The sequence below is a fragment of the Lampetra planeri genome, chromosome 20, assembly GCF_965212315.1.
Source record: "Lampetra planeri chromosome 20, kcLamPlan1.2.h2, whole genome shotgun sequence".
Classification (NCBI taxonomy): domain Eukaryota; kingdom Metazoa; phylum Chordata; class Hyperoartia; order Petromyzontiformes; family Petromyzontidae; genus Lampetra; species Lampetra planeri.
In genome coordinates this window covers 7,188,012-7,476,369 of record NC_136126.1, presented here as the reverse complement: position 1 = coordinate 7,476,369, position 288,358 = coordinate 7,188,012, and the positions used below count along the sequence as shown (strand labels likewise).

At 44.5% G+C, this 288,358-nt stretch overlaps 7 protein-coding genes and 1 long non-coding RNA gene across 18 annotated transcripts; 6 read left to right on the top strand and 2 right to left on the bottom strand.

Moving 5' to 3' along the window:
- Positions 1-6,262: 6,262 nt before the first annotated feature.
- On the top strand, positions 6,263-22,649 carry ALDH9A1 (aldehyde dehydrogenase 9 family member A1). 6 transcript variants are annotated; one of them, XM_078603460.1, is made up of 13 exons: positions 10,548-10,631; positions 11,281-11,396; positions 13,639-13,821; positions 13,912-14,060; positions 14,983-15,112; positions 15,941-16,075; positions 16,750-16,946; positions 18,428-18,568; positions 19,553-19,741; positions 19,856-19,943; positions 20,454-20,595; positions 21,414-21,526; positions 22,376-22,649. In XM_078603460.1, the coding sequence occupies exons 3-13, from the start codon at positions 13,641-13,643 to the stop codon at positions 22,468-22,470; spliced, it is 1,560 nt and encodes a 519-aa protein (XP_078459586.1). In that variant the 5' UTR covers positions 10,548-10,631; positions 11,281-11,396; positions 13,639-13,640; the 3' UTR covers positions 22,471-22,649. The 6 variants fall into 6 exon arrangements, with proteins under 6 accessions (XP_078459581.1, XP_078459586.1, XP_078459583.1 ...); XM_078603457.1 differs by having other exon boundaries at positions 13,608-13,821; XM_078603455.1 differs by lacking the exons at positions 10,548-10,631; positions 11,281-11,396 and adding an exon at positions 6,263-6,364 and having other exon boundaries at positions 13,608-13,821.
- Positions 22,650-27,287: 4,638 nt separating this feature from the next.
- LOC144724374 (set1/Ash2 histone methyltransferase complex subunit ASH2-like) lies at positions 27,288-40,111 on the top strand. Of its 2 annotated transcripts, none has more exons than XM_078603452.1 (16): positions 27,288-27,372; positions 31,752-31,821; positions 31,955-32,085; positions 32,695-32,783; positions 33,147-33,241; positions 33,589-33,684; positions 34,491-34,586; positions 34,744-34,819; positions 35,576-35,666; positions 36,457-36,674; positions 37,260-37,427; positions 38,050-38,243; positions 38,658-38,750; positions 38,843-38,941; positions 39,041-39,100; positions 39,201-40,111. In XM_078603452.1, exons 1-16 carry the CDS (start codon positions 27,320-27,322, stop codon positions 39,306-39,308), a joined length of 1,737 nt encoding a protein of 578 aa, XP_078459578.1. In that variant the 5' UTR covers positions 27,288-27,319; the 3' UTR covers positions 39,309-40,111. The 2 variants fall into 2 exon arrangements, with proteins under 2 accessions (XP_078459578.1, XP_078459577.1); XM_078603451.1 differs by having other exon boundaries at positions 34,744-34,846.
- A 1,810-nt stretch (positions 40,112-41,921) lies between these two features.
- Positions 41,922-52,271, bottom strand: LOC144724375 (mitochondrial nicotinamide adenine dinucleotide transporter SLC25A51-like). Of its 2 annotated transcripts, none has more exons than XM_078603454.1 (4): positions 52,239-52,271; positions 45,931-46,188; positions 44,589-44,915; positions 41,922-43,145 (listed from the first exon to the last, which is right to left on the bottom strand). In XM_078603454.1, the coding sequence occupies exons 2-4, from the start codon at positions 46,183-46,185 to the stop codon at positions 42,840-42,842; spliced, it is 888 nt and encodes a 295-aa protein (XP_078459580.1). In that variant the 5' UTR covers positions 46,186-46,188; positions 52,239-52,271; the 3' UTR covers positions 41,922-42,839. The 2 variants fall into 2 exon arrangements, with proteins under 2 accessions (XP_078459580.1, XP_078459579.1); XM_078603453.1 differs by lacking the exon at positions 52,239-52,271 and adding an exon at positions 48,678-50,293.
- Positions 52,272-56,647: 4,376 nt separating this feature from the next.
- Positions 56,648-66,144, top strand: LOC144724372 (glutathione peroxidase 6-like). Its single transcript, XM_078603450.1, has 5 exons — positions 56,648-56,978; positions 59,939-60,032; positions 60,517-60,647; positions 64,464-64,594; positions 65,405-66,144. Exons 2-5 carry the CDS (start codon positions 59,960-59,962, stop codon positions 65,499-65,501), a joined length of 432 nt encoding a protein of 143 aa, XP_078459576.1. The 5' UTR covers positions 56,648-56,978; positions 59,939-59,959; the 3' UTR covers positions 65,502-66,144.
- Positions 66,145-67,440: 1,296 nt separating this feature from the next.
- LOC144724373 (uncharacterized) lies at positions 67,441-82,834 on the bottom strand. Its single transcript, XR_013586471.1, has 2 exons — positions 82,441-82,834; positions 67,441-72,421 (listed from the first exon to the last, which is right to left on the bottom strand). It is a non-coding gene; the product is annotated as an uncharacterized LOC144724373 (long non-coding RNA).
- Positions 82,835-87,165: 4,331 nt separating this feature from the next.
- URM1 (ubiquitin related modifier 1) lies at positions 87,166-97,013 on the top strand. The gene is made up of 6 exons (XM_078603448.1): positions 87,166-87,553; positions 90,864-90,960; positions 92,958-93,028; positions 93,989-94,070; positions 94,660-94,708; positions 96,062-97,013. Exons 2-6 carry the CDS (start codon positions 90,926-90,928, stop codon positions 96,128-96,130), a joined length of 306 nt encoding a protein of 101 aa, XP_078459574.1. The 5' UTR covers positions 87,166-87,553; positions 90,864-90,925; the 3' UTR covers positions 96,131-97,013.
- A 3,303-nt stretch (positions 97,014-100,316) lies between these two features.
- LOC144724370 (protein Niban 2-like) lies at positions 100,317-147,580 on the top strand. The gene is made up of 14 exons (XM_078603447.1): positions 100,317-100,528; positions 115,317-115,447; positions 121,664-121,792; positions 125,514-125,622; positions 126,792-126,959; positions 128,372-128,484; positions 130,289-130,393; positions 131,700-131,862; positions 136,021-136,208; positions 136,849-137,010; positions 139,113-139,226; positions 140,847-140,954; positions 143,454-143,565; positions 146,290-147,580. Exons 1-14 carry the CDS (start codon positions 100,471-100,473, stop codon positions 147,198-147,200), a joined length of 2,571 nt encoding a protein of 856 aa, XP_078459573.1. The 5' UTR covers positions 100,317-100,470; the 3' UTR covers positions 147,201-147,580.
- Positions 147,581-161,023: 13,443 nt separating this feature from the next.
- Positions 161,024-288,109, top strand: FBXW2 (F-box and WD repeat domain containing 2). 4 transcript variants are annotated; one of them, XM_078603446.1, is made up of 8 exons: positions 161,024-161,097; positions 173,272-173,554; positions 175,539-175,767; positions 211,722-211,916; positions 243,933-244,066; positions 268,536-268,622; positions 284,711-284,880; positions 286,256-288,109. In XM_078603446.1, exons 2-8 carry the CDS (start codon positions 173,288-173,290, stop codon positions 286,542-286,544), a joined length of 1,371 nt encoding a protein of 456 aa, XP_078459572.1. In that variant the 5' UTR covers positions 161,024-161,097; positions 173,272-173,287; the 3' UTR covers positions 286,545-288,109. The 4 variants fall into 4 exon arrangements, with proteins under 4 accessions (XP_078459572.1, XP_078459571.1, XP_078459570.1 ...); XM_078603445.1 differs by having other exon boundaries at positions 243,933-244,075; positions 286,256-286,972; XM_078603444.1 differs by lacking the exon at positions 161,024-161,097 and having other exon boundaries at positions 173,139-173,554.
- Positions 288,110-288,358: the final 249 nt, after the last annotated feature.

Genomic DNA, 288,358 nt, shown 5'->3' with positions numbered 1-288,358 from the left:
GTGGCCCTCACAGTGCCTGTCCACCAGCCTCTGTGGGGAACCATTGGCTGAGCTATTCACGCTGTGCTCTGACACACCACGCTCAAACATAGCATCTAGACCTGAATGAGGCTGTTTTAGATTGTCCCTCGTCCCCGAAGGTCATGTTACTCAAGCCTGGTCCACCAAGGATGTTCTTGCACAGCCTTAGTCGCTCAAGCTTGCGTATCGTGCCAATCAGCATTGAGTTGCTATCTATCTGTCCTGGGTGCGTGCGATGGAGACCAAAGAAAACTCTTGATGGTTGAATCAGGTGAAAGTGTAATTATTTTAGCTTCTCTTTGTTTTCTTCCACAATTTTAACGCGTTCTTGTTCCCCAAGTAAAATAAAAATACATTTATTTCGCGGCTAAAATTATGAAATGCTAAATTATTTCTAATAGTCCAACAGCATGTGGTGAAGCCAAGGCCCTCTATTAGCAGTTGAAGAGCTCATCCACTGCACGTGGCCAATGTGGAATCAGGGAATTGGTCTGGTTCAATCTATCTTCACCATGCGATGCATGGTAAATAAAATAAACAATAAAAAACACACACACAAAAACTCCCTTGGGTGGCCAAACTAGTCACTTGCCTACCGAACGCTTGTTGCAATGCTGCAAAGTCAGCACTATGCGAGCTAGTGAGCTTTGTCCTTCTCTGGTATTGTTGTCATCACAAAACAATGCCAGCGGCCACAGTGTACAGTGTATAACCATGCATCTGTGCGTGTCCACATTCACTGGAAATCTTCTTATCATGGATTGAAGTACATTACAGTATTGTACACCGTCATTAAATCTCAAGAAACATAATATAGCTCTTAGTTTGACTCTGAATATGTTTCCACTGAAACATAAGAATTGTAAATGTATGCCTTCATAATTAGCAGAGGCTCAGTCTTGGATTTATGCAATACAGCCTAAGGGTCATTTGACGTGTAATGTGCAGGCATGCATGATTGCCACGTGTATCACTACACCACCCCATGTAGGTTACCTTGTATTACCCACCACCCTATTACTCATGTTATGTGATTACAATTGATCCGCAGAAAGTTGTAAAATATGGTCATGCATACTTATGATTATCTGCATTTTGCATGGATAAGTGAACCAGAAATGGACACATTTATCCTATTATCCACGTTTGTCTCTGGATAAGTCACCTGGAAGTGGTCCTTTGTAAAACAGTAATGTGCATTAATTATATAATCAATTTATTTTAGCAGATAAAAGTAGGCACACATAAGTCACTGCAAATTCGTCCTGTTTTCTGCATATATCCACGGATAAAGGTTCACCAGAAGTTATCTCAAGGAAATGGTAAACTTTTATTATTACAACAAATTTAAATTCAATTATAAGAGGGTTGACTGAGAAGTGTCAGCAAATGTATCCTTGTTCATTGTATTCTTTGGTTCTTTCGGTAAAGTCACGTAGGTAGAACAAATATATATATCACGACGTTTCGAGAGAGCAGCTACAAGAGTATATATGTGGCGATTGTTGTAACAGCTCTCTCGCTGGTTCAGCAGTTCCACTGCTGGATTATTTTTTCTGCCTGAGGACGACCGTTTGTGTTGCGATCTAAACGTCGTGATTTATGATTTTTTTTTAATTTATTTTTTCTACCTAAATGACTTTACCGAAAGAACAAAAGAGTATGGATTCCTGCAGTCACGAAAACTTAAAATCAAGACTTATTAATTGTATTTAATAAGATGCAACAATATGTACTTGTATGTTCGTCTATTTTCAGGGGATTTTTTTGCAATCTCAAAATGTGATATAGTAACAATACATTACCCAACGTTTTTAGAGTTCACATTTTGCTTCTAGATTTGAAGCTTTCGTGACTGCAAGGATTCATACTCTTAGGTTTTTTTCGGTAAAGTCACATAGGTAAAAAAGTATTAGGAAATCGTATTATTTATTTATTTACATTTTGCCCCAACTTTAAAAACTTAGGTAAGCAAAGTAAGATATGGAAAAATATTTACGCATTTGAATTACATGCCCCTCTACACCTACACCGATTTACCATTCACATGATTTATAGTACAGGCGAAGAAGTCAGGTTAAACAAAAAACAATATTCATACATTTCCGAGAAATACGTGCCAACTCTGTTCATTGGATTTTACAGATTCTGTATATTAATGCGAGACGCGAAGAGCCTGTTTTAATCTCAGAATGAGGAAATCCTATTTTTATAGTATACATCAATCGCAATGTCAAGAAGCAATGATAAATAGTTTGGTTGCCTCGGGGAAAGGTGGATATGACATCAGTAATATTTGCACTGGGCAGTGATGCAAAACACATTTTTCCCTCCCACTTCAAGGCCATTGTCAGGAACGCACAACTACTTTTTGGATCAAGGCCAAAACATCATCCAATTTTCGAGACGTAAAATGTAATGTATGCTTCTTTATTTACGTACCTTTGTTAATCAACTGTTGGGCAAAGGCATCTCAATTCTATGTCAGTCAGGAGGATAGTTTGACCATTCTTCACCAAATAATAATTTTCATCTCTTTGTGAATCTAATACTGGATGAAGGCCTCTCCAAGCGGTGTCGGTTGTGAGGTTTTTTTCCCCCACCATACTTCACCAAGCTGGTCACGGTGGGAATGTGAAGGGGGGATAAATGGGAATGTATGTACGTATGTACAGGGACTCCTCTACTTACGAACAAGTTAGGTTCCAGAAGTATGTTCGTCCGTCTATTTGTTTGTCAGTCCAACTTTACTCCTGTCGATTCCAAACATGTTGCACGGCGTGTACACTAAACACGGGGAATGGCTTCAAAAGTTGCATAATCTCCTGTAGATGTAGATGCCACTGGTTCTTCACGTTCTGCAGATGTAGATGCCACCACCGCCATCTATTGCACGGCGGTTGAACAGGCAATTGGACATACAGACAGGTTTGTTCGTATCTCTGAAAGTACGTAAGTCGAATTGCCTAAATAGAGGAGTCCCTGTATGTTGAACTTCTTTCGTACCGTACATAGCCAACCGCGCTAATCAGAGGTGTGGAAGAAGGACACCAAACTATACACACATTTTTAAGAATTGAGTTTTTAATCGAGATTATTTAAAGTGCATAGCTCCAGTGGCTTCCTAATATTGGAAGGAAAAGCGTTCCAGACGGCCGTAGAAGCACATCCGAAAGCGTGCGATGCAGTGACCGTCTTTGTTCGGTGGCCAGCCAAAAGCCACTGCGAGGATGACCGGAGTTCATGAGGCAGGACATGTTACCATCTCACTCGTCACATGCCGTGAGCTGGAATTAAACCTCCGGCCACCAGGTTCATTGCCGAGTGGACAAACAACTTCGCCTTCGTCCCCGCCCCCTCTCAACCAAGTTGATATTGCAGTGAATTTAATATTTATCGGAAAAAAAAACATTCTTGATGTGTACCTTGCTCGCGGTCATGCCTGGCAGTGCTTAAATAAACACTTGCATACCTGTTCTGACGTTATAGGCGGAGTGGAATGAAGAATGACGACGGAAATACTACTTATAAGTCAAATGACGTGAGGACAATTTGTTCAGTGGCACAGGGAGAGGTGCGCCTGAACAGACCCCACCACAACGGAACATTGAGTGGAGACGACCCACTGCAGTATTGGAAAAAATTAACCCGTAAAAACAAAGTTTTTCACTATAAATCCTTTATATGCGTGGCATCGGTTTTATTTTATTATTCATTTCTGTTTTTCTTGAGTAAGAGTTTCATTTTTATCACATTGGTATTTTAAATTAAATATGACATTTCCCCCCCCCCCTAAAAAGTGGCAAATTTTGGAAAAAAAATTACACGAAAATAAATTGTCACGCACAACGAGTCTGTGTGCAAAATTCCAGCTCGATTGGATCACGGGAAGTGGGTTAAAAAACGACCGAAAGATTTGCACGGTCGTAAGCGCGCAAGCAAGCAAGCAAGTGAACTTAATATAAAAGATTTAAAAAGCAACGACACTCCAGGTCCCACCATTCAATAGCACTTATGGGACTACTTCATAGGTTTTCACGGTTGTGCTGTAATGTATAGCTTTGCGATGTGTTTTCGTGTTGCGTGTGCTGGCGTGATGTCCGGCGTTTCGCTCCACGTGCCGGCGGTTTCTTCAGAAACACACTTTCAATTCCCGAAGAAGCTCCCCAGCCCATCGAGCGAAACGTCGGTGAATTTCTCCCTAATCAACGTTTTTGGGTTTAGATCGCGTTATTTATAAATGTGTCGTAACCCTCCACCACCCGACACGGCCAATCAGTAAAAATGTGTCACGTTGACAAAAGACAAATTAGTTCACTGCTTTAGCCCACCGGTGTGTTGAAGCGCGAAACCACAACATTTACAATTTGAGTACGACGTTTCGCTGGTAATTGCATCCAGCATCATCGGGCAATTCGCCAGAATGGTGAGGCTCTGCTGTGTCTGGCGAATTGCCCGATGATGCTGGATGCAATTACCAGCGAAACGTCGTACTCAAATTGTAAATGTTGTGGTTTCGCGCTTCAACACACCGGTGGGCTAAAGCAGTGAACTAATTTGTCTTTTGTCAACGTGACACATTTTTACTGATTGGCCGTGTCGGGTGGTGGAGGGTTACGACACATTTATAAATAACGCGATCTAAACCCCAAAACGTTGATTATGAATAATATTGGTCGCGAAAGCCTACGTGTTAAACTGAATTTCTCCCTATTATTTATGAGTGGGATGTCTATAAATGGATCGCTCTGTGTGTTTGGGAGAAAAAAAACTAGTTAATGAGTAGTGACTACGTAATGTAATCCTTTGGTTGGGATATATTTATTCAGTGGTCAAAATGAGCTGGTATATGATGGTATTCCATACCGGCACTTCTCAGAATACCAAACATCTACACCGGCACTTTGCAGAACGGTTCCCATGTCTGTACTACAGTGCAATGTTTCCGTAGTTTCAGTTTTCAGTTTCATTTATTTGGTATAGCCCTGTGAGCCATTCGGCTCTTGAATCGGGTGCAACCGCAACAAACAAAAAACATGAATAAGAAAACACCTTAAAGTGACTATGTGACTATGTGCAAACAGAAAATCTAAGAAAAGACAGCAAAATATTGCAGAAAAGGCACCGTACAACAACGCTGTGTGCAAAAATACGTAGAGGGGGAGCAGCAGTTGACATGGGCTGCTGCAGCAATAAGAGGTTTTATATCGGGGCTTCTACATTGCCATTTCGGCCACTGGATGTATTCGAAAAACATACATCGCAAAATTAGTGCAAGGAGCTTGGCTGGCAGATTGCTGCTTAAAATATGTTCTGAGTTGTGCGGCGCTAAAGGGTTTTGGCTGCTGTTGCATGGCCATGCTGACACTTCCTGCTATATCTGTTGCGGTAGTTGACCCAGCTAGCGTACCTTGTGTCCAAAAATAAGTTAAAGTTAAAAATAAATACACCCTTTTTCTGGAGTGTTAGAACAGCTGTTGTGTAGCAAGCTGGCAGAAAATGTTGGCAGAGAAAAGTAATTATATATATTTTTTAATGCCCTGTACACAGGAAACTCTCATTGAATCTCTAGACTCCAATTTAGGACGGTGCTGCATTTGGATATTTGTCAAATTCCATTAATGAGTGTTTGGTATGTGGGAGAAACTAGAGTAACCGGAGAAAACCCACACATACAAGAATTAAGCCTCAAAGCCCCGCAAATATATATTCTATAATCCATTGCTGTGCTGCCATCTCCGGCCCATCTTGCAGTCCATGCTTACAAACACCTCGTGTTCACAGGCAGTCACTCATGCAAGCACTGTACTAGCCAGGCTCAATCCTGATAGGTTTCTGAAATCTAACAACATTCTATGTATGTTGAACTTCTCTCACACCGTACGTACAGCCTACCGTGCTAATCAGAAGTACGAAAGATTGGCCACTTTCGTGGTTATTTGGTCAGGATTGTTATATTGGAGTGATTTCTAATTTTCATTTTTGATAGAATAGTTGAAATATTTTAGAACCCTTATGTGGTCAAAAATTATCAGAAATAAATATGATGATTTCAGGCCAACTCCCGTGCAAAAGCTGCCTGGGTAGTGTCTGCGCTGTCTGGTGATCATTTCCCGGACACATACATGGTTACACATCACCTCGCTTTGGGCACTGCCTTAAACATGCTTAGTCTGGAAAAAAATCCACCTGAACTTTGATATTTTATCAACACAAATGTATTACTCATTAACCATTTGTACACACTCGGTGCTGGGCTGCATAGAGCTGACACACAACAAGAGTTTATATTAAAGTAGCTTTTCAAGCTATGAACAGCTGCCTCCTGTTTCAGCACCTAAAGGTAAAGTTATCTATCCTCTTTGTACGTAAAAAATGTGTTGCTTTAAGGATTTTAAACTCTCAGGAAAGGACAGAGGGGATTTGTGTTTGACTTGTGGTGTAAGGAAACGGGAAAGTGATTGTTTCTGAGTTCAATGTTCAAATGAGAAAGTAGAAATGCATTCGGATGGAAGGCGGATATATGAAACGTGCTAGGTTTGTAGGTTATCATCATCATCATCATCCTTGATGTTTTAAAGCACAGTGGTTCACAAATAATGTGACGAGTGATATCTGAAAAAGCTCCTGGCTTCTTCTTCCCCCTTCACCAACCCACACTAACCAGCGTGGTGAAGTATGGTCAAACAATCCCCACGGACGACACGAGATGCGGAGGCCTTCATCCAGAAATAGATTGACAAATGGGGCTGTAAACAATTGCACTGGATAACTGTTGATGTGATGTGTGCTTCTTGACAACTCCTGCAAGAAGTTTGAACAATGGAGATGTTTCTTGTTTGTTTCAACTCTGTGCAATAATGGCCATTAGCATTACAGCAGAGAAGACAGTGGCCAATTGAGATAAATGGCAGCGCTCGTTAACTATAACTATGGCAAAAGCTTTCCCTGCTTGTGTGCTTTTTCAGTAAAGTCACGTAGGTAAAAAATAGATAAATAAACAACTAAATTAAATCACGACGTTTCGGAGGCAACACAAGCTACCATCTTCAGGTGGAACCGTTACAGCCAAATTCACTGTGAAAAAATGAGAAAACATGAAAAAACAACTACATAAAATCACGTTTCGGAGTGAATTTGTGAATTTGGCTGTAACGGTTCCACCTGAATATGGAAGCTTGTGTTGCCTCCGAAACGTCGTTATTTAATTTAGTTGTTTTTTTTCATTGTTTTTTTACCGACGTGACTTTACCAAAAAAACCAAAGAGTATGAATCCTTGCAGTCACGAAAACTTCAAATCTAGAATTGTGTGCTTTTGTTGGCCAATGCTAACACAACTCTGGAAATTGTATTGGTAGCTGTATGCACTTGTGTGAGGACTGAGGAGGTGTTTATTGTAGCAGTGGATCAAAGCCGTAGATGATCGATTATTATTTAAACACAATAAAGGGTCACTGACCACTTGGCGATCACCATTCACTGTGAGCTCATGTCGTAGCTATGTCCTTCTGCAGGTCACTGAAAACCAAAACAAAAATCGCATATTTAATACAAATTATTTGGTGATGCCGTTGACAGCGGTGCACCATGACAAGGAACATAAAATAACCCAACACTAGATTTGAAGCTTTCGTGACTGCAAGGATTCATATTCTTAGGTTTTTTCGGTAAAGTCACGTAGGTAAAACATCAAAATTAATGAAAATAAAATAAAATAAAACAAAAATCACGACGTTTCGGAGGCAACACAAGTCTCCGTCATCAGGTGGGACCGTCACAGCCGAATTAGCTGCATCAAGCATCAATCAGCTAATTCGGCTGTGACGGTCCCACCTGATGACGGAGACTTGTGTTGCCTCCGAAACGTCGTGATTTTTGTTTTATTTTATTTTATTTTCATTAATTTTGATGTTTTACCTACGTGACTTTACCGAAAAAACCTAAGAATATAACCCAACACGTTCATTTGTCGAAAACACTGCCTTAAAAAGAAAATAACACGTGTGCAATTGGTGATGTTTCAGGCAATGGCTCTAAATCAGCATACAAATCACATCTTTCACACAGTAGAGATATACTCTTCTTATTCACACTCAATATGGGGGTTTGGGTTATATTTGTAGTTCCTATTGTACGCTTCTTTCCACGAGATTAACTCCCCATATCCGTACAGATTTCAGCAGATAATTCTGGACAATAGGACCACTTTAACACCCCTTCAAGATGACTCCTTTTATCCACAAAAATCACGTGGATAACAGTACGACTATCGTGCTTCCAGGAGACAGCTTCTGACTCACTCATCTGCAGTGAAACGCGGACACAGTGCAGTACTGGCATGAATGTGCCACCACTTCTGGGTCAATCCCACAAAAAATAGGAAAAATACTGCATTCTTTGGGTTAAAGCATTTTTAGCCAACTCTGTTGTGGCCACAAACAATACGACTTGCGGGGGGGGGGGGGTAATAGTGTCCGCGGATAAAGAGAGTTTCAACCGTAGTAAGAAAGTTCATCTTGAGAGGTGGCAATAGCTTTGGGAGGACTTCATACCAGCAGTGGAATGAGCATGGTTTGCGGTGATGATTAAGAAAAAGTCATGTTACGCTGGGTCTGCGTTCTGAGCCACGAAAATAACGTCACCTAGTGTGCTGCAGCCGTAATAACATCATCAAGAATCAGAATAATTATTTATACTGGAGGAATCCGATGAGCTATAAAGCTCTTTTCCACATATGTCCAGTCAGAAAATTACAACAATTAAATATACCAAAAACATGTTCGGAGTGCAAATATATACAAATAAAATTACAATTGTGTTATATTACCAGGTGAAGAAAACAGCTATATTCTTGGATCTTTCGGTAAAGTCACGTAGATAGGTTCAAAGAAAATAACAAAAAACAACAATACTTTATATTTTTTCAATAATATTTTCTTAGACCCTATCTATGTGACTTTACCGAAAGACCCAAGAATATGAATTCCTATAGTCACGAAAGCTTTAAGTCAAGATACAACTGAACTAATAGCTTCTTTTTGAGAAGTGACCTGGTCACAAATACAACGTGGTTCAACCACGTGGAAATTGATAGCAGCAAAATAAACAAATACTCTTATATAAGCGCACAACAACTTTATCTATCTGTGATGAACGCTGCACTTTCCGTCGTTTTCATGCAGGGGGCGCTGCAAACCTACGCGCCCCCTGCATGGACGACGGAGACGCAGGGACAGACGTTCGATCCCTTTGGGATCGATCTGCAGACGGCGGTCTTCTCACACGGCCAGCAGCTCTGTGTCACCTTATCTCGATCCCGCAATCCCAAACAGGTGAAAGTCCGCATCAAACCAAACCACCAGCAAGGCCATCTACTTAACGACGAGAGAAAATTCACACGAAATGTCGTTTTCAATGAAGTCTTCCAGATGTAAAATGATATAAGCTTTTAATGAAGAAATACAATTACTGTATCTAAAACAATACAATTCAAAGATGTTTCATTTTGAAACTTCAAAACGGAGCATCGGGTGCTTGCATGAATGCGTTGTTCGTGTGCAATTCTTTTCGTGATTTTCCTGGCCGAAGGTCGCAAACAGTACTGATGTAGCATCATAAAACACATTCCTGCGGAGGGAGCTGGTAGGAACGTTGGGTTGCTCGGTCAATGGCCAGGGTCAACGGCGGCGTGGTGTATTCCGCAAATATGCCCGACTGTGAGGGCGGGCACAAGCCGACGTGAGTAGGTTAAACGTTGAGTTTTATAAGGGCATCACGGGGTGACCAGCCCTCCCCACCCAGCCCCTCCCCACCCAGCCCCTCCCCACCCTCCTCTCTCCACCCAGCCCCACCCCTCCCATTTTTGGATGCAAGACGGACGGACACAATAATCCCCTGTGGGCTGGTGTAACCAGGAGGTTCCTACCAGTATAATATATCGCTGTAGGGAAGCAACACCAGCTAAGGGGGGGGGGGGGCTACTGGATGTGTGTGGAGCCCCTCCACGTGTTCAGGGTGGGAGGGGCGCAGCGAAGGGAAGGGCGGGGGCCGGAAGAGAGAGCGGGGGCCACGCCGGAAGGGGTTGAGGGCGGGGGCCGGAAGAGGTTCGGGGTTGTCGGTGGCGGAGCGAGCGGGAGTGAGCTGGGAGCCGGGAATGTGTGTCCCGCGCGTGACGTCACTCCACGTGAGGCCCACCCCCCCCGCGTGACGTCACTCCACATGAGGCCCACCCCCCTCGCGTGACGACACTCCACATTAGGCCCACCCCCCGCGTGACGTCACTCCACGTGAGGTCCACTCCCCTCGCGTGACGTCACTCCACATGAGGCCCACCCCTTCATTAATATTCATGAGCGGGTTGATTTTCACACTCCCGTAGAAGGTCGAGCGGAAATAAAAAAAGTTTACGCAAATTCGCTTTAAATTTGACGTTTATTTATTGAAAGTTATTCAAATAAATTAATAAATCTACGCAGACGTTTCTTTACAGAAAGTGACGGTAAAAAAAAAATCTACGCGGCTCAGTGCAACATCCGTACGTGACGTCACTGCCAAAGAGGCCCCTCCCACCTCATGAATAATCATGAGCGGCTGAATCTCACGAGGAAACGTAAATGTCCATCTCTAATATTTCATTTTCCGTCCAATTACTTGCAAACAAGCTGGCAATATAAATAATAACAATCTCTGTTGCCCTGTTAGGGCAGATTTAATAACTTAAAGTTCGCTGAGGGTTGTGAATATTAAGTGACTCATGCAGCCCGCTATAGCTGCAGGGTTTGGTGGTATATGTTGTTCACGTCGTTCATTGTGAAAATTCGGTCACAGTTCCTATGATCGCTGTTTCATCGCTTTCATGGCTTTATTTTGGTGATTTCGAGAAGTTTTTTGTTTTGGCCACGTTTTTTTGTTGTAGTACAGAGTTAGACTGATGGCTTTAATCTAAGTTGTCTTGTGGTTGTTGTTTGACTTGCAATCCCACTGGGATTTTTGCACACGGCGTTGGTGTACGGTGTTTTTTGTGCAATATTTTGCTGTCTTTTCTTGGATTTTCTGTTTGCACAAAGTCACTTTAAGATGTTTTCTTGTTCATGTTTGTTGCGGTTGCACCCGATTCAAGAGCCAAATGGCTCACAGGGCTATACCAAATACATAAACTTGAACAAGGCCTCACAATTGAGGCCTTATAATTCACTGCGGCAGGGGGTTTGACAGCCAAATTATCGTGGTCTCTCTGTGTTGTTGTTGTCTTCACAAAGAAAGAGCCATCATAAGTAAGGCAACATCGGAATAGCTCCAATCGTTGCTGTTGCCCCAGCACAATTCACTGCTGAGATCTCAAGCCAACCGACCCCTGCTGCCAAAGCACGTCGTTGTGAGTACTGTCACTTTATCGACCATGTCGTGTGCCCGTGAAATAACTGCACACGTTAAATTTCGATTTAAAGCTTTCGTGACTGCAGGGATACATCTTCTTGGTTCTTTCGGTAAAGTCACGTAGAATTGAAATAATAAAATAACAAAAATAAAGCAATGAAATAATTATGAAACGTAATAAAATAATTAATTTATTACGTTTTCTTTTTATTATTTCAATTCTACGTGACTTTACCGAAAGAACCAAGAAGATGCACACACATTGTACCGTACTCTCCTCTCTCTCTAAAATATGGTCAAATAACAACACAGCGATCCGCACGGCTCGAAGATTAACACAAAAGAACGGGTCTGTCATTAAAGTGCGTCGTGTTACGTTGTTGCAACGACAAAGGTCGTAATCCCTTGGTGTTTCAGCGAGCAGCAGCGGTGTGGGCCGGCTACGGTGCACGAGGGGTTTCATGGGTGGCTAGCAACAACCACGCCCGGCCGCCTTTGTCTCCCCGGTGCTAATGTGTGCGCGCCGCACGGGGTACGCGTTTTAAGGCTGAGTCGACCAAGGGGGAGTCCCGCGACGGGTTCAGATTTTCGTCACTCGATGTTGGCCGTGAGCGGGAATCGTAACTTGAGAGAGAGCCGGGTTCGTTGTGTAGTGTGCTAACCACTGCGCCACCGCTCTCCCCACACACGCCACTACGCTTTAAATCAATAAATATAATCAGCTTACACTATGAGACCTCCTTTACCAGTGACAAAATATAGTGATAGGTTTTTACCCTTTCAACTGGTACAAAAACTGACACCTTTATACAAGAGATCATGTTTGCAATAACCACAACATAAGCAGTCAAAATGCAAACAAAAAGAAACAACTCTGATAATGATATGCAACTGTCCTTGAAGTTGATTGGTCCACACCCGAGACAGCTTTTCTTAGAGCCTAGTCTCCATTGGTGTTGGACCAGATGACGCCAAAAGGCGTACGACTCAAAATCAGCGCACTATCAGAGTATTGAGAGCTCGGGGTAAGCATTTATACTATGAGACCTCCTTTACCAGTGGCAAAATATAGTAATAGGTTTTTACCCTTTCAACTGGTACATGAGAGGCACGACAACACAAGCAGTCAAAATGCAGCTGGCGTCATCTGGTCCAACACCAATGGAGACTAGGCTCTAAGAAAAGCTGTCTCGGGTGTTGACCAATCAACTTTTCAAGGACAGTGCATATCAGAATTGTTTCTTTTTGTTTGAATTTTGACTGCTTGTGTTGTGGTTATTGCAAACATGATCCCTTGTATAAAGGTGTCAGTTTTTGTACCAGTTGAAAGGGTAAAAACCTATTACTATATTTTGCCACTGGTAAAGGAGGTCTCAGTGTAAATGCTTACCCCGAGCTCTCAATACTCTGATAGTGCGCTGTTTTTGAGTTGTACACCTTTTGGCGTCATCTGGTCCAACACCAATGGAGACTAGACTCTAAGAAAAGCTGTCTCGGGTGTGGACCAATCAACTTCAAGGACAGTGCATATTATCAGAGTTGTTTATTTTTGTTTGCATTTTGACTGCTTGTGTTGTGGCTATTGCAAACATGATCCCTTGTATAAAGGTGTCAGTTTTTGTACCATTTGAAAGGGTAAAAACCTATTACTATATTTTGCCACTGGTAAAGGAGGTCTCATAGTGTAAATGCTTACCCCGAGCTCTCAATACTCTGATAGTGCGCTGTTTTTGAGTTGTATGCCTTTTGGCGTCATTTGGTCCAACACCAAGTTGAAAGGGTAAAACCATATTACTATAATCAGCTTAATCCCTGAATATAGAACAAAAACATTCGTCAGTTACACAAAAATATATAATAAGTGACGTTTCAGGCACAGGTCCTTCTTCATAGCACGTAAATAAGTTTATGGAAATATTTATTTATTTATGAAGAAGGACCTGTGCCCGAAACTTTATTTATGTGCGGTGGAAAAATAAATGTTCACGTATGTGTCATGGAGAAGGGCCATTGCCTGAAACATCGCCGACTATATATTTTTCTTTTAAGGCCATCGTGCTTGTACACCACTGCCAAAGCAGCAGCAACAGCAGAATCACCAAATAATTTCCACAAACATGAAGCCGGCTCATATTGATCGAATTGTGAGTGGCACGCCTAACCGTTCCCCTGGCTTGTGCCCCTGCCGCTGGTGCTGCTGTGTGTGAAGGCGGTGAGTGTCGTGCCTCTCATGCGTGCAGGGATGGCATCTTCAGGGTCACTTACTGCCAGGCTACGCTCCCTGTACAGCCCTTGTGCAGCATCAGCAGCGGCGGCGGCAGCGGCTCACTCACCTGCACAGCTCAACTTCGTGCACGGCCGACAGACGATCCCTGATAAGTCGACCGGTGGGCCGGAGTTTGACGTCGTCAATCCTGCTACAGGTTCGTGGCCTCGCTCATTTCTCATTCAGTCACGTAAATGTTGTTGTTCAGTGCCCACCGCCGAAGGTGCTGTTCTCTTTGTGTTGACAGGTGGCCTACTTTGCCGGGGCCAGGCATCTGGCGCAGTAGACGTTCAGGCGGCCGTGAAGGATGCCCGAGAAGCATTTGAGGGGTCCTGGAGGGGCCTTTCAGGCTCGGAGCGCAGCCAATTTCTCCTGCGAGCATCTGCAATAATTAAGGTGAGACCCGTACCCTTTTTTATACCGGCACATCTGAGCATCTCGCAATGCAGGTGGTTTTCCGCTGGCTGCCTGAAGTACTGCACCGCAACCAAACCCTTAAATGCTGCCATCACAAGACATCAGAATCTAGCTCGGGGCCAAGCAGGGCTAGGGGCGGGGATAAAATGTCATCGGCACGGGTTCTGCAGTGGAAAAGCAACCTGGCGCCTCCTGAGCTGCTCTGGGCTGGCTCGGTACGGTCCTGGCACGGCTCAGTCGACTGCTCGATGAGGACCTTCACACACCGTGCAGGTCCACAGGGTTATTTGAGCACACTTCATCAATCAGTGCACGTTGGTGAAGCTGAGCATAGATGTGGGAGTGCGGAAGTACAGTACAACAATGGGTTTTGCCGCACTGCCCTCAGCTGCTCACTACTTTGCTCCTCAAGTCCTTTAAAATAACTTGCATGCACATCATGAATTCACTCTTTAATAGACATAAAGGATTTTCACTTGTCCATTTCTAACTCCTCTTTGTGTTGTACAACGAATGGGCACTTCAAATGCCAAGGCTTCATGTAGTTCTCATTGTGCAGGCCTGCCAGCAGAAGTTTGGCAATGGTGAATTATTCAAATTCCAGCCTCTAAACATGCTCCCACGCATAGTTTAATAATGTTTAACATAACACCGAGGCAATTAACAACGAATGGCAAGCACTGCTCTTGTTCGTTGGTCGCAGCCACAAGCTGCGTAACCAATCTTCTTAGATGTGGGAAACCTCTCACCCCATCCGAACAGCGGGTGGCTTTGTCTCTTCCTGGAAACGCCACTGGTACTTTTTTCAAAGGGGCGAGCTTTTCAAAGAGGCTTCTGAGCCAAGGTGGCATGTCGTGAAGCGGAGGGGCGATGTCGAAAGGTCGTTTTGTTTGCTGCGCAGGAAAGGAGGGAGGAGTTGGCCATGATGGAGGTGAAGGACACGGGCAAGCCGGTGTACGAGGCGCGAATGGATGTGGACTCGGGGTGGCAGTGCCTGGAGTACTTTGCGGGACTCGCTCCCACCATCGCCGGTACCGAAATCAGGCCGTGGGCACCGGGGCTTCTTGGGATGCCTTCGGCTGTTAGAAGTGGGCGTCCAGCCAGCAGAGCCTGTTGTGTGAACTTTTTTGCTGCATCGACAATGGCTCGTGAATGATTGTAAATGCCTCATAAAACGTTGACGATGAAGAAAAAAATATCCAGTCAATTTATACTGTAATGTTTTGAGAGTGAATTCTATACATTGCTGCTTTAGAAAATACAATTCCATCCTTTGATAATGCAAATATATTGGTAAGTCCATAAGGCGCTGTGGTGATAAATGAGTTTGCAGCATGTGTAAATGCACATTAATTTTATGAGAGGCAGTGAAAAAATGGGATTGCAGTATATTACGTAACTTACAATCACTTAAAATCTGATTTAGTTAAGAGACCACATGATAATCATTGTGGACAACAGAGGGCAGTAAAGTGAAATCAAGTGTTGCACTTTACCTCTATGCTGCAACATCTATGCTCGCTGCCTTCGACATGCACTGATCAGCGTGGTGAAGTATGGTAAAAAAAAATTCCCATGAATGACCCACACGGTGTGGGGAAACCCTTGTCCAGCATTGGTTTGACAAAATGGCTGTACGTGTACAAATTACATTTACATTATTCCCATTTGTGGTTGAGAAGTGTGAGTTTGTGCACTTTTTTAAAAACTGCCTCCTCAAAAGCATTTTTGGCAGCCCCTCATTTCGAGAATACATTCACAATCGTCTCAGACCAATACGACCCATTCATTGTCTTGATGCCTATGCACAGAAATAGGACTCGCTAACTCACCGCGCGCTGTCTTCCCCCCATCGTCAGGACAGCACATTCAACTCCCTGGCGGCTCCTTCATGTACTCGAGGCGCGAGCCGTTGGGAGTGTGTGTGGGCATCGGAGCGTGGAACTTCCCCTTTCAGATCGCCTGCTGGAAGTCTGCCCCAGCCCTGGCGTGCGGTACCGTGCCACCTGCCTGTCTCACACTTGTATTCAAGATTGAAGTGTTGAGAGCAATTGCAAAGGAGATACCAAAGCAGAAACTCCATCACCTGGCCATGGCCTGGTCTATGCCAGCAGAGGGGAACCGACAGTATCCGGCCCGCAACTTCATTATATCTGGCCTGCGGCAATATGAGGCCTGCCAATCCACTTAGAAACTACCAACAAACAATATGTATCCGTAACTGCGGAGATCTTAGTCGCACTAATCGGGTAGTAGAGGGGAATATTGCCAACCTAACAACACTGTTTTTAATTCTAGAAACACACTTAGTCACTTATGTTACTGTCAGGGCCACCTGCAATAGCATAAGTGATTGAGCGTGTGTGTTAATGTGTCGACTGCCAAAGGCATTTGAGATTCCTATTTGCCCCTCAGTGAAAAACAGTTTCTCCACCCCTGGTATTCATCATCAGTATGAATGCTTCTTTGGAATTGTCTTGAGATATTTAGCAATTAAATTTACAGTCGGACATAAACGCCACGCATGTGCTCAGCCAGTGACCACCTAAATGATGCAATGCAACACCACAAACAAAAAAGCATCGTCCTCAGCCCAAAGCTATAATCTTCGTTGCAATTTATGGCATCAACGTTTGCAATGAATGCTACCATGTGTTTCCTTGTGCAGGCAATGCGATGGTATTTAAGCCGTCGCCCCTCACTCCGCTGACCGCCGTGGCTTTGGCGGAGATTTACACCGAGGCCGGTTTACCACCGGGCCTCTTTAACATCGTCCAGGGCGATGGGGAAACCGGGCAGCTGCTTTGCTCCCATAACGATGTGGCCAAGGTGTCCTGCACTGGCAGCGTGGGCACAGGCGTCAAGGTGAGGGCTCCAGCACTCAGGCAGGAGAGGCGCGTGCTTCTGTGGACATTTACAAGTGAATGAGCCAGGTGCATGGAAGAGCCTTTTCTTATCAGCACTTAATTCCAGCTGGAACAGTCCGGAACGTGGCTCCGGGAATTGTTTTAGCAGGTCGCATCCATCCCGCGTTATGTGTGATAAACACGTGGAAATAGTGCTCAGGGCTACTGGATGTCCTTAAGGACAGTACTTTATATTATAGAGTTTAAAAAATGTTTATTATGGATAAGCATACCTTGTACAACAGTGGTGGTGCCTTATGCCACAAATCCCTACCTAAAGTCAGCCTAGCAGTGTTCTGAAAACTATTGATAGAGAAATGAGGCCTGCATACCATGAACTTGTACATTCGTGTACACTCAGGCTAAACTTGCTTTAGCATTTTATTTTTTGCCAATAATAATTTGTCTGCATGCGATAATTCACCCTCATTTAAACAAATTTTAGGGTCACATTTGTTCAACAAATGTTATTTTTTAAATCAAAATTGTATGACCTTCTAAATATTTTCTGGTTTTTGCCTCATCTGTACAGTTTTGTTATCCTCTTTAACCTATATGTAACATGAGAATTCGATTTGCATATATTCTGTTTGAAATGTAAATATCCATTGTCACATGCTTTATTTTACATGTACATCATGAGCATAATCATTTAAATGATGCATTTTTATATTCGTCTATATTAGCAAAGCCAGATTTTTTTGATTTACTGCCTCTGTGCAATCAGGCTTCTATCTAAATCTTTATCACAAGTGTCTTAAAGTCAACCGGCTAATCAACGGTCATGATTCAAGTGCGATTTTTCAGGTTAGTCTGCATGTTGAGCATTTCTTCTCTGGGGCCCAAGACAACCACCAGCAAGTAGCGCGTGGCAAAAGCTTGAGAGAAGAAATTCTCAACACAGCGCAACCACGACAACCACACTTGGATGACAAGCGACTGCGCAAACTCGTGTTAATTTCTACAACAAAAATATAATGGGACCTTCTTTGCCAGTACCAAAATATGAGAATAGGTTTCCCCTTCTTCTTGGTTCTTTCGGTAAAGTCACGTAGAATGGAAATAATAAAATAATAAAAATAAAACATAATAAAATTATTCTCACGACGTTTCGGCCACAAGCAGCCGTCCTCAGGTGGAGAACAGGTCTGTCGAGAAGACAGACCTGTTCTCCAATTATTTAATCATGTTATATTTTTATTATTTTATTATTTCCATTCTACGTGACTTTACCGAAAGAACCAAGAAGATGAATCCCTGCAGTCATGAAAGCTTTAAATCGAGGTTTCCCCTTTTTTCTGGCAACAAAACAAACAGATGTTAACCAAACTGAAACCTTCTACAAGGAATAATTTCTGCATTAACCACAATACTTGTGGTCAGAATGCAAACAAAAAACGTACTCTGCTAATATATGCAATATACATGCTTCTTCTGTAGGTGCTGCAACAGACAGCGCCAATGATAAAGCCCGTGACCCTGGAGCTCGGGGGAAAGTCCCCCCTCATCGTCTTCAGCGACTGCGACCTGGACAACGCGGTCAAGGCAGCCCTCATGGGGAACTTCCTCAGCCAGGGACAGGTGAGCCGTCTCAGCCCTGGCGGTCCCGCTGGGAAGGCGAATGCCTCCTCTCCTTACCCACCTCTCCTTATATAGTTCAGCCCCAGCGTCATACACCTCAACAAGCCCTTTTATTATCACTGGCAGCTGAAGACCTCTCAAAAACAAGCTTGGCCGTAACAAAAAATGTACCCTTTATTCGTCACTGCACATTTCACTGAGATGGCAAGGGGTACTCTGCTGGTTTGACTTACATACAATTGCACCTACAGCCATTGGACATTTTCCGATAACTACACTGCGTATGATTGTTATGGTGTATGATATTTTCAGTGATCAGTAGTTTCCAATATGCAAAATATATTGCATTCTTTAAATGTGCTAAAATAGTGTTGTGGTTATCAGTTCAGTGAACATAATGAGTTAATTAGTTTTGAGATGAGATTTCAAAGTTCCATGTGTCCCCATGTCATACTCCAGGAAAGCCTCGCTGACTCTTTAGACCCGATTTTTAAGAAGCTCCTTCAGTAGGATGTTTGGCAAATTTTTATACCTCCATCTTCTGGACATGACACAGCCTGGCCGGATTTGAGTCTCATTCTTTCATATGGCATTTGAAAATAGCAACAGGCTACAATTGTATATTTCATTTTCGAAGCCATTCCATGGCATCCAAGGTAGCTGAGGGGAGTCTGCTTGTTCCACCAGAATAATTGTGTTGTGTTGGGCAGTCATCGGCGATATGTCAGATGGTCGGTCTCATACATCCACGCTATCCACCACTGCTTTCCTCCTCAGCGCTGAATCATAGGCATTTGCACCTGTGGTGTAGCATGGTTCACATGAGCCCTGATGGAGAGATGAAATGGGCCTTCTCACCCAGTCCAATCTCCCCACTCTTTTGCAGCCTGGCACCTCGGCCTGTCCGGCACGTGGGCCCCGATGTATGTAGTTGCATCGCCTGCACATTCGATAGCTACGCCACTGGTGTGTGCCTCTGCGCAGGTGTGCTCCAATGCGACACGAGTGTTCGTCCAGCGATCCGTGTGCGAGCGGTTCCTGGAGCGATTGCTGGACAGGGTGAACGCCATCCGCATCGGAGACCCCCAGCAAGACGGCACCACCATGGGAGCCCTCATCAGCCAGAGCCACCTGGACAGGGTGCTGGGCTACGTGCAGAGGGCCGTGCAGGAGGTGGGGTGTGCTCACAGCATCAATAAAATCATGAACGCATAGCACGTCGTGTGTGGTAAACAAGGTGAAGTGTCTTTGTAAAACCAGGTCGTGTGTATGTGGTAATTTGTACAGGGAGCAAAGCTCGTTTGTGGTGGCAAAAGATATGTTCCTGAGGATCCCAGCCTTAAGGGAGGGTTCTTCATGACTCCCTGTGTTCTGGGTAAGTAATGTGGCCACACCTTTAAGCTTACAGTTACATAGATTGATTCCATGATGTGACGTGTTTTCACTCCGTGATAGAATAAAATCCCCAGTTCATTTGTACTGGTCATAGTTTACAGCCCTGAGGCAGTGGTGGAGATTCCAAATTCCTTTGGCTAAGGGGAGTCTTTCCATAGAACAACCACGTTTGACTTCCCCACAAACTGGTACTAATCTTTTTCAAACCAGAGGAGGGATGATAGGCCATGCCAACCCCCTACTAGAATTTGAACTCGCAGCCTTCAAATTTCAAGCTTGCTCACTCTACTGCGAAACCAAAGACATATCATTATTCAATAAATAATATGCTTCTTGGCTTTTATAAAAAAATAATTGCTTGATTGTTTACATACAAATGCACTACCAGGTCCTATATAAATGTATGAATTTTTGCATTTGGAACTGCACCTCGCCAACATATCCACGGTGGCCTTGAATAACAACCGACGGCTGCACTTTTGCCTGACAGCGGAGTGCAGGGACGACATGCAGGCCGTGCGGGAGGAAATATTTGGACCTGTCATGGCCGTCCTCGCCTTTGACACGGAGGAAGAGGTGTTGCAGAGGGCAAATGCGACAGACTTTGGATTGGCAGCCGGCGTTTTCACAAAGTGAGGAACAACACCAACAAATTCAGTTTATACGGCATCTAAATGCAATCACATCTCAAGGTGCTTTACAAAAATCGAAACCTGATTTTGGGGGTAGAAGAGTGAGGTTGGGGAGAATGGGAGCTCAGAGCAAGGGGGGGGCCATGCGGGAGAGAGGAGAGAGAACAGCACTGGGGCGGCACAGCCCGGGATGAAGCGACCAGGGCCCTGCACCAACAACAACTACGGACCCCAGGGACACCAAGGGCAGCACTGACAGGTCCCAAATTCAACTGAATCGTACTCCAGTAGGTAAAAGTCCGTGTTATTTAAGTAATTTCAATGTGCCACTGCTGATACAAGTAATATATAAAGTATGGCTCATGTACATATTCTTCCGTATTATTTTCCCAGATTAGTCTGATGCGTAGGAACTGACTCTTTTAAGGGAGCCAAAAGGTTTATTAATCCAATGCATGGTAAAATACAGGATGTCCGTCTCTGGCTGTCCGTTTGAGGACACATCTTCTATTTTTCACAAAAATTATAATACCCCTAAACCAATCGCTACAAAACATACCAAACAGCCTACAAAATAGCTTTGCCAAAATCTGTATAGTTGCTTTAACAAAATACAAATAATCCTTGAAAAAATTTGTAAAATTGCGAACCAATTACGTGGGTGAAAGGTTGCGCACTTAATGTGCACATCCATTTGCCTACTTCCATACGCACATTTCGTTTTATATATATATACACACCTGCATTACCTTAATAATTGAAGATGCCAAACATGTATTGGCTTGTCATATCTGGTTATTGTTCCATTGTATCCCCAGAGATCTGACTAGAGCCCATCGTGTAATAGCTGCTCTGCAAGCTGGGTCCTGCTACATCAACAACTATAACGTTGTCTTAATGGAGATGCCCTTTGGAGGCTACAAGATGTCTGGTACGTAATGCATCGTCATCATTGCTTAACATTTATTCCATGCCCTTCCAATGAGTCAATTTAGAGGTGCCCTTTGGCAGAGGACACCTGGTGGCAGCTGCAAGGTGAATACGGCACCGGCCTGCAAGTGAGCGTTAGTCTGCCAGTAGGGGCCGATTCTGAAATGTGGTTTCCCAAATAAGCAATTTGTGAGTAACTTATACACTTTTGAAGTTTTGGACCATGACACTGGAAAGCATTGCCTATTTTTCAAACAACGTAGTGGGATTTGTAACACCCCTAGAGAAGCAAATGGTGCCTATTTTACACGCTTTCTTCTAACTCTGTCTGTTGTTGTTGTATCCTCAAATCTTGTAACTAATTTTCAACCCACTTCCCAATGTGGTATCGACTGCAAATTTGGTATACTTATGTCATACTGATGGCAATACTATATTCTATCATAAAAAAATAAAAACAATTTTTTTAAACATTCTTTTTTATATGTTATGCTTCGGCTTGGGTCGAATTGTCCACGCTCAACTGACGTTGGCTGTAATTGGCCACGGTTCCTTTCATTATGGCAAGCTTCGGGGCCACTTCCTGGAGTCGTGGAGTTCTGCCATTACTAGTACATTTCATAAAAGCGTGTTGAAAAAAACGTTTTTTTAAATATTACTTTTTACAGTTCATACACTCGCAGGGCATCTGCTGGGGTTTGAAGCGTGAATCTCTGCAACAAACGTTGTATCACTGTTTTACCTGTCACTGTCACATCACTGTCACTCGAGCGAACTTCTCAACTCAGTTGACTTTCGCCATGTGTTCTTTTCTTATAAAATGTTCATTACAGTTTTGTGTGCTCTCCAGGGTTTGGAAGGGAGAATGGAATGGCCACTGTGGACTATTACACTCAGCTCAAGACTGTGTATGTTGAGATGGGAGATGTTACATGCACACTGTAACACTCACTTCTCGGATTCTTAAAAAAAAAGTCATGCAGCTTTACAATTAAAATTTTAATCAATCAATGTCATTGTCGACATTTGTCTGTGCTTTCTCATAAACGTACTGTTCTGCATATGATCCTGTTTTAAAGATTGCAAAATAAAATCAGTTGCAACACTGCTATTGGGAATGTTAATGACCCTCGAGTGAACTTTCGATTGTAATGCGTATGTTTATTCATAACTTAGAGGTGACTAAATTGTGATTACTACCATGCTACATACAGGGACAAACCCAAGTCTCTGTTTATGGATTTGGCTAAAATTCTTGCCACATTGCAGGATCATGAGAAGTGGTGATAGCATGGGGAGGCCTTCATGCAGCAGTGGATTGACCATGGCTCGTGATGATGACATGAACTTAGGAACATGTTTTTTTGATTTATATAGCATCTAATGTGACATCTCAAAAAACTGTAGAAATGGGATACAATCACGTAACTTGAAGACATTTATATTTGGGGAAGAACTGAAGTGGAAGCCTACCAGGTGGGGGGGGGGGGGGGAGAAAGGAGGCATGGTAGTCATAGAGAAGCATAACGACACCTTGAGCCTTGATTTGAACCGTGGATGTTACAGACATCAAAAGTAGCTGCAGATGAGCGACTTCTCTTTAAGTGGAACTAGACTGGGAGGTTTTGACACAATGCCTTGGGTTGTGGAGCAGAGTGGAGTGACGTCACGTAAAGAGTAGAGTTATGTTTGTATTTGATTTTTTCACGCTGCTCTGCGGCAACGCATCATGAGTTTGTGTGGAAAGCCAAGAGCTATAAAGCCATGTTTCAAACAACACTGTAAAAAAACTCACTGTGCAGTATATGCACACGCCATCAGCATTTCCTGAAGAGGTGCATTGTGCTCCCCTCGTCTTAGGTCAGCATCAAAATAAACTTGATTGACAGCAACAGTGGTGATGCAGAGATGGACAACTGTGGACCGGTTTCATTATAATTGGGGGCCATCAGCACAGTATAGTCACCATTGCTCACTGCTGCAAAGAATGGAAACCATTATACTGTATGTCGAGTTCCCACTTCCACACCATGGAAAGTCAACAGGTCCCATGGACAGATCCAGGTGTTTACGCTGGAATTCGTGGACATCCTAGAGGCAACGTTGTTCATTGTGTAAAGACTGTGCCAGCAAGTCTTGAGGGTCTTGGTTGGGAAATTCCCCAGCGTGTGGCTGGATGCAAAGAGAAGGCGCCAGCCAGTCTGGAGGGTCTTGGTTTGGGAAATTCCCCAGAGTGTCCAAAAGGGACAGCTGGGGAAATTCCCCCGGAGAATCCAAGAGGACAAAAGCAGGGCAATAAGGGATGTTCGGGGTCTGTGGAGAAGGACCCAGGCCATCGTCGCTGACTTCACGTCGTCGCTGTCTTCAAGTCACCGCGGTCTGCTCGGTCATACGATCTCCACGTCGGCATCATCTCAGGACGACGTGGTCCTAAGTTACGTTTCTTGCAATAAAATAAACCTGAAGTTCGAGTCCGGAGTTCTTACAATTGCAAGGCCCGTGGTCCACTGGCGGCTCCTGGTGGCCTTTAGTGCGGCTGCTGACGTGCGGCCACAGACAATACACACATGGGGAAAACACCCCATCATCGTGTTTTAGTCAAACCCCAATGGTTTCAAATGTGTGGCGGCCCTCACACTGATGTCTTATTGACGAAATTGCCCCCCCCCCCCCCCCATTCTGAAAATTAGTGAAGAACACTGGCCTAGAGGCAGCTGGGTTGAAAAAAAATACAACCCAAGTGTTCTTTAACAAATACAACTCAACACATACGTAAATAACACTGCGGCATTCAAAAGAAAAACAAATATACAACAGGCAACGTTTCGGGCAATGGCCCTTGTTCGTAGCACACGGGCCAGAGAGTCATCACGATCCATGGGCAGATAATTCGTAGGTGTCCACTGGACATTTCGTCATTTGTTTCCGCTTTCCTCTCTGTCTCGTGCCAATATGGCTCAAGAAGTGCCACATCTTTCTGGCACCAATATTTTATGTCGTCGTCAAGCCGTTCATTCTCTGTGAGATATTCCTCTCTTTCAGGTTTCCTTCCATTCTTGTGAACAACACTTTCACATTTTCCTGTTGTCCATCCCACGTGTGTTCAAATAGTGCCAGTTTTCTTCTCATCACTACCTGCATCATCGGGTCTTCATATTCGTGCAACGTTTTTTTCCTTCATATTTCTACGTTGGTCACTCTTTGGGTTCAGTCTTAGATGCAGCATCCGTTTGTAAGCAATATTTTTTTTGCAAATTATTTTTATTGATCCAACCACGTTGGGGGGGGGGGGATATACAACTTTCGCGACAGGTGAGTGGTGCGGAGCGGGATAGGCGGCTCGGACAGACAACTAACGGGGACGTATAGGACCGTAGGGGGACGTGATACTTCAGATTCCTTTTGTTTGGGAAAGGAAAAGAGGAAAGAGTTTAAGGGAGTCGGTCTCATTTCATGTTCAATTGAGTAAACTCAAGGTCTCTGGAGTGTCATTCACGACGATTCCCCAGATCTGGGTGAACTCTCCTTACCAATTCCTCAGTTTCAAGACTCTCGGGTGTTCTCAAGCTGCTCGGGCAAATAGGGGGGTTATGGCAGAGGGTGAACGAGGGGGCCCCCCATGATTCTTCCACGCAGCTTAGCGTACGTGGGTGGGGTGGGGGGTGAGTGGGGGTTGAGTGGGGGTTGAGTGGAGTGTAGGGTGGGGTTGAGTGGGGGGTGGGGTGGGGGTTGAGTGGGGGGTGAGTGGGGGGGGGGGGTGAGTGGGGGTTGAGTGGGGGTTGAGTAGGGGGTGAGTGGGGGGGTGAGTGGGGGTTGAGTGGGGGGTGGGTGGGGGGTGGGGGTTGAGTGGGGGGGGGTGAGTGGGGGGTTGAGTGGGGGTTGAGTGGGGGGTGAGTGGGGGGTGAGTGGGGGTTGAGTGGGGGGGTGAGTGGGGGTTGAGTGGGGGGTGGGTGCGGGTTGAGTGGGGGGGTGAGTGGGGGTGAGTGGGGGTTGAGTGGGGGTGAGTGGGGGTTGAGTGGGGGGGTGAGTAGGGGTTTGAGTGGGGGGGTGAGGGGGGGTTGAGTGGGGGGGGTGAGGGGGGGTTGAGTGGGGGGTTGAGTGGGGGGGTGAGGAGGGGGTGAGTTGGGGTTGAGTGGGGGGGTGAGTGGGGGGGTGAGTGGGGGGTGAGTGGGGGGGTGAGTGGGGGGGTGAGTGGGGGGTGAGTGGGGGTTGAGTGGGGGTTGAGTGGGGAGGTGAGTGGGGGTTAAGTGGAGGGTGTGGGGGTGGGTGGGGGTTGAGTGGGGGGGGGGGGGTGAGTGGGGGGTGAGTGGGGGTTGAGTGGGGGGGTGAGTGGGGGGTGAGTGGGGGGTTGAGTGGGGGGGGGGGTGAGTGGGGAGTGGGTGGGGGTTGAGTGTGGGGTTGAGTGGGGGGGTGAGTGGGGGGTGAGTGGGGGTTGAGTGGGGGGTTGAGTGGGGGGGTGAGTGGGGGGTTGAGTGGGGAGGTGAGTGGGGGGTGAGTGGGGGTTGAGTGGGGGTTGAGTGGGGGGGGTGAGTGGGGGTGAGTGGGGGGTGAGTGGGGGGTTAGTGGGGGTTGAGTCGGGGGTGAGTGGGGGGGTGAGTGGGGGTTGAGTGGGGGGGTGAGTTGGGGTTGAGTGGGGGGTGGGTGCGGGTTGAGTGGGGGTGAGTGGGGGTTGAGTGCGGGTGAGTGGGGGTTGAGTGGGGGGGTGAGTGGGGGTTTGAGTGGGGGGGTGAAGGGGGGTTGAGTGGGGGGGGTGAGGGGGGGTTGAGTGGAGGGGTGAGGAGGGGGTGAGTTGGGGTTGAGTGGGGGGGGTGAGTGGGGGGTGAGTGGGGGGGTGAGTGGGGGGTGAGTGGGGGGGGTGAGTGGGGGTTGAGTGGGGGTTGAGTGGGGGTTGAGTGGGGAGGTGAGTGGGGGTTGAGTGGAGGGTGTGGGGGGTGGGTGGGGGTTGAGTGGGGGGGGTGAGTGGGGGGTGAGTGGGGGTTGAGTGGGGGGGTGAGTGGGGGGGTGAGTGGGGGGTTGAGTGGGGGGTTGAGTGGGGGGGGGTGAGTGGGGAGTGGGTGGGGGTTGAGTGTGGGGTTGAGTGGGGGGGGGTGAGTGGGGGTGAGTGGGGGTTGAGTGGGGGGTTGAGTGGGGGGGTGAGTGGGGGGTTGAGTGGGGAGGTGAGTGGGGGGTGAGTGGGGGTTGAGTGGGGGTTGAGTGGGGGGGGTGAGTGGGGGTGAGTGGGGGGTGAGTGGGGGTTGAGTGGGGGTTGAGTCGGGGGTGAGTAGAGGGGTGAGTGGGGGATGAGTGGGGGTTGAGTGGGGGGGTGAGTGGGGGGTTGAGTGGGGGTTGAGTGGGGGTTGAGTGGGGGGGTGAGTGGGGGGTTGAGTAGGGGGTGAGTGGGGGTGAGTGGGGGTTGAGTGGGGGGTGGGTGGGGGTTGAGTGGGGGTTGAGTGGGGGGGTGAGTGGGGGTTGAGTGGGGGGTTGAGTGGGGGGGGGGGTGAGTAGGGGGTGAGTGGGGAGGTGAGTGGGGGGTGAGTGGGGGTGAGTGGGGGGTGAGTGGGAGGTGAGTGGGGGTTGAGTGAGGGGTTGAGTGGGGGGTTGAGTGGGGGGTTGAGTGGGGGGTGAGTGGGGGTTGAGTGGGAGGTGAGTGGGGGTTGAGTGGGGGGTTGAGTGGGGGTGAGTGGGGGGTGGGGGAGAAATCTCGCGAGACTTGACGAAGCGAAGGATGCGAGGTCTCGCGATATTTGGGGAGGGGTCTGAGGGGGGATGGGTCTGAGGGGGGAGGGGTCGGAGGGGGAGGGGACAGAGACGGAAGATGGCGTCGGGCGATCGACCCCGCTCGCTCGCTTCTCCCGGCACCGACAAGAGGTGAGATGGCTCAGCGATGTGTTATTTATTCACCTACACCTCCTCATCCTCCATCACGCAAGGACCTCTTTTGGTTTCCTGCCGCCCGCGTTGCGCTGTTGACAGCTTCCGCGGCGCCGGCCTTCCGACCTGTACTGTACGTACAGTGGCGGGTGAAAGTGTTGGCGATTTTAATTAAAAACAAATTATTTGCGGATTATAAAACAACAAAAGACGCGGCACCGAGCTTTGTCGGACCGAGTTGTACAACGTTCAAGATAGAGGTGTTTTTTTGGGGGGACGGGGTTAGAACGCGTAGATATATAAATGTCGTGAAACCCGCCACCACCCGACACAGCCAATTAGTAAGGGTTGTCACGTAAACAGAACGTGGCAATTCGTTACTAGTACAGCACACCGGTGTAGTGTAGTGTCTAGTGTAGTGTATAGTAGTGTAGTGTATTGTGTATAGTAGTGTATAGTGTATAGTAGTGTATAGTAGTGTGTAGTGTATAATGTGTATAGTAGTGTAGTGTATTGTGTATAGTAGTATATAGTATAGTGTATTGTGTATAGTAGTGTATAGTGTAGTGTATAGTAGTGTAGTGTATTGTGTATAGTAGTGTATAGTGTAGTGTATAGTGGAGTATACTAGTACAGCACACCGGTACGACGTTTCGCCAGTAATTACAACCATCATCATCAGGCGGACAGCCAGATGTGTAATGATGGTGGTTGTAGTTACTCGTGGAGCGTCGTACTCGGGATTTTGAAATGTGGATTTTATCTCCAACACAGCGGCGTGCTGTACTAAGTAACACACTGGCATACGTGACCAACCTTACTGATTGGGTGGTGGCGGGTTTAACGACACTTTATATTTACGCGATATAACCCAAACAACACCTGTGTTATGGATTATATTGGTCGCGAAAGCCTCCGTGTTAAACTGCACAACGCTGATCGTCCAATACCAAAAACCCGAGTGACGGTGGCGTCACCATTGCGCGCCTGTGCCAGGCTAGGTGCACTTTGAGGCTGCCACGTGAAGTGTCAAAGGCTCGCTGCTGGCAGGAGGTCTCGGGACAGACCCTGCAGGTGCCATGGGTTTGTACTGCTGTGCCAGGCTAGGTACAGGAGGAGGTCTCTGGACAGACCCTGCAGGTGCCATGGGTTGTACTGCTGTGCCAGGCTAGGTGCAGGAGGAGGTCACGAGACAGACTCAGCAGATGTCATGGGTTGTACTGCTGTGCCAGGCTAGGTGCAGGAGGAGGTCACGGGACAGACCCTGCAGGTGCCATGGGTTGTACTGCTGTGCCAGGCTAGGTGCAGGAGGAGGTCTCGGGACAGACCCTGCAGGTGCCATGGGTTGTACTGCTGTGCCAGGCTAGGTGCAGGAGGAGGTCACGAGACAGACCCAGCAGGTGCCATGGGTTGTACTGCTGTGCCAGGCTAGGTGCAGGAGGAGGTCACGGGACAGACCCTGCAGGTGCCATGGGTTGTACTGCTGTGCCAGGCTAGGTGCAGGAGGAGGTCACGAGACAGACCTTGCAGGTGCCATGGGTTGTACTGCTGTGCCAGGCTAGGTGCAGGAGGAGGTCTCGGGACAGACCCTGCAGGTGCCATGGGTTGTACTGCTGTGCCAGGCTAGGTGCAGGAGGAGGTCACGAGACAGACCAAGCAGGTGCCATGGGTTGTACTGCTGTGCCAGGCTAGGTGCAGGAGGAGGTCACGAGACAGACCCAGCAGATGCCATGGGTTGTACTGCTGTGCCAGGCTAGGTGCAGGAGGAGGTCACGAGATAGACCCAGCAGATGCCATGGGTTGTACTGCTGTGCCAGGCTAGGTGCAGGAGGAGGTCACGAGACAGACCCGGTAGGTGCCATGGGTTGTACTGCTGTGCCAGGCTAGGTGCAGGAGGAGGTCACGAGATAGACCCAGGAGGTGCCATGGGTTGGCTGACTGAGATGACCGGTAGATGCACTCTTGCTGTGTACCCCCTTTCGGTACCAACTTGCTGCATCTTATCCGTCCAACGCTCCGCTCGTTGTTGTGAGCGTTACTCCTCCGCTCTCCGTTGTTGCTGGAATGCGACTGCCTCCAACCTGCCCAGAAGCAGCGTCCTTCACGAGCCTCCTCCACAGAGGCCGATCATCTCACACGCCACACACGGGCGCACACACTGGATTATAAGATGCACTCCCCCCCCCATGATGTTACAATACAAGGGGGTGTGGGGAAACGTGCTCGTAAATTCCGAGAATTACAGGATATTGTATTGGTGTTTTATTGTTTAGCATCAATTAGTGCCTTGATTGCGCGAGTGTTTGAGTTGGTGCTTCTTGATATCGAGGGTTGACGCGTTTGCGGGGTTAACATTCTTACAGTGTGTGCAGTCTTGAATGTTAACGTGCATACAGTTTACATTGCATATACTCCATACTCCCCGCCTTCACAAACCTCCGTTGACCGGCGTGGTGAAGTATGGTCAAATAATCGCCACGACCCGCATGGCGTGGAGAGGCCCCTCATCCATTAGTCGATTAACAAAGCATCACTCGTGTGTGTGGGTGTATGATGGGTATATGAATTATGTGTGTATTATGTAATGTGGTGGTGGAGTTCGACTCCCGCTCCTGATGTAAGTAATTTCTTGAATATCTCCCAAAGTCGACTGAAATTGATTATTTGGTTCATTGTGAAAACTGCACTGGAGAGACAGGCCAGGTGTGGTGTTTGCCTCACTTTGCCGCCTTGTGGGTCTTTCTGGCCTTAATAGGTTCTCGCTAACAGTACTTGCCTAGTAGTCTATTCACACCTCAGTGGTTGCGGGGGGGGGGGAGTCTCTTCATATCATATACAATTATGAAGTATGTCAGCTGTGCGGGGTGTGTTGCATGCCTTTATTCCAGGACTGCGGAGGCGAGGGTTGATGTGTCGTACAAATCTTATCAAACGCCGCGTGGGTGTTGAGCTACCACCGCTTGGCTTGCCAGGAGGATGCGGTACAGAAAACTGTGGATTAATCTCCCAACCATTAGATCTGAATGGGATCGAGCGTTGCCTCCTCGCATGCGTGGGTTTTCTCTGGGTACTCCTTTTTGTTCGCGCTGGCTTACCGCCTGGATGACATCCCACTTGTCTGTGGGTCCACGCCTCCGACTAATTCTCTTTCTATGAGGGAGCGGATGCTGTGTACGTTTAAAGTTGAATATACACTTTATGTACATTAGGGGCCGTCCATAAATGATGTCACGCACCTAGGGGGGGGGTCAGACATTTGTGACGATGTGTGACGAGGGGGGGGGTTGAGAAATATACTTTTTGAGAAATATACTTTTTAATAAATGTTTTCTCCTACAACATCAGAGTGCAGCGCCACATTAAATACGCACTACAATGACAATAGTTTAAAGCGATTTGAAGCATGTGTTTTTTTTTTTGGGGGGGGGGGGGGGTCTGACTTTTTGTGACGTCATTTAAGGGGGGGGGTCTGACGTTTTGTGACGCCGTGTGACGAGGGGGGGGCATGTCAAAAATCGTCCAAATCGCGTGACGTCATTTATGGACGGCCCCTTATGTGAAGTGTACTGCTGTTACTACACGTGTACACTGATTAAAGGGTGTTGTTTTTACCTTATTTGCACACAATGTACAGCACTACCTTGATTTGAAGCTTTCGTGACTGCAGGAATCCATACTCTTTGGTTCTTCGGTAAAGTCACGTCGGTACCACCCCTTGGCTTGGTTCTCTGGCGTTGATACGCTGGCCTCTCACTATGCAGCAGCCAACGCCGCAGCTTGTGTTGCCCATGAGGTGGCGCTATGCCGGTCCTCTGACACAGACATGCTATCTTCACTAACAAAGCCACCGCAGCACCCTTTTGCCTCGACGTAACGGTATGTCTCTCCCATTAACGCAGCTGTTGTACGTGCGTGCGGTAACGGTGCTCGTTTGCATTAACATGCTAATCCTTCTTCGGCGCAGCTGTTGTGCGTGCGTACGGCGACGGGACTCCTTTTCATCTCTGACCACGCCCACTTACCCTTGGGTGACACCCACCTCAAACCTATATATAACCTCTTGTTGCAGCAGCCCTTTCTTGTTCAGCAGTTCTACGGCTGTATCTTTCTACCTGATGACGATTGCTTGTGTTGCGATCGAAACGTCGCGATTTATTATAAATTCTTTCTACCTGCGTGACTTTACCGAAAGAACCAAAGAGAATGTACGGTACCTGTGTAAAAAGTGCTATGTTTACTATCTGTTTTCATGTGTACGCACTTATGTATTGCCTTCTCTCTAGTTTACGAGCGTTGAGAAGCATCAGGACTTTGCTGGGGAAATAATGTGTGTATGTATTCACATTCTCTACCTTTCTTGTGTCCCTTGACTGCAGTGCAAAGTCAGACAATCAGCCAGAAGCAATGATTGAAGAGGAGACTGTGACATCCCAACCAGACACAGAGGTATTGCCATTACTTTTCCTTACTGCATTTTTGCCAAAATTCACAAAAAATAAGTGCATGCAATATGGGTGCGATGTGCATGCATATTTGGGTTGAGATATGCATGCAATTAGTTGTATCTGCGCACATGCAGGAGGTGAGTGTGGTGGAGGCAACACTTTCTGCAGTGGAGGTTGAAGAGGAGAGGCGGCAGGGCCATGTAGAACTGCAGTGCGGCATCTGTATGAAGTGGTTCACGGCCGAGAGCTTCAGCATTGACACCAGGTAAGCACGCAACCCGCCGTCAGTTGCATTGTGTCAAAATGATGTCAAATGTTTTACGGCAGGATGTCTTCTAGCAGCGTTTACTTAAGTAGGAAATCTCTGGATTGGTTTTGACTTTTTCCTGTGTCTTAAACAAATGCTACTGGAAAATAATACCGAATGCACGGTAGAACAAATTCTTGTTGCCAATTGTTTTACTGGTAGGAACCTCCTGGTTACACCAGCCCACAGGGGATTATTGTGTCCGTCCGTCGTGCAGGGAGGGGCTGGGTGGGGAGGGAGGGGCTGGGTGGGGAGGGGAGGGTGGGGAGGGGCTGGGTGGGGAGATTAGGGTGGGGCTGGGTGGGGAGGGGCTTGTGCCCGCCCTCACAGTCGGGCATATTTGTGGAATACACCACGCCGCCGTTGACCCTGGCCATTGACCGAGCAACCCAACGTTCCTACCAGCTCCCTCCGCAGGAATGTTTTTGTTTGAAAATGTCTTGAATAGATGTGTTGTACATCTTTGTACATTTCTTGACCAAGGTTCATCAATGCCATGGATGAGACATGCTTGTTATATTTTAGTCCTTTCCTTTTTAATCGGTGACCTTATTTCTCTTCCAACAGCACGTGTGTTCCATTTATCACCAACTATGTCTTTCATTGCAACATTTGCCATCATAGTGGCAACACCTACTTCTTACGAAAACCTGCAAGTAAGTTATTTAGCTGCGCATTGTGCAAGCGCTTCAGGGTGTTTTTGGAAATTATTTGGAGTCTTAAGTTAATATTAACGTGCTTCATGCTTTTAATTGGATTTCTGTTTTGGAAATTCGCTTGTTTTGGGTGGCTCGACATTGCTGTGACTTGGAATGTAGTAAATAACTATTTAATGTCATACATCTAAAGCACTGGCTTGTAGACTTAAATTAAATTCAGAAAATAAAACTTTAAGGCTCACTCTATATCTTTTTGCAGATGATGCTTTCCTTCTTTAATGATTGTAAAGTCTACTGCATGTTTATGCCGCACCTAAGTTTGGGTTTAAAGTGGTTATATTGTACCTTGTACTTGTACAGCTCTCAAAGAGATGTGTCTGACTGCACTGGCAAACCTCACATGGACATCACGCATGCAGGACGATCATCCCAAAACAATGTTCTCCAAAGACAAGGTATGTTCTTGACTCTTGCCTTCTGTGCCATCTATGCTGTAGGTGTTTTTCGCTGAGTTAACGTTCATTGAGCCATTGTTGAAATTATGAATGTATTCCATGTCGTGTGTTCCACAGCTATGTGCAACAATGCTTTATGTTTTGATTTAAAGCTTTCGTGACTGCAGGGATTTATATTCTTGGTTCTTTCGGTAAAGTCACGTAGAAGGGAAATAATAAAATAATACAAATATATTAAAAACTAATAGTTTTATATTTGTTTTATTTTATTATTTATCTTCTACGTGACTTTACCGAAAGAACCAAGAATAATGCTTTATGTGTTTCCGATTCCCACGACCCACCAGGACATCATCCCATTCATCGACAGACACTGGGAATGCATGACAACACGGCAACGACCAAACAAGCTCACATGGCAGAACAACATTGTCAAGACTATGGTAAGGCTGCTGCCACAGGCGGTGGGAAGATGGTGTGTGAAAGTTTTCACAGCTGGTGCTGACACCCATGAATCGGCTGCACCCGTGGTGCAAAACCTAAAAGAAGACTTGACCCAAGAAAATTAAACATTTCTTGTTATACGTATCTAGGCTGTGCATCCCAAGCTCTCTAACACGGGTTTAAAGCATCATCATCGAGAAAAATTGACCCTTAGGCACAATAGTGTTACTACGACAGAATCCCATGCATTTGAAAACAGTAACTATCGGTCCTTGCCACTCTAGCTATTGAGTCATATCGATACACTCGACTAATTTTAAAGCATTTTTTGTCATTAACAAATCTTTGCATTCGTGTAGGAGAGCTGAAAGTCAGTCAACCTAGATGTTTCGATACAAAAGAAGTTTATTTTTGTTGTTTTCATTCTATTTTATTTTATGTAATTTATTTTTTACATATGTGACTTTACCGAAAAAACCAAAGAGTATGAATCCTTGCAGTCACGAAAACTTCAAATCTAGAAAGAAAAAAAAAAGTGCCGTTGCATTTCATTGAAAGTAAAAGTTCTCAACTTCTTGAGCTGCGTTGTGCCATAGTTTTTATCTTTGCAAAGCCCATTAACTCCTGTGACGCCACTACCAACTCGCTGGTGAACCCAGCTGTGCCGAACAAAAGTTTTGGCAGACCTTGTCTCCATGGGAGATTTCAACACTCGGGAGTGGTTTTCGTAGGTAGAGGACCTCACCTCGTGTTGGCCTCTAAATATGATTACGTTGTTGTGTTTTTCACGTGTGCGTTTGTGTAGACGAAGGAGCGTGATGTATTCCTCGTGAAAGAAAACCCAGATCCAGGAAGCAAGGACTCTCAAGACGAATACCCAAAGTTTGGCCTCTTAGATCAGGTGCCTAATACACAACAACAACAACAACAACTGACACTGATGAATGTATTGTATGAAAACATAGTCTCATTGACAAATTGTTTCTGCAGCACACAGCAACATCAATTACCAATGTTCATTAATAAAAAAAAACATGTTTCTTTTTTCTTTTCTTTAGGACCTGACCAACATAGGCCCGTCGTATGAAGGTCAGAAGCAGCCTGGGACACCGGCCGCTGCAGCCAGTTCGAATGGTAAAGAATTTACAACTCCTAATAAAGGTATTTTGGGTTAGATCGCATGAGTATAAGTGTGTCGTTAGCTCGCCACCACCCGACACAGCCAATTAGTAATGTTTGTCATGTAAACAACACGTACAAATTAGTTACTACTTCAGCCCACCGACGTTTTGGAGAGTAAATCGACATTTATAATTTGAGTACGCCGTTTCGCTGGTAATTAAATCCAACATCATCGGGCAATGATGTAACTAATTGGCACGTTTTGTTTACGTAACTAACCTTACCGATTGGCTTTGTCGGGTAGTGGCGGGTTACCGACACATTTATACTTCCGCCATCTAACCCAGAAAGCATTTGTTATGAATAATATTGGTCACGAAAGCCTACGTGTCAAATTTCGATTTAAAGCTTTCGTGACTGCAGGGATTCATCTTCTTGGTTCTTTCGGTAAAGTCACGTAGAAGGGAAGTAATAAAATAATAAAAATAAATCATAATAAAATAAAATAATTCTCACGACGTTTCACCTGAAGACGGCTGCTTGCGTTGTAGCCGAAACGTCGTGAGAATTATTTTATTTTATTATGATTTATTTTTATTATTTTATTACTTCCCTCCTACGTGTCAAATTTACAACTCGTCCACGAATATGTACACCAGAGTTGTACGTGTAAAATGGCCATCCTTTTTTTCACCACCCACACGTACAACAGGTTAGCTACGAATATAAAGAAATAGGTGAACTTGACTTGAGGCTGTTGTGTACCAGGTGGCTTCGGGATCAGTGGCAGCGGTAAAGGACGCGGCGCAAAGCGGAGGCAAGAAGGCGTCACCCCACCGACGGCAAAGCGCACCCGGCAGTGAGTTGCAGCTGTCGCACGAAACCATTCATTTGACTCGATGAGATCATCATAAACCGGGAAAGGAGAGATGAGAAAATATTGTGTGTGTTGCGGATGATTGCACGATTCTATTGTGGTTCAGCTTAGTCCCTCGTTCCTTCGGGGTCAATAAAATTTTGTGGAATGTCAAAAGTTGTTGGTTGTACTCTAGGTTGATTCGCTCCATCATAGGAATGTAGAATATACACAAATGTTTCATGGTTGTTCACGAGGGGTGAGAGCCACCCAAGCTTACTTGATCATTAAACCACCTTGACTCACTATCAGAGATCACAATCACTAGTCTCACTTTCTGCTGTTGCCTCAGGTCAACGCGGATATGGGTGATACCATTTCATTTCATCTATGTATACTGCAATAACCCACCATCTGTTATATATGAAGGGCAGATGATGAACACTTAACTTGGGTGTCAGTTGACGGCACGTAATCAGGTTTTGCAAAATATACCAGTTTGTGAAAAACATAAACACACAATTGAAAACAACGTAATTACGTGACTTCTGGAATAGTAAGCCGCTTCCGTAACATGAGTCTTCTGGAACAGCGTGGAAGCAGTCGGCTTGGCTGCATGCTTTTTCTGGAAGCTGAACAAATGTCGTTTTCAGCATGGAAATCTTATAGAAGCGGAAGGGAGAATAGGCAGACGGGAGCAGAAGGAGCTGTGGGGGCCACCGCTGCCAGCTGGATCGCCGGCTGCCTGGCAGTTTGCAATATTTTTATCAATGCGGCGTATTGTCTTGCGTAGTGACCCGCTGTTCCAGTCACAACGCCTGCCCCCCCACGGCTACCCGCTGGAGCATCCCTTCAACAAGGACGGCTACCGCTACGTGCTGGCGGAGCCCGACCCCCACGCGCCTGACCCCGAGCGGGTCGAGCTGGACTCGTGGGCCGGGAAGCCGATCCCCGGGGACCTGTACCGCTCGTGCCTCTACGAGCGCGTGCTGCTCGCACTGCACGACCGCGGTGAGACGTGCACACCGGGCACGCACACATTATCACCACCCTCTCCCACGGCCAACCCACGGATTGTCATGAATTGGGGTCGCGATTTGACTCAAGAATCGACTGTCTTAAATTTCGATTTAAAGCTTTCGTGACTGCAGGGAATCATCTTCTTGGTTCTTTCGGTAAAGTCACGTAGAAGGGAAGTAATAAAATAATAAAAATAAAACATAATAAAATAATTCTCACGACGTTTTGGCCACAACGCAAGCAGCCGTCCTCAGGTGAGCAGCCGTCCTCACCTGAGGACCTCACCTGAGGACGGCTGTTTGCGTTGTGGCCGAAACGTGAGAATTATTTTATTATGTTTTATTTTTATTATTTTATTACTTCCCTTCTACGTGACTTTACCGAATGAACCAAGAAGAAGAATCGACTGTCTTGGTCTGTTGTCTTAACTTTCACTTGCGTTTCTTATTTTTGTGTGTCCCTTCTACAGTTTAGTTCTTCCCATTAGCCTATATGTAATATTATTATTACATGATATAAGTGCATCTGCGTTTACAAACCCCGTTGATATATGTTTCCGTGTTTTTGGATTGTTAGCGCCCCAGCTAAAAATCTCCGATGACCGGCTGACGGTGACGGGCGACAAGGGCTACTCGATGGTGCGCGCCTCGCACGGTGCGCGCCGCGGGGCCTGGTACTTCGAGGCCACGGTGGACGAGATGCCCACAGGAAGCGCTGCGCGCATTGGCTGGTCACAAAGCCTCGGTAAGATGCTTTGCACCAACCCTCACAGCACTCGTTCACTTACAGACGTCTGCTGAGGAGCGCTACCATGACAGCCACGTGGAACAATCCCCCAGGTATTGTAATAATAGTATAGTTACAGACCTTGGTTAATCCACTGCTGGATAGAGGCAATAAATAATGCTCGTTCCGCTTGATGCCCAGTGTTTCACTCTTTAAGTGTTGGCAGCAGCTTCAGGAACTGAAGTGAGCCGCTCACTTTCTCCCTCGCTTGACTGCTCGACACGATGTATCTTTGTAAATGAGCGTCGGTATGCTTGAGGGGATTTCTTTGCATGTGAACGTGCCGCTTTGTGTTTGCATGTCTAAGTGTAGGAGTGTGTGTGTGTGTGAACACCTATGCATTATATGCACCACTGTTGTTCATCAGCTGTGCTACCTTGTCATTCGTTCATAATGTCAAGGCTACACTTTGACACTTGATTTTGCTTCTGTGTGTCCACACTATACATGACCATCTGGATTCCATTTTGTCAGAAATAGAATTTGTATGACAAAAAAAGATGAATTTGCTGATACGTATTGTAACAACAGCTAAAGCGAGCCTCCCACCAACCAAGGCTAAACTACCCATTGCTGACAGGGAACCTGCAGGCTCCGCTCGGCTATGACAAGTTCAGCTACTCGTGGCGCAGCAAGAAGGGCACGCGTTTCCACCAGTCGCGCGGGCGACACTATGCCGACGGCTACGCGCAGGGCGACACGCTCGGTTTCTTCATCTCGCTACCCGAGCATACGCACACGGCCACCTGCCTGCCCGACACGTACAAGGACAAGGTACGCTCACGGGAATGGCGAACGCCGGGAGAGCACGGCGGCCACTCGGTTGTCTGATAACCAGGCGCATGTAACTTCAACCCGTCACTCAAAACCCAAGGAGAATTTAAACTGAAATGACTGGATCACAAACATTGCTTCATGAGACTCCGTTGGTGGATATATCCAGTGTTTACACTCCGCTTTGCGGACATGAGCATAATTCATATGCTCATGCCTATTTTTATAGTTACGCCAAAACACGAGCTCTCCCTGTGATCTAAGTGGCCCTGACAGCATATATACAGTGCTTTCCTATGGTATATACATGTGTTATATTAATGGTTTTAATGTAGAATAAAAAAACATGAAGTGGCACGTAAAAACAATTCTGTTCAAATTTTTATGAACTGATAATTATGGTCTTGCCAACAGGCACTAATCAAGTTCAAGAGCTACCTGTACTTTGAAGAAAAGGACTTTGTGGACAAGGCAGAGAAAAGCCTCAAGCCAGCGCATGACAGCAAGGTGGACCCATGTTTCTTATTCGTTTTTTTTTAATATGCTAGTCAGAAGCCATGCATCATCACTTTCTTGGCCTGGCTGTATGTGCGCTGCAGGTGGTGTTTTACAAGAATGGAGTCGGGCAGGGCACTGCATTCGAGGACGTCTATGAAGGAGTATACTTCCCAGCTGTCTCCCTTTACAAAAGCTGCTCGGTGCGTTTGCAAAAAAAACCATCGCGTCATCGATTCAAGGGTGTTTATGTTTGACCACCGTGTTTAACCACCACCACTCTACCATTTCATCTGTTGCAGGTGTCTGTCAACTTTGGACCAAACTTTAAGCATCCTCCTAAGGACGTGACCTATCAACCCGTGAGTTATTTTTTTTTTAAATCAAATTTTCCACACGTTAGTTCGACTCGTCTTCAGTATATGTCCGTAATAAACCTGGCGCACACTTTGTTTATTTCAGATGAGCGACATGGGGTGGTATGCCGTTGTGGAACACACGCTCTCTGACCTGCTCTACCATGTGGAGACGGACGTGGAGGGTAGGCAGAGTCCACCGTGGGATCTGTGAGCCACCGCTCGCTGAGAACATCCACCTACACCTGTACCTGCCTCTTTGACTTGCACTCTCTGGGCATGCCCGTTGGTTCCGCACATGCATATGCTGCGCATAGAGCGGTGGACATTAGTCTTTTGTGCGATTGTGTGTGTGTGTACACTTTTATTTCCATGTGGCTGTAACGTGTACAACCTAGTCGTTTTGATGAAAGACAATTTTTTGACTTGCGCAATGTGACATGACAGCACTTGTTGAGAATCCGTAAAAAGAGATGGTGGTCAAGTTTTGCATTGTTAATGATGAGAATTAGATGCGTTGTTGGTAATGACTGTTTAGCCTTTTCTAAGAGAGGGCATTTTTTTAGTTGCAGTAATTTCCTTCAAACAGGCTATAAACCAAGAAAAGATGTAAGAGTTTTTTTTGCAATCTAGCACTTAAAAACTGACACCAACTTGAATGCAAATTTGTATAATATGTTTAATATATTTTTTATAGAATAGAAAACTAAGAAATCTATCAGCAGCCATTTTACGGTCACAATATTAAATATTTTTGTGATGTGCTGCATTTTTAGCACCTTTTTGTAACGTGTGGAGTTTTAAATCTCCCATGTTTATATATACATCTTTGTTGTTAAAATGGAACACCCTTTTTGCAACTGAATATATATGAATTAAACAGCAACTATTTCAGAGCTTTTAAATTAATTCCACTTATCCAACAAATGCTTTTAACGTACAGTGTACCTGGCACTTGCATACAATTGTGTAGCCTCTATTTTGAAAAATGTTTCTCATTATAATTTTAAAAACTCACCATGGTCTTTGTGTTTACGTGGTGTCTTGACTCTGCATGTGTGTTCAGATTTTGTATTGTCTTCTACATTTGTTCAAAGCATTCAAACTGAAGAATGTACTACTCGCGTAAAGACTGATTTTATAAGCCTTAGCAGCACCCACAGCATTCATCACCTTCAGGTATTTCTTCTGGATGCCAACAGGCTGTACAGAGAATAAATTCCCTTCAAGGCTGCCCCACCTCCACATCTTACCTATAAAAGAGTGGTGCTGCCTTCCTTGCTTCATGTGCATAGAACCAGGATGAATGCACGCGAGATATTTTAGGTAAAATATCGCCATTCCCTACCATATGTCCCGTGCACAGGTTTTTAAAGGGTCTATCTCGTAGCCTTGGCTGCCATGGGAATGTGCAGTGGAATCTTGATGTTTTCATGCTGCTGAGATGGGGAGGAGTGCCAAGGCCTGCAATTTTTTTTTTATATAAATACTTCATAGAGGTACAGTCTGGCAACATCCACAGTATACATTTTAAAGGTATCCCCACCCAAGCAGTGCATTGGAGACAGTGGTGGGCTCACTGGGATACCGAGGATTGCAATGCCCTCTCGAAAACTGCGTTGGCAGATGGTGGGACTTTATAGTCCGTAGTGCCTCGTAAAGGTGACTGGCACGGCTCAGGTGGCTGCCCTACAAGTGGTTGTGTTACTGCACAAGGCATTCGGGAGGTGGGCCTTGTGCTTCAGCAAACCACCGAAGCCGCGATCAAGAGACCCCAGTGGCTTGCTGGTCTGTGTCGACAACGAACTTCTCGGCCCCTGAGATGTCTTAAAAGGAACTGCTGTGTAACCAGCCGTTCAACTTGGGGGGGGGGGGGGGTCACTGCTTCCACTATAGATCCAATAAACCAACCCATAAGGGCATCAGTATAGACTCCCATATAGGCAGTTTGCTTCGCTGCATCATGAATGTGCTTGAACTCGTGTGTTGGATGGCCTCATAGCATTTTCGAGACCATTGCCGTATCCACCACTGGAACAGCCAAAATCAAGGACTAGCTGAGAGGCCCAGAGCTGAGAGGCTGACCAACACTTGGGCGTCGATATACACGAGCAGTTGCGTGTTTAAATTCCAGACTGGAATACTTCGATTCGAAAGTGAGATGGTGAATCTAAGTCCATCATGTAACCATGCATTCCAGGAATGTATGCTGAACTTCTTTCGCATCGTACGTAGCCAACTGCTATTTTTGTGTCCTGCTATGAAATGGGCAAACAGAAACTAGGAGCAGATGTGCACCCGGTCATGGTTGTTGGGAAACATTCAGCTGTTTTGAAAGCCATTCTGGCAAGCACATTATTAAAGTGCAGGTGGGCATGGTTTCAATTTAAACACTGCCATTGCTCGGTTTATGTTTCTGCTGCAATTGCACAAAAGGCGATATGGCTTTCGGCAAGAATCAGGCTTTACAATCACTTACAGACATCAAAACAATTAGCTCGGAAAGCGCAAAGTTACCCAGCACATCAAACACTGCTGATCATCCGAGTATTGCATCTTTAACGTGTGCACAAAGTCACTCGTGAATCTCGGCTGGCTTGATGCCTTCACACACAATAAACTTGATCTCTATTCGTTGTTCTACTGCTGGGCTAATGGCCGTATTGTCTCTCACGGTGCATGCACTCGAGGTACCTCTGCCACCTGGTGACCATTCTTAAAAGATCCCCCCTCCCCCCCTACACGGCCGCCGCAACATTTTGTCATCGCCATCCATTGTCCACCTACAAAGTCCGGGAATGACTTAAACCACCGTTGTATTATAACAGTCAATTCACTTTTTATTAACCACGCAATCCTTGTAATTTGCATGCTAATCAAAAAGGTAACTTTTTAAAGTTAATTTCCTACTTAGCTCACTGTGGCTCAGTTAAATTTTGATTTAAAACTTGATTTTCTATCTACGTGACTTTACCGAAAGAACCAAGAATATGTGGCTCAGTTCCCTCCTCATTAGGGTTATTCAGACTGGTAATGATGGCATTTGTACATTTGTAGGCTTGCGTTTCATTGGCAAGATTGCTGAAAATGGGCTGTAATAGTCTGCAGCCTGTAAACTTGTAAAGTACATTTCACCATTTTGGGTACTCTGTGCAAGGCTATGATTTTGGTTTGGTGATCATGGAAATCGTGGATTTTGATGAAGTTCGTGAAATATTGGAAATCCCTGTTGAAACAAACTCGACTGGGCGCTTCATTTATTTCCTTCTAAAAACGTCATACGACATGCTCTTAAAATACAAAATTGGTATCGTCAGCGCATAATGTACAAGAGGCGCTCGAGTTTGTTTCCAATACAAACCAGGCACCCCTTTTTTATTCCACCTGAATTTAAAAAAAAACTTGGAAAAAACTTGAATTAGCTCCTTGTTTCAGTAAAAAAAAAATTTCAATAAAATATTTTACATGGAGCACCGTCTCACTTTATTCCATGACCATTACGTTATTGTCTTTTCCGAACCTTGGCAGTGAATAAAAAATGTAAACGCCAAAATCAGCCTTAGCACAGTGTAATAGAACATGTGAGCAATCAATTAATTTACTGAAGTTAACGTGTTCATTTATGTCATTGCTATTTTGTAAAATCCTGGCAGAGTAAGAAACCCAACAACATTTGCCTGAGATATCGTTTTATACAAACCTCTGAGTCATAAATCACATTGCAATAGGCTTGTGGTGTCGTGCTCTACATCATTTCCATGATGACCCGGTAGGACCCCTCAAACACTGCCCACGATATGATGGAGCCCAGGCAATGCGCGGTCACGCCACGGTACAGCCGACTGGTCCCCTGCCTCCACACCACGTCGCGAGCAGTCGCCAGGAATCCCAGATGAGGCTTCTCGATGCGGGCCTGCATTTGCACCTTGACGGTGTTGAGCGGGTAGAAGGCGAGGCCCGTGAGCAGGGACGAGAAGCCGCCCATGAACGCACCCTCCAGGAAAGTGCTGCGGCCTCGAACGGAGGCGGGCACGAGCAGCGTGACGCTGTCCTGTTTGTGTGGAAAACCGCACAAAGCCACAGTTTGTTAGCGTCGGCTCTGTTGGTGGTTTCGGTGGGTGGTCGCCATGCCCAATGAAAGGTAAAGGTGCGGACATGCAATTGCTTGCTCGCATCCAGTGCTTGTGGAAGGGCGTCCACTAGCAGCGACTCTAGTGGACACGTGGCCTACTCTTCCACAGTAGCCAGATGTTGTACAAGAGGTGGCAGCACCTACAGTTGACACGACCCAACTGGCGTACACAATTAAAGTGCCGGGTGGTCAGGCGAGGGGATTTAAGAAACCTGCCCCATTGACTTCTGTATTAGACATCCAGTGTGCTAGCAATTACAGCATGACAGGATCCTACAATAGATGACAATAACGCAAAATAAAAGCACAGGTAAAGTAAGTACATGTCACCAGAATATGTAGCTAAAAAGGTAAATCAAATGGGCTGCACCAGTGACAATGGCAGGAAATATCCTTGAAGGTTTGGTCAAATATAAGAAAGTGCGTTTAAGTTGTTGTACAAGTAGGGATGGGATAGATTGGAACTTCATAAGAATTGCTAGTCAAATACTAGATATTTGGTAGAGTTGATTAAATGCTAGCACATTATTATAATCACCATAAACTACAATAATGTATATTCTTGGTTCTTTCGGTAAAGTCACGTAGAAGGGAAATAATAAAATACTATTAATGATATTAATTAATTAATTTTATTCATAATATTTTATTATTTCCCTTCTACGTGACTTTAAATAATAGTCATATTATTTTATTAATATTATTTTATTATTTCCCTTCTACGTGACTTTACCGAAAGAACCAAGGATATGAATCCCTGCAGTCACGAAAGCTTTAAATCAAGATACAATAATGTAGTTAAAAAAAGAGGGTCTAAATGATGGATAACCTCGACTAGTTAGTGGGCCACCATGAGCGGCCCTCCTTCGCTGAGCTTGATTTCATGCTTGTGCACTAATAATGACCCCACGTATCACCCTTGACAATGATACCCAAGCCACCACGAGGGGTTCGTTCCACTGACCACTTGCAGCCCGCAGGTTGCCCACCACTATCTTCTTGGTTCTTTCGGTAAAGTCACGTAGAAGGGAAATAATAAAATAATAAAAATAAAACATAATAAAATAATTATCTTTCCGACAGACCTGTTCTTCACCTGAGGACGGCTGCTTGCGTTGTGGCCGAAACGTCGTGAGAAGTATTTTATTATGTTTTATTATTATTTAATTATTTCCCTTCTACGTGACTTTACCGAAAGCACCAAGAAGATGAATCCCTGCAGTCACGAAAGCCTTAAATCGAAATTTGCCCACCACTAGTTTAAACACAGCAGAGCTGCGTATCAAGTTGCCACACAATGTATGGACAACGCATTGGGGGTCACGAAGCTCCCACTGAGTGGGCACTCACACACACACCCACCTTGATATACAGGTAGAGGACGAAGCTGGGCCCGTTTCGGAGCAGTACGGGAGTGAGTCCGACGTACAGCTCGCGCAAGCCCAGCGTGCCGAGGTGCGATAGGGCGGAGAAGGAGTGCCGGAAGGCGTGCTGCCCTCGGGTCTGCGGATTGACCAGCAGAGTCTGCACCCTCTCGAGGGGTGTGAGCACGGCTTCCAGCGATCCGGAGAGCAGGGCGGCCAGGGAGCAGGCCAACCGGCTCCTGTCGGTCAGCATGGGCCCCATGTGGGCCAGCTTGCCCAGGACGAACTCGTAGTTGCCGTACATTATCGAGCGGCAGAGCACACGCTATTTGGTGGGGGACACACGGAAGACACGCGGGCCCAATTGGTGCATTGGAGCATTGCATGGTATTCTACGCCTTTTTGTAAATACAGAATGCAATGTTACTTAGTTTATGACGGTTAAGGTTGTGATGGCTATAATGAAAATTCATCTAAAAGTGTACATGCTATTGGATGTCCAACCTGGTGGAAATTGATATGCAGCTGTAGCTATCGGAAACAACAAGATGAGGTTATTGAGATGAGGGTACATTTGTCTTAAGGTCGACATTATTATTTTAAAAATAATGCTGATTTTGGTTTTCCGACATTTGGAAATATCAAAGGATGGACTGAAAGGTAAGTGATTATAATTAAGACTGAACACTTTTGATTATAATGTACAACCATAATGCATGGCTTCTGAAAACTATAGTGTTTGTTCACGATACTTTTGATTACATCAATTTATGACCAATCAATGACTTATGTGTAAGGAAGACAAGCCAAAAACATATATCTCATAGATACATACCGAGGCTGTTTCCCAGTTTATCTGGCATAGGTTTGTAAACAAGACTCAAGATGTATAAAAACGTATGGCATCGATACCACAGGGATTATTACTGCAGTGTGTTTTAAAACCCTTTAAATATTCTACTCTCATCAACGGTGGTTACATTTTATGCCGGACACCTCTGAGAACAGCCCGAGAAACACAGCTGCTGAGTTGTTTTTGTTTTAAGAGAGCAACTTCCTTCAACTGATCATGATATCTTCTCTCAAGTGATGATGCTGCTGCTGCTGGTGTTGGCAGTGGTACCACCACATCCACCTCTTTTCGATTTAAAGCTTTCGTGACTGCAGGGATTCATCTTCTTGGTTCTTTCGGTAAAGTCACGTAGAAGGGAAGTAATAAAATAATAAAATAAAACATAAACGTCGTGAGAATTATTTTATTACGTTAAATTTTATTATTTTATTATTTCCATTCTACGTGACTTTACCGAAAGAACCAAGAAGATCCACCTCTTTCTTACCTGCAAACTGGGAGCCAAGAGTCCACGCAGCAGCAATGACTTCAATCCTTCGCGTAGCAGCTGCGCGAACACTGGCCGTGCCGAGAGACTCAGGGCCATCTGTTGCCGAGTGCTCGCCTTGAAGATGGGGAAGGTCAGGGCCGTGCTGACGAGAACGCTGGCCGAGCCGGCCAGAGCGCCGCTCTGATAGGAGCGGAGTGGTAGGCTGGCCCACAACTTTGTCTTGGCGTTTGCCGGTGTTACGGAGTCCTCCATCACCTACAGAGCACGTTGAGATTTTTGATGCACGGGCATTATATGACTTTGAACCCCCCCCACCCACCTCCTACGCATTCCACAAGTAGTGACTAATCCCATATCTGCATTTCCCATAAATATGCTAAATTCATCTTGATATGCAAATTGCTTTGTCAAGGCGCCCCTTCCCCCCTCCAACCCAGCTTAAATATACGCTGCCAAGCTTGGTGGTGCCCATTCAGACGCTGTCTTTCCGACAGACCTGTTCTTCACCTGAGGACGGCTGCTTGCGTTGTGGCCGAAACGTCGTGAGAATTATTTTATTAGTTTTTATTTTTATTATTTTATTATTTCCCTTCCACGTGACTTTACCGAAAGAACCAAGAGCACGTTGAGATTGTTTTTTTTAGAAACACGTGTTTTGGTGGTACCTTCGCTGCTGTGTCACCACCACGGCAATGGGTAGCAGGAAGCAAGGCCGTAGCCATGGAGTCAACATTGGGGTCAACGGCGGCGTGGTGTATTCCGCAATTATGCCCGACTGTGAGGGCGGGCACAAGCCGCCGTGAGTAGGTTAAACGTTGAGTTTTATAAGGGCACCACGGGGTGACCAGCCCCTCCCCCACCCAACCCCACCCTCCCCACCCTCCCCACCCAGCCCCTCAATGCACGACGGACGGACACATTAATCCCCTGTGGGCTGGTGTAACCAGGAGGTTCCTACCAGTATGATGTATGTATGTATGTTGAACTTACATTTCTGTCAACCCCTTATCAGTGCCCGACCTTATTACAGACCAATTCAAACTTTATTGGTCACCCCGTGCCCTTCTAAATCTCAACGTTCATCCTATAAAGTCCCACCACAAGGAGAGAAACACAAACAAATAGACAAAAACTGTTGTTTGTGCCCGTATTAAAACGGCTGTGCGCCGTATGGACCTGAAAACTCAATTTCTCTGTACGAGAATACGGGGTAAACCGTGTGAGTTCACAGCTGTGAACTTCTTTCACACCGTACGTAGCCAATCGTGCTAATCGGATGTGCGGGGAGATGGTCAACACGCTAAAACGATGTGTACTGTGTTCATTCGTACTGCCTCCAACACACACACACAGGGCAGACACAAACACACCCAGTGTGAATTAACAGACACGTGGACATTGCATGGGCCACAGATGCGCGCACACACACTGATACATAAATTATGCATAAAGTACAATTAACCAACCCCCACCACTACCTCACAGTTGTCAATCAATAACATTTGTGGGCCCTTTTAAAGAGAAAAAATACACTGGTCAACACACTTTTTCTGGCATAAGCTATTCCAATGGTTTTAAGGTAATTTTGGGGTGCTGATTCCAAATCTGGCATCAGTTTTTGTCTATCACATCAGGTTTTTGAGATATTAAATATTGCATTTTCAATAAAAACTGCAGAAGAAAAATATAAAATAAATGTGGATATCTATATAAAATTATATGATAAACACACTATCCTAAAAATACAGCACCATATTTTAACACTAAAGCAGTCAATGACTCGCAACAACTTGCAATTATAAGTGACATACTTAATTTCGGGTAAAATCAATGAAAATGGGGTATGCCGGTAGCATAAAAATGATGTGATAGAGCAAATCTGGGATCAGATCAGATTTGGAATCAGCACCCTGAAATTAGTCTAAAACAGCTGCAAAAGTCCAGGCCAGAATTTTTTTTTGTTGTTGACCAGTGATATCTGATAAATATGAAATGGACGTTTCAGGAAATGGCCCGTATCTCATAGCACATCGCTTTGCCCAATACATTGCTACAGTGTAAATGACACCGCCGAATGGGAGTATCGATTTGTATTGTGTTGACTGTAAACGAGATCATCGCATTTGCACTGGATAGACAAACATACGTATCACATGTTCACGCATGTGCATGCACACACATGTGCCGATACATGCGTGTACACACGTGTAGTTACATGTACTTTACTGGATACATATACACAATATTTCCGCCGGTGCCGTGCAAGTGTGGATACACACACACGTGTGTACATATGAACATGCATTACGGAATAGAGATGTATATGTCCTATGCGCGTATGTCTGCATGTACTCGTGTACATTCATACAGTTACATAACACATTTGCTGGATACACACACACACAACTTTTCCTAAACAACTGATGCACGGGACACCCATATTAGATGTATTGCTGAATTTCGTTCGCACCGTACGTATCCAACCATGCTATAATTATACATTATAGTGCTCGCACGCAAGAGAGAAAAATGACATATACACTACGTGCTCATTGTGCGTGCTGTGTTAACATCGCTACCATTAATGTAGCTCTGTCACACAAATAGCCACGCATTCCATACACACGGCTTGCACGGCACCGGCGATTACAGTATATAGTGCATAACACACACACATCGCTACAGTTCGTACACACACACACACGCGCGTACGTGAAAGTGAGACGAGATTTGTAACGACTTACAATACGTCGGTGTAAAAAATACGAACGTTAGTTGTCCTCTGCCTTTGTCTTTGTGTGGATGAACGTCCCGGTGGTGGTGGTGGTGGTGTAGGCAGGCAGCCGCTGCCAAGTGGTGGCAATGGCTATGGTCAGTGGGTGATGGTGGTGATGGTTAGTGGGTGATGGTGGTGATGGTCAGTGGGTGATGGTGGTGATGGTTAGTGGGTGATGGTGGTGATGGTCAGTGGGTGATGGTGGTGATGGTTAGTGAGTGATGGTGGTGATGGTCAGTGAGTGATGGTGGTGATGGTCAGTGGGTGATGGTGGTGAGGGTCAGTGGGTGATGGTGGTGATGGTCAGTGAGTGATGGTGGTGAGGGTCAGTGGGTGATGGTGGTGATGGTCAGTGGGTGATGGTGGTGATGGTTAGTGGGTGATGGTGGTGATGGTCAGTGGGTGATGGTGGTGATGGTTAGTGGGTGATGGTGGTGATGGTCAGTGGGTGATGGTGGTGATGGTGGTGAGTGATGGTGGTGATGGTGGTGAGTGATGGTGGTGATGGTGGTGAGTGATGGTGGTGATGAGTGATGGTCGTGATGGTCAGTGAGTGATGGTGGTGATGGTCAGTGGGTGATGGTGGTGAGGGTCAGTGCGTGATGGTGGTGATGGTCAGTGAGTGATGGTGGTGAGGGTCAGTGGGTGATGGTGGTGATGGTCAGTGGGTGATGGTGCTGATGGTCAGTGGGTGATGGTGGTGATGGTCAGTGGGTGATGGTGATGATGGTCAGTGGGTGATGGTGGTGAGGGTCAGTGGGTGATGATGGTGATGGTCAGTGGGTGATGGTGGTGATGGTAAGTGGGTGATGGTGGTGATGGTCTCAGTGGGTGATGGTGGTGATGGTCAGTGGGTGATGATGGTGATGGTCAGTGGGTGATGGTGGTGATGGTCAGTGGGTGATGGTGCTGATGGTCAGTGGGTGATGGTGGTGATGGTCAGTGGGTGATGGTGATGATGGTCAGTGGGTGATGGTGGTGAGGGTCAGTGGGTGATGATGGTGATGGTCAGTGGGTGATGGTGGTGATGGTAAGTGGGTGATGGTGGTGATGGTCTCAGTGGGTGATGGTGGTGATGGTCAGTGGGTGATGGTGGTGATGGTCAGTGGGTGATGGTGGTGATGGTCAGTGAGTGATGGTGGTGATGGTCAGTGGGTGATGGAGGTGATGGTCAGTGAGTGATGGTGATGATGGTCAGTGGTTAATGGTGGTGATGGTCAGTGGGTGATGGTGGTGATGGTCAGTGGGTGATGGTGGTGATGGTCAGTGGGTGATGGTGGTGATGGTCAGTGAGTGATGGTGGTGATGGTCAGTGGGTGATGGTGATGATGGTCAGTGGTTGATGGTGGTGATGGTCAGTGAGTGATGGTGGTGATGGTCAGTGGGTGATGGTGGTGATGGTCAGTGAGTGATGGTGGTGATGGTCAGTGAGTGATGCTGGTGATGGTCAGTGGGTGATGGTGGTGATGGTCAGTGAGTGATGGTGGTGGGGGTCAGTGAGTGATGGTGGTGATGGTCAGTGGGTGATGGTGGTGAGGGTCAGTGGGTGATGGTGGTGATGGTCAGTGGGTGATGGTAGTGATGGTCAGTGGGTGATGGTGGTGATGGTCAGTGGGTGATGGTGGTGATGGTCAGTGAGTGATGGTGGTGATGGTCAGTGGGTGATGGTGATGATGGTCAGTGGTTGATGGTGGTGATGGTCAGTGAGTGATGGTGGTGATGGTCAGTGGGTGATGGTGGTGATGGTCAGTGAGTGATGGTGGTGATGGTCAGTGAGTGATGGTGGTGATGGTCAGTGGGTGATGGTGGTGATGGTCAGTGAGTGATGGTGGTGGGGGTCAGTGAGTGATGGTGGTGGGGGTCAGTGAGTGATGGTGGTGATGGTCAGTGAGTGATGGTGATGATGGTCAGTGGGTGATGGTGGTGAGGGTCAGTGGGTGATGATGGTGATGGTCAGTGGGTGATGGTGGTGATGGTAAGTGGGTGATGGTGGTGATGGTCTCAGTGGGTGATGGTGGTGATGGTCAGTGGGTGATGGTGGTGATGGTCAGTGGGTGATGGTGGTGATGGTCAGTGAGTGATGGTGGTGATGGTCAGTGGGTGATGGAGGTGATGGTCAGTGAGTGATGGTGATGATGGTCAATGGTTGATGGTGGTGATGGTCAGTGGGTGATGGTGGTGATGGTCAGTAGGTGATGGTGGTGATGGTCAGTGGGTGATGGTGGTGATGGTCAGTGAGTGATGGTGGTGATGGTCAGTGGGTGATGGTGATGATGGTCAGTGGTTGATGGTGGTGATGGTCAGTGAGTGATGGTGGTGATGGTCAGTGGGTGATGGTGGTGATGGTCAGTGAGTGATGGTGGTGATGGTCAGTGAGTGATGGTGGTGATGGTCAGTGGGTGATGGTGGTGATGGTCAGTGAGTGATGGTGGTGGGGGTCAGTGAGTGATGGTGGTGATGGTCAGTGGGTGATGGTGGTGAGGGTCAGTGGGTGATGGTGGTGATGGTCAGTGGGTGATGGTAGTGATGGTCAGTGGGTGATGGTGGTGATGGTTAGTGGGTGATGGTGGTGATGGTCAGTGAGTGATGGTGGTGATGGTCAGTGGGTGATGGTGATGATGGTCAGTGAGTGATGGTGGTGATGGTCAGTGAGTGATGGTGGTGATGGTCAGTGAGTGATGGTGGTGGGGGTCAGTGAGTGATGGTGGTGGGGGTCAGTGAGTGATGGTGGTGATGGTCAGTGAGTGATGGTGGTGGTGGTCAGTGGGTGATGGTGGTGATGGTCAGTGGGTGATGGTGGTGATGGTCAGTGAGTGATGGTGGTGGTGGTCAGTGGGTGATGGTGGTGATGGTCAGTGGGTGATGGTGGTGATGGTCAGTGGGTGACGGTGGTGATGGTCAGTGGGTGATGGTAGTGGGGGTCAGTGAGTGATGGTGGTGAGGGTCAGTGGGTGATGGTGGTGATGGTCAGTGAGTGATGGTGGTGATGGTCAGTGGGTGATGGTAGTGATGGTCAGTGGGTGATGGTGGTGATGGTCAGTGGGTGATGGTGGTGATGGTCAGTGGGTGATGGTGGTGATGGTCAGTGGGTGATGGTGGTGAGGGTCAGTGAGTGATGGTGGATGCACGTGGTGTGTGTGGACTGTGAGTGATGAGTGATGGTGGATGTACGTGGTGTGTGTGGACTGTGAGTGATGAGTGATGGTGGATGCACGTGGTGTGTGTAGACTGTGAGTGATGAGTGATGGTGGATGCACGTGGTGTGTGTGGACTGTGAGTGATGAGTGATGGTGGATGCACGTGGTGTGTGTAGACTGTGAGTGATGAGTGATGGTGGATGCACGTGGTGTGTGTGGACTGTGAGTGATGAGTGATGGTGGATGCACGTGGTGTGTGTGGGTTGACTGTGAGTGAGAGATGAGTGACTATCACTGGACAACGTCACGGAGTGACAGGGCACTCGGGAGAGACACACAGGGAGTGGCTTAATCTCCACACACAGAGATGATGATGCTCCTGCAACACTCACCACTGATGGCTGTTGTTATTTCACTGCCCTTCGTTGGGAAGTCAAGGAGCTGTACAGTCAGCGTGTGGGTGGGAGGAAATGAACGATAAACCAATCAGATGCAATTAGCTCTGTCGGGGTAGCTCTGGTACGGAAGGTCGTGCTGCTCCCCTCTTTAAAAACTAAACTTTTAAAAATTCCAAGTAAGGGCTGCTGAGCTATATGTGATAGTGAATTTAGCTGTGACGGTCACACCTGATGACGGAGACTTGTGTTGCCTCCGAAACGTCGTGATTTATTATTTTATTTATATTATTTTAATTTTTATTTTTTTACCTACGTGACTTTACCGAAAAAACCTAAGAGTATGAATCATTGCAGTCACGAAAGCTTCAAATCTAGAATTATATATGATAGTCCAATGAAGTGGCTTATCATGTTGACATTTGTAGCATCCAAATACTCCAAACGCATGTTTCTAAATGTGGAGGGAAAACCTGAGGGCCCCGAAGAAAATCTACGCGACCACGGAGAGAGAGAGACACGTCAACTCCAAATCTACAGCAGCAGCAGCAGGCGTTAGGGTCTGGATCGAACCCACGACCTCCTGTATACCAGGCGAGGTAATTAACATCTCCTAGCCACCGTGATGATGATGATGAGAGAGAGAGACACGCAAACTACAAATATATAGCAGCAGGCGTCAGGGTCAGGATCGAACCCACGACCTCCTGTATACCAGGCGAGGTAATTAACATCTCACCCTCATCCAGGACCAGCGCTGTGCATGGGCAGCGCCCATTTTTTGGTTTGCAAATAGGATCAATTCAAATGTAATATTGTTTCCATTTTAGAATATGTATTTATCAGTTCACGAGCCCCAGACCAGATCTCGTTTTCCGAAACCCGCTCAGGGCCGACACCAGTGTGATGTATAAATAGACATCGCCACTAGGGAGACAAAGGCGGCTAGCCGTGGTGTTGACCACCCACCCCCTCGTGTGCCATGCTGACCTTCATAGGTGCTACTCGCTAACAGCGCTTGTCCCAACAGTCTGTTAAATGCTACACAAGGGTGTCCGTGGTTCCAATCTCATTATCCGGCCAAAAAAGAGTGAATGCTGCGATAACCATGTGAAATGGCTAGAGTAGTCAAACAATTCACTCTTATTAGCTCTGTAAATACATCGGTACGATTAGAGTTGTAAGTGGTATCTAGTTCTGCCCTGGTCCATGGACGACTGTATGTGACTTGTCACTGAAGTAGTGAATGAATACGTAATTAAATGCTGCCTAGTAGTGCGTATTGCTGGGAATAGTATGAAATGAGTGTTGCTTATATACTGTGTATACAGTAAGATCTAGTTCTAGATACACCTCTAAAAGCCTCCACACGTCTCCCACCAGTGTGAATGCTCATTCAATGTTTGAACACTCCTGCTGATACACGACGTGTCCAACGTAGCCTGTTCGGTTTTCTTACAACATTCGATGATGCCGAAGCTGAGATCTTTAGAAAATCAGTGGGGTTATCTATAAATGGGTCCCCCTGGCATGATGGTGTTGTGTACTCATATCTGTCAACCCCTTGTCAGAGCCCTACCTTATTACAGACCAATTCAGACCTCATTGGTCACCTCGTGACCCTTATAAATCTCAACGTTCATCCTACAAAGTCCCATCACAAGGGAGAAACACAAACAAATAGACACAATTATATATTTTTTGCCCGTATTGAAACGGCTGTACTCTGTATAGACCTGAAAACTCAATTTCCCTGTACAAAAATACGGGTAGACCGTATGGGTTGACAGGTATGTGAACTGCACTGTGTATCTTGATTTGAAGATTTCGTAACTGCAGGAATCCATACTCTTTGGTTCTTTCGGTAAATTCACGTAGGTAGAAAAATAATAGATCACGACGTTTCGATCGCAACACAAGCAAACAATCGTCATCAGGTGGGAGGGACAACCACAGCAATGAAAAAACTGCTGAATTAGGCGAGAGATCTGCCGTGGCACGAGGTTATATAGGCCTCCGCAGTATGGGGCGGGAGAAGTAGAGGGGGGGGGGAGAGAAGGGGGGGGGGATAGATGGGGGGGGAAGCAGGGCAGCACAGAGAGAGAAAAATACACACAGAGAGTCGGAAATAATAGCTGACATGGGCAGGTAGGATGGAGACATCACAGTCAATTAAGACTTTACCTGGTTCAGACTTTACTGTGTATGTTATACTGTACATGTATATGGCCGATGGGACTCACAGTCACCCCCTCAATGTTGTAACATTTCAAGATTAGTTTATTTACCTTTTTTACCAACAGGCGAAATTGTTGTATACGTGTCACCACGGCCAATGCAAGTAATACCATCATCACCACTACAACCACCACCATACAAATGACCACCACCATCAATCACCACCCAAATTGACCGAAGAACGCCATATGCTACTTTGCACAGCTTAATTCGCAAGTCAGCAATATTTCCGTCACGGTGGTTCATCTTTAAAATTTATATTTTACTGCGGGGTAACCTTTCCAGGTCACTCGATTATCACATTTGAGAGGCATTCGTGGATGGAAACAAATCTAGAGGTCCCTTTTCTGAGAGGTGAAAATCACACGTAAACGATATGCATAACTTTCGATTTAAAGCTTTCGTGACTGCAGGGATTCATCTTTTTGGTTCTTTCGGTAAAGTCACGTAGAAGGGAAATAATAAAATATTAAAAAATAAAACATAATAAAATACAATTCTCACGACGTTTCGGCCACAACGCAAGCAGCCGTCCTCAGGTGAAGAACAGGGCTATTTCCCTTCTACGTGACTTTACCGAAAGAACCAAGAAGATATGCATAACATTAATAAATCTCCAGAACTGAATAACACAGCTCTTTGAATGGAATAACGCCGGCTTGAAATAGATGAAGCACTACTTTCAATTAAATATTTTAGAACACCCTGGTCTTAAATGAAACAATGCTCACTTTAAATTGAATAACTAAATGAAAACACAATTTTCCCCCAGGTTATTCACTGGCAGTATTAGCTTTCGTCAATAACACTTGTGGCCTTAAAAATGAACCTTATTCAGAGCACATAAATAGAAAGGTCAGAGATATAAGGGTTTATAGGAGTTGGAGACTACACTGAACACGGCGGTACCAGATGAAAATTAAATGCAATACATTTTATGATTTTAAAAATAAATTAATATAGCCAATTTAAAAGCTGGTCATCAGAAAACCTTTATAAAATTTAAACAACATAATGCCCTATATATATATTTTTTTTTTAAGTGCAGCCTTAATAACTTTGTATCTGGCTTCTCTGTGTGCCATGAAGAAGATTCATTACCAGAAACTTCACCCATTACGGTATATATGTTTTCTTTTAAGGCAGTGTTATAGACGAATGTGGAGTTATTTATTGTTCGTTGTGCTTATGCACCACTGCCAATGCTGCATGCTTGTGCAAACACTGACATAGTGGACTTGCGAGTACATTTAACGGTATTGGCGTATGGCTTTTTATATTTTACTTTACATCACTTTTAGTTCCCTTGTCATATGTGGGTTGTTAGGTTTATGAAGCGACTACTTTACCCCCTTCTTCCTCCTACTTTCCCCTCCTCTCTCTCTTTCCCTCCTCCTTTTTGTAGTTTTTTGGTGTATTGTTATTCGCAGCGTTCTGCACGGTGATACATACACATTGAAATAATTTATCTGTATCTGCTGTTGTTTTATTGTGGTAAATGGAAGGTTTCTTTTAAACAAAATTCAACCGTATAGGTCAAGGATGGCCAAGTCACAGTTAGCGAGTCACGTGCAGATTCCTTGCAGGTAGTTCATGTGCGTCTCGACATAACGATATGAACACAGCTCATGTTTAACTTTTCACAATGACCTTGTTGGAAAAAGGAGAAAATCTGCAATAACAGGAGCAGCCTGTGGGGAAACTTGCCCCTGGCAGCGGAGCCAGACAAAATTCCACATAAGGTCAGGAGTTTGACACCCTCCCAAATGTACAGTAACTAGGGTAAATTTCTGGCCACAGACGATGTTCTCATGAGTTAATTAGTTCAATGCATCGCTTAATTATTATCCCTACTCTATGAACATTATGGGATGTCAACAAATCACTTAGTGGGAAAATTGACGGCACAGACGCGCATAATTTCGCATTTAGTCTCCACGGCCACACCACAATGCACGGTGGGAGAAAGTTCCACTAAATCACAATTAAAATGCTGTCCTAAGCTGCTTTGCTCCAACAAAAAAGCCTTCATTACACCTCGTAATGCGCTGGGTCACGCGGCGTTTTGTCATTTTGAGCTGACCACTTGTTCGCAACAGGACAATTTGTGGAGGGGTATAAAGTGAGGAGGCCATTCGAGCCAGCCCCAGTGTGTGCCCTCGCGTTCAATCAACCACATCGCACATCCGGCAGCGTTTTCTCCAACTGCCTCCCACGTGATACGCACTCGCTGACACTCTCGCTTCTGCGCTGTGCCGATAACAAAAAGTTACTCGGGGGGGGGGCTCTGTAAGCCGTCGAGACTCTTCGACTCGAGGTGGTATCACGGTGGACACAATGCCTGGAGACAGGTCACTGTGTCACCCTCCGGATGGGAGAACCATCTACGACTTCTCCTGCAAGACCCTGGAGGGCAGCCGCGTGTCCCTGGGGAAGTATCGCGGGCAGCTGGCGTTGATCACGAACGTGGCATCCTTCTGAAGCCAGACGCCAAAGCAGGTGCAGGCCACGGAAGGCCCTCTCGCGTACACGCTCGGTGGTCTTGGGTCGGAAGAAGTTGATTTGTGCACTTTTCAAATCGAGATTGTCAACTCGTTTCTGTAGAAGAGTTTAGTTTTTTTTGCGTGTTTCATTTATTGGTCTTGCCCCCCCCCCCCCCGAAACCTCCAATAATAATAATAGTTAAATTTATAACGCGCAAATTTGCGGACGTAACGGCCGCAACTCAGAGGCGCGGAGCCAAGCTCAGAGTCGCTCAAAAGTTTTTAAGTGTCTCTTGAAGGAGGCGATTGAGGTGATGCTGCGAACGTGCAGAGGGATGACGGCGTTCCAGACTGTTGGGGCTGCCACCGAGAAGCGGCGCATAGACGTGACCATCCTGGATCTTTGTATCAAGAGGAGGTCGTGAGTCGCGCTGCGCAGGCATCTGCCGTGTGCTGGCTACGTAGGGCGCGAAAGAAGTTCTTAACATACTTTCATAAGCACACACAATGTAGACACAGTTCTCACGTAAGCAACCACGTGTTGACACTGCACCGGTGAGGGTAGAAGGTGATGGGCAACTTCTGGTGCAAGGGCACTTGGGACTCAGTGGCGGCTGGTGGCTCACATTGTTGTTAGAGGGCTTTGTTCGGTTCAATGAAATACTGAATTGCAATTCATTAATCTCGCAGTAATGTGCCCACACTTAATACGTTGTAGGGTAGAGTGCTGTGCAACACCACTACGCTACTAGCGGAGCCATCATCACCATCTTCACCACAATGAGAATCTTTATTTAGACTACAAGGGGGAATCCGATGAGCTATGAAGCTCTTTTCACAGGTGTCCAGTATGGGGCAGGTCAGCATCACCACTCCCATCATAATCGATATCGCTATCCTGTCCACCACTGTCATCGTCGTCGTCGTCAGTCAATGTCTGTAATCATTGCGATCATACATAGCAATCATCGCCGTCTCCTATTGCCAGACTAATGTCTCCAAGTCGCTCTTGCAGATGAGACCTCGTCCTGGTCTATTGTGTTCTCGCCTGGTGAAAGTAAAAAAGATACTTGATCATTAACAGCCAAATCCCTATCATCATTATTATCATCATCATCATCACTAATATCCTAACGACCACCACCACCACAGTCAATCATCATCGTCATCCAATGTCTGTCAATGTATACCAGTGTCTCGCATTATCAGTCAAATAACGTCAAGCAGGAACCCCTTACAATACTGCTCCAGTAAATACTCGTGTTGTGTGTTGGAGAGGGATGTGAATGCAGTGGAGGAGGGAGAGGGATGTGAATGCAGTGGAGGAGGGAGAGGGATGTGAATGGAGTGGAGGAGGGAGAGGGATGTGAATGCAGTGGAGGAGGGAGAGGGATGTGAATGGAGTGGAGGAGGGAGAGGGATGTGAATGAGGCCAAACAGCTGTCAGTGGGACAGCATCCAAGCCACTGCCACTGAGGAGTGGGGGTGAGCCAAGGGAGCGAGCTGAGAGGGCGTGCGTTGGCTGCCCAGGAGAGACACTGAGACTGTGGAGAGACACTGAGAGACACAGAGTCTGAAGAGAGAGAGAGACAGAGACACAGAGTGAATAGACAGCGTCTATGAAAAGACAGAGACACTGAGACTGGGGAGAGACACTGAGTGTGTGGAGAGACACTGAGAGACACAGAGTCTGAAGAGAGAGAGAGACAGAGACACAGAGTGAATAGACAGCGTCTATGAAAAGACAGAGACACTGAGACTGGGGAGAGACACTGAGTGTGTGGAGAGACACTGAGAGACACAAAGTCTGAAGAGAGAGACAGAGACACAGAGTCAAGAGACAGCGTCTATGGAGAGACAGAGACACTGAGAGTGTGGAGAGACACAAAGAGTGTGGAGAGACGACGACACAGATCATGTGGAGAGACACGTCTCTGTCTCCCGTGGTCGCGTGGATTTTTCTTTGGAGCTATCATTTGTCGCCAGGTCGCTTCTGAAAAGAAAACTAGACATGGCTCAGCGGGCCCTTACCACGCATGGTGTCTCCGTGTGGAGTGGTGGTAGTGTTGTGACATCTACTACACAGCACGGAATATGATTACAAGAACCCCACTCATCTTCTTGGTTCTTTCGGTAAAATCACGTAGAATGGAAATAATAAAATAATAAAAATAAAACATAATACAATTTTATTATAATAATAAAAATAAAACATAATAAAAATAATAATAATAAAACATAATAAAATTGTATTATGTTTTATTTGTATTATTTTATTATTTCCATTCTACGTGACTTTACCGAAAGAACCAAGAAGATGAATCCCTGCTGTCACGAAAGCTTTAAATCGAAAAACAACCCCACTTGCATTCCTGGCCATGACGCGCAACATATGGTGTTAGAACTGTCCTGGGCCTCACCAAGGGCGACACGGCACGAAATAAAAAGTCACGATTATGCCCGTGAATTTGCCGTGGAAGGTCTACCCTGAGTGGCTACACTCGTCTTTCAAGAGGTTCCTTGATGAGGGCGTTCGGCCTCATGACATCTACTGAGTGGCCGTGTCAGAGGGAAGATGAGAACCTGGAGAAACCCCGCAAAGAATACTCTTGCACGGGTCAGGCAGAGTAAAGAGTCCGCTTGTTGTACCACCATCTCCTGACCACCTCTGCAGCTCAAGCCTACAACACCTGGCATTTGCAGGCAGAATTTCTCGTGGCAAGTACTAAGCAGGCTGAACACCGCTGAGCTTCGAAGATCTGATGAGATCGGGTGATTTGGTCATAAGTACCGGATGCGATGTGTTAGCTACAGTGCTGGGGAGATACAGGCAGGTGAGGAAAGGACATCACCACCCTTGAAGTTTCAAGTTGAGTTTGTTTAAAACCAGGCGAGAACTCAAGAGCCCAGGATGTGTCTCGATTAGCGAGAGTGACTTGGGTATGTGCTTGTGTCCCGGTGTGTGTGTGCGTGCAGTATCCACTGCTGAATGCACTCATGAAAGACTTTGCTCGCTTCGGATTCACTGTCCTGGCCTTCCCCTCCAACCAATTCGGCTTGCAGGAGCCAGGCAAGTTTGTGTGTGTGCCAGTGTGTGCCAGTGTGTGCGTGCACTCAGTCTTAAAATGAGTACCTGGTGCGGTGTGTAAACATCGCCACAAGGGAGACAACGGCGGTCGGGCATGGTGCTGACCACCCCCTCGTGTGCCGTGCCGGCCTTCATAGGTGCTCGCTAACGGCACTTGCCCCAACAGTATGTTAAGGCTATACGGGAGATCTTTGTCTTTGCCATGCAGGCAGCCACGTTGGGTGGTGCCATCAGCAGAGTCGGGCATGTAAAACAAATGTTGGCCAATTACCAGAAGTTATTGGTAAGAGCACTCCGTAAAAAATATCTGACTCTGCTCTGTTCATCGTCGAGCATGATGGGCACAAGCGAATATGGCGGAACTCTGTTCTGTCTCCACATATTAAAATGCATTTCCTGTTTGATTTCAAGGCCAATGTTGTCAAGCAGCATTTAATGCAATGACTGTGTGTGTTTTGGTGAGCAGGAAATAACAATGAGATCCTGAACTGCATCAAACATGTGAGGCCTGGAGGTGGATTCGTGCCCAACTTTCCCATTTTCTCCAAGGTGGATGTGAATGGAGATGAAGCAGACCCTCTCTTCAAGTATCTCAAGGTGGGTGGGCGTGGTGGGATGGTTCAGGGTCACAGTGCTGAGCCAGCACTCCAGAGGTCCTGAAGACCTAGGTTCGAATCTGGGTTTCAGCCACCCATCCGTCATTTCACCGGGTTGTTGAAGTGTCAAGAGTTGTCAGTGTCAGCCCGATCACCAATGACTGCACGAATAATTCCATCACACCACATTGGTTTTGTCACTTTATTAGGTACATTTTCAGCTCTGACTGAGAATAATTGTTTGACTGCCCGACAGAAATTAATACATTTGATGAAGCTTTTTTTTAAATTCTTGGTTCTTTTGGTAAAGTCACGTAGAAGGGAAATAATAGAGTAATAAAAATATAACTTAATAAAATAAAATTCTCACGACGTTTCGGCCACAACACAAGCAGCCGTCCTCAGGTGAAGAACAGAGCTGTCGGAAAGACCTCTTGTCTCCATTTCTTGTCTACATTTCATTTCTCTGCATTTCCACTGAACTGCGCGTGAAATGACCTTCTTGGATGTGGGAAAATCAGGCTGACCAACTACGCAGGGCATTAGATGCGATTGGACGCTGTGCAAAGCCGACCCGTCACTCGGTGGCGCACCGCCTCGTGCGTTTTTGTTCCCATCAGAGGCCATCCATTCAGTACGTACGCATGGAGGGGGGAGGGGTTAACCCAAATGCGTACACTTGCGTATGGGGGGTCTACTAACAATGTGCGTACGCTTAGGAAACGGGGGGGAGGGGGGTGAAGCCTTGATAATAATTTGTCTACGTTGGCCTTCAAATGAGTTAGATATCTTCTTGGTTTTTTCGGTAAAGTCACGTAGAAGGGAAGTAATAAAATAATAAAAATAAAACATAACAAAATAATTCTCACGACGTTTCGGCCACAACGCAAGCAGCCGTCTTCAGGTGGAAAACAGGTCTGTCGAGAAGGCAGAGTCTGTGGCCGAAACGTCGTGAGAATTATATTGTTTTATTTTTATTATTTTATTACTTCCCTTCTACGTGATTTTACCGAAAGAACCAAGAAGATGAATCCCTGCAGTTACGAAAGCTTTAAATCGAAATATGAGTTAGATAGTCCGGTGGTGGACTCTCTGTTTGCTTAAACACGTTAATATTGTAGTGGCCCCAACTGAGTCACAGACGTACTTCTTAGAGGCAACACATTTATTACACCAACACGAATACACAAAGGGATAGCTGCCCCTTTACCAGATAACAGCCAAGAGTGGTGGACCACCCGGCTAAACTACACTAACACACTGGGAGTTGGCTACAATGGACCTGACCCCGGCTCGGGTTCCGGATTACGTGTTGGAGACTCTTCTGGACGTCGAACGTAGATCTTCAGATGACGGCAGCAACAACCAACCCCGCTCCCTGCGGGGACCCCGCTTATATGCTCCCGGGTCGGGGCCGGCTCCACCCTTGGCCCCGCCCACCTTCGAGAGAGCTCTGCCTCTCTCTCGACTCTTCTTGAGACAATTTTCACGGACACGTGACCACCCCTTAGCCCCCACCTAGGGCCCCATGTAGACTTTACCGGTCACGTGCCGTCGGGGTCAACCAGAGTGCCATGGCCCAGGGTCACCCTGCCCCTGGGCTGACGCTCTGCCGCTCCCTGCGGTAGGAGTCGGCACTGCACGCCACGCGTGGTGCCACTGAGCGCTATCCCAGCGCTCGCCGAGCCCTCACTAGGGCTGGTACTACACCCACCTACGGGGTGTTTGTGATGACGGTGCATCGCACGCCGTGCCTCGCTAGAGCCGGCATTACACCGTGACATTCACGATGTCGCTACACACGTGATGTCCGCGATGTGAGTACATCGCACGCCGTGCCCCTCTAAGGCCGGCACCACACAGTGACATCCACGATGTCACTACAATATTATTCATCCTTGATCGTTTCTGTGTGGATTAAATATCGGCCGTTCTATAGGATTCGGGGAGAGGGGGGGTCAAGCGTACGTACGCAGGTGGGGGGGGGGGTGTAAAAAGTACGCGTGCGAAACAGGGAGGGGAGAGAGGTGAAGTTTTGACAGATTTTTTGCGTACCTACTACATGGATGGCCCCTTCGCCTGTGACTTTTCCCACACGACGCCCACATGCTGCTGCTGTTGCTGTTAGTTCAATCCTCACGCAACCCTAAATAATCCGAGTGGCGCAAGTACGCGAGCGTGCCTGTGTTGGTAACGCTTGCGTAACTCGTTCATTAACGAAACAAAACATTTGTACTTCCTCCTGAGTGTTTCTCAAGCTTAATATCCTTGACACGCACGACCTACAGCTGTGTTTTCGCTGCAGTCCATCACCTAACGAGCTGAAACAACGTTTCTACATCACACCACATACGTGTTTACTTCCCCAGCTAACCGTTGGTCATAATGCAGACACTGGCAGAGCTGCATGACTCATTGTGAACATCCCATGAGAGTTTTTTTTTATTGAACTCATTGTAGTAACTCTGCACAGTTAATAATTGCTTTTCCACTTATTTTGGGAGATTTTTTTTTTTACATTGAAGCAAAGATGTAAAAATCACATTTGCACGGTTTAAAATGCGAGTAAAGATCACACGACTCATCGTAGTTCAGCGCAACAATAACTTTTATTTAATCACAATCACATTCACGCATCCACTTTGTGTAATCTGCAGACACCCCCTCTATATTATCCTGGTATTGGATGTCGTCTGTAAAATCTGTGGGCCACATCCGTTCAATTTGGAACAGTAGCATTTTGTTTAGCTCCAGGTTGAGGAGGTAAGAAAGTCCGCCTTAGGTTTTCCAGTCTCGGGTAATAACGCGTGCGAGTGGATTAATCGAAAGTCAGTAATGCGCTGGCAGTGACTTCATCATCATCATCATCAATGCTTTCTCCAACAGACGGACACACATTGCCCACCTCGCCTCCCAGGGCATCTGGTCTGGTGGGAGTCCAGAACTCAGTGCCGGATTAAGCTAGTGCGAGGCCTGTAGCATATGTTATAAAGGGGCCCTAAAAAAAGACGTAGATATGAAAACACAATTTTTTGACTTGCGTAGTAAAGTAATTGTATTTTTTCATTTGCTATACAGCCAGATAATACGACAAATTGCTAACCTTAAACACCCAGTCGTTCATAAAAGTTGAAGGCAGTATAGTACTATAGTAATCGAGCAAGTGCAGAATCACTGAACCGGAATTGATAGCTTGAAAGCATTTAGTGCGGGGCCCTTGAAAGTGCGGGACCCGTAGCTTTTGCTACTAGGATAATCGGGCACTGCCAGAACTGGTGCAGCATCATCATTATCACCATTACCGCACACTGCATATGTGTCCCAATTATGAATTCGTTCACCTGCACATATCGCCAGAGACTGGAAGAGCTGCCGCGGATTTTCTTGCCTTCTGAATCTGGAACCACGAACAGCCATATTAAGACACACCACTCTTAAGAAATGTTGTTTAAATTTCGATTTAAAGCTTTCGTGACTGCAGGGATTCATCTTCTTGGTTCTTTCGGTAAAGTCACGTAGAAGGGAAGTAATAAAATAATTAAAATAAAACAGACCTGGTCTTCACCTGAGGACGGCTGCTTGCGTTGTGGCCGAAACGTCGTGAGAATTTTTTTTATCACGTTTTATTTTCATTATTTTATTACTTCCCTTCTACGTGACTTTACCGAAAGAACCAAGAAGAAGTGTTGTTTATTAAGAGTGGTGTAGTGGTGTAATGTAAATGTAGTTTATTGTATGAGCATCAAGAGCCCCGTGCATGGCTTGTGCTCATTGGAGGTCGGTAGCAGCTCAATCTTGCGCCTCACGCATTCCTCAGGACTCCACCACGGAGGTGGTGAACAACATTGAGGATGTCTCCAATATCTTCTGGAAGCCACTGCGGGCCAATGACCTCCGTTGGAACTTTGACAAGTTCCTGGTGAACCATCTGGGGCGCCCCATCATCAGGTACGAACTTTTCGAAGACCGATGTATACAGGAAATGCCTACTGTACAGTATATAACAAACTCAGTAGCATACCATCTATACATCCATTGTTACACGAGTGACCGTAATATGTTTTGACCAACGTTAATTTAATTCAACATCAGCATCTACGATCATTGGAATTGCCAATGGCAACATCGCTCCCCGACTGAGGTTTCACGTGGGTAAATATTCCTACGTGTCTCTCCTCTGTGTCTCTCTCTCTGTGTCTCTCTCTGTGTTGTCTGTCTCTCTCTGTGTGTCTCTCTCTGTATCTCTCTCCGTGTCTGTTTGTCTCTCTCTGTATGTGTCTCTCTCCGAGCTTGCACCTGATGATGTTGCAATCGAAACGTCGTGATCTATTATTTATTTTTTCTTTCTCCGTGACTTTACCGAAAGAACCAAAGAGTAATTCCTACAGTCACGAAAGCTTCAAATCAAGATTGTCAGAATCATTTTTGCAGGATTATGTATTCCTTTCTCACATGGTGGTACATGATTAGTGCTGTGCAATTGTGAATCGTTGTTGTTGTTGCTGCTAAATGCGATGCCAGCACATTGCGATCGTGATGTCAGTGCAGTTTGCACTTTCGAAATCTGCCACGTTTTACTCGTTCCTCAGAGTACCATCGGTTGGCGCTGTTAAAATCAATAAACATCTGGCACATATACACAGTACCGAACTGTGGAGCATTTGCCACGGACTAATATCAAATGCTACACTGCTATAGAACATCAATGTATGGCTATATAGACTAACAGTGGTTTGTTCCCCTTTGTTCTGACGTCAGATATGACAGGTTGACTTCGTTTGACGTCATTCGCAAGGACTTGGAGGAGATCCTCAGCTGCAGTGGAAGTCATCCATACCACATTCACCGGAGCTAATACCGCTCCATTGAAGACATCTCGACACAATGCGGGTCTTCCGTAGATGATCATCACCACCATCACGGAGGAAGCCCGTTTAAAGTCCACTAGCAACACGCAGTTTATCACGTTAACACAGTAACACATGTAACATTTTAAAAGGCTAGAAAAATATCACGTTTAAATTCCTCGGCCAATTATCGTTAAAAAATAAATAAACTAAATTTGACCTTTTATTTATAGTGAAACTAAACGGGCTCAAACCGATAAATAACACCAGTGACACATAGTAACGTGTGCTCAGAAATCAACGATAGTGTTACTGCAGTTAAATTGACACCAGAACGGGGGATGAGGGGTGGATTAAAAAAAATTACCTAAATAATCACGTGACTGAGCGCAGCAAGGGGGCCGTCCATAAATGACGTCACGCATCTAGGGGGGTCAGACATTTGTGACGATGTGTGACGAGGGGGGGGGTGAGAAATGTGACGTCACATCAAAATGCGCAACTTTAAATAAATATAAAAACGTTCTACTTAATTAAATACTTTTTTATATATGTTTTCTCCAACATCAGAGTGCAGCGCCACATTAAATACGCACTACAATGACAATAGTTTAAAGTGATTTGAAGCATATTTATTTTGGGGGGGGGGGGGCAGAGCTTTGTGACGTCATATTTGAGGGGGGGGGGGTCTGAATTTTTGTGACGCCGTGTGACGGAGGGGGGGGGGGTCAAAAATCGTCCAAAATCGCGTGACGTCATTTATGGACGGCCCCAAGCTAGCTGCCAGGCATTTAGCTGTCATGGGTTCATGTCATATTGCCTCATCACCAGCTCAGGTTCACATGCGTCGTAACTGTGCAGAAAGATTGCCGGTGGTGTCCTTATTAACCAAAAAAATAATAATCATGAAACCAAGGAGAGAGATAGTAGTAGGTTTTTACCCTTTTAAACTGGTACAAAACTGACACCTTTATACAAGGCATCATGTTTGCTAGGAGAGAGATTTAAACATTGGCCATGTCGCGGTTGTCTGGGTTGACGTTTTTGTTGTTGCTGTGCGCACCAGCGGATTGGTTTGGCTGTTGATGAAGAGCTCTCGGCAAAAGGCAGACGATGCCCCTGGGAGTCTCCGATGGAAACGCGGGTGGACTATTGGGGGTGAAAGTATTCGTTTGACATCAACAACTCGGTGTTAGATGGCAAACAGGGGCTGGGGGCATCTCGCCCGACTTTAAAGACGAAGTGCATTCAGCCGGGCGAAATGTCGCTTCGCCTCTGTGCCTGGACCCCCATGATGTTCATCTTAAAAAGCCGGCCTCGCAGGAACGCACGCGAGTCAAAACGAGACCCGGCACACGGCAGATATCCGACCGCGTCTCTTCTTGAAAACGAAGTAACCGTGCAACAATAAAGGTTACAATTGGTACTCATTGCGTTCTTGTGTTCATTCGCGTGGGCATCTTGGTGCTGCGTATATCTGCCAGGGTGGCTCGGCGGTTAAGATAACAAAATAAATCCTTAAAACACATTTATAATACTGTGAGCTCAAAAGGAAAGACATTGACCAATGACCCTTCATCAAAGTACATAGAGAGGCCAGGGAGATAAGAGTTATAAGGGTCAGAGTGCAATTAATACGTTAAAACCTGATGATAAACATTAATTATATTTGGTTTAACAATAAAATCTAAAAAAGTAGACATTAGATCCCGAGCGCAGTTCCTGCAACGTAGTTTATAATATCCGTGCATTCATATACATACATGACATGCTTAACTTGTATGTTAAATACGTATATGAACTGCAAATTAAGCTTTTAAATGAGACGTAGCAATGTCAATTGAGCAAAATGACAATAGGCGGTGCACGTGGATCATGACCGCCACCTATTGGACTGCACGCAACGTGGTTTAGGCAACCAGTAAAAGCGACTCGCACAAAAACACAAACTTTACCAAAGTCCTTTATTTTGATACACGCCGATAATTTTTTTGTATTAAGTGCTTTGAGGATAATTCTTAAACACAAACAGCACATAATACAATGCCAAACCGCGAGAGGCAATAACACACGAGCGCACGTGGAGACATGTAATGGCTTTGGAGTGCTTTTATCGTGGGGTTGAGGGGAGCGTACCCAATGTAAAATGTCCATTGGTGTAAAAAAACTATCGCACCTTCATTTTCTACTTAATACATCACCGTTCCTTAGGCAAATAAGTGCTAAGTGGGGACGATTCGTCCAGATGTTTACCCAGAACTCTCGATGGGGAAACATCTGGCCCTGGCAAGTGCAAGTGTTGGGACTTTTGGACAAGTCGAGTGGTTATTCTCGGTTGGACAAGACTTTGGCGCACAAGTGGTTTATACATTCAGAATCTTGCAACGCCGTTGGACCTCTGCCGTCTGCAGAGAACCTGCAAATTACGGAGTGTTTTTTTTACCTTGTCCCCCCCCCCCCCAAGCATATGATCATGGGGCTGAAGTTTAAGAAAATATAAACAATGTTCTCTTTCCTGAGTTTTATCACTTTATCCGAAGCTTGGGACAAAGTCTGGAAGGCTGCAAGGATGAGCAGTTTCAAAGGTCCTCCCAGTCCCAGCATCAGGTGTTAATCAGTCAACTACTACGGTATGGATAAGCCACATGCCAACAATTGGCAATGATCTTCTTGGTTCTTTCGGTAAAGTCACGTAGAAGGAAAATAATAAAATTAAAACATAATAAAATACATTCGGACGCCGTCTTTCCGACAGCCCTGTTCTTCACCTGAGGACGGCTGATTGCGTTGTGGCCGAAACGTCGTGAGAATTGTATTTTATTGTTTTATTTTTATTATTTTATTATTTCCCTTCTACGTCACTTTACCGAAAGAACCAAGAAGATGAATCCCTGCAGTCACGAAAGCTTTAAATCGAAAAATTGGCAATGACATTTCTCCTGTCATATCATTCACGTTTTTTTTAGAGGGCATAACGTGACAAGGGATTGGTTGGATTTGATTGCTTGCCAGCCACCCATTGACGGATGGCCGAATTACAATATTTTCAAATCATAAAATACAAGTACATTCAACAACAACAACGGAGGATGCATTGAAAGAGGTTTGTCCGCCATTCCATTTTAACTGAACGTCCGAGCGCGGTGCAAGGATTGAGCCCTCTGTGTACGGGATAACCTTCCCTGCCTACACGGACGCGCTGGAAGAAAGTAGATTCTCTCTCACGCTCAAAAGGGCATTTGGAGGAGTGTTAAAAAACGCAAAAAACATGCGACTGTTTTCTTTGTTCTACCTCATATGGCTTCGAGAATAAGCTAAACCATACATCTTGAAAACACGGTTGTGTTTTTGGGAAGCAACTTGAAAAAGACATTACAAAACTGTATTAATTGTTACGCAACAAAAAAACAAGCTCTTAACACATTTTACTCCCACGCCTTTAGAAAATGTTAAAGCTTTAAGTCAGACAGACATTTAAAGCCTTTAAAAAGGTGCACTTCTCACAAGTATTTTGGTCTTGGCCAAACAAAAGTAAATGCAGTAATGTATTTCACGGTTTAGCAGAGGTGTGGACTCGAGTCATGTGACTTGGACTCGAGTCAGACTCGAGTCATGAATTTGATGACTTGCGACTCGACTTGGACTTGCATAACAATGACTTTGTCCCACCTATGAGATGTGGACTCGAGTCATGTGACTTGGACTCGAGTCAGACTCGAGTCATGAATTTGATGACTTGCGACTCGACTTGGACTTGCATAACAATGACTTTGTCCCACCTCTGCGGTTTAGCATGGAGTATACAAGTTGTAGACGTATGTACTGTACTGCACAGTATAACGCTTCCCATATGCTATCAGCATAATTTAAATTTGCTCAATGCTACTACGCATGAGGAACCATCGGCAAGTATTATTATGCATTGCCAACTTTACAGTCTCATATTGATGCAACGATTAAAGTAAATAATTGACTGTAGAATGTAAGGACATTGTTTTAAAATAAGCTACATGTAAGGTTAGGCCAATTTTTATATATACATACACACAACTGTGTTCCAAAAACCTTTTGACAATTCCTCAATACAGTACATGAAGTACAGTACACACGTGTGTACTGCAATTGGTTTGTGTGTGGTACTTCATTATTGCTGCGCATGTAACGCTCATGGCGTGTCTTGGTGGTAGTTGTATCAGCTCAAACCTGAGATCAAATCGGCCACGGACAAATTTTTTCCACCACCAAAATTGCTCTACAACCACTGAACAACAAAGCTTTCCTTTTGAGCATTCCGACATTTACACTTTAACAAAAAATAATACCACACCTGTAGCGATACAAGCAGTAGCGTAAAGAGCGATTACAAAAAAAACCGTCAAAAAAATTATGGTAACAAAAATACATGACGGTATTATGCTGGCAAAGTCCTTTAAACATTGCTGTTATTTGAAATGTTTGCTTTCTTAACGGCTAACTTTCATCAGAACACATTCTAAAATATTGCATATTTTTTTTGCATAAGACAAAGGCAGTCAGGCAGGCGGTTTACATGCAATACAAAGCAGTATTCACTGACAACTGAACGTAATCTACACGAAGGCATTTTTAAAAAATGAATTCTAAAAATATAAGTCAAGCAAAGCGCTATTTTTCACTGCTTCAGGGCCCCCCCTCCCATCTGGCATGCGATGTGAAATAAGCATCTGGCGGTCCACTGGTGCCTGTGATTATTATGCGTTTGCGACGTTTCCTTACAAATTATTATTACGGGAAGCTGCTTGGGCGTGGAAACGGGAAGAGTCAAAAGGCCGCCCGTTTTGGGCAACCCGACGTTTGGCTCTCGTCAAATGCCACTGGCGCTGACGAGACTTGATGACGATTGCCACCAGACCCAAGTTAAAATAAAACATTAATAGCAAATCCTTACTAGTTACTATTCAGCAGTCCACCTCTACCTCTGACATGGGTCAATTTCTTAACCCGCTCCCCCCCCACCAAGCCAGACCATGTTACTTTCTCAACACGAAGTGGGCAGCAATGGTGTCAGAGTAAATTAGTTGACTGGCACAGTCGAAGTAAAAACCACCCCTACGCTCCCCCATCTGTGCCCCACAAGTCCGATGATTTGCATCCCTAAATCTCGTGGGGTCCCAACATCCATTTCAGACGAATTCCCACATTCACAGTTTCATTTCCCCCTATTCCTCACGACAGCGCACTCGTGTCACGACTGCAGCGTATGCTCGACAAGAGGCCGGGGGACATAATCCAACGTTCAAAAAAACATTAGCTAAATAAAGTCGATACATAGTGGTTACGATTCGCACACGAGAAACAGAGCTTGTAAAATGATGTCGGCCGTACGTTCCCCCAGGTAACCCTTACATGGCACGGCAAAACTAACGATGAGTAATGTTCCTATTGAAATTTGGCAACAACAAATCGTCATTTGCTTTAGGAACACTGAGCGCATGGAAGAGAGAGAGGGCTTGGGGCATTTCGTTTCATTGGCCAACACTCCGTGCCCATGCAGGTGTGGGTGGTTTTACAAGATCAGTTTGTGATCATTGCCAATTACTTTGAAAACATTGGGGGGTGGGGGGGTGGAGATCAACCGCCCCCTCCCAGAGACCTCGAAAATAAGTATTTAATTGATATTTAAATCAGAAAAAAAACTTTTTTTATTCATATGTAAATGCATGGCTTGTTTTTTTTTTACCACTTGGGCATTTGGGACAGATTCGCCTCTGTGCGTGGCATTGGGCCAAATCTGTGCGACTCTGATGGGAGCACGAGCTGTGTGTGCAGTTTGATCGATGTGCTGCTGTGCCGAGTTTGCTCTTTGCCCGCGAGAGCTCGGCGTGGGAACAGTGGCGCGATGAGACCCTCCGTGTTGACAGGCTGCAAAGATGCACCCCAATGCATAAGTCTGTGTACATTACAATAAGCCCTGTTTCAGATGAATTACTTTTGGTCCATTACGGAGAATGCCTTTATACTCATCTAACCGCATAGTCTATGAAATGAAAGTGGTATTGTTAGCGAACAAAAAAAAGTTGAATGAGTGTTTGTTCTTGCTCTGTGGGTCTGGTGGCAAGCCTTGCCATGTCCTGGCAAGTCATTCATACACAAAACAGATGTATGCTTGTTTGTTTGACGATTTCTTATTGCTTAAATGGGGCAGCTTTTACTTTACAAGGAATTCCTGCCAAATTCGAATCAATACGATGACGATGATGATTATCACAAGTGCCGATGCCAAAAGGCCAAACAAAAATACACTTCTGTACGTTCCCCATTTTAAAGTGTTATCCGTCGCCCTGTCATTACGCAGTGCAATTACGGCAGCCCTGGACGCGGCAAACGGCCTCGTCACAAAATTAAAACACAACGATTCCTAAACCACCGCGTTTTCTCTCCACCACTGGTCTCCGCGAGCTGCCCCGCCACTCAGGAGGCGTCCATCATGCCCAGGCTGTAGAGCTCATCCTCGGGGCTCGCGTGCCTCCGGCGCGGACGCAGGCGCACCAGGGCCACGATGAGCGCCGCCAGCACCACGAAGGCGCCGATGATGGCCACCAGGCCGACGAGCGGGTCGTGGAAAGCCGCGGCTTGGGCCGCCCCGTCCGGTCGGCCCACGGCCGCCTCCCTCGGGAAGCCGGTGTCGTTGAGCGGCGTCGCGGCCGTCGTCTCGACCACCGCCAGGATGGCGTTCACGGTGCTGTTGACCGCTTTCGAGAGGGCCATAGCGCGCAGGCGTCACTGCTGCCGTCTGTCCGCGAGTTCGGTGGAGAGCGCGACGAGATCGCCTTCGACTCTGTCCGAGCGCTTCCTCCTCTCGCTCCCGATGCGAACGCTTCTCTGCTGCGCTGCTCCCGCGTACAGAAGTACTCCCGTTTCTCCTTCTCCGTGCGTGCCGGTGCCAAGCCTGCGGCGAAGAGACGCGAGACGTTACGAGTTAATGTCTCTCTGGTCGTACGCAGTGACAAAGAGTACCGCGATGCTGGTTGACTCCAACTCTTTATAAACTTATCACCCCGACCACCTTTGATCACATCAACCGACTGAGTGCAATGCAAGGTGGCGTTTCAGGGGGTAATATTTTACTCACATGTGTATTCTTTAATATTATATCATAAGGAACCGTTGCGTTCCCACTTAACGATACAACTATAATACACCATCCATATATAAACTAGTGATTTCAACATACCAGCCGCCCCACCTATTCCATGAGAGAGAAGTTCAGACATACAAGGTCACGCGAAACCTGACACATTATCTTTTATATACCTTTCAAATAACACTCTAGTTTAGAATGATTCCTTTATTGCCAATAAACTGTAATACGTGTTGGAGTTGTTACCAAATGCCTGCGTCACGTACGTCAAAACAACATTGTTACAATCTACTATGCAGACAGAGTTCATTGGGGCATATATTGCCGTTTACACTTTTTATTTCTAGATTATTACATAAGGCTGCGTCACTGGCAGAACGACTTTCAAACGTTAAGTTTCCGTAGTGACAAACATGGTTTAAATCGGAGTCTCTCAAAGAAATATCCAACAACAATAACAATACAGATGGCCAGATATTATATCTGCCTACACCATAGCTGTTTTGAGATCGTTGGCTATTTTATTTACAAGAATGCGGTTCCTTTCTGGACACAGTTAAAACAGCTGGAGGAGGAGGATGACGTGGCCTGGATATTTTTGACTTGGAATCTGTGGCTGCTTTGTTTTTACACGAAAAAAAAATCTGACTTTCTGTGGCTGGGCTGAGAGAGGGGGGACGTTTAAAAACACGTTTGGTGCCGCTGTTGGGTGGCTGCCATGGAAGAGATTTGGCTGTTTGCGCCACACTTTGTACCAGGTTTTCGGGCGTTATGGTGTGCTCACGGAAACCAGGCTACGGTAGTCGTGGAGAAGACAACGTTCTAATGATAGAGCAAGCGCTAATGTGGTAATGTTCTCACACCGGCTTATCACGTTGTGTTGCGATACTAATTTTGGAGGACAAAACCTTGGACCGTGGGTGTAATTGCTAGACTTTGCTCGTTTGGGTTCAATAGGAAAGAGCCAAAAATATAACAGTGCAAATATAAAATTGCGTTATTGTTTTACTTACATTTGCGGTTTGGGTAATACATAAAAAACCAAATATGATTTGTAATAAAAAAAAACATTGCTTATTTGAATGATCATTAAATTTCACAATACGTGCATTAAATTCAGAAATGCGTTCGACCAAATGATGTCTTGGATTTTTTGCATGAAGTACTCTGCAATACTGTCGCTTCGAAATGTTTCCTTTTCAAATTTTGGGAGTAGGTGGGAGTAGGTGGGGTAGGTGGGCCTTCTCAGAAGCGAACTGTGACATCATGTTTTCTCCACTCGCCTTTTTGTTGGAAAATACTTAAGACAATCGTGTGCCATTTGGAATGTTTGAAAGTATTTTTAAAAACATTTGAAAAAATATTTTAAAAGACCGTTTCAGTATCGTTAGATTATTTAAAATGTGTGCATATATATGGCTTCAAACGGTTGGTGGAAAAGGAATTCTTAATTACCCTCATTTGAAAACCACAGCATTGAAATGCACCCAAATTGTTATTGTATGGTTTAAAAAACAACTTCTTGAAGGTCAACTGGCACAGTCAGTAGGTTTGTGTCATTCCATGGTGAAGCAACATGAAAATGCTGGATTACTGTTGTATGTTTTGGAATACGAACCAAACTATCAATAAACTAATCTATAAATGAAGTTCAGAATTTGAATTTCAAATCTCTTGTGCCATCACTGAGGACACAGTAATGGGTCGACCCACCCCATGGATGTCTATGAAATTAGTAACCAGATTTGTCTGTAAATACTATCAATTTAGAATCTTTCAAATAAGCATCCTTGCTAAAAGAACACAATTGGTGGACCACAGTGTAATTGGTGCTACGGTGGCGAGATGTTAACTACCTCGCCTGGTATACAGGTCGTGGGTTCGATCCAGACCCTGGCACCTGTATATTAGGAATCTGCATGTTCTCCCCGTGGTCACGTGGATTCTACGGGTCCTCTGGTTTTTCCCTCCATATTTATAAAGATGCGTTGACAATATGTCGCCGCTATAAATTTCAACGTGACAAGCCACTTCTTTGGCCTATCATTTGTGGCCAGGTCGCTTCTGTTAAAGAGCTAGATAGCCCAGTGGTGCCTTACCTGGTAAAATAAAAACAGTTAGTAGTTTTATAGTAATTGCTTACCAACACTCCGGTTAAAAGGCAAGTGGTAGTATACCCGCGTGAACAAAAATCGCCGCGTCGATATAATAATGCATGCTGCTTGGAGAGATGGGCATATGTACAACATACGGATTACGAAATATTAATCAACTACTTGCCAATAATGCCACCACACACTTCCACATTCGGGTGTGGGTCGCTTGCAAAATCGTTGTTTTTCCACAGAGCCTGGGTGGAGGAGCCAGAGGCCATTGATTCAGGCAACACCTTGTGTATTCAGTCTCAGATATATCAGAGTTCGTGCAATCATGCGCACAAAGTGTGCGACCGGAACTCAGGTGACATGTACGGATTGGCATTTATAATAATTACTACGATGAAGTAATTTATTATCCAGGAAAACCATCACTGAGTCTCTCAACTCTTTTTTCGAAGAGGCCTTCATCGTCACGACCTTCCCAAGAAGCGCCTTGCATTGTGGGAAGAACGTGCAAGTATGCAAGGATAGCAATGAACCGCACAGATGGGTTCATGAACCCAATTGCTGTACTGCTGTATCCTGGGGGCACCTTGGTAGCTCTGAGAAATTAACTTTCACAAAATTACGTGACCCACTAACCCTAGCCTTCTAAGCTCTAGGATAACCAGTGTAAAGCTACTATTCCTGGCTAGAGTTAAGTTTTTAGAACAGGCTTAAAGAGTCGAGCTGGAATCAAGGCGTAGACACGCATTAGGATTTGAGCCCTTAGGGTTAAAGGTAGAGCTTGTGTTGAGGATTAAGTTAATGTTGAGTAACTATGTGATGGACATCATGATTGACTATCTACGGGCACTCATCCCTTTTACAACCTGGATAAAAAGAGTCCTACACGACACATTACCCCACTCATGACTCACTGTTCTGCATAAAGTTTATATATTTTTGAGATAAAGCATTTTATATGTTTTGAGCTTTGACCATGTTTTATTTAATCTGAAATTAGTTGTGCCGGTAATTATTGCTCATACCAGCTTTACCATACATGTGCTGACACGACAGAAATAAAACACCAGACACGTGCCATACTCTGCATTCATGTCAACCTCATTAGGGCAATTACATCACATTCGTTTGGAGGTCAAAAAACAAACTATCTTTAAGCGGGCGCTTTTTTGCTTAAAATGTTTCAAAGACAAAATACGTGTACCATTGAGTGATACGGCATTTGGACGTGCCTGGCCTGTGGGCATTGAGAGCAAGAGGCGTAGATTTGCCGAAGGAAAATTAAAGTTAAACTAAAATGCGTACACTCATGGCCACGTGAAAAGGCAACGCAGAAAGGGGTGTAAAGACACGAGGAAATGCTTGGTTTGAATTCAGTGTTTACTTGGGACTGCATAGGAAACGGGCCAGACTCATGGAGAGGATGCACATGTTAGCGTGTGGTTTCATATGTATGAGGCCATCCACCCCACTCCACCCATTGCCCTCTTGTGCTTCCTTGATGATAAATCCAACTCGGGTGTTCTGCCGGACTTCCCCAGTTTCGCAAAGCACAATAAGTCACGTTCGCACACGCTGCCAAGCTCCGCACGCACACACACACACACCGCTTCATAAATTGCACGTCCTGCACCAAAACTGGCCAGACAAACTGTCACGTGAGCAATCGGCCTTGACTTTGTTGACATTGCCCGTGGGTGAGAGGTCAAGGCTCGTACCGAGTGTGAGTTAAGTAGCGTGTGGAAGAGAGCAAATAGGGGAAAAGTTAATTCTGGGTAATATAGTAGCCCCCTATTAAAAAGGCAGCCAAACATTTGCAGAATCCATCATACGTCTTAAGCAACTCATGGCCTCAAACGGAGCAGAGTTGCTGTCAAACAAACATTTCATGGGAATGAGGAAAGTGTGTTTGCTTGGCAGTGTGCTGTCTTTTCGTAGTGATCCTCAATAACCGCTTCTTGTGTTTAGTTTATTGTCCTTCCACCGCACCTCCAATTAGCACAGTTGTCTATGTACGGTGCGTGAAAGTTCAACAAGTATACAACAACATGGTCCACCTGGACCTCTACCACGACTCTCTACCAAGCATGTGATGAGAGATCTTCCTGCTGATAGCGTATGGTTGCTGAGCGAGCCTCTGAAAGGAGAGACTCCTGTTTTTTTCAAGGTTAACAATGGCACACAAACAAGCGACCGCGTATCGTACTGTAATGGACCTGGGAAAATTGAATGTTACGAGGTCACCGAGCGAAGGTGGATGGCGTGGAGTGGTAGGGTGTTTATGCTGCTGCTGGCCACATTTTATTGAGGGGCTGTGTCATCTTGATGTGGTCTGGGACTGTTTTTTGTTTTTTCCTGCCTTGCCCAAGCTTGTTAAATCCGACTTATACAAATAGATCATTTACTAGTTATTTCGATTTAGTGACTTGCTTACCATTTTCTCTATTTTGCACTTCTATCGAGTCTCTGTATTGTTTGCTGTTGTAACAGGTGGACACGCCCACACTGGGCATCTGTGTAAAATAGCTTCATAGCTCATCAAATTCCCTCCTGCAGTCTTAACAAAAATTCGGATTCTGAATGTGTTCCACTGCCTGCGCATGGACCGACTTGGTCTCAAATTGAGATGCTATTGCTTTAAAATATAGTATTACAAGCAGATGGAACTACTGCTGTACCATACGATGCTCATGGCATGTAGTCGTGGGAATTGTGCATTTATTCTGAATAAAGTCTATCATGGGGAGGGGGAGAGGGGGATGCCCTTTCGCCAAAAAAAATTTGCACGCACCATAGCTGTGGATTTTAGGAAGATTTCTGTGTCAAAATGGTGACTTTATTCATGCACGACACTTTTAAACTTGAGGCAGCAAGTCTCAAACTCGGTTTCTCACCACACATCACGATGGCACGGCTGCTGTGTTACCAGGCAGGCATGGTGGCACATGCTTGTGATTCAGCACTTTGCAGGCAAAGGTTGGTGGGCTCACAGATTTGTAAAACTCCCAAACCTATGGCAGCAGTACAGAGCAACAACTGCTTTATTGCATCCATCTATACGGACCTTTAGAGTGTTTCCCCTCGAAATGTGTGAGTTTTCTCCAGGGTACTCCGTTTTTATCTCAATCTAATAACTCCAAATGCAGGGACCCTCATGAAAAAAGGCCTTGAACTTCAGTGAGACTTTTCTCGATCAAATAAAGGGCATCATGTGTGTACAACCTGTGTCCATTTTCACCCAAGTGCAGACAAAATAGGAAATGTGGAGCGAGGTGGACTGTGGTGGAAAATGTTGATGGAATGAAGTTGGACAAATCACGTCTTTAAGCGGTCTCCTTTGGCAATCAAATAGTTTACAAATGTGCAATCGTTCCGCACAAGGAATGGAGGCTTTGTGAACGTATGGATGTTGAACTTCTTTCACACCATACGTAGCCAACCGTGCTCATCGGAGGTGCAGGGAAAGGACAAATTCAACACAAAAAGCCATTCGAAAGAAACGTGGACTAAGCCTTGCATCATCACCAATCAACAGGCCACCCTTGAAGCATCATGTTCTGCTGAATCCATGTCACCAAGGGGAGGTTGTGGAGCGTTAAGCTGGAGTTGGTGTCTTTCCACCTCGTGTACATTCCCGACGTGTGCACCCACGCCCAAACAAACGTTGGACTAAGCGAGATGCCTGTCAGTAATCGCCCTCAACTCACCTGACCTTGTCACATCTGGGAAGCTAAGCATGTATTTAGCCTGGTTAGTACAGCACATGGATGGGAGGCTGAATTGGAATAGCCGGCGTTGTAGATGGCGGTAACTCACAGATGTGTTTGTTGCGCCTTGGTATCCGTGAGTTTATTTCCGCGGTACTAAATTGCGGTTTCCACGCGCACGCCACACACTTTCATGGCATAGACTGTGACCACGGTGGGGCATTACGCAGTTACAAAGATGCATTGTGACCTCTATACCGTAGGGTTTTGTTGCTTCTGGTTTTTTAATTAAAACAAACATGAATAATAGTCGTAGACTGTGTGCAAAAATATAATTATGTTAGAAGAGTAAAAATAATGAATGTATACAACCAATTTTATATAACATGGTATGTGGCCATGGCGTAATGTGTGTTTTCATAAGATAAGAACAGTTGTTCTTATCAAAGAGGAACCCCACGCGAAATAATTAAACATTTAATTTTCTTTAACTACTGGTGTGTAAATAAACCGTATTTAAACCCTTTAAATAGCTCGAAGGGAATGGCCAACTACAAAGCGAAACATTGGCTCTATAATTTACCGAAATCCAAACGGGTAAACAAGATGAATAACAATTTCAAATCCAGCTCTAAAGTCTGTTCACAAAAGGCAACGGGACCTAATTTAACAGTTATTATTGGGGCTTTTTGGGCACGCGTGTCAGCATTGTGGGCCACATTTAGTCGAAGACATTCGCGTGGGATGGGTTTTCATTTTCTCAACATAGGCTCAAGAGTCCATTATGTATAGTATGTATGGATATGTTTTTTTTAAACACTATAACTATTCAAGCACGAGCTGTTTTGACAATCCACAACACACGTTTTGGCGTACTCTCGTAACGACTGTATTCCCAGAGATGTAAATGTACAGCCCCTTTGAGGGCCTGCCCTTGCCGCATGGGTGATGGGGGTTATTTGACCATACTTGACCACGCTGCTGAAAGCGTGGTGACTGTCAGCATAGGGCAAGTACATAAACGGCTTTTGCTGCCCAGTACTTGCCATCTCATAATGCCCACCACAAGCACGATGGCAACTTGTGTGCGCATGGTGATTGGCTATCCCAAGCTCTATCCAGACTCGACCTTGCTTGGTAGCTTCAGGAGATCGGACGAGACGGGGAGTGCATTCCGGCTGATTTAGTCAAAAGCACCCCGCAGAAAAAAAGCTAAACAAACATCTCACCAAACAGTGATTTAGAATGCTCCACTGCTGCACGTTTGAAAACTCACGCTACCGCACACTTTGTTCAACGCAATCCTGTTTAGCCACACACACTGCAGCATGGACAAATGGACGTCAGTAGGCTTTCACGACCAATATCATTCATAATATAGGTGTTTTTTGGGTTAGAGCGCGTAAATATATAAATGTGCCGTTAAACGAGGGTTTCTCCACAAATCTGGCTGTCACCTGATGAAGCTAGTTGTAATTACTGGCGGAACGTCGTACCCAGATTGTAAATGTTGTGGCTTGGCTCAACACACCAGTGTGCTGTACTAGTGACGAATTGACACGTTCTGTTTACGTGACAAACCTTACAATTAATTGGCTGTGTCGGGTGGTGGCGGGTTTAACGACACATTTATATATTTACGCGATCCAACAACGAAAAACGTTAATTATTCACGAGTGACTATGTATTTTTGGGGCTTTTCACAGAACTCCTTTACGGTGAGATGTGGAATTCGAAGTGGGGGATGGGGGTGGTGGTCACAGGACCACGAGGCAGCCAGTCACCCCCCCCCTCTCCCGTTCCGCACGAACGCTTTACACCCTCGTTGAAGCAGCCCTGGATGTTGAAAACAAATCTGGAACGCGTGCGTGCCTACGAGACCAAAACTTTTTTTGATTGCTCGAGGAGTTTATGTCCCGTGTAAAAAAAAAAACTATCTTGAATCACCCCCTTCAGAATCGGAATCTTTGTTTATCCTGGAGAAATCCGATGAGCTGTGAAGCGCCTTTTTACTGATGTCGAGTAGGAGCGGGTCAGAAAGTTCCAACAATAAGCAAATACAAAAAAAACTATCGGGTGTGCACAGTATGCTCCCATACCAACACGGAGTCGAGCGCTAATACTGGCAACTATTCAGAATGTACATTTTCCTGCTCTATAAACAAGTTGTTAAGGCAAAGTACCGTACACTCTCAAACGGGGGGAAGTCTAACAACGATGCATCAATTAATCAGATTGCACAGTGCACACACACTGCGTGCAATGTCTGTATACAATACATTACAAATAAGTCGTGTAAAACTCGAATTTCACGATCCTGAGTACCAACCAAGAAGACATCCTTTCGCTCAAGTGTCTCGGCAATGACACACACAATGGCGAACGCTGCCATTAGCACGGGGACTTTTACACCAAGCGCACTTGTGGGTGCCAGTTTAACATGCCCCCTTTACACGAGGGTGCACTCCAACTAATAACAGAGTTAGACTGATGGCCTAATCTAAGTTGTCTTGTGGTTGTTGTTGTTGTTTGACTTGCATCCCACTGGGATTTTTGCAGTGTTGGTGTACGGTGATTTTTCTGCAATATTTTGCTGTCTTTTCTTGGCTTTTCTGTTTGCATATAGTCACTATAATATGTTTTCTTGTTCATGTTTTTTTGTTTGTTGCGGTTGCACCCGATTCAAGAGCCGAATGGCTCACAGGGCTATACCTAATAAATGAACTTTGAACTTTGAATACCATAATCCTAACGAGCCTCGTCTTCAGATAGGATCGTCTGCGGAACGCCCTCCTCACCCAGCAGTGTGGCACGACTAAGGGCGATGCCTGTGCCACTGCCTTTGACGGGCGAGGTGGCATGAGCCCGCAATCCATGCAAGGGCTCTGGAGGTGGGGGATGGTGGATCACGTAAAGATTACCGCGCGCGTGTGGCGCGTGTCCTTACACACCTGCACGGTAGGTCAAGAGATTCGCCGATAGGGGCAGTGCTACAAGGTGGGCAGCTGCCACGAGCTTTATGGATTTTTTTTTGGGGGGGGGGGGGTGGAGGGTGTTAAATGCGTGCAGGGTTTTTCAAGGCACACCTATTTCCTCCGTACGTACAAATGAAAAAAAAAAGATGTTTTGTGTAACATCCCACGCTGGCTCCTCTTGAATGTTTTGTATTATTTAACTTTAATACAAAATCGATTCAAATCTGTAAATGACGATAAACCACACCGCAACTTAAGGCCATGGCCACAATTGCAGTTCTTTTGAGCTGGTGGTCTGCACAAGGCCGATAGATTTTGCACACGCGCATTGCACATCGTTGTGCGAGTGTTGTTTTAGCTACAACATACGATTACAAATTTCCACGATTAGAAGGAAATGTGCATAACTGCACATGCTATATATCGATTACAATTATCAGTGTTGCAGCAATGTGTCGTATGCAGAACAATACAGTACTGTACACAAGTGAGTAATTAGCGAACACATTTGCACAGTAAAAAAAAGTGCATTGTGTACTATATAATACTGTAACTCATTTAATTTCGTGTTTCATTATTCGTAGATAATGGGGGGGGGGGGGACCCCGGGGGGGGGGGCCCTCTAATGATCTTAATCATAATAAACCACGTAGTCGTTATACATTCGTGCACTTTTCAATCAATGGCTGGTGTCTAATATATACCGCATACATTTCTGTAAACTTGTATAACGCTCTCGTTAGGATAGCATTGGATATTAGCGCCCATAATTAGCGCATACTGTCTATGCAGTGATTTACCAACATAAGCCCGGTGTTAATGAGCAGTGGTTGCAATCACCAAATCTACTGTTGAATAGCATTCTGCAAAATCACCTCTTCTTGGAGGTGTTAAACATTTGCACGGCACAATGCACGGATTAAGGCACTTGCAGTCAACACGTGACTACTCAAGCAAATAACATCAGTTGCGTGTTAACAAAACGAAATGAAGTAGAACGCAACATGCAGGGCAAAATAGCACCACCACCACCACCTTACCTGCTATAGGGCAGTCTTCCGAACAGCAAGTCCGGGCTTGACTCAATGATTCAAACTTGCCTTTATCTCTTCGACCAAAGCAAACAGAACAGCCTATTGCCGTATCGCAGCCAAGCTTACCGTGTGTACGTACAATATTCTCCTCGTAAGTATATACCACGCGTTTAATTGAAAACGACTATCAAGTAGCCAAAAGTTAAAACAACAAAGTTGCTTTCTTTTGCAGCTGCTACTGCCGCTACTAAGCGGCTGACGGGGACAGCAAATGAAGCAACGTGCAGCAGGCAAACGGATGAAATCGCTGAGGCTGAGGTTGCCACTCGTGCCACGTGCGTGGGCTACCAGCTGTGGCGGCGCCAGGCGGCGCGTGGGGGCATTTAAAGGGCGGTTGTCCACGCGCCCCGCACGAGGCCCCCCCCCGCGCGCGCACCTCTACCCCGATTGGCCCCCACCGCACTCGCGGCGGCGACCAATCGGGAGGAAGTTAGCACGCGTCAACAGCGTGCTGGGGTGGGTGGGGGTTGCTGGGTGCAGCCCGGGCAGCAGCAGCAGCCGGGGTGGAGGGTGAGGTGGGGGGTAAGGTGGGGGGTGAGTTGGGGGGTGAGGTGGGGGGGTGAGGTGGGGGGTGAGGTGGGGGGTGAGGTGGGGGGTGAGTTGGGGGGTGAGGTGGGGGGGTGAGGTGGGGGGGTGAGGTGGGGGGTGAGGTGGGGGGTGAGGTGGGGGGTGAGGTGGGGTGGCAGGAGTGAGGTGGGGGGTGGTGGGGGGTGAGGTGGGGGTGAGGTGGGGGGGCAGCAGCCAGGGTGGAGGGTCAGGTGGGGGGTGAAGTGGGGGTGGGGGGGCAGGAATGAGGTGGGGGGTGGTGGGGGTGAGGTGGGGGTAAGGTGGGGGGCAGCAGCCAGGGTGGAGGGTGAGGTGGGGGGTGAGGTGGGGGTGGGGGGGCAGGAGTGAGGTGGGGGGGGTGGAGTTGAGGTGGGGGTGAGGTGGGGAGGCAGGAGCCAGGGTAGAGGATGAGGTTGGGAGGGGGGCAGGAGTGAGGTGGGGGGGAACAGAATCCAGCATGGTGGGGGGGGGGGCAGTGAGGGGGGATTCTAACTCATGACCCACTTGCTCTGGTAGGAAGTATAATTGGGGACATCGACACGGGGCGGGGAGGGGAATGGAGGCTGCCCCCCCCTCGTACATGAGTTGAAGCCTCGGTGTTGTTGGTGGGCTTTGCTTGTAAGCGTCACCGATTATTTTGGGCCACGACTACTTTTTAACTCGGGTGAGAGATTACACGACTCGCGTGAGATGTGTTGAGAGAGAATGGCTAATTAGGAGCGTGAACACTTCTAAGAAGTCAAGATGAGGAGGAAGGCAGCGGCAATACGCGTGACATGTCCTAGCAGCTGGAGATGCACTTAGTATGGCAGTGTTCTTCATTGCAAGGCCCGTGTGCCATTGGCGGCCCCCCAACAATACACAACACGTGAAAACACCACACCACAGGTATCATGCCGTCAAACCCACAATGCTTTCAAATGCGTGGCGGCCCTCACACTGATGATGTCTTGTCGGCGAAAGTGGCCCCCCATCTGAAAATTAGTGAACAACGCTGCTGTATGATGGTGATCTTCGCAAAACAGGAAGTGTGAGCAACATGGACGGGACTTTCCAAGCGAGACGCTGAATATTGCGAAAGATGGAAAGCACCGCCCATAGGCATACACCCTCAGTTATTAGGATGGCACTGGATATAATGTTGAAGCTATTGTTGTTGTGATTATTATTGTTGTGTATGGGTGGTTGTGAGGGTGAATGCGTCCCTAGGCTGTGGTGTGTTCCTAGTAAATATTCAAGCGTTGGGCCAACATGCCAACGATGGGCCAACACATTTGCCCAACGTTCCATGTTTACTCTGTCGGTTTTTACTTTCTTAACTGGGGATTGTTTAAATAAACATACCGGGAGCATGAGTGATGATGCAACTCGAATTTGTCGGGCTTTGCTTGCTACGTGAGGCTTTGAGATGGTGTCGTTCATTTTATTTCATGTAATTCCTGTGTGTGGTTGTGGAAAACTAGTTTTGGTGGAATTGTATCCATATTTAATCACTTTTTTGAAAGAAACCTTATTTCGGTTCAGGTCGGTATGGTTCTGGAAAAAAAAAATCGTGGTGTAACTTTTACAAAAAAAAATCGCAAATGGTTATTGAAATGTATCCCTTCCAATTTACTTACACCTCCAATAGTTCTGATATCTGCTTCAAAATAACTAAGGAGATTGATTCAAGAGTGACGAAAACCTGTTTGACCACAAATATATTTTGGCCTGACAACTCAATTACCACCACACCTGTTGGGCTGATAATTGGTTCAACATGACACCATGCATTTTCAAACATCAATCAATGAATCTTTATTTTCTGTGCCCTCAATAAATTAGGCATCAGTGCGCATTTAAAAGGGGGTATGTTTGACAGATGCGATTGAAGTTGTTGGTGTTGCCGCAATATGAACAATACTAGTGTAGTGTCAGTGATTCGGAGACAATGGTTTCCAGGAGGCACCTTCTTTATTAACACCTTCACACTTCACAGGTCCGCACTCTCCCTAGTCACCTAGCCTAGCCTAAACACAACCTTGACCGTGCAACGCCGAAGGCGATGACCGACACAGCCAACAACTATCCGGCCGCGCAATATCTCGTGAAGACGGCAGCGACGACGGGAAGAGTTCACTCCCAGAACCGGCAGCCCTTAGCTCCCGCTCTCAGCTCTCAACTCCTTTTATGCTCCCTCCCTTCTCGAACCCACTAGCAGGTTCCAGTGGCTTCCAGATGGGGTCTTCCATGACGCTTGCCCCAGTTCCTCCACCCTGCCGACACACCCGTGTATACGCTCACCGCGTGTGTAATGTTTCGTCCACCGCAGTTGCCGCTGCTGAACAGCAGCCGCCGCTATTACACTACACTTGTATGTCGACTACTGAATGTTCATAAATTATAATACAGCCCAATTCAATTAATTTTACGAGTTTATTGAGTGCATTCCAGTGTGTATTGCAGTGACAGAACAGCTATAATAAAACTTAACTCAGATCGGACCATACTTCACTATGCTGGTGAAATTAACATATTGTAATTGCTTTAAATAATGTGACCTTTATAACCAACTCTGAACCTGATAATTGGTTCTTTACCCTTCTATCTGGCAACAAAACTGACACCTTTTTTACAAGGAGTCATGTTTGCATAGACCGCAATACCTGCAGTCATAATACAAACAAAAGAACATAACTCTGATAATGTGCACTGTCCTTAAAGTTGATTGATCCACACCCGAGACAGCTTTCCTTAGAGCCTAGTCTCATATGGGTTGGACCAGATGACGCCAAAAGGCGCACAACTCAAAGACAATGCACCATCAGAGTATGAGAGCTCGGGGCAAGCATCTACACTATGGGAACCTCATTTGCCAGTAAAAATATGATAATTGGTTCTTTACCCTTCTATCTGGCAAACCAATTATCATATTTTTACTGGCAAATGAGGTTCCCATAGTGAACTCTGAACCTATTTAGATTAAAAGTGTATTTTTCCAGGGGTAGAATGGATTAAAAGAACCCCTGCAATCTTGTCGGCTCTCCTTTACAGAAGCATAATAAATGTAATTCTCGGGCTGCGTGGTGGACAGCAGATGGCAAGCAGTGAAGCAACGTCCAACACAGTACGTCTATGGCCCCATGTCTATGCTCCATGCCTTCACTTGACCTGGACTGACCAGCGTGGTGAATTACCGTCAAATAACCCCCATGTCTCGCACGACATCGGGAGGTTCCTCTTCCTGCAATCCCCAACACTCCAAACATATCCTCGGCTCTGGATACAATAATGTTTTTTGCCAGCCCGCTGTGCTTAAAGCTCAGCCTTGTACAGCTTTTGCCGTGTAAACAGAACACTAAACATCACTGTGTGACGACGCCAACTGCCAATGTGCCCCCTCCCTCCATATACAGGCAAGGTATGTGTAAGCACTACATCTGACTATATATATTGAACCAAACATTTCACCAATTTACTAGTAAACTATGCGGTTGGGTTGTTGTGGAACACAACTGCTTATATTAAGAGAGGAGCATATGCATTTTAAATGGCCCTCCATTGATCAAAGTTATAGCACGAGACTCACAGAAGTTATACGGGGTAAGGGTCAAAACTCTTAGGAATTAGCTGTCAAGGACATTTGAGTGATGAACTGGAAAATACCGATGAATGTCCCACGCCAAAATACCTTGTTTTTTTTACTATGAAAAGTGCATTTTACCCAGTCAAAATCGATGCAGTCTTCCAAGAAAGGTTTCAATTGGCGCACATTCCCATCTTTGACATGAATCACACATGGATTAAAATTCGAAAATATTGCTTTTGTGACACTAATATAACTCGCCTTTCATCAAATAATTTGCACACTGAGCAGAAACCCTGCTCAATTAATGTTTCATTAAAGAGCACCAAAGGTAGGCGTTATTGGGCGGATGGAAAGTGTTCACAATGATGAAATATATTACTGTGCAGTGAAGAAGAAAAAATTATGGCCAGCAGCCTGCCAAGCGTGACACACCTGGCAGGGCAGGTAGGACGTGAAAAGCATCACGTAGCAAGCCTTGGCTAGCCAAGCCCACACCAGAGGAAGACTCAGCAGGTAACAACAGCATTGCAGGTATTGACGCCACAGGGGGCGGGAACAGAAGCCAGGCAATCACAGGTGAGTGCTCTGACCTGAGCAAAACGGCAGGAAGTGCCTCACCTATTTGGCCAGGTGAATAGCTGTGCGCGAGCCGTGGGTGTCACAGTAAATTGTTTTTTTATTGTTCTACTTTCGCGCACACACACACACGGATACGGACACATACACTGACACACACACATAGAGACACACAACGGGGTGCAACACACACACTGAACACAAACGCCAGATACACAAAGACACACAATGGAGGCCCTGGGCGGCAAGGTCCCCTTCTGGCTTGACGTCTGGGTCATGGTGGGTCTGGAGGTGATGGCGCTGCTCGTGACCTTCTACCTTTTGCCGGAAGGAGTCACAAAGTAGATCAACTTGTACTCAACCCCGTTGGTGAGTTTGTGTGTATGTATGTAGTGGAGCGGTTAACGCGCTGAGCTACGAACCTGGCGACCTAGGTAGACTCAGCCTCAAATCACTTCCTGGTTTGGTTTGTGAACATCACCACTGGGGAGACAAAGGCGGCCGGGCGTTGGTTTTGTGCCGTTCCGGCCTTCATAGGCGCTCGCTAACAGCACTTGCCCTAACAGTCTGTTACGGGCTATACGGGGGGTCTTTGTCTTTGTGTCTATGTGTCCATGCTGTGTGTGTAGCGTAGTACATTGTAGTGAGAAGAGTGTGGCTTTATTTACCTGTAGCTTTATTTACCTGCAGAATTATGCAGTTGTAAATTATTTAATTGTTCAAACACTTGCGGAATGTATGTACATACCTATGCATTGAGTGAAGTGATAATTGTGAATTGAACGTTTAGTTAACTTACTGCGTAAATAAACTATGGGACAACCCTTGTTGTTTGGGGGGGGGGGGTGTTATCAAGTGTATCAGTTTATGTTCGTAGAAATCTTTGTGTTATCCTCTACCGATACAGGCGGTGGCTATCACGCACTTAATTGTTCCATTATCAGCATCCCTATATGATAACGCCTGCAGAGATAACATTGACTCACGATAGTGAAAGGACATTTAAACAATTTGTTGTATATTTAATATAACACATCACACACAAGCCTTAATTGTTTATATCTTGTGCAACAATTCCAGCCTGCACGTGTGCTCTCATTCCTCCAAAATAAGCAAAATGTTATTTTCGTGTCAGTAAAAAAACTAAATTTGTCACAATGCGTGTGAATACGAGACGGTGGGTCCTTAATATATAAATAAAGTCGCAAAGCAACCCCTTAAAAAGCCGCATGCGAGTCTGGAGCTGCATGCTGCCAACTCCTGCTCCTGTCGAAATAAATATGATTTTATGCTCGCATACACATAGGCAGTTTGCAATATTTGTTAAATAAATATTCTATTATTTGTTTGAACATTTTTAAAAAAAAGTAATTGGCCGTTATTCAGTCTTTTGAGTTAAAGGGATGTTAGTTGGTCCGGATTTACTGAACATGACTTAAATTTATAGCAAAAAAAATCAGGGCATATCTGCAGTTGATAGTCCTGTAGGGCGGTATTCTGTCGTAAAGTCACCGCCAGAGGGCAACATCGCACAACGCAAACCACCAACAAAGAGCATCGACATGTGTCAATGTGACATCCATCCACCAGGGGCCCCTAATTCGATATTTTGTTTTAAACAACTGCAACTTTCATATTGTACGGATTTTTATTGGAAAAAAACATTTTCCAAGAGATCATTATGAACATAAAACTATGCTGCTTTAAAATAGGGAGAGATGACTTCTGGAAGATTATTCTAAACAATTGGATCGTTGTCTTACAGAAGATAACAGATTACTGGAGTTGTTTGATAGGTCATAATGAATATGCTGCTTTACAATGGGTAGAGATGTCTTCCCAAAGATTATTGGGAACGACTGCTGGTTTCTTGTTATATCGACATAATGTCAACCCCTTATCCGTGCCCTCCCTTATTACAGACCAATTCGGACCTTATTGGTCACCCCGTGGCCCTTATAAATCTCAACGTTCATCCTTCAAAGTCCCATCAAAGGGGAGAAACACAAACAAATAGACAAAAACATTTTTGGCCCGTATTGAAAAGGCTGCACGCTGTATAGTCCTGAAAACTAAATTTCCCTGTTCAAGAATACGGGTAAAGTATTGGCTGACCGGTATGGTGGAGTAGTGTAGTGTAAAGTAGTGTATTGCATACCTGTTAACCCCTTATCAGTGCCCTACCTTATTACAGACCGATTCAGACACTTATTTGATGACCCCGTGTCCCTTAAAAATCTGAACGTTCACCCTACAAAGTCCCACCACAAGGGAGACACACAAACAAATACACAAACACATAGACAAACACATAGACAAACAAATAGACGAACAAATAGACAAACGAAAATTGCCCGAATTGAAAGTAAGCCGTTTGGACCTGAGAACTCAATTTTCGTGTACAAGAATACGGGGTAAACCGTGTGTCAATATAGTCTTGCTATGGAGCACCATCTATAGGCTAGCAAGATTATTCTGGACCACAAGATTTAAAGCGCGTCTTCCGGAAGATCAATGCACTTACAACTTTTACTTTAAAACAATTACAGGGAGGGAACATTGTTTATCTTCGCCGGGTGTGTGTTGAGTTGTGAATTCGATTCCCGCTCACGACGATCAATAACGGTGGCGAATCTTTGAAGCGATCACGGTTCCCCCCCTAGGTAAACTTGACCTTAAAACGAGTAACCTGGTTCGACATAGGTACTGGTCCATACCTGTCAACCCACACGGTTTACCCTGTATTCTTGTACAGGAAAATTGAGTCGTTCAGGTCCACACGGCGTACAGCCGTTTCAATGCGGGCACATTTTTGTTTATCTATTTGTTTGTGTATTTGTTTGAATGACTTTGCAGGATGAACGTTGAGATTTCATAAGGGGCACGTGGTGACCAAATAAGTGTCTGAATCAGTCTGTAATAAGGTAGGGCACTGAGAAGGGGTTGACAGGTATCAAGTTCAAGTTCATTGATTAGGTATAGCCCTGTGAGCCATTCGGCTCTTGAATCGGGTGCAACCGCAACAAAGAAAAAACATGAACAAGAAAACATCTTAAAGTGAATATGTGACTAAGTGCAAACAGAAAATCCAAGAAAAGACAGCAAAATATTGCAGAAAAAACACCGTACATCAACGCTGTGTGCAAACTTCCCAGTGGTATGCAAGCTACTAGCCAACAGCACTTGCCCCCACCACCACCCACCACCGCCCCGAAGCAACCCGTCGAGGCTACACGGGGGATGTTTGTCTTTTTCTTCTTCTTGGTTCTTTCGGTAAAGTCACGTAGAAGGGAAATAATAAAATAAAACATAATAAAATACAAATAAAAAACATTTGTATTTCGGTAAAGTCACGTAGAAGGGAAATAATAAAATATTAAAAATAAAACATAATAAAATACAAATAAAAAACATTTGTATTTTAGGTTTTATTTTTATTATTTTATTATTTCACTTCTACGTGACTTTACCAAAATAACCAAGAAGATAAAAACATAATAAAATACAAAGAAAAAACATTTGTATTTTAGGTTTTATTTTTATTATTTTATTATTTCCCTTCTACGTGACTTTACCGAAAGAACCAAGAAGATGAATCCCTGCAGTCACGAAAGCTTTAAATCGAAAAATAAAATCTTTGTCTTTGCCGAGATGATTGACGTTTGCGTTCGTCTGGCAGGCATCGCGCTGGGCACCCCCTCCACCCCGCCCCCGATCCCAGGCGGGGTCCTTGCAGCAGCAATGGCCGCGCCCATCTCGCTCAACGTGGAGTTCGGGTGAGTTAGCGGCGGGGAGGTGGTGGCTGGTTTGCATCGCCTGAAATGTTTCGTAATTTATGCCGCAGAATAAAACGTTTCGACTTTGCTAATGTGAGAATAATTTACATGTAGTGATTAGTCTGAACGCCCCCCTACCCTCGCCCCCATCCTAGGCTTTGTTTACTTTAAATTCAAACCAGGCCTCGCCACGGTTTCAATGAAATCAAATGAGAGCCGAGATTATCATCAACTCAAATATAAAAGCACAGTCATATGAGCTGTGATATGTTCAGAGCCTGGACCTTTGCGTAGTTCACACCACGCCAATCCGCTGCTGGATATAGGTTGGTCGGCGCGCGTCGTGTTGACCAAAGGGGCCGTCCATAAATGACGTCACGCGATTTTTTACCCCCCCCCCCCTTGTCACACGGCGTCACAAAAAGTCAAACCCCCCTCAGATATGACGTCACAAAGCTCTGCCCGCCCCCCCCCCAAAACCATATTTCTAATAAAAAAAACATGCTTCAAATCACTTTAAACTATTGTCATTGTAGTGCGTATTTAATGTGACGCTGCACTCTGATGTTGTAGGAGAAAACATTAAAAAGGAGGCGTTGGAAAGCTGAAATTTTGCATAAAATTCACTTGGGAATATTCAACGTCTAACTAAAACTGCAGATGTTCAGAATATTGCATTGAAATGTTCTTATAATTATAGAATATTAAAAGTAATTATAACTATAAAATACTTAACTTTGTAGTATAACGAAGCAAAATGGAGAGTACAATTATAACAATCACATTCATTCCAAAGAATGAAAAGCCCTGGTAGAATCATTAGAATCAAAATGTTTAAAAAAGTATGCTTCTACATTCTCCCATGGAGAAGCAAAATGCTACTTCATTGAATAAATAAAAAGTGACCTTAGTAAATTAAAATAATCAAATACTTAATAGTGAAAATTAATCAAAATTAGTGTTATAACAATTATATTTGATTCATATTTATTTAAAGTTGCGCATTTTTACGTGATGTCACATTTCTAAACCCCCCCTCCCCCCCTCGTCACACATCGTCACAAATGTCTGACCTCCCCCCCCTTCGGTGCGTGACGTCATTTATGGACGGCCCCATACTTCACCACGCTGGTCGATGCGGATTGGTGAGGGCGAGCGGCGTAGACGTGGGAGCATAGAACGACAGTACAGTACTGTGCAACAATGCATGTTGCGCCACTGCCCTTTGCTGCCCACCACGTATCCCCGCAGCCTATACCAACCTGGTGTGCATGGGACAGTTGTCAATATCAAGCCCGCTTAGCTTGGAGATGTGATGAGACCGGCCGAATTAAAAAGGGATAGTGACTCCATACTCTTTGGTTCTTTCGGTAAAGTCACGTAAGTATAAAAATAAAATAAATCACGACGTTTCGGGCGCAACACAAGCGTCCCACCTGATGACGGACGCTTGTGTTGCGCCCGAAACGTCGTGATTTATTAAATTTTTATACCTACGTGACTTCACCGAAAGATTCCTGCAGTCACGAAAGCTTCAAATCAAGGGATAGTGACTGTGATGGCTAAAACAACAGCAGGAGTTTTAAACAGCGGTTGTAAGTCAATACTATAATCTTGTCGCCATACGTGGCAATCTTGTCGGGTTGGTGGATGGTTAATTACAAGGAGTTGGGCATACATCTGCTCAGTGGCCTAACCCAAAAACAAATATGGATCATTGATTATATTGCTGATGAAACCTATCTATTAGGTTAACGGTAAGCGTGGTATGGTAATAATTATCTATTGATGGTAAGAATGGTATATTAATGTTAATCGTGTTGTGATGACGGTAAAGATTGTTGGAATGATGGTTAAGGTGCTGTGATGATGGCTCATAGTTTTATAATTATGGTGAGAGTATTGTAATTATGGAAACCGTGATGTATGGTAGCACTGCTGCAGTGATGGCAAGAGTGTAGTGACAGTAGCAGGCCTTGCTGAATGTCTGTTTACAGCGGTGGTGCCGAGCTGCTGTTTGGTGGCGTCAAGTCCCACAAGGTGGAGCTAAGTCAACAAGAAAAGCCTTGTGAGTCAACGTGGGTCCTTTACAAAGGCACTCCTGTCATTTTACATGTCGGACAGTGTAAAACCAATGTGTACCTAACAACACAAAGAATTTTACATGCTTGCACATGCAAATATGTGCCAGTAAACCGCACATGTCTGTGTGCTAAAACATTCATGTGTCAGGACATTTTGTGTGTGGTAGTGTAAACAAATTCTTTTTTGAAGTTGTAATATATTTTGAAATCACTTCGTAAACTGATTGAAACTGATATGCAATATTGTCATGAGAGTATGTTATCACAAGAATGAAGCATATGTCTGCATCACTTGTTAAATATGACTGACTTGTTGGGAATTTGAAAAGCCAATGTTGCTTGTCCAAAACTACTGTTCATAGAAAAAATATATATAAAATATGTACAGGTCTTACACCTGGCATGAATAAATAATCAAACCTGTGTCTGAAATTGCAATTCTTTGTAGTATATAATAGTAATTCTTTAGAGCCCTTTGGCTATCCACTGGCCAGGACCGGTTCAGATGGTACATGTCACTGATGTTAGTCGTGGCTGGGAATTCAACTCTGGTGGCCAGGTTTATGACTTCATCTCCACCCCAGTAAAATAGTCAGGTAAGTGACCATTTTACGACACGACACACTATACATGTTAAATACATTAAATCTCGAATCTACGTCCCTCTTTCCCACGGATACTAAAATTCACGGGACCGCCGTGGTCCACAACAACTCGTGCAATTTGATGTAAGTTTGCAAATGTTGGGAATTGTGCGGCGAAGAACTCCTCTCTGCAAATTTTCTTCATGGAGGAGATGAGTTTTTATCATGATTTTTTTCCATCGATTAGAGGATCCACAAATAGCATCCCCAACGTGAATGCCAATTAGACAATTTTACCGTAATAATTTTTTAATTTCGTAGGACACATAAGGGGACAATTCTCTGCCGGTGTGTTTGCAGGGGATGTGCGACAGCTGTTGGTGTGGATCCGGACAAACCTCCTTAAGGAGCGGCCAGAGCTCTTCATCCAAGGCGATAACGTGTGAGTGGGGTGTGGGGTTTGGGTTGTGGGTTCTGGTACTCAATACATTACATAAATTTTGTGTAATGGACAGCCCACAGTGATTTTTTTTTGTATTAGTTCTACTGATCATATCTGGATTCGAATTAATGACGTCCGTTTCGCCAAGATGGTGGTATTAGGTGCGTTTAGGGTGACACGAAAGCTTGTTATAGATGGGCACCGAGAAGGGTACTGTCTCCCACATCATTGCATTACATGGGTATTACATGTACATGCAAAAATGAACATCTTTTGAACAAAATAAAGTTTCACCTTATGTCAGAGAGCCTGGGACACAGTATAGGTGTGTGTATCTGCAAAATAAGCACTCTTTGTTTTGTTGGGGTTGCATCTTCCTTTAATAATGGCCCTGTCGGAGATGCTGAGGTTGAATTTGAATTAATAATGCCAGCAGAGACACATATGAGCAAGCTGACCACTAGGACCAGAAGGCTGTGCCCATGTATTTGTTAGTGCATTGTGCTGTAAGTTAGTGCTTGTGCTGACATTGCTGTGTGGAATGATGGTGGTGCTTGCTGCTGACTGGTCGCTGGTCTGTATTGCACAGGCGGCCAGGGATTCTCGTGCTGATTAATGATGCCGACTGGGAACTGCTGGTGAGTGCTCTTATGTAACCATGAAAAAGGGGCAAGGCAAGTGATAACCGCGAGTATAAACGTCATCACTTATGTTCAAATGGGGCCATTCACAAAAATAAATTCCAAAAGTGTCTGGCACATAAATGCGCTGTACAGTTTGCAATAATACCATCCACACACAGCTTAAAACTGCAATGGTTCTGAAACGGCAAAGAAAATGCACACTCGCTTAGAAGTGTTTGCAGGCGCCTAGGCTGGTGTGTTTTTTACACGGAACGTTTACTTTAGTGACAAGAGTTAATGCATTGTTTGTCAAGAAATGGTGAATTACGTCTTGTCAGTTTTATCACTACAGTCTCGTCCCATTACATATTTTTAAGACGTCATCTTCAGAACGCATCAGTGCTTGGAATGCTTTATCGAATGCCAATATCTGGTGCAGTAGGCGGGCAATTTTCGTGATGCTTATGTGAATGCAATTTCAGGGCACAATAGAATATTGAACACTATAATACTCATCTTCTTGGTTCTTTCGGTAAAGTCACGTAGAAGGGAACTATAATACTCGGTCAATATCATTGACTTGAATGAAGATAATTCCATACATTTGAATTTTTCATTTAGTCTTCATAGATTGGGTTGTTATGAAAACTGCCCAAATGGCACTATTGCAGTATTCACTTAATTTGGCTGCCAGCCTGTGTTTCTGTCATGTAAACATAAATAATTGTCCTTTTAATCCATGAGACCCTGTGGATTTTTCCCTTCACAAAAAGGCATAAAATGTGTGTATTTTTTACCCATAGTGATACATTTATCTTGTAATTTCCCCCCAATTCCATTCCGATTGTGCTATACATGCCATATTATGAGATTAAGGATCCGTTCATACTTCTTGCAGAGTTGTGCAAACCTTTGTGTTAGGGAATGGTCCACAGATGCTGATGTCACAGAGAATTCCTTTTGAGATCGCTGTACGTGACTTCTGGTCCATACAGTTGAGGCCAGAATTGTCCCCCCTGTTCTGCATATGAGAGAGTATTGTTTGTCGTATGACAGACTACGATATTTTAATTCTCAGAGCTGGAATTTCGTGAAAATAAGTGCAGCACCAAATTTTTATTTGTGCATTCATTGGTGACCAGGCTGAGATAATCAGCTCGCTACGCTTGAGGGGACCCAGTTTAATTGCAGGTGGCTGCCTGGAATTAAACCCAGGTCCTCAGTAGTGCCAGCTCAGCACTCTGCCTGTTGAGCCACTTAGCCACCTCAGAAGTGCATGTTTATATCTTCACGTTTCACTGCATTCTCAGCCTTTGTCATAGTTGTATCGAGGCGTGGTGTGTGTGTGCGTGCGCGCATATGTTACAGGGGGAGTTGGACTATAAGCTGGTGGACAAGGATACGGTCGTGTTCATCTCCACACTGCACGGGGGTTGAGTCGCCTACGCCAATAGCACAGCAGTAAAGATCACGGAGGAGCTTGCTTCACATGAGATTCGCGTTTTGTCCGGTCATCCAGAATACATCGACAAGTTTTAGGGGGGAAAAAAAAAAAGCTGAAATCAACAAAAAACTAAACCTGAGATGATGCAGCAAAGACGCTGTCACGAACAATTGCACAACAGAAATTCCGAAACACTTTTCACGCACGTGATTCGTATACTCGTGGCAATATGCCGTGTTTGTACATTTTCAGTCGGCTAGCGAAACATTTTCACGAACGTGCCCATTTCATTTCAGCCCCACTGAGCATTCAAGCACACAGTCGAGGTCTGACCACCCTTTGCGCTTCAGCTATTGGAATTTGTGTTGCTGAAACAAGAGCATTATTTCACAATGTATTAATATCAACCAAAGGGTTGCGTGGCAAGCCACACCACCATCATGTCTCTAAAGTACTGGTGGGCTAATTTATGAAGATAGAAAACAAAGCTTTGGGAATTTGGTTATAAAGTTCCCATGCATGATATGGCCTTGACATGGCTGGCTCAATTTGTTTATTTTATGTCGAGCCGAATTAAATTACGACAGTTACGAATAAAACTGTTTCCCTTGCTGATGTTTACGTAATGTGTGTGGTTCACTAGCTGGCTTTGCATTGTTTATTTCTGGATAAAAAAAAACTCACTGAAGCCTGAATTTTCGGTATTTTGTTGAAACTCGTTTGGACAGCCAACCACTGGAGTGCCTTGAGTAATGGTGCAGGGTGGTGCTTGTTTTGGTGTGTTATTTGGGCAGCTGTGGTGATTGGGGAACAATTACGTTGAGTTTAAGTTAATATAACGCAGCATATTTAAACGAAATAAAAAATCAAGATTTATGTGGTGTTTGAATTTTTTTGTCATGAAAATGTAAACAAAACCGTATTATGATTACACTGAAAATATTAAGAAATACAGTTTTGAATGTCACGAACCTCATGGCAATACATCCTCCCGACAGGCACTTAACAGATTTTAGTTTAAAGTTTGTGCCTTTTTAAAAGTGAGGAATCCATAAAAGAATGTCTGAACTCTAAAGAATGTTCAAGACCATTCCAGCCTCCGGATAAATCAGCAAGACAAACATTTCTTGACCTTGGTAAACAACACGCCCCACAAAACCGCTGCAGGACATTTAAGAAACTGCTTTGTATTTTGATGAAATACAACACTTATCACCAAATAATGTTTTAGTATCGATTTAAAGCTTTCGTGACTGCAAGGATTCATCTTCTTGGTTCTTTCGGTAAAGTCACGTAGAATGGAAATAATACAATAATAAAAATAAACCAATTAAATAATTCTCACGACGTGAGAATTATTTTATTGTTTTCTCACGACGTGAGAATTATTTTATGAATGATTCAGACTCTGTCTCCTCGACAGACCTGTTCTCCACCTGAGGACGGCTACTTGCGTTGTGGCCGAAGCGTCGTGAGAATTATTTTATTATGTTTTATTTGTATTATTTTATTATTTCCATTCTACGCGACTTTACCGAAAGAACCAAGAAGAAAAAATAATGTTTTAGTATTTTGGCAGTGCAGTTTTTTCTATTGAATTGCAGTCAAAACAACTGTTGGGGTCAGCTTTGAAAACATTGGAACATTATACCCTGGAATAAGCACTGGAATTTATGTGTATGTCCATTAAAAATGGGTTGCCTCTACATATGTAAATACATTTCTATTTAATGTATCACCCTTTGTCAATATACCCTTGATGAAGCCCCACACCCCCATTGTCTTGGCAGTTATGGGGCTTATTCGATCATACTTCACGCTGGTTGGAGTGGGTTGTGACCCCTGACCCGCTCTTGACAGCGCTCGTCACTGATGTTAGTCATGGCCAGGAATCGAACCCGGCTCACCAGGTTTATAACATTGTAACTGGTCTCCCACGGTATGATTATACAATTTAGCCGATATTGGCACGCCACTTTCTCGATAGGCATTCGTGTTGAATTGGCTGAGGATTTAAATGCATTTTTATAGAGGTGAAATCACTTGCATCGCTCTCCATGTCGTCAGATCTTGGAAGCTAATCAGTCTGGCGCCTTGTGCTTGTATGGAACCATCGCTCTTTGCATGCCACGTTGTCATGTGCGTCTGCCTTGCTCCGCTGCGTTGTGTGGGCAGCAGAGTAGAGTGCATCAAAATTCGTTGTTTAAACTGTACAGCGATTCTCTGCTTCCACCTCTATGAAACATGCTGTTGGATTATTTGGCTGCTATACGTTTCGACATGATAAGCCACTTCGTTGAGCTAGAATTTGTGGCTAGGTAAAGAAAAACATTTATTATTTTCTTAACCCGCCCCTACTGGACATCTGTGTAAAGGGGCATTATAGCTCATCGGATTCCTCCATTATAAACACATTACTGCGGAGGGAGCTGGTAGGAACGTTGGGTTGCTCGGTCAATGGCCAGGGTCAACGGCGGCGTGGTGTATTCCGCAATATGCCCGACTGTGAGGGCGGGCACAAGCCGGCGTGAGTAGGTTAAACGTTGAGTTTTATAAGGGCACCACGGGGTGACCAGCCCCTCCCCACCCAGCCCAGCCCCACCCCTCCCACCCAGCCCCACCCAGCCCCTCCCCACCCAGCCCCTCCACACCCAGCCTCACCCTCCCCACCCAGCCCCTCCCTTCACGACGGACGGACGGACACAATAATCCCCTGTGGGCTGGTGTAACCAGGAGGTTCCTACCAGTAAGAGTCCGGTTCTATGCTTCACACCTTCACGATCCCGCACTGGCGAGTATGAGACATCGGTAAATAACTTCCACGGACTGAATGGCATGGAGAAGCCCTCATCCAGCGGTTGATTGACAAAGGGGCTGCACGTGTTCATTCAGGGCGACACGGTGGCGAGATGTTAACTACCTCGCCCGGTATACATGAGGTTATGGGTTCGACCCCGACCCTGGCGCCTGCTGTATATTTGGAGTTTGCATGTTCTCCCCGTGGTTGTGTGGCTTTTCCCGGGTCCTCCGGTTTTCCCTCCACATTTATAGAAACATGCGTTTTAGAGCATTTAGTTGCTCTACAATTCCACGTGATAAGCCACTTTATTTGAGCTATCATTTGTGGCCAGGTCGTTTTGAAAACGAGCTACGTAGTTCAGTGGGTTTTGGTAAAATACAAGTATAACCCGTAAAAACAAAGTTTTTCACTATAAATCCTTTATATGCGTGGCGGCTAGAGTCCTCTCGTCCTCTGGCTTGAGATGGCTGCCACCTATGGGTCAGATGATTGCATGGCAGCATTAAGCAATTGGTAATTAAATATAATATTTTTGTCCTAAAAAGTGTAAAATTTTGGAAGAAAATTTCACGAACATTAATTGTCACGCACTACGAGTCTGTGTGGAAAATGTCAGCTCGATTGGATCACGGGAAGTGGGTTAAAAAACGACCGCAAGATTTACACGGTCGTAAGCAAGTAAGCAAGCGAACTTAATATAGAGGATTTAAAAAATAGCGACCTCCGACGAGCACGTCTGGCTACGTACGGCGATAACCAAATTCTAAATGCATATATAGCGACCTTTAAAACGAGCTGATGGCCCGTTGAGAGCAAGAGTATCTTTTACGTGAGACATTCAACGTCTAAATGACTTGAAATAAACCTAAGCGTGTGCATTATTTTACCAGCGGAAATCTCAATGAAACACAATACTCCGAGGAGTCATGTATTGCGTGGTGTTTGAACAATCGGTTTGATGACGAGGCTTCATGTGGGAGGAAACCGGAGTAAGCTGTGGAAATAAAAACCCAAACACCACGAGGTGTAACACTCAGCCCTGCCAGCTCATGGCCAAGCTCACATCCAACGCCTACAATACCTGCCAAGTCTCCTCTTTGCTCACCTATCTAAAATACTAGTCCGGGCTCAACCCATCTTAGAGGTCGCATTTAGGGTACGTGATTTAAAACAATGCCCACACCTAAATGCTAAACAGCCGAGGCTGTCGCCACAGTTTTCTTTATCGCTTGTCCAGTAAACGTATTTTTAAGTCGACGTGGGATTTTTCTTTGGTCGAGATACACCATTCTCAAAGCCTCTGCGTTGCACGAGCGTTTGATGAGGATCTGCCCTCGCGAAGCGCTGATTGGCTGAGGCGGGCAGGTAAGGCGAGGCCAGGTGAGAAACTTGAGAGAGACGGAGAGAGGGGAGGGGGGAAGAGACAAAGCGCGGAGATCATCGCCACGGATCCAGGTCGGCTCGTCGGGCACACGAACGCGACTGTGGCCAAGGGCTTCCTCCCATCAACACCGAGCCCGAAGTCCTGCAGACATGGGAGACGCGCTCTCCACTCAGCTGCTGGACGAGGGCACGCGTAGACTCGTGAACGGTGAGGGAGCGAGACACACCTGGCTACCAGCTTAGCCACGCTGCTTACCTGGCTACCTGTGTACCTGCTTAGCTACACTACCTGCCAGACTCGCTGCGTAGCCACACTGCCTACCTGTGTATCTGTTTATCCACATTGGCTACCTGTTTACCTGCTTAGCCACTGCCTACCTGGATACCTGCTTAGCCACTGCCTACCTGTTTACCTGCTTAGCCACTGCCTACCTGATTACCTGCTTAGCTACTGCCTACCTATTTACCTGCTTAGCCACTGCCTACCTGATTACCTGCTTAGCCACTGCCTACCTGGATACCTGCTTAGCCACTGCCTACCTGGATACCTGCTTAGCCACTGCCTACCTGTTTACCTGCTTAGCCACTGCCTACCTGATTACCTGCTTAGCTACTGCCTACCTATTTACCTGCTTAGCCACTGCCTATCTGATTACCTGCTTAGCCACTGCCTACCTGGATACCTGCTTAGCCACTGCCTACCTGATTACCTGCTTAGCCACTGCTTACCTGTTTACCTGCTTAGCCACTGCCTACCTGATTACCTGCTTAGCTACTGCCTACCTATTTACCTGCTTAGCCACTGCCTATCTGATTACCTGCTTAGCCACTGCTTACCTGTTTACCTGCTTAGCCACTGCCTACCTGATTACCTGCTTAGCCACTGCCTACCTGATTACCTGCTTAGCCACTGCTTACCTGTTTACCTGCTTAGCCACTGACTACCTGGATACCTGCTTAGCCACTGCCTACCTGATTACCTGCTTAGCCACTGCCTACCTGTTTACCTGCTTAGCCACTGCCTACCTGTTTACCTGCTTAGCCACTGCCTACCTGGATACCTGATTAGCCACTACCTACCTGATTACCTGCTTAGCCACTGCCTACCTGTTTACCTGCTTAGCCACTGCCTACCTGATTACCTGCTTAGCCACTGCCTACCTGGATACCTGCTTAGCCACTGCCTACCTGTTTACCTGCTTAGCCACTGCCTACCTGTTTACCTGCTTAGCCACTGCCTACCTGTTTACCTGCTTAGCCACTGACTACCTGGATACCTGCTTAGCCACTGCTTACCTGATTACCTGCTTAGCCACTGCCTACCTGATTACCTGCTTAGCCACTGCCTACTTGTTTACCTGCTTAGCCACTGCCTACCTGTTTACCTGCTTAGCCACTGCCTACCTGTTTACCTGCTTAGCCACTGCCTACCTGGATACCTGCTTAGCCACTGCCTACCTGTTTACCTGCTTAGCCACTGCCTACCTGTTTACCTGCTTAGCCACTGCCTACCTGTTTACCTGCTTAGCCACTGCCTACCTGGATACCTGCTTAGCCACTGCCTACCTGTTTACCTGCTTAGCCACTGCCTACCTGTTTACCTGTTTACCTTCTTAGCCACTGCCTACCTGTTTACCTGCTTAGCCACTGCCTACCTGTTTACCTGCTTAGCCACTGCCTACCTGTTTACCTGCTTAGCCACTGCCTACCTGTTTACCTGCTTAGCCACTGCCTACCTGTTTACCTGCTTAGCCACTGCCTACCTGTTTACCTGCTTAGCCACTGCCTACCTGTTTACCTGCTTAGCCACTGCCTACCTGTTTACCTGCTTAGCCACTGCCTACCTGAATACCTGCTTAGCCACTGCCTACCTGTTTACCTGCTTAGCCACTGCCTACCTGTTTACCTGCTTAGCCACTGCCTACCTGTTTACCTGCTTAGCCACTGCCTACCTGTTTACCTGCTTAGCCACTGCCTACCTGTTTACCTGCTTAGCCACTGCCTACCTGGATACCTGCTTAGCCACTGCCTACCTGTTTACCTGCTTAGCCACTGCCTACCTGTTTACCTGCTTAGCCACTGCCTACCTGTTTACCTGCTTAGCCACTGTCTACCTGTTTACCTGCTTAGCCACTGTCTACCTGTTTACCTGCTTAGCCACTGCTTACCTGGATACCTGCTTAGCCACTGCCTACCTGGATACCTGCTTAGCCACTGCCTACCTGTTTACCTGCTTAGCCACTGCCTACCTGTTTACCTGCTTAGCCACTGCCTACCTGTTTACCTGCTTAGCCACTGCCTACCTGTTTACCTGCTTAGCCACTGTCTACCTGTTTACCTGCTTAGCCACTGTCTACCTGTTTACCTGCTTAGCCACTGCTTACCTGGATACCTGCTTAGCCACTGCCTACCTGGATACCTGCTTAGCCAATGCCTACCTGTGTACCTGCTTAGCCACATTGGCTACCTGTTTAACTGTTTATCCACTCTTGCTTACCTGGATACCTGCTTAGCCACTGTCTACCTGTGTACTCTGGTTACCCGCTCTTTCCTACGGGACTATCTCGCTTATAGCTTACTGACATCTAGATATATGGCTGTCATGCACCTGCCTACCGTGAGGTTTAGCTAAAGCACATATAGCTGTGTTCTTGCATCCTTGCTAAGCTTGTGAAAGGTGAGCATTCACTTGCCGACTTAATCCATCTCCCTCCTGTCTACCCGACTACCCTCCAGCAGTCGATGTGGTTAGTTTACCCGGGTGCTCTACCAAAACCGGTCTGATTGGTTGTTATGCACTCGCCTTGCTACCCAAATCCCTCTGTACGCGTACCCTGTGTTGACGTGTTCCTGCTGCTCTGTTGATATGGCGCAGTGGCACAACGCTACAGCCACTACGTACAACGTGCGCTGCTGTGCAGGAGCAATACACGTGTTGACGCAGCGCGTTTATAAATTGTTAGAAACTGCACAATGGATGATATTTCGCCTGATATTTAATTCGACGAGTGAAATGGCGTTTGCTTTAAATAAAATAATCGTCGCACGTAAAAGAGTTAATACATTGCATGTATATCTATCATAAGGAAATATACAGTTAAGCTTTAATTCAATAAGCCCATATTTGTGCAGTTATGCAATGAGCTGCAGGCGTTTTGCGGGGTAGGCTGGAGTTCAGCAACATCTATTGTTATACTTTACTTCTACGCTCCCCGCCTTCACCAACCCGCACTGACCAGCGTGGTGAAGTATGGTCATATCACCCCCAGAATCCGCAGTGCGTACGTTCAAATAACCCTCAGAATCCAACAGTGAATTAATTGACACGTCGATATAATTATTCGGATTACGTTAGCGGACCTTTAAACTTTAATCGGTGCCTGTACAGTTGGTGATACCGTTACCGTCGTGAAATCTGTGTATTGTATTCGTCATGATGATGCCGATAATACGAATAATATACAGCGCGTTATCAAATGCACTGCTTAAGGGGACGACCTCCCAACACTGGGTGGTGTTGATGGTGAACCCATCGGATGAAACGCGGAGCTATGAGAACGTGGGGCACGTTGAGCAACGACGAGACACATTCGTAGCGGTGCTCTCCGCCTAGCTGGGGGGGACACTGCCTAGCTGAAGGGGAGTTTGGCAATTGTGTAGATTAGTTACAGAGACACTCAAGACATAGAGCGGCTTTACATTCGGTGTCATTCCCGTGGGGAGCGGTGGCGCAGTGGTTCGCGCACTGCACTGCGAATATTGCGATCCGAGTTTGAATCCCAGCCACGGATGACATGAACCGGTCCACGGACCGCACCAATACTCCCCGCCTCCATCAGCCAGCATTGACCGGCGTGATGAATTATCAGAACAACAGCAAACAAACTGCACGAACGACGCGGTGTGGGGATGAGGTTCATCCAGCAGTGGATTGACAGAGGGCTTATTTTCTAGTCTGAATTATGCTGGACTTGTTCTTTTTTTTTAAATCCAGCTATCCCTTGAACAAAACAACCCCCCCCAGTACACTTCTTTAGTCTTAATTGAATCGTGGTTATCAAAGGAGGCCTTTCCCGAGCGTGCTAACGAGCAGCACTTTGCCCCGAAAGTCTGGCAGTGTACATTCTCCTCCATGAGCCGTGTGAGTACGGCGCTTGATTGCAGAAGCAACATTGCGTCTCTAGTTGGTGTGTGTGTGTTTACCGCCGCAGCTTAATATTACAATATAAACGTTAATTAACATCGTAATAACATTTTGGTATGGACTCCATGGTAAATAGATGTTTTATTTCGATTTAAAGCTTTCGTGACTGCAGGGATTCATCTTCTTGGTTCTTTCGGTAAAGTCACGTAGAAGGGAAGTAATACAATAATAAAAATAAAACATAACAAAATAATTCTCACGACGTTTCGGCCACAACGCAAGCAGCTGTCCTCAGGTGAAGAACAGGTCTGTCGGGGAGACAGCGTCTGAATTCAGACGCTGGTCTTCACCTGAGGACGGCTGCTTGCGTTGTGGCCGAAACGTCGTGAGAATTATTTTATTATGTTTTATTTTTATTATTTTATTACTTCCCTTCTACGTGACTTTACCGAAAGAACCAAGAAGATGTTTTGTTGTAAAAGTTGTCTTGTGTGATGGTCGCTTATCTTGCTACTGCATTATTATTTTATATTTATTGTGGAATTTCTTTGCAATGTTAAAGGTGAGCTCTAAATCCTCAGGGTGTGCTTAATACTTTTATCCCAAATGAACACACACACAGCGCGCGTGTGTGTACTTGGACCAGAAACTTCCCGAGTTATTTTAATGGCATGGCTCACTGCTCTGTTTGTTACTCACCATCAAAGGGCATTGCTCAACATTCGCAGAGGAAAATGAAAACATGACTCAAATGTGCCACTCATGCTGTTTCTTTGAATTATCACACGAAAAAAAAAACAGCCTATGTTTGCCAACATTAGAATGACCTAACTAGCACTACATTCCAAACTATGAAAACACTTTTATGGAGACGTTCAGTACGTATGTTACGCGACAACCCGGTTAAATTACACTCCTCCACATTATTGGCGCAAGCACAAAAACACAACTTAAAATATAGGATGTAACCATTATAGGCGTTAAACTGCAGTAGCTCATAGCACCCACGATTATTGGCCTTCCTTCTGTTTTATTGGGATCTATAAAATACCTCTGTCGGCATATTTACATATACCCATCTCCCCAGCAGCAGGGAATAAAACAAGCATTGTAAATAGCCCTTTATCGCCAGCTCTGTGCAGCGCCAGGGATTTTGTTTTTAAAGGCGTTTGTGCAGGGTTTTGCTGACCATCAAAGCGAGTTTCTAATCGCCCACATGACAAGTGTAATGTGAGCAGCAACAGGTTAAGCAAAAACAACAAGATGCTGTAATGGCAGTGGTGAGCGCACACATAACAACGCGTTCGTCATTAACACTGCATCTCAAGAGATATTGTTTTTGCAAATAGCGTTTGAGGCAGTGGCCGTTCTTGAAATTATAGTTGCTACTCGGCATCTGATCATAGAAAAGTGTCCATATGTCTGTAACTTCAACATTCTTCATATCAACTACTCCCCCACTCCCCCCCTAACAAAAATTAAAACCTCAGAAAACGAATGTGCTTCGTTATAACCGAGCGTGATCTCGAACTTTAAGTCCACATATCTGCCCCTATTTTCCCACCGTTCGCCTGTTATAGTGTAACCGCTTATTTGCATTGCTAGCGACGGTTGTTACGAGTTTTGCTTTGAACAATAGTTAATTTGTTTTTCATCAAAACGTAACGACGGTCAAATCAATGGCACCCAGAGGAATCTCAAACGGTCAGGGGAGAGTCTCTATTGCCTCTCTTATTGTACTTGTCATGATGATGTCAATAGGCTGTGGTCGTTTCCCATGCAATCGTTGGGCAGCGTGACTGACCAAACAGGTTGGCCATGGAATGCGCCCTCCTGCAACCATTTCAGACGGCAACTCGCACAGACGAATTGAGTTTTCACCTCTGCAGTGTCGTTAATAGGGCATTGAGTCCGTGTGCCTCTGGTGCTATTGTGTGGCCATGAAATCACATGATTGTACGGGACTTCATTGTCACAAACTCGGGCGTTCTAGTATGCGCTGGAATTTGTTTCAAATCTGTTGCACAAATGTGAGCGCACAGTAGTTTGAGGTTTAAGCACATTTGCACTCTAGTGACGAAGTGATAACCACCTATACTTTATGTTCTTAAGTGTTGTCTTAATTTAGACATTGGAGTGCTCCCGATTGGATGCATTAATGACGTTTTACTTTTGCCTCTGTAAAAAAACGTCCTAATACTTCACAGGCCAATGCCATGTTTTGTTAACATATTTAACAACTGCATTTTGAAATCGGTTGCGTGTGCAATAGAAACAGTCAAAATAACTTTTGACTTGGTAAATACACTGTAAAACATTAACACAGCAGACATTGCATTTGTAAACATAATAACCACTTACATCTGCTAAAGATTGGAAGGCTTTGCGTTCATATGTAAAGTCCCCAAAGTGGTGTTATTTGCACTTAAGACAAATGTGATGCTCATTAGGCATGGCCCTTCCAGTGGCTTCTGAGTGGCGGTCATCACGCGGCTTTGTATCTCTCGGGCACTTGTCTGGAGCAAAGGCACAGATCCCCTGTAGCCTTAACATTATTTTTGGGGCAGTGCTGTTCACGAATAGCACCTATGAAGGACGTAACGGCACACGAAGGGTGTGGTGTGGCCAGCAACCACGCTTTGTCTCCCCAGTTACGTTGTTAAAGTACCTCGCCTGGAATACAGGAGGTCGTCGGTTCGATCCCGACCCTGACGCCTGCATATTTGGAGTTTGAATGTTCTCCCCCGTGTTTGCGTGGATTTTTTCCGAGTTCCCCCTCCACATTTAGAAACGTGCTGTTTAGAGGATTTGGCTGATACAAATTTCCACCTGATAGGCCACTTCGTTGAGCTATCATTGGTGGCCAGGTGGCTTCTGAAAAAAACACATCTATATAGCTCACTGAGCCTTACCTGGTAAAATAAAAAAAAAGTTGTATCGTTTGTAATAGTTTAGATTTACACACCGCACCAGGTACTCATTTGATGCCGAGCCGACCTAAGGGATGGCCCAGGAATCGTTGCAGATAATCGCCAGTGGTTATATTGGTGGCCGTGAGCGGACACCGAACTCCGCGGTTTACCGAATTGCAACTTCGCTCGCCCTCTCTGCCTTGGCCACGGCGGCGTGGTGGTGGTGGTGGAGGAGGAGGAATCGAAGCGCCGTGTGAACGCGTCGCCACGGACGATGTTGGCAGCTAACCGTCGTCAAGGGGGGGTGGTGGCTTCTCTCTTTGACTGCGCGCAGGCAAAACGAAGCCAGCCGGTGTCCGTTTACGGGCACTGTAGAATTGTGTTGCGTGTCCGGCAAACGACGCTGGCCTGCCTCGTCCCCCGCAGTCGTCGCAGTTGGATGGAAGCTGCTGGCGCGACTGTGGGGACGAGAGAGTGGCGTTGGGGAAGGGGGAGTGAGAGCCAGGGTCTCGATGGGGGGTGGTGGTGGAAGTTCAAAACGAGGCGATGTCCATTGGGCCCCTCGTGTGCACCACAGGCGCTGGTTTAGAGAGGTGAAATTTCGGCCATGGGAATCGAATTGGGGTCGCTGGGTTTGTAGCGCAGCGCGCTAACCACTACACCACCGCTCTCCAGCACACACAGCGTGCTAACCACTGCACCACCGCTCCCCCAGCACACACAGCGCGCTAACCACTGCACCACCACTCCCCAACACACAAAGCGCGCTAACCACTACACTACCGCTCCCCAACACATACACAGCGCGCTAACCACTACACCACCGCTCCCCAACACACACACAGCGCGCTAACCACTACACCACCGCTCCCCAACACACACACAGCGCGCTAACCACTGCACCACCACTCCCCAACACACACAGTGCTAACCACTACACCACCGCTCCCCAACACACACACAGCGCGCTAACCACTACACCACCGCTCCCCAGCACACACAGCGCGCTAACCACTGCACCACCGCTCCCCAACACACACACAGCGCGCTAACCACTACACCACCGCTCCCCACACACACACAGCGCGCTAACCACTACACCACCGCTCCCCACACACACACAGCGCGCTAACCACTGCACCACCGCTCCCCCAACACACACAGCGCGCTAACCACTACACCACCACTCCCCAACACACACACAGCGCGCTAACCACTACACTTCCGCTCCCCAACATACACACAGCGCGCTAACCACTACACTACCGCTCCCCAGCACACACAGTGCGCTAACCACTGCACCACCGCTCCCCCAACACACACAGCGCGCTAACCACTACACCACCACTCCCCAACACACACACAGCGCGCTAACCACTACACCACCACTCCCCAACACACACACAGCGCGCTAACCACTACACCACCACTCCCCAACACACACACAGCGCGCTAACCACTACACTACCGCTCCCCAACATACACACAGCGCGCTAACCACTACACTACCGCTCCCCAGCACACACAGTGCGCTAACCACTGCACCACCGCTCCCAAACACACACACAGCGCGCTAACCACTACACTACCGCTCCCCAACACACACAGCGCTAACCACTACACCACCGCTCCCCAGCACACACACACAGCGCTAACCACTACACCACCGCTCTCCAACACACACACACAGCGGGCTAACCACTACACCACCACTCCCCAACACACACAGCGCGCTAACCACTACACCACCGCTCCCCAACACACACACAGCGCGCTAACCACTGCACCACTGCTCCCCAACACACACACACAGTGCGCTAACCACTACACCACCGCTCCCCAACACACACACAGTGCGCTAACCACTACACCACCGCACCCCAACACACACACACAGCGCGCTAACCACTACACCACCGCTCCCCAACACACACACACAGACTTCACGGGCTATATTGCCTCCTTGCCTGTGACTGTTTCCGTCGAGCCAAATATGTTGCTCAAAACTGCAATTATATTCCGCAGAACCGCTGCTCACACCATACCATTCCCACTTTGCATCTCGTTATTGTCAAGTTCTTGTGCATGGCCACATTTTGTTGCATTTTAAAATACGGTATTTAAAACCACCCGTCTTAAACGTAAAGTTTATATTTGTTACCGGCTGTTGTCCGTGTGGAGGCTTCTCCTCCTCAAAATATAACCAACTGGTTCGTACTGAAGCAAATGCCGTATTATGATCAACACAATTTCACATGCACTTTTAATTTGCCATATTTCATTTCATAAATGTAGCCTTCGTGACTCGGTTGAATGTGTGCGCTAACCAAATGACGTCTCGGGTTCACTGAGCAGGTGCATTTTCACTGGGTCTCGGTGTGGTCACTGTTTGCCTGCAATGTTCCCAGTTTAACGTTGCAGCAATGAAGGGAACTCCTCGTGTTTGCGTTAGACGATTAGAGCAATAAGCCTTCAAAACATGGAAACCAATACATTATACACTCGTTCTGTTTGCACATCAAACAATATTTTATATTTATTGGAAACGAATAAAAAAAACATGAATAATGGTAACAACAGAAGTACAGCAGCAATTGTAGGTGATGTTGGATTAAGAATGAACTTTTATTAAGATGGGTCAGGATGGTGATCAGGATCTGATTAAGTGATGAAGTTAAATTAGTATATGGCCCTTTGCAAATCCACTGCTGTAAGAAGACCTCACCACATTATGGTGGCTGCTTGACCATTATTTGCCATGCTGCTTAGGGCAGGTTAAAGGGCAGGGGTGGCGAACCGGTTCGGCTATCACCGCTGATGTAAGCCGTGCTCAGGAATCGAACTCGGGTTTCCGAGTTTACAGTGCAGTGCACTCAGCGCCATCCTGCGATGTCAGATCATGATGGTAATTTTGGATGGGGGCGAGAGTTTTCTGGAGAGCCAGTAGATTAATGTTGGTAGACACAAGCACAACTTGTTATAATAAATGTAAATTCACATTTGCAAACCCGCCACCCCCCTTCCATTTTGCCACTTAAACCACCCCATACATCCTCAAGGGTTGTCTAACCAAGTAGGAGGCAAACAGACAAAGCTGACTAATATGTTCAGCAGTACGAAAAGTCGGGTGATATGTCAGGGCATGCAAAGAATGAAGCCGCAGGCTTCTTCTGAACTGTGTGGGGACCCCTTGCTGGACACCGGCTGAAGGCGGTCACTGTGTGGTGGCGACGCTCATCGCTGGTGGGGGGCAGGGGTCCCCGATGACCTTTGACCAGGGGACCCTGTCACTTCTACTTTCATATACGGGGCATGACAATCATCGCGTGTAGCGGCAGGATGGAGCCAGTTTATGCCACTCCGTGAAATATGAGCGATGGCTGAATTTGTCGCTTTTTTACATGAAAGCCGCGGCACAGGTTGAATAGAGTAAAGTCATTGGCAAGGGCAGACTCGAGATTCGGGGAGTGACGTTCAAGCTGATGTGTTCACGCTGGCTTGCCAGAGTCAGAAGTGATGTCGCTCATCGGATAGTTTAATATCGTGTGTCACCTTGACAGTACCGGATATGATAGTTTATTTTTTTTTCACATGGTGAGAGATAACATGAACAGAAGGTAATGGATTTTAGATGAAAGAAAAACTCACTTGGTCTCCAGTGTAATATTACATTGTAAGGATGAAAAAATACATTCATACTTTCAAAAGCATTGTTTTGAAAGAATTTTGTTTGGCACACACAAAAAAGCCTAAATGTGACATGCATGTCATCAGATGACATTTACAGCGCTGATGGTAGCTCAAGATGTTTTTTTTTTACACAACTATACAGCTGGTATTTTCCTGTAAGGCACAAGAAGAACACACGTGGTGAGATAACATTCGCATACTAAAGACATAACTCAAACTGTTAAGAAAAGTAAGTGGGCTTGGGCAGCACGTGTCGCTGGAAGGGGTGATGGCCAAAGGTCAAAAATCGTGACGGAGTGGCAGCCGAGGAACGGGGAGTGGCAGCCGAGGAACGGGATGCTTCCGAGGGGACATCCAGCGATGAGATGGGATCCATGAAATTGGCTCCCGTGCTGGTGGCCAAATGGATTCGTCACATCGTGGAACCGCGAGAGAAGGATGACTGACGACTTGGAGAGGCCCTCATCTAGGATTGGGTTGACGCGTCGTGACGGTGAAGCTAACGAGTGGGCAGAGGCCAGAAAATAATCCGGTTTTTCTTACGATTTGGTGACACTTCTTTTGGATGTCGTCTTTTTGAAGGCTCTGGCTCTGCAAACCCGCATCATTCCATGTGTGCACGGGCAGTTCCCTCCCACAGGCGGGTTCCTTGCCCCGCGCGATTGAGAGTTCGCGTGATGGCTGGGTGTGCAAGAGCTGGCAAACACACCGACGTCACTTGCAGGGGAGGAACAAAAACAACAACCCTAGACTTAATAGAAAAAAAAAACACCCTGGGCTATTTTGTGAGCAAATTAATGTAATTAAAATGTAGACGTGCAAAAGCAAATGTCATGAAACCCCTGGACAAACATTTGCGTGTTGCCTTGTGCTGTGCCCACAGGTGTTTTTTGAGATAGAGTAGAAGAAACGTCATGCAATACTGTATGTGTGCAATCTTGTATACGGCCCCAACAAAGCCATTATTGTCAACCCACTTCTGGATGACGGCCGCCTCACTCTGCAGGTCGTGGTGGATATATCGAACATGCTTCACACGTTGGTGGGTGCGGGTCGGTGAAGGCAGGGTGCATAGACGTGGAAACATAGAAGCACTGTACAACAATGGATTGTTCTGCACTGACAGCCGCTGACCACCAAACAACGTAGCCCCGCAACCACGTGCAACGAACCGACCTTGCATGTGTATGGCTGGTCATCCATCTAAGCACCATCTAGGCTCAACCTTGCTGAGGTTTTTGAGAACTTATGAGATCCCGTGTACATTTCAGAATGTTTTGATCATAGATGCATAGTCATATACAGCACAGTCGTTAGTCAATTGCTGTGTCATAAAATGTTTCTGCACGAGTTATTTTCAATCTCCCCTTGAATGATCTCACTGCACCTCTTCAACTCCACTGGCTTCCCGTTTTCTATCGCTGTCTTTTCAAATACCTGACGCTCATCTCTTCCTCCCTTCATGGCCTTGCCCCACATTATCTTGCCCCTCGCATCTCCTTCCATGTCCCCTCTCGTCATCTTCTTTCCCAATCTTCTCTGTCTCTCTCCTCCCTGTGCCCAATCCCGTGTTCGGTCCTTCTCCCTCCTTGCACCCCTCCACTGGAATCAACTTCCCCCGTACATTGAGAAGTCCCCCTCCATAACATCATCCCATCCCTCTCTTAAAGCCTCACCTCTATTGCCCAATATCGTCCCTCCCCTCGTCCCTCCACTCCTTCACGTCTCTCCCCTCGCCTTGTGTGATCTCTAATTGCCCTCTTATCGCTGTCACTCATTCCTCAATCCATGTACGGCCCTGTCAACTACGTCATTCCATTCTATCATCAACTTGTAAGCTATGTCAAGGGCATTGGGTGAAGGTGATCTGTAACTATGGGGCCGTCCATAAATGACGTCACGCAATTTTGGACGATTTTTTACCCCCCCCCCACCTCGTCACACGACGTCACAAAAAGTCAGACCCCCCCTCAAATATGACGTCACAAAGCTCTGCCCCCCCCCCCCCAAAATGCTTCAAATCGCTTTAAACTATTGTCATTGTAGTGCGTATTTAATGTGGCGCTGCACTCTGATGTTGTAGGAGAAAACATTTATAAAAAATTATATTTAATTAAGTAGAACGTGTTGTCTATATTTATTAGAAGTTGCGCATTTTGATGTGACGTCACATTTCTCAACCCCCCCCTCGTCACACATCGTCACAAATGTCTGACCCCCCCCCCCAGGTGCGTGACGTCATTTATGGACGGCCCCTATGAATTAAATTATATTAAGCCTTTGCTCAATGGATGAAGGCCTTCCGACGCTATGTTGGTCATGGGGTCGTGTGTACGTTCATCACTATGTGTCAGTGTGGGTTTGCACTCGTTTTTGATGTTAGCCGTGGCCAATAATTCAGCTGTGTGGAGTGGCTTCGGTTTATAGCGAAGTGTGCTAACCACTGTGCCACAGCTCCTCTCCATATATATTATCTTTTACCGATTGTGTAGCAAGAGTTGTATTTTAATGGCTATAATGGTTTTTTTTTGCAGAATTTAGGTTTTGGCCTACAAATATACATTCGTGTCAGATTATGCTATGCAGGACAATTTCGTATCGTTTTAGGATTTTCGGATTATTTACATGATGTTCCGATCCAAGATGTATTTGTGTAGACAAGAGTGACATCACCCGATGCCACGTGACACGACAGTAGTCTTTGTGGGAAAGAGGAGAGACGTGACTTGCAGCGTTCGATCAATCTGAAACAAGATATTTTCGGATCATCCAAAATTTCGCATCTGGGGCTGACTTTCAGGATTTTCAAGTTCATCCAAAAATTGAGAGCACACCCCCGTGTAATATATATAGTAAATATGTATACACCAACAACGTATTGCTGCATCTGAACACCGTATGCTGTCCATGTATTGCCACAATTCCTTGCAGCAGGAGGCTAATCATGGTAATTGTTGTTGCCGCGTGTAGTATTGCTCCACATGTGGTGTAATGTGGACGGATTGTTTGAAATTGGCTGTCTCGCACAAATTTGGAGCGTCCATTGCCAGTGGGAATTTACTCAATCTGGCAGTCACAGGTAGTGATGAAACAAGAAAGGCCACTGCTATATATTTCTTACAGATCCCCCAGTCTATTGAAGGTGGAAATGGACTGGCCAGGTGCACAAACCGGGATTATAAAACAGAGTTCATCATTGAGTTGCACAGGAAAGTCACCAAAGGGGCAAGCCAGCTATTGGCTTGTGTCAATATTCAATTGCTTTCTGTAAAGTTCTATGCCATCGAATTGCATGGGGACCATGACCCTTGGGGGGGGGGGAGGGGGGAATTGATAGCCGTATAATTTACCCGCTGCAATCTTGAGCCCACATGTTGCGTTGCAGCAACAATGTCATCATTCTCTCTGACTGCGAAGTGAAATGGAGCAATAAAACACGAGCGCGGGCTTACTGGCTTCGACACATCGCTTTTGAGTAATTATAAGGCAGTTGTGCTTGCTTGGGAACATTCGCAGCATTCTAACAGCATGATCACGAAACAGGTAAAATTGCACGTTGTTATAAATAGTCCACAAAATGTGTGTGAGATGATATCAGAAAACAGAATTACAGTCCTACGTGTTGTGTTTGTTGTACAACTTTAGCCTAAAATGTTGCAGTGGTTTATAAAGTAATGTGTATTGAATTCATAGAGTAAATCAAACAACTGATTTACGAGCTAAGGCCTATTATGAGATACTTTTTGTCTTCTGGTTTTCAGTAAAATTTTTGTTCGATCAAATTGGAATTATTTTTCAATGCGCTCTGACCCAAGAAAGAGACTAACGCAACGTCATACTATAGTACTGTACATGCAGGCTTAAGAACCGAGAATAAAGGGCTCAGACACTGACATCCTAGTTTACTCGGGGCACACAGAAAAGGAGACATTTCCAAAATTAGAAAGTCGCTGTACACCTGGCAAAAAGGAAGTGATTTTGCATGTCTGACAGTGTACCGGGCGTGGGTTTGCCAATAGCGAGCTTCGAACGCTTTTATTGGGACCTCGTAAAGACTTAATCTCACTTAAACTGCACTGCCTGTATTACGTGGCCTTTGCTGAGATGCATGGATCAAAGGTTACGGTGAAGTTCAAAGTGTACCTGTCACTATCACCTACGTCGCGAACCTCCCGTGCAACTTCCCGAAAAGCCGTGTGAGTCCTACAAGTCGTTCGTGAACTCCGCCTTGTGTGTTGTTTTTGTTGCAGAGAGGACCCAAAGGTGCCTGGATAAGCTGGGCCGGCTGTACAAGCAGCAGTATGCCGTGGCGCTCTTCAACTCCGTGCGGAGCCAGATGGCCGAGCGGTCTGAACCTCAGCCACAGCTCGTGCCGCGTAAGGTGAGCCAGCACGCGCAGCCACACCTGAGGTCACGCTTGGGGTCACCCCCAGAGGTTGTGAACAATGGTGCACCAATAGGTCGTGAGTGGTTTCAACGACATCTGTGGGACCTTTTTTTCCAGTATCAAAATGAAAGAAATATGTTTTATCTTTCGATTTAAAGCTTTCGTGACTGCAGGGATTCATCTTCTTGGTTCTTTCGGTAAAGTCACGTAGAAGGGAAGTAATAAATAATAAAAATGAAACATAATAAAATAATTTTCATGACGTTTCGGCCACAACGCAAGCAGCCGTCCTCAGGTGAAGAACAGGTCTGTCGGATGCTGTATTTCCGTCGGACTCTGTCTTTCCGACAGACCTGTTCTTCACCTGAGGACGGCTGCTTGCGTTGTGGCCGAAACATCGTGAGAATAATTGTATTATGTTTTATGTTTATTATTTTATTATTTCCCTTCTACGTGACTTTACCGAAAGAACCAAGAAGATAGGTTTTATCTGTTCCGGCAATAAAACCTTGGCAAGACATCAGGTCTGCATTAACTACACGTACAAATGAAACGTGCTCGGATAATAGATGCATTGCCTTTGAAACTGATTGGCCTACACCAGAGACAGCCTTCTTTATGGCCTCGTCTCACCACCAGTGTGAGACCAGAGAACGCCAAAAGGCGAACAGTAAAAATACAATGCAAGTATTAGAGCATTTATAGCTCGGGTTGAGCAATTATATCTTCCGGATCTCCACTACGCTGGTCTTCACGAGATGGGATTGTGGGTGATGGCAATCGATCACACACTGAGCCATCCATCCGTTTTAATTGTGACCCAGGAGGAGGCCACCGAATAATGTGAATTACAAATGCAGTTTTGCGATACGATGCGTCAACTTCGTGAAGAACCACAACTGCTCCTGCATTGGAACACCAGTAGGCAACGCGATGTGAGCTGTGAACCCGGAGATCTGAGTTTAGTCCTTGGCCACGGCTAACAACATCAGTGGGCAGTGGTTTCTGAAACGGTGCTAGGCACCCCCCCCCCCCACATCTTTCATCAACCCACACTGACCAGCGTGGTGAAGTATGACAAAATAACCTCTGAGTGACACAGCCTGGGGATGCCTTCATCCAGTAGTGGATCGACAAAGGGCTGTGAATTATCACTCCTATGAGAGCTGACGACCAGTGGTTGTCTGTGTACAGATCCTGTGTCTATGGCATTGCAAAACATTCAACTAAGTTTGTGTGTGTGATCTCATGGCAATAACCTTGAACTATAAAACGTAATAATCACAGTGACGATGCTGTACAATGAGTCTTCCAGGATTGACGTGACGGGCAGCAGCGTATGCAATCACAGACCACACCTAACACACCCAGACCTCAAAACAATTCAAAAATGACCGTACTTGGTTATGCGCAAGTGGCTCTGACACTGTGATGTATGCGAATTAATCACTCTTAATAGTTTGTTCCTATAAAAAAATAACTGCTTGCTATAGTGCAAGAGTCTGATGGGAACGTCGTGCTGATGTCGTATGACGAAGATGACGAAAATAGAATATTTCACATCCATCAGACACACCCTGAGGCCCGCATGTGTCTCCATGATGCCGGAATGTCATCGGACCTGTCCGTGTTGTACTGGGGGCCACATGATGGCCGTGAATGATGCATTGTGTGTGCAAACAGGGCTATGTATGGAGGGGTAATGTCATCCCCCCCCCTTTGCGGGCCCAATTCTGGATAATGTGGGTTAACTATGCAGGGCATACAATTTTAAGTTGAATGGGATTTGTTATTTCTCATAAATGTTTGAGGCTAAATGGTTGTAGTGCAGCAGTGAGTCTCTGCCGTTGTCCCGATTGTAAATGGTTTCTTGCATCTCTCTGTAAAACCTATAGTATTCTTACACACACGATGGGTATGTATTTACGTGTATGTGTGTGTATATATTTTTGTGGGGAGTGGGAGTGCAGCGGTTAGCATGCTGTGTTACAAACCTGGTGGCTCGTTCGATTCCCGCTCACGGCCAACGCCAGTGATGCTTATTTGAACCGGTCCTCAGCCTCCCCTCAGCCTCATGAGTAGCTGGCGCGGTGTGTAAAGACATCGCCACTGGGGAGACCAAGGCGATCGGCGTGGTGCTGGCCACCCACCCCCTCGTGCGCCGTGCCGGCCTTCGTAGGTGCTCGCTATCAGCAACTTTCCCCAAAAGTCTGTTAAGGCTATATGGGGGATCTTTGTCTTTGTTTTCGTGTGTGTATATATTCTCCTCCAACACGTCCGATCAACGTGGTTAAACCAAATACCGCTCTCGTGGAGGAGGCCCTCGTGGCGGTCTGAGCAAACACGCACCGCGCCACACCTTCGCCTGCGTTGACGTAATATTTATTGTTTGTACCGCATTATGGCAAGTGGCGGCGCATTGGTTACCATTGATTCGAAATACGCTCGATGGATGCATCGAATTGTGAATGCGAGAGAAAGGATGACTTTCCAGTCGCATATTTTGTGAGACGCAGTGGTTGACGCGGTGATTAGCGGCGCTGCAGTCTGAACCCGGCGGCCCGAGTTCGATTCCCGGCCATGGCTAATGTCAGCGGCTAATGACATCTGAACCAACTCGCACTGAGCAGCACGGTGAAGTGTGATCAAACAACTCCCACAACTTGCTCAAGCATGGGAGGCCTTTATCCAGCAGTGGTTTGATGAAGCGCTGTAAGTTATTATCACAAGTTGCATGTGTAATTGATTCACGTAGACTCTTCAACAACTGCAGACACTGCATGCACTCCAAAAGCAATTGAATTGTGACCCCCCCCCCCCCCCCCAATAACAATTTTTCTAAACTGCCACGAGGGTGGTGATTGGTGAGTTTAAATAGTTTGAACTATATTTTGTCTCATTTGCAAGAGTGACCTGGGGCATAAGTGTGCCGGTAGGGGGTGATGATTGGCATGTGAATCCCACTTGAGTACGTTGCGTATGTATGCATTTGTTTTCTTTATATTTTACCGTCTATATAGAAGCGACCTAGCCACAAATGATAGCTCAATGAAGTGGCTTATCAGGTGAACATTTATAGCAGCCAAAATATTCTAAACACATGATATTTGTTTGTTTACCCTTTTATCTGGCAACAAAACTGACACCTTTTTTTTACAAGGAGTCATTTTTGCATTGACCACAATACCTGCGGTCGGAATGCAAAAAAAACACAACTCTGATAATGTATGCACTGTCCTTGAAATTGATTGGTCCACACCCGAGACAGCTTTTCTTAGAGCCTAGTCTCACATGGTGTTGGACCAGATGACGCCAAAAGGCGCCTTTTCGCATTCTGACCGCAGGTATTGTGGTCAATGCAAACATGACTCCTTTTAAAAAAGGTGTCAGTTTTGTTGCCAGATAAAAGGGTAAAAAAAACAATTATCATATTTTGCTCCTGGCAAAGGAGGTTCCAATGATTCTAAACACATGTTTCTAAATCTGGAGGGAAAAGTGGGAGGTCCCGGAAAAAAATCCACGCGACCACAGGGAGAACATGCAGACTCCAAATATACAGACGTCGGGGTTGAACCGACGACTTACTGTATTATAGGCGAGGTAGTTAATGTCTCGCCGGCGCGCGATGTACGCGCGTGCTAAGATGTTGTAAATGTATTAGGAAATAGATTTTGTGTTGTTTCATGAGACATCAGGTATAAACCATGCAATCTATTGGATTTTCTTGACCTTATCTAAGCCACAAGGCCGTGCGGCATATGTCACGACTATGGTGCGTCGATGCCCTCGGGGAGGAGATGTCATGATGGAAGTCCCTTTGATGCCGCATGGTTGTGAAAATTGGGTGATGGCCACGATGGCATCGACTGTTTCGCCGACTCAAATCACTCTTCGCAATCAACTCACGGCAGTGGATTGCGATCGCTGGAGTCACGTGCAAGTGGGGTCCGGGGAGCTGTTCAACGATGATAACAAAATAAATGTCCTGTAATAACGCTCTTTTTTTATTGTGCACTCTTTTTTTAATCACGTTGTTGGCAGCCTGTAACTTACCACCACTGTTGGGCAAAGGCATCCCAGTTTTTCATCAATCCCTACCGTAGTTGCCCCTGTCAAGTAGCGACCTCTGAACTCTGTGGTGTAAAACTATTTTTTATTTTACCAGGCAAGGCCAGCTAAGCTATTTATCTCATTTTCAGAGGCGACCTAGCCGCAAATGATAGCTCAACGAAGTGACTTACGTGGAGATTTATAGCCGCCAAATACTCTAAACGTACATTGATTCCAAATGTGCAGGGGAAAACCAGAGGACCCGGAGAAAAATCCACGCGACCACGGGGCGAATATGCAAACTCCAAATGTACAATAGGTGTCAGGGTCGGGATCGAACCAACGATCCCCTGTATACCAGGCGAGGTAGCTAACATCTCACCACTGTGTTGTCTCACTGCTGCCATGTGTTCGGCCGAAGACGTGTACTCGTAAACACGATGCACATGCGGCGTATACACAGTAATCGTAGCAGTCCTGTAGGTGTGGTGGCACAGTTGTTGCCCCACTATGTTGTTATGAACCCAGCTGTTTTAGTTTAATTCCCAGTCACGGTTAACATCGTTGGCGACTAATATCCCAACCGGTGCTGGGGGGGGGGGGGCTACCTCTTTGCTAACCAACACTCACCAGCATGGTTCAATTGTGGAACCTTTGACGACATCGCCCCGAATGCTTGCAATCTCGTCAGATCTCAGAAGCTAAGGAGGGTGGAGTCTCTGGGTCGTGTTTGGATGGGTGACCACCGCCGTGCACAAATCGGTTGCCATGGTGCTCGCGGGGCTACGTGTTGGGCAGCAGAGGGCAGTGCAGTAAAATAGATTCCCGTACTGTGCTATGCCGTCACTGATTCGCACTGGTGAAGTTTGACCAAACGAGACTCCCCGCGACTTACGCAACTTAGGGGGGACGGTCTTCAGCCGCGGTGGATGTCCAAAGGACTGGAGATAATGAATTAGACGGTTACGCCGGTGTGTCAAAATAAGGCTGCAGCCGTATATAAAAAAATTACGTCTAAAATCACCCAAAATCACTCCAGCATGAACATAGATTGTTTAAAAAACACAAACGCAAAGGTGAGAAGGTCTTATGAAAGGTCGTTGTTGTATTGGGACGCGACTTTCATACCGGACTGGTTTTTCAAGGGAAATGCTGTTTTCTTTTTTTTAACAACAACAATACATTAGTAAAGGCCTTGCCAAGATTGTCGGAGTGATTTATGACGATGCTAATGCATTACTTATGAAACCATGCTTTATCTGTGGCCTTGTCTATTGAGGAGTGTTCGTCTGTTGACTCGGAGTGTGCTGCATATGAGTTGGGCTTGATTTATGGGTAAGGTGGCTGACAATAAACCCTTGGCTCGAGGTTCGTAACACGACGTCAAATGCTGAAATAACAATCGTGTGAAAAAAAAGGTGTATCAATCGGGCGTTATTGCAAAGTGGTGACGCAGTATTCAAACTCGGACCGCGTGACCTCTCTGTCCAGGACCAACACCCTCGGCCTGTCGATAGATGCCCCACGGCACTAACGTGCACCGTACCGGGCGAGGACAAAAACTCGCCTGGCTCTCACTCGTTCTCTCTTCATGCCCCCCACACACACACACCTGGACGTCCCATCGCTCCTCACACGCGCGCCCTTGGTTACCCCCCCCCCCCACCTAAAACGCAATTTGATGTGGAGCTGTCATTTCTTTCAATACGTTTCGATTTACTCTTAGTTTTTTCGGTAAAGTAAAGTGATACAGCAAATCTGGCTGTGACGGTCCCACCTGATGACGGAGACTTGTGTTGCCTCCGAAACGTCGTGATTTTTTATTTTATAATTATTTTATTTATATTAATTTTAATTTCATTTTTTACCTACGTGACTTTACCGAAAAAACTAAGAGTATGAATCCTTGCAGTCACGAAAGCTTCAAATCTTGAATTAACGTTTCGATTTCTTACGTGACAAAGTTGTTTATTGCCCTCATTTCGATTTGCTTAATTGTCGTACTTTTATTATTTTACCTTTTGACATTCTGATGACCTGGGTCACTGTCGGAAATGAGACTGATCCCGGTCTCCAGGTGAATCATCACGAGTTATCACCTGGTTCAACAAAAATTAACTTGACCAACTGAACTTGCGCGTCGCTGTGTGCCACCCACAGACCCCGCTGAAGCTGCAAGCCTCTTGGGAGGGCTATGTGTTCCAATACCTGCCCAGCAAGAAGAAGTGGAAGGAGCAGTATTTTGTGGTCCAAACTGACTACCAAGTGGCCTACTATGAGACCAAGCAGGTAACATTTGGTTAACCCGAACGCAACGCCGATTTGTGTTTCTCTTCATAGTGCGCTTGTGTGCGAGTTCTATTCACCCTCACGGCCAACACCGCTGACGAATAACTGAACTGGTCCTGGGCCTCTCCTCCTAGGTTGAGCGAGCCTCTAATGCAGTGGTTCTTAAGCTTGCACCTCTTTGGTTCTCAATTGTAAAAAAAAAATGTGTAATGTTAATCAATACATAGGTTTGATGAAACAAAGTAGTTGCACTTACGTGCCCATGCTTACTTTGTGTTTTCGATGATTTACCTTCTAAAAAAAATCTGGCCATGTCTCGCGCCCCGAGAAAGGGCATCTTGCACCCCCAGGGAGTGCGTGCACCCCAGGTTAAGAACCACTGCTCTAATAGATACCTGGTGTGGTGTGTAAACATCGCCACTGGAGAGACAAAGATGGTTAGGCGTGGTGCTGGCCACCCACTCCCTCACGTACCGTGCTGTCCTTCATAGCTGCTCGCTAACAGCACTTACACCAACAGTCTGTTAAGGCTGTACAGGGGATCTTTGTCTTAGTTATAGTTCAATACTTGTGCGAGTAGTGGATAGCACGCTCCACTACAAATACGGTGACCCGAGTTGGATTCCCGCTCACCGTCTCCAAGACCAGTGACGAAAATCTGAACCGGCCTTGGGCCACCCCTAGGCCGACTCGGCCTCAAATAAGTATCTAGTGTGGTGTACAACCATCGTCACTTGGAAGACAAAGACAACCGGGCGTGGTGTTAGCCACCCATGTCCTCGTGTGCCATGCCGGCTATCGTAGGTGGTTTTAACAGCACTTGCCCCGATAGTCTACTCAGGCTATACCGGAGATCTTTGTATTTGTCCTTCAGAATCTGAAGATTTATTTATAACTGGAGGAATTCCATGAGCTATGAAAGTATTTTTCACAGACGTCAAGTACTTGCACTCGGCAGAGATTATCTCACAGGTGAACTACTGAGGGATGGTGAGAATGTTGTAGGGAATTGTAGGGAATTTCTGCTTTACTGACCTGGTCAAGGCTTGTGATAACATCAATAGGTCAGGGCTCTAGGTTATTATTCGTGCTTTTGGGGTCGCTGGCCCTCTTCTCACGATCATGTTCCATATGAAGCTCCAGGTCCTCTCAGCCACAGTCATGCCCTCCCTACTCTATGCCTGCGAAACCTGGACCCCTCTTTAAGGAACATCTGCACTGGTTTGAAACATTCAGGCAGGCCTGCCTACGATCCATCCTTGGTTTAACCAGGTTAAAACGTGCGAGGAGCTCAAAGATCTTTGTAAGATCTGGACACGACTTTGTGTGCTGTATGAGCATAAGCATTGGGTGTGGTGGCAGCCACACCACTCCCTCCTGTACCGTGTCAACCTCAATAGGTTTTTGCAAGCAACACTTTCCCTCGTGACCGAAAAAGTCAAATTGCAGAGTGTTTTGTCTGAGAATAGAGTTTCCCCTTTTTTCTGGCAACAAAACAGTTGTTAAGATGTTAAAACACCGAACTGAAAGAAAGCTGTCTCTTGTGTGGACCAATCGGTTTCAAAGACAATGCACTTACTGTCAGAGTATTTTTTTTTTGCATTCTGACCACAAGTATATATGGTTAATGCAGACATGATTCCTTGTAAAAGGTTTCAGCTTGGTGTTTTAACATCTTAACACCTGTTTTGTTGCCAGGAAAAAGGAAAAAACCTATTCTCATATTTTGGTACTGGCAAAGGAGGTCCCGTAAAGTTTTTTGTCTATGCGTGTATTCGTGGACATGCACGGTTTAATTCATTCACGTGTTCAGGCAAAGCACAGTTGCAGCACCGTGTTTTCTGCTCCGGCCCACTAAACACAATGTCTGTTGTGGTGAATGTCACACACGCGTGGAGGAGGTAATGGGAGGAGGTCTGTGTGCTGTGTTTTCTCTACGTGTGTTCACAACAAATGCAATACCGAGTGTTGCTTTACAAACCGGTCTGTCATGTTAGGACAAAGTATGGTTTGTGTGCTAGGAGGAGCGAGCATATGAGGTGGACGCCATTTAATAAAATGGAATGGTTATTGTTCAATTGAGCTCGTTTTGCACAATTGAGGCAAGCACGCCGCGTGAGACAATTTGGTTCCGTAAAGTGCTTTGCAGTTACAGAAATTGTTTTACAATCTGCCAGTCCGCACTGAAACACAATGGCCCGGTGCTGCGTACGATGACACGAGTTTGTTTACACCGCCGCGTGTTACCAGATGGTGCACTCATTGGCAATCTGGGCAATATTCCCACAGCACAGTGGAGGTTGGATCTAAGCGGATGCTGGTGGGGTGAGAGTGATGGCTCCCTTCTAGACCACCCAGCCCCCACCGTCCAGGAGGTGACGAGTGAGTGAACATGCTTTGTCGTCGTCGTCGCCGCTGGTGCAATTTTCCCCATAGTTATTTCCCGATCGTGCTTTTGGCGTCACGTCATTTGACAAAGAATCCCGTTGGGATTTCTCACAAAGCAGTGTAACCCTTGGTGTCATGAGAAGGGTACACAGAAGCGGATATCACAGAACTGCCTCCGATATCCCTTCGAGTGATCTTTGGTCCACAAACTAGGCTGCGGTACTCGTATGCCACGTGAGAGTAATGTTCGTGGCATGACAGTCAAGCTGACATCTTAATCCTCGGTGCTGTATATTATTTATGTGAGGTACAGTGCCGAGATTTAATGTGCGATGGTTTTGTGCATTCATTGGCGACTGGGTTGAGACCATCACCTCACGAGCAATTGAGCGCAGTGCTGTAGCGAGGGGAGGGGAGGGCGGCCATCCTGGGTGCCCCTCCAATAATGGCGCAGCCCAAATGGCTGCCACTGAATTGTCAGGAACGAATGAAGCGGTGGCGGCTGAGGTTTCAAATGTTCGAGGAGGGTGGGGTGGGGGCAGACGTGGGCAGGCACGCAATGGATGGCACCTAAACTAACACTAATTTTATTTTACCAGGCAAGGCCCACTGAGCTACATAGCTCTTTCTCAGAAGCAACCTGCCTGGCCACGGATGATAGCTCAACGAAGTGCCTTATAACATACTCTAAACGCAGGTTTCTGAATGTGGAGGGAAAAACCAGAGGACCCGGAGAAAAATCCACGTTACCACGGGGAGACCATCCAAACTCCAAATATACAGCAGGCGTCAGGGTCGGGATTGAACCCATGACCTCCTGCACGTCAGGAGAGGTAGTTAACATCTCGCCACCGTAGAACTGTACCCCGGGGGCCAATATGTCTAGCTACGGCCCTGCTCGGGGAACGCGGGGTTTAATCGCAGGCATGTTGCTGGATTCGAACCCAGGCTCACGGAGGAGGCGGGCCTTGGTTGGGTGGTGACTGGTGCCGTTGGTCACTGTCCCCCCACCCCCTTGCCGTACCGTTGGCAGAGGTCACAACCGGGTACCCGATACCCGTACCCTACCCGATACCCGGCTACCCATACCCGGCCGGGTATGGGTGCGGGTAGGCCGTGAGTCACTGGTGAGTAACCATTTGTCACTCATTTCGGGTAGGGGACGGGTACAGGTAGGGAACGGCTACCCGTACCCGGTCGGGTACGGGTACCCATTTGCGACCCTGGTGCGGCCGGGTACGGGTAAGGAATCAAATCCCGTTTGCGACCTCTGACCGTTGGCCACTGTCCCCCCCCCCCCCCCCCCCCCTTGCCGTGCCGTGCCGGCGTGCAGGCCTACAAGGACGGCGCGGAGCCCAGCGGGGTGCTCTGGTGCGCCGGCTTCCAGGTGCTGCCGTCCCTGCAGAAGTACCAGTCCCTGGTGGCCGTCTCCCCCAATGCAGGTGGGTGCGGTCGGTGAACAAGTCGCCCAGAACGACCTCGGAGGCTAGGCAGGCATTTGAGCCGGGTTATTACTTGGATGGGTGATTTGCCTGGGGAATGCTTGGTGTTGCAGCTTTGGGAATGCGTGGCGGCCAGGAGATGCCAGGATGGATATGTGTTGAATTCATCTGTGCGGCTGCTCTGAGGGTTATTCCCTCGCGTGTGTAGGTTTTTCACGCCGTTGCAGAACCCTGCGAGCGAGGCTTTCCTTGGGTAAATAAAGGGCACTGCTATTCGTGCCGATTACCTCACTCAACCCCCGCGTCTTCAAAGCAATACGGACGCGTTCTCCGGTCGTGTAATCGCCTCATCTCCCCTTGTCCCCACGTCACCTGTTATCTCGGCCCAGCTTCTGAATACCGGACACATACGTGTCACTTTTATTTGGTTTCATTTCCATCAGGAACTTGAGCGTACGTTTCATTATGTATTGGCCGTAGTGACTCGCAGATTAATCTCGTTCTTCTTTATTTTTTAGGGAAGAAACAATTCACTCAACCCGCTCCCCCCCCCCTCCCGCTTCCTGTCAATCTGATGTCTTGGAACGATCCAGGGCCCCAACATTGATCCACAAATCAATAATTATTTTGTTACTTTGTGTGGGGGGAATGGTAGCATCTTTTGTGGCTGCAGAGGTGGCTTGAACCCATAACGTACAGCGTGTATGTATCTCTGCACCAATCGATGTGTGTATTATGCTCTTACAATAACATTTTGATCTGCAGACTTTTGTAACGTACGATTCTTGTAGTGTTCAAGCACACGGTATCAACTGGGGATATTGTGCAAACAATATTCCAGTGTTGACCAATTCCCGTTTGCTTCACGGATCTAATATCGTGAAATAATCGCCTCTCGACAACAACTGTTGCCATTCACCACTAAGTGGTGGCGGCGACGTCGCCGCAGCCCTTGCGCCAGGCTAGGTGCACTTTGAGGCCACGTTGCAGTGTAGAACACTCAACTGGCAGGTCACGGGGTATACCCGGGTGTAATGGGTGAACTGATTGAACTGGGCAGAAGCACCGCCTGTGCTCACCCACCTTGCCAGAGATTGCACCCTCCAAACACTCTCTCACGGACACGTAAAAAAAAAAATTCACTCGGATACCCCGTGCGTGGATTGCAGAACCCAAGGGCAAGGTGAGTGGCTCCCCACTGTTGCACTGCCCGACCCCGTACGCCGTCTACCTGCTCCACCCGTACCGTGAGCATGTCTACCTGTGCACCCAGACGGCCGAGCGGCACTCCGAGTGCCACGCCGCCCTCAAAGACTCCATCCGGCACGTCAACGCAGGTGCGCCCCGCCGTCTTCCGCTCGTCTGCCACCTTGCTCTCCCGCTCTCAATCTCTATGTTGCACACTCGAAATGAAGGACGTGGGCAGGTGCTCCAAATCGAGGGCAAGCACATTTATTTATTGTGGTTAATATTAATCTTGTGAAGAACCGCACCGTCACTCTGTAAAATGCAACAGCGCGTGTTACACGCAGCAATTCTTCCGAGACGCCATTAACCATGTGTCTGGTTTACACGTGCGGTTATTCATTAACCTTGCCAGCCACCTACAGGCCCGACTCGGTCATCACATGCTGCTGTACACACATGCAATGATGCACAGCACAGCACATCAGGACTTTCACAGAACCACACTTTACTCCCTTGTTGCACAAGGACATAATTAAAAGAGTGATCCCTTCCTAATGTGCCACATCTTGCTCTCACTCTCTCAATCTCTCTCTCGTTCTCGCTCTCAGTCTCTCGCTCTCAGTCTCTCGCTCTCCCTTTCTCACTTTCTTGCTCTCTCACACTCACTCTCGCTTTCTCACACACTCTGTCTCGCTCTCACTCTGTTATTTGATGGCTTAATTACAGCCAGAATAGTGCTGAACGCTGGAATAACTTTGGCACGCCACATTCATCTCGCCTTATTTTGTCCCACACCTGCCTATAGTGGTGTAGGAATATTGGGTGCATTAACACGGTGATTTTATAAAGGTGTATCCTTGTGCTCCAGTGGTAGTGCCTTACGCCAATAAACCCTACGCCAAGGCAGCGTGGGGAGATATTGAGTGAGAAATTAATTTCCGAATGCGACCAAGGTTAATTAATGTGTGTGTAAGTGTGTCCATGTGAGCATTTGTATGTGTGCACACGTGTGCATTTGTAGGTGTCTGTGTGTGCGTGCGTAGTTGTTATGGGGAGCAGTTGTGTCGTGTTTAGTGCAGTGAGCAATGAACCCAGTGACCCGAGTTCGAGCCGAGTTCATCAGGTACAAATATTTGAATATGTGAAACCAGTCCTGGGCCTTCCCTAGGTCGACGTAGCCTTTAATAAGTACCTGGTGCCATGTGTAAACAAACATCAGAACTTTGGAGACAAAGGCTGCCGAGTGTGGTGCTGCCAAACACCACTTCCTCGTGTGCCATGCCGGCCTGCACAGCTGCTCACTAACAATGCTTGCCCCAAAGCTCGCATTGTTGTACAGCCAAATAAACTTAAATGGCCTTCTGTAAACAAAGAGTCTCTAAACTCGGTGTGGTTTTACCAAGTAAGTGATTTTTATTATTATTATTATTTGTTGACGTCATAAATTGTATGTTCTGTTTGCTTTTTAAGTATTTCTTAACCTATTTAGTGGGATCTCTGTCTTTGTGTCTTTGTGTGTATGCGCGCGCCCTCGCTCTCCCGCACCCTCGCCGCGGCGCAGCGGGCGTTTCCGAAAAGTTGGAGGTGCAGGCTCTGCGCGAGAGCGTGCGTCTCTACCGGCAGGAGGGCGGCGAGTTCGGCACGTGGGCCATGTGTACCGGCACCGAGGTGGAGGTGAGACTTTTATTATTAAAATTAATAAAAGTAAAATAAATATTTTACTTTTATTAATTTAAATTTTTTTACCTACGTGACTTTACCGAAAAAACCTAAGAATATGACTCCGTAATGACTTCACTTTTCCCCATGGTGGCTTTGACATTCGGCCTAACAGTGGTCCTGAGGGACTCCGAAGTTCTCTCCCGACTTTGCAAGGTTGAATTTATTATCCTGACTCCCCTGGGTGCAATCGCAGTTTTGATGAGCTTTGGAGCTTCCGCGGCTTTTAGAGTTGCGTACGTTGCTCTGTGCTCGGGCCCCCCGATTTTCTCATACACAACCACCAAGGCTCGCTTTGTTGTACGAGCTGAATAAATTTAAATGACCAAGACCCTTGTGTAAATAAAGAGTCTCTAAACTCGGTGTGGTTTTACCGAGTAAATAGTTTGCATTATCATTATTATTCGTGCTGTAATTTGTTAATTTCACATAATTATTCGTGAAATTTGCTTTTTAAGGCTTATCACGGAGACATTTATAACAGCAGCCAAACACTCTAAACGCACGTTGATTCTAAATGTGGAGGAGGAAATCCGGAGGACCCGGAGAATTTTAAACTCGCAACTGAACTGAGCCTGGCTTGGGACTACCCAGTGTTGAACTGAAAGTGACATCTGGTGCGGTGTTTCTACGTCAATGCTGGCAAGCCCACCATGCAGGCGTGGTGGTGCTACCCCACCCCACACACATACCAGGCCCTGAAGTGCAGTACAGTACTAGTTTAACAGGCGTTTGATCATATTCTGCAACTGTTTACCTGGTGGGTGGCACCGTGGTTAGCAATACATTGCGTTAAGATGTGTGTTTGCGTATTTTTTTTTGTGCGAGAGTGTGGGTGAGGTCTTTCACGTGGCCTCAACGTGCACATAGCCTGGCACAAGCGCCGTGGTGATGTCGCCGCCACTTGGTGGCGAATGGCAGTTATTGTTGAGGTCCTGAACACCTCCCCTAGGTCGACTCAGCCTCAAATGTGTGTGTGTGTGACAGAGAATGTGTGTATAGGTGTAGTCCAGGAAAAACCTCCCTCCCTCTAGGTCGACTCGGCCTCAAATATATACATGTGTGTGTGTGCCTGGTCACCTGAGTTCAATTCCTGGCCATGGCTAATGCTAGTGCCGAGCAATATTGATATCAGTCCCTCCACCCTTCACCAACCCGCACTGACCAGGGTGGTGAAGTATGATAAAAACAACAGCCCATGACTGACTTGGTCTGGGGAGGGATTCTTCCCGCAATTGATTTCCACTTTCCTGTAAACTATAATTTTACTTTCATTCACATTGTTAGTGGCAGCATCTTTATCTTCGTCCGCGCACTGTACCCACTCATCAGCAGCATTATAAATGGGCACACCACGTTTATACTCTTAGGTTTTTTCGGTAAAGTCACGTATTTTTATTATTTCTTTTTACCTACGTGACTTTACCGAAAAAACCTAAGAGTATGAATCCTTGCAGTCACGAAAGCTTCAAATCTAGACTTAACACCACGTTTAGTCGATCGGCAGGTCTGGTGGGGTAAAACGTGGGTACTCCCACCTCTAGGCAGCATGGAAGAGTAGGCCCATATCTCTAGGACCTTTTTTGCCAGTGTCAAAGTATGCAAATTAAGAATAGGTTTTACCCATCCTGGCAATAAAACCCTGGAGGGGGCATCTCTTGAGTTTTAACGGAAGCCCCTTCCGCCAGCAGTGGCGTAATTAAGTAATTGCAGGGCCGCGCCTTTCTAACTGTCGTGCACCCTCGCGTGCATTCCGCAGATCCTCAGTAACCTGGTGATGGAAGATGTCCTCCCTGCAGTGCAGACCAACTTGAAGTCCAAGCTGCGTGGTAAACCCAGCGACCAGCTCAAGGCGTGGATCCAGGTCTGTGGGGCCCGCAGACACGACGAGCACCTGGTGCACCTGTGTCAAAAACTCGGCATCAGGTGTCCCAGTACATCCACAAACACACGCCGACCACGCCACCTCCCACCTCGTCTGTGGAAGCGCTTGGGTGCATTTGACATCTTTCGTTGAACTTGTTTCAAAAGAAAAGTCTTAAGTTATTTCCAGCTCAAATGAACATCGAGATGATGCTTCTACACGCTTTTTTTTAAAATAATTCTTAGCCAGTGGTGGGAATTCCACATTCCTATTGTTGGCTTCTCCACAAAGTGGGACTGATTTTATCTACCCCGGAGGGATAATGAGCCGGGTCTACCCCCAACCAGGATTTGATCTTACGACCGTCTGATTGCGAGCCACTCGCTCTAGTGCTGAGCCGCCCATTTTCTGTGACTAAGTCACCTGGCATTCGCCCATTCTCACCAGATCTTGAAAGCTAAGCAGGTTTGAGCCTACACACTGCTTGGGCGCCACGCATAAAACTGGTGTTGTCCACTGCCCCCCGGGTTGCAATGTTTGCAGAGGGCAGTGCAGAATAATCCGCCGTTGTTACTGCACTATGCTCCAAGGTTATGCTTTCCACCTTGAATAACCCACACTAATGTGAGTCGTGAAGTACGGTCACATATCCTCTATGACCCAAACGGCATGGGGACACTTTCATTCAAGAGTGGATTGACAAAAGGGGCTGTACTCGGCACAATGATAGACTGTCATGGAGTACGAATTATTGCCGCGAGGCACTGTCTCTAGAGTACAGGGTACGCTTATCCATAATAAAACCTCCTGTTATTGTACCATGTGCTCCTAAATTATCCATAGAGCAGGATAATAACAATGATATGCATGGACTCAAAGTTGTTGCAGTATCATGCATCCGCACAAGCCATAGCAGCAGATGGGAATACCGGAGGCACAAATGGAAAATTAAATCTTCTCCGGTGTTCGAATGTGTGTCACTCGGGACACTCCGCTACTGCAGTCAATCATCTGGCCCGACCACCTCAACGTAAAATTAGAACCGTTGCTGTGCCTCAACACCAGCCACACGAAGAACAAAGTCGAGATGGATCTTGGCTGGGTGCCATAATAATTGTACGGTTGGCGTTCCGGATTGCTCTGGCTGAAATGAAGCACCGGCCGTAGAGCCGCACGGGCTCATCGAACCAGATTATCCACTGTCCCCCCCTGTGTCATCGTGCTGAACATAACCACTGGTCGGGGGAACAGGGCGGGGGGCGGGGAGCAACAAAGACGATCGGCTGTGCGCGCTTCTGTGCCGCAGGTGAAGGACAGCATTTACGGGCAGGTGCGTAACCAGGTGAAGCCCAGGTACCAGGCGCTCGTCAAGGAGTGCGCCGAGGGCCGCCCGAGGGTCGAAGGGCTCGTCCGCTCCGACCTCAACGAGATCCTCGCCTGCAAGGAGCAGCTGCAGCGCAAGATCCGAGGTGCGGGGATCGATGCGCGTTCGACGCTGGGGGCCGCGCGGTGGTAGCGCTTGCGTCCCACGGCAGGGAGTGCCACGGTTAGATTGCCGACTCGGGCGCCTTCCTGTGTGGAGTATTGGATATTCTCTCTCCTGCTGTTCTGCATGGGTTTCCTCCCGGATTCTCTGGTTTCTTCTTGTAGATAAAACAACTAATATTGCACACGATCTAACTGGTATTAGCAAAATATCTCAATACTAACCAGATATCTGCAAATTGCTCAATTGGGATTGCAAATAGCACATCGTTCCATATTGCAAAAGTTGGCAGAATCCTCCTGAAAAAGAGTTTTAAGACTCGGTGAGGCTTCTCTGGGTATACAAGATAAATGAAGTAAATATGACGGCCGCTGCCTGTCCTATCACCTGTCCCACAGCTTTGCCGTGGCGAAGATTCACGTCTTATTCCATGTTTTTTTAAATTATATTTCAAATAACAGTGAATGCAGAAACGTACATAAACAGGATACGCGACTTTCATATGCTACTAACAATTTTTATTTTTACTAGGTAAGGCCCACTGAGCTTTATAATAGCTCTTTTTTCAGAAGCGACGTGGCCACAAATGATGGCCCAATGAAGTGGCTTATCATGTCCGAAATGTGTAGCAGCCAAATACTCTCAATGCACGTTTCTAATTAACCGACACAGATATTCGGCATAGATATCCGGCACAACCCAGTGCAACGCTAATGGTCTCGCTCGTTGCTCATCTAGGCAACAACAGGAGAAGCCATAACTCGCTACCAGTGAGAGCCCGGTTTAATCACAGATGGCGTCCTGGACTCAAACCCAGGGTCCTCAGCGGTGACGGCTCAGTGGCCTGACCTCCGCGCCACCTGACCACCACTCAGATTCGCATCTTGAAGAAACGGCCGGGATATTTTGCATCCGCTTAGCGCAATGTTCTTAATTGCAAGGCCCGCGGGCCACTGGCGAATCCTGACGGTTCCTGACGTGCGCCCCCTTCCCCCGATAATACACAACTTGTGAAAACACCCCCCATAATCATCATGGTGCTGCTGTCAAACCCCAATGGTTTCAACTGTGTAGCGGCCCTCGCACCGATGGTGTTTCATCGGCGAAAGTGGCCTCCCTTCTGAAACTTAGTGAAGAATGCTGGCTTAAGTGAGTTGTTTCGTCATCGGGGTGGAGAAGTCGGTTATTGTGTCTCTGCATGTCTGACTAGTGATGCAAATTTGGAACGAAAACTTTTCTCAATGTGAGAATCTGGCTGACAACGCAGGGATTATTACACGTCCACGTTTTGCGTAGAAACACTGTGGCTGATGAAAATACATAGCTCTCTCTTGAGATATATAGATATAGCAAATGCCTGCACACTTTAATGACCTTGTGAAAAATTAGTATTTCCTCGGTGTGCTGTCTGTCTCTTGTTTGTTCTGTCTGCAGCAATTATAATCAATATTCTGGTGATAGCATTTAATTACTTGGGGATGTAATCTGCACCATAATTGGTGCCCTTTCAGTGAGAACACATTTTTTGCATACTATCCTTCGGGGTACACGGTGTCTTAAGATGGCATCTCTCTGCGACTTACGCTTGGTTGATTGCACACGTATGTGATGATCATAACAATTACTTCGAGTAACTATTCAAGTGTAGGTATGATTTCGATTGAAAGCTTTCGTGATTTCAGGGATTCATCTTCTTGGTTTTTTCGGTAAAGTCACGTAGAAGGGAAATAACAAAATAATAAAAATATAACATAATAAAATAATTCTCACGACGTTTCGGCCACAACGCAAGCAGCCGTCCTCAGGTGAAGACAGCGTCTCCCCGACAGACCTGTTCTTCACCTGAGGACGGCTGCTTGCGTTGTGGCCGAAACGTCGTGAGAATTATTTTATTATGTTTTATTCATTTTATTTTATTATTTCCCTTCTACGTGACTTTACCGAAAGAACCAAGAAGATGTAGGTATGATGCCTAATGTGCAATGCCTGTAAATGTTTTATATGCTTCCCCTGTTTTATTTGTGTGTGGGGAGTGGTGGCGCAGCGGTTAGCACGCTGCGCTATGAACCTGGCGGCCAGAGTTCAATTCCCGCTCGTGGCCAAGATCGGTGATGATTCTCTGAACCGGTCCTGGGCATCCCTTAGGTCGACTCAGCCACTAATGAGTACCTGGTGTGGTGTGTCAACATCAACACTGGGGAGACAAAGGCGGCCGGGCATTGTGCTGGCCACCCACTCCGTCGTGCACTGTGTCGGCATTCATAGGTGTTACTCGCTAAGGGCAATTGCCCTTGACAGTCTATTAAAGGCTATATTGGGGATCTTTGTCTCTCTGTGTATGTATATTGAACTTCTTTCACACCGTGCGTAGCCAACCGTGCTTATTGTGCTGTCTATTGTGCTGTCTATTGTGTCTCTGTGTACATCTAGCCGAGTGCACCTAGCCTGGTACAAGCACTGTGGTGCTGTCACTCCCACTTAGTGGCGAATGGCAGCTGTTGTTTTGTGTGTCCATACGTGTAGTGATGATGCCGTCGTACCACTACACACTGCCTATAAACTCTGGCCACCCAGGTTCAATCCCAGAGTATACATATCGCCAGTGGCCATTCACATCTTGAGAAGCCTTTCACCTGCCCCAGGTCTTTCTTTCCCCAATGTTTTTTTAAATTTCTGCGATCGTCATTGTGTAATTAGACTAAAAAGCCGTTCAGAAATCTCACCGAGCAATGAATCCCATATGTCTGAGAACAGCCCCTGGTACATATAATTCACAAGACTTCCAAAAAAGTCCTTCAATAGATTTGTTGCATGACTGTCAAACCGATATTTGTAATTCTCTGAGCTAGACATTAGCCAAATAAAGTGCAAAAACCAAATGTAATGTTTTTTTGTGTGTGCAGCCATGCGGAGTCCATCAATCTCGGTACACTTGAATGCTGCCGTTATGATTGTTATTTATTACTGGCAAGACCCTGGCAACCCGGTGTGTTGCTGACACCCAGGTCTGATAAGAGCGGGGGGGGGGGGGGCGAAATCGGGTCCAACTCCAAGCTCAAGGGGGCACCCAAATATTACAAGAATAAATATTATTTATTTACATGGGAATGAATGTTGGCACCCAGCCAACATTTTGTACAGGGCCCCAAATATCCGTCTCGCTGACGGCCACCACCACCTTGCTTGCCATATCGGCCAGCTGGCTCTGTGGTGGAGTGACCGGCTCGCAATCGGAGTTCAAATCCTGGTTGGGGGGGGGGTTGACTCAGCCATTTATCATGCCAGCGTCCATATGATCAGTTCCACTTTGTGGGGGAGCCAACGGTGATACTCTGGCCCTCACATCGTCCCAGGGTCCTGAGATGGCTGGTCTTGGGTCTTGAGCTACAACTGGCCCCGATCGGCCAGGGAGCTGCCCTTTTATGCCTCGTCCCCAACGAGGGGTGGGGTTGTGTGCGCCCCCAGATATCCCACAGAGCACACACCCCCCCCCCCCCCCCGTTGGTGGCGCCAAGGGGCTTAAGCGTCTGGGTTGCCTAGGGTCCCAGAGCCCCCAGCAGCCCCTCCCCTCTTATGTCACTACATATGGAACGTCACGTGGAACTTCCAGCGCTTGGCTCCATGATGTAAATAGGTGGTGGGCGAGCGCCGTTGACTCTGGCGGCAGCCTTAGTAGGTGCTCGCACGCGGCACTTGCGCCCGACCGTGTGTTCGTGAGAGTGGCTGAGCCGGGGGGGGGGGACCTCTGCACGTGCGTGTGTGAGCACTGGCGCAGCGTCTCGCGCATCTCGCTATGAGCCTGGTAACTCGAGTTCGAGTCCCGGCTCACGGCCACCTCCAACACCAGGTATGATTACCGTATTTTCCCGCATATAGCCCGCATACGCATATATGCGGGAAAATACGGTATTTGAACGAGTCCTGGGTCTCCTCTAGGTTCGACTCTGCCTCAAATGAGTACCTGGTGTGATGTGAAAACATTGCCACTAGGGAGAAAAAGGCGGTGTGGCGTGGCGTGGCATGGCGTTGGCCACCCACCCCCCTCGTGTGCTGTACCGATCTTCACAGGTGCTCGCCAACAGCACTTGCCCCAACAGTCTGTTAAGTCTATACGGGGGGATCTTTGTCTGTGTATTTACAGCCTGGGTCGCCCCCAGCGCCGAGCCGTTCTGGAGGAGCCAGGTGCAGCAGGACTTGCCGACTCTGCTCGAGAGCCTCGCGGACCCCGTGGGCGAGGGCTTCTCCCAGCTGCGCGTTCTCTTCGTCGGCAAAACCTCCGAGATTATCGCCGAGGTCAAGAACGGCGCCAATAACGACCAGATCGGCAAGGTAAGGGCCTCTGCCGTCACCGCCGGATACCCTCCACCGGAATGTTGACCGCTACGGGATTCGACGGCGTTCTACGTAGAGCGAGCAGTTAACATTCGGAAGGTTGCGGGTTCTAATCCTAGTTGGGGGTTGACTTGGTGGCCACATCATCCCTTGGTGGTCTATGAAATGACCACCACTTTGTTGGGAAGCTGAGTTGGTTGTCCAATGTAGAGGTTTGCTCCTGCCACAGGGATGTATGAATTTCCACCACTGGTGATCCTCATTTTATCAAACCCGGAGGCATAAGGGGCGAAGTCAACCCCCAACCCGGCTTTGAACTCACAAATTTAGATCGCCAGCCATGGGCTCTACCGCTGAGCCAACGTTAATAGGCGCTCACTAACATCACCAACCCCTACAGTGTTTAAAGTGTCAAATGCGGGATCGTTGTGCCATGAATGACCTTGGCTAGTTTCCAGGCAGGTTGCCAGTGGGCTCCTAGTTGCTCAAAGCTGTTTGCATCTCCAATTGCACCCCCTATTCGCACGGTTGGCTACGTGCAGTGCGAAAGAAGTTCAACATGCTGACGTACAAAGCAGCACTCTCCGCTTAAGACTGCCTGCGTGCGTGTGCGTGCGTGATCCCCTGTACGGCACAGCTGATGTCCAAGCTGAAAGTTCTTCCGTACAACGTGGTGGCCATGAAACCCAGCTACAAGAATGTGGAGGGGCTGTGGGAGCACAAAGAGAGGCTGCGTCAGACGTTCAATTTCACGACACTCGACACGCTCATCGACCACGCTCAGCGACTCATGCAGCAGGTGAAGCATGTGCTCCCCCAACTCCCCCCGCTCCCCCCCCCCCATCTCTCTCCCGCCCCCACATCCTATTAGCACGGTTGGCTACGTACGTTGCAAAAGAAGACATTAATACTTGCGTTTCCCACGTGTGTGGCTGCTTGGGCGCTATCTAAAACACGTTTATCTAAAACACGTTTGCTACGCCCGTCAAAATAATTGCTCCTGCATGGGAATTTGAAAGACATTGCGCAAGAGGCGACTGTCCGACTCGTGTCCACGTGCAGCTTGAAGTGGGGGGCCGTGGCGGGGGGGGGGGGTTACCTCCCCCCTGCTTTGCCTTACGAGTGCTCGGTGTGGGCGCTTGGCCCCCACCGGAATGTCATCTCGACACCGCACTGCTCCGTGTGCTTTTATCGCTGGAGACATTTTTTACTGTTCTGGCCAAATGTGCCCCCCCCACCCCACAAGGCCATAAGGAGAACCAGGGGGGACCCCTGTGCATTTGTCGAGATTATTCGCCGATATCCACAGCGACAGGATCACTTAGTATCACACCACTGCATGTAGTGTTGCCCCACCATTAACGTCACGAGATTATCGATGCTTGTATATTAATTGCGGTCTTTTAACTTTTGTTTGAGGTTTTTTCTTCTTTTATTATTTGTTTTTTTAATGAATAGATTCTGCTTTTAAAATCATTGAACTAGTGTCTAATTAGTGGCCTTGTAAAATACTTTAGTGAAATTAAACTACAGATCCCTAGTTTTATAGAAAGACCTGTGCCCCACAGCTCGTAAGAAATTTGGCCCCGTAACAATCTTACACCTTGCCCCCGTCCCCCACCCTCCCCCGAACAAAAACATTACTTATAATGTGAACTCGTAGTTTATTTGTCTTCAGGGCTCTACTTGCCACTGACAGTAAAGCCGTTTTCTGTCGTCGTTTCTAAAAACGTGAGAGCAACACGCCGTCCCTGAGGCTGTCCCCAGAGTCGAAGATGCCAGCGTGTTTGCGTCCATGCACAGCGTCATCTGGCTTTAGCACCATTCAGAGGCCTTGTCACGTGCAACCCACAATACCAAATGGACGCAAACCACAAAAGCATTCCTGATTCTCACTGCGGGCTTGCTAGGATAAATTAAATGCTTTAAGCAGCAGCTCGGGCAAGAATATTCGTGCCTCGTTGTGAAAGCTTGCGAAGGATATTTGCGGCGAATTTAAGCAGCCCAAGGGGGGTGACATTTCCACAATTGCAACAGCGCAAATCCACGGAGCCGCACGGCTCCCGAATCTGCGGTCTACTCTCCTCTGAGGAGACGCCACAGCACCGTACGGCTCGTATGAGGCAGGCCCGCTGCTCACTGTGTGACACAAGATGGTTTAATGCTTGCCACTGAAAATCCGCGACTTCACTCCTGGGGAGTGGTGCGTGGGCAACGTGTGATTAATATCCCACGCGTTGCGCCGAGAACAGCTTCGTAAAGTCAGCGTTTTTTTGCGGCTGCGGTTTATGCCACGCACTCGCTCACACGCACGCAGTGAAAGTTTGGATTTATCGAGTGCCTTACAAGCAGCTGTGTCTCAATACGCTGCACAAAGAGTGGGGCCCACGTGCATTACTGGGAAGCACCGAAAACAGGGGAGCTCTAGATTTTTATATTTTAAACACTTTATATGTAGCAACGTGTCATTGTCAGAGGCGAAGAAGAAAGTATTTGGCCTAGGCTTATAATAGAAGCAGGGAATCTGCATTGCAGATGGCTGGAGAGAGGGAGTTGCAGATGCCGGGGTCCGTAGTAGAGAAGCGGTGATATCCTCCGGAGGAGAGAAGTAGACCGGGGCAAGTGGACGTAGGATCTCGAGGCCTGCAAGTGAAGTCTTGTAGGGGAGTCCAGGATCGCAGTGGAGGGATCGGAGTATCGGTGCGATGTCGCATTTATGGGCGCGGCCGAGGAGTCTTGTGGCGGCATTCGTGGATTGTTTGGAGTTCTGAGAAGGGCGACTTGAGGAGGTCGTTGAGAAGCGAGTTGTGGCTGCCAAGGCTGGGGGTGATGGTACGTGACGGCATTGGTGCAAGAGGTGATCATGGAAAATCGTAACCGATGATGCGATGTCTCTCGCAGTTGCTGGATAGCGCTGTGCACACCTTTGAGCAGCTGACGCATCACAACATGTCCAAGGGCTCTGGGAATGCACTGACATCCCTCCTGCAAAAGGCACAGGACCGTGTGCTCAAGGTACCAAAGTTCTCAAAAAAATTTTTTTCACTTTTCACCCATTGCCCCCATGCATACATCATTTTCGTGCCACTGCTCGTTGAAGGGACCTCCTCTAGAGGGGGGGGGAGCTTTAAACAAGAGCCCCACCCACCCCTAGAGGGGGCGTTGGCCTACTCTTCCCGTACTAACACCGCGTTGACTGGAGGCGTGGACACGTGATCTCACTGTGTGTTGTGGCCTTCATGACCTGGGGATATGTTGGGGCGGGGGGCGTGTGGCGGTGGGAGGGCAGAGGGCACAGGGACGAGTGATATCAATTGGGGGGCAGCAATACCAAAGGCGGTTCGGAGACACTGGTTCAGGCAAACTAACTCGGCAGAGTGGGTGAGTCATTAAGAATGCAGGTGGGAATTTCTCTTGAGTCGGCGTACGGTGATGCCAAAATCCGTGGCCCAAAGTGCGGATGAAACGGTCTGTCAGAGATCCTCCTGTCATTGAGAAACGACACATCCAAGGCCGCGTGCACTTAACCCTCACGACTCGGGGAAATATTTGAACACACGTCACACCACCACCTGCCCCTTCACTGCAGAAAACAGGTGCCGTGCTTCGTGCTGTGGAAAGAATTTGTTCCACACCTAACATGAGGTGCACCCCAAGATTAGACCTCCCCCACTCGCCACCACTTTCGGATCTTGTCATTTGATAGTCATACCTGACTTGCCTTTATCCCCCGTGTATCTATGCGTGCACCTCAGATTCATACCATGGAATGCACGTAGTAAAGCGTTTTTTATAACTAAAAGCGCCTCCGGTTGGAAATGCATTTCTTGTGGCATTGCTCGGTACGAGGCACTTGCCGCTGAGGCTTGCCTACCGACGTCACAGACGACCTGCCCACGCCGTGTTTGTCATTGTGGCGCTTGGTGAAGGGCGGGGAGGGGGTAGCGGAGAGCGGGGGAGGGGGATAAAAAGTGGGTGGCCAAATTATCGATGCTTCCCAAGCGTGTGCTGTAGCATTAAATTAAAATTTAAGGCTGCAACATTTAAAAAAAACTCTCCAGTGTGCAACTGTGGTCATTCAGAACTAAGTTTCCCCCCCGGTCGTGGCTTCCGATGAGTCACTGGAGCCACACCCGCCCCAAAAAATTACCCAAACCACTGAGGTGTTGAACCGCCGGCAAATGTGCCACAGGCGTCTTAAGGTATCCGGGACTCGGCAAAACAAGAAAACATTGGGGCCGTTCGGTACATGTAAATATAAAAGCTTGCAAAAAAACTAAATCGTCTTCCACGCAACTTGTCTTATTTGATTTGCGTCCGGTTGTTGATGCAAGAACTTTTACAAAATGATTACATTTACATTATAATGGGCAGGACGTGGTTTCCTCCCTGTGCTGGAACCAGTGTGGTGTTCAATTCTATTCTCTCACCTTTTTTCTGAAATTTTTATTTGGATTACATTCCTGTTCCCCCTCCCAATGCTCCCCGTTGTAACCTTTATCTATTGAACATTTCCGCTCCCTGCCATTTCCTATTCATCTCAAATATTTGTTGAATGTAGTAATTCTTCCCATTTTTCTATGCTACACCTTCCTGTCTCTCCCCGTGTCAATTCCCCCCCCCCCCCCCCCCCAGAAATACGACTATGACAGCAGCACTGTGAGGAAGAAGTTCTTCCAAGAGGCTTTGCTACAAATCACCTTCCCTTGCGTTCTCAAGAAGCTGGCACCCACTTGTAAACAGGTAAGGTGCAGCATTGCCGATGCCACATTTTTTACATTGCATAAAAAAACATTCATCGGTTCCTAATGCAGAAGGGGATGTGTTTTTTTGTACACGTTTCTGTGTTTTTTTTTCCTTCAACTTGTGGTTTTCCGGCCTCTGCTGTTTTTCTCCTACAATTGGTTGTCATAGCAGATGTTTCGTTATCTGAACGGCATTGACTATGAAATTGTGACTGCTTGTATCACAAAGGCAAGATTATGTCTCCATGTACTGACCCTGCATTTATCCACTGTTTAAATGCCTCGAACTCCAAGAGCCTTAAATTATACCTCTTCTCAACTGTTTAAAGCGAACCCCCTGTGGCAGCTGTGCATGTGTGACACGTGGTAAAAATGGACATTCGTCTGGGATAGGGGGCGATGATTGCTATGCGTAATCCCAGGAGTTATTTGCAGGTAATTTTTCAAAATTTGGTAAATTTTGACTGGCACTAGTTCACAATGGCCTAATCTTCTCAAATGAGGCAATGGGGTTTTCAACGTCTAATGTGAAGCAGACGGCTCTTATTTCATGGTTGATACACCCGCAGTATTAACTGTGTGCGCCGTGGTCTGTTTGTGGCAGTTTGAGTGGTACCACTCAATAGAGGGGGAATAAGTGATGGTCAGAAGCTTTTTTTTACTTTTTCAAATGAAAGTGATCTTCGCAGGATAACAACGGTACCTTTACTTGGATGCTGGGAGTTATGACTTTGAAGGTTACTTTAAAGGGTTACATTTTCAGTTATCCAAATGTGTTGAAAGCCTTTGTACAGTCACAGGTAACGCTGCTGTCAAATGTGCCAACACCTTTGAGGAATTGTCAGACACCCATTTTGTTACGCGCGCGTGAACCTTAAAGGTCGTTGGCGGCGTGGTTAGAAAACTGCGCGATGAACCCCCGGAAGCCTGAGTTTGATTCAACGGCCATGGACGTTGCCGAGCAATATTTCAACGGGTCATGCCCATCTTCTTGGTTCTTTCGGTAAAGTCACGTAGAAGGGAAATAATAAAAATAAAACATAATAAAATAATTATCACGACGTTTCGGCCACAACGCAAGCAGCTGTCCTCAGGTGAAGACCAGGTCTGTCGGGGAGACAGTGTCTGACCATTGCCAGTGTGGCCTTGCGTCTGACGCTGTCTCCCCGACAGACCTGGTTTTAACCTGAGGACGGCTGCTTGCGTTGTGGCCGAAACGTCGTGAGAATGATTTTATGTTTTATTTTTATTATTTTATTATTTCCCTTCTACGTGACTTTACCGAAAGAACCAAGAAGATGAATCCCTGCAGTCACGAAAGCTTTAAATCGGGTCATGCCCACCCGCAATCCTTGCCTCACCAACACTTACTGATCTGCGTGGCGACGTATGGTCAAGCAACCAACATAATCTACGTGGCGTGGAGAGGCTGTTGTCCAGCGGTGGATTGGCAAAGTGCTGTACAGAAAAAGTGACTATTTACAAGCAAGTGAGAGACCGTTGGTATCTCTAACGTCTCTTTTGCATGGTAGTTCTGGGTGCAAAACTTTACAGGAACTTTAGTGGCCAAACAGCAATATGCCAGCGATGACGATATGTGAGCACTTAGAAACTGGATGGAACATGCTAATTCCACTACCTCTGTTTTCTGGGAAAACAACACATTCATGCATTTTTAAACAGAATAACATTGGTGGCGGACCATCCACGAGACGGCTGCTTTTTAATCCCATGGGCATAATGTTTGAACGTTCACTATCAGAGCATCATATTTGAGCACTCGGCTGTATTCTTCTGCTGGCAATAAGAGCACAACAGCACTATAAACCGCTGCTGTATAAACATAACCGTTACAATGGCGTAAAAGAAACAAATGCCGTTGCTTTGATGTCAATTAATGCAAGGCACGATGCTAAAAACGAGCTGCTTGCACAGCCCATTGAGCTGATGGGTTTATTTTTTTGCGATGCTTTAAAAGCACACCGACATTCACAAAACTGCTCCCCAAACAGCATCAAGAACAGAAAGGACGTGAACGGAAATGCACCTTCAGATGCTTGCTTTCGAGCAGAGAACTGGACCATTTGTATAAGTGTGCTGTTTGGATTGAGGACCATTGCCAGTGTGGCCTTGCGTCAGTGGTGGATCCAAGTGAGAGCGGACTATGGGATCCCCACCCCCCCGATCAACCTCCTTGGGAAGTTATAAAATCTGTCTACGACTTATATCCGGTTACATTTTGCCATACCTGTATGTTGTTTTGTGTTGGTTATTCTCCTCTGAATATTTCAGCTTTTGGGAAATGCCAATGGCAGATTGACCGATGCTAAAACCTGCATAATCTCATTTCGAACCCCATCAAAAAGCAGAGCGATGGAGAGATACATTTACGACTTTTAACCATATACAGACAAAGAAGAATTGCATTATTTCTAAACCGAAGACCTCCTGGCATGCACTCACGGGCCTGCTTGTTTTTTTGCCCTCTGTGTCCCAGGGTCTCGGTAAATATGAAGAGGATGTCTACACAGAGTATGTGCGGGTCCTCTTCCTCCCAAACATCTATGAGGAGGCCCTTCTGCAGATCGTGGCACCCGACATCGCTAAGGGTAAGAAATAGGGCAGCTTCCTATTTATAGACCACTTTATTTTATATTTTTTTCTCCAAGGCACTCCTGGTATCAATTGCAGGGCCAGTGGAACACCCACTGAGAGTAGAGCAATATATCCTGGCAGGGGACAGCATTCCAACTCGGACGCCAGAATGTCTCCCATTGTCTCATTCCGCAAACCTCCCCCGTAGAGAACAATCTTCAACTGCAGAATCAACACTTTTTTTTTAATCCTCAGCTGCCAACACCATTATTTTGTACTGTCATAACCGGGTCGCGCATCCACCGAATTAAAGTTGCAGATACCAATTTAGGGACGGGGTTTTTTTTTCCGTGCAACTGTCTGCGGGGTGGGTTAAACCATCAACGTGAGAATCGTTTTGACGCGGCGGTCAGGCGACCTGCGGTTTGAATCACGGATCTCGGAGATGACGGCCGAGTGCCCCGACACCGGCATTAATCCTCCCGGCCATCCAGCCACATCAGATGACAGTTTTTTTGATTGCTTACAGCGGGGGCACCTGACCTGCGTGTTCTGATCCAAAACGGGTCACCGGGGTTCACACGACAGACCAATGGGGTTGCGCACATCGCTCGCAAGAACACGACTGCAAATTGATATCGATGTACCTCATTACTCGTACACAAAAAAAAATGTATGTATCCATTAGGCTGTTCTATCTCGATCGCTCTCCGTCTTCTGCCGTTTCCTTTCACGAAGCGCTATTGTGCAACATAGTTTCTGCGTATGACTGCCTGTTTCTCCCTGCCTGTTATGTGCACATTTAAGTTTCGACCAAAAAATATATATTGCATTGCAATAACATTTTATAGGTTTTCCAAAATCACACTAATGACCACAACATGTTACATTTCCTGAGTACAGTATATGTGGCAGACATCATTACATTATCTGGTGTACATACTGAATATACAGTATATCAAATACGGTATATAAATACTGCGTCCAATCCAGTATAAACTTGTGTATGCATTCAACAAGCACAGCATGGGCACTCTTTGCACATTTATTGTGCAGCCCAAGATTGGGTTGTAAATTTACTGAGTAATGTTATGCAGGTGTGGATGCCAAATAGTGTGAGCTCATAGGTAACGTGCACGTCCTCATAGTTGTCCGGTGAATCTTCTGTTCAGCATTTTCGTGACATTTGAAACATGACGTGAGTTGATGACACCATGCCTAGATACCACAAATATGTTTGTAGATGCATCTTTTTTTCTAAGCAACCTGTTTTGTCCAGATCTCAAGTGCAAAAGAGATGCAGTGACTCAATTGGCTAGCAACTGGATTTGAAAGCCATTCCAAAATTAGGACTTGTGTGCTGCAAGTGCTGTTTATGAACCAATTTTGTGTTCTCTGGTGGTGTAATGGAGATTGATATTTGTGTCCTGTAACAATTTAAATGCCACCAATTCTTACCACACGTGATACAGCCCCAAATTGTGAGAAAATGTAGAGTTGTACACAAAACTGAGCCGCAGTTTAAATCACCTTTGCACCAACCAATCATTTAGTCGTCACTCGAAAACACAGTGACCGTGAAAAGAATGATGACTTCGGTATGCTGTCGGAATTCTACAGAACATTTTCGTTTTCAGTTCGAGTATTATTCAAAGCACACTTTAAAATTATACTTTAAAAAATGACAATTTAATTAGTAAGATCATCAAGGTTATAATTATTTTGCTGAAATAGGTAACAGGGGTCTGTTTATTTTACAGTCCATTCAGTGACTTGTGGTATGCAGTGATGTATCAGTTTATCGATTAACATGTACCGTCATCTTATGCTCATCGTACATGAATGTAATATTTTATTCAGAATTCATGCAATATACCACTATTACATGTTTATGCAGCGAACATAATCGTATATTTGGCACGTAATTTTTTTGAAAGCAAAAAACATGATACAAACGAAATTTAAATTAATCAATGTTTTAATAGCATCTCACACACATTGACATTTCTATTACTGGCAGAGCGAATGGGGCTTTGTGTTTGCGTGGTGGTGGTGTACAGCATTAGACTTTATATTAACGATTTACTGAAATGTTTAGTCCATGTTTGCATCTCAGACTTACGCCTTCAACTTTTTAGTGTAAGAGATGGCTGGGTGGGTTAAGAAGTAAGAATGCTGAGCCTGCACAGCTAGAATGTTTGGTTGAAATCTGGACAGCTGCCCTTATTAATTTGGTTCTCAAGTGTAGCGAATTGATGGTCTTAGTCCGGTCTCCATTGACAACACAAAAAAGGACACATCATATAAAATGTAATTTTGCTATTGATTTGGCAAAAATTCTCTAAAATAAAATAATAAAATACAAATTTTCTATATGACAGTCAAACAATATCATAACACAGTGTGTGGGAAAATGTACCACATACTGTGTAAATTATTAAAGAAAAATACTACTTGATTTCGGCAGGCATTCTCCTACATATGGGGTCTACTGCTCTGTGAGATTTCGAAAATGTCCATGACAAATGAGTCCGATACGATAGTTGGAATAGGGGAAAAAATAAAAAAATCGAATCCAAATTTATTTAAATGACCACTTGTGTATATATGTATTAGTTGAATTTCTCTCGCACCATACATAGCCAACTTTGCTAATCGGAGGTGCGGGGGAAGGACAACAAAACACTTCATATCTTTTTCCGTTTGGATGACTTTTCACGTTCGGATTGTTGTCGCAGTGATTCGAGCAGCCACGAACGAGAACAAGCACAAGCTCTTCCGTGACAGCGTGATGATACCGGCAGACAGTGAGCCAAACCTGCTGGCGCGTCTCGCCAATGAGCAGACACCCTGGAAGGCCGCTCGTTTCAGTGCCTTCAACCCACAGGCTCGCTCCTCCGACGACCTAGATAGGGAGCCAGGTGAGATCGCCATTGAGGAAGAAGAGGAGGAGGAAAGCCCGGAAAATAGATCACCGGTCGCCGCAAGCAACACGCCCTCGGTCATGCAGAAGAAGGAAGCAGTCTCTGCTTCCGCGGGAGAATTTCAAAGTGAGCGAGAGAAGCATCGGAAAGTTGAAATCCCACAGGTGGTGCTGCACAAGGCGCCCTCTCGAGAGCAAGAAGGGTTTGACGTTTCGGAAGACAGCGTTTTCGACAGCGACCTTGAGAACGGCTTCGATGAATCTCCGGCCGTGGCACGTCGATCCGCCTCGCCGAAACACCAGAGCCCGAGCAAAGGCACCGGCACGGATGCGCCCACGCAGACGATGACCCTACTCGATCAGGCCGAACCAAAGTGGCACCGCAATTCGGACGGTGACGTCTCGGAGATTCTGGATGCCTTGACCGTGGTGCGCCTGCCGGTCGAGGAGTTTTCGGACGTTGGTGGCCCGGCGGTGATGCGGGGGGGCAGCAGGAAGAAGTCCTCTTACAGAGGTTCAACAGAGGATGCACACACCGAGGTCGAGGTGGAGTATCGGTCTCTGCAGGACAATGTGGATGGAAAAGGGGGGGGCGATGCACGCAGTCGTGATGAACAGCAGGAAAATGCGAATGTGTGCAATGGGTTTGCCAATGCATCCCCGGCCCTTGAAAAAAAAGATGATGATGATGATGAAGAAGAAGAGGCAAACGATTCTGTTTTTTAGCAACTGTGAAATTACAATTTTACAGCGGAGCACAAAACCTGACAACGGCCATTTTTGCTACTTTGTTAAATGTTAGAGGAGCAACATAGGTATTATAAATATGCTTAATTTTCCTAAGTGGAAAGAGGTGATTCATTATGGGGAATGTTCAACGTGTAAGCAAGTTTCAGACAATTTGCCAGTTTCCACCACTCCACTTGCCACTTCTAAACTTGTATATAGAAAGAATGACAAACAAATCATACAATTGCTATTACAAGGAAGGTCTTTTTTATTTTTATTAAAATAACTTGGTATATTACTAAGGGGGGTTTATTGTTACAAGAGTGCGCATTAAAATGTCACCAAGTTTGATTCATTGCCACTCAACAGCTACAGAAAAAAAAGGTATTTTTACATTGTGAACAGAAACACTCGTGTAAATTGTGGCAATTTTTTGTTATACATGCATTCCGTACGAATAGTTTTTAGCACCAATATTTTCACAGGGATTATTTGTTTTCTGAAAAATGTTGCATGACGTGTTTTATTCCAGCGCAGGTATTCTTGGTATCAGAAAATGTTCCTTTAAAACATAATTATATTACAACACACCATCTTAAGTGGCACCTGTGGTGCCACAGCGACGGGGCCGCTCGGCCGAGCCAGGGAGCCGCCCGGCTTCCACCGCCGCACTGCCCCCCATCACCCCCCCCACATAAACACGCACCCGCACCCACGTAGGGCCTCGTGGTCGGGTCACCTACCCTGAGTTTTCACCCGAGGGCCCCCTAGGGGGGTTACCCCACGGTTTCTCAGGGCCAGGGAATTGGACAGGACCCTTCCCAGGCCAAGTAACACTGCGGCGCCGTGGGCGGATTTGAGATCGCACGACCATGGCGAGCTCAGAGAGCCCCGCAGTTAGAAACGCATACAAACACAAACACGGGTCAGCAAGGCAGATAGCTGGGATCAGGACCCGGGACGACTGATTGGTCGAAAGTTCAAAGGCCGGCGGGATCGCAAAAGAGCGGGAAATCCTAGGCTCAGGATTGGTCGAGAGACCAAGGCGGTCGGGACGGGGGCGCCTAGCCTTTGATGTGAATAGTTTAAAAGAAAACGCAGGGGCAGTAGGGAACTCTCTTCTTCTGGAGTTTGGACACGGGGTCAGCGACGAAGGAGTCATCGGGCGAGCCGCTAGATTGTCTGCAGGACGATCTGAGCGCCGCAAGGTCACCAAGGACTACAGACGGTATCGTGTTGCGCGCCTTACAACACCTCAGAGCGGAGGGTAGGATCCGTAGGAGAGGGTTAGTTCGGGGTAAGGACGAGTAGGAAAGCGGTTTAGCAGAGAGCGCAGCATAGAATAGGGCTACACGGCACCAGAGTGTGGGTTAGAAGCGCCTTGCTGTCCCGCACACACACACGGGTGGCTCGGTTGGTTAGCAAGGGCTAATAAAATCTCGAGCGTAGTAACAAAACCGTGTTGTTGGGTGTTTTTGGAACGTGGTATTAGCGTGCACTACATTCGCGAGTGTGTGGTCGTTGTACGCATAAAGGCCGTGGTCTCTGTACGATTGTGCGGGTACGGAGGTGTGTGCGTTAACGCCCGGGGAGAGCACTTTTGGTGTGTTGGCGTGACTACGCAGCCGTGTGAGAGGAGAATCGTCCTTGTCCGATATTTGTGTTGACGTGCACGCGCGAGTGGGGGAGGGGACGAGTCGTCGTGTCGGCGTGTGCCCCGCTTGCGTGCGCTCGTTACTTGCGTAAGCTCTCGGCGTGCGTAATCGGCGTGCCCAAGGTGCGCGATCGTAACGTGGGCGGCCAGCGCGGCGCAGAGCGGCGCAGGAGTGGGTATCGCGTGTGGAGCTGTATGCGTGTGTGCGCGCACGTTCACGACGTGTGTAACACAGGTGCGCGATCCTAACGTGAGTGGTCAGGGTTGGGTGAGTGCCGTGCAGAGCTGTGTGTGGGTGTGCGCGTGCGTGGTTATCCATGCCTGCTACGCGGACCCGCGGTGGAGGGGAATCCTCGGGTGACGGCTCCCACACCCTGGGTGAGGAGCCTAGCGGCGGTTCGCTTAGCAGCGGGGGGGCGATTGATGATGTTAGTCCGGCCGTTAGTATTATCGAGGGAGGGATCTCGGGGGCTAGCGACCCCTACAAATTGGTGTCGGAAGCGGTACGGACCCCCGCGTTACCTCACGCTAAAATAAGACTGATATTTACCGGCCGGGGGGCCCCTTCGTGGAAGGCATTCGCCCGCAATCTCTTAGGGGCCAAGGAAATTAATGGATGGACGGACGCGCAGGCAGTACGTCAACTTAATATGAATCTTGATGGGCGGGCAGCCGATTTTGTAGAAGCGTTACCCGCGAGCGCACAGACACAGCTAGAGGAGCTGATGCGCCGACTCGATCAGCGTTTTGGCACACGGGACGAGGAGGAAGCAAAATCGGCCTTAGAGGCGCGCCGTCGCCAACCTGGCGAAGATCTCCGTGATTACGCCGAGGATGTGCGCGAGTTAACAAAGATCGCACGCCCGGGGTACGCAACTGAGGTTATTGAGGAACTGGCTGCCGAGAAAATCCAGCGGTACCTGTCTCGCACGGCGTGGTGGCAGCCAGACATGAGCTGCCCACGTCTTCCCTTTAACACCCTTGTCGAGCGCGCACGTAAGTGTGAAAGAATTCACAGCGAACGCGCGCAGCTCCGGGGGCTGGGACGAGAGCGCGCCATTGCGAGCCTGCTCTCGGAAGACGAGGAGGAGGAACAGGAGCTCGCGAGGACGGTAAGGGGCCGGGAAAGAGAACCTCCAGTGTCCCGCGAGACAACCCCGGGTTGGGTAGCTGGGTTACAGACCGGCATGGGAGATATAGCCGGCCAGGTAACCCAGGTGCAATCCTCCGTTGAGACCATCCGATCCGAAATGGGGGACCTAGACTCCGCGGTAGGAGGGCTAACTGGAAGGATAGCCCGACTAGAAGCAGAGTATGAGCAACAGCGCACGGGGGGAGGAGGGAGTGGGCAGAAAGTTCGCCACAGAGCCGCCACTCCTCCCAGGACGTGTTATGTGTGCGACCGTCGAGGGCATCTCATGAGGGACTGCCCTCAGCTCGCCCGTGCGAGGCCGATGCATAGGTCAAACACTAAGCCCCCCCTAGAGAGGGGACCACCGGGGGATGAAATCGACGTGGACCCGACCCAAACCAGCTGTAATAATAATGGCGAGCGAGTGATCCATAAACAGGTTACAACGACAACACCCAAGGGCGCAGGGACCTCGGGCGATTGGCTGCGGGAGCTGGTGGCAGGGATAACGGGAGCCACGTCGCTGGTGGAAGGCCAGGTGAACGGGCAGCGCACCCGGATCCTGTTGGACACGGGCGCCGTGGCCTCTCTCATGAGCGCCGCGCACTGCAGCATGCTCGGGGTGGACGTGGGCTGCCTGCAGGCCCCGGATCGCGCGCTGCACACGGCAAGCGGAGCCGGGATGGGGTTGCTAGGGAAGGTCACCCTCGAGGTCCGTCTAGGAAACCAGGTGTGCACACAGGAATTCTACGTTTCGAGTGTGTTGTGCCACGAGTGCATTGCAGGAACGGACCTCCTGGAAAAGTTGGGACTTAACGTACAGCCCCGGCAACGATGCGCTACGGTGGAGGGCAGCGGGGAGCGGATTCCGTTCCTAGGACAGGAGCCGAATCGCCCACGCTTCACACCCGTGGCCGCTACGCTGGTGTCGGCCGTCACCATCGGGCCTCTCGCCGAGATGCTGGTGCCAGTGGCAACCCTCTCCACCGACCCAACCCACCGACCATCGGGCGAGGTAATGCTGACTCCTCACCCGGAGTTGGCATCGCGATACGGGGTGGTAGGGTCAGCCACACTGGTAAACGCAGATGGGGGCCGGCTGTTTATACGTGTGTTTAACCCACACAGTACCCCGGCAATGATACGACGACGCACCCCGGTAGCCACCGTACACCCCCTGCACGCTCGCCACTCGAACGACTCGGTGTTCGCACTCTGGGCGGAGGACCCTGGCCGCCCCGAGGACAGCCAGGATCTGGCCTGGCGGGTCGGCCCGACCCCCCGAGCCGAGATTGTTCCCCTGCAGGATGCGTTACATGTGCCTTGGGCAGCCTTACCTAAGGGGGAGGCCGATCAGCTGCGCGGGTTATTGCGGGAGTACGCCGACGTGTTCAGTGAGCACGATTTGGACGTGGGCCGGACCGACCTGGTCAAGCACCAAATTGACACAGGTGCAGCCCGACCCATCAAACTCCCCGCATACCGAGTGGGCGCGCCTGAACGGACCCAGATCAAAGAGGCAGTCACGGATATGCTACGCGATAACATAATCCAGCCCTCCGCGAGCCCTTGGTCTGCCCCGGTGGTACTGGTAACGAAAAAGGACGGATCGACTCGGTTCTGCGTTGATTACCGAAAATTGAACGCAGTCACCCTCGGCGACGCTTTTCCCATCCCACGCATCGACGACACCTTCGACAGTCTCGCAGGAGCGCGGTATTTTTCCACCCTCGATCTGGCGTCCGGTTACTGGCAGGTGGAGATGACGGAGGAGGATCGGCCAAAAACAGCATTCACCACCCCGATGGGCCTGTTTGAGTTTCGAGTGTTGCCGTTCGGACTCACTAACGCGCCCGCGACGTTCCAGCGGTTGATGGAGTTGGTGATGCGGGGCTTGCAGTGGGAACAGTGCCTGATTTACCTGGACGACGTAATAGTGTTCAGTAGGTCGCTGTCCGAACACTGGTCCAGGCTGCGGGAAGTATTCCAGCGACTGCGAGCAGCCCATCTCAAGCTCAAGCCACGTAAGTGTTACATTGCGCAACGCGAGGTGGGGTACCTCGGACACCGAGTCAGCGAGGCAGGGGTGAGCACCGATCCCGAGAAGGTGCGTGCCGTAGTGGATTGGCCGCGGCCGAGGAACCTGACGGAGATCAGGTCATTCTTGGGACTCGCCACTTATTACCGTCGATTTGTAAAGGGATTCAGTGAGATTGCACGCCCCCTCACCCAACTCACCTCCCCTAAGAACCCCTATCAGTGGTCGGAGGCCTGCCAGACGGCTTTCACCACACTCAAAGACCACCTCACCCACACCCCCACCTTGGCTTTCCCAGATTTCACCACCGATTTTATTTTGGACACTGACGCCTGCAGCAGTGGGCTGGGCGCGGTGCTGTCGCAAGTGCAGGGTGGGACGGAGCGGGTCATCGCGTACGCCAGTCGGACCCTGAGCGGGGCCGAACTGAACTATTGTGTAACCCGTCAGGAACTGTATGCTGTAATTTTCGCGTGTAAACAGTTCCGACCGTACTTGTACGGCAGGAAATGTCGTGTGCGCACCGATCATTATGCACTGCAGTTCCTCCTTACATTCAAGGAACCGCGGGGGCAGATGGCTCGATGGCTGGCGCAGCTGCAGGAGTACAACCTGCAGATCGAGTACCGAGCGGGGCGAACACACGCGAACGCGGACGCCTTGTCAAGACGGCCCGCGGTGCGCGCTGAGACGAGGGAGGGAGACGCCTGCCCGTGCTTCACGGGGGGACGCTGCCGCCAGGCAGCAGAACCCAAGGAGCGCGCGGAAACTAAACTCCCCCCCCCGAGAGAGAGTGCAGTGTGCGCCGCAGGAACCCCTGCAGAAGGAGCCCGGGGACAGACGGATCATCCCACCCCAACCGGGCGGATCCAAGAGGATGTCGGCTGCGCCTTCCCGGGCTTGGACGACGAGCAGCTGCGACAAACCCAGCAGCGGGATCCGGATCTGGCGGCGGTGGAGGCGGCACTGCGAGAGAGGAAGGATGCACTACCAGGGCCCTGGAGCGGTTTGTATGCCCGGTTGTGTGTAGAAAACGGGGTGGTGAGGGAACTGGCCGACGCTGGGCAGCCGGGGTGCATCTGCGTTCCCGCCCATGTGCGACCCCAACTACTACGACTGGTACACGACCACCCGCTCGGGGGCCATGATGGGGAACGGCGCACCCGGGAGACTCTGCGTCGCCAGTATCTCTGGCCTAAATTAGCGCAAGATGTGGCCGCCTGGGTACAGGGCTGCCGGGCCTGTCAGCAGTGTGGGCAAAAGCCGGCGAGGTACCAGGTACCCCTGAGGCCGTTCCGAGTCAGTCGGACGAATCAGTTGGTCGGAATCGACCTGCAGGGGCCCTTTCCACGATCCCACCGGGGCAACCGATATATTCTTGTAGCGGTGGAGTACTTCACCCGCTACCCCGTGGCGGTGGCTATCCCGGATAAAACAGCCCTCGTAGTGGCCCGGGCCTTCGTGGAAAACTACGTACTTAAGTGCGGGATCCCCGAACGAGTCATTACCGACCAGGGTAGTGAATTCGAGGCCGAACTATTCCAGGCGCTGTGCCGAGAGTTCGGGATCCAGAAGGACCGAACCACGGCATATCACCCCCAGGCGAACGGGATGGTAGAGAGGATGAACCAGACTCTGGCCGGGAAGCTTAAACGCATGGCGGCCGCGAATCAACAGGACTGGGACGAACACCTCCCCTATGCCCTGTTCGCCTACACCACCGCCGTTCACACATCTACAGGACAGACCCCGTTCCTAATGATGTTTGGTCGCGAGTCTCGCCTGCCCGCAGATCTGCTGTTCGGTGTCCCTCCGCCGCAACGGGAGGAAGGGAGCCACCCCGTGGAGCACTTGCTGGAGACCCTGCGATGGGCCAGGGGCCGAGCCTACCCGCACGGAGAGGCCGCGCACCAGCGGCAAGAGCAGGGCGCCCGACCCCGTATGGAGCCCCCCTTCTACACTGCGGGCTCCGAGGTGTGGCTGTACACTCCCCGCGTCGGTGCCGGACAGGTGGGGAAGCTGACCACCTACTGGCGAGGACCCTGGATTGTGAGACGGCAGATCTCACCATGGACGGTGCTGATTCAGGGAGGAGAGAGGGGCCGGGAGATGGTGGTCAACATCCGCCGACTGAAGCCGTGGCGAGCAGCCCCCGAGTGGGGGAGCCCCGCCGTCCAAGTACCCCGAAACCCCGGGGTCCCCCCACCCCCCGTGCCCGGGGGCCTCGCGCAGTATATGGGCCCCACGGAGCCCCGGGCTCCGAGGGGCCCCGGGCGGGGCCGGGGGCGACGAGGACGGCGACCCTTAAACCCCACCGCCTCTGAGTTTGTTCCCCAGCCCGCAGGTGCCAGAGACCGAGGGGAGCCGTTGGAATGGAGGAGGAGACCACCGCCGGAGCCCCAGGAGACGGAGCCGCCACCCCCGAGGCCAGCCACAAGGGCCGGGCGAATCCCGCGGACCCCGCGGCGATACCTCGTGGGGGCAACCCAGGCGAGGTGCTCCAGTCAACCCGGGACGGGGACTGGCACCCCGGGGGGCTATGTGGTGCCACAGCGACGGGGCCGCTCGGCCGAGCCAGGGAGCCGCCCGGCTTCCACCGCCGCACTGCCCCCCATCACCCCCCCCACATAAACACGCACCCGCACCCACGTAGGGCCTCGTGGTCGGGTCACCTACCCTGAGTTTTCACCCGAGGGCCCCCTAGGGGGGTTACCCCACGGTTTCTCAGGGCCAGGGAATTGGACAGGACCCTTCCCAGGCCAAGTAACACTGCGGCGCCGTGGGCGGATTTGAGATCGCACGACCATGGCGAGCTCAGAGAGCCCCGCAGTTAGAAACGCATACAAACACAAACACGGGTCAGCAAGGCAGATAGCTGGGATCAGGACCCGGGACGACTGATTGGTCGAAAGTTCAAAGGCCGGCGGGATCGCAAAAGAGCGGGAAATCCTAGGCTCAGGATTGGTCGAGAGACCAAGGCGGTCGGGACGGGGGCGCCTAGCCTTTGATGTGAATAGTTTAAAAGAAAACGCAGGGGCAGTAGGGAACTCTCTTCTTCTGGAGTTTGGACACGGGGTCAGCGACGAAGGAGTCATCGGGCGAGCCGCTAGATTGTCTGCAGGACGATCTGAGCGCCGCAAGGTCACCAAGGACTACAGACGGTATCGTGTTGCGCGCCTTACAACACCTCAGAGCGGAGGGTAGGATCCGTAGGAGAGGGTTAGTTCGGGGTAAGGACGAGTAGGAAAGCGGTTTAGCAGAGAGCGCAGCATAGAATAGGGCTACACGGCACCAGAGTGTGGGTTAGAAGCGCCTTGCTGTCCCGCACACACACACGGGTGGCTCGGTTGGTTAGCAAGGGCTAATAAAATCTCGAGCGTAGTAACAAAACCGTGTTGTTGGGTGTTTTTGGAACGTGGTATTAGCGTGCACTACATTCGCGAGTGTGTGGTCGTTGTACGCATAAAGGCCGTGGTCTCTGTACGATTGTGCGGGTACGGAGGTGTGTGCGTTAACGCCCGGGGAGAGCACTTTTGGTGTGTTGGCGTGACTACGCAGCCGTGTGAGAGGAGAATCGTCCTTGTCCGATATTTGTGTTGACGTGCACGCGCGAGTGGGGGAGGGGACGAGTCGTCGTGTCGGCGTGTGCCCCGCTTGCGTGCGCTCGTTACTTGCGTAAGCTCTCGGCGTGCGTAATCGGCGTGCCCAAGGTGCGCGATCGTAACGTGGGCGGCCAGCGCGGCGCAGAGCGGCGCAGGAGTGGGTATCGCGTGTGGAGCTGTATGCGTGTGTGCGCGCACGTTCACGACGTGTGTAACACAGGTGCGCGATCCTAACGTGAGTGGTCAGGGTTGGGTGAGTGCCGTGCAGAGCTGTGTGTGGGTGTGCGCGTGCGTGGTTATCCATGCCTGCTACGCGGACCCGCGGTGGAGGGGAATCCTCGGGTGACGGCTCCCACACCCTGGGTGAGGAGCCTAGCGGCGGTTCGCTTAGCAGCGGGGGGGCGATTGATGATGTTAGTCCGGCCGTTAGTATTATCGAGGGAGGGATCTCGGGGGCTAGCGACCCCCACACACCACACGAAGTGACCAATTTTCGTTTCGTTCATATTTCTGCTTACATTGTAAATGTGGTTGTCAATTTTGTTCTATGCATGGAAAAGTATGTTAACCCTGCTGCAACACAAAGTAATGCTAATTCCCATAATTGCGTCTTCTTGCATGCTTCAGTGTTCATCATAGTGTGTGTGTAATATTTTATTCGCATTTAAGTACACAGGTACATTTGTATTTTGTCATGCTGTGATCTCAATGTATTTTAAGCTTTTCATTTTATCGCTTGAACATTTAAATCGGGCTTATTTATTAGCAAAAGTACAAGGGAAATATGACTGACGTACATTTGTTGGCATATGAAGTTCTTTCTCGTGGCCAGCAATGTATAAATGCCTTTTCACCAACATTTACATTATCATTACTGTACATATTACTTTTAATCTTCAACATTTAATTTAAATCCCCCCTCTATTTTTGCTAACTCTATTTAAATACTGTAATGCTCATTTAGCAATAAAGGGAACGTTGCTACGTAGTAAGTGAAATATGTGTTTAGTATTGTTAGAATATTATTGTTACCATTGACTAACGTGATGTGATTTGGATGGAGCCTCGAATTCACCTGCAATATGTGTTTATACACGAGACGGCTTTGCTCGAGACTACTTCTCACACAGATGGGATTCATGACATGGCCAAGTGATAATATATATTCTTAGGTTTTTTCGGTAAAGTCACGTAGGTAAAAATTTTAAATAAAAATTTATAAAATTAAAATAAAATAAAAATCACGACGTTTCGGAGGCAACACAAGCTTCCGTCTTCAGGTGGAACCGTCACAGCACGCTTGCTGATACAGCAAGCCTGCTGTGACGGTTGCCTCCGAAACGTCGTGATTTTTATGTTATTTTTATTTTATTTTTATTAATTTTAATTTTTTACCTACGTGACTTTACCGAAAAAACCTAAGAATATGAATCCTTGCAGTCACGAAAGCTTCAAATCTAGAATTAAGTGATAATATGGCTGAGCGGAAGTGCAGTTTACCACTTGTTGCAAAGGTTTGCGGTTCTAGCCCTGCTGTCACCCTGGTAAATGTGGATATATTCATTGGTAATGTGCCGTCTCCTTCGCAGGGGATATTTAAAAATAAATCCCGTGACATTCGAAATGGCCTAGGCCAGGGGTCGGCAACCAAAATAACAAGAAGAGCCATTTCTTTCCAATTCGGTACAAAATTCAGTATTTCAAGAGCCGCAATGCATCTGAGTACATACTGTACATACGTACATATTGTCAAGAAGCAGCCCGTAAAGAGCCGCATGCGGCTCCGGAGCCGTAGGTTGCCGACCCCTGGCCTAGGCCATTTGCTGGTGTCACTGTCCATATTTGAAAAATGACCCACAAATCACTCAATTGGGAGGAAGCATAGCAATACCCCCCCCCCTACTGCAGAATGTGTCTGTGAAACATGGCACCTTCTTGAGAGCCTTGCGCACCTAAGAATGCCGCAAATACAAAATGCACCGATGATTTGATTTTAAACAAAATAAAGAAGTCTCGGGCAATACTATTCCAAAGCATAACTGTTAACCGAAACTAAAACTCTACGCAAAAGCTAAAGAAGCAGTGACCCTTTATATTTCATTTACTGAAAGCGAAAGAAAGGGCAATTGGAAACGACCACGAACAGCTAAAGTTTATGATTAAATGAGTACATCCTATCGTCGGTTGAATACAAATCTGAGTGAACAGAGAAGGTTTCCTTTGCCTGTATCTGTGGTGATAGTAGTTCCTCCCAAAGGGTTTTAAATATCTGCATTAAACAATGCTGGCGTACTTCAATAATGTGTCGAGTGTAATTTATTGTTCAAGGCACCATTTAAGAACGGTTATAAAGATACACTTTGGTTCTTTCGGTACAGACGCGTAGGTATAAAATTAAATAAATCACGACGTTTCGGGCGCAACACAAGCGTCCGTAATCAGGTGGGAAAACACTGCTTCTTTAGTTGACGGACGCTTGTGTTGCGCCCGAAACGTCGTGATTTATTTAATTTTATACCTACTTGACTTTACCGAAAGAACCAGAGTATGGATTCCTGCAGTCACGAAAGCTTCAAATCAAGGTATAAAGATAACATCTGTGAACATAAAATTTAAAAAAGTTAACGCTGGTTTATATATATATAAAAAAAATATTCCGTTGGTACAAGACATTTAAAAAGTAGCAGACAAATAGCTAAATAGTATTGCCTGTAGTTTTATAAACATACGTATAATTTATTTAAATGAATGTGAACAAGCCACATCAGTCTGAAAGTAATTAATTTTTTCATAAATCAACCGATTAACCAAAAACGTTAACATACTTGTCAACACCTTATCAGTGGTTACCTTATTACTGAACAATTCAGACCGTATTGGTCACCCCGTGCCCTTATAAATCTCAGCGTTCATCTTACAATCCCATCACAAGAGAGAAACACAAATAAACAAAAAGAAAGGTTTACTGTATTGAAACGGCTGTACGCCGTATGGACATGAAAACCTGTACAAGAATACGGGGTAAACCGTATGGGTTTACAGGTATGCGTTAAAATAGATTTGGGTTGAACCAAACTAAAAAGCAATCGGTTTCGATTCCCTCTATTTTTAACGGACCTCTCAATTTAGCTCATGGGCAGTTGACAGTATCCAGTGGGTGGCGTGAGATTTCCCCATGGCAGAATGAGACCAGCGGAGAGTGTGGAATTACCGCGTGCTATTAAGTGCCTGTCAACTGCCTCAAATGTAAAATTAGTTGTAGCTCTACATCAGCATCAGCCATACGAGAATGAAGACCAAGTTTTGAATCTCAATCCCGTTAACTGCGTGAGTCGGCGTCGCAATGAGTGAATAATACGCAACTCTTCGCCGCGGGTACAATTGTGCAGCACATTTGTTGTTAATACTCTGTCGGATGTGAGGGCTTACCCCCTACTCGGGAAGTTTCATGTTGGTCAGTTGGGGTTGAAGCCACAGAGGATATGCATGAGAGCACAGTACAGTTCAACAACGTAGCTCTGCAGCCTAATAACATATTTTATGCATTGTAATGACGGCTTGACACACTTCTCTTGAGATGGCACTTTATTGAAGGCACGTTCACTTGACATCAGGCGGAGACCGCCACTGCAACAGCCCCGAGTCTCCTGCGCATCTCCCCCTTATATACCAACCGAGGCCACGCCCCCCTTCTCGATCGTTCTCGCTGATTCTGGACGCTCGCTCCACCGGCAGACTCCACCGTCCTTTCCCGTCACCTGACCACGCCCCCTTCTCGAACATTCCCGTAGCCACCAGTCCCTTCGCACTCACAACCGATACCCCTGTCATTACCTCCCGTGGCCACTAGTCCCCTCATACCGCATGCAGGCTCTATTGTCATTACACATTCAAGCACCATCCAGGCAATATCCTGCTTCGTGTCCGAAGCCTGGTGCATTCCGGTTTATTTCGTCAAAGACGATATGCCGCATACGTGAGGCTTCATGGGTTAGGGTTACCACATTCATGGCTACAAGTGGTGAGCAGCCAACTCCACTCTTCATCATCTCCACCTGTTGTAACATCGGAGCCACGCCTGCTCAATCACTATAGCCTACATAAGAGGTTTTTTGGGTTAGACACACGTGGGCCACATTAACATTAGCTGCCCTGCCCATGCTGCGACACACGTGGGCAACATTAACATTAGTTGCCCCGCCCATTCTGTTGACACGTGGGCCACATTAACATTAGCTGCCCCGCCCATTCTGTTGACACGTGGGCTACATTAACATTAGCTGCCCCGCCCATTCTGCTGACACGTGGGCTACATTAACATTAGTTGCCCCGCCCATTCTGCTGACACACTTGGGCTACATTAACATTAGCTGCCCTGCCCATGCTGCGACACACGTGGGCTACATTAACATTAGCTGCCCCGCCCATTCTGCTGACACGTGGGCTACATTAACATTAGTTGCCCCGCCCATTCTGCTGACACACTTGGGCTACATTAACATTAGCTGCCCTGCCCATGCTGCGACACACGTGGGCTACATTAACATTAGCTGCCCCGCCCATTCTGCTGACACGTGGGCTACATTAACATTAGTTGCCCCGCCCATTCTGCTGACACACTTGGGCTACATTAACATTAGTTGCCCTGCCCATGCTGCGACACACGTGGGCAACATTAACATTAGCTGCCCCGCCCATTCTGTTGACACGTGGGCTACATTAACATTAGTTGCCCCGCCCATGCTGCTGACACACTTGGGCTACGCCCATTTTAAACCTTTATAAACAGTTTGCCTTTAACCCCCTTTTCCTGATGACGACCGCTTGTGTTGCGATAGAAATATCGTAGTTTTTTTGTTATTTTCTTTAAACCTATCTACGTGACTTTACCGAAAGACCCAAAGAATATTAATTCCTGCAGTCACGAAAGCTTTAAGTCAAGATTTAATACAAAAACAATTTCGAGTGCAAAGTTTCGGAATGGTAAATCACAAAAATAGTGCGACTGAAAACATGTACTCACAAAAGGTGACGGGGCCCCATGGAGTTGTACGTGTAAAACACAAAGTCGTTTCATGCGGGAAAACGATGCGTTATAATATCCTAACAATTTTCTGTAAAACAATTACAAATTAGAATCGATTCCATGATTCCGGTCACCGACTCAATAGAATCGATGCCACGGGGGTTACGCTCCCGGGGCTCTGATGTCATCTCCGGCGCGCGCGCGTGCAGGTGGCGGCTGCCCCCCGCCCCGCCCCTTAGCGCCCTCGCCCCGCCCCTTAGCTCCAACGCCCCGCCCCTTAGCGCCAACGCTCCGCCCCTTAGCGCCAACGCCCCGCCCCTTAGCGCCAACGCCCCGCCCCTTAACGCCCCTGCCCCGCCTCCCTTAGACCACCACTGGCTCCTCCCTCTCGCGGCGTGCGCGCGCGCGCTTCCGGGGGGCGCGTGGGTGCCGAGGCAGAGAGGTAAGCGACGCGCCGCGCGTGGGAGCCGCTCAAACTGCGGCGAGCCCGCCGCCAATTGTCCACCACCACCATCACCACCGCATCCACCACCAGCGCCACCACCAGCGCCCTGTCCAGACGCTCACTCGCTCGCTCTTGCCGCTCTTTCTGCCGCCCGCTCGAGCTCGCCCCTCGTGAGACGGCGGCGCTTGCCCGCCCGCCTGCCCGGGTTGTGTGTGTTGGTGTAGTAGGGGTGGTGTAGGAGGGGTGGTGGTGTAGGGAGGGTGGTGGTGTAGGGGGGGCAACCCTCAGCCGCGCCGCCTCAGCTGGGGGGGTGGTGGGAAGCGCGCGAACGAATGGTCGCGCGCTTTCTCCGCTCTCACCCCCCACCCCCCATCGTCCTTCGTCATCGTCGCCGTGTCGCCGCGGCCTAGTTGACTCGTGCTTCACTTGGCACCACCACTATCACCACTACCAGCACTAGCACCACCACTAGCAGCACTACCACCACCACTACCAGCACCAGCACTAGCACCAGCACTAGCACCCCCACCACTACCACTACCACCACCACTAGCACCACCAGCACCAGCACTACCAGCACCACCACTACCAGCACCACCACTACCATCACCGCCAGCACCACCACTACCATCACCGCCAGCACCACCACCAGCGCCACCACTACCACCACCAGCACTACCACCACCAGCACTACCACCACCAGCACTACCACCACCAGCACCACCACTACAAGCACCACCAGCACCACCACTACCACCACCACTACTACCACCACCACCACTACTACCACTACCACCACCAGCACCACCACTACCACCACCACCAGCAGCAAGCCTCTGCACCTTCACGCTGTACGAATTGAATGCATTGTTGACTATCAGCGGGCCACGCGTTACATTGCCACAACTACGTAGATCTGTGGGCATCTATTCACGACCCCGCTATGTACAACGATCTCGCTTCTCAACCTTGGCCTTCACGTAGCAGTGGATCGAGCAGGACTTATTCTGACGAGGTCCCCGTGGTGAGGATCAGGTTGTTGCGGCCTTTCCGTCGTGAAGTGCTCCGTTAACGATGATTTAAAACGTTTCCCACCGCTTTTAATTGTATTGAACCCATGATAAGGTCATGCAATTGAGTTTCCTTGGGCAGAACCGCGCTCATTTGTGCACTTTAACGGCTCTTCCTTGTGAATGGGATCTAGGCTGATAATAACTAGAGGTAATTTAACACTCGTGTAATTCGAAGCAATTTTAAGTTTAATAGTATTACTATTCGTTAACCCCACCATACGAATGAAACTGTATAAGTTGTACAGTACAGTATTATATAGCCACTGCTGTGTGAATGGTCTGTCACTATCATCCGTGATTGATTTAAATGACCCATCGCCTGACACTTATTTAGCAAATAGTTATGCATTATTATCAGTCACCCTTCAATTCAAAAGGTTGACACAAGAACTGATGACGAGGATTACAGACCCGTTAGCCCCTGATGATTTACTAGCGGGAAGTACCCGGCGTTGCCCGGGAGAAAAATATATTTCAAAACTTTATTACATCTACAATCTTGATTTGAAGCTTTCGTGACTGCAGGAATCCTACGTGACTTTACCGAACGAACCAAAGATTATTACATACACAGATACTTAGCTATTGTTACAGCCCGGTAGGCCGTTTGTCCATTTCTCCACCAACAAAATCATAAGAGGCTTGGAGAAGCCCAAAAAGTAATAGAAAGTGGGGAGTAAATAGTTTGATGTAAAAGGTTTCCGAAAATTGTCGACCCCCCCCCCCCCTCAAAATATTTTTACCCCTGCGTAGGTATATATACCTACACACTCTGCATACAACTACAGAGTAAGTAGTATCTATTTACTCTGTAGTTGTATCTACTGACTGTACAGTAGTATTTACTGAGCCAGTAGTAGCTACTGACTATTAGCATTTACTGACTGTAGTAACTACTGACAGTAGTATCTACTGGCCCTACAGTACTTTCTACTGACTGTAGTAGTACCTACTGACCGTTGTAGTATCTACTGGCCCTACAGTATCTACCGACTCTATAGTAGTAACTACTAACTCTATAGTAGTATCTGCTGACTATAGGATCCACTAACTCATATTTAATAACTCTACAGCAATATCTACTGACTATAGTAGTATCTACTGACTTATAGCAATAGCTACTGACCATAGTAGTATCTACTGACTAGCAGTATTTACTGACCGTAGTGGTATATACTGACTGTTTTAGTATCTACTTTCACTACAGCAGTGCATACCGACTGTGGTGGTACCTGCTATCACTACAGCAGTGCATACCGACTGTGGTGGTACCTGCTATCACTACAGCAGTGCATACCGACTGTGGTGGAACCTGCTATCACTACAGCAGTGCATACTGACTGTGGTGGTACCTGCTATGACAGCAGTGCATACCGACTGTGGTGGTACCTGCTTTCACTACGGCAGTGCATACTGACTGTGGTGGTATCCTGCTATGACTACTGCAGTGCATACCGACTGTGGTGGTACCTGCTGACTCTATAGCAGTATATATCGACTCTATAGCACAAACTGATAACTTGACAGTGTCGTCGTGAGGCCTAGTCCCTGCAGAGCCCCCGGCCTCGCCTAGATTGCCTAGCCGGCCGAGGTGGCACCTTGGCAGGCTGGCCGCTACCCACACCCCCCCCACCATTCCCCCGCCCGCTCTACGATAATAGTATCTAAGTGCTATAATATTAGTATCTACCGACCCTATAGTAGTAAGTGCACACATTGGGGTTGCTAGAGGCAACCCCCGGTCAGCTTTGTCTCGCATGTGCAAATGCGTGCTTTGGCGCTCGCAGAGCGGCGTAAGGAAAGAAATAATAAATATCATTAAATTGTTAATTTAACTACTTTAAAGTTGACGGATGGGAAAACGGAATATCGCTGGCTCACCACCGTATTTATGGCATGGTACCTGGCTACTTTAAATTTTTTTAAAACCCACGGTTTGCGAGCCAAATCCTTCGCAAGTTTCATACACAGACAGACACAGACACGTAGAGACAGACAGACAAATAATGCCTATTATAGGTAAGATGAACATAATTGGGAACAATGGGACAATTAGTAGCCAACGAAATCACATTCTGGAAAAGTAAATATTTTTTTTATTTTGTGCCTGGGTTTTGTAGAGTATGTATGAAAGGGAATTTCAACCAATGTTAATTTGTGTAGCCATCCGCCATCCAAGCTGCTGCAAAACTGAGGCTTAAGTAAAAACATATTTCGAAATTAAAACAATTGACAAGGATGGAACACCACATGAAGAAAGTAATACTACATATGAGAAGCGGGAGTCGGTATAAGAAACAACTTTTATCAAAGTGTTTCACATCGACTTGAGAATTGACATCGGAAGGCCCGTGAATTTGGGCACAAGATAAATGAGCAAGTTCACAACACTATTGAAGATGTTTATTGGAGGAACACAACTGTTAAACAGATCAAAGTATGCTTACCAATGTCAGGTATCGCAGATGGACTGAGATTTGTAAAACATTAAATAAATAGACGGATGAGAGCTGGTTGGAGTACATACCAATGTGCCTAAATATGAAACATTTCGGTCGGTGTGTATGAACATGTGTGACATGGATCAGATGCAAGCAATCTGGCAGAAAATTTTACAATTTGTAAAAGTGCGTAATTAAGCGTGGAGAGGAGCCTGCTTCGAATTATACTGAGACACAAAGAAGAACACATGTATCAGGGAACACACACATTAGAGACACATTGACTTTATGAAAGTGAGCTTGGTCATAGAAAGGATCATGGCTGGTGGCTGAGCTTTAATGACAGTGGCAGCCAAAGGAGAGAACATGTCCGAGAGCACATCCACCACAGAGATGGAGGAATGAGATCAGCTCAAGTGGAGGAGCTAGATGGATTCTTGCATTCCAAGGTAGTAATGGCTTGGGGAGGCATTTCATCTAGGAGTGGATAGATCACGACTGATGATGCGGCTACATTTATTTACATTCTATCAACGACAGAAAGATAAATATTGACTGATTAAAACCCAAGTTATGTTTTAACTTCTACATTTCAAGCCATCCCAAAGCATATAATCTCACGGGGTTATCACCTGTTTAAATATACGAGGTTTTGTTCAGTGGTGTGAATTTTACTGAACAAATCTTTGTCATTAATGATTTATCCCCAAAAGCCTCATACTAAATGTATCACGTACTGAAGAACAATATGCGGTACAATCAGGAAACATGTAGGTTAGCTATACAGCAAAAACGTGGAAACCTACATCTAATCATTACACCGGTTAAGAAAGTTTGACATTTGACGTATGTGAAGTATTGGAAAATGACGGCAGGAAACTCCTTGACGGGAACACACTTCTTTTATTAAATCTTGACTTGTAACAATACAACGCGTGGCCTCTCTTCTTCACAATGCGCTTCTCTTGACTCTGGATTCTGTGCTGCCGGCTCTCTGTGCCTCGTGTAGACTCCGCGCCTCGGCTACACTCCTCTCTCGCCTCGTGTAGACTCTGCGCCTCTGCTACACTCTCCACTCGCCTCGTGTAGACTTTGCATCTCTCTCTCTGGCTACACCGTATGCATACTCGGCTCGTGTAGACCTTCCTCTCTCGCTGGCTACACCGTATGCATACTCGGCTCGTGTAGACCGTTCTCTCTCGCTGGCTACACACTATACATTACTCAGCTCGTGTAGACCGTTCTCTCTCGCTGGCTACACACTATACATTACTCAGCTCGTGTAGACCGTTCTCTCTCGCTGGCTACACGCTATACATTACTCAGCTCGTGTAGACCGTTCTCTCTCGCTGGCTACACACTATACATTACTCAGCTCGTGTAGACCGTTCTCTCTCGCTGGCTACACACTATACATTACTCAGCTCGTGTAGACCGTTCTCTCTCGCTGGCTACACACTTATACCTTACTCTCCTCTACTCTCCATTACTCTCCTCTCCGGGCTCTATCTCTGCACCTTCGTCTTCATTCTTAGATGGTTCCACTTCTGCCCCTGCTCCTCTGTGCATCACCTTATATACCCCTTCTTCCCGGGAGACGGAGCGGATGCGGACCTCCACGTCGGCACCGCTCCTCAGTTACCCAATCCCCACGCGCTATCCCTACGATCCGGTTCCGCTCAGCGCGTGTTTCCACTCCCCGACCAATCACACCGCGCTGCTACCCGATCACTCCCTCTGCGCGCGTCACCGGCACACAGCCAATCAGCAGCACTACCCCCACCCGCGCACTGACGCCTGCTCCTCCCCGTCAGCGCGCGTCACCACACACACACCCGTACATACGCGCTGGCACACGACATATACACCCAGCGCGTATCACCACTACATCACCCCCTCCCACATAGCTCGCAGCCGGCCCGGCTGCTAACAACAACCAACCGCGACGATAAAACGACAACCAACAAAAAAAACCCCGTAACCCCCCGAGTGTGCCCCGTAACATAACACAACAACAACAACAACAAGAATAACTATGTACAGATTGACAATGAACCCGAAAAGTCAACAATAACACGATACGAGCAAATTCGAAACGAACGCGCCCCACGTCCCTGCGACTACACGCAGTGACGAGGCGCTCCAACTGCCCCGACTCCTCACGAGGCAGGTCATGCAAAGTAACACGACCTGGCGCGAGTCCGTCTGGCTGGTCCATCGTATGGGGCGGGACACTGACGACCGTCCGGCGGTTCCGGCTGCTCCAGACGGCGCGGAACGGGCCTGAAAGGGCCGGCCCCGCCGCGGAGATCCGGCCGCCGGTGATCGGCAGCTGTCAGTTCCGAGACACCTGGGAGCAGATCAGGCGAAAACACGTGTGGATCAGGCAGAGACATTTCCCCCTCTGGGTCGCCGGTCACGTCACCCGCCCGGCCATCACGACACAAGGGGAGGCCATATGGAGGCGAGAACGGTTTCAGTCGGGAGGGGTGAACGTACCACCGGCGCTTTCCCCACTTTATCTGAACGCACTGGGGCCGTGCAACGCGCACGACCTCCACGGGTCCCCTCCACGGTCTCAACAATTTAGGCGACGTAGCCAAGGGTGCCTGAGGGCAATGCAGCCAGGCCCTGTCACCTGGTTTCCATTCGTGCATGGACACCTTCCGTGCCCGCAACCGTTCATTAGCAATTTGGCGAGCCCGCGAATTAAGCCGCGCGGCCTCCCTCGCCTCTGTCAGCTTGTGAATATTAAACTTAATATGTTCTGCCAAATTAGAATTAGTTCGTGGAGCGGACAGGCCAAGTTGCGTTTCTATTGGCGGGTCAGCTTCCCGACCGTACATCAAATAGAATGGGGAAAACCCCGTAGCTGCATGGGGGGCCATTCTATACGCGGCAAGGACTCCCGGGACCTGCAGGTCCCAATCTACATGTGCCTCGCACACCTGCTGGCACAGCATGGAAGTCAAGGTTTTGTGGAGTCTCTCCACCATCCCGTCAGTCTGCGGGTGGTACGGGGAGGTACGCACCTTCTTGGTACCCAACAGATCGCACACCTCTTGCAACAATTTACTCGAAAAATTTTTACCTTGGTCGGTCAGCAGGCGTTCGGGAGCCCCCTTGTCCAGGACATAGCCCTGGACGAAGGCATCCGTCACAGCCGCTGCCGACTGGTTAGCGAGAGGCCACGCCATAGGCCATCGGGTAAAGTATTCGACCCCCACTAACAAATATTTATTCCCTCTCGGCGTGACTGGGAAGGGCCCCAAAATATCGAGTGCAACGAGCTCGTTGGTACGCGAGACCTGAATAGATTGCAGCGGTGGATTAGCTGCCACGGCCGGTGGTTTACGCCTGGCGCACTCAACGCACCCCTTCAGAATATGCACCACATCACTTCCCATTCCCGGCCAGTAATAGTCACGCTGAAGCAGGGCAAGCGTCTTGTTAACTCCCAAGTGCAAGAGGCGTTCGTGTGCCGCCAAGACAACCCTCCCCCTCACAGCGGAAGGCACCACGAGTGCGTTCCGCCGGGACAAACTGTCCCATTTCAATAACACGCCCCGCTCAAGTACATAGGAGCCGGTACGCTCCTGGTCTCCCTCGGGACCCCCAACCTTGCGGCGCAATGCTAGCAGCGAGCTGTCCGCCATCTGGAGGCGGCCCCATTCGCTGAGCGACAGCGAGAGCAGCGAGTCCCGACCCTGAGAGGCAGTGGAATCATCCCCGATCGGTGCGCCCGCTGTCGCAGCCAGTGCCCCCATCTCCCCCACAAGCGTCGGTTTACAGCGCGCCGATCCCGACAAACACGCGCATTCATCACAAGGCAACAACCGCGACAAGCAATCGGCATTCGTGTGTCGCAACCCCTTACGGTACGTAGTCGTAAACTGATAGTCCTGGAGGACTTCCAACCAACGCGACAACTGGCCCGAGGGCTGGGCGACCCTCAATGAATACTGTAGCGCCGCGTGGTCCGTTCGGACTGTAAAGTGACGACCATAAAGATATGGCCTAAACTGCTGCACAAAAAAAACAATGGCAAGCAGCTCGCGACGGGTGACACAGTAGCGCTGCTCCGCCGGAGACAACACCCTACTACCGTAGGCGACAACTCTTTCGACACCCCCAACGACTTGGGATAGCACCCCCCCAATGCCCGTGTTGCTAGCATCCGTGTCCAGCAAAAAGGGACTGGCAAAATCGGGATAACACAAGGGTGGGGCACCCACCAAGGCGTCCCGGAGGGAGCGAAACGCGGCCTCCTCCTCCGGTCCCCATTTGAACTTCACTCCCTTCGCCGTTAGAGCGTGCAAGGGTTTTGCAATAGTGGCGAAGTGCTCAACGAACCGCCGATAATAAGAAGCAAACCCGATGAAACTACGCACGTCGGAAACGGACGTAGGTGTCGGCCACGAACCGACACAATCCGTCTTCGCGGGATCGGTGGAGATCCCCGAAGAATCGACAATGTGACCCAAGTATCTAACGGACCTACGAAGGAGGTGACATTTGGCCGGTTTAAATTTCAACTTAGCCGATCGCATTCGCAAGAACACCCCTCTCAATCGCCGGAGGTGTTCCTCAAACGTTTTACTGAAAACAATGACATCGTCCATATAAATCAAGCATGTATCCCACTGCAAGCCCGACAAAACCAGCTCCATAAGTCGCTGAAACGTCGCTGGAGAGGAGTGAAGTCCCATGGGTAACCGGTTAAACTGGAACAGCCCCCCTGGAGTCCGAAATGCTGTCTTAGGTTTCGACTCTTCGTCGAGCGGCAACTGCCAAAACCCCGATAACAAATCAAGAGTCGAAAAATATCGCGCACCAGACAATGCATCGAGGGACTCATCCATCCTGGGGAGCGGATACGCGTCAGCCACAGAGATCTTATTCAGGCGACGGAAATCAACGCAGAATCGCAGGGACCCGTCCTGCTTCTTAACCAGCACAATAGGCGCTCCCCACGGGCTAGAGGAGGGCGAAATAATATCGGCTTCTAGCATATCGTTAACAGCCGACTGAACATGTTCCTTCTCCACGGGACTCAGTCGGAAGGGATTTAGCCTGACCGGCGCCGCATCGCCCGTTTCAATGTGATGGTGCAACAAATCCGTGCACCCAATGTCATACTTATGTTTACTGAATACATCAGAGAATTCAATGAGCAACTCGCGCAGCGCACCCAACTGCGCCGCCGACAAATCGTCCGAGGCGGCACATAACGAATGGACCCACTCAAGGTCTTCCCTTGGCTCAACGTTCCGCGCGGGGCTCGAGCCCACCTGCGCAACCAACCCATCATCCCCAGGGACCTGCGCCGCGTGAGCCAGCACGGTGCCCTGCGGAATGACAGCTGGTCGCGACCCCGCGTTCAAAACCATCACAAACGGATCCCTGTCAGCCCGCACCAAAGTGTGAGCCACCGATAAATCAAGACCCCCGACAGCCTTGTTAGAAGGACCCAAAAGCATACTCTGTCCCGAAGCCTCCCTCACCCATGGTTTCCGCAACCGGAGGGGAATCAACATCTGTGAACCCGGGGGCACTTGCACTGTCTGCGTCGCCACCGCTTGTATCGTAGCGCACGCCGTCCGAATGTCAGTAGGGCCCGTCAAAAATGAAATCCGGCGACCCGATGGCAGTTCAATGCATCGTTGATCGATAAGAATTTTAATGGGCATTTTAGCCAAAAAGTCAGTGCCCAAAAGACACGGAACTGCCAAAGAAGACGAAACGAAAACGGGTCCCGACAATTTGATATCTCCAATGCAAATGGACGCCCTAACCTGACCGATAATGCCCAACGATCCCCCATTAGCGGCGTAAAATGGCACATCCACTGGAAGCAGCGGACGACATTGGACCGGAAGAATATTATAAATGAGGTCCGATATAATAGTTGCCGATGCCCCCGTGTCCACTAACACCCTAATCTCAACCCCATCAATGGATCCCGTAACAACGGACGAACCCGCCGAAGCAGCCACAATTCTATGCCCCAATTCCGCCCATTCAATGTCTCCCTGGTCCCGGCCGAACCCCCCTCGCCGAACCGAATCCCCGAACCTTAACCGGCCCTCCTCCGCCGCAACGCGGCGTCCCATGTGTGCCGAATAAACAGGCCGAGCGTGTGAGGTGCCGCGACTTGCCGGGGATTGTAGAGATGACTTGGGCTCTCGGTCGTCGTCCAGCCGAGCTCCCATGGCGCGCTGCCGCGGAGCGCGGCACCCGGACGCCACGTGGCCCCGGAGGCCGCAGTTATAGCACGTGACGAGGGTCGGAGTAGATCTTGGTTGCTCCGACTTTCGGCCCGATCGCAGAGGCGACCGGGCCCCCGGCCTCCAGTCCCTTGGTCGTCCCGTGGCGAACGCCTCCTCTCGTGGGCTGACGACCTGGGGTTCGGCGACCACCAAACCCGGGGCTGCGACGACAGCAGCGTTGCAACCAACGCCTTGCTTCCGTTGTAGGGCCTCGTGCGCTTGAATACTCGTGGCGACTCTCAAAGAAGAAATATCAATCTCGTCAGCTGTGTTGATAGGGACCCCCAGGTCCTGCGCCAACTTGAGCAGCTGCTCCAAAACCATCGCGTCTTGGCCCTCCTCGTCCATCCGAGGGAACGCAGCATCAGCAAGAGCCAGCAACGCCGTGCGATAGGCCAGCGCGGTCTCCGTGGCCGCTTTCCGTCTTGCGTAGAACTGATGGCGGCACGTAGAGGGAGGCCCGTAGACCCTGGCCAACAAACCCAGCGCATCCTTCAGCGTGGAGCGGTCCGACTTCCGTGCAGCCCTGAAGGCCGCGAGCGCATCGTCGTCCAGCATGGCGGGCAATGCCCGCAGCGCCGTAGCATCGGACCACGCTGACATCTCTTGATGCGCCAAAAACCTTCGCTGAAATTGGCCCCAGTCTCCGCCTTCCGCCTTGAAGGCTGACAACGTGGGCAGGCGCTGCTGAAAAATGAAGTCATCCGCCTCGTGGTTCCTCTCCGCCTGTCCGTCGGTGTCTAAGATGGCGGCTCCAGCAGCAGACGTAAGATGGCGGACCCCCTCGCGCGCTGATGACGTCGATGCGCGCGCTTGGGAACCCACCACCACGTGGCGCTCGCCGTTCCCGCCAAAAGTAGGCCCAGGCGCAATGGCGGGAATCCCCCATTCGTTTTGGCGGGAATCTGCGGGGCGACCTTGTAAAATGTCCCCCACCGTCCCCGCTCCTCCCGACGAGCTGATCTCCGCCAAGATGGACGCGGCGGCGAGCAGCAGCTCCGCCAGTCGGGAGTGCGCCTCACGAAGCCCGGCGTCTGTCCCCGGTCGCTCGGCCGGCGCCGTCGACGGACCCTGCAGCGTGGGCAAGTCCTCTTCCTCACCCCCCGCCACCAGCGGCCCCGAGTCGTCCAGGTCTTCCTCGCGGTCAATCCCGTGGGTCCTACGGGTCTTCCTCGTCTCCATACTTGGAAGCCCGTTTCACTTCTGACGCCAGATGAAGTATTGGAAAATGACGGCAGGAAACTCCTTGACGGGAACACACTTCTTTTATTAAATCTTGACTTGTAACAATACAACGCGTGGCCTCTCTTCTTCACAATGCGCTTCTCTTGACTCTGGATTCTGTGCTGCCGGCTCTCTGTGCCTCGTGTAGACTCCGCGCCTCGGCTACACTCCTCTCTCGCCTCGTGTAGACTCTGCGCCTCTGCTACACTCTCCACTCGCCTCGTGTAGACTTTGCATCTCTCTCTCTGGCTACACCGTATGCATACTCGGCTCGTGTAGACCTTCCTCTCTCGCTGGCTACACCGTATGCATACTCGGCTCGTGTAGACCGTTCTCTCTCGCTGGCTACACACTATACATTACTCAGCTCGTGTAGACCGTTCTCTCTCGCTGGCTACACACTATACATTACTCAGCTCGTGTAGACCGTTCTCTCTCGCTGGCTACACGCTATACATTACTCAGCTCGTGTAGACCGTTCTCTCTCGCTGGCTACACACTATACATTACTCAGCTCGTGTAGACCGTTCTCTCTCGCTGGCTACACACTATACATTACTCAGCTCGTGTAGACCGTTCTCTCTCGCTGGCTACACACTTATACCTTACTCTCCTCTACTCTCCATTACTCTCCTCTCCGGGCTCTATCTCTGCACCTTCGTCTTCATTCTTAGATGGTTCCACTTCTGCCCCTGCTCCTCTGTGCATCACCTTATATACCCCTTCTTCCCGGGAGACGGAGCGGATGCGGACCTCCACGTCGGCACCGCTCCTCAGTTACCCAATCCCCACGCGCTATCCCTACGATCCGGTTCCGCTCAGCGCGTGTTTCCACTCCCCGACCAATCACACCGCGCTGCTACCCGATCACTCCCTCTGCGCGCGTCACCGGCACACAGCCAATCAGCAGCACTACCCCCACCCGCGCACTGACGCCTGCTCCTCCCCGTCAGCGCGCGTCACCACACACACACCCGTACATACGCGCTGGCACACGACATATACACCCAGCGCGTATCACCACTACATATGTATGTTTAACTTTTTTCGCACCCGTGCGTAGCCAAACGTACTTATTTGGAGGTACCCACACGGCTGACTTATATTTCGTCGTGAGAGCCGGGAAATACATTGTGACTGCCACATGGTGTGTGTATCTTACAGTGATGTGGGCCGTGTTATGGAGGGGTGCGAGTTTGAGTCGTGGCTGCAGCAGGTGTCGCGGGGCTTCGTGTCGCTGTCGGACGGGCAGCGCAACGCTGTTCTGGACGTCCTCATTGCCAGCAGCGGCCCCACGCAACTGCGGCACCTGTCGACGCAGCTCGAGTCACTGCTGAAGCGTGACTTCCTGCGCCTGCTGCCGCTGGAGCTCAGCTTTCACCTGCTCAAATGGCTGGACCCCAGGAGCCTGCTCACGTGCTGCCTAGTGTGCCGCTCGTGGAATAAGGTCGCTGCGTAAGGCCCTCTGTAGGGGCGTTTATGCTGGGGTGGCCATCCCCGCTTTTTCCGTCGTTCTCGCTGAGCTCTGTGTTGCATGCTGTCATATATCCATATCTTTTTCTAGATTTGAAGCTTTCGTGACTGCAAGGATTCATGCTCTTAGCTTTTTCGGTAAAGTCACGTAAATAAAAAATGAAATTAAAATTAATTTTAATTTCATTTTTTACGTGACTTGGCCGAAAAAACTAAGAGTATATATCCATATCCACACTGGTGCACGATTCACACCATACTTTGGCCCTTAACCCTTTACCATTCCGAGAAGACTGCAAGCTGCAGGGTCCGTCCCATTCATCGCTGAATTTCGGAATGCACAAGTGGTTCAGCGTTAAATTTATTTCGAGAGGCATAGCTCCATTGTTTTTAAAGACGTTGTACTCACTGCAGAGAACTGTAGTGACACGACCGCACTATGATAGCTGGCGCTAAACTGTGCTACATGGCCTACATGGCATTGCGGGAACCTCAGTACTGATAAAGTTATTTTATTTTATTTTTTCTTCTGGTTCTGTTTTGATGATGTACACATGTCATCACAACGGAATTTGAAGAAAAACTGATGATGTGATACTCCTAGGAGCTATATTGCTCCACCAAAAATGTACTGCTATAAAATTATATTGCAAATCTTGTTATTCTTTTGCCATTCATTACATGAACAAGCAGTGTTTAATATTATTTGCATGCCCTTCAGGTGTAGGATGGTGTAGTGACTTTGGAAAAAATATAATTGTTACATTTGAATCAAATGGATGATTATAAAAAAAAGAATGAGCATGTAAAATATGCTAACAATCAGTATTGTTTTTGGAAACGTTTATCATTGCGATAGATATGCCAGATTTTTTTTTATGGAACATAGTTTTTGAATATCTCTGAGCTGGCATGTCCCTGTAGATAGCACCCTGTAGTTTTCGAAACAATGGACATCGAAAAGTCAACTTTTTACGAGGACATGGTAGAAAGTAAAGTAATAAAAAGGTAAAGTAATAAAAAGGAAAGGGATTTATTAATCCCTAGTGATGTAACAATTCACTGTCTCCTTGATCATATTTGAGTATACTAATTTGAAAGGCGCTGTATAAAACTTAGTTTATTATATTTATTTTAATGATTCCAGGACAGGATTTGATTTACAAATCAGTTTTGTGTATAGAGAATCACATTGGCTGCATGTTTTTCGTGAACCAATAATCTACACTTAAGTATTGTAACAAAACACCTCTTTAATGCACAAAGGCATTGTGAGTGTAACAAATTAAGTCTAATTCATTACATCCCCGTTGGACATATGTGCTCCAAAGAATATTGCATATATACAGTATATGTAAATGTAGAGCCTGTTTTATCAGTCCACTACCTCATGAGGGCCTCTTCACGCCGTGCAGGTTGTAAAAGTTATTTATATTTTGTATATTGGTTAATAATCATGGTGCTAAAAAAAGGTGACATGTTTATCCATTTTTGTTGTGCTCATAAAGTTTGTTATTCTCAGCCATCAGACGCATCACACTTATGACCCAGTGTGTGACACTCCAGTCACTATAAGAATAGGTTTTTCCCCCTTTTTCTGGCAACAAAACTGAAACCTTCTTACAAGGCATCATGTCTGCATTAACCACAATACTTGTGGTCAGAATGCAAACAAAACACATACTCTGATAATTTATGCATTGTCCTTGAAACTGATTGGTCCACACCAGAGACAGCTTTCTTTTGAGCCTCGTCTCAAACGGTGTTAGACCAGAGGATGCCAAAAGGCGTAAAACTCAAAGACAATGCACGATCAGAGTAATGAGAGCTCGGGGGGAACATCTACATCATGGAACCTCCTTTGCCAGTACCAAAATATAAGAATAAGTTTTTCCCCTTTTCTCTGGCAACAAAACTCCAGTCACTATCTTTAAGTCATGCCACCATATCTCTTACAGGTGGTGAACGGCTGTAGCGAAGTGTGGCTATCTGCATGTCGTGAGCTGGGCTGGCGAGTTCCGGATGAGTGCAGCACGCAGGATGGCCGCCACTGGAAGTGCGCCTACATCCAGGCCAACCGGCGGCTGCGTCAACTGCGAAAGCAGCAGGCCTTTGAAACCTCCTCGCTTCTGGGACACAGTGCGCGTGTCTATGCCCTCTACTACAAAGATGGTCTACTGTGCACAGGTAAACTAAACTAATGACTATAACCATGTTTGATTTTACCAGGTAAGGCCCACTGAGCTACATAGCGCTTTTTTAGAAGAGACCTGGCTATAAATTATAGCCCAACGAAGTGGCTTATTACGTAGGAATTTTAGCAGCCAAATACTCTAAAAACAAGAAGACCCGGAGAAAAAAAACATGACCACAGAAGAACATGAGAACTCAAAATATACAGGCATCGGGGTCAGGATCAAACTCTCGACCTGCATACCAGGCGAGGGAGTTAACATCTTGTGACCTTGGCATCACAAAAGTCACAGGGCCTTCATGAGGCGACCAGATGTATTGATGTGGCTGACCAGACTTGCTTTAAGGAAGGCTCTCCCATTGCCTGGAAGCTTTTGTGAAAATCTTGATTTTCTTTCTCAGTTTAAGATTTGATGGCCTCGTGCTCAATTCACGGTATGTGTAAAGGGTGGGCCTACCTGAGTTGTGGGTAGGACTAGCAGAGTAGTTGGTGGGGCCGATGATCGGTAGGGTGGCCAATAGAATGGGTGAGGCCACTGGGCAGGGATAGTAATTGAGTGGGTGTGACCAGGTAAAATTGGGTGGGGCTGAACGAGGGAGGACTGTGAGCTCAACCATGTGTCCTGATTCAACCTCGTAAATTTGTTAGCCTAAGGTCTTCATGCTTGGATATTTATGGTGCTCTTTTGGCAGGCTTGAGATTTGTTGTGGGACCAGTTGCTTCAACAACTACTCAGCTGTGTTTCCATTAAAATATAAGAACAATAACTAATTTGAATCAAACTTGCCATGAATGTATAAGTTGAGAAATTTCCAATCGGAGTTGTCTCTTTCATCGTAGTTTCTTGACTCGATCTTTATGAACGTTGTCACGTGTGCCTTATTCTTTTTATTCCCGGCATCTTAAAGACATTAAATTAAAACAATGTAAAGGATCTGTATATTTTTTTACCAGGTTATGAGTGTGACATTTTTTTGAAGACCATATCAATAATTATAGATGCTGCGGTGTTATATTTAGCACCTGGTTAGACTTGGAATTGAGAGATTCCCTGTTTGATTGGACCTTCTCGTGCCGCAGTTGAAACCATGCGCATGTTTTTACTGTTAGGAACCTCATGGTTACACCAACCCACGGGATTATTTTGTCCGTCCGTCGTGCAGTGAGGGGCTGGGTGTGGAGGGAGGGGAGGGTGGGGAGTGGCTGGGTGGGGTGGGGAGGGGCTGGGTAGGGAGGGTAGGGCTGGGTAGGGCTGGGTGGGGAGGGTAAGGCTGGGTGGGGAAGGTAGGGCTAGGTGGGGGGTGGGAGGGGTGGGGCTGGGTGGGGTGTGGGAGGGGTGGGGCTGGGTGGGGCTGGGTGGGGGGTGGGAGGGGTGGGGCTGGGTGGGGAGGGGCTGGTCACCCCGTGGTGCCCTTATAAAACTCAACGTTTAACCTACTCACGCCGGCTTGTGCCCGCCCTCACAGTCGGCCATATTTGCGGAATACACCACGCTCCCGTTGGCCCTGGCCATTGACCGAGCAACCCAACGTTCTTACCAGCTCCCTCGGCAGGAATGTGTTTCAACCTCTTCTCCTCTGTCCACCCAGCAGTATAAATGGGTATATCGCAGTTCGGTGATTGGCACGTTGCATGTGGTGGGATTGAGTATGGGTATTCCTACTTTTTCCAATGTTTCACCAGCATGGTAGATGAAGCAAATTACCCCCTCGTATGTATGTATGTATGTTGAACTTCTTTCACACCGTATGTAGCCAGTTGTGCTAATCGGATGTGTTGGTCTCTTGAGTTCCCTATAATGGAGGCCTTTTTGCCAGCATTGCCATGAGCATGCTGGCATGCAGGGCTATCTGCACATTTATCTTTGAATGATTTTCTCTGTCATGCTATTCTAGTTGGTCAATCTGATATCCAGCATTGAGGTTGATACGCCGAATTATCAGGTAAAAACGTAAATATATAAAAATCGATCTTATTCACATGAACTGCACTTCATAAGCTTCCAAATGACATGTTGTTCATTGGAGTTGGTAGAGCGGTCTCAGAGTTTTCTGGACAAACTGATGAGCAGTTTTGTAGATTAATGAATGTAATTTACGCATGCAGTGTATGTATTTTTTATAACTGCTTACTCTGCGTCGGCGGTTCTCAAACTATTTCACTTATCCAACAGTAGTTCAGCCTTTCACGTTTACCAGTTTCTTCTGTGTACGTGTTAAATAACATGCATCATTTGCCTCTACATTTATAATACATTTGTAAGTTCTAGATTTGAAGCTTTCGTGACTGCAAGGATTCATATTCTTAGGTTTTTTCGGTAAAGTCACGTAGGTAAAAAATTAAAATTAATAAAAGTAAAATAAAAATAAAATAAAATAAAAATCACGACGTTTCGGAGGCAACACAATTTTTAAGTTGCATTCTGGGACAGGATGTCAAAATCCAACCCTCGAGAATCTTTGCGATAGGAGTCATATATAAATGTTAGACGTGATGAGTCATTCATATTTCAACATTAAAAGTGACGAGTGAGGTAGGATATATATTATCCTCTAAAAAAATAAAAATCGATGTTTATTCTTCAGTCCGCTTCGGCATGGTTTTATCAGGTGGAACCATAAACCAGAAAACATAAGCACAGTATAATATAATCCGCTTGATGGCATTTGGAAGTAAATATTGACGGCACGTATATAGATTATCTTTTGGAAAAATGCATTTAAAAACATCTGCTACAGCTTTCAGATTTGCCCTTGAGGTCAATGCTATTAAGTAGTGCTGCTGTTTATTACAATCCAGCATTGCATGCATGTTCAGTCCAATTTTAAATGCCTAAGTTACATATGGTGCAAACATTAAATGTCATTTCAATTTGCTCTGAGGCGGAATATCAAAGTTGTTTGTTTGGCCCTGTAGTCTTTAATTCAAATACTTTTGTTCATTTGCACTCGCTCAAAGAAATGTCAGATGTCAAAACATCTTGTTTTGTGATTAGCATTTTTATTGATACATGTTAAAACGTCGGCTTATTTCCATAAATACAGGTACATCGCTATTAGCAGAGTTAATCGTCAGACCAGCAGAGGGCAGTGTTTGATAACGAATTCGGCAATACACGTATTCCGATTTATAGAAAGGGATGCATTCTTAAAAAAACATGTGATGGGAATGGATTTTCGCATTAATTTGGCACAAGAAATTAGGGATGTCTTTTGGACAGTCATTCCAACTCTACTGCTAATCTACAAATATAGAAATATATCACTTTTTTACAATACAAAAATTGTAAAGAACATAAACATTAAACTATAGAATAATATTTTGATTTAAAGCTTTCGTGACTGCAGGGATTCATATTCTTGGTTCTTTCGGTAAAGTCACGTAGAAGGAAAACAATAAAATAATAAAAATATAAAAAAAATTAAATTCTCACGACGTTTCGACTGCAACACAAGCAATCATCATCAGGTGGGAAGTCCACATCAAGAAAATTTGTGGATTTGTGGATTTCACACCTGATGATGATTGCTTGTGTTGCAGTGGAAACGTCGTGGGAATTTTATTGTTTTATATTTTTATTATTTTATTGTTTCCCTTCTACGTGACTTTACCGAAAGAACCAAGAATATAGAATAATAATTATTTTAAAACAAAAATAAATAACCCTGTCAGGGAACTCACGTCACAGGTGATGTGCAAGCATTACTGTTGCACTCTAGGGATGCCATGACACTGTCGTGGATGGATAACGCAGCCTCCCGGGTGGTCATTGTTTGATCTCATGGCGTGTGCTCTGTGTAATTTCGTTCATGCTGAAATTCGATTTCGTGAATCGACAAGTGTCCACAATTTGTCAATTGCATTTACACAAAAGTTTGTAAAACCGAACGTTTGTAAATCGAGGGATACCTGTACAGGTAGCCTTCGCCTTAAGTCAGTTTGAATTATGTCGATCCCCACTTACGGCAAGTCGCCAATTTCCACCCGTGTTATGACTTGTGTCGGTTGGAACCCACACTTAGGGCACGACGCTGATTCAGGCGCTGGTTCTGCACACAAACAAATATACAGTACGTTGCTTACTTAGTGTGCCTCCCGATGTGCTCCGGTGTGAAACCTCTCTGCATCCTTAGTGACTTTTCAGCATTTTTCTATTAATTTAATCCTTAAAAATTACTGATAAAAGCAAAGGTCAGTGCTCTAGCAATGGTGCTGAAAAGAAATGTAGAAGAAAGGCCACGACTGTAATCAGTCCAAATAAGCCAGAAATCAGCAAGAATCGGGTTAAGAACTTTATAAACACTATTATTGTAGCTTTAAATCGAAAAAAAAAACTATTATTGTACTTTATATATTATTCGTGGTTGTGTTCATATCTCGTTGCATATCGGACCCTTGGTCAGGAATGTAACCACCGAGTATGTAGTTTATCTCTGAAAATCGGTCTCGACTTACGGCACATTTTATTGGAACGTAACCTGACCAAAGGCTTGAGGAGTGCCCGCAGTAGTTAAATTCAGTAAACTAAAGAAAGCCATGCAAACACCCTTATTCTCCTGCACATATCCCCTGACCGCACACAACAAAACTGTCTCCGACAGAGCCAACCGGTTTTGTCTTACTCGTTGAAGTGTACAAGTAATAACTGACAAATTTTGCATCAAATCTCACATTTTTATCGGATCAAACGATGCTTGTGACACGTTGGCTGTTACAGCATGTATGTACAGTAAAACCTTGGATTGCGAGTAACTTGGTCTGCGAGTGTTTCGCAAGACGAGCAAATTTTTTATATAAATATTAATTTGATAAACGAGCGAGGTCTTGCAATACGAGTAGTACGTGTATACGATTTGTCTGCCGAGTGTCACGTGATCACAACTGATATACGAGTGCTTTGATATACGAGTGCTTTGGATTACAAACACGTTTCCGGAACGAATTATGCTCGCAATCCAAGGTTTTACTGTAGTTTTGTACTCCTGTGTCCATATGCGCGAACGTGTTTGTATGCATCACTGTAATGTATCTATTTATATTATTTTATTATTTCCCTTCTACGTGACTTTACCGAAAGAACAAACAAGATGAATCCCTGCAGTCACGAACGCTTTAAATCGAAATGTATCTATTTATAATTCTGTGGTATCATTTGAACTTGCTGTCTGTACCAGATATTCACGTTTGTAACTTTATACAGAAGTCGTATGGCTATGGTTGTACATACTATATTTGTGACTGAATCGGATTATATTCTGATTAATATGAGGTATAAAGTTGCAGGTATTGCCTTTGTACAAACAGGACATTTTCTCAGAAGCCGGACTCATTTTTCAGGGGCAAGGGAGCCTTTCCATAAATAATTTAATCACTACAAAATTACTGCATGTAATTAACATCCAACACATTTAATTAACGCGTAATGACATTAATAGTCACAATTTAATATATCAATTTTATAGCCATAAGAAAATCACTGCCGTACAGTTTAACCTGGGTCACTTGCCATCATGATGAAGCGGAGGCGGACAGCTCAGAGGTTCACTGCTTGTGAAACGCTGAAGCGCTTTTCCATTTCACTGATGACTGTATCTGTTCATTTGTAAAATAGATGAAAAAACAAAGGAGCGTGTTTGTGACTGAGGTGCTCAACGGAATTGCTTAACCAATTCTGCCGCCATTGTAAGGTGATGACTGTGCTCTTTTTGCTTTTAACATGAACAATTTAAATGTACGTTTTTCATTAGATAAGCATTTTAAAACAACTTTCATGTTTTTCATTTATATTGAACTAGCGGGAAGTACCCGGCGTTGCCTGGGTCAAAAACATATTTCAAACCCTACTCTTAAAAATCTAACAGTAGTACATCCTGACTGTGATGGTACCTGCTATGATTACAGCAGTGCATACCGACTATGGTGGTACGTGCTATCACTACAGTAGTACATGTTGACTCTATAGCAGTATTTATCGACTCTATAGCACACAGTACTCACCTGACTAGAGTGGCGTGGTGAGGCCTAGTCCCGTGCAGAGCTTCCGGCCTCGCCTAGATTGTCCAGCCGGCCGAGGTGGCACCTTGGCAGGCTGGGGCTAAGCTGCTACTGCTGACCCCCCGCCCGCCACGATCTCCCCGGCCGCTGTGCAGTAATATCTACGGCCTATAGTGGTAGCATCTCGAGACTGTATAGTAGTAACTGCACGCATCGGGGTGGGGGGGACATCACGCAGTGAATAATTTACCTGAGCATTTAGTGTATTTTTCTAGCATTTTTAACGCGAATGAAAATAACCCCCTCACTCCCGAAGGCGTGCGACTTGGCATGAGCCGTCGTCCCCGCCAAAGGCGCGCGAGTTGGTATGGTCGTGCACGCGTCATAAATAATTAAATAGAAAGCGCGCAAAAATCGCACTATACCGCTAATGAAACTAATTTAAAGTTGACGGATGTGAAAAAGGAATAGCACTTGCTCACGGCGTGGCTTACGGCGTGGTACCTGGCTATATTTATTTTGCGTAAACCCCACCGTTGGAGAGCCAAATTCTTTGCAAGCGCGCGAACACACACAAACCCCGCCACAAACCCCGCCACAAATCCACAGATAAATTTTGACTTTTTTTATATATTTAGAAGATAATATAAGAAAAATTGTGTAATGTCATCACAAGACAACCCTAAGATAGGCCGATGAATGCAGATTAATTACCACTCGAACAGTGTCAAAAGTATTTTATATTTCTTACATTTTTTTAATTTTAAGGTAGCTTTTTTGGCTAAGCCTGAATTCCAGCTTACTCAAATATATTTTCCAGAGGTATTACTGTATGTGGTGGTGACATAACCATTGCGCTTGCGCGAGGCTCGTTGCAGTAGATTAGCTCACAGGAAGTCATGGGACAGACCCAGGTGCCACGGGTTGACTGACTGAGATGACTGGCAGATTCAGTACTTGTGCTCCTTATTTTGCCAAATTGCTGTGTTTTAGCTGCCCAACGATCTGCTTGTTGTTCGGGTCACTCCACTGTCCTCTGTTGTTTGTTGGAGGGCAACTGCCTCCCAACCGCCCAGTAGCATTCTTCACGAGCCTCCTCCATCGATGCTGATCTTGACATCACTGGTACTCATCATAGGCAAGTCGACTGAGGAGCTCCACATCCTGTTCTACTTAGCCTCTCTCTCCTCTAGTCCGTGCCACACCCATTTTGTCCCCTCTATCCGGCCAAACAGAAGCTGCTTGGACATGCAGGCCTCATGTCCCAGCCAACGCAGCTTTGACTGTCAGACGAGCTCACAGATGGAACTGTGTTCAGATCTTTCAAGGATCTGTGAAATCCTCGCACAATCCAGCCTGGTATATCTCAGGATGGATTGTAGGCAGGCCAACCTGAATATTTCAAACTGACACAGATGTTCTTTCAGAAAGTTCAACGTTTTGCAGGTGTAGAGAAGGGAGGGCCAAACTGGCCGAGAAGACCCGCAGCTTCGTATAGGGTGGCAGCACATGCACATACAGGACATAGTGTAGCACTGCATTATAACAACAGTTCATCGGTGGTGATGATACATTCCAATCGTTGTAATGTGATGCTGTTAGCTTTATACAGATTGGCAGCAGCTCCTGAATTCGATCACGGCCTGGCAGAAGATGTCACAAACGTGTGATGTGCATTATCGGCGTCGATTGAAATGCAATTCCTCACAACTCTATCTTGCTACAGTTTAAGTCTGCTGTGGTTTGGCAACAACTGCTCCCGACAGTTGTTGCCAAGGGAAAAATTGTGTTGTGTGTGCCTAACTTAAATGTTACTTATGTTTATGTATTTTTTAATTAAAAGCTTAAAATGTTCAATTATTAAAATTTCCGCACAATTACAATGTTAAATAAGAACATTTTCTTTGCGTTTCTTGTTTTTTTCCTGGATACTTAAAATGTGGGCTATTTGAGTCAGTATTTTTGCTGTAATTTAAATGTTGCAACTTTGACAAATGTATAAGTGAATACATCTATTTGTAAATTAGCTATTGTACAGTGCTCTCTTCGAAATTTAAGTAGTGAAACTCTTTTGTGGTGCCTTAATTGAGCTCCATCCCAGTGATGCAGTCAATATATTTTTTAATAAAATCTGTCAAAGATCAGCAACATTACTTATTAACTCAATGAGCCAGCCTTCGACTTTCATACCACACTTAAATTGCAGCTAACTGTTTGAATTAGATGATTGATATTGTTTCAATGTGAATGAAGTTACATTTATTGTCTATTCTTGATGTGGGCACCAAAGACAATACTAACTTATTCATTTCAATGCTCGTAAGTGGAATTATCTCTGCTGCAGAAACTCATGTTTATGTCACGAAACCTACGTTTTGCTCAGTGAGCACCCATGTTAAAGTGCTTAGAGCCACACTTAAGAGGATGGGCATTCATAAGTATGGATGGTACAGCCAGGGGCCGCACTGCTCAGGCGGTGTGCTCCGTGCCGTATGGTATCTTGAGCTGTTTATACACACAGGGCACCAGTGGTGTCCCGCAGCGTTGAGGCGAACTTGATGGCATCCACTGTGCTCGCACCGATGCGTCGACACCTGCGTCCATGGTGTGGGATTCAGACGGTGTTAATGTGAATTTGAAACGTTTTTTGTTCGTGTAGGCAGGCCCATCTGCTTATCGGGGGAAATACTGGTGCAAGGGCTGGCTTAAGGAATATTGAGCAATTACGGGGGTTAGAATTGTAAGGCCTTGAATGAGGTATCTTGCTGACAAAGGGGTTCCTTGCAGAGCTAAGCCTGTATCCATGCCTTGGCTTTGTAATTAAACTGAAGTGGGTGGGTTTTTCAATGCAAGCACATATTCTGGAGGAATACAAAATTATTACTGCTTTGAACTCCAATCTCAATGAATTTTTTATATATTTTGCTCATCAAAAGTGTATTTATTGTTTTGTCGAGGAGGTGTTAACACTGCCGTATAAGTATAATTTTTCAGAGATTTGAAACCGAGCTCTTAAATCACTCTTCACTCTGGCAGCTTCCGAGCTGCATATTGACACTTTCAGTCATCCCATTATTGAAATGAGAATACTACATTTGTAATTTGATAATTTTCTATATTAAATATAAGTATGGAAAAAACCTACACTGAAAATATGAGTAGTGAAAGTATTTTATGTGCTCAGACAATTCTTTGATCCTGTTGAAGCTGTGTGAGTGAATCACCGAGTGTTAACTGCCATCACGGGCAACGTGTTGTGACAATTTCATTGATGCAGTTTCATGAAACTTCTCTTCAAAGGCTATCAAGTAAACAACAAAAGTGTTCATGGATCATGAGGCACTTAGCCTTGAATCAGGAGATGATAACTAAGAATGGGAGTGTGCGCATGTCACCAATAGGTTGGCTAGTGTGTGCAGATCATGAAGCTTATAGGCAGTGTGTATGCACTAACAAGTTGACAAAAGAACATTACTTATTGGCCAGGGCACCCGTGCCAATGCAAGCCCGCAATGTCTCTCATGTCATTCAGTCGCCATTGTACTCCGTTTGATCAGGCTCACGAAAAGTTTTTTAAAATTTCATTTAGGCCACTCATTTTAACCGTTAAAACAGACAACACGTGACAGGCTTGGTAAGAGCTCAGCTCTTTGTAGAAGGTCCCAAACATGTACCATGTCATGCAGTGGTCCCTTTGTGTGTTTTTCAAAATCCCTGGGATTTTCAGAGTTGGCTGTTTGTTCACAGGCTGTGGCTTGTGCTTTGGAAGTGATTATTACTCATCAGTGAATATTAAACAAATAGTTTACAATGGAGACGGGCAAAGAGGTATACAACACATGTTTGTCCTACTGTTTGTCAGAATTACAATGTTGTTTATCTGTGGTTATGTCACGAGGAGATGGATGGTAAATAACAGCATGACCCCCTGTATTCTTGGAATAATGTTTTATCATTTTGGTAAATTTTGTCTGGACGTTTCCTCCTTGATTAGTAAGAATGTACTAAATCTAGATTAAAACTTCAAATCTAGATTAAGAATTTAATGATTCACCCTCCCCGCACCAATCTGGCAGTTTGATGAGTCATGATCCGAATAAATAATTTCAAGTTAATATTTTGTCTCCCTTTTGTCCAGTCTTGATTGTATATGTTAATCACAAGAGTGATGTGCATACTTTGTAAATAATAAATCTTAACTCGCATGATTCAATGTGTTTATCATGTGCTTTAGAATGGATTTTTTATTGATGAATCATTCCAAAATGATAAGAATTCGTTTCATAGTGGTAGTAACAACACCCTTATTTATTTTGTCTGCAGAGTTCGACTCGCCAGGCAAAACTCCAGCCCGTTCGTAGAGAAACGATTTAAACAGCTTTTAATTTCCACATTTCTGCTTTATTTGCTTAATTTGGAAACTAGATGGCAAGCAGAGATGAAACATGATTGAGGGTGACAATAAAGGGGACATGGAGACCTAAATATACTTCACATGTAATGTAAACATGGGTTGCAGATGATATCCATTCAGCTCTGGGAAATCCTACTTTTCTATAAAATAGTGACTAAGGAATAGCTAATATCAGTGCTTTTCACTTTACAGCACTAGCTGTTAAAACACTTTTTAGGTATGTATGGAACATAATATTGCTGAAAAGAATCTGATATCAGGTAACTGATAAGTATTGTAATCCATCTTCTTGGTTCTTTCGGTAAAGTCACGTAGAAGGCAAATAAAAAAAAACATAATAAAATACAATTCTCACGACATTTCGGCCACAACGCAAGCAGCCATCCTCAGGTGAAGAACAGGTCTGTCGGAAAGACAGCGTCTTATTATTTTATTATTTCCCTTCTACGTGACTTTACCAAAAGAACCAAGAAGATGAATCCCTGCAGTCATGAATGCTTTACATAGAAATAAAGTATTGTAATGTAATTGATTGCTTTAAAAAAGGTAAGCAATATTTACAAAGCCAGGTTGGATTGAAACTTCTACCATGCTGCTCAATAATACTACAGGTAGTCCTCTACTTACGATGGAGATGCGTTACGACGACCCATCGTAAGTCGAAAATATCGTCAGTCAAAGATGGCCTAGCCTACCCAGGAGTCTTAAAGAATGGTGATAATTTAGCAAAACAGAGCAATTTACAGTACCGTACTGTATAAACTATATACTGTATTTATTAATTACAATACTGTATTGCACAGTAAAATTTAAAGTAAAAAACATGGTAAATTCTTAGCCTACCTATATGAACTGCAATTTAAAAGAACGTGTTTGCAGGAAACAATCCTATCTGCTATAAAACAAACTTTTAACATGCATTGAATGTATCGTATCGTGGTAACCTTAAAATGAAATCGCTAAAGCTACGTATCATACATGCATTGAACGTATCGTAACGTATCATATTGTACTGTAATCACCAAGATTCTGTCCGTCGTCTGCATCGAAATATCGTAAGTCGGACCCTACCTGTACTTTCTGAATAATAATTTAATGTCGTTTGTTAATTGACGACTGGATGCAGGTCTCCCCCACACCCTGTCAGTCATGAGGGGTATTTGACCATGTTGGTGAAGGCGTGGCTTGGATAACACTCGCCTATAAAGTCATTCATGGCGAGAAATACAATTCGGATTGCTGGGTTTAAAATAGTCGGTGGAGCACTGTGCCACTGCTCCACCTCGCCATTAAGTCAGTCAATTAATACTGGGAGGAACCACCTGGTTCCACCAGCCCACAGGGGATTATTTTGTCTGTCTGTCCGTCGTGCATCCAAAAATTGGAGGGGTGGGGCTGGGTGGAGAGGGGAGGGTGGGGAGGGGCTGGGTGGGGGGTGGGAGGGGTGGGGAGGTGCTGGGAGGGTGGGTGGGGGGTGGGAGGGGTGGGACTGGGTGGGGAGGGGCTGGTCACCCCGTGGTGCCCTTATAAAACTCAACGTTTAACCTACTTACGCCGGCTTGTGCCCGCCCTCACAGTCGGCCATATTTGCGGAATACACCACGCCACCGTTGACCCTGGCCATTGACCGAGCAACCCAACGTTTCTACCAGCTCTCTCCGCAGGAATGTGTTTAATCTTAAGGTCTGAAATGCGCGATATGGCAGTAAAAGTCTGAAATAAGTGTTTCATGCGATGCATTCTAATCGAGTTGCATGCTTGTCATAATTCACTGGATGTACCCTATTTTTTTAGTCCTGCCATTTTATGCTAACCAGAGCCAAGTCTATAAATGGTGCTTAGTATGTCATACATGTTTATACGTTCTGTTGAGTAATTTGAGTAAATTTGCCCCAAACTCAAAATAATATATTAACACTGCGTCTGTCTTTAAACACACGTTTTCTTATTCAAATGATGACTCGTAAATACATGCCCGTGTTTTTCAGCAAACTCTTCCCACCATTGCACATTTCAGAGAAGTACATTGCATGATAATTATTCAGCTGGCTCTGCTGCAGACAAGTCACATATCAAGTGTCTGTGTAACGCTGCCTAAGCTTCTGTGATTCTCTCTTGTTTTGCTATATGCTCTGGGCTATTTGGACAAAGCCTAATGCATGATTCTTACTCACAACAAAGCACCGTTTTTTTGTTTTATAAATATGCTTGTTAAACTTGAGCTTGATTAAGAGCATAAATTGTTTCCTCTCAACCCTATTATGTGGACTTTTTTTTTTACAAACAAGAAGCTCATATATATTGGACATTTAAGCAATGCTCAAAAATGCTGTAAAATCACTTACACAGTTCTCATAAAATATTTATATTTTTAATAGGGCAATAGGTCATAATCCGTGGAAGACCATTCAAAGCACGGCTGCCTTTTGAATATAGAAATGTCAGCAAGCAACAGGAAAGTGCATTTGTAACTGATAAGACAACTGTGTCAAGACATTTCAGTTTCCTCACCATGCCATCATCACTGTTGACCTCAACTAAAACATATGGACAGTGTCAGTCCACACACTTAAGTCACATCTCAAGAATGAATCATTTAGAAATTCTTAACAATTATTTTAAACTTAATGTGTGTAAGGAACATTCCCAGGTGTGTGCGAGTGCAATGCTGCCCCATGATATCATCCATCTCTACACCATCTTTGCTGGCCATTTATGATGCACTCCAGACCCGAGAGGGTGTGTAATAGAAAGCAGGTCGCCTTTTTGAAAGTGCTCTGCTTCTCCCTTCTCTCCAGCTCTCTAATTAAACTCCCATAAAGACAAGGCATGCACCTGTTGAAAGTAGTTGATAACTTTTTACCCCTAGTATGGGGGAGCGTTCCCTCGTTATATCGTAGTCTGACATTTTCTAATCAGCCTGAATGGTTCCTGCTCTCTAGGCAATTCGGAACACTTGCCAGTTAGGTGGTGGGAATTCCTGGAGAAAGATGTGAAGAGCTGGAAGAAGCTCAATGAAAGAGCTTAATCTTAAGTTTGACCTCCAAGCCAGTTTTGTCAGGGAAGTGTGTGCCCTGACCTTCACAAAACCATATAAGCTGCAGCATACATTTCCAAGCAGGTCTATTTTTACATTGGGGAAAATGGTGTCTCCGTTACCCTTTGGTAGGAAGCCTTCGGAGTCGAAATTTACCACCTTGTGGAGCTTTGCGTGATAGAGCTGGTTCCCAGACTCCAAATGGGCTGGGGATTCTACCCCCAATATTTTCTGATGCCAAATGTGTCATGAAGGTTTTTGAGCAATCATGGGACTTGTGGGTCTAAACAAATGTATCACATGTTGAAAATTCAAGACAAAAACCGTGGTCTTGATTAGGAAGGCAGTGGCCCCTGCGTCACTTACTTCAGTGGATCTGAAGGATGCCTACTTGCACGTCCCGATGTTGTCTGATCACTGGACGTTTCTCAGACTCGTGGATGGGTGGCAGGACTGTGTTGCCTTTCGGACTGTTGATGGTCTCGAGTGCATTTAGCAAGTTCCATTTACCAAGTTCCTGGTGGTCTCATGGCTTCACTCACAGAGAAAGGTTTGTTTATCCTTGGTTCAGTGACATAGCCGAATGGTAGCATGTTTCCAACTTGTTGCAGAGGTTTACGGTTTGAACTCGGCAGTCAGCCTGGTTAATAACATAACGTACCTACGCGTCCTCTGTGTATTTACCATAAATATCTGCCGTCTGCTTCAGAATTGATGTTATAGATTCCGTGACTTTATTAGAAAAATAGTAGGCCGCATATACCGAGCGATGTTCCACATGACCTAGACAATTAATTGCTTGCAAATTACCTGATTGGTAAAGCCACAAGCAACATTGCCTCCTACTGGTAGACTATACTGATCCGGTAAACATAGCACCGTATGATAGCTTTTCACTATAAGATGGGCACGAATATCACCTGTGCAAATTATTATATTTGATTTTGACTTGCGTTGACAACATCTTAGTGAGGGCCAGATCCCAGTGAGAGTCTCAGTGCTCTTGGAGCAAGTATGGGTCATCGGTATACTAAAATGTCAACTGAGCCTGATGATCAAGATGATTTTCGTTTTGGTGGAAATTCTTTTGGAGCAGGGGTAGGCCCAGCTGTACCCAGATAGGTGCCAGAGCCTGCAAAGAAACTCCGAAGCATTATTGTACTGCAGGTACTTGTCGGCCGGCGATGCTTGGAACTCTGATCACGACAGGCAACGTGGTATAGTTCCTGTTTAGAATGAGACGGACTTATTGGTCTCTGCTGGACCAGTGGAATTCACTCGAACTTGCCTAGTCTCATCAGCAGCTTCCGAAGTCTCATCAGCAGGGTGTGACCAGTTAAATAAATGCTGCCAGGTTGTAGAATGTTTATACGCACGTGCCATCTATTAAAAATGCGGTGCAATTTGGCGCAAAACAACAGTGTTATACAAAACTTGTGCTGCCATGGGAAATTGTGGAGAATTAATTTAATTAAGTTCCGCATGAAAATATAACAACCACCTGAAGGCATTCTGTTCATGTTTGTCACCAGCACTTGTTTATAAAATAGATGCATCATAAAGTGTGCCAAACACTTTGTGATGGATGTATTTAATAGTGCTCTTTTTTTCTTCTGTTTTATGGTTTTTTGGGGAGAAGCGATGGTATGCTTGTTTTGTGCACTGCTCTACGGACTCTGTGACCCACGTTTGATTCCCAACTACAGTGAACATGAGTGATAGCTGAACTGGTCCTGCGCGCCTCCTTCACCAACCTGCACTAATAATATAATCAGTGTGGTGAAGACCGACAATGCACGGGGAGACCTTATACCCAGTAGTGGATTAGCAAATGACTACGCTTATGCAGTATAATTTATAGTTTATAATTTGTAGAATTCTTAAGTTACATATCTTAGATGTAAGAAAGTAGTTTATTGTGCTTTTATACTTAATGTTATGCATTTACATGTATAAATAGATAGCATAAACAATATTTGGCATTAAAAGGGGATAAGTGGTAACTGGATAAGTCAATATTGGATCTTGCAGAGATATTTGTTTTTAGGCATTTCAATCACTTGACTGCATATTAATGTCATCTGCAGTGGGATCTATGCATATAAACCAGAAACAACCCTATCAATGTCTCTGGGGGAAAAACTAGAAAGGAGCAAATCCATCTGTTCTCCATTAAACGTTAATGCAAAGCTTTTTGGTAAAAATAAACGTGCTCAATACTTCAAATAACTTTAAAATGTATTCAATCTGACAAGTCAGCCTTTGCTGCAAACAGTTGCAAGTGACATCCCATATTTCCCTAAAAAACATTTCTAGAGTCGAAAACAGAATTTTATTGTTTTAATTGTATTTGGAGTCTAGCTTATTTGATACCCCCAAGCATACAATCATGATATAATGAGTTTGAATGTTCTTTGTGGTTGACTTGACCTCTTATTTTGATTTAAAGCTTTCGTGACTGCAGGGATTCATATTCTTGGTTCTTTCGGTAAAGTCACGTAGAAGGGAAACAATAAAATAATAAAAATATTGTTATTGTTGTATATTTTTGTTATTTTATTGTTTCCCTTCTACGTGACTTTACCGCAAGAACCAAGAATATTTGACCTATAATGTCGATTATGAATGGTAAACTTACTTTGTGGTGAATGCCATTTAGTACAATGTCATCACCACCCCCGGGCAGTTTTGGCGCAATGTTGGTTTAACCCAGCACTGGAGGTGAGGGTTGGTGAATTACACGACAGTTGTGAAACTCCCTTCCTGGAGGTGTTGAGTTGCCATATCCTGATTTGCCAGGAGAAGGCAGTACAGCAAATGTGGACTCCACCTATTTCATCTGTATAGGATAGTGTTTGCCCCCCCCCCTTGCACTCGTGGGTATTTGCCGGGTGGTCTGGTGTCCTTCCACATGGAAGCACTAATTGTTGGCCAATAACAACTTAGACGACTGCAAAGCTTGGGCAATTGTTGGTGCTGGCTAACTGTCTGGTTGCCTTCCTGCTTGTCTGTGGTACATTGCGCCTCTGAGTCATCCTCTCTTCTAAGGCGAGCAATTACTGTGCGTTGTTACAAGTTGAAATTATTATTATGGATTTGCTATTGGCTTAGGGCTGCTAATGGAGATGATAACCACCTATCTCCTATGAAAGCATGTGGGACACTGGCTTTTAAAGTTTAATTGGTTTTTATATTCGTTGTATAAGTTGGGAAAATGAAATTAATAATTTAAACGTCTATGGCGACTTTCATGTATTCATGGGTCTCACAGTTTCCTTGTATCACATCTAATAATATTTAATTACCGTAATGTTTATTAAATGCGTATTTTACCATTATTCAGTCTGGTTTTCTGAGGTTCAAAAACAGGGCACTGCATACACTATCATGACTGCACTGTATATGTAATGCCAATGCAAACATTTATTTTTTTCTTTTAGATTTTGTAGTCATTTTCACGTCAAACTTTTGTAACTGCAGGAATTGATATTCTTTGGTTCTTTGGTAAAGTCACGTAGATAGAAAAAATTATAATAAAAGTAAATAAAGTAAAAACTTATATTTTTGGTGACCCTTGCCATACATAGCAGGGGTCACCAAAATTATTTCCAAAATCATAAACAAACACAAGATCCAGGTCCGATTTAACACTGCGTAACATTAGTGATCTGATCCCATCTGTGAAGGACAAGATTCCTGACATGCAATATCCCGGCGTCTACAAACTAAGCTGTGTCTGCGGCAGCAGTTACATTGGGGAAACTAAGCGACATGTCGCGGACTGTGTTCGTGAGCATGAGGCAGATTTGAAACACGGTAGGACCAACGCTTCAGCCATGGGTGATCATTATTTACATGCGGCTGGTTCACACGAAATAGATTTCTCTAAGATGATGGTACTTTGCAAGCCCACTGGCTATCATCAAAGATTCGTTCATGAAGCCATCCACATTTACAGACACAATTTCAACCGAGAGGATGGGTACAAACTCAGCAATCATTGGAAGGCCGTCATCAACCACTTTAAGTCATAACTTTTTTCTTGTCACCTGTTCCTTTCTTGTCACCTTCCGTGCTTCACCTTGGTTCTCTCTGACCCCAGGGCACATATGCCCCGTCCATTGCATTCTGGCACCAGAACGCTTGTGCCACGCCCATTTTTGAAACCTTTAAAAACAGTTGCCTTCAGTGGCCGAACCCTTTATCCTCCTGATGTCGATCGCTTGTGTTGTGATCAAAACGTCGTAGTTTTTATTTTATTTACTTTTATTATTATTTTTTCTATCTACGTGACTTTACCGAAAGGACCAAATAATATATTATTTTCGCACGCAATAATCAGCTACCTGTGCCATTTATTAAGGCTAGACTGTTGAAGTAACCTTTTAGTACTACACATTTTGTGCCTCTGTCGTGGCAGGTTTAACTTTAAAAAAAACTACAGTATTTCAAATATATATTTTGGTATTCAAGCAGTTGGTATAGTTAATGATTGACTACCCATAATCCACAAAGACAGGACATAATTATTGTGCTGTTTTGTTCTACTGCACTATGGTGTTCCTGCAGGGCTTTTGCCTTTACAATGGACAGCCCACCAGCATTTGTTTAATAGGGTACACTTGGTTGATGAGACTTATAAGGTGAAACTTGTCTAATTTTTGCTTGTTTAAACATGCTACTGAAAAAATATTGGTTGACAAATTCCAATGGCCCAAAATTTTATTTTATATTGGTGAGAGAGACCTTCATCATACCCCAAATCCACCAAGTACATAATGATTCTGAACAGAGCAACTGGTCTGTTTTATTTTGACATGTGATGTGCCCTTCGTAGTTATTTACACATTATCACAAATACGTAATCTATTTATAAGCGGTTATTATGTGGAGATTAAATATTTTAATGAAAGATGATTGTAAATGTTAGTTACGTTTATATCATTAGCACGATATTGATGTATAACACACAGTAACAATGCTTGTAAAAGTACAAGAAAATTGTGTTTTTCAAATAAATACTGATCCACTTTCACTTGCCATTCTACAACTGCTATAAATATATGTACATGCATTGGCGCAGATATTTGAGCAGGTGTAGTGTGCCGTGTCCTAGGAATGTGAGCTACTTCTGGATGAGGGCATTGGTTTTAGAACAGTTAGGCAAAGAGGGGTTAATCTGTCCCCAAGTTTCCCCAGAGCCTCCTATCCCCTGCAACCTTGGACTTGTGATATTGCACTTGTGAGCAGCCTGGGCGTGCTCTGTTTACTGATTGCTTTTAGTGTGGGAGTTATGACCAGGACGCACGCATGATTTATTGACTGCAGTGATAATGCACAGCATATAAAGGTGTAATTCCCACTTTTTTACCACCACTTCGCCTTCATGCTTGAGCTGTCAGGATCCTTGTAGTAGATTTTGTGGGGAAGAGATGGGCACGTTTGAGGGATATTAACACAATGGTTATTATCGTAACTTTAAGCAGTATTTTTTTTAGTTTGCACAGACTACTTTTAAATCAGTCCTGTTTGATGCACTGTCTATGCATATTAAATCAGAGGTTGAGTTCAAGTTAACGTGCGTTTTGCCGAGCTCGGGATGACTGCATTATGTATGCGATGCCAACTATGAGCGCTTCATTTTTGTATGAATATAGCCTGTCATGGAATGCACTGCAAAAATTTCAGGCTGCGAATCAGCAGGGAAGCAATTTGTTGTCTACTTGCAATGCACATGAATGGCAATTTAGAAAGAAAATTTTTTATTTTCCAGTAAATCCAATTAGAAATATATATTCTTGGTTATTTCGGTAAAGTCACGTAGAAGGGAAATAATAAAATAATACAAATATAAAACAATAAAAATTCTCACGTTTGTGCAAAAAAAAACGTGCTGATAATAATTTACAGCCCAAGCCATGTCCCCGTGTACAGCCATTTGTAAATCCTTTGCTGGTTGAGGCTCCCCATGCCATGTGGGTCGTGGGGTTATTTGACAATACTTCACACTCCTCAGTGCAGGTTCATGAAGGCGGGAACATATATGAACATTAGATGTTTCTGTTCTGTCCTCTGTTGTCCATCAAGTAGCCCCGCAATCTATAGGCTATAACACCTGCCATGCATGCAGGTTGGCCATCCAAGTACTAGCTACGCTCAAATATGCTTTGCTTCAAAGATGTGATGAGAAAGGGTGCATTCCGATGATTCGGTCATGAGCAACAGCCTTGCTTATATCATACCGTAGTAACCTATATTTGTAGTAATATTTCTTATAACCACCTCAAGAGGGACTCCCTAAAGCTCCTCCCCTAGGGGAGGCCGTTCTACCAGCAGTGAAATGAGCACGTAATTGCATGGCTGCACCTTAACATTTTACATTAAACTCTTCCCCTTTTCGTTAAACCCTTTGCTAAGGCATTATAAATATATGATTGTAATTATTTATTTTTGGGTCACAATAATTTCACCCATGAAGATTATGCAATGATGCACAATGTGTTTGTTTAAGGGTAGATCTCTGCATTAGACGCCTGCTTTAACGCATGTGAATTCATGTTTTCGAGCACATTCAGCTAATTCTAGTTGTTTCCTCCTGGAGTTAAGTATTGATTTTGTTCTGTAACGGTGATAAGTTCAATGTCAGGGGAAAAAAGTTTGCCAGACATTTATAAGTGCACAGGCGTTGTTTATTGCCACATAAAATGTGAAAACATGGCATTAATACAGGGGCTCCTGTCGATTCTAAACATGTACGGCATGTACACTAAACACGGGAATTGCTTTAAAAGTTGTATAATCTCCTGTAGATGTAGATGCCACTGGTTCTTCATGTTCTGCAGATGTAGATGCCACTGGTTCTTCATGTTCTGCAGATGTGGATGCCACTGGATCTTAATGTTTTGCAAAATTAGATGCTGATTCCCTTTGGTGCTCGTGTTTCCTCTACTCTCTTGAACCACCAAGAGATGTCTGCACAGTTGCCCTCTTCTCTTCTTCAATTAACTTGTAACAGGCATCATCTGAGTGAAAAGCACAGAGAATGTCGTAGTGAACTGCACAGCGACAACACAACAACAGGCAATGGCGGCTGTCTAGGCAGAAATGCTAGGAATGCTGGGTAATGACACCGAACAACCATTACATCTATTGCGCAGAGGTTGAACTGACGACTTTCAGTCCGAACAGGCAACTGAACATACAGACAGGTTTGTTAGTGTTTATGAAAGTTGGTGAGTCGAATGTTCGCAAGTAGAGGAGTCCCTGTAATGGGTATTTCATTCTTTATTAGACGTATCAAGTTTTTCCCCCACGATTTTCAATGGTCATGATTCGGAGTATAGCTTCTGTTGAAGTTGATCCGTACGTATATTGTTTGTATTTTCAATTTCATATCAGGCATTGATGGTGTTTGTCCTATTCGTTCTATTGGCCTTAGATAATGTATGCTTTTAATTTACAGAAATAATAATTAGTCTTAAACGTGCAATATGATGCATTTCGTCTAAGCGTAAGTATTTGAATCGCTTAATAATTACCTGCTTTTAAAATAATAATAACAAGAATTGTCACAACCCTGACAATACAATACATGTGAATTCACTTCCCCCCTTTTTTAAGTATACATTTTTTGGAATGAACCCTGCATAGGAGATAACCCTTTAAGTTTGATATCCTCATTGGATAATGGAGAACTTGGGACTGCCATTCTTTAGATCCAGGAAGTGTGTGTGCATCTCCTCGAAGCCACTCGTGCACAGAGCCAATCAATGTTGCCTCGTATTATGAAAATAGTCAGGGTATATCTTTTGTCTATTGTCGATAAATAAATGACAAAGAATAGGCGAGGCATATGAGGAGAAAAATGTGGAAAGATATATATTTTGTATCTTTTTGTGGTGCACGTTTCAACAGTTATTTAGATAGATTTTCAATACAGTAAAACCTTGGATTGTGAGTAACTTAATCTGCGAGTGTTTTGCAAGACGAGCACATTTTTTAAATAGATATTAATTTGATAAACGAGCGATGTCTTGCAATACGAGTACTGTAGTACGCACAGTATACGCTTTGTCTGCCGAGCGTCACGTGATCACAACTGAGCCAGTGGTTCTTCTCTCTCTCGCTGCGGGATTGTGGGTAATCGTCTCCCATGCTCGGTCTCAGTCGGCGTGCCTCACTCGTATAGTCAACATCTGTGCGAGCGTATACTGTGTACTATAGTGTTGTGACCACGTGTGTGTGCGTAAAGCATTTTTTTTAATTTTGTGTCCAAGTGCAGTGACTGTTCTGTAGTAACTGTACTGCAAGTGTAAGTCGTCCTACGCAATAACCCTCCTCTCCCCTCTCTCGTCTCCCTCACACCAGCCACGATTACATTTAATTAATTAATTTGATTACTTTATATTAAATTTAAATAATAAAAATGTAAAAATATATTTTGTATTAATCATTTTTATATGAATATAGTATTTTTGGGTTGTGGAACGAATCATCTGAGTTTCCATTATTTCTTATGGGGAAATTCGCTTTGATATACGAGTGCTTTGGATTACAAACACGTTTTCAGAACGAATTATGCTCGCAATCCAAGGTTTTAGTGTACTGCTATGTGCACGGCACAAACTGTAGGAGCCAGCTGCCCTGCAAGGTTATATTTACCAAGTGAGTGTTTGTGGCTACCCTGCTCCCATTGAGCATATCTAGGTCAAACTTCACTTGTATTTGCCGCATTAAATTAAAATAAAGGGGGTCTACTCACTTATTAACCTGAAACCATTTTGTTTTAATTTGCTTGGTGAGCACACCGTAAGAGAAACAACAAATTGTAAGTGGATATTCATTGCTAATGTTTGTATATCTTCCTAGTATGTCACAATTTATTAAATGATTTCCATCTTCCTTGTGGTATAGCTAAAATGCATTTGCCCTTAAGGCATGAAAGGAGATGGGTTCCCTTACTTTTTTTACATTTAGTGGTCCATATGCTGATCTCCCAAAATAATGGCTTGGTTGTTTTATGTAGCGACAGGTTTTATTCCTGGAAGTTCCCCCACCCCCCACCCCCCCACAATGGAAAGTACAGCTTCGAGCAGTCCTTGATAGTTTTAGTGTTTTGGCAGATTTGCTCTTAATAAGCCATTTTTCATGCTCGTTTTTATTTTTGATGAAGTGACAATTTGTGGCTCATCATATTTCTGAACATATAACTGTTGAGTAACTCAACAATTGTATTTCATAGAAAACCAAAATGAAAGTAATTTTCATGTAAAATGTTACATTACAATTCTACAGATTGTCCATGGTAATTGCAGAAATTAACAATCACAATAAATTCTGCAATCACCATGCTAATCTGTTAACATGCCTTCGCCAATTGAGAGCAGCTTTTTAATAGGATTTGCTGTGGAGACACAATCTGGAATGTTGTATTCGGGTGAGTGTGCCGTGTAACGCGTGTGTTCGAAAGCTCTTCCAACCTAAATACCCCATTTGTAGTTATGGCCTTTATATCTTTATAAAAAAAAAATCCTAACCCCTTTAGCATTTACCACGAGTGGAATTTTTTCCGTTTCCATGTGACCACTTGCCCTTTAACCACAGATGAATCAAATGTGTCAATTCAGAGCAAACATATGCATTAATTTAAAAAAATATATATTATTCTGGCCAAGATTTAGGGTGTACCAAATACAGATATGGCAGTGCTGAATGGTGCAAAATGTAATAAGTTTAGTTAGCAAATAGCAGTGAGATGGGGTCGTGCATTCTTGTAATCCACCAACTCGGAGGTTGGATTGTTGGATCATGTAAAGATGGGGCCTGCAGAAATTGTTCCACTTGCACGGTAATGAGATGCCATTAACAATGACATGAATATTGTATGTGTTAAGGTTTTAGGTGGTGCCAAAGACCTCTGCTGTTTTTTGTTTTAGCATGTAATCATTTCCTTTGTATTTGGAAATTCCAGCCGTTGTAACAACTTGTACAACTGAGTGCTCCCCTAATAGGGTCAAAGGTGCATGTCTTAATCCCGTATTAATCTGACCTTTATATGTGGTCTTTTCATTTGAGCTTGCCTATTGAATTGCAGTCACTAGGAGGCCTGGTATTGCACAATATAGGATGATATTAATGTGTTGATTGCATTGCCCTTTCCAGCATGCAGCCACTGTTATTTGACATTTACAGTCTGGTTTTTATGCAATAGTGTGTTGTGGTATTTAGTGGTCAGTTTAAGCATTTATTTTATATATAATGACTGATAATATATTCTTTGGGTCTTTCAGTAAAGTCACATAGATAGAAAAAAGAATAACGATTGCTTGTGTTGCGATCGAAACGTTATATTTTTATTATTATTTTTATTCACTTTATTTTCATTTTTTAATTTTATTGTTATTTTTTTTATATGTACGTGACTTTATTGAAAGACCCAAAAGAATAATAATTCCTGCAGTCACGAAAGCTTTAAGTAAAGATTTGACTGATAAATGTTTTAGCAATTAAATTATAAGGAAAAAAAGTACAGCCCATTCCACTGCTGCATGAAGGTCTGTCCATGCCATGTCAGTCATGGAAGTTGTTTGATCATCGTTCACCAGGCTTGTTATTATGAGTTGATGTGTGTGGGGGAGAGTGGATTGGCAAGAATGGATTGTATATACCAGGGGTCTCCAGGCTGGGAACCGCTGGTATATATACCATTTGTCTATGATGCTTTGGCTGGGAACAGAACTTAGGTCGTTACAATCGTAATGCAATACACATGCAGACCTTGCCTCATGGTGCAGTGCGCTATATAATTGTGCCACAAATTCATCGCAAAAAAACCCCGATAGTAATGCGACTGAGCAAATAATTTTGCCCAAAGTGGCAGATTTACCCACGTGTAGAATTTAAATGTATGCCACAGTAATGAGTAAATATTATTCTGTATTGACGAGCAATGCAATGATGCATTGTATACATCGATTCTTGTACTCACGATATAGGCATCAAATTGTGCATGCATAGTGAGTCCAACTAAGTCGCAGACGTTATCTTGGGAGCAACACTAATTATTAACACAACCACACGAACATAACACAACCTACGCTCGGGTCTCGAATGCCCATCTAACCACGCTGCGGCAGAACTAGACACGGTTCGCTATCCCGGCCCGGACCACAAGGTGGGTCCTGGACCGCGTGGCTAGAGGCGGCTTCTCCCCGACGTGGATCTTCGAACACCAACACTTTGAAGAACCCCGATCTCCTCACGGAGCTCTCGTTATATGCTCCCGGGCTGGGGCTGGCTCCACCCTTAGCCCCGCCCACCTTCCAGGCTCCTTTGGGCCCCTTCTCGAATGTTCCCGAGAGCTCTCCGGGACCACGTGACCGCCCCTCGGCCCCCGTCCACTGGTGGCCCCCGTCCAATATCGTCCGGTCATGTGACAACAGGTCACAGCCAGAGTGTCATGCCCCAGAGTAACGCTGACTGGCAGACGCTCGCTCTCGCTCCCTCACTGGGAGCCGGCAACCCACGCTGCTCGCGGTGCCTCCGCGCTAACCAGCGCTCACCCAACCACCACTAGTGTTGGAACTGCAGCCCGCAACCCGGGCTGCCCACAATGGCAACATTTTTCGATTTAAAGCTTTCGTGACTGCAGGGATTCATATTCTTGGTTCTTTCGGTAAAGTCACGTAGAAGGGAAATAATAAAATAATAAAAATAAAACATAATAAAATACAATTCTCACGACGTTTCGGCCACAACGCAGGACGGGGTGGCCGAAACGTTGTGAGAATTTTATTTTATTATGTTTTATTTTATTATTTCCCTTCTACGTGACTTTACCGAAAGAACCAAGAAAATGACAACATTACCGGCCGTGACTTCGCAAGTCCCGGCACCACACAGTGACAATTACAGTCACTACACATGTAAACTTATATTATGTACAATGTTGCATGCAATTGGTTCACGTAAACTTTGCAGCCACTTGAGGCACAATATTCACCAAAGTAGCAAAACAACTGATTATTTAAATCAATTTGCATTCAGAAATCGTGACGATTTAATTGAATCGCGAGGGGCCCAGATCGCTACACCTCCACTTTATTTCTTTCTTTCGTATGGCATTTGAAAAGCACCTGCCATTATTGTACAACTGTATGGTGAGTCTGGCAATCCATTCGATGGCATCAGGAGTTGTATGTATGTTGAACTTCTTTCGCACCGTTCATAACTACTTGCGCTAATTGGAGGTGTGGGGGAGGGACAACAGACTGTACACAAAAATCAGGAGTTGCTTGAATCATTGTATAGCATGCTTACCTCGTGTGTAATTGTATAATGGTTTTGACTATAATCTTTACAAGTGATCAATTAAAAATAGCATTACCTGCAGAAATGTTGCTCAAATTCATTTAAATTAATTCAAAACGAACCTACGTTATTTAAGTTACAGGCATGTTAAAGGTGTTGTGCTTCTCTTTTCTGCAGCTCTTGCATCTGGTTTCTCAGAATACAGCTACACATTTCCGATCTATTCAATTGATAATTGCTTCTTGGCAAGTTTAACACGTAGGCTTTCAAGACCAATATCATCCATAATATAGTTTTTTTTGGGTTAATATAAATATAAATGTGCCGTTAAACCCGCCACCACCTGACAGCCAATTAGTAAGGTTTGTCACGTTAACAGAACGTGCCAATTACTAGTGTAGTTGGTGTTACGGGAGGGCAAACAAACACAAAAGGGGAGATGCGCCCGCACACGTAAGGGTGTCTACATCCACGTCCGTAACGGTTAGCCCTGGGGGGCTGGGGTGGCGCTGTGATCCCCCAGAGCCCCAACCCTCGGGGGGGAATTACTATATAAGATGGGGAGCCGGTAGGCTCGGGGTCGAGTATCGCAGCTTAACCAGCGAAGAGCGAAGACCAGCAGGATAGGCCCTGGAACTCCCCTGGCTCGCTGTCCTTCTAAGGACCGACCAGGGCAAGCCAGCGGCGCGGCCCTGAGAGCCCAGAGCCGATGCTCTTGTAAGAGCCGGTCTGGTTGGCTAAGGGTGCCGAGATCCAAGCTTGGCCAGAGCCGGATCAGCTAGCCTCCCCTAGCTCTCGAGTGGAGGACCTGGGAGCAGGCTAGCCGAGCTAGCGCTAGGGGTGTCTCCCTGTTAGACGGGTGAAGGGGCCGTTACCCCTTCAAGTATTGTGTTCTGCCCTTTGGTTGAATAAATAAGTGTGCCTCCGACTACGTCGTCTCCGTCTCACTGAGAACCCGCTACACACCGGTGTGTTGGAGAGCAAATTAACAACATTTACGTTACAAACCTTACTAATTGGCTGTGTCGGGTGGTGGCGGGTTTAATGACACATTTATATTTACGCGATCTAACCCAAAAAAATTATATTATGCTTCTTAGCCATTTCCCACAAACAACCCTGTGAGAGTTTACTTTACACTAAACCCAATGCAGACAGATAGGGAGACTGCATGCTATGTTAAAGGTGATGTCTTACCATTACATATGCTTACGTTGCCACTGTTTGGCACAGGAGTGTGTAGCCATCTGCCTTGTGTGACCTTTCCATTGCTTGGCTATCAAGTTTAGGGTGCTGTCTATTAGCCCGTTGCACCATCTGGTTGTACTGGAGCAGTCGAGCGTAGCTGTGTGTGGATGAGATTACAACCGTGTCACTGCTCAGAGTTTATGGTTGGAAGTTGTATTGCTGTGTAAAAAAAAAAAAGTGAGAGGCACATTAATCGTTTAAAATTGACTAAGTTTCGTGGGAAGAAGGACACTTCTTGTCAAGATGTCTCCACCTAAATTACTTTGGAAGGACCAGAGAGTTGTGGCCTTTTTATTTTAGCATCGCTTTTCTCTTAAAAGCTGAGTGACACATTTCGTCACAAGCCTCTTGTCTACTCATGACAACCTGGATTCGAAGAGTTTTTATTTATAAATTAACTTCAGTGTTTGAAAGGTGTACAGTGCTAATAGTCGGCTTTGCCTGCTTAGCAAGCCGACCCGTGTACCATTTTATTCGATTGCATGTTTTTTGTTATGTTGGGGCTAGTCATTTGCATTCTGCAGCCTCAGTTATTTATAGCCTTTTCTCAATCCCCTACTAGATGAAGATCTCTCCATGTCGTTTCACTCGTGGGAGTTGTTTTACCATCCATCATGCTTGTGTAGTGTACTTATTCAGAGACACTAGTAGGAGGAGTTATCCCTCTTGTTTATTCCGGCTCTCACAGCCACAGGGGATAAGTCCATACCGGGTCGGGACAGCCAACATGCTTCCAGACCCACAGCTCGAAGAGGCGAAGACCACGATGACAGCAGCACGACGAGTTCCATTGCCGATGGCAGCAGCCCCGACTGTGAGTCGGCGTTCGCCTTTTATTCTTCCCAGCGTGGCCAGGCTCTGCCCTCGGCCACGCCCCCTTCTGGATCCCCCAGAAGGCTCCGGGCTTGGCCCACGGGTCCATTGTCTACCATTCTCCCAGCGCCACCCGCTACAGTGACTCATTCAATGTCACTATACTTGTAAGTGCGGTTTGGTGAAGAGTTTGAGTAGCCTGGACTGGTCAAGATATCACCTGCCACAGATGTTAGCCGTGGCCAGGGATTGATTTATCCAGGTTTATATAGCACAGTATTCTTACTGCTGCGCCTCAATACCCGAGAGAAAATGGGTGCCTAAGTAAGTGTACTTTTTACGAAAAAACAGATAGTGTGTGTGTATATGACACATTTCAAATGTGTCTCAATGTTTACGATTGAATAGCGTAGTCGCAGGAGCAAAATCTCTCCATGGTGTCTGGGCTGGCTGTGCCTCAAATTTGTTTTTGGTAAGACATACTGTGCTGAAATAATAGGCATGCAATTTGATGTTTTTATTTATTGTAAAATGGATTTGTCACTTTAATTGTGAAAATCTCATTGTTGATTATAATGATTATTTGAATGCAGCACTGTAGAATGTGTGTGCTTGTTGAACATCTGAATGTGTAAGTTAATCGGGATAGAGGATGTCATAGATTCCACACATGGGGAATGCTGAGCTGTCAAATGGCTGTTAACCTTGTTTTGTTTCTTTGGTGGTGTTAAAAATTGCATGGCTCTGCGCTTAAGCAAAACAAACTATCTTGTGCCTGCATCATGGCCAATTTTTCCACGTACTCTAAAAGATAATTTCCTTCCATCAGTTTTCTTCAATCAGTTTGGATTGTTGTAAATAGTATGCTAAGTGAAATAGGCAAAACATTTTTATTTAAAGTTGATATTGGAGGCACTGAATGAACAGTATATTAATCTACACTTCACTGCATGTTCTGTGTATTTACCAGATTACAAAGCTGTGCTTGCTAGGTATGGCTAACCCGATGTAAGGTAGCACTAACCTGTAATCTAGCTGCTGAGAAGCTCAACATCAGTGGGGTAGATTTAGGATCATTCCATCTCAGTGATGTATTTGACTAGGCTTTTGCTTCTTCGATGTATGAATTTGTCTTCTCCTTAGCCACATCCCACCCAGCTTTGTAGTGTGATGTGCCCAGTTATAGGTATGAGGCAAAAGTGCTAAAAGATCACTTTTTGAAAACGAGAGGCATATTGAGCGTGCTTATTTTCTTAATTTTATTATCCTTTGTAAACTTATACATTTTTTAATAACATTTACATTTTCATTTCAAGGCTTTGAATGACCAACACGCTTGGAAAACAAACACATGAGTTACATTAATGATTATAAATGCTGTAGCTAGCCATCACCAAAAATGTCCTAACTGTCCTGTTTTGGTAAGCCGTATATCTAACCACTAACTGTGTTGCTAAATTGCCATTAAAATAATGATAGAATCTTGGGATAATGGAATTGGGGGCAGGGTCTCAAATGGGAAACGTGATTGAATTTCTGATTCATTACTGTAGAAGCAATGTTGAGCACTTGAAAGACGCCCTAAAATAAAACATGGAAAAAAATGTGTAATTCCATAACTCATTGTCATGTGAGTGGATTATATCATCACTCTCTTTGACCTGCCTTGACCTGTGCCACCAAGATATGGGTGCAATCAGGAGCTGGGACATTTACCATAGCTGGCCTCGTGTACTTCTCATAGAAGATTCTTCAATAAATACTTTGAGAGCTAAGGATATTTGGAAATGCAAACAAGCCGTGCAAGCCTATGCAATAAGTACGCTTCCTCAGTCCCAATTATGGTTGCATATGAAATACTGTGTGCCAAATTATTTTTACAGGTTTGTACAAATTTGTCATGTGGACTTATAGAAATAAGATGGCAAGGTTATCTTATAATGAGATTTATTCTTGGATTGCATAGGAAAACTCCGAATTAAATAAGTATGCATATATTGCATTAAAAAAAATTACTCGATTAAAACAGGTAAAATAAAGCTTTCCACCACAGTCAGCGGGCTACGAACAGCAGCTTTTGTGCCCTGCACTTACCCTGACTCTTCACTTTTCCTCTAAATGATGTTCCCGAAACATTTCCTCTAGTTAGGCAGTCTGCGAGCTCGCTTGGTCCCTGAGTTGCTCTTATGATGAAAGCTACAACTCAAAACAACTTGCAAGCCCAAATAGTTAATGTCCTGAATCTGAGTCACCTAGCCTAGTTTTTCCTGTGTCATACAATCACTCTGGTACAGTGGGATTAAGGTCAACCATTGCCATGGTGGTATGCCAGGGGGCTGTCTGGTTGAGCCCAATGGTCCTTTTGGGAAGTCTCATGAAATCCATTCAACACTGGTAAATGAGCCATCTATGGCATAGCCACCATGATTCCGTGACATAAGTTGTCACTGGGGACTCTTAAAGATCAAATTAAGATTGATTGATTTGCCAGTTAAAATAATGCGTGACCTTTACCTTTGTGTGAGTGTGTGCATGTGTGCGTGCATGCTTTTTTAAAAATAACTAGTTATATAAAATTAGTGTGATTAAGTGAGATTTTAAAAGTACATTTTAGAGCAATATTTTTTTATTGTGATATGGATAATACTGTAGTCATTTTAAACAGTGGATTGTTCTTTTGTGTTCAGATATGTCTTTACATTTTTTATAATGAGGCACTCATTGTTTGAGATTGTAATATTAAAGTACACGTGCACACAGTTGGATATACAGTACACTTTGTTTTTCATAATAACATTCGTAATATACCACGTATTAAATTATTTGTGAATAAAGATTGATCTAAAAAATAAACATAGCAGGTCAATGGTTCCTTGAGTATCTGTCTGTGCTTCATGAAGCAAATCGTTGTAGTCATGAGTGAAAGACTAAAAAAAACCCCTCCACTCCTAGGTCAGCCTGACCATTTTCACCCTGCCAATGCCAGTGTGTAGTCGGTATATATATATATTTTTAAAATCAATTTGACATGAATGCCTACTTGTAAATCATTTAGTGCCCTTGACAATTTACCAACAATTTTATTGGATGACCCAAACGATGAATTGTAGAATAACTTGGTCTGAAGCTCAGACAATATGTAATGTAGTGGATATCATAGTCCAGTGTTATTTAAATGCCTCTAACCCTACTAATTATTCTCCACCAAATAATTTTGTGCTGTATTTTTGAATTCTGGTTGTCTATTGATATTAAGTATAATACGAGGCCACCCATCTCTGTAATACATTTAAGATGGTTCCATTGGCAAGCCGTGAGATGGGTTCTGCGTGCACGGTAGAACGAGTAACCCAAGACAATTTGGGCTGACGTTTGTGCAATGGAATTGAACAAAAAAGGCCATTATTGCTATGTTCATCTGAAATGGGAAACATAGATAAGTCTGTTTCTGTTTTATAACATGGCATGTAATGGCCTTGGGGCCTAAAAACAACATTATGAGATGCTCATCTGCTGCTCCGGCTGGTCTGCAAAAAGACAGGCAATTACTGTTCATCAACTTTTATTGACCCTGACAGACCATGGCTCAATCTTAAGGGCGCAAGCACATATCTTCTTAGATTGAAGGAACTTTTAAACAAGAAGTGGACATTTTAATCCAATGCCTTTCAAACGAATATGATTAATTTATTCTGCTGTATTTAAAATAATGCATGTCAATTTGTGATAGGTAGAGAATACAGACGTTGTCTTCTCGACAGGCCTGTTTCTTCACCTGAGGACGGTTGCTTGCGTTGTGGCCGAAACGTCGTGAGAATTATTTTATTATGTTTTATTTTTATTATTTTATTGCTTCCCTTCTACGTGACTTTACCGAAAGAACCAAGAAGATGAATCCCTGCAGTCACGAAAGCTTTAAATCGAAATATAGACGTACTCTGAAACATACTTGCATGTTTGATAAATTGTAATGCGCTCAGCATTCGCAATACTGTGAGCAGATGCTTAATTTTACACCAGTAACACCCATTGTCGACTTTAAATTGGCATCGTCATCAGCAACAGTCGTGATGAATCTATTGCTGGATGAAGGCCTCTCATGTGATGTTTTACTCTATCTTGGTCCTGCACATCAGCTAATCTCATCACTCCCTTCTCCACAGTTGTAATTCTCTGGGGCATGTTACCTCTTTTGGCTGCCATTCCATCACTAGTCACTTGGATCAGCCATCTCTTCACTTGCCACGATGTCCTGCCCAATCTCATTACTTTTCTGAACAGCTGATACGATGCTTCTCCTTGGTGCTTGTTCTCTGATCCATGTGTTCCTCTTTCATAAAAATTCCCAGCATGCGTCTCTCTGCACTTGTTGTGTAATGTTCAGTTTTGGTTACATTTTCTCTATTATTGTCCTATTTTTCTGATATAGATATTTTATAATATGCTATGTAGTATATTCTCTTTTTTTTATTAAGGCCTTAGTTTTTGAAAGCCTGGATGACTATCAGTTGTCACTGAATCTAATATTAGGCCTTATAGTAATTTCAAAGGGAAGGGTCGTGTTGACTGCATTGGCCCATTTCGTGCTGAAGGTGCTTTCAGATTTTCATGTGAACCCGGAATTTGTCCTTCGTTCCACCTCTCTTTCATTCAACGGCAAAAGCTCAGCAACACAGGTTGCATCAGGTAAGCGTACTGGTCTATAGATTTGCAAAGATCCAGGGCCTGGAGGAGGGTAGAACAGTTATACAGGTAGGAACAACAGTTCCACACTGCCCACCAGGGATTATTTGTCTGTCGTGCATAGCCACGCCCTCGATTTGTATATCATAGAGCGCTTCGGGCGGGCTCAGCACCACGTGACGCGCCGCTCCACGCAGCTTGCGCCACGTGACACGGATCGCACGAATGCGCTATCCAAGCAAGTTCCTACCTGCCCACTCCGAAGGAACGTGTTTTGTCTTATACACTCAACAGAAGAGAGGAGAGGCGGCGTCACGGCAGAGAGTCGCCTCATCCTGGAAGCTTATAAGCAGGTGTAAATCGCATTAGACGAGGCCATGTCAGTGTCATGGGCCAGTAGGGTCGGAGTCATTTTGAAGGATATCTGTGGGGTGGCAGTGTGAAGTTCACCTCACACTTTTACCAGCCACTACACCTTTGTGTCCCAGAAAGGCAGCGTTGGGAAAGCGGCCCTCTGAGCTTCAATAACCCAATAAAGCCACTGGGTTGGGAAGAATTGTAATTTTTCTGCCTCCGACTAGGCTCTGGTATTGGTTCTAATATGTATTTCCAGAACATGTCAGTGACCACTGTGAATACATTCGATTTTAGTACTTACCTTAAATCTGGTTTTCATAAGAGGTCATCAACTTGCTACGCGTCCCGACTACCATCCCCTCAAAAATGTGTTTCCTCAGAAAAGAGGGGTACGGTTGTGTCCGTTAGTTACGTGGCATTGGCCCTCGTTGAGGTATGTTCTAGAATGTTTTCAACAATACATGAATCAATATTCGATTGAGAAAGTTGGATCATTTCAGAACCCCCTTTTGTAACACGTTGGTGTTAGCTTGCTCTTTTAGTGACCCCCCCTTCTCCCGCAATAGGCCTGGTGGTTACATAGTCACTGAGGAAGATGGCCATGGGGAGGTCACAGGGTTGAGACTCGATCCCTGGAAGGGGAGCCCCTATGCCTAAGATAATAATAATGTTGTGCATTTGCTAAGTTCCCTGAGTGCTGGGCACTGGAATTGTGTTTTAATGTATGTGTCTGAAGTGTGTCGGTGACCACTTATTAACCAGAGTGCAGTATACATTCATCAATAAATATATTATTTTCTCATGATACGGCGTTGATATAAAGTAATTTCTTTGCTCATGACTTGCATTGACAACACGTACAGTAATGTGAACAAAAAAAAAGACATGTGAGAATTAAAAGCTAAGAAACTATGAGATGGTGTGAGCAATAACAAAAAGAGACTTATTGAATAAAATCGTAATCCCAAGTATTTCCAAGTTATCAAAATCACCGGGAGGCGGGGGGAATAGGTACATGCAGTTTATTTACCAAGGGGCCTTGGCTAAATCCAATATTCGGGGTGTGGCCGTGTCAGTATTTTGAAGCTGGTGATGGAGTGGAAGACGATATAATTCTGGCGGGAGGAGAAGGCAAAAGAGAATGTGGAAAAACTTGATGGCAAGTAGCTGCAATGAGATCAACATGTCCCTGAAGCACGCAGAAGCGGCCTCGTGTACCGAGGGGATTGGTGGAGACAGGTCGCCATATTTTCCCCAGAGGCGAGATATATAGGCAGCAGTAAGATAGGACCAGCTAAGAATACTTTATAGCCTGTGCTTTAAAGTAGCATTGGCGATTTTTCATAAAATTACATAAATATTTTAATTCTATTTTCTTGTCTTTTAAAAGTGTGGGAGATTCAATAGACCTGGTGCGGTACAAATATGGGAAGTTCTGCCTCACATTCTGATTTAAAGCTGGATATTTTTTTTCTTTAACCACCTGAGTTTGAATCCTCATGCTGAAAAACATTAGTGGCGAGTAATAGCTGAACCAATCATGGGCCTTCTCCACTAATCCCCACTGACCAGTGTGGTGAAGTATGGTCATGACTTTGACTGACCATTGTATGAAGAGATGTTCATCCAGCAGTTGTTGACAAAGAACCGTAAGTAATTATTAAAATAATGTTCTAATTTTAATACAAATATAATTCTACGATGTTTTAAATTAGATTCTGAGTAGAAATAAATTATACTCTTTGGTTTTTTCGGTAAAGTCACGTAGGTAAAACAATAAATAAAATAAAATGAAAACAACTAAATTTAGTGTTTAAATGAAAACAACTACATTTAGTTGTTTTCATTTATTTTATTTTATGTATTGTTTTACCTACGTGACTTTACCGACAAAACCAAAGAGTGAATCCTTGCAGTCACGAAAGCTTCAAATCTAGAATTAGAAATAAATTGTTTGACTGATTATTTGGCTTAAAAGAATTTATAAACTTGCAATAAATAATATAATATGTAGATATATAGAATAACCGAAACCACATTTCAGTACAGAGAAGATTTGAGAGTGTAAAGGGTGTTTTTGGATTCGATTGTTGCCAGCATATGTCTCTCATGTTCTTCAGCTGTGCATCATAAAATTACTGTACATGATATAAGATTAATTGTGTCTTTCAATGCTGAAAACACTGTAAATTACAGATAACATGCGTCTCGTTTGCTGTGCATTGTTAACCCCGCAAGAATTATAGATGGCATTTTGTGACTTTAGTCGAACAGACTTTTTTTATGTTGCCTACTGGAAGCCACACTCTGTCAAAGCGATGGGGCTCTAAGTAAGAATTGTACTGCTGTGGTTGTGGGAATGACATTCACTAAATTCATGAGGCACATTCAATAAATGCCTGGCTTGGGACTCCGCCAGTTGCTTCTGCACTTGCGCACCATATCTCAGAGTCCTGTGCATTCCTGATTGCAAAACTTGCTTAATATGTAGTGTCCTTTTACGTATTTTCTACATTCATTCTCGAGCAGGGGTTGGCAACCTACGGCTCCGGAGCCGAATGCGGCTCTTTAAGGACGAGTTTTTGACCGTTGTTTATGAATGACCGTCTCGTATTCACAGGCATTGTGGCTCTTTAAATATTTATTTGTTAACCGAATTCGAAAATAAAAGCTCTTGTTATTATTTTTGTTGTCAACCTCTGTTCTAAAGTTTACCACTGGTTTTCTTGACTTAATAATGCAGTCATTCAGTAATTATGTTATTTTCTATAATTTAATCACATGAAGGTATTTTGAACAAAAATGCAAATATTTCACTCTTTTTAACATACAAATGAGGAGTTTTTAAATATTCTACCATTTGTGTGGTATCAATGCTGGCCAAATCCAGCAATGTGTGTGCAAATCTCCTTCTCCAATTTTCTTTCAAAAAAATGTCCCAGACTAAATTGACAATATGTGAAGAAAAAAAAAACATTTTACAACAGTGCAGATGTTAAAAGAACCGGGTACACATCCTCCCAAATACTGAAAGTGGAGGTAGTATTTCTTGCTTTTTGTGTTTAGTTTCTCTTTGTGAATTTACATTTCAGGCTCGGACGACCTTTCTGCCAAGCTGTGGGACGTAAAGACGGGGCAATGCGTGTACGGCATCCAGACGCACACGTGCGCTGATGTCAAGTTTGACGAGCACAAGCTGGTGACGGCGTCCTTCGATAACACGCTGGCGTGCTGGGAGTGGAGCACGGGCAAGCGCACACGCCACTTCCGCGGGCACACTGCTGCAGGTGACAACTGAGCATTCTCTGGCACAGCCCAGCGGCCTCAGCCTGGCTCTGGTCTACACCTGATAGCTGTCGCATCGATACAAAGTTAACTGCTAGGCGAGTCCAAAAATAAATAAGAAAATTTAATGGGTTTGCATATGATTCACAAGACCAATCTTGGCTGCACAGCTTCTTTTGGCCCTACCTTGAGCCTATTCCTATTCTTGCCAGTTTACAAAAGCTGCCACAGTTCCACCAATCTTGTTGCTATTTCTGTAAAGTGATGAAAATAAGTTAGATTATATACTCAGAAACCTCATGATGACACCTGAATTGTAATGTCCTTTGATGGTGTGTGTGCTGGGGAAAAATGATCATTAGATTTATGCAGTGGCACTTGTGTAAAATGAAGGTGCTGCACAATTGCCTGACCTCTCATGCCCTTTCGGGGTTGGCAAAGTCACGTGGATATGAAAGCAGAGCTATGGCTGATTGTATAATCAGCTGGCTTTGGAGCAGGAAGCGACCACTGTCAGTGGCTCTGGATGAGTTATAATTCTACAGGGACTTCACAGCCAATGTATAATGCTGGTGCAGACTAGAATTAGACCACAAAAAATGTGATGCTCATGGGAATGAGGCTAATGCTGCCCAGCACTTCATGAATACACATCTAGGGTACACCACAAACTGTTGATGTTATTGATAGCTTAATTTTAATCACATTTTATAGTTTCACTATATGTGTAATCTTTTTTGTTCATAACAAAAGTTCCCAACATGTACATGCTCATACAGTATATTTATTTGGATTAGAATCCATTCATACTCAAAACCGGGTCCAGGACAAAATAATGCCATGGGCTACTACTCTCTTACATTCCAACTATTGCCTAAAGACTTTTCTGGCTTCTTCAGACAACTATCATGACAGTCTCTGCCTTACCGTTGCCCTACTCAGATGCCTTAACACATCAGAGGTTGGAGGTCGGGTCCTGCTGTAGGATGTGACCACGAATCCCATTTATATTGCTATTGGGGATGTTAAATACATTTTAATGCAGGAGGATGACGCGAGAAAGCATTAAACCAACATCTGTGTCACTTTTTTTTGTGCGCCAATAACTGGTGGGTGATGTAAAGCAGTGTAATGCCAGGCATGTTTTACTGTTATCCAATACTTTTTGTTGAGTAGGTGGCTGTAAGCAATTTTCATTCAGCTAACGATAAAAAAAACACCCTGACTCAGCAGAGGACAGAGACTCTACTACAGTTCAAATGAAACCTAATTTTAGTTATTGCCTTCAAAGACAACTGTGTTAAGTGCTGCTTTGTCAGCAAAATAATGGATTGGCCGATATACAATATTGTGTCTGGCTGTAGACTATTCATGCACTCATAACTTTCTAAAGCAATGGAGAGAGAACAAAATAAGGATGTACACCATTGGAACCTCCTTTGCCAGTAGCAAAATGTGATAATAAATGCTTACCCCGAGCTCTCATACTCTGATGGTGCATTGTCTTTGAGTTGTGCGCCTATTGGCGTCATCTCGTCCAACACCATGTGAGACTAGGCTCTAAGAAAAGCTGTCTCGGTGTGGACCAATCAGTTTCAAGGACAGTGCAATCATTCAGAGTGGTGTTTTTTGTTTGAATTCCGACCGCAGGTATTGTGGTCAGTGCAAACATGACTCCTTGTAAAAAAGGTGTCAGTTTTGTTGCCAGATAAAAGGGTAAAACCAATTACCAAAATAAGGATGTGTAAGCCTAAACAATTAAAAAAGCCCTTATAAAAGACATTTGTTCACGGTTTTCAGAGTTGTTTTGCATTGGCTGTACAAGCAATTATACAATAAGATATGCACAGTTTTACGTTGAACATAGGCGATTATGGTTATTAAGCTATGCGAGACATACACTCTGCTTAGTGAATTGTATTTTTTTTTATCAAGATGAAAAATTGTAGCTCAATGCAACATCCACAGGAATCTTATTTTAAGAATAGATTTAGCATTTATTGTACTGCAAAACAATCGTGACTAAAAAGACTCTATAGAGCGGCATGGTGGGCAGCAATGCAAATGGCTGCATCGAACAATAGCTGCATGATGTAGCAGTCTTGCTAATGAGCAGCGGAGGAAGTCAATAAAACCAAAACTCGCTTCACATTAAAGGCACTCTGATAGGTTCGCTGGGGAAATGCCACATGCAATTTGTGTGCACTCTCGCATACAGAGTAGATCATTATTGTGCAAGATATTTTTTTTAGTTCGTAATATTCTGAGAATACCTTTTTGTGGGACATTTCTTCTACATTATTAAGAGCAGCATAGTGGACTGTATGTGTACCCCATGTCATTGTGTGCTAGTGTATGTTATTCTTGTCCTGAATTGTCACAGCTTCCTGGAAGTCATGCAAATTTCACCTAAAACGAAGATATTCTTGGTTCTTTCGGTAAAGTCACGTAGAAGGGAAATAATAAAAGAATAAAACAATAAAATTCTCACGACGTTTCGATTGCAACACAAGCAATCATCATCAGGTGTGAAAACCACAGCAAGAATTTTTTTGAAAAAAGTTAAGAATAAATGCCACTTTTTTCTAAAAAATTATTGCTGTGGTTTTCACACCTGATGATGATTGCTTGTGTTGCAATCGAAACGTCGTGATAATTTAAATGTTATTATTTTATTATTTACCTTCTACGTGACTTTACCGAAAGAACCAAGAATATGAATCCCTGCAGTCACGAAAGCTTTAAATCGAAATTTAAAACGAAGAGGTACCATTTTAGTGCGTTGTATATATAATAACGGTACAATAACAATATAAATCCCTCACCGAGTGTCAGGACTTTTTTTTAAGGGTCCTGATTTGAGATGCTTTCCTCATTCCACGTGCAAGAATTTTGCATGTTGAAAGAGTACCTGGAGATAACCCACTCTGATGAGAGGATAACTCAAAGCTCTGCACAGATGTATTCAAGAATCCTTGCACTTTACGGTAAAACCTTGGATTGCGAGCATAATTCGTTCCGGAAACGTGTTTGTAATCCAAAGCACTCGTATATCAGTTGTGATCACGTGACGCTCGGCAGACAAAGCGTAAACACGTACTACTCGTATTGCAAGACCTCGCGTTTTTCAAGTTAATATTTATTTACAATTTTTTGCTCGTCTTGTAAAACACTCGCAGACCAAGTTACTCGTAATCCAAGGTTTTACTGTACTACCATCTCCTGGTTCCCTCGTAGTCCAGCAGGTTTGCGAGTTTCACGAATTTGTGTGATCCACCAACCGTCACCTCCAAAGTACTACATAATTATAGGTGTGTGCCACTGCGCTTGGCTCAAAAACAAAGATCCGCCATTGTAATTTTTTATCTACTGTGATGTCTTCGAACCTGATAGGCTCATGTTGTGATGACATCACCTTTACTCTATTTAAGACTGAAACAGGAAGACTTCTTCACAATTCTGGCAAATCGCCTGATGAAGCTGGTTGTAATCACCAGTGAAACATCATCGTACTCAAATTGTAAATGGTGAGGGTTTACTCTCAACACACTGGTGTGCTGAAGTAGTAACTCCCAACCATTGCTCGAGTTCCTCATGTTTGTAAAATGTTATTGTATTTTTGCAGTGATTAAGTGATTTTACTACCCCCATTGTCGTCTAAACGACCGTCTAGTGCTAGTTGCCTTACCTGGTAAGAAGTGCTGCGTAAATCATATATTGGGAAGCTAAAATGCAATCATAAGGGAAGGTGGAAGAGATGAAAAGTGAACTGGAACATTTGTTAGGGGTTTACACAGTCCACCTTAACGATCATTTTTAAACCAAGCAGACAATGTGAAGGCTACTGTGCAGCAATGCTTTCCTATTGGTTCCCCCCCCCCCATCTCTAAAGTCCTGGAATGTATCCCTATGCCTCCCATGTTATATGTACTTTTGGTAAGGAAATTTTTGATCACGAAGTGACTTCATGGAATGCATCTACATCATTAACGGAGGCATTACTGTACTCATGAGTTCCCAAGTTTTCAAACGTACATTTGATAAGTTTCCTTTTATGAAGTATTGTATTATAACCAATGCATTGACAGATAGCTCAGTGCAAAAAAAATCCTTCGTATCAAAAAAACATGTCATTTGATCATGCTCAATGAAATAAAAAAATGCACTGGTTCGGTCACCTTCATGGATAAGCAGCAAGAAATATGAGTAGAAACTGTCAGCAGTAAAAATATTCATACAGATGTGAACATCTTAAAACTTTGTCTCCATATACAATTGAGCAGATGGTACTTCTTAACCTACTCCTTCAAAAAGTTTGGATTATGTTTAGAAGATGCCGCCGTTTGATCATTTTGCAAGAGAGAAATCTACTGCTGAGAAGTGCCCTCATTATTTCATACAATGCTAGCCTGTTATTTTTTATTGCTGCTATTTAATAATTTACCTTGCTGGTCGTATTGCATGCAGGAAACCAACACTATATATTTGTTTCCAAAAATTGTATATGTTCCTGTCTGCTTTACCACCCACTTGCCATTTCTCATCATCTCCCTGCCCAATTTTAGAAGCCTCAAAGAACTCATGCATAGAGTGATGTATGTAAAAGACATGGCAGCATTTTTCCATTCCTATTAGAGTATCCCACCCGTGTCTTGTTGTTTTGTTGAATTAAAATCAATTGACCTGTATGTATTTCCATTTACCTACTTTTAAAGTAAGGTTTCTTAAGCGTATGTACATTCTTTACAATAAGGTGATGCTGTAATATTTTCACCTTTTTTTTATTTAAAGACTTGCGAAATCCTGCACTGTCTCTAAGCGATTTGTGATCTACAATTATCCAAACATACTTTTAGATTTCCATCATTGTGGCTAATTTTACTTCACTTTAACTCTTCAGTTAGCATGTTTCATAAAAAATGTATGATATTTTCATGACAGATGGACACAGGCTCAGAAATACAGCAGCTTTACAAGATACTCTTGGCTTTGGAGTTAGGTAATAGCAATGACAATTTTTATGCAAACACATTCAATAATTAATTTTTAATAAAACTTTAATAATAAATGGGGTTGTATTAACATGCTGTGTAGACAAAATACACATCCTATACTTATGACCTAACAAGCATTTTTAGTTCATGATTATAGGCTGTACTCTGATTTAAAAAATCTCCTCAAAATCCTGTAATGATTAGTTAACATTTGCCCTGATAACAACACTTTAAAAATATTAACAACATAAGGGAAAAAAATCATGCATAAGCATGTCAATGCTTGCACCGTGTGCTTGCCGTCTTTTAGTTCGCAATAAAGATGGAATGTTTCAAGCCGCACAAGGGTAAGATATGTCGCACCACGTGTGACGTGAAATTCTGTCAGTTGTAATGACGTCACCAGGAGGGGGCGTGAAGGTGAGGTGTGCACACCAACACCTCGTGGAGCATGCAGATGCTTAAAATTATTTTAGCTTTGGTATGGGCCTCCAAAGTTTTGGGCGACTCATTGATCGTATTAATATTATGTTAATTGTGTATTATTTTATACTGGTAGGAACCTCCTGGTTACACCAGCCCATAGGGGATTATTGTGTCCATCCGTCGTGCAGGGTGGGGCTGGGTGGGGAGGGTGGGGCTGGGTGGGGAGGTTGGGAGGGGCTGGGTTTGGCGGAGCTGGGTGGGAGGGGCTGGGTGGGAGGGGCTGGGTGGGAGGGGCAGGGCTCGGTCGGGAGGGGCTGGGTGGGGAGGGGCTGGGTGGGGAGGTGCTGGTCACCCCGTGGTGCCCTTATAAAACTCAACGTTTAACCTACTCACGCCGGCTTGTACCCGCCCTCACAGTCGGGCATATTTGCGGAATACACCACGCCGCCGTTGACCCTGGCCATTGACCAAGCAATCCAACGTTCCTACCAGCTCCCTCCGCAGGAATGTGTTTGCCCAGTTTGCTATAAAGCATAAATCTGTTTTACGCGAGCTTTGTTCATTTTGGATCACCTTTACTAGAACGTGTATTATGTACATACGGATAGACGGGCAGAGCTAACGTATTCATACTTTCAATCTTGCAAAGCATTAAAAATAGTGATTACATTAAAACATTTTTTTTAAAATAATGAATTAGTATAGTATTACAAATATTAATATTATTTGGTGCTTATTGATTTTACAGATCCTAGTTGGCTCAGGGTTGTAACATACTTATTATAAAAAGCTGAACATTAAAAATCAGTTTCTTTGGTACCCAACGAATGCAAAATTATTAGATTTGGTCACATGTTATTTTTTCTTGGGTATGTTAAACTCAATGTATGTGGGATATAGTGTTGTACACAAATGACACAAGAACCTGCCTTGAAGAAGGATGACCTGGCCTCTATTAACATACTTTTTGGATAAAACATTGAAGAGTGACATTTCTATTTCACGATTACAGGCTTCACTTGGTGTTTATCATTTATTCATAGAGTGGTCACCGATACGCTCCGGGCAGGGGGCCAGGGGATCGAGCCCCCAACCACGTGACCAAGATTATATATCTAAAAAAAAAATATGCAAATGATAATTTTAAGTATTAGCTAAGTTCCCTGAGTGCTGGGCTCTGGTTTTCTAATGTTTGTGTCCAGAGCGTGTCGGTGATCACTAATAAAAAACATATTTAAAGCAAGTACTAAGATCTTAGTTTTAACATTTACAAACGTGTCTTTGTAAGATTCTTGTCAAGCATTAGTTGGTATCTCTCTGTTCGTTTGTTCTTTTCTCAGTCCGCTTGTCCTGGTGAGGGTGTGTGTGTTAATTACGTTTATTATGGCATTGGACCACTTTTTATGACATTATTATGAGCAAACAGTAGTCGAGTAACAGGAAAATATTGAGTAATATAAAATTCAGTCAATACAGATACCATTATGGTTGTATTTTCAAGACACTGTTATGAAATATCACCTCACTTCCCATCCCCATTATACACATACACAGACAAAACATCTTCTCCGGTAACTGCAGTGGCAAGCAATGGGAGAAAATGCCAACATCAAATAGCATGTGAAGGAGAGAGATGATTTTATTACTTTCAATATACAGTATGGGCTGCATTCACATTTTGATGAAATGGCACATCACCTTGCCGATTTTACCAATTGTTGGTATAGTTTTGCAAAAATTGTATGAAAAGAGAACATTTGCAAATTCTTGAGTCAGACTCTGTAAAATACATTTTGTTCTTGAGCCACTGTGTGATGGTACATTAAATACATAACAATGTTTGAATGTGAAATAGTTTTTTTTTTTAAATCGCATGAATTACGATTTAGAAAAAAGTTGTACTCCAGTTAAATTATATAAGCTGCTTTCACCTAAGAATCCACTTTTTTTTTTTACCATTTTAAGTGTCATGGATATACTGTCACAATCATTATGTTACCATATACCATAGCCCCCAATCCATTTTGCTGTGTTTGAATTGGTATCTATTTACAATCCTTTTCACCATGGCTCCATGCTTTCCAATCTCTTAGTGTGCACAGCTTGCCCACAGCAACATTGCAAGTCTCCAAGGTTCTTCCAGTAAAATCAATGAGTCGAAAATGTTAAATTTAATCAACATGTAATACACTGCTGACCACTTTCCACATCTCTGCAGGGCAGCCTGTGGTTCTAAGTGCAGTGCCTCTGAAAACATGCAGAAATATTAATTATATTTAAATAAATGTTTACTTGATTTATTTTTAATACTGGAATTGGACACAAAATAAGCACATCAATTGGTCCCAAAAAACATACAATATTTTCTCCATCTGAAAATGTATTTCACTGAAACAGAATAGGTTTAGCCACTGTTTGATAACAATGCTTGTAAATAATGCTTTGACAATGTAGTTGCAATGTTGATCTGTATTCTTAGGTTTTTTCGGTAAAGTCACGTAGGTAAAAAAATTTAATTAATGAAAGTAAAATAAAACAAAATAAAAAATCACGACGTTTCGGAAGCAACACAAGCCTCCGTCTTCAGGTGGAACCGTCACAGCCACGACAGCTGTATCAAGTAAATGAGAGATCATAAGAAATACCACCCCGTATATTGTGATCTCTCATTTACTTGATACAGCTGTCGTGGCTGTGACGGTTCCACCTGAAGACGGAGGCTTGTGTTGCTTCCGAAACGTCGTGATTTTTAATTTTGTTTTATTTGACTTTTATTAATTAAATTTTTTACCTACGTGACTTTACCGAAAAACCTAAGAATATGAATCCTTGCAGTCACGAAAGCTTCAAATCTAGAATGTTGATCTGCTTTGCAGATTTGAGCAATTCACCTTAAAAAAAAATCCTGAAATCGTGCTGGAATTTGACGCGAGGACTTGCCTGCCACTTCAGCAAACATTGTGATCTTGCATTATTTCAAGGTTACAGCTCGCGTGCGTAGTTGGGTTTGCATTTTTTTTTATCGCTTACATGAACTACTTTACATCTATCAGCATTTAATGTAATTTGTTCAGAACCTCAGGCCTTTAATTCCTTTATATCCTGCAACTAATATGCACACATTCCCAATGTACAAGGATCAGCTTATACATTCATGGTTGTTGGCAAATATAAATATTTTACAAAGGTTTTCTTTTTTAAGGTTATATGAATTAATCAGTGTATGTTTAGTTTGTCCTTGCATGTGTGTGAATTTTAATTACATTTCCACATTAAAGGATAGTATATACTAACCCATACCTTGCAATTTAAAATGTAGATACAACCTTATTTAAAAAAATATTTTCTTTAACATATTGTATGGTTTGTAAATGTCTCTTAGTTAATTGTTTATTTAAAATGTATAAAAAACAATATTCAGTGTTTACCTATCTTTATTTTTACATACATTCATAAGCTATCATTATCTTTGATGACATTTTAAATCACATGCACAGAAGGGTTTTTGTTGAAATAACTAATTTGTCTCTTGAAAATTGGCTTGCCCAGCTTGCTTGCCCCATATTAAGAATTAGAAAAAAAACCCGAGAGAATAGATCTCTGTGGTATAACTAGCTACTGTCACCCATACAGAACAAGCCCATTTACACCTGTCACCAATTACTGTCAGTGTCTTTAAAAATATACCTTGCCTTGGTGGCTTTGTGCGCTTAACCCTGAATCGGCCGGCTCCTCATGGCACCACTACATTTGATGTGGTCTGGGTAAGGATGGATTGCAACACATTCAACGTGGGTGTCTTGTGAAGGATTCACGGTGCATTTTTCCCACGGGCATGAGGCCATAGCACAAAAAAGTTGCCAAACTGTAGGCTTCACACCTCTTGACAGACAAGCACTTGAGATCCGATCGGAGCATAGAGCATGACAGTAGTTTGGTGGGATTTGCTCTTTAAAAGCCAGGAAAACGGTGCACCCTGGAGTTGGATTAAGGTGCATTCGTTGGGCAGTTAGATGTTTCTAAGTTTGCATAGTGCATTGGTCTAGTAGTGGAAAAACAACAGCTTTGAAAAGCGTTTGCTTATTTAACCTTGGACAATACAAATGTAATGATTGATGGATCGATGGAGAAATGGATAGTATAATCGCTTTTATAAATGTGGATAAGTGTATGTCAAAATTCCCCGAGTTGATTTAATAAGTGGACCGCATGGTGCTTTTAATCATAATCTATCAATTGCCAGAGTTTTCATCCCAATTGCAGTGGTAATTTGTTTAATATATTCGGGATATTTTTTTAAGCAGAAGGGTTCCGTAGAGAGTGATCATATTTTGCCTCCTTTGTGCTGAAATTGTCCGTTATAATGCATGTCAGTCCACATTGGCACATTATCGAAGAGGATCCACTGCACGTGTTCATGATGGCCTAAATTAAACATTCAGTGTATGATCATTATACATTTTACCAAAAAGTACACATTAATAGAAATAATACATCTCACTGTCCTATTTTGATGCATTGAAACTAAATCTCTAAGGCAGTGACGTGTCTCGGCTGTGGAAAGATACGAGCACATTTGTGGAGCGCAGTGCTTTGCACAGTAAATTCCCCACCCCATTTGTCTGTCTGATGTGAGAGCATGTTTCCACCTGGTGCATCTGTAATTGCTTGTAACCCAAGTTGCTTCATTAACTTTCACCCACTAAAAATTGGCAGACCGTTGCACCAGGACAGTTTAATGTGCATCACTGTGCATTACACTGTCTAGTGGAAGTAGCAGTGTTGTAAATCCGATAAGTGTCTAAAGTATACAGACAGATGATGTGTACATATACGAGTTATAACATTTAGCATGCAGGACGATGCAGATTTTATACAAATACATATTTTAAAATGTAGTCATTTGACTATTTCTGGGTTAAAATCTGAGCATTTTAAAAGACCTTCACATCAAACTTAAATATTCCTTGGGTCTTTCGGTAAAGCCACGTAGATAGAAAAATAATAAAATTTATAACTATCACGACGTTTCGATCGCAACACAAGCAATCGTCATCAGGTGAAAATATATAGCGGGAGAGCTGCTGAAGCAGGAAAAATATATGGAGGGAGCGCTGCTAAGGCAGGGAGTCATAAAGGTTTGAGATGGGTGTAGCCCAATGGTCAGTGGCAGGAAGCCTATGTGAGCAGTTATTTTCGACTCTCTGAGTTACATTCGCTAACACAGCCACCGTTGTTCGCTTTCCTCGATGTGGCGGTGACTCTTTCCGAGCTCTCTCCGATCTTACATTTACAAGCAAATTTATTTAATTGACATGCTAATCTCTCACAATACAATGGCCACCCCCACAGCTTAGTTTGTCAAGATTTCTCCGATATTACATTTACATGCAAATTTAATCTCTAGTCCCGCCCACTGACCCCTGGGCTACACCCATCTCAAACCTTTATGACTCCCTGCCATATATTTTTCCTGCCTCAGCAGCTCTCCCGCTATATTTTTCACCTGATGACGATTGCTTGTGTTGCAATGGAAACGTCGCGATATTGTTATTATGTTATTAATTTGATTATTTTTCTATCTACGTGGCTTTACCGAAAGACCCAGAAAATATGTATTCCTGCAGTCACAAAAGCTTTAAGTGAAGATCAAACTTAAATTGACATTGTCATGTCTCGATATCATTAGTGTATAGCAAGCCTTCTGGAAATGCACAGTTCACAGGTAAATATCACTGCACAAGCAAGTGACGTTAGATGTGAATATTGTAGTCTCTTTGTTTGACTGATATGGCTCATACCATTGAGCTATTTGTCTGAAGGCAGAACACATTGTTCGACTCTATTTTTTGTATCTATAATGTCATTGGATCTTTCATGTCCATGAGCTACTGGGCAGGATGTACCCTCCAAAGGGCAGCATGCTGGTTTCATGCATCCACAGCAAATCACTCTCAAGGTCGACTCAGGTCACAGTGTCACAGATTACTGAATCCTCTATTATGGGCGCCAGAAATGTTCATCTTAACTCGTCTGAAATGAGGCATAGTGTTTTGACAATTAACTACTGACAAGCCTCTGTTTAACAAAAATCCAATGTAAAATATGCAAATATGCTTTAATATGCCCTGGATGAAAACCAGTTCATAAAAAAAACACAATTTCCTTGAGAAACGTATAATTGAAGAACTGCCCTCCAGGGCTGAAGCAAACTTGCTCGTTCTACATGTGCTGCTGTTCAAATAAATGTCATCAATGAATGTGACATGTGGACAATTTCCATATGGTAATCGGTTGAGGAGAGTGGAGGGTAACCAAAGATGTAGCATTTGCTTCATCCTTTCTCAAGTCCTTTAAAGTAAAATAAGCGCAGCTCTGATAACATATTCCTGCAGAGAGAGCTGGTGGGAACGTTGGGTTGCTTGGTCAATGGCCAGGGTCAACGGCGGCGTGGTGTAGTCCGCAAATATGGCCGACTGTGAGGGCGGGCATAAGCCGGCGTGAGTAGGTTAAACGTTGAGTTTTATAAGGGCACCACGGGGTGACCAGCCCCTCCCCTCTCACCCAGCCCCACCCTCCCCAACCAGCCCCTCCCCACCCAGCCCCTCCCCACCCAGCCCCTCCCCACCCAGCCCCTCCCCACCCAGCCCCTCCCCACCCTCCCCACCCAGCCCTTCCCCACCCAGCCCCTCCCTCCCCACCCAGCCCCTCCCTGCACGACGGACGGACGGACACAATCCCCTGTGGGCTGGTGTAACCAGGAGGTTCCTACCAGTATAAGCAACCCCTGCTTACATTACACTGGTGTGGGGAAGATGAAAGGCAGATTCTGATACAAGGACTATTTCAGACACAAACACCCCTTATATATCCAGCATATATTGTAAAGACTGATGGATAGAAACAAGCGCATTCACATTGCCTCGGCCGTGTTGGTGTATGTATCATTAAAATTATGTGTATTGCCAAATACATGAATGGGAATACTTGATTCATGCATACAGCAATATAAGCAACTCAATTACAGTTATTATAGGTTGTCATAGCCTAGATTAATACATAATTGAATCAATAAATGTAGTCAAAACATGCGTACAGATGATCGTGGTACTTCCTAGCCCCTGGAGGAAGGCAAAAACTTATTAAGTATTTTAGAAGTTTCATATACTGCTTTCCATCTCTAAAAGTATGCCCACAGTATCCAACCGTAGCTTTATGGCGTTGGCTCTGGTGAAATTGGAGCTTTAATGATAAGTATTGCACGCAATACTTTTAGCTGTGATGTTTTTATATGCTGCCTGGTGTGTGACTCCACGAGTTACAGAATGCTGAGCTTTGTGACACCCTCTAGGTCAAGGTTTCAAGCTGTAATTCATGCAAGAGCTATTAATGGTAATGAGCTCAGTCAATTAGGCATGCAGGCGATGCTCGGCTATGCACAGGGAATACCAGCGCTTGGCCGAGTTAAATATTAATGGCACATGTTTGCTTAGCAATTCCCACATTTTATAAGGTCTGTAGTGTTCTCAATGATAGACGGTTTGAGGTACAATGAGCTCGTGACCAAAATATGCCCATTGTGTGATCCTTGGATAATAAATGAGTGCTTACAGTTACATTTCTAAATAACTCGTTGCAAACACGATATGAAGTTGACCTCCATGAGCTAAAAATGTATTGACTTTGAAGGATACAATGGTTTGGACATGTATTGTTGTAATTAGAATGTATACTTTTGTCTTCTTGGTTCTTTCGGTAGACAGACGCTGCCTTTCCGACAGCCCTGTTCTTCACCTGAGGACGGCTGCTTGCGTTGTGGCCGAAACGTCGTGAGAATTGTATTTTATTTTTATTATTTTATTATTTCCCTTCTACGTGACTTTACCGAAAGAACCAAGAAGATGAATCCCTGCAGTCACGAAAGCTTTAAATCGAAATGTATACTTTTGGTTTATATCTGCGTGCTTTAAATAGTGGCTTTAGCATTGTGTTCAGTGTAGATATGGATTCACGTACTACTTATGGCAGCACTTGACAGGAAGGCCTAGAAGCAACCCTGGCCTTTCAGGCCAAGTGGAATTGTTGGATAGCTTCTGTTATCAGAAGACATGTATATGCATTGCAAGAGGTCAGAATGTGGGTGTGTATGACGTTATACAACATTAACTGAGTGAACTCACACATGAGGTAGCTGTCACAACTATCTTCGAAGACTCTACCTCCTGTGAAACCTATTGGAACTCATGCATATTACGGGAGGCATATCCAAAGGCTCATCATAGCACTTTTCATCCAAATAATTAGCTTGCATTTGGCAAATATTTTTAAGGGAGGTGGGCTTTTCAAGATAAGTTATATCAGTTGCATGTGAATAAGAATGTTCTGAGATTAAAGCAGCTTTATTTTAGATCAATCAGGGAAATTAGCTATGTGGTAGACAGGTAAAAGGTCCAGATTTCAGATTTTCAACAGTTGGATATGAAGACAAATGATACATTATGGAAGGATGTAATTTCATGTCATAATTGGAAAACGTGTTACGTATGGTGCAAGCATGATGCTCATGTAGAACATTTTGGAGGTTTGAAAGTGTGCATTAATCAAAATATAGGCTTGCTGGATTAAATAGTAGTCAAGTGATTCAGATGCTTCGATTGGCAGGCAGTAACAACTCGTCAAATCTCCCAGTGTTTCTGATTGCAAATAGTTTTTCATGAAAACTATTAGCTGCAATAAATTAGTGTGAAAACCCTTCGCAAAAGTAAATATACTCCATTGGAACCTCATTTGCCAGTAAAACATATGATAATTGTTTTTTTACCCTTATATCTGGCAACAAAACTGACACCTATTTTACAAGGAGTCATGCTTGCATAGACCACAATACCTGCAGTCATAATGCAAACAAAAAACATAACTCTGATAATGTGCACTGTCCTTGAAGTTGATTGGTTGTGCGCCTTTTGGCGTCATCTGGTCCAACCCATGTGAGACTAGGCTCTAAGGAAAGCTGTCTCGGGTGTGGACCAATCAACTTCAAGGACAGTGCACATTATCAGAGTTATGTTTTTTGTTTGCATTATGACTGCAGGTATTGTGGTCTATGCAAGCATGACTCCTTGTAAAAAAGGTGTCAGTTTTGTTGCCAGATAGAAGGGTAAAAAACCAATTATCAGTAAATATACTGTTTAATGAGTGTTTTCATGAATGGCTGATATGCATTACTATACGAGCAAAAAAATGTTGAAGGTAAAACATAAATTAACATGGGGCACTGGGTAGTTGGCATGTAAAATTATGCAATCCCTACGTATACTCAATAAATTCCCATATTCAAATTCTGAAAGGATAACAAGACAGCTCATGAATTTCAACCAGTTCAATGAGGGTTTTGTTCGTTACATGTAAACGCACACTAGAAGACATTTAATTGAGAATATGCAACAAAAATTTTAATTGGTGCTAATTATTTGCATACCTTTGTTTATTTTATGATTATCTTATTTTTAGCATTATTTCATGATAAAAAAAGCTTAGGTTTTGTTGTATACATACATAATGTAAGTAAATATATTTATCCCTTTCAATAAATATGTAAATAATAATTGTGCATTTGACATGTTCATTATTGATTTTTTTCTAAATATGTACATTTTTATTTGTTTACATTTCCTCCATTCATACAAATGTATGCATTAATAGATTATGCATAATACCTATTTCTTTATCAATCCATATATTTGAGCATCTTGTCATGATTTCATTCAATTTATTTTTAAAGAAAAGTACCAAAAAAAAACACTCCTCGTTGGCATACATCAGTATTTCCAGTTGAATTGTGGGACTGATCAATTGACTTCTACACCTAATAGGTCAACTTTGCCTGAAATGACAAATTACTACCTGGCCTACAGGGTAAAGGTTGTGTGAAATTGTGCAGACCTCAATCAATTTGGCGAACAACACTTGCCCAATCAACCTGACCCCATAAGAAGTTTACAAGCTGAAATGTCCTTTGAAGGTTTATGCCAATGGAAAATACACAAACTCATTATTTAAAAATTTGGCTCTATTATATTCGCCATTGATTATTTTATAAACTATGTTATTGCAAAATACCATTAATACAAGTTTTTATTATTATTAGGCAATGTAATTGCGTGTCCTTTACAAGAGACACGTTTAAAGCATTGCTGGAGTTTTAAATGCCTGGTGGGCGGTCTCATATGACCTCAGGACCTCTCTTTGTGAATCTCGCCTAGTTTCACCATTCATTTAGCAGCAGCAGCATGCGTATGTCACAGGTAAGGTTCGTTGGAAGTATTTTAGGGCTCATGTTTAATTCTGATGGCCCTTTTTTAACGAAGAAAAAAAAGCAGTACAGTTACAGAATTATAAGCAGAAGCCGATAAAATAAAGTTTTTTTATTTTCGCTTATTTGCCACTGTGCATTGATGCAACACATATCTACGTTTACGAAGCATAGGATACCACCGTATTTGATTAAAATAATATAAATATCACAATTTAGATTTCTATGTAAACCTCTGCTTTAAGAAAGGCTTCTCAAACTGTGTGACCATGGGGTTTGTTTTACCCGCACTTCACTACGCTGGTCAGTGCAGGTTGGTGAAGTGGATGGGGGGATGTGGTACAGGACAATTTCAGTTGTCACACATCGCTGATATTGCCCAGGTAATTGTACAGTGTCCTAACCATTACAACTAGCCCCCTGCAATTTTATGTAAATTGTATTGTATTATAAGCAACAATCATTTTAATTTATTTAAATCTTGACTTAAATAAAATGTCTAATCTCTTCTGTCAGAATGACTGAAAATAGATGATCTCTTACATTGACCTAAATTAAAGTACACATTTCTGAGTTAATTCTCAGATAATTTGATGGTGTGTATCATTCATTCGTGTTTTTTTTTATATTTCACGTTATTATATTCCATGATCCCCATTGCTCTTTGTGTTTACTATTTAGTGCTATGGGAATAATTTTCATACTTCTAGATTTGAAGTTGCAAGGGTCCATACTCTTTGGTTTTTCCGGTAAAGTCACGTAGGTAAAAAAGGAAAATAAATTAAATCACGACGTTTCGGAGGCAACACAAGCTTCCGTCTTCAGGTGGAACCGTCACAGCAAATACATCTTGATACAGTAATTTTGTATAGTTTTCATACTGTTTGAGTTTTTATTCCACCAACGTTTTGACATGCGAAATTTAAACCGACAGATATGGCGTGCCCCCCTATACCAAGCATCACAACTCACCCGTCTCCCTGTGATGGTTCATTATAAAAAAAATTGGCTCAGAAGTCTGCTAAATCTTGCCACAGTGCAGGCTATACAGGCTTTAATCTTTCCTATAAGTTCCACATTGTTTAATCCATAGTTATTACCAATTTGTTATGGTTGCCAGTTATGAGAAAACTTGCTTTTCGATAGGAACTGTTAGCACAGGCTATCTGGCCAGAAATAGCACTGAATAAGACACGCAGGCTTATCAGTCAGTCTTATGTTAAACAGATTTTTGAACCAATGTTAACTCTGGGAAGTTTTTATTTGTGAAAATAAACACGGCAGTTGTTCTATACAGCTGGTTCTCCCTGTTGTAGTCTCATGGCTGTTTAGTGCTTAGGAAATGAACACAAGTCTGAGGTGGGTTATTTTTGTGCAGTCTTGATCCTAAAAGACCAGAATGAAGCCATCAATCTCACATCATGTTTATAAGCTTTAGAAACTGGGCGATACGTTTTTTTAGTTACCTGCACGTTGGAATACACCCAGGATCTCATTTGCATTGCGATACTGCTATGAAGCCCTCTGAGCCTTTCCAGTTATTTTTAATAATATAATCTCAAGTCACCTGTTTTTTTCCTTGCCCATTAAATCAGAAACGTATCTGATGTAATAAGAGTACACTCTCCCAATTAGCGTTTGCCTTTTAATGTGTTCAGGTATGTCCTAACACAAAGCACCGTGTTTTAAACGAACCGCAACATCCAAGGTGCGGTTTATAATGAAGGGCAGACTTTCCATTCCTGACATTTCGTTATAAGTTATTAATTACATGCATCCATTCCGCTACATTTTTTAAACATTCATGGTATGCAATTGGCAAATGTTTGAATTATTTCTATAAAATGAGTAGTAGAAAAAATGCTTTTTGTATATTTGTTAGAAAATTAATAGCTAGTGCCTGACACAACCATTTGTCTTGAAGCACCGTTGCACGTAACATGCCTTTGCGGCATAGTTGAATTTCTGGTTTTAATAACCTCGAAATACAAACAACTCCATACCTGCCTCAGGCCCACTCGTAAGCCCGTTGTTGTTCAGGGAATTACTCCCTGGAGAATTCTGTACGGTTCTTTGTCTTTTCATCAAATTCTGTTCCCTTTTTTGTTAAAACGTGCCTCAGCCGTTTTTGAATGGTGGTCAAAACCAATCATCAAGATTAATTTTAGACTATAGTCATAATACACAATGTGAGCCATTTTTGCTATTTTTGTTTTCACGTACAGCAATCCCTCAACTGGTGGGGGGGGGGGGGGTTAGGTTCCTGGAAACGGCCACGGTAGGCAAATCCGCGGTTGGTAAAGTACAGTGCAGGGCCTATGGGAAATAATATAGGGGGTTAGGGGAACCACGGCCACGGTCAGAGTCGTCATAGCTTAGCTAAGTTGTTTGTTTATTAATTGAACACCGAATAAAATACAGTACATCTTCTTGGTTCTTTCGGTAAAGTCACGTAGAAGGGAAGTAATAAAATAATAAAACATAATAAAATAATTCTCACGACGTTTCGGCCACAACGCAAGCAGCCGTCTTCGAAATAAAATACAGTACATTACACAAGAACATAAAGCATTGATAAAAATTATATTAGCTTCATATACCTTTAATATTAACGATGATGACGATGAGATGATGGGGGAAGAAGTGGATAGAAGGAGGAGGGGCTCGGCCCAGTCTCGCCCTCTTACGTAATCGGAATGGAATCGGAAGAATAACTCAAATAAAATAACTTTATCTGCACGTCTTCAGGTTGGAAGACGTACTGAGGCTCCCACAAGGCCATGTGGGAGGGCGTGTGGCACAGTTTGGCACCAGCTATCATGGAGTGGCGGTCGTGTCGCTACAGTTCTCTGCGGTGAGGACAATGTCTTTAAAAACAATAAAATTAAAGCTTTCGTGACTGCAGGGATTCATTTTCTTGGTTCTTTCGGTAAAGTCACGTAGGAGGGAAATAATAAAATAATAAAACATAAACTAATTCTCACGACGTTTCGGCCACAACGCAAGCAGCCGTCCTCAGGTGAAGAACAGGTCTGTCGGAAAGACAGCGTCTGAATGAACACCACCAAGCTTGGCAGCGTATATTTAAGCTGGGTTAAAGGAGGAAGGGCGCCTTGACAAAGGAATTTGCATATCAACAGAGGAATTTAGCATATTTATGGAAAATGCAGATATGGGATTAGTCACTAACACTAACTGCTTGTGTGTTCCGAGATACAGTGGTGAACGGGATCCACCCTGCAACTTGCAGATGTCTCAGAACCGAAAAGGGTTAATGTGAATGTGGTTAATTTGTTTTTTTACCCTTCTATCTGGCAACAAAACTGACACCTTTTTACAAGGAGTTATGTTTGCATAGACCGCAATACCTGCAGTCATAATACAAACAAAAGACATAACTCTGATAATGTGCACTGTCCTTGAAGTTGATTGGTCCACACCCGAGACAGCTTTCCTTAGAGCCTAGTGAGACTAGAGCCTAGGTTCCCATGGTGTGAATGTGGTTGTGATGCAACGCGGTCTATGCGCTGCGATATAACAACACGGACAGACAGCTGATAAGCGATGCAGCACCACAGGTGGCCACAGATGGTGCTGTGGCACAGAGGAGAACCACGGCCCCGCGAAATTTGTAAATTGGTGTTGTGAACCCGTGCTTACCCGTGGGTACTCAAATTTCCAGTCCGCAGTTGGTAAATTGGTATACAAATAATACACCGTCTATACAGTACATGAATCTGCGGTTGGCGAGGGATTGCTGTAATTTGCTTTTGAATCATGCATTCTTGTTTACTGTTTTACTCTTCTTTTGTATTTTGTGAGCCGTTTTGTATTATAAGAGCCGTTTATACAATAATGTAATTACTTTGGTCAAATTATGACCAACACTTGCCTTGTCTTCAGGAATAACCCTGTCAGTTTCATTTCAGCAACATCAGCGATGTTGATTATGTTCACGATGTTCCAGGAATGCCATTTCTGCTCTGGTTTTTGGAATAAAATGACTGATGATAAACGCGATGGTCCACTGCACAATAATGGGATAACTAACTGTCTTAGCCAACAGCATTTATATTCCTGGAAATGTAGCTATTTGCTAACATTGATATTGATGGGCAGTTCACATAAATGTCTGAGAACTCGGTCAATATTTTGTGTGATTGGTTGAGCTTTTCTTCACAACCAATACTCAACATACCAGTTCCCATGATTATGGTGGGAACCTGTAAATGTGTTTGCTTGCATCCTAGATTTGAAGCTTTCGTGACTGCAATGATTCATATTCTTAGGTTTTTTCGGTAAAGTCACGTAGGTAAAAACATTAAAAAGTAAAATAAAATAAAAATCACGACGTTTCGGAGGCAACACAAGCTTCCGTCTTCAGGTGGTACCGTCACAGCCACGACAGCTGTATCAAGTAAATGAGAGATTGCAGGAGTTACCACTGCGTTTATATAATGGTTGGAGAAGGTGGTGGGGCAAGGGCCGCATACTTATTATTAATATGGTAAGGTGAGGTTTGTTATGCAGTCTATTCTTAGTCTCAAACCTCACCTTCCCATATTAATAATAAGTATGCGGCCCTTGCCCCACCACCTTCTCCAACCATTATATAAACGCAGTGGTAACTCCTGCAATCTCTCATTTACTTGATACAGCTGTCGTGGCTGTGACGGTACCACCTGAAGACGGAAGCTTGTGTTGCCTCCGAAACGTCGTGATTTTTATTTTACTTTTTAATGTTTTTACCTACGTGACTTTACCGAAAAAACCTAAGAATATGTTTGCTTGCAGGCAAACACTGAATCTTCATCTGTGCTGCCTGTGCTGTGCATTTATGAACTGCCTGGGAGTGGGAAAACTGGCCTGCTGGGAATAAATGTCCTTGCTCCGGGGAATTATGCCATAGCTGAAAACAACATGATTAACAGTGGTAGCCCTTCAATTTACCTCGCATGCACATTTGCTTCACAACACCGAGGGCATGAACAGGAATTATAATGCAGTGTTGTGGCACAGTACTGAGGATATAATACGCATTGTTTTATTGGGTATAGTATGTCAATGTAATTCAAGGACAAACATTCAGTGCTTAAATAATTAATAAGGCTGCTATTAACCGGTGTATATTTTGACATGTTCAAATGTATAGCATGCTTGATAATACAACAGTATATTGAGTTCAGGGATTAGGTGGTTTTATATTCGCAAATGGATCAACTCTTCAACCCCCCCCCCCCAGTTTGTCATCTTGAAAACCAAAATGAAGCATATTTTATTTTACAAAGTTAATATTTCCTTAAATGTTTCAGGCTTGCATCAATACCAATAATGTTCTACAGTTTTTACCATCGTGCACCTTATATATTTATATTTTTTTATAACTACAGCTCTCATTTTATGGAACACAGTACCAAGCCATATTTACGAGAGAGCTATTTTATGATTTGTTCCTTTAGAACACAGCTATAGAGCTACTTCTGCCAAGCATTCTTGTACAATATATGGTGAAAATATTGGCTGCAATGCCACACTACCATCAAAACATTCATGCCTGCTCCCAAAGTTCATATGTGTGTATATATACAAAGAGTACATAGAAACGGAACGGCTTTGTTTTGCAACACAAGGTACACACGTGTTGGATAAAATTCAAGCAGCGTGGCTGAAGAAACTGATTTAGTGCACTCTGCCGTACATCATAAAACACACTTTCCTTTGCTATGTCAGCCTCCCTGCACATCTGTTGGATTTAGTGCTCTGGGATGAATTAACATTTCTGAAACTGTACCGACAGCCTTGGCATATAAAACGGGGGAGGGGGGGGTCTTTTGACTCCAGAATTGATTTAATAGGCATACTTGCAAGTGTTGCTTAATACAGTAATTAAAATATGCTTGAATTATGGGTCACAACACATTTTGTTTTGGCTCATAGTAAATAAGACTGCCTTACCACTCTCAATAATAAAAATCACAATGCAAAATAGCAACATCTCCTGCTTAAAAATCTGACATATTTTAAACAATTAAATGATGCATGGGAAACGATTAATTACAAGCACATGTTAAACGTTTTGTTCACACAATGGAATTGTACAACTGTCACTGTTTAAACATATTTACTTTATCTTCTTGGTTCTTTCGGTAAAGTCACGTAGAAGGGAAATAATAAAATAATAAAAATAAAACATAATTAAATGCAATTCTCACGACGTTTCGGCCACAACGCAAGCAGCCGTCCTCAGGTGAAGAACAGGTCTGTCGGAAAGACAGCGTCTGAGGACGGCTGCTTGCGTTGTGGCTGAAACGTCGTGAGAATTATTTTATTATGTTTTATTTTTATTATTTTATTATTTCCCTTCTACGTGACTTTACCGAAAGAACCAAGAAGATGAATCCCTGCATTCACGAAAGCTTTAAATCGAAATATTTACTTTAACCAATAATTTATTTAGCTTTTTTACATTTCTTTCTGCTCGTTTATCTGACCATGTACCACGTGTCTTAGGGAGTGTATCACTTTATGTGTATGACTTTGTGAAGTCATCATTGTAAATTCCGATGGGTGGCATGAGTGTGTCTCAGGGCAGGCATTATTACCTCTCTCATTAAGCTCGTCCTTGCTCTTGATTCCATTAAATGGGAGAATTAAAGGCCCATTTGGCACACACGAAGGTGCATGTAACAGAACATTTTGGCTAGGAGATTCCAATGGGACAACACATACACTCTAAGCAGGTTTAGTCATTGTTAATTGATCTTGCACTGTTGAAAAAAGTACAACATTTTGAATAAGTACACATTTTCAAGTATAGCTGTTGAAGGATCTGCAGCAGGCACTGTGAACAATTTTAATTAATGCTGAATTGTTATGCTAGATGAGTGTTGCAGCGTGTTTCCTGGCATTATGGGTGTCGCTGATTGAGTTATGGGTAAGTGGAGCAGCGCTCATTGTACCTGGCATAGCAATTCACTGTTGAATTCACAATCTTGCCGAGCATCACACAATGTCACTACATAGTGGGAGCAAAGATTGTGCCCCTCTTTGTTAATCATTCGCACGAGGAAGGGGATACAAACAAAATTCGAGGAAATGTGAACAATGGCAGCCATCTTCTTGGTTCTTTCGGTAAAGTCACGTAGAAGGGAAATAATAAAAATAAAACATAATAAAATAATTCTCACGACGTTTCGGCCACAACGCAAGCAGCCGTCCTCAGGTGAAGAACAGATCTGTCATTCAGACGCTGTCTTTCCGACAGACCTGTTCTTCACCTGAGGACGGCTGCTTGCGTTGTGGCCGAAACGTCGTGAGAATTATTTTATTATGTTTTATTTTTATTATTTTATTATTTCCATTCTACGTGACTTTACCGAAAGAACCAAGAAGATGAATCCCTGCAGTCACGAAAGCTTTAAATCGAAATGGCAGCCAATCAAATTTCTATCTTAATTTTAGAACTTTCGTGACTGCAGGAATTATTATTTGTTTCTTTCGGTTAAGTCACGTCTAAAGATAAAATAATAAATTAAATTAAATAATAGAATACGACGTTTCGATTGCAACACAAGCAATCATCATCAGGTATAATGAAATAGCGACATAAAATCTAACCAGAAAACTATAGACAGACATATTAGCAGACAGATATCACCAAGATACATAGCGAGAGCAACACAGGTAACAGAGAGGGGTGATCGTCTCTGTGTGGTGGCCTTAAATAGACAGAGGGGGGGGGGCGGAGGCAGAGAGAGGGAGGAGGGTTAGAGAAAAAATTAGCATATCAATGAGTGGTCAACAGACGTGGTGCTGCGAATGCGATGGCACGGCAAGCAAGCCTGAAAATCAGGAGAAGGACACACTAAAATTAAATAACCTAGTAAAATATCGAAATGTAATGTAATACAACACAGAGGGTCGGTCAACACACAATTAACGCATAGCCTGGTTGATTACGTATTTCAAAGATTGCTAAGTTAGAATTTAAGTGTGAACAATCTAAAGAGAGGACACAGGCAGAGAAAACAAGTCGCCAGAGAGAGAGAAAAAAGATAAGCTTAAAACTTCCCCGTAGAAGTGGTTCAATCTTAATTTTAGAACTTTCGTGACTGCAGGAATTATTATTTGTTTCTTTCGGTTAAGTCACGTCTAAAGATAAAATAATAAATTAAATTAAATAATAGAATACGACGTTTCGATTGCAACACAAGCAATCATCATCAGGTATAATGAAATAGCGACATAAAATCTAACCAGAAAACTATAGACAGACATATTAGCAGACAGATATCACCAAGATACATAGCGAGAGCAACACAGGTAACAGAGAGGGGTGATCGTCTCTGTGTGGTGGCCTTAAATAGACAGAGGGGGGGGCGGAGGCAGAGAGAGGGAGGAGGGTTAGAGAGAAAATTAGCATATCAATGAGTGGTCAACAGACGTGGTGCTGCGAATGCGATGGCACGGCAAGCAAGCCTGAAAATCAGGAGAAGGACACACTAAAATTAAATAACCTAGTAAAATATCGAAATGTAATGTAATACAACACAGAGGGTCGGTCAACACACAATTAACGCATAGCCTGGTTGATTACGTATTTCAAAGATTGCTAAGTTAGAATTTAAGTGTGAACAATCTAAAGAGAGGACACAGGCAGAGAAAACAAGTCGCCAGAGAGAGAGAAAAAAAGATAAGCTTAAAACTTCCCCGTAGAAGTGGTTCAATCTTAATTTTAGAACTTTCGTGACTGCAGGAATTATTATTTGTTTCTTTCGGTTAAGTCACGTCTAAAGATAAAATAATAAATTAAATTAAATAATAGAATACGACGTTTCGATTGCAACACAAGCAATCATCAGGTATAATGAAATAGCGACAAAATCTAACCAGAAAACTATAGACAGACATATTAGCAGACAGATATCACCAAGATACATAGCGAGAGCAACACAGGTAACAGAGAGGGGTGATCGTCTCTGTGTGGTGGCCTTAAATAGACAGAGGGGGGGGCGGAGGCAGAGAGAGGGAGGAGGGTTAGAGAAAAAATTAGCATATCAATGAGTGGTCAACAGACGTGGTGCTGCGAATGCGATGGCACGGCAAGCAAGCCTGAAAATCAGGAGGACACACTAAAATTAAATAACCTAGTAAAATATCCAAATGTAATGTAATACAACACAGAGGGTCGGTCAACACACAATTAACGCATAGCCTGGTTGATTACGTATTTCAAAGATTGCTAAGTTAGAATTTAAGTGTGAACAATCTAAAGAGAGGACACAGGCAGAGAAAACAAGTCGCCAGAGAGAGAGAAAAAAGATAAGCTTAAAACTTCCCCGTAGAAGTGGTTCAATCTTAATTTTAGAACTTTCGTGACTGCAGGAATTATTATTTGTTTCTTTCGGTTAAGTCACGTCTAAAGATAAAATAATAAATTAAATTAAATAATAGAATACGACGATGATGATTGCTTGTGTTGCAATCGAAACGTCGTATTCTATTATTTAATTTAATTTATTATTTTATCTTTAGACGTGACTTAACCGAAAGAAACAAATAATAATCAAATTTCTGCAACTGTGCCAACATAGAACTTAATAGAAATGTAATAATTGCATAGCAGTATGTATAATATTGATAATGATCAAGTAACGTTCTATTGCTTACATGGAAAAAAATAATTCTTTCAATCAATTTTTTTCTGGATATATTTCTTTAAAACTAATTCTGGATTTGGTTTTAATCGTTCAGTCGTCCTCGGTTTTAAATTGGCGCCCTGTAAACACAGGAAACGTGATGAAGAATGATGACATCATCACTTCCTTCGGTCTGGTTTCATGATTTGTATATTATGTAATCATAATTTTTTTTATTTTACTAATCAAAGCAATAGTTAAGATATTAGTTGATTATTTCAGTAGTCGATAGTTGCAGCTCTAGGATATATGACCTGTTTGCTTGCGAACACCCACCTCAGAGCAATCATTTATTCACTTTGGATAACCTCACTGAAGCTCAATTTATTTAAACAAGGTCTTGGTTAAGATGTTTGACTAGGGTATTTTTAGAATTATAATGGAGAAAGTTCACACATGTTAACACATGCTGGCAGGAATACTGTGTGTGTACTCCTTTCACCCCCACCCTTCAGTAAATCAGAGCATGGAAAAGAAAGCATTATTTTGTATGCATTAACTGTTGGTGAGGTCTTTCCACTGCATAGAAAATGCCATCAAATATGCAAAGCACATATGTCTACAATCCTGGTGAAAATGCATAATGTGGCACCATAATGCTGCCACATTAATAAAACAGCATTGAAAAGAAAATCCGTGTGGGTAGAAGGCAGCACAAATGATTATTTTATGGAGCAGCTTTATAAAACGAAAGAATTGTGTTTTCCTTAAATAATTTTGTTTAATTCAAAGAACAGAATTCCAAAACAACGAATGCTGTCATGCGGGAATGAGTTGTGGGATTTGTTGTTGGCGCTGGGATTTATGTGCTGTTGATGGTTGTGTTTGCAGGCGTAGTGGATGTGCTCTGCCTACAAAGCAACCTACAGTGCACGTCAATTCACATTGGTGTCTAACATCGCCCTCATTTACCGTGCGTTATTTAGCCTCAGTCGTTGCCTGCATGGAGTCTCTTTTATCGCATTCTATATAGTACACGTACGTTACATGCTTTGCTGCTATTACATGCTTTGCTGTTATTTGCTTAGGATTACCATTTTTTTTAAATAAAGAAAAATGTATAATCCTTTGTCAATTCACAGTTGGGTGAAGGCCTTCCCAAAACGTGTCGGTGATAGGGGTTGTTGACCATACTTTACCGCACTAGGGTTGGTAAGGGGGTGCCAAGGACAGGTTGAGATATCAATTGACAATAAAGTTAGCAGAGTCTGAGAATAGACCTCATATCGCAGTACACTTAGCACTGCACTTGCTGCTATGCCCCATCTTTCTTCGACAACTTTAATTTAAAATTATTAGTGCTTATAAAGGTGAATATTTATCTTCAGCCCATATTGCAGCTTTCTTTATGAATACCAATTTCTTAAAAATAATTTCTGTTCGTTGTTATAATGATTGTGATTTGCACGTTTTATATATTCTATATGTGGACATAAAATGTGTAATATATTTATTTGCACTTGCATGTTTAAGTCCATGTGTTCATGTGTGGATCGGTGAGGTATATGCAAGTACATGCCCCTGTAATTTATTATCATGTAACAATGCCTGCAGTGCACAGCAACATTTTTTCATATTATGTTAATTCGTAATGCAATGCTCGTATGCCTATGACATGTAGGCAACAATTTTGTCACAATTCCCGCTGGTTTGTAACACCCTCGAGTGGTCTCAGTGAGGCTGATATGCATCCTGGCACTTGTTCATGAAAGCACATCTGATTAATGTGTGCATTGAGGTGCCCGTGATTGCGTGCATGCTTGGACTCGCTTGTGCGCTGTATTGCAAGCCGCCTCGCTTGTTTTTTCCCCGTGCGCATCAGCGTTCAGTGTGTGTGGCTTCACATTCCAGAGGTTGAGCTCTCGAGTCCATGTGTGGGGACTCACCTGCCATTCATTACATGTCTAATGATCTTTACTTGTTAAATTAAAAGTCAGTGAGTGGTTCTTGTTTAAATGAGCTTTGCAGCAGTTTTTCTCATCTCCTGTTTATAACCCTAAGTCAGTGGGGGAAAGTCCACATTCCTGTTGACTTTAGTGATGTTAATTTAAGTAAAAAGTTATGCAAAACTGATGGACTGGATGAGAAAATATTTATCTATAACAATCTATCATTCTCAAGACCATGATGAATTTGCAATTTGGGAAACTGAATCAAGAATTTTAAAAGGTGTAATCATTTGATCATTTTTCTAATTTCTTATCAGCAATCCAGTGTAGTATTCTCATTTATTTTACTGGACATTGCACATAATTGACTTACCATACCCTTGTGGATGAATATCACATGCTTGTATGCATTTTCAATCTCCTGTTTATTGACATGTGTGGTGAAATGAGTAATATTAAAAACAATGTAATTTATTTACCCAGCAAAGCCTAACTGAAGATTTTTAAGGAGAGGCTGCTTAATAATTTGACCAAATTTTGCATATCTTTGCACGTGGGAACAATTTTACAATGGCACATTTTCTAAGAATTCAACTGATAAGTTTGGAGTTATCAGTCCTTGATTGTGAAGGTGCCTAACTGATGTGAGAGTAGAGTGCATTCTCTGCATAGGTTTAACATCGTGTATAAGTTTAACAACGTGACTTTACCGAAAGAACCAAGAATATGAATCCCTGCAGTCACGAGAGCTTTACATCAAAATCGTGCATAGGTTTAAAATCGTGCATAGGCTTTGCTTGTACTGAATACTGTAAATACATTAGAAAGATTGCTAAAACAACTTAATGTTTGTATACCGTGGATACAAAAATACACTGTATCCATGTTTTCAGCCATTTCCTTGGCTACAACATAACATGCCACATACTAAGTTGGCACCATTGAGCCCAGCTTCACTGTGCAAGCACTACTTAGACGAGGGACAAAGGTACACCCTTAGAGGTATTCACAGAGGCCAATCAAGCCACCAACACACAAAACATTTTGTGTTTGAGCTTGATTCAGAAGTACATAGTTATGAGAGCTCAAATTTGGTATAATGGCTTGGGACCAAAATGGATTGGGGCAGGAGGCAGTAGTAACATCAGTATGTTCTGTTCTATACCTCGCCACACTAGAGGTATCTACAGCAATGACTTCAATAGAGAAATATAGTGTATCAAAAGCTGTCTAACTGTTGGGTTGCATGTCATATATTATGTTAGCAATGGATACAAAAATAAAAAGGTCACTAAGCCAGTGTTCTTCACAAACTTTCAGAGGGATGCTACTTTTGCCAATAAGATATCGGTGTGAGGGGGGCCACCACACCGACTGCAAGAGGTGTTTTCACATTTTTGTATTGTCAGAGGCCGCCAGTGGCCCGCGGGCCTCACAATGAAGAAAACTTCTCTAGGCCATTAGACTGATAGACTGGCAACATTAAATAAATAAACACTGTGTAGGACCTTTTAAAATAACTATACATATGTATGTATGTTCAGACTTCAGACTGTCTTCTCGACAGCCCTGTTCTTCACCTGAGGACGGCTGCTTGCGTTGTGGCCGAAACATCGTGAGAATTATTTTATTATGTTTTATTTTTATTATTTTATTATTTCCATTCTACGTGACTTTACCGAAAGAACCAAGAAGATGAATCCCTGCAGTCACGAAAGCTTTAAATCGAAATTTATACATATGTATGTTGAACTTCTTTCGCACTGTGTAGCCAACCGTGCTAATAAAATGTATAAAATGTTAATGTTCATAATCAACCTGATTGGTTTTACATATTTTTACACCGCTCTAATATCTACAATAATTTAAATGAGTTTTGGAAAATGTGTAATCATTAATTTCTAGAATGTTCACATGTTTTTTTGTGATAATGTGCGCTCTACTCGGATGTCCTGACATGCTGTGGCACAGGAATTGATCACTTCATACTCCGCATACATTTACATGCGATAAACACATTGTGCATATATTGCTTAGGATTTGTGGATAATATTGAATACAAATTTTCCCTATATGTTTTCAAAAATGGTTGCCCGTCCATTAATCTAGAAGCCACAGTTTTTATTTTTTAATTGGCTTTGGAGCGAAATAGTATTTTTTGTATGCATATGTAGCTGTGATGTAACTTGGTTAAAGTAACTTTGTGTCTTCAAATTATTAATTGTAAACTGACGAATTGTGGCATTGTTAGTACATACACCAATTCCATAAACAAACATTTCATTAGATTTTTTTTTTATCATGGGCTTGTCAGTGAATTATAAGAGTTCTCTGGAGACTGCATGTGGTCTTCAGGCTATGGTCTACAAAAAAAGCTCGTGATTATATCTTTAAGCAAGTGCTGCAGTTGTCTTATGCATGTGTAATAATCTTTCTTGAGACGGCTTCGGGATCAGTCCTTTTATTTCCACTCCACAATACACTTTGCTCACTCACTCTCCATTGCTGGCAGACAACGGAGAGAGGACAGACTTCGCACCAAGTCCCCACCGCGCACGTGGCACCCAGAGCCCCGTCCGCGCGTGACCCTGCTCTTGTCAGTTTCAGTCTGCTCCCGATCGTTCTTCCTCACTCTCTCTTAATACCTTCGTCACGTGGTCCCCCCAGCCAATCGTTCATGGACAGCTTCGACCATTCTCGATGGTTCCCTGTCAATCCCGGGACCACGCCCCTCATCCGGCTCCCCATTAGCTGGGGCCCCGAATGGCTAGGCCAATCACTCCTGATGACCTGTCGTGATCACGCCTGGGCCATGGTCCCTATCTCAACCCTTATTGGCTACAAGCAGGACCGGCAAGCCAATCCCCACGTGAACCCTCTATGGCTATTATTACACATGCAATAAACACTCATTTCTACAATTTAACATACTGGAAAATATCTTGTTATGTCATTGTGCATAGCCTTGGTGATGGATTATCACCTTGGAGATATGCATGCTGGGATTTATACTGAGGGACTGAAATAGAATACATGGATCAAAGAAGAAACTCAACTTAGCATGATTACTGCATAAAAAATAGACTTGCAAAGGACACATCGCTAGAAGAGAAGATTGCCGATTGACGAGAGTGAGACTGGTAACACGCCTGAGAGCCTGAGATGTATTATGGCAGAGAGGCCTTCATGCAGGAGTTCAATAATTACAGCTGGTGCTAATATGATCACGATGAAACACTTTCATATATTGTCCTTCAATACAGTTGGTGAGGCAAAATAATTGATAACATGTTATTACATTTGGTTGCACCAGTATATGTTCTTGGGGTCTTAAATCTCACGGATAGATACAATCTATATATATAAAAGGGAAATTTGTGAATGTGTATCTCTTCAAAATGTTTAGTATACTTCCCAACATGCAAAAAACTTGAAATTTGCCATGTGGGTACTTTACAGACTGTACACCATGCAAAAATTATAAAAATAGACTTTTGTATATTTTTTTTTGGGGGGGGGGGCGCAATAATGCATATATTTTGCACAGCAAGTGAGCTGTGACGTCACATCTGTCATGTGACCCGTATGCGGAAGTGTAACGGAGTGTGCCTGCTCATGTCACCTCCCCCCAACCCTCAGCGGGTAAAGTGAAATACAAATGTGTTGCAGGTCTAAGGCGTTCTTCGCGCAGCATTGATGCTTTATAATTTCAGTCGTTTACTGCCGTACTCACCCTGAAAGTTGTGTGTGTCTGCAGCAAGCGCGTATATGTGTACCTATGGACGCGCGCGCTCGTGTGTGTGTGGGGGGAGCGGTAGTGTCGTGGTTAGCACGCTGCGCTACAAACCCGGCGACCCGAGTTCGATTCCCGCTCACGGCCACCACCGGTGACAATTATTTGAACCGGTCCTAGGCCTCCCCTTGGTCGACTCAGCCTCAAACGAGTAACTGGTGTGGTGTGTGAACATCGCCACTGGGGGGACAAAGGCAGCCGGGCGTGGTGAATCCAAGTCCCGGGCGAAGCCGGGTAGTAAAGCTAGTCACGTATATTACTTTGGTCATTTTCTCCATATTCAAATTGATGTCTTTTAAGTCCTCGCAAAGGGTTAACATTACAAAACATTCCTAGATGCATGTTAAACTGACCTTCGAAATTGATCACCCTCAACACGTACTATACTGGACCAGCAAATTACTTTTCTGCTCATTGGGACAAAGTGAGAACTGTGAAACATACTGCCCTTGAACCCAGAACATGCTGTGTTTATTCTTTATTTCCTTTGCTCCAGAGTGTGTATTGCCACCTTTCAAAGATGCTTACTCAATGTTTAGGGATTTTATCAAGGGTGATGGGTGGAACGGGTAATGCACTCTTGACCAATAACTTACTCATACAAATGGATTTTAGCAATAAAGCATATTCTAAACATCCAAGCTCTAGCCTCTTGACATAATAAAGTACCCAGATTGTTTCTATGTAGCTAAGCCACCCAACCCCAGCTTGCATGGACACCCACTCCCAATTGTTACAATAATTTGGACACCAACTCCCAATTGTTACAAATAATTTAAAATTTGCACAGTTATTCGATGCATGTAATTGGGAGTAAAGGCACGAAGGAAACTTAAATCTCTATCTAATTTTCTAAAGCTCGCTCGCTGTGTTTTCGCTTGTGTGCCGCGGTTGTTCCGTACGCAGTGTTCAGCGTGGATTACCGAGATGAGCTGGACATCTTGGTGAGCGGCTCGGCCGACTTCGCCGTCAAGATCTGGTCGCTCTCGTCCGCCGCCTGTCTCAACACGCTCACCGGACACTCGGAGTGGGTCACCAAGGTAACAATGGTGAGGGAGCTGGGTCCCGACGCTGTGCGTCGCTACCGTTTAGCCTGCCATCGGTGAAGAAAGCCCCTTTCTGTATTCTCGCAGTGAAAAGTCAGCAGCTCCCGGCTCATCTATATTGGGCAACACTGAGCAAATAGTTGATATTTCATATTCCCATGTTTGGAGGCATATCAGTAAGATGAATGCTTTCGTCTTCCCACAAAGTGATGAAAAAATGATGGGCAGAATGGACCTCCTCGGAAAAATGATGGGCAGAATTGACCTCCACCTGTATTTGAAGTAGAGCTTTCTAATCACTGCCACCGAGGCAGATAATTCACCCAATTCACTTGAGGCATACAAATATAGACTGACCTAAGATGATTGTGATATTCAATTAGTAATAGACTCATGTTACGATAATCGAGTGTGTCAAATGTATTCGTCACTTTCAGATGTGCCAGTTTGCTGTTGACAAATCAGCACTTTTAATGCTTAAAGGCACACAACTGATTTCCATATTTTAAGGTCGTCCTTCAATGATAATTTGCCCCCCTTAAGCTTCATAATTTCCATTTTTCAATAGTTTTCAAGCTTTAACTTTGCCTTTTAGGATACAATTTGCTGCATTCCTATATTTGGGAATACATAAATATGCAAAATTAATGTATTTTTTAAAAATCAAATAAAGATCGGGATGCTCGTAAGAAACCTTACGGCAGAGATAATTTATCACTACAACACTATTAATGTTGTCATTCTAGTTTAAATTCATCAGCAGTAACATTTTATCTCTAATCACTATTATTAGAAAAATTAATATAACAATTCAAAAACATGTTTTTTAAAATACTGTTGTTCTAAAATAAAAGCTTTTGAGAGGTACATTTATGTCTGTGATGCTCAAGACATCAATCACTCAAATACAAAGTCATGTATTGGGGTGTTCAAACATTTAAGTTTGGAATGTGTATCAGTCAGGTAAACTCCCAGTGGATGACAGAGACAAGATGGGTTTGAGATGGAACATGTTCAGTGGCCCTAGTACAGTGGTTCCAAACCTTTCTGGCCACTTTAAACCCTCAAACATTTTTTTACAGACCATGCACCAATAAATTGTTTTCAATATAAAACTATTTTAAATATAAAACTACTTCACAACTTTAGTGTCTACAACAGTTCGACAGACCACCTCCCATGGCCTTGGTGGATCATCAGTGGTCTGTGGGCTGCAGGATAGGAACCACTGACCCAGTGCTTGCATCGCAAGCTTCTACTGGCAACTCCATTGTATCCACATCCCACTGGGATGTTTGCACACGGCGTTGGTGTACGGTGTTTTTTCTGCATTATTTTGCAGTCTTTTCTTGGATTTTCTGTTTGCACTTAGTCACATATTCACTTTAAGATGTTTTCTTGTTCATGTTTTTGTTTGTTGTTTGTTGCGGTTGCACCCGATTCAAGAGCCGAATGGCTCACAGGGCTATACCTAATAAATGAACTTGAACGAGTAACTAGATATTCTTGTTAACAGGGCATTCGTGATGGAATTGTCCCATTGAATAAACTTGAGTTCATCAAGGGTCAAGTTGACTCCCTGGGTTCTGTTAAAATGTGCTTCCTTGTTTGGAATTGAACCAGATTTGTTGAGAGGTTGTTGTGATGCACTAGCCACTCACAGGACTATTTATAATTAAAAAAAAACATGTCTCAAAGTTTGGCTAGAGAGACGAAGCGAGCTGTGTGCTCAGCCACAGACATGATTGTTCTGGGGTAAACTGTTTCAAACCTTACCCAATTTTAATCTCATTCCCAGTTGAGAGAATTGCAGGAAGGAGGGTTAATGCATGTCAGGAAGCGCTTAAAGGTAGGGACAGGTGCATTGAAGAAAAGCCATTTCTCTTTTTATCAAGCCTGCTAATGCAAAGAGTGTGACACTCAGATACGGCTGTTTGTTGGAATTGAGGAGGGGAAAGAAAACGGATCCGGCAAATTGGTTGCTTATGTTGGCTGGATCCTGTAAATTTCTTTGGTTGGATGTTATCTAATGGGCTCTCCGATAATAGAAATTGGTGAGTGGAAAACCATTTACCTGTGAAAGCAGCTGAGGGCATGTAAAGGATACTGTTTATTTCTAGCGTAGTCCAAGAAGCGATGCACATTAATAAACATTCTGTTTAAATACGCAAACCCAATGAATAATCCCCAATGCATATGCGACTTTTCCAAAAATATTTAGGACTCTAGAGATATTGGATAAAGAGAGGTGAGGATATTTTTCCTGAAAGATCAGCTTGTTGAATTCTATATTTCGAATGTATTTGTGATTTAAGCAAGTATAATATTTGAGATTGGAGGGAAGAGAGATAGTGCTTGACTTAAAGCTTTCGTGACTGCAGGAATTCATATTCTTTGGGTCTTTCTCACTAACACAGCCACCGCTGCTTCTTTCCCTCGATGTGGCGGTGACTCTCGGTTTTTTAACAGGCTAAATGTCTCACTAACACAGCCACCATTGCGGTGGTTCTCTTACATTGACATGCTAATCTTACATTAACAGATTGACATGCTAATCTCTCACAATACAATGGCCACCTCCACAGCTTCGTAGTCGTGGAGGTAGCTCAGCTCTCCGATCTTACATTTACACGCAAATTCCATCTCTCTAGCCCCGCCCACTTACCCTTGGGCTACACTCATCTCAAACCTATATAACATCCTGCCTCAGCAGCTCTCCCGCTATACTTTTTCACCTGGTGGCGATTGCTTGTGTTGCGATCGAAACGTCATGATATTTAGATTTTTTTTATAATTTTTATATCTACGTGGCTTTACCGAAAGACCCAAAGAATAGAGATAGTGCTGTTTGTAACATTGCCGCTTGGGCATGTGTGCGCTTGGTTATGAACCACCATCTCTCCTTGCTTGGCAGTGAACTACTATTTACAGTACCAAAGTCAGGTCTGCTTTCTTAGCACCCTGTAAATAATTTTCTTGCACTTAAAAACTTCTACTTGTGCCATGAATAATTTATCCTGCCATATGTTGCAGTTTGCTAAGTTGTGCTATTTTCGTGTACAACATCTGGCTTTGCTATTACAATCGTACCTCAGCAGGAACATGGTGTAAATTTCTTCTTTATTTACATTAAACCATTTTATACTGGAAAAAAACGTACAAAATCAAGTAAAAAATAAATAAAAACCCACACATAAATGAATCTAATATGCTCCAATATAATTGAAAAATCAAGAGGACAAAGCTCGTCTTGTGTGACATTAATGTTCTACACACATCATACAAATTAACTGATGAATTTGGCTCAGCAGAGGCAATAAGAAGACAAGGTATTACGCTCAGTTGAATATCTTTAGGTGTACGTAACATGCTGGAAATCGAATCCAAAAGAATTGCCATTTGAAAGAAAGCATGCTTTGTGCTTGGTGATGGACTTGTCAGGGTAGGTTTCAATCAAAACATTTTATTCTCTCTTTGGATCTGACAATGGGCATGTTTGTTGGACTGATTTATGCATAATTATTGTCAGGCACAGGCAAATGAGAGCTTTGTGTTTCTCAGTGGTTCTGTGCTACGGAAAGAATATTTCTGCATATTCGGCCATCTCCCTGCGTTACATTGCTTTTTTCTTAATCGGTGCCGGTGCTCACATCGGCCCAATCGGTTACTAATTAGCATACATTCCCCATGGGATGCTGCAAACGCCTAATGGTTATCATACCCAGGTTACAATTCAGAGGTTGCCGGTCTGATTTAATCTCCTGGCGCGGAACCTGAAACAGTGGGAAAGTTTCTTCCATCTCCCAGCCCATGCCCACTTGGCAGTATAAATTGGTACACCACAGTTAGTTGATTGCAGGTCACGTGCGAATGTCCGACATCTCTTCCGAGATGTCATGCCAGCGTGAAAGAGTAGGCCACACACCCTCCAAAGGGCCTCTCTCGAACTTGCCATGTCCGAGACCCTTCCACCAACAATGGCATGAGCAAACAATTTCATGGCTGCAGCTTTACCTTTGTAATCTTGTTGTATTATCCATAGCATTAACTACCATTGCAGGCAAGAGTTCACCAAAACACAAACTGGAAAAGTGAATCTCGTCACGTGGTTACCTCAGACCCTTCACTTTAACTGCACTAGCCGGGCAGAAGCAGAACACCGTTGCTCCGTAGCTGTGGAGGATTTTGACGATTTTTAAAGGAAATAAATGAATATACACCCGAATGGTGTATTTTATATATAAATGAATATAAAAAAATAAACCCGTTGACCCATATGCGTTGTCACCTCTCTTAAACCACATGGGTTAATACCTTTGGCAAGTTTCTTAATCAACCAAAGCCTGCATTTTTCATCTAATGGGTACAATCCATGAAGTCAATTGATTAATCATATGTGGTTCAAAACTGGTTGTAATTAAGAAATGAAATGACTGAAAAATAAGAGAGCCGCCTACTACATTGTGGTGTGCTGCCCGCACCTTGATCTTCAATTTTTTTTTATCGCATTTTTAAGGTGCTTTCTTTGCAAAAGTGTTGGATAGTTATGTTTGTCCCGAGGACAGTGATTCTCACTGATTGACAATGTAAAAACAACGTTGGTAGTTACTCTTCAAAAGCACCCCCAATTAGCACGGTTGGCTATGTACAGCACAAAAGAAGTTCAGCATGCATGCACACATACTTATAGGCCGAGGACATTTAAGCCACTTGTGCTTCAGTCCACAATAGCGGGTGTACCCTTGTTTAAAATGCATTTACTTTTAAAGAACTAAGTTTTCTCACTTCCCATGGAATTATTGTAATATTGAGCTATATCTTGTGAATCCATATTATCTGATAGGCCCTTTTAAATATGAATTAATGTTCACATAATCAAAAGTGACTTTTATAAAAAAAAAAATACATATTGCCTCTCTGGCAAATTATCTATTCATAAGAAGTCATGAAGTATATGAAATATCATTTCTCAAGTAAAACATTCTTGTATTGCCCTAGTCATGGCTGGTATAGAACTTTTATTGTAAATTTTGCTTCACAGTTTTTCTCCCGGGGTTTAATCTAATCTTTTTCTTCTTGCTTCCTCTTCTCCTCCTGTGTCCTTGCGCTTACTCTAGGGAAATAACCCGTTTGCCATTGTGACAGCTGTCAGGGTTTCTCACCGTAACAGCCCCCAGCGAAAATCTACACATGCATGCACGCAAACGCATTCCACGATTCCTTGGGAAGCGTTTGGGAATAGAGCGAGTGCAACGACTCGGCACCGTCTATCAAAACGTGCAGGGCATATGTGGCGATGTGTGCACGGCAGGCTGTGTCGCAAGCATTGACCTAGGTGTCAGAGGTCGCAAATGGGTTTTTATTCCTTACCCGTACCCGGCCGCACCAGGGTCGCAAACGGGTACCCGTAGCCGGGTATCGGGTAGGGTACGGGTATCGGGTACCTGATTGCGACCTCTGGGATGAAGCCATGTTGCAGGCGCGGGTGGGTTGATTCTAGGAACTTGAATTGAGAGAAGAGACAAGATGTTGGGAAATGAGTGACAAACAGTCACTCACCAGTGACTCACGGTCTACCCGTACCCGGCCGCACCAGGGTCGCAAACGGATACCCGTACCCGGCCGGGTATGGGTAGCCGGGTATCGGGTAGGGTATGGGTATCGGGTACCCGGTTGCGACCTCTGCTAGGTGTGCACTTTTGCACAAACACGCCAGGCAAGTAAGCCAACATACCGCACCATACTTGTTCTTCTGAATTCCCCACGTACACAGCCGCGAACACACTTGAACGGAACGTGCTCGGTGTACATCAGTGAGATGACCACAGAAAAAAAACTTTTCGTCAACTGTGTGGTCTTAAGCTTTGTCCACACGGAAACATTTAACTCGAGCAACATGTGTTGAGCACTATCAGTGGAATAACTTTGCAATATTGCAGCTGTCGCCTTGGCACATATCCACTCATTGCATATACTTTGCGACTCAGCCAGAGTGATATATCGAAACCCGTAAAAAAGAACATTGCGTCACATGTGTACCATTAGGGCTCCCAGTTGAACACAACTTGGAAACTTGCATATGCTGCCTTGGCTCAGAAGCTGAGATGGCTATATGGGCAGCAACAGAGCTCTGGTTGTAGATGGTTGTGTTTTGATGCCAAATGTGGCATTTACGGATGGAATGTAGTGCACTTCTGATCCGTTTTGGAGTGATGTAGAGCTACTATCATACCCGCAGACATGCCGCCTGGTGGAGGTGATGGGAGCTTATTGATTGTATATGTAAGACTGTGTTGCATGTAGGCCATCTGTAATTTGTTCAATGTTTATTCCTTATCTATTTGCTTGTTTATTTATGTTTTCCTTACAGGATAACTTTAGATGCACTGAATAAAATCACAATATTTGTATAATATATAATTGGCTTTAGCAAAGCCCTCAATTTTTATTAATTGCTAATCTGTTGATGCATATAATTCAAAATGTGCACTTTGTGTCTCCAATTCATGAAGTGTTCTCACCGTTTTTAAATATACCCAATTTATCAGTTAACGTTTTTTCGGATGTAAATTAGATTTTTGCAATAATACTTCCAAATGTTTTTAAATCGACCATATGCATTCAGTTATTAAGTCAATGCTTATACACATTTTATAATGTAGAATAGCATCCCATATTACAAGCAGCATACAAAATTTGGTAAATGTCCAAAATATTTGTGCATCAAAATGCATGCCGTCAGGCACCCATGGAGTACTGAATGAACATGATGTATAGTGTTTGTACTGACAGGTCTAATTATACATAATAACCTTTACTGAATGATACATCATCATAATCATTCATCATCAATATTATCATTGCCATAATCAGAATTTTCTCCAACAGAAGCACAGAAATCAAGAGCATAGGTACAGCCTGAGACTGGGTATGTGTGTGCGAATTATTGCGTATATAAGTAAGTATGTATGCGAGCGAGCAAGTGTGTGTGTTAAAGACTGCATTCACAAGCGGCAACATCGTGGTTTGTGCACTGCGCTATGTACCTAGCGACCTGAATTTTATCGCTGGCAATGGCTAGCATCAGTCTGAACCGATCGTGGGCCTCCACTCAGTCGACTATGCTTTAAGCAAATATCTTATAATTTGTAAACATCAGCAGCTGGAGGTGATGCTGGTCACAACATCCATTTGTGCCGTGCCAGCCTTAATAGGTGTTCGCGAACAAGCACTTGAACCAACAGCCTGTAATAGGCTGCACTGCCCTATTCAGGAGACCATACATGCATGCAAAAGAGCGAGCAAATGTTTTACAAGCAAACGAGTGCAAGGAAAAGCGAGAAATGCATGTGTGGGAGATCACGTGTTTCTCTTTCTGCTGTATTATTATTCAGTAAAACTCCTCTTAACGTGTTATAATCCACTGCACATGCTGCATCTATTTAAGAGCTATTCTTGTGCTTGCCAGAGAATGGCTATCAGTTGGAGATTACCATTAATCAGCCATGGACAAGGAGCCCTATGATACATTGTGAGCCCTTGAAAGTTGTGGCAATTTTAATAATTATGTATTATTTTAATTGTAATCCACTGCTATTTAAAACAGAAACTAGTACGTTTACTTACTGGACATCTGTGAAAACGAGCTTGATAGCTCATAGGATTCCTCCAGGATAAATAAAGATTCTGATACTTGCTTAAAAACACAAGTCAGTCTTTCAGCTTACAGGCCATTCGGGAAGGCATGGAGCTATCTACATTATATAATAAGGATGGATAGGCATTGAACACCTTGAGTATTAAGGACTAGCCTTTTTACCCGTCCAAAGGCCGGGTGTATATTGCAGTAAATCTGAAATATTCAAAAGAAAAATTATTCAGCTCATGATTATTAATGAGGGGGGGGGGGGGGAGTTGCTCCATGTGGAGTGACGTCACCCGCTAATGGTTATTGGGGAGGGGTGCAGCATGTGGAGTGCGCGACCTTGTGCGTTAGTGTAAATTTCCACGTGGTGCATGAATATTAATGAAGGGGGGGGGGCTCTTCTGCACTGACGTCACGCACGGAAATAGCACTGCTGCGTAGGTTTCTTTTTTACCGTCACTTTCTGTAAAGAAACGTCATATTTGTAGCGACTTTGTGTAATAAATAATTTTATTCAGTTCGACCTTCCTCTGCGTTAGTGTAAAAATCCACCCACTCATGAATATTAATGAGGGGGGTGGGCCTCATGTGGAGTGACGTCACGCGGGGGGGGTGGGCCTCATGTGGGAGTGACGTCACGCGGGGGGGGGGTGGGCCTCATGTGGAGCGACGTCACGCGGGGGGGGGGGGGCCTCGTGGAGTGACGTCACGCGGGGAGGTGGGCCTCATGTGGAGTGACGTCACACGCGGGACGGACAGACATTTCTGGGTGATGACAGTAGGTAATGAAGAGACTACAGGGCAGCTTTAGCATTTTGCAAAACAACACTCGGGAAAAAAGTGGAAAAATATAATATAAACATGCCAATTTTTCTGGCCTTAACTACTTCTTTAATCCAAGTCATAAATAATAGAATCGCGCATGTTTTGTATGTATATTTGTAGAAGTTTTCTGACTTCTATTCTTCGAGGAGTCTTTGAGATCATATTTGACAAGCTAAGGCTGTCATTGTAGATTATCGTAACATCCTCTTAAATAGCCTACATTATGCATCTACGTTGAGCTGTGGTGCAGACTTGTATATTTTGCTCTCCAACATTGTTGTCCTTTGAGTCAGACGTAACTGCATTGGGCACACTTTGGTATGTTTTATGAAAGTGTTTCTTCTGTTCGAGAAGACGGCTGAAACTATGAAATGTGCTCTTTCAGACAAACCTTTCACCTAGGTGAAAAACAACCTCACAGTTTTAACCGAATCTCAGCAGTGCTTGCTAAATATTTTATTTTACGAGCCATTTCCGTGACCACCGAGCACACACTACTACTAATATTACAACTATACAACAACCTTGTCCATATTACCAATAGAACAATACAACAACAACACAATGCACACACCACTCCTATTGCAACCCCAAGTGGTAATCCTGCCACCTCATTCCCTGTTTATTGAAAGGCTATTAGATGAGGCATAATGATTGGCAAATTGCATTGTCAGCAGGATGGAGACTTTTTTACGAGGCTGGCCAGGGTAGTTATTTTCAGCCGAGAAAACTGTTTTATATGAGGGTATAACACACTCAGCACTCTAAACATATGGATTCAATAATCTCTTTCTACACTGCTAACTACCGGTTACCTCATAGCCCCAGCAGGTTTGGAAGCACAAAACATAAGGAGCATGGCCAAACAGTGAATCTTCTTAGGTTGATAGGTATGCAAATATCTTCTTTAATTATTTGTACATGAATACTTACAATAGCATATTGCATTTTATGGAAGGTGGCCTCCCAGATCACAACACTTGTAAACCATGCGTTTGTGTGACAGTATCACACACTGAATGTCTAATAGATGCCCTTCATAAATGTTATGAAAGAAGAAGGCATCATCACATGGTGGCCCTCACTCCTACTCCTCAACATGGCCAGAATATACACTGTTCCCTCTATATGGATACCATTACGATTGCCCTATATGTAGCGATTGAATGTGGACAAGACCAACAAGATACGGTCCAATATACTAAAATACAGTAATTGTCTTGAACCATTTAGTGTCCTCTGCTGAGTCAGCAGTATTCAGCATGTGTGTAGCTTCCTGTGGCACATCACTGTAGTAGCACAGTTGGTTGCCCCAGATACCCCAGGAATGTTTGATTTTGGCACAGCGGACCACATGGCACCTGAAACTGTTTAAATGGGCTTAAAAACCCAGAGATAATGTGGTTGATTCTGATGGTGGAAGAGGCTTTCTCCCATTCCACAGTGGTGTTCAGATCTGGATGAAGAGCACACGATATTGTCCAATTAAGACTAAGCGGCTGTGTTCCATAACATTTTCCTTCAACACATTATTATGCAGCCGATGTTGAGAATCCGGATTCAACACACGGTCTTCAACACCTTGGGTTGTTCAGTTCTTATCCTGGCATGTTTTACAGTAGTCCTGATCGTATGTGTACACCATCCTCTCCCATCTCCACACGCCCTGTGGACATGGGCCTCGTGTTTCTCCCTATACTCGGTCACGCTGAACCCGCAGGCACCAACACTCGTGGTTGTGTTGCCTGAATCAGTCTTTACCACATGCGGGCATTCCTGGTTATGATTACATGGAGCTTCTAAATAAAGCACAGGATTGCAATGTGCATTGCGGTGTCATTTAGTGAGTGTGGGCAGGCGAAATACCCCACACCACCTTACTACCCTCACCATTAACACTGCCTTAGAGATATTTGTGTCAAAGTGTCTGTGCTCGGGTGAGCAAGAGACAACGCTCACATCTGTCGACATCCCCGAGTCAGTAGGTGGAAATTCCATATTCTTTTATTGGAGTTTCTTCAAGTGCTTTCTGCTGTTGAATTCACACATGGTGGTACAAGGTTTGTCGAGAGTGAAGGATTGTAGAAGGTTGTCTCCTAGTGTGCATGCATGGATGTTTTCCGGACACTCTGGTTTCCTCCCTCTTTAACAAGGAAGTGACCAATGCATAACCCTTATGGAAAAAATAGTTTGACTATAAATACGGTATTATTCTATTGTTTCCTATTAGGTAGCCTGATATTTAAGACCTAAGAGTAAATGGTGGGACACTGTTAGGGCAGATCTTATCTATACTCTTAGTTTTTTCGGTAAAGTCACTTAGGTAAAAAATGAAATAAAAATTAATAAAAATAAAATAATAAACACAAGCCTCCGAAACGTCATGATTTTTATTATTTTATTTTTATTATTTTTTATATCATTTTTTACCTACGTGACTTTACCGAAAAAACTAAGAGTATGAATCCTTGCAGTCACGAAAGCTTCAAATCCAGATCTTATCTGCTTTGCAGCACCTGCAGGATCTGGCAGAAGGTAGAAAGCGCTGTCGTGGTGATGGTTGCATCAATGACTTTGGCCAAGATGACATCCTTATTTTCAGCTTGATATTTAAACCAAGTATAGGTCACCATTTCTAATAGTTGTACATTATCCCAATATGATAAACTACAAGCCTCATGCGTGAAGATATATATAATCATAGAGTTTAACAGAAGCAACTTTATAAAAAAAAAGTAAATGCTTCAAATAAAAATGCAGATATACCCCGGTAGCTCAAAAACTGTCCCCTACCTCCCAGCAGTCGATATTCTCCATTAACATAATTTATGTTTAAGTATATAAATGCACATTTCCTTATAACAGAACAAAGCTAAACGTTTTCCTGGGAGAGAATTAATGTTTGAATGTTGTGTCGTTTATCACAGTCTGTTGCCTCGTTTGCCTCATAAGTTGTACTGTACCATTGTTAATGTATCACATGAGGGAACCATTCTTAGCTTTAGGCAATTCCGTCGAGTCTTAATAATCATGAGAACAATCTGACGGCTTCAAAATGCCTTGCTGTGTGAGAATTAAGTGCATTAAAAAAATTGTAGTTTTTGTTATTAATGAGAAACTTAAAAAGTAATTAGTGGTATTAATCATGCCTTTGACACGGAACATTTACCATTGAAAAGTGCAAATAAATCTTAGTGTCTGTCCGCAATGCCATTTTGTTATATAGCCAGGAATTTAATAAAAATTGGTGACCCATTGGACACGCAGATGTGGAGGATGTGTTTGGAAAATAGGTCTGGCCCTGATGCTCATTCTCTCCTATGGCAAATATTGCTAACATCTACAGATGGGATGTTAAATAATTTAAGTAATCTATTACTCTAGCAATTATTGGCTTGATTACTTGACTAATCGGATAGCACAACACTATTTGGAAAAATTGTCATAGCTTTACCCACGTATGACAGTGTACAGAAGGTGGTTACGTGGCTTGGTGACAATTGGTATCATCAGCGGTGTCATGATGGGATAGGATTGTAGGGATTACCCATTTTTGGGAGGTAGGAATTTTGGGGCAGTTGCCATTTTTAAAGTGGCCTGATTAATCGAGTAGAAAAATAGTTTATTCATAAATGTCAATAAATCGTCTTTGCTTCTACTATCAGCAATGGTTTTTTGCTGTGGTTGTTCCACATAATGATGGGCACTTGTGTTGCGCCCGAAACGTCGTGATTTAATTTATTTTATACCTATGTGACTTTACAGAAAGAACCAAAGAGTATGGATCCCTGCAGTCACGAAAACTGCAAATATAGATTTCTACTATCAAAGCTACTGCTGATTGGCTCACAATCAGACAATTTAGAACTGAAATTATGGTTGGGGGTAACTCAGCCCATCATCTTTCCTAGGTTATTCAAGTGAGTACAACTGTACGCGAATTGAAAGTGTTGAATTTCTACTGGCTCAAGACTATAAACAGAAATGAGCATGCCTAACCCGCAATCGTCATTTTTCCTACGAGCAACGTCTTTTTCTGGAGGACTGCTCAGTATCGACCGCTTACAACAATGAAATGATTAACGCTCATGGTTGAGCTTCACTCCGTCATGGGGCTAACAGCTCCCTGGATTGGGGCACTGCAAAGCTTGGTGCTCGGAACAGGCAGAAGCCGGAGACTACACTGGGTGATGTCCATCACGAAGCAGTGAGAGCTTCCGCACCAGCGGAGGCGGATGTGGCCTTGGAGGTAATGCAAGCCCCTCATGGTCTTCGCCGCATACACCACGTGGACAAGGACGTCCCCCGTGGATTTACAGGGCAGTCCTGCCTACGGCGGCCATAGAGGTCCTGATGGTCCCGGTGTTTGCCACAGAGCCGGTGTTCTGCTGCGAAAGTCAACCTCCGAAGACGACGTCTACCAGGAGTCCTGGATGCAGCTAGACAAGTATCAGCTGCACACCTTCATGCAAGAGGCTGTAAGAAACGAGCTGCACACACGAGAGCCAAGATGAAAGGGACTTAATAGAGGATGTTACTTATCTTCTGGGTTGTCCTTGGATCAGGATTCATCAAGCAATGAAAGGTCCAAGGAATTAATCTTTCCGCAGGATCTCCTGTGCTTTTTGACAACCAGAATCAGGTGCTAACTCAATCTTACTAAACAGGTACAATCACAGTTGACCGTGCTGGAGACATTTCGCTCGAGGAATCGGACATCGCGGAATGCATCACTTCTGCTTCCAGAGTATCTGAAAAAACTGGCTTGTCATCTGGCAGGGGCAGACTATGTGGTTGTGGACCTACTAAGGGTGGCTCGATGTGGGGGAATAGACTCTACACCCCAAGGTGTTCAAGCAGGTTCGATGCCAGTTCAGGCCTTTCACCACACACCTTCTTGTGAGTTCAATCATCAGTTACCGTGGTTCTGCACCTGCTTTTTCTGCTTAAGGGCCATTGCAGCAGACACGTTTACAATTTCCTGGACCTGGTCAAGTCTGTACACATACCCCCCTTGGTCCATCCTGCTGAGGGTGTTGGCCAAGATAAGCAGGGAAGGAGCATCGGTTCTGCTGATTGCCTCGCATTGGGTCAGACAGCATTGGTTTGTGAATTTTCTGGAACCAAGAACATGCCTCTCATGGCCATTCCCGGGTTGGGAGGAAAATCTGTGCCATGGCGAGATGCATTGTCCAGATGTCGAGTTTTTTGTTGACTGCCTGAACATTGAAAGGATGAGGTTTAGAACAGGCACTGGGGGTGGGGGGGCTTGTAAAATCAAGAGTCTCCATGGGCATGGTCTTCTCAAGTCACTGGAAGGAATTCTGGTGGTGTTTAAAGGTGGGTCAGGATTTCCTGTCCTGCGGATGACCAGTCATTGCCAACCATCTCATTATGTAATGTCAATGCAGCACCCTCTGGTGGACTGATAATATTTTTTTGTGTTTTAGCAATCAATAAACTCCTCAAAAAAAGTGTTTAAACAACGGTTTAATGAGCAACTTCGTTTAACTCACGGTCAAGAAGTACGTCAATGATGCGGCGCCTGCTCCCACATCAACGCTGACTTGAATTAATTGATTACTTCTGTAACTCGTTCACACGGAGCAGACGCGCCTGAGACACGTGGCGCCAGCTTCTTGGGCGAGGCGATTCCAGAGTTTAGGGACCGCGGCGGATTTTACCTTCACAAATATATAAATAATAAGGCGTCCATACAAAATGATAATTGCTTTAAAGTAGCATGCATTGTCACCGGATCTGAGTACGTGTGCAAAATTTGGAATTGATTGGATAACGGGAAATAGACTAAATTTTGATGACAAGATTTGACCACGACAAACATAGGAGTCGAGTTAAGTAAAACCGTCGAAAAAGTTAACACTTGAGCACATTCTGAAGTTCCCGTTGCTTTGTATTTGTAGAATGGGTTTTGAGTGTGCATGGATATTGCTTAACTCTCCCGAGACGATCAAATTTCTCACAAGTCATGTGGCAACAAAGGCGTAGTAAATTGTGGGTATGTTAAACCCAAAACATTATCTAAGTCTTGATTTAAAGCTTTCGTGACTGTAGGGATGCATATTCTTGGTTCTTTCGGTAAAGTCACGTAAAAGGGAAATAATACAATAATAAAATAAAATTTCTTGCAGTAGATTTCACACCTGATGATGATTGCTTGTGTTGCAGTCGAAACGTCGTGAGAATTATATTGTTTAATATTTGTATTATTTTATTATTTCCCTTCTATGTGACTTTACCGAAAGAACCAAGAATACAATATCTAAGTCATCCAAATGTAATTAATTGGCTTTAAAAAGTGTCGTAGAAATATCTATTACAATAACAGATACTTATTCTTTTAAAAACTTATGGTATATCTGATGATGAAAACTATTATTTGTAATGTTAGCGGCAGTCCAATAAAATGGGCTAAACAGAAAAATCAAATATATCTTTCAACACTTAAGTCAATGAGCCATCATCTCGACTGAGTAGGTGTTGCCACTGTTCTGAGAATCATCCTATTTAAAGTCATAATTAATACATATTTTTAACTGTGCAGCATTAGTCACAGCACATCAGTCTTCCAGATTTGACAGGGGGTCATCATTTTGCAACATGAAAGCATTTTTTTACTCAATGCTATAGGCATATCCATTCAATGTTTAGGGGCTCCATCATTGTCTGGATTAAACAAAGGTTATGAGTGTACTTCTAGATTTGAAGTTGGACACACTTACGCAGTTGTGCTTTCACTAAGTTGTCTTCACCTGAAGAAGGATGCTTGTGTTGCGCCCGAAACGTCGTGATTTAATTTATTTAAATTGTTTTACCTACGTGACTTTACCGAAAAAAGCAAAGAGTTTTTATGGGTGTACATTTCTTATCCTTTAGTCTACCATTTTAACTCCCATGTTTTTTTTTTAAAGGTTTCAACCGGGTCTTACATTGCATCACTTTGAAATTAGATTTTTTAAAACATTACATTAATAATTAATGCAATTGTGGGAATACGAGTCTGTGCAAGTGTATATAAGCATGATGTGTAATTATCATGGGCAGTTCAGAGATATCAATAAAGGTTCTGTTAAGAGACATCAGTATATACTGCTCTTTTGCCATATTGGCTTGTTCAGCTTATACTCTTGACAATACTAAACAGTCAGGTGCGCAATACATGTTTTGAACTTCAAAGCTGCAGTTTTACTGGCTTCTCTGAAGCATAATTTGTCATAGACAATTTGTGATTTTATTTTGGACAGGGTGTGGAAAAATTGCAATGAAAACAATACTCAAGTCAGTGGCGAATTTTCATCCTTGGCAATAAACAGGTTTATGTCCTTTGAGATATATATAATACTACTCCAAGAATCCCTGAATGATGTTCTGTTTGGGCTAATCGATTGATGCTGTCGACCTTCCATTAAGTTGACGCTTCAGGTGCCAGAAAAGATGCTCACCAGGCTTCCATGTCGGGAGGGAACAAGAAATATATTCAATACCACCATGCTGTTTTCCTCTTGTGAGATGTGTACTGTAACTTAATGGCCCTGTTGCAAGTATTAAGGGTTTATAATGTGCATCTTGGGTTGGTGTGCACTTGCGCAGCATTTCCATCAAACTGGCCAAGGCCACAAAGCAATTCACGCTTATTAGGGCATTAATTATTGGGAGCAGCAGGGTAAGGTCTGAGATTACACGCCTGGCTGTTAAGTTGCGGATTGTGCAGGCAGAGTAAATGCACATCACGCTGTCTTTTTATGTGGGGCAATAGGTTTGATGCTCACATTTGCTTGCGGATTTAACTTTTCCACAAGAGACGGCCAAATCCATGGACAATTAATCGTCCTCAATATCTAAAAATCCCTACAATCCATGTGAGCCTTCTTATGAATACAGCTGTCCGCAGTTCACAGTCAACACCCAGACTATATTCTTAGGTTTTTTTCGGTAAAGTCACGTAGGTAAAAAATTAAAATTAATAAAAGTAAAAGAAAAAAATCACGACGTTTCGGAGGCAACACAAGCTTCCGTCTTCAGGTGGAACCGTCACAGCCCGACAGCTGTATCAAGTAAATGAGGGATTACAGGAGATACCACTCCGTATATATAATGGTATAATAATAATGGTATAATAATATATATACGGAGTGGTATCTCCTGTAATCCCTCATTTACTTGATACAGCTGTCGGGCTGTGACGGTTCCACCTGAAGACGGAAGCTTGTGTTGCCTCCGAAACGTCGTGATTTTTATTTTACTTTTATTATTATTAATTTAAATTTTTTACTTACGTGACTTTACCGAAAAAACCTAAGAATATGAATTCTTGCAGTCACGAAAGCGTCAAATCTAGAATTAACACCCAGACTATCCGATATATGAACAAATAAGTAATGTGAAATTAAATAAACTTGTTATTCAAGCAATTAACAGAGCTTTTGAATCTGCTGGTAAATAAATAAATTTTACTGTCAGGAAATTGACCCATTATTTAATTAGGGAACAATGTCACGTCTGAAATTGAAAGTATTCTGCCACTGTGTGTCACACTTCTAAGATGTGCTAACACAGGTCAGATTAACATAACAATAAATAATTCATGAATTAAGCGATCATAGATTGGCATTTGGGAATATGAAATGGAAAAAATAAAATAACAAGGTTAGCAGAATGCTCTGTTGTGTTTTTTTTTATAACATGGTTTTGTTAACCTGTACATCTGGTGGGGGTCTAAATTTATTAATATTATAATAACTAGCACTGCCCACACATTTGCACAACATAGGGTGGGCGGTGGAGAGGTCTTACTTTTTTTTTTATGGATTAATAACAGCAAATCAAATGTGTTATTACAAATGTGTTAGCCACTCAATTGCTTGTTCATAAGTAGAGTGGATTGCCTCCATTCCTCCTTTAAAGGAGTGAAGACAGCACGCCGCCGAATATCTGATGCACCATTTGTGTATCAGGTGGCTGTATCGGCCGTGCCCGGTCCCGATTCGGTTGATGGTCGACCATCAACCGATGATGGTATTGGCAACCATTGCAGGTGGTCAACACATCATGACAAGCATTGGAGTATGCTAAAAGGTTTTAAAAATATAATTTTACATCAACGTCTTGTGCAGCTGGTTGGACCACAGAATGCATAACTGTGTGACTTTATTTATTAAATACTGGAAGTTCACACCTTGAGTAGTTTGATTCTAAAAGGCTCAAATGTAATTAAACAGAAACATCTTTTCCTTTCAGAGCTGGACTGTGGCCGTGGCGTTGAACTTTATTTCGTGAGGTTGGCTCAATAGATCCCATGCAAAATTAGCAGCTACATGGTGAGGTGGTGGCTGAAAAAGATATCAGTTTTAAAGACAGCATATACATTTATGAAGTAACATTGTGGGTCAAGTATGTATTTCAATTATTTCTCGTGTTGCTCTATTTTGATCACAAACTAAACTGATGGGGAATGTTTTTAACTTTGATTTAAAGCGTTCGTGACTGCAGGGATTCATATTCTTGGTTCTTTCGGTAAAGTCACGTAGATGATGAATGCTTGTGTTGCAGTCCAAACGTCGTGAGAATTTTGTTGTTTTATATTTTTATTATTTTATTATTCCCCTTCTACGTGACTTTACCGAAAGAACCAAGAATATGATGGGGAATGGTTATCTTGGTCCCAGTAGGCTTGAATACACGGTATGGATTATTTAAGGGGTTAGGTTACGGTATGGTAAGGGTTTGTTCTTGATGGTATTGAAGGAACCCATCTCTGCAGTCTGTCTTGGGGTCACTAAAAATTGTCTGCTGGCCTAACCTCATGCTCAGAGAGCTTTTAACGAGTTTGTTTCGTGGAAAAAAATTGCAATGACATTACTTAATGGCTCGTGGTAAGTGCAGATAATTATACGCTGTCAGATGAAGTCATAATCCTGGGCAACCCTGTATAATGTGCTTTGGTTTCACTTATCTATGACCCTAGTTCTACTATCTTGATGTTTCATGAAGCAGCCATTGCACATGTCTGTGTCTTTGCTGTAGTTCAAGTTCAAGTGCATTTATTAGGTATAGCCCTGTGAGCCATTCGGCTCTTGAATCGGTTGCAACCGCAACAAACAAAAAACAAAAACATGAACAAAAAACATCTTAAAGTGAATATGTGACTAAGTGCAAACAGAAAATCCAAGAAAAGACAGCAAAATATTGCAGAAAAAAATCACCGTACACCAATGCTGTGTGCAAAAATCCCAAGCACTTGCTTGTGGGTTTATCCATCCTTGAAAGACTGAGAGAGTTGGGGAAAAAAATTCTGTTGAAGTTAAAACAGAACGTTTCGTGAGAATGTGTTGTTGTGCAGAGACACTTGACCACAGTTGACCCATTACAGTGGCTTGTCACGGGCGCCATAAATATGTTCTGCCTCCTGACACGGTGAATAAGAAATCTTTTCATTGTGGAAAAAGTTCAGACTGGATTCTGCTTCTGTGCTAAAAAAGGCCATGCAATAATTAGTTTTTAACAAAATCAAGGCGATTTCTCCCTTTGGTTATGGAAGTCAATTAAAATGCATGTTTACTTGTTTATTTTTAACTATGAGTCTTTAAATACAGATATTAATTCCGCAATCCCACAGATTAATATTTATTTTCGAAAACTTTGCATTGACTAGCACTTGTTAACTTAATCGGAATTTACGGAGATATATTAACAGCATTTATAATTCCTTCGAAGTGATTCTTGAGGCGTGAGTGTTTCTGCAGCCAGTGTGCAGTCGAGATCTACGTGGCAATCTTGACTTGAAGCTTTCGTGACTGCAGGAATCCATACTCTTTGGTTCTTTCGGTAAAGTCACGTAGATAGAAATATTTTTTTATTTTATTTTATTTCTCACTACGTGACTTTACCGAAAGAACCAAAGAGTATACATGGCAATATCAGGTGCTTCTTTCAAGGTTAACATTTGCCTTCTCTTCTCCCAGCTGTTAAAACTAATCAAGTGTCACTTTTAAAGGATCGGCTTTAATGGATTTTCTACTAGACATGTAACGATTCCTCCACTGGCTGCCCCCCCCCCCCTCCACCATGCAATTTGATGACTTGTCACGATTAGGGGTAACGATTAGATTAAAGAATGGATTTTCTTTTGACCGTTGTGGTGAATGTAGAGCCTTCAGTGGCTGCAATTGTGTACCTCCCATGGTTGGCTACATCCAGGATGAAAGAAGTTCAACATAAATGCATGCAATGTGTAATGATAAAATAGATTATTCACCCACACAACTGTATGCAATGTAAATATCTTGTTTTATTTGCTGAATCAATGCATCATTAAATGCCAATTTTTTTTATTAACTTAGTTTCCACAATCGGCTTGTTATATACTGCCAAACCCGATTTCAAGATGTGCGAACTCCAATTAAAACTGTCAGACACGTAACCTTTCAATACCATGGAAGTGATGATTCTTTTTTCACTCATTCGCCCCAGGGGTATAAACCGAGCATCTCATAAGCATCGGTTGTGTGCATTGGCACAGGCATTAGCTCCTCGAGCTGCCCATCGATGACCTTGCTTGCCCTGGCACAAATGGCCCGAAGGCCAGTACAAGGTAGCCAGGTATAAAGCCACATTTATGAGTAGCCATAGTCAGATTCTCAATTGCCTGCTTCCTTGGACCTGTGTATATCAACACTGGACTTAATATTTGTTTGGGGCCATTCAACATTGTGGAGATCTATCGATAGTTGCATTGTCATTGCCTCCTGCCTTTGTTAAATGTGTTCACAGTTTTCTTCCATTAATGAGTTCACTTCGCTAATAACAAAAATCATCCTCTCCTTTCTGGACGTAAGACTACTCACCCAAGATTATAAATTAGCCACAACTGTGTCATACAAACCAACAGACTCACGCTCCCACCTGCTCTACGCACCATTGCACCCTGCCCCACACCAACTCGGAAATACAATTTTCACAATTTCACCGCCTCCATCACTTGTGCAGCAACATTGGAGATTTCAATGACAAAGCCAATGAGATGAAAATGATGAATAACCTGAAGAGTTAGTCGACAGCCAACCAACATGCCCATTTGGTGCACCGTGCAGCCAAAATACGAGTCACCTGAATGATCGAGCAGAGTGTGAGTTGTCCTGACATGTCACCCTTCAAACCTGGCTATCAAAAAGATTTTCCTTAACAATTTTCACATTATCAGGAGCAACGCAAGTGTTGCCAACATTTTTAAGGAACCACCTCTATGTACATTCTGCAGGAAAACACTTCTGGGACCTGCTAGTGCACAGTTAAATGCAAAAAAATAGCAATATTAAAAACGTAACGCCCTCACCAACGACGCTGCCTTAAGATAATAAAAATATATATATATGTATGATCGGCGACTTTTCAGGCAATGGGCCCCTTCATATCACATCAAATAATTTCGTTAGCTCGCAGTAATAGATCCCAGGCACCGTCCAATGAAATCGAAGATGATGCAACACATCAACTAATACACAGATAAAAACACCCAGAGCATATTCTATATGCGCATCCACCAATATGGTTTAATGCATTACGTGCAAAACATTGTGGCCTCCACTACATTGGATTATCTAGTAAAACGGCTCGGTGATAGTTTTGTTCTGCATCTTCTGTCAACTCGCCGTACAGATGCAGTAAAACCTTGGATTGCGAGCATAATTCGTTCCGGAAACGTGTTTGTAATCCAAAGCACTCGTATATCAGTTGTGATCACGTATTGCAAGACCCCTCGCTCGTTTATCAAATTAATATTTATTTAAAAAGTTTGCTCGTCTTGCAAAACACTCGCAGACCAAGTTACTTGCAATCCAAGGTTTTACTGTATGCCCAAACCAGTGGGTCGTCACCTCAACAGCGAAGAACCAACAGCTCCAGTGACACGTCGATGCGTAGCCCTGTCTCGATCTCTGGTGGAAATTGGACCAGAAAAAATTAACCCGTAAAAACAAAGTTTTTAACTATAAATCCTTTATATGCGTAGCGGCTAGAGTCCTCTCGTCCTCTGGCTTGAGATGGCTGCCACCTATGGGTCAGATGATTGCCTGCCACCATTAAGCAATTGGTAATTAAATATAAAAAAGAATTCCCTAAAAAGTGTCAAATTTTGGAAAAAAATTCACCAAAATAAATTGTCCCGCACAACGAGTCTGTGTGCAAAATGTCAGCTCGATTGGATCACGGGAAGTGGGTTAAAAAACGACCGAAAGATTTGCACGGTCGTAAGCGCGCAAGCAAGCAAGTGAACTTAATATAAAGGATTTAAAAAGGACAGAAGGCTACCTCGTGTTGAAACTGCGAATATGCTTTAGCAGGCAGAAACTGAAAGAAATGTCACCTTCACGAAATACGTAACTCTATTATTGAGTGCTCGACAAACCTTATCCCTGTTTCGTTTAATTGTATTTGTTTTAGTTTCATAGTTTTGTTTACCTTTCTTCCTAGAGACTTCTCTGCCTCAGAGGTGTGTGGCGTTTGATAGAAATGGTGATTAGGGGCCCATAAATTCACTGCCAGGGGGATTTGCCCCCTTTGTTTGTCCTCGCAAGAACAAGTCTTCACCCAATGTATTGTCAGCAGAATTGTTTAATTTCGCTGTTAAAGTAAATCCGTTTACATTAGTAATGCTTGAGATTTTTGAAGGATTTGTCTGGTACCCAAGATCTGCTGATTTATAATTATAGTAGTTTATTTTGGGTTAGATCGTGTCAGTATAATGCCAATTTTGATTTAAAGCTTTCGTGACTGCAGAGATTCATATTCTTGGTTCTTTCGGTAAAGTCACGTAGAAGGGAAATAATAAAATAATATAAATATAATATAAATATAAATATTATTTTATTATTAAATAATAAAATACTATAGTTATAACATAAAAATAAATATTTATGTTATTTTATTATTAAATATTAAATAATAAAATACTATAGTTATAACATAAAAATATATATTTCTGTTATTTTATTATTAAATACTGAAATAATAGAAATATTTATATTATTTTATTATTTCCCTTCTACGTGACTTTACCGAAAGAACCAAGAATATAATGCCAATGTTTTACTTCAACCCTCCACCATCCAACTGAGCCAATAATATCAAGTTGTCATGTGGGCATATATGCCCATTGATTTGCTTTCTCAGCAAAACTGCAAAAAGTTGAAGAGCAAATCAATACTTGACAATTATCTACATGACGTTTTGCCAGAGGTTACGTACAGCATTGTGTTAACAAAACCTCCACTCTAACGTGAAAGAGCTTCCTGATCGACGTCTTGTGCATCAGATCTTATTTATTCATGACGTACTTACAAAAGAATCGGCAGACTCTACCTGCTGGATCTCCTCAATGTTTTGAAGAACAAATGTGACCTAAGGTTTTCGCTCATTTACCTTATTGCTGTACAAATACTGGAGGAAGGTCCTTTGATGTTGATGCCCTCAGGGTCTGGAATGCTATCGCCAATAAACTGCAACTTGGATCATTACCTGTGAGATCTGCACTCAAAACTGCTCTTGAGGAGCTGTACAACCCTAGCTGCCACTGCTATGCAGTGACCTGAAATCAAATGCACCGCTCCGGATATCTGCTGCAAGTATGATCTTGAGTTTCGATTATAGTGCGCTGAAATTGAAAGGTGCATTGCAAATTTTGTATACTCCTGCTGATACTCCTGCTGTTATGGGGTGACTCATGCTGCCAGCTATGGCTGCAAAGTTTGGTCGTACATGTTATGTATATCGTTTATTGTTACATTGGAATCACAGCTCCTATGCTTACTGTTACATTGTTTTTATAGCTTTATATTGTCGATTTGAAAAACGTATGGTTAAGCCATGTTTGTTGAAGTATGGAGTCAGCCTGATAACTTTATCTAAATTGTCTTATGGTTGTTATTGTTAGACTTGCATCCCATTGGGATTTTTGCACTCAGCGTTGATATACGGTGTTTTAAATGGAAGACTTTGCTGTTTTTTCCTGGATGTTTCTGTTGCGCGTCGTCACTTTAAGATGTTTCTTGTTCATGTTTTTGTTTGTTGCGGTTGCACCCGAGTCAAGAGCCTCATGGCTTACAGAGCTTTACCTAATAAATGAAATGAAACTGAAACTGATCGGGCCATGACGTCATTGGCACAATAACGCATGCTATCCAGTTTAACAATTAGAGTGTATTGCCCAGTTAATTGCTTGTGAATGGCAGATTAGATTCGTGTAATAAGATGCAACGGTTTAGTGTTGGCGAAAAATCGGCTATCCTTAATTATATCAAGGTGTATCGTTTTGGTGATGAAGCTGGAGTTTTGACGCGATTGTGATTCTGGGGATTAGCACTATGGTGCTTTAGGGATACAGGTTGATTGAATATATTGTTGGTGTTACATTGATATAATACATTCTCAATTAAGTATAAATGAATAGATGAGAACTATTTTTGTTAATGCAGTGCCGTTTACGAATGTAATTTTTGTTGTTGCAGCATTGCGCAGTGTTTTAGAAGCTGACTTTACACCATTGGAACCTCATTTGTCAGTAAAAAATATGATAATTGGTTTTTTACCCTTCTATCTGGCAACAAAACTGTCACCTTTTTTAATGAGGTTCCAATGGTGTAAATGCTTACCCCAAGCTCTCATACTCTGATGGTGCATTGTCTTTGAGTTGTGCGCCTTTTGGCGTCATCTGGTCCAACCCATGTGAGACTAGGCTCTAAGGAAAGCGGTCTCGGGTGTGGACCAATCAACTTCAAGGACAGTGCACATTATCAGAGTTATGTTTTTTGTTTGCATTATGGCTGCAGGTATTGTGGTCTATGCAAACATGACTCCTTGTAAAAAAGGTGTCAGTTTTGTTGCCAGATAGAAGGGTAAAAAAACAATTATCAAGCTGACTTTGTGCACCATTTTAAGCATGTATCTCTGCGTGTGTGCATTGCGTGCGTGTGCGTGCAGGTGGTTTTTCAGCAAAGCATGGTGGAGTCCCTCATGCACAGCCCAGGAGAATTCATCCTCCTAAGTGCTGACAAGTACGAAATCAAGGTAATGGCAATTTCTGATTGTCGTCTGTTCCGGTTTGTGCCCTGCTACACAGGTTCTCTCCTGCAGCCTGTTGTTGTTGTTGTTTGCCGCGGTTTGGAGATTACGGTTGTAAAGGGATATTGTTTGTGCTTCAACGCTGTCGGATGTCTTGTAATTGCACTGTTATTCAGGGAAATTAAAGTAGAATGCTTTAATCATGAAGTGTGCACAGTTATTTTCTATTTGCCCTACTTGGAAATGAATGCACATGTGATTAGTTCCTTGTTTTTTATTTGCATTTGTATGTGTTGTCCATGCTATCCCCTAAATTGAAATATCTCATTTAAGTAATCCATAAGAATGAGCAAAACGTTAAATGAAAAGGAAATTATAGTTATTTTCCCTCTATCTTTGCTCCTTGATTGTCAATAATTGTACATGCAAATTAAATGTAATGAATGCTTAACACATATAAATTACCTGTAAGAAATTGATGGCTTTTAAGCCTAAAATTTGCTGTAGGACTTCTGAGACATGGCCTCGGAAATATTGGGTCTGAGTTTCCAGAGAGACGTGAAATATTTACCTCATCAGTCTGAGGAAAATGGTCTTCTCGTTACATGAAGAGACACACATATGAAGGAGACATTGTATGCGTATCTATGGTTGCACTTATCCATTAAAGAACGAATTGGGACAGTTTAAGAGAGCTGATGTCAAGATTGTTCCAGTGACCATTACTTTCCCCATTTGAGACGTTTAAGTCTGACGAGGGAGGGGGGGGATGCAGGTGATGTCAAAAATGAAAATGCTTTATGCCGTGTCTGCATGACAGGACTATGAACAGGTGACTAACAGATCTCGAAATGCAAAAGGGTGCCCTGCTATTTTGGGCTCCCAAACACAATTTTTGACAGAAAAATTTAATTCACCGGATACTGCTAAACAAAACGTTATTCGCTTGTTCCTTTCTATATTTAATGGCTAAACGTTGTTTCGATAGCGCCTTGCAATTTTATTTAAGTCATGCTTTGCCTGGAACGTCTGCCTCAGCTGTGCCTTTGCAGAATGCCACTTGTCCAGGGAGTGGCCTTGCAATGTCTCCTTGCCTGTGCCATTCCTAAAGTGACACTTGTTCCCAGTCAAACATTCAGAGCTTGTGTATCACTGGGTAATATTAGCTAAGTAGACTTACTGGGGAAATTCTTTAGAAGCACATGTTTTATTGAACTGAACCCTTGGTGAGGACATCTCTATGTAAACATTTATAAAAAAAACTGTGAAATATAAAAGGTAAATCACCACACTTTATTGACATTGTTTACGATGAAGCTTGTTTGGTAAACGTTGCTATCGCTTCACTACCATGAGCAACAATTCAGCTCGTGGATACATCATTTGGCAGCTGTTGGCTTCATATGATGGACAACGAACCAGGCACAAAATAAAATAGTGCTTTTAGTAGCATGTGCCATCAATTCCAAATGTTTTGAGTTCTTTTCAACCACTTAAGTTTAGGGCAAGAGACAATAAAAGCTGGCAGTGATTAATGATGGTTTACATTCAATGTAATTTCCAGTGTCATGAAGTGAAGGAATAGTGCATTAATTATCGGCTTTGGCTTGTTTATGGTCCACTTAGTTTTGTAGTGAATGCAAAGTTGGGCATTATATGTAACAAAAAACCCCAACACATTAGTCAATAATACTGCCTTAAAAGGAAACAAAATAGGTGGTGATGTTTTTGTGCAATGGTCCTGCTTCACAGCGCATTGTATCTTTATTATTCTGCTCAGAAAGTGAGTATTACAAACATGACATATTGGCGTTCTGCACCAATGTCAGGACTAAAACTCTTTTTGTTTAGCCATTAGCACTAATAGAAAGCGGTATAAACAACAATTACAAGAGCTCTTAATGGCATCGGTGCGCATACTCTTAAATTGGTACTGACGGTGATGTGTGAAAGTGCACTAGAGAGCCGTACCAATGCTTCACTGCATTTTCCTATTTCTAGGCAAGTTGTTTCTGTGGGTTCACCAATATATATATTTTTACGTTGACTTTGTTGCAGTGAATGTACCCCTATCAGAGGTCAATTCTGGAAAAACAATGTCTGGTTCGAATGCTTTAGACTCTATTCTTTGAATGAATCCATTCTAGTCTTGTATGTGAAGATAGAATCTTGGAATTTTAAAGATGTTCTCTTATTACTGTAAAAGAAGCTGTGTGCTAAATTGTGTCTGCTATTCCTGCTGCTGCCCATACACGTACCAGTTAAATGTTCACAATGACCTTGGCAATGCAAAGCAGCTCGCACAGAAGTGAGCTGTGCAGTCAGCAGAGACATTGGGTGACATGAATATTTTTAAAGAGTAAAAAAAATGGAAAATTACCCAAAAATGTTAAATAAAAAAAATTTAAGGCCAACCCCACAAATGGGGTTTTTGTCAAATATTTGACTTAATAAATGTTTTTGCTGTAATGCTACAATTAGTTTATACTGTTAGCTAAACTACTTTTGCCCTGTAATTTGACGACTCATTTTAGATTTCGAATTAATATATACTGCATATTTTTTAATATGAGGAGCATTGAAAACATGCAGAGAAGTTGTCTATTTTGTTCAGCTCTTCAGGATAACATATTTAGGGTATACATCAAAATGTGATGTGCAGAAAAGCACTCTTGATTCCTCATGAAGTTGCTTTGTCTCATGTTGGAAGCCTATTGAGGTAGTACCAGAAATAGTTCTACAATGTCATGTTCCAGGGCTGTTCCTTGACATGATTGAGGGTATACTTATTAAGGGTTCTGAGATATATTTATCCATTTTGTCCCTGTATTGTCATTTTGTAATTGGTCAGTAGATTCATCATTTGTATCATAATTGGGTCGAAATCCTTGTGGTTGGTGAAATAAATATTACTGTTTATCGTACAGGTTTTATAATTGTAATGTTCACATGTGAACTGCAAGGTTTAATGACCGCATCATATCTTTATACAGTCCAAATGTTGTAAACATGCTCCATTCAGCTGTAATGAAGGGCACACTGAGTTTTAACGCTGGTACCATCAAAACCCTGGGAGTCCTGCTGATTTTAACGCCAGACATTTAAATACAATGTTTCCCATGTGACCTGGGTTATTGATATTTGAATTGTGGGTTGTATCATTGTTTGTAAGCAGATGCCTGTATAAACATTGTAGGGAAACAGTTTTCACTTTAAAGCTGTCGTGCACGGCAATATTTATTTATTTCCATTGTTTATGGTACCATTTATGGACTTGTAAATGCAACGTTACTTTTAACAACCCATAATAATTTTTTTGCTAATGGTCATAATCCTTTGAGGTGCAACATCCCATCTTGCACGATGAGGCTACTATATCATCACATTTGAATTAACAGGTGGCAACAATGAATAGCAAGACTGCAGAAAGTAGCCCGTAACTATGTTCAAATAAAATCTTACGCTATCCTACATGTGGGATATTTTTGTCGAGACTAAACGGATATTTCCTATGCAATAATTGGAGTTTATATATTTTCATTCTTAAAGAACATCTTGAAAATACTGTTAAATAAAAGTACAATTACATAGCCAAAACGCAGGCATGTTACCTTCATAATAGACTTATTCAAGCCCTTATGTTATCAACGGACGAGCTTTTCACACCAGATTCGCATCTTCGCGACGCCATTTGCGGAGCTGGTGGAGGAGGAGGAGAAAATTAGAGGTAGGGCATTGCATTCTGGGGAAGTACACGCTATTATTACCTCCCACCTGGCATTGCCACAATTTATTGCACCGCTAGCCCCACTGTGAAGGTCGCCTCGCAAACCAGCCCAATCTCCCATCGGCAGGAGATTTTATCAAGTGCTGCATGTGGTGTTGATGCGACCCAAATAGATTTTGCACGATTCGGCAGCAAAACTTTATGAATTCATCCGTGGTTTGTCAGAAGATCGATAACACATTCCCGGTTAAACTGATTTACTGAAAAAATAAAAGGTCCCAAATAATAATAATACACTTGCCTCTTTGACTGTGGCAGGAGGAGCAATGATAATACAAGCTGCATTGTTTTGAAGCAATACGGCCTTGCGAAAATGATTTGGGTGCAAAATGTTCGTGTTGTTATTGGAGAAATTCATTTCGATTTGCCCTTTTTTACTTGCCCTGGGTTAAGTTCATAGAGTCGGAATCTGGTTTCATAAAATACAATTAACCCATTCTGACAAATGGTTTTATAATGGAATGGGCCAACATGGTCTCATTATGCCATAATTTGACATTAGCACAAATCTAAGTTATATAAGCTGCAAAAGTTAATGTTTATAGAAGACAATGAGTAAAAAAAAAGTATTGAAATATGAGATGGCTGTATGATTAATGTTTTACATTAAAATTCAAGGCTTTGATTTGCACAATCTGTTATGGTATTAAGTGCATTGGAAGTAGAGCATTTGTATTCCAAACATGTTATATCTTTAAGCCTTGGAGACATTTCTATTACCAAAGATAATTATAAGAAAATTTGCTGTACTTTACAAGCCAGTAGTTTTTGCTCTTCATATTCATACATTCATTTTTAAATCTTGCCTTTAAGCTGATCTGTAAAATGATATCCCATTGACTGGTCTGTCCTCATAAGATGTTCATTCATATTTTGGATGTACTTTTTCCACAGAGAATAGAACGGCTTGCTTTATAACCTGTGTGTGTTATGGGCAGGAAGTATTTACACAGTAATTGGATATTTTAAGTGCTGGAAAGTTTCAACGGAACACTCAAGGAGCAAGCGATGTTAAGGTCTCCAATCCGTCTAAATATAACGATTTTTATTTAACAAACTGCATCTTCACTTACTTTAACTTCTACATATTACATCCATCAAAGTAGGCTAAATAATCTTGTTCTCCCTCATAGCAGCAAAACCGAGGAGTTCATTGATGGAACCAATATGTTCAATTTGTGCATAGAATCTACATCATATAAAGTGTTTTTTCTCATACTGCTAAACTCCCACTGCCTGTCCTGAGTGGGACAGTGAGTAGGAGTCTCATTACATTTCTAGAGCAAAATGATTGAAAGTGCCAAATGTTATATCTGCATGGAACTATCTTGGGTATGTGTTACGTCTCATTTGTGAACAAGAAAGCAATCATCCAGTGCGACGGCTGAAGGGTCTCTTGTTTCTTGAGCCTTCAGGTGCCTCCTTTTTACGATCATAATCAGGGATATTTGTTGTTTTTCCCCAGGTAAAGATGATTAACTGTATCGCTGATGAAAACAACATGTTCAGAGGACATGGCATGCTAATAAGCCTGTGGCTTAAAGCAATACTCTGTGGAACTCTTAATCAAGAAAAAAACATGGCAGAAAAACTAAGTTTTGTTAAATAGAGCAATTAAAATAATGTAATGGAATTGTTAAATAGCTATGTGCATACACATTAATAGCATTGCATCTCTTTTACTTTACCTGCAAAATAACTGTGAATAGAAAGAAATTAAACTTTTTTTTTCACATTTACTTGAAATTAAAATTTAACTGGGTGCAGATAGCCAACACAAATAACTGAAAAGTAGTTAGTTGTAAATGGGACGCGGTGCTTATTGGCAATAACCACTGATGAAACTGAGCGAATGTCCATTCGGCCACTCATCACAGTCGGGTAAAGCAGATTTGTCAGCCTCAATGGGCAGATTGATGCTTCGCATGGATGGGCCTTCCCTTCAATCACATTTCCAGTGCGTTTGCCGTGGCAGTTTTTCTCGGGTTGCCCCCACCATGCAATGAGCTTCCTTTCCGTGCCACGTTGCATTTGCCAGTCATTGTGTAGAGGAGTCGTGTGAGCAACCACGAGGGGGCGAACAGAGGGAGGTGCCAGCGAGTTGACAGTTAAGGATCACGTCATGTCACGTGTGCGGTACGGGGGTACCTTCGAGAACAAAGGCGGGTCCGAGCCAGGGGGAGGAGCCGCCAGAGGGGTACTTAAGGGTGGGACCACGTGACGAAGGCGTGGTCGTTGTGGGGAGCCAGAGCTAGGATCGGCTGGTAGAGGTCTCTCTCTCCTCGTCGCCAGGCGGTGTTGGATGAACCCCCGTCCCGTGCAGACGAGCGAGAGAGCCCCGAGGGTAGGATAACATCGAGTTTGGGGGTCCAGAGTAAGGACCAAGAATAGAGAGCACCTGCCTGTAGTGTGAGTTAGTGTCGTGTGAACAGTGTTAATAAACGGCATCAGCCCTTGCAGTGAATTCCGTCTCCGCGTGGTCGTGCTGCACAACAATTGTTTAAATTGCTCATGTTGTTATTTTTGTCTAGCCATTTAAAAACATAACATCGCCTTTTTTTTTCGAATCAAAGTTTTCGTGTCATAAAAAGTGTCCACTTATTAAAAACTGGAGGCTCGTTGAAATATAGCTATAAACAAAGATGGCATTCAGTGAAGAAAAACTTGTGATTTATAGCACATGTTAATTGGATGTAAACAAACATCAATGTGAAATATACCCCAAATATTCCCCGGTACATTTTAGGTAAACCGACTCTGTGTACAAACTTAGCCGTTTCCTCCATTTCTAAGATGATCTCTTTTGCCCTGGCCTTGAACCCAGTTTCATGTTGTGCAGACTTCACATAGAGATATCAACATCGCATTATTTGTTATTTTAAGGTTCTTTGCTTTATCATCCATCATCATCTTCTCAAACCTGTTTAGTGCTGCAGAACGGTATATTGGGCATACAGTGCCAATTTCAAGCTGTATTAGTTTGGGCGATAACATGCCAACCGCGAGTGGCTGTGGACCTCACTGCATGATTAATAGTACCAGGCAGAAATATATATCATGTGTGTGAAACAGAGGGCAACCATCAAAGGGCAGGTCTAGTCTGATACTTAAAGTCTAAGCATGATAAACAAGTTTGACTTCTTCTTTTGCCTTGAGATTTCGTAAAAGTCACTGCTATTGTAATTATTGCTGGTTTTCGGTGCTCAAGGGTAGGGTTAACCATCCCCTGCACCCCATGGTGATTCAATGCATTTTCATAATTCATGGTTACGATTTGGTTGAAGAGTCATTTATTTTTAATTGTGGTGAGCGTAGGGGGGGCCGGTGGGACCTTTCAGGGTCACGTGAACCCATTACATACAATGTATAAGAACATTTACTTTAAAAAAATGTATTTTCACATGGGTTCTATGCATGTAGCATGAGCTTAAGAATTAAGTTTAATAAATACACCAATGCATTGTTTATTAAAGTAAAAGCATCAGTCCAAATAATAGGAAGAGAGTAGTCATAAGTATCATTGTGCTTATGATCTTCTCAAAACGACTCGAATACCCATCTGATAGTAAGTAACAACATATGCTTATGAATAATCTAACAACATCGTACTGAAATTCACTTCCGATATCTTATTCAAATGGAAAAAAAACATTGTGTATGCTTATATTTAATACATATTGACCCTGCATACATGGTGTTTTATGTAAGTTTTGAATTTACTTTTTTGTAATATGCTGGAAGGCATAAACCCCTACAGTGTACATCTTTTGCAGGCAGCTTAATGGGGACACTTTTTGTAAATTATTTATTTTGTGTTTTTCTATGTATCTCTTTACACAGAATATCATCATTAAACTGCAAAGTATGGTAGTTCTCGTACACTGTGTTCTTGCACAATCCTTGATGTTTAATGGTGGCCGTGCCGTTTAAAGCGAAAGGAATTCTCCACTTGGACTTGTAAAGCACACCTTTAGATGCTTTATATTGAAAGCCACCCACATGCAATTTGCTTTGGCTGCTTGCGCGTGTAATAGCTTCCAAGTTGCATATCATTAAACCGGGATTTGCATTGGCTGGTTATTAGTGTAGAACATGCAACATCTCATTGCTCTGTGTGACTGCTTCAATGATTGCTGCATAAATTATGTTAATGCTTACTTGTAGCAGTGGATCATTACTTCTTGTGGAGTACTAAAAATTGATTTTTTTACGAGCAATTTATCATTAACTTCTTAAACATTTGTATTATTCTGTACCAGTTTAAAGAACATAATATTTTGCCACCTGTTTAATATTAACAGAATAATAGCCTGACCTTATTGAGTGTACCAACTCATGTTCCGTATTAGTTATTGCAACCGTAAAATAATACCTTTATACAAGAATGTGGCCATCTAACAGTTTTGAGAGCGTTATCTTAAACTCGCAACGAACACTCGTAAAATAACGTTGTTTTAACATGACGCAGAACATCGGTGCGCTGTGTGCAATTGGTACAACATCTTGAGGCGTCAAATAGGTTGTACATTTGTATGCTGTGGCGTATTGCAGTAGCCCTTTATTAAGACTTTTTGAATGTCCCCCTCATGTATAACACATTCTGCATTTCACGTCATTAAAATTCCACTGAGAAACACAAGGCATAGTGATTTCCTGCTCATATGAGTAATCCTAGGTGGAGCTCCCCTCTTGTTGACACCCCTCTGAGCCTGTGCTGGAAATTCCACATTGCTATAGTGCACTTTTACATCTAAATTGAAAACTGCTTTTTGTGTTTAGTTTGTCCTTCCCACGCACCTCCAATAAGCACGGTTGGTTACGTAAGGTGAAAAGGAAGTTCAGCATAAGTGGTAGTGCACTGCGTTTTGAACCTGGTATCATAACTTTTTATTCCCAGCCATCGATAATATCAGTAGCGAGTGATACTGGTAGGAACCACCTGGTTCCACCAGCCCACAGGAGATTATTGTGTCCGTCCGTCGTGCATCCAATAATGGGAGGGGTGGGGCTGGGTGGGGAGGGGCTGGGTGGGGAGGGTGGGGAGGGGCGTGGTGGGGAGGGTGGGGAGGGGCGGGGTGGGGCTGGGTGGGGTAGGGCTGGGTGGGGAGGGGCTGGTCACCCCGTGGTGCCCTTATAAAACTCAACGTTTAACCTACTCACGCCGGCTTGTGCCCGCCCTCACAGTCGGCCATATTTGCGGAATACACCACGCCGCCGTTGACCCTGGCCATTGACCGAGCAACCCAACGTTCCTACCAGCACCCTCCGCAGGAATGTGCTATATGAACCAGTTCTGAGTCCACATCTTCACCAACCCGTCTACTGACTGTGACTGGCTTGGTGAATTATTGTCACAAAGACCCTTCGACTGAAGTGGCATACAGCCTTGCATGATCAAGGCTGCAAGTGACTAATCACTCGCAACATAAATTGCATTGTGGTTTTTATAGGAACAAAAACATACTCGATGTCCTGATCTACAAAATAATTGCCCTGACCAGAAACTGGAATTCCCGCTTAGAATGTGCGAGTGCAAATCTTTCAGGCTTCGGGTGGAAAGATTGCCTCGTCACGCTGTCCTTGGCCGCACGTGAATTATTCTCGACAGAGCTTGGCAGGTACACGATGACAGCTGTAGCTCAGCACGTGACCATCCGATAAGTTCTCCACCCACGTGCGCCCGTTTCAGGCCGTGGCTCTGTATTAACAAATTCCTGAATAAACGAGTTAATTCTATCAATAATTTCGTCGATATGCGAGCTCAATCTGGAATCTTGCAGTTGTAACATTTGTGAGGTCGCCAAAATATAGAGGCAATTTTCCCCCCATGTGCCCACAATTTATGGGAACAACTGGTTTTCCATTAACAGCCTCATCGGCCCAATTGGTTTAACAGCACTTTTTCCAGTAGTAGGAACATGAGGTCGCTTCCAGTTTGGGTTGACTACCCCATTTTATTTCGCACCATTTCTGCTCGGCTGAGGCGCATTGTGATGATGCTGTATTCACGATGCCTCGTGCAGGTGAAGCAGGAGTGATGTAAAGTCACGTAGAAGGGAAGTAATAAAATAATAAAAATAAAACATAATAACACAATTCTCACAATTATGTTTTATTTTTATTATTTTATTACTTCCCTTATACGTGACTTTACCGAAAGAACCAAGAAGATGAATCCCTGCAGTCACGAAAGCTTTAAATCGAAATTCAGGAGCGATATGTTTCTTAGCACGTGGTTGCTCATGGCTTTACCAGAGTTCACAATTCAATATTTATTTTATGAAGCCAAACTCATTGGAGATGAGAGTTGAAAGTTGCCAGTTTTAATTGTATTTTAAAAGTTAGGTTGTAAGTGAATTAATTGTTCATTGTATAAATGCTATTAAAATTGTTCTTATTCTACAATTTACAAAAAAAAAGTACTTTCACATTAGAATAGTAACGTAATTGATGTTTTAATTGGAAAGGTTATGCTTGATTAAATGGGTATGGCGTGAGGAATCATTATAATTTGTATGCATATGTAGTGCTGTCAAAAACGATCGTAGACTAATGGCAGGCTTGTTCTTTGTCGGCGTGAGGAACCATACATTTAATATGTATGTAGTACTGTCAAACAAGATTGTAGTTTAGTGATAGCAGGCTTGTTCTTTGGAGGTCAGTCACCTTCACTTAAAACAAAATAAAGGATTTTATTAAGTGCTTTGGTTAATTGCCGTTGTCAGAGTTGCCAATAAGTTATAAAATTGTGTCTGGGTAAAAGATTTGGGATGTTTGAGTTTTTCCATTTAACATATGGCTGAATTATACTTTGATAGGTAATTTTTCTGATTAAAAAAAATGCAGGCACATTAAACTAAATGTTGACTCAATGAACAGCATGACGCGGCAGAGAAGCGGCGGCAGTGGGTTGAGATTGAGAGTTGTGTAATTGTGTCAGCAGATCAGCGAATGTCATCGGCAGCTTAATAGGCCTAATTTGGAGCCTCGTGTGTATGACCGATAAAATAAGTGCCATTGAGGTTAGGGGTGGTTGTATTGGAGAAGTACAATTTTTGATGCTGTGTACCATTAATGTCCTGTTCTGAAAAAGTTTTCACTGCCCAACAAATATCTGAAATTATCCACATTTTTTACTCTGCTTATTTCTACTTTTGGTTGTGCTTGAGAGTTTACCAAAACCTCGACATTTTGTCTGTCAAATGAAATGTCCCTTATCTGCGTTGATGTGACGGACACTGTTCGTGGAATCTATTATCTGAGGCCTGTCTGCAAACATGACTACAGATAGTTTGGCATAGGCGTGTAAAATTGGTTTATTGTTTCACCACTTCTAGCTGACTTGTATTATTTATGAAACATGGCTACATCCAGATATCTCGTTTTCACATAAATACGACTAAAATACATAGTAGAGGTTTTTGGGTTAGATCGTGTAAATATATAAATATGTCGTTAAAACCCGTCACCTCCTGACACAGCCAACTAGTAAGGGTTGTCACGTAAACAGAACGTGCCAATTCGTCACTAGTTCAGCACACCGGTGTGTTGGCGGGTTTTAATGACACATTTAGATATTTACGCGATCTAACTCAAAAACCTCTATTATGGATTATATTGGTCGTGAAAGCCTACGTGTTAAACTGACATGGATTATAGGGTGAAAGTAGTGCTTCTGGGAGACCACTCCCAGATTACCTGCCTTATCCATGTATAATAAATATTGACAACAGGAAGAATCTACTTACATATAACATGAATTGCATTGATAATAGGAGTAGCAGGCAATATGATCATGGATAAGAGGAGTTTCGCATATTCTTCAGGGTGTTGAGAGAGCATTAAAAAAGGAAATTGTAAAATTGTGTGAATTATAGATTAATTGATTTGAGAGTGAGTGAGCCATCCTTACTATGCAATGTGCTGCCTGTTTCTAATGAACTAGTAAATAGTGTAACCAATAACAGCATTCTTTGTCTACGTGAAATATTGAAAATGTCTTGCCATTTTAAGAGATATCATGAATCTGATTCTTGTCTTTTTTTTATTTGGGATCACGACATACGCATTAATCTATTGGCTTATGTGCAAAATGACCTATCTCAAGGTACACTACCAAGGTGGCATTTATTATGTTTTCACTGTTATTATCTCCATTTTCATTCCGCTGCAGAGCATTGCAATCCCTGAGCGGTGTGGCACGAGCATTACACATTGTGTATGCGCCGCGTGACAGAGCCAGAGTCATGTGAGCGGGGGAGCGCTGCGAGTTGTGGCAGCTTTTTGTGTTGGGTAATGGAGCAGGTTGACGAGATGACATCGCAGGAACAGTGCTCGCTACCACACGTGCATAGTGAAAATCCCAGAAAATGACTCATTTGCTATGCTGCCCGATCCCATCTCTCAGCCCACTGCTCTGCCACCTGGTCTCACAGATCACTGAAGCACGTACAGCCTACTGCCAGCATTCCTCACAAACCCACCACCGCGTTTTAAGCTAAATATTCATTTCTACGTTTGTAACGTGCGTTTTTTTTAACCTGCATCCCTGACTCCCTCTACTCAATTTTCACTCCCAAGTCTGAGTGACAGTTGGAAGCCTGCTGACCTTGAGGTCAGGGATTAATCATCTGCTTTCACAAGCCTCCCTCCCCATCCCTCCCCTCCCCATATATCTTATTTTATATGTTTACACTTTTTCAATGCTCCTGATCTGCTCATAAGAGGACAGCATCTCTTCCTCTGCCGGGCATTCAGCCCCGTGCACCCTCGATCGCTGTTCCAGAAAAGCAATTTAATGCCTTACAATCGAGAACAACTGAGCACTTCATCTTGATCAAAAGTTTGATTGTAGCCAGAGATGAACTCGGCTTTCACAAAAGCCCAATCTTTCTGCAATTGGAACAAAAGAACATGACCTCTTCATGGAGGAGGAATAAATAAAATCAGCAAAAATGTGATACTCGAGTAATTTACAGTTGGCTTGAAATAAATAATGTGAAGTACTCCTTGTATTTGCGAGATACTACGTAGATTTTATATCCATATCTTTCATCTACTTAAACAACATTAATCATTTATTTGCGTAGCTTTGTCAATACACTGTTGGATGAAGGCCTCCCCATGCCGTGTCGGACATGGGTTTTGTTTGACTGTACTTCACCACCCTGGTAAGTGCAGGGTAGTATAGGCGGTGATCTAAGAATGGTTCAGATGTCACTTTTCTCTATTTGGCAATTGCCGGGAATAAAACTGGGATAGCTGGATTCAGAGTGCAACGTGCTAACCACGTCACCACTTCCCCATTCATTTATCTATCTAATGTTCAATGTCTTTTGAACATTAGATAGAGGTAGTGACATGTTTAATGAGATTTAGGATAAGATGATACTTAAACATGAATTAACTGATTTAACCCAAATTAGAAAAAATATGGTTCTCTGGATTGTCTTCACTTATACTTTAGGGTTGATCTAAAGTTATAAACGTTTTGGTCTCATGCTAAACACTCTAAATATACTATCTCCTATTCTTCGGGTCTTTCGGTAAAATGATTTAGATAGGTTCAAAGAAAATAACAAAAAAGACAAAAAACGATGACGTTTCGATCACAACACAAGCGATCGTCATCAGCAGGAAAAAATGAGGGGGAAAGCTGCTGGGGCAGAGACAGTTTTAAAGGTTTAAAATGGGTGTAGCCCAGGGGTCATCAACGAAGTGGGGCTAGTGATGTTAATTTGAGAGATTAGCATGTTAATGGGAGATCGGAGAGCGGTCTCCACAAGGGCGTGGAGATGGCTATGTTAATGTGAGATATTAGCGTGTTAATGGGAGATCAGAGGGCGACCTCCTCGTGGGTGTGGAGGTGGCTCTGTTACTGTGAGAGATTAGCATGTTAATGTGATATCAGAGGGCGACCTGCACGTGGGCGTGGAGGTGGCTCTGTTAATGTGAGAGATTAGCATGTTAATATGATATCAGAGGGCGACCTGCACGTGGGTGTGGAGGTGGCTCTGTTAATGAGAGAGATTAGCATGTTAATGGGAGATCGCAGAGCAGCAACGTCGAGCTCGCGAGCGAGGTGGCTGTGTTGGTGTGCGAAATTTAACCTGTTAATGTCAAATCAGAGAGCCGAAAATAACAACTAACATCGGAAGGTGGTAGGATGGGAACATCACAGCCAGTTATGACGTACACTGGTTGATAACGTCCTTCCAATGCTTGCTCAGTTTGTACCCATCTTCTCGATTGAAGTTGTGTGTCTATTTGTGGATGGCTTCATGAACGAATCTTTGTTGATAGCCAGTGGGTTTGCAAAGTACCTTCTTCTTAAAGAAATCAATTTCGTGTGAGCCCACTGCATTAAAACAATGATCAGCCATGGCCGAGGTATTGGTCCTACCGTGTTTCAGATCTGCCTAATTTAATTTCTTTCTTTGTGACTTTACTGAAAGAACCAAATAATAATTCCTGCAGTCACGAAAACTTCGAATCTAGTTTGTTATTTTTTGTTATTTTCTGTGAACCTATCTACGTGACTTTACCGAAAGACCCAAAGAATATGAATTCCTGCAGTTACGAAAGCTTCAAGTCAAGATTTATACGATCTCCTCTACCATTGCTCTAAATTATTCACCTCCAATAGTGTGTGATTTTTAAAGCCAAGAGCAGATTCAACCTGCCAGTGGTTACGAGTATGAAAGGCATTTTTTTCTACGTCTAAGCATTTCCTTGACCATGTTGGTGCCAAATTTAAAATTTTTCTTAGAGGACAACAATAGTAGTTCCAGCAGTTTCTCAGCAACAAACGTCTGTTTGTGTGTATATATAGTGACGTGATTTGGTTAAGCAACAAAATTAAATTTTGTTCTCTTAGCAACCTTGTCTGTTGCTTTATAAACATTCCAAATTTACTGAAAATATTTTTGCTGAAATACACTTTGATTGTCACTTATATGTTTTACATTCAGAAATTATGACACTGTAATCTGCTCACAATTAAATGCTATGGGAATATAGATATTTTCACTTGTAATTTGTCTTAATGTTTTTGTATTTATTCTCAAATTCTATCCCCATTGTGCATTTGGTGGCATGTCATGAGACAAATATTCCATGGAGATATCTCGCAGAGCAGTGCAACCCCTTGGAGAAGAGCCATAGAAGCAGTTATCAAAGGAGAGCTACTAACATCCCTCCTTCAAATGACCTCTGGTCCACACTAAGGGCCAACACTTATCCACTGGTCCCGCCAGGTTACAGTAATGTTAGTCGTATGACAGTTAAACTCGTATTTTAATAACCCGGGCTGGAATGTATCCATATTAAGTGCATATGCAAATAATACATTCAAAACCCACGGGTTTGTTGTTCTTATCTGCCCCTGCTGCCACTGCCTCTCGTGTGAGGTCCAGGGCCACAATGTCCAGGCCTGTGTTTATCAGCCATCTCCTTCAGTCTCTGATATCTGTGTTCGCAGCGTGTCGGCGACCTCTTACGAAAACCAGATTTACCATAAGTACAAAAATCTCGTTTTAATGTGCTGGGGTTTTTTTTTGTGTGTGTGCAGTCATTGGCCAATGGGCTGAGACACTTTAAGAGCCACGCGTAATAATCACAGCCTGGATTCTAACCCACCATCTTGTCCGTGCCAGCTTAGTGCCCTTACCTCTATTTTTATCTCTTTTTTTTATCTTCCTAACTATCATCAGGCATCATTTGTTTGCTATTGCATAAAGGCAACCCAACAAATAATTTACTGGTTCATTATTACCACCTTCTGTTCAGTTTTCATCCAGATTTGCTCTGCCTCCCGGATACTCTTGCTATGTTATGTCTGTAAATCTATTTTGCCAGCCCCTTTGGTGATATGTCTTTGGTTAATTGATTATCTTGGTAATGAGTGCTTTGCCCCCCCCCCCCCCCCGTTTGTTCTCTGATCCACATGTTGCTGCTCTTGTCTGTTAGAATCCTTTTGTCATTGCGCTGGGATTTGGAAGGTGAATGACACACAAAAATAGAACGTTCATTTGACATTTATTTTACCAATAACATTGCCGGTTGAGGTTCTTTTAGTTTTTTAAGTACAGAAGAAGTTCAACGGAAACTAAAGCAATGAATAAGGAACAATGTAAAACAACAAATGCTGCTTGGGATGCAGTGTTTGTTTGAAAGAACTCAATTTTGGAGAAAACAAAAATATTACAAATAAGGAGAGGGTCAATGGATTCCGAAGATGAAGTGTTACTCGAGCGTATCTGGAACTTGGACGTGGAAATGCGAACCTGTGTTTTTTTTCTCTGTCCAGGTGTGGCCCATCAGTCGTGAGATCAACTGCCAGTGCTTGAGAACTCTGTCTGTCAGTGACGACCGCACCATCTGCCTGCAGCCTCAGTTGCACTGCGATGGGCGCACGATCATGTGTGCCTCCGACCTCGGAGTCATCCAGTGGGATTTCTCCAACTACCAGCAGATCAGGTGGGTGTGCCACCTTCTCGCTTACACCCCACCATCTTCAAAACTAGTCTTGGGAGTCGAGGAAGCTTTGAGGACAAACTTATTATACTTTCATCTTCTTGGTTCTTTCGGCAAAGTCACGTAGAATGAAAATAATAAAATAAAAAAAATGAAAGGTTATACAATATTCTTTTATTCTATTATTAAATTATTTTATTATCTTTTATTTTTATTATTTTATTATTTCCATTCTGCGTGACTTTACCAAAAGAACCAAGAAGATGAATCCCTGCAGTCACGAAAGCTTTAAATCGAAATTATTATACTTTTTTTTTTCTCGGCATGTCTGTTTTGTCACCTTAAGCAAACTTATTGCACGTTCACCTTTTTTCAGCTGCTTTCGTGGCCGAATTATACTTTACATCTTCTTAGTTCTTTCGGTAAAGTCACGTAGAAGGGAAATAATAAAATAATAAGAAATTAAACATAATAAAATACAATTCTCACGACGTTTTGGCCACAACGTAAGCAGTCCTTGTTTTAAAATCAAACAACACAAAGGTTGTGCTCAACCAGACCGTCTATGCTGAACTCGAATTGAAGATGGATTTCTACAAATTTAATTTTTATTATTTTATTATTTCCCTTTTACGTGATTTTACCGAAAAAACCAAGAAGGTGAATCCCTGCAGTCACGAAAGCTTTAAATCGAAATTTATACTTTACATGTTACTGATGCCAGACGCAAAGGCGGCTGAGAGCAGGTCTGAGTGCTTTTGGAAAGGTGAACTCGATAATGAAATGCAACATGCCAATGTGTCTAAAGAAGGCAGTTTTTAATCAGTGCGCATACTACATATGGTTAAAAAATATGGTCGTGAACATTAATTTTTTACAAAAATTCAACTGTGCAAATGTATGTTTCCGTATTTATGTTGAATATGTTTTGCACTATACATAGCCATCCATGCTAATCAAGCTTGCATGGAGAGATGCATGCTAGAAATTGCATTGAGGGAGCACATCGATTTTAGAGCATATGCAGGTTAAAGACATAATTCAAACAGTTAAAAATAGTAAGTGGGTTGGGCAGTGTACATGTTGCTTAAAGTTATAATGGCCGATGGTCAAGAATAATGATGGTGTGCCAGCCAAGAAACAGAACGCATCCTAGAGAACTTCCACCAAGCAGGAGCGATGGATCAGTTCATGTGCATTTGTTAGGGGGATCATCGCTTTGCAGGATCAAGATAGAATAGCGGCAGCTTGTGGAGGCCTTCACGAAACAGTAAGATTTACCAAGGCCTATCATGATTATGACGATTATTTTCAAGTGCTTTGCAGCACTGCTCGTAACAAATTCTACGCCGTCCACCCGTTCTCTGCGCCTCGACAGGGTGATGAAATGTGGCGATGCACCGCCGATGTCGCTGCTGCGCTTTGGCGAGACGTTCGCACTGCTGCTGGATCAGCGGAGCCTGTGCGTGGTGGACGTGCGCTCGGAACGTTGCGTGGGCACGTGGCCGCTGCCCTCGTACCGCCGCTCCAAGCGTGGATCGAGCTTCCTAGCCGGCGAGGCCGAGTGGCTACACGGCTTCAGTGGCGGCAACGACCAGGGTCTGGTGTTTGCCACCAGCATGCCGGACCACAGCATCCACCTGGTGTTTTGGAAGGGTGACGGTTGAGCGCCGAAAAGCAGTGCAGAGTAAGGAAGTGTTGAGCGGTGGCTGGCAGTGGGCGGGGGTAGAGCCATCGGTTTATATCAGCAGTCTCCAACGCAAGCTCTTAACGGCAGTGTGGGGGGGTGGGGTAACCCCTGAAAGGGCTACGGCCGTGTGATGTTGACAGAAGAGTAAGGCAGTTAATCCTCTTAAAAGTAAGGCAGTTAATGTTTTAATAAGCTGACCATACACACCCATGCTCCTTTTAGTAAGCTCAATTATAGCCTGGGGTTCCATATTAAACAAAAGCCATTTGTGCACGTGTGTATGTGTATTATATACGCGCGCACACACACACACAACTATAGCTGTGACTGCTTTTAAATTAATGCGTAATATTAGCATGACCATGTTCACCCTCGTCATAACTGATAACAGTACTCTGCTGATATTTTGCCAATAAGTGAGAAAAGAGGAAGAATGTTGAGGAAGCCAGTTTTCAGGACATGGTGCCAGGGGTCCTCTTTGTCTGTAAGAGTCTAGAAAAAGGCCACTGTCCTCTCTGCATGGTTCACAAGCGTATAATCTGCTGAAAGGCTGCATCCACATTGCAAGAGAGGGTGCTGACTTTAGCACAGAGCCAAGCTCGTTGATGGTGCTTCATAATGACGGAACACGTTTTAACTTTATTTTCTCCAGTCATTGCGGTGCCAGCTTCACAGCCAAGTCCGGTTTGACCGAGGATTGCATCGTTCTGGTCTTTGCTAGTAAGGCAACAAAAATGGGGGAAAAAAAAGTATTGGCTTTCTTTCATTGCGTCCGTGTCTTTTTTAATTTAATATATTTTTTATATATGTATATTTAATAGCTCGATAACAGTGAAATAAATTGTACAGTTTATACGGAGTTTATGAGCCAAATAAATATGGTTATTGGCCTGTGGCTAACTGGAAGGCATCAAGTATCACGACTGAGTGAGTCTCTGCATTGCTGCACAGGGCATATCGATGTGCAAGGTCACCGGGTGGGGAATCTGGGGAGATTCTGTTTGTTTCCCACCCACCCAAGCAGTAAACATTTGCATGAAGCACACCTTGATCCAGACGGCAAAGCAGACACTCACTACTAGTACGTGCCAGTATCCGTCACACCTCGATAACTGTTTTGGCGGTTCTCTAAATCAGTCTGAATAAAGGCTGGCTGTAATGTTGATTAATTTATTTTTTGAGCATCTCATTTATTTGACACTGTTAACGATCCATAATTTTTTGTTTATTTCACTCGTTACTTTTGGGGGCAGCTGGGCGGAGAGTCGTTGTTTTGCTGCTGTTGAGTGGGTTTATTTTTCCAAGAACTTTTCCATTAATAATATAAACACATCTTCACAATGTCTTGCGGAAACATATTTATGCCTTTAACCGTTAAAGCCCTACTAGACCAGAAGACATGCAGGAGGTCACAGATTTTACAGTTTCAAGGAGAATGTTGCAGATATGATCTGTTAATTGTTAAATTGAAAGTTCCTGAATTGTCAGCGTTATGTAATATAAAACTTGAACACCTGTACAAATAAATGAAAGTCTACTATAGTTTTATGTTTGTTTTTGATTTATTGATTTAAATGTCATATTTTTGCCTGCCATTCTATAGCCTGCCAACATATTTTGTCAGATGCTTTTTTCCTGGGAACGTTTGAAATGTATAGTCTTAAATATTTCACCAATGTTAAAGGATAAACACCAAAATAAAGCTAAACGATTATATTTTCATCATGCTCAATTTCATTTTTTTTGTTCGCAAATTAACTCCGTTTCTGTAGATTCGCATTGTAAAGAAAT

Excerpts from the sequence above, each read along its gene's own strand:
- URM1 (XM_078603448.1), top strand. The coding sequence starts at position 90,926 with ATGGCCGCGCCCATCTCGCTCAACGTGGAGTTCGG. Across the intron at positions 90,961-92,957 it reads TCGCTCAACGTGGAGTTCGG|CGGTGGTGCCGAGCTGCTGT; the intron begins GTGAGTTAGCGG and ends GTCTGTTTACAG. Across the intron at positions 94,709-96,061 it reads ATGCCGACTGGGAACTGCTG|GGGGAGTTGGACTATAAGCT; the intron begins GTGAGTGCTCTT and ends CATATGTTACAG.
- LOC144724374 (XM_078603451.1), top strand. The coding sequence starts at position 27,320 with ATGGCGTCGGGCGATCGACCCCGCTCGCTCGCTTCTCCCGGCACCGAC. Across the intron at positions 27,373-31,751 it reads TCTCCCGGCACCGACAAGAG|TGCAAAGTCAGACAATCAGC; the intron begins GTGAGATGGCTC and ends CCTTGACTGCAG. Across the intron at positions 32,086-32,694 it reads AGCTTCAGCATTGACACCAG|CACGTGTGTTCCATTTATCA; the intron begins GTAAGCACGCAA and ends CTCTTCCAACAG.
- ALDH9A1 (XM_078603455.1), top strand. The coding sequence starts at position 6,332 with ATGAACAGCTGCCTCCTGTTTCAGCACCTAAAG. Across the intron at positions 14,061-14,982 it reads GAGCATCTGCAATAATTAAG|GAAAGGAGGGAGGAGTTGGC; the intron begins GTGAGACCCGTA and ends TTTGCTGCGCAG. Across the intron at positions 15,113-15,940 it reads ACTCGCTCCCACCATCGCCG|GACAGCACATTCAACTCCCT; the intron begins GTACCGAAATCA and ends CCCCATCGTCAG.
- LOC144724370 (XM_078603447.1), top strand. The coding sequence starts at position 100,471 with ATGGGAGACGCGCTCTCCACTCAGCTGCTGGACGAGGGCACGCGTAGA. Across the intron at positions 130,394-131,699 it reads AGCTCAAGGCGTGGATCCAG|GTGAAGGACAGCATTTACGG; the intron begins GTCTGTGGGGCC and ends TCTGTGCCGCAG. Across the intron at positions 136,209-136,848 it reads ATAACGACCAGATCGGCAAG|CTGATGTCCAAGCTGAAAGT; the intron begins GTAAGGGCCTCT and ends TGTACGGCACAG.
- LOC144724372 (XM_078603450.1), top strand. The coding sequence starts at position 59,960 with ATGAAAGACTTTGCTCGCTTCGGATTCACTGTCCTGGCCTTCCCCTCC. Across the intron at positions 60,033-60,516 it reads ATTCGGCTTGCAGGAGCCAG|GAAATAACAATGAGATCCTG; the intron begins GCAAGTTTGTGT and ends TTTGGTGAGCAG. Across the intron at positions 60,648-64,463 it reads CTCTCTTCAAGTATCTCAAG|GACTCCACCACGGAGGTGGT; the intron begins GTGGGTGGGCGT and ends CGCATTCCTCAG.
- LOC144724375 (XM_078603454.1), bottom strand. The coding sequence starts at position 46,185 with ATGGAGGACTCCGTAACACCGGCAAACGCCAAGACAAAGTTGTGGGCC. Across the intron at positions 44,916-45,930 it reads TCTTGGCTCCCAGTTTGCAG|CGTGTGCTCTGCCGCTCGAT; the intron begins GTAAGAAAGAGG and ends CCCACCAAATAG. Across the intron at positions 43,146-44,588 it reads TCCTCTACCTGTATATCAAG|GACAGCGTCACGCTGCTCGT; the intron begins GTGGGTGTGTGT and ends CCACACAAACAG.
- FBXW2 (XM_078603443.1), top strand. The coding sequence starts at position 173,252 with ATGGTGTGTGTATCTTACAGTGATGTGGGCCGTGTTATGGAGGGGTGC. Across the intron at positions 173,555-175,538 it reads TGTGCCGCTCGTGGAATAAG|GTGGTGAACGGCTGTAGCGA; the intron begins GTCGCTGCGTAA and ends TATCTCTTACAG. Across the intron at positions 268,623-284,710 it reads CTGACAAGTACGAAATCAAG|GTGTGGCCCATCAGTCGTGA; the intron begins GTAATGGCAATT and ends TTCTCTGTCCAG.